This window comes from Chlorocebus sabaeus, chromosome 1 (genome assembly GCF_047675955.1).
Source record: "Chlorocebus sabaeus isolate Y175 chromosome 1, mChlSab1.0.hap1, whole genome shotgun sequence".
Lineage (NCBI taxonomy): Eukaryota > Metazoa > Chordata > Mammalia > Primates > Cercopithecidae > Chlorocebus > Chlorocebus sabaeus.
The window spans coordinates 44,248,512-44,536,869 of NC_132904.1; the positions used below are offsets into that span (position 1 = coordinate 44,248,512).

The following is a 288,358-nucleotide window of genomic DNA, read 5'->3' on the forward strand; positions in this document are numbered from 1 at the left end:
CAATAAATTTCCCTTGTTTAAGCTGCCTAGTCTATGATACCTTGTTACTTGCAAACTAATACACACCCTACCCCACAAGTACACATATACACATATTACTGTATTTGAATATACATTAAAAATATATAAAATACATCAGAATTCACATATAAATTCAGGGAATTCATAGTTCACCCCAGAACACCCTTGGGCTCCTCTTGAAGGACACTTGCAAATTTTTATTTCCTGAAAACATTCCAATGCCTATAATAATGATAATATTAACGAAAACATAAAACAACTACTGTTCTCAGCACCATCCTAAGGGCTTGGATTAACCCACTTAATTCTTCCAACAACCCCAGCTCCCATAGAAACTCATACAGATTTTGGCTCCTGGAAATGGAGTGCTGCTGTAACAAATTAGCAATACACTTGATGGCTTAAAGCAACAGAAATTTATTCTCTCGCAGTTCTGAAGGCCGGAAATCCAAACTCAGTATCACTGGGTTGAAATCAAGGTGTTCACAGAAATGTGCTCCCCACAGAGTCTCTAGGGGAAAAGCCCTTCCTTGCCTCTTTTAACTTCTGGTGCCTGCATTCCTTGGCTTGGGGCTGCACCACTCCAGTCTCTCCTTTCATCTTCACATCACTTCTCTGTATGTAAAACATCTCTGCCATGTTCTTTTTTTTTTTTTTTTTTTTTTTTTGAGACAGTCTCACTCTGTCACTCAGGCTGGAATGCAATGGCATGATCTCGGCTCACTGCAGCCTCTGCCTCCCAGATTCAAGTGATTCTGCTGCCTCAGTCTCCCGAGTAGCTGGGATTACAGGTGCCTGCTGCCATGCCCAGCTAATTTTTGTATTTTTAGTAGAGACGAGGTTTCGCCATGTTGGTCAAGCTGGTCTCGAACTCCTGACCTCGGGTGATCCACCTTGGCTTCTCAAAGTGCTGGGATTACAGACGTGAGCCACCACGCCCAGCCTTCTGCCATGTTCTCATAAGGACGTATGTGATTGCATTCAGGGCCCACTTGGATAATCCCGGTTAATCTCACCACCTCAAAATCATCTCATGCACGTTGCCTCCCATTAATGTTGACCATTATTTTTCAGTTTCCTCATCCATAAAATAGAGTGAAGTGAGGTTGTAGTGCATCAAGGATGGCAAGAATGTGGCCCATAGGACACCATTTCCTCTTCTGCAACTTCTTGCCAGAAGGAAGAAGGCTTTGCTTCATGTTTGTGTTCACAATGAAAGGTGAGGTCTTCAGGGAGGCCTCCAAGTTCATTCATTTAATTAACATGTGAAATACCTGGATGCTGAACTTGTACAAAAGCAGCTGGAGGTGAACTTGATAGTCTCATTACTCTGAGGCACTCACAGACTAGTGGACAAGACAGGCAGCACCGTGGGGTGTGTTTTCATGGTGGGAGCTTATTTCATTGCAAGAACAGAAACTGGCCAGCTCTATTAGCCTCAGAGAGAGAGAGATCTTGCACCGTTCAGTATATCCAGCAAATAACCCTCAACTGTGTCTCAGTTAGTGATTTATGGCCTGGTCCTAGCTCTGAAACAATCACTGCAGCCAGGCATGGCATATGCTAATTGGTGCTGGGAAGAGAGATGGGGTCAGTTTCATCCAAACTGTTGGACAGAGAGGGAGGAGTGGTGGTTTCCGAAGGGAAAATTGGGGTGTTTTTACTAGAAGAAGAAAAATGGTGGCTGAGCACCCAGAAACTACGGATGTCAACAGAGCAAGAGTGGTTTCAATGGGAACCACTTGATAGCCTGTAGACAGGGCTCCTGTGATTCTGTAGCAGCCTGTTTTCTAAGCATTGGTGTCTACAAATGGGAGTCCTGCCCACATTGTTCCATTTTACTCCAACCCCACAGGAGGATATAGATCTGATTGATTCAGATTTCAAGTCATCTGTAGGGTCACTTTTTCTAGGAGTGGAATTTGGTGGCCTAAATATGCCAACAAATGAACATTCGCTTCTCGGGCCTGGGCCCCTGGGGCCATGAAGTCCTGCTGAAGGGGTTGAAGGTTAATATTTTGGGGCACTGGGGAGAAGACACAGCAGGCTAAGGAAGCCTCCATATCTTAAGGGAAGAGACCCCCCCTGGCTCACTGGAGTTCTACTTGGTGATTTGGTGCCAGAACACTGAAGTGAAGACAAAGCACTGCCTGACCCATTTGTGGGGACTTCTGTGCCCAATGACCAGACCAGCCCATTATCTCTTAGTAGCTTCTGTTACATTTATTAATCTAGTCCTTCTTAAACTTCTGTAGTTCACAGTAGCCCCTTCTCACAGCTATGCATTTATATTCTGATTTACTGGAAACACAGGTGGTGCCAGATCAAGGAATGTCCTTTATGCTGCTTTAGGGAAACTGGCCTAGATCTTATGGCAATGATATTCCATGGACTAGTTTAGAGTGACAGTTGTCTAAGGAACCTGGAGAGTTATATGGGCTGGAATCTCTAACATAGCCACTTGGAATGGGAGGATACATAGGCGAGTAGAAGAGGAAGAGAGGCAATTGACCCATTTGACTAGCTCTGCACATTTAGGCTGGCCGCTCTGTTTTGAGATCCAGGACCCATTCCTCACCCCACCACAATAACTAAAGCTGTGAGCTTTAGGGTCTGGAGGACAATGTAATTTAAGTTAGAAACCTTCAGCCCTTTGGCAAAGTCTTGGGAGATTTTTATTGGTTACATGGCATCCTTGGCACCATTTTAACATCTCAGACCAGGTCTGGCTCCAAGAGGTATTCACAAAGATTTTGTAAATCCCAAATTACAATCGTGTCTTAGGTTCCCTCCCACCAATGTCATGCCCCTTCCAACTTAGCACATAACCACTTACTTCCACATGATAGGAGTGAGGAGTGGACCGCAATGATCATTGTTTGTCCTGTGATGGTTGATTATTTGCTTAGTTAGTTAGTTAGTTAGTTAGTTAGTTAGTTAGTTTTTAGTGACTAGGTCTCACTATGTTGCCCAGACTGACCTCAAACTCTTGGGTTCAAATGATCTTCCTACCTCAGTCTCCTGAATAGCTGGGACTACAGGTACATGCCACCATAGCTGGCTGATTTTATATATGAACTTGACTGGGCTAAGGGTTGACCAGATAGATGGTAAAATATCATTCTTGGTTTTGTTTGTGAGGGTGTTTTCAGAAAACATTAATATTAGCATTTGAATCAGTAAACTGAGTGAAGAAGATTCTCCTCACCAAGGTAGGTGGGCATCATCCAATTTGTTGAGGGTTTAAATAGAAGGTCAGCTGGGCATGGTGGCTCACGCCTGTAATCCCAGCACTTTGGGAAACCGAAGCAGGTGGATCACCTGGGATCAGGAGTTCAAGACCAGCCTGACCAACATGGCGAAAACCCATCTCTACTAAAAATACAAAATTAGCCGGGTGCGGTGGCACATGTCTATAATCCTAGCTACTTGGGAGGCTGAGGCAGGAGAATCATTTGAAACCGGGAGGCGAAGTTTGTGGTGAGCCAATATCACAATATTCCACTCCAGCCTGGGCAACAAGAGTGAAACTCCGTCTCAAATAAATAAATAAATAGATGATAGATTGATAGATAGATAGATAGATAGATAGATAGATAGATAGATCGATAGATAGACAGACAGACAGATGGTCAAAAGAGAGGAGGAAGAGAGAATTCAACTTTTCTCTTGAGCTGGGCCATCCATCCTCTCCTGCCCTTCAACGTCACAGCTACTGGTTCTTAGGCCTTTAGACTTGAACTGGGACCTCCACCATTGGTTCCCCTGATTCTGAAGCCCTCAGGCTTAGACTAGAACTACACCACTGGCTTTTCTGGGCCTCCAACTTGCAGATGGCAGATGGTGGGGCTCCTCAGCCTCTATAATCATATAAGCTAATTCCTCATAATAAATCTCTTTCTAAATATCTGTATATGTCCTGTTGGTTCTGTTTCTCTAGAGAACCCTGACCAACATATCTTGAGAGGTTTTATCTTGCCCTTAATGTTCCAAACAAGCTAAGACATTGATGCCTCAGGCAAAACTTAAAATTTATTTAAATCTAGATTTTGTTTCCCCAAACTCCACACAGTGAAAAACCAGATGTTCTTCAATCTTTTCCATCCTATATTCTCAGTTACTAGGAATTATAATTAACTCTAGGACCTGAGGGCATATTTGTTTAATAAAAACTTTCGAACTCAATTATCATAGACGGTTAGGAATGAAGGGAAACACTCATATCCATGGCTGGTATTGGTGTTACCCTGCCTTGCAAAGTTCTGGCAAAGAGTGGTAAAAAGCTGGTATATTTAAATTCTGTAGTAGTGGCTGGGCGCGGTGGCTCAAGCCTGTAATCCCAGCACTTTGGGAGGCCGAGACAGGTGAATCACAAGGTCAGGAGATCGAGACCATCCTGGCTAACATGGTGAAACCCCGTCTCTACTAAAAAATTACAAAAAACTAGCCGGGCGCCGTGGCGGGCGCCTATAGTCCCAGCTACTCGGGAGGCTGAGGCAGGAGAATGGCGTAAACCCGGGAGGCGGAGCTTGCAGTGAGTTGAGATCCGGCCACAGCACTCCAACCTGGGCGACAGAGCGAGACTCCGTCTCAAAAAAAAATAAAAATAAATAAATTCTGTAGTAGTTCCTTTCCAATTCTCTTTTGGTAATAGTCCACCTTTTGATCATGAGTATTATATTTCAGCAACATTCTTTCTTGACTACTGAATTTTCGTCTGAAGAATGAAGTTAATCTTTCAAGTGTCTCTTCTAACAAATAGGACACTCTAAAATGTGAACAGTTTTATGCACAAGGATACAACATCTACAATAACAAAATGTAGACAAAAATAGGGGAATCAAGTAATTTAAGGTGTAGAACCATAGAATAAAGTATTATAAAACCATTCTTAAGAATATAGGAAAGTACTTAAGATTCAGTGTTAAGCAATGAAAACTTACAGTATGGTATTACTCTGTTAAAAAAAAAAAAAAAAAAAGGCTGGGCACAGTGTCTCACACCTGTAATCTCAGCACTTTGGGAGGCTGAGGCGGGTGGATCATCTGAGGTCAGGAGTTCGAGACCAGCCTGGATAATATGGCAAAACCACCTCCCTACTAAAAATACAAAAATTAGCCAAGTATGGTGGTGGGCGCCTGTAATCCCAGCTACTCAGGAGGCTGAGGCAGGAGAATCACTTGAACCCAGGAGGTGGAGGTTGCGGTGAGCCGAGATTGCGCCATTGCACTCCAGCCTAGGTGACAGAGTAAGACTATCTCAAAATAAATAAATAAATAAATAACATAAATAAAAAAAAAATGCTTAGAACAAGGACTGGAAGGAAATAGTGTGAATATTAACAATGGGTGCCTATGAGGGTAAGAAGTGGACTGAATTTTATCTCTTTACATTTTCTGTATATCTGAACTTTTTGTGGTAGACATGTATTAATTCAATAGGAAAAATAATATTTTTTTTATGAAAAGACTGGAAGAAAGTAGATTAAGACTTTTTTTTTTTCAAACTCTTAGATGGCCCTTCTCACTTACAGAAAATGATACTTTACACACCATTGACATCTTGCTTTGCCGTGTAACTTGCTTTGCTCAATAAAATATAAGTGGAAGTGATATGTTACTTCCAAGCAGAATTCTTTTTTTTTTTTTTTTTTTTTGAGACGGAGTCTGGCTCTGTCGCCCAGGCTGGAGTGCAGTGGCCGGATCTCAGCTCACTGCAAGCTCCGCCTCCCGGGTTTACGCCATTCTCCTGCCTCAGCCTCCGGAGTAGCTGGGACTACAGGCGCCCACCACCTCGCCCGGCTAGTTTTTTGTATTTTTAGTAGAGACGGGGTTTCACCGTGTTCGCCAGGATGGTCTCGATCTCCTGACCTCGTGATCCGCCCGTCTCGGCCTCCCAAAGTGCTGGGATTACAGGCTTGAGCCACCGCGCCCGGCCCCAAGCAGAATTCTTAAAGGCATCAAATGATTTTTCTGTCTCTCTTTTCCTTCTGCTATAAGAATAGCATATCCCACAGAGAAGCTGTTCCCTTTATCCTATATCCCCAACTGAAGAGGTCATAGAGCAGAGTCATAGCCAATCCCCAAAGGATGTATATAATCTGTGATGGTTAATCTTGAGTGTCAACTTGATTGGATTGAAGGATGCAAAGTAGTGTTGTTCCTGGGTGTGTCTGTGAGGGTGTTGCCAAAGGAGATTAACATTTGAGTCAGTGGACTGGGAGAGGTAGACCCACCCTCGACCTGGGTGGGGACCTTCTAATCAGCTGCTAGCATGGCTAGAATAAAGCGGGCAGAAGAAAGTGAAGTGAGCAGACTCACTGAGTCTTCCAGCCTTCATCTTTCTCCTGTGCTGGAGGCTTCCTGCCCTCGAACATCAGACTCCAAGTTCCTCAGCTTTTGGATTCCTGTATTGGTATTACCCTGCGTTGCGAAGCTCAGGCAAAGAGTGGTAGAAGGGTGGCATGTTTAAATTCTGTAGTATTCAGAATCATTCACCAGTGATTTGCCAGGGCTCTTGCGCCTTTGGCCACAGACTGAAGGCTACAGTATTAGCTTCCCTACTTTTGAGGTTTGGGGACTTGGAATGACTTCCTTGCTCCTCAGTTTGCAGACAGCCTATTGGGGGACTTCACCTTGTGATTGTGTGGGTCAATACTCCTTAATAAACTCCCCTTCATATATACATCTATCCTAATAGTTCCGTCCCTCTAGGGAACCCTGACTAATACATAATCTTAGCAAGAAATAAAACTGTATTGTTGTGAACCACTAAGATTGGGGGATTGTTTGTTACTGAAACATGATTTGGAGAAAGCTAGCTGATACATAGACACTGAGACAAAAAATGGACAAGGCAACAATAGTATAACAGAGAAATAAGCCAACAAACAAAAACCAACGAAATGAAAGTGTCAGACTAAATAATTTCTTAAATCTCCTTCCAGCTCTGAATGAAACAGGCATGGCACGTTGAAAGGCCTACAGTGGCCAGGTGGGCAAGATCAATATATGAAGCATCCCTGAAACAAGTGCTGAGAAGTATAACACCTGCCTAATTACACTGTATTTAAAAATACTTCTGGAGCAAGCAATGTACATATGCCAACTGTACATTGCACCTCCTGCCTGTACTCTTTGTAGCTACCTCTTTGATCAATACCAGGTCTCAAATCAGGAGCATTTAGCTGGAAGAAGCCCTCAGAAAGCTGGAGACAGTTTTGAAATGGGTCCAGATAACCTCTTAAGGTGATTCTCATGCTGGTCAAACATGTTATGTGAGTTCGCACCTTTGTTTAGAGCACAGGCTTTGGAGTTAGACCTAGTTTGGGTTCCTAGCTCCAGTTACTAGTTCCATGATCTCTACCAAATGGCTTTTAATCTCTCTAAGCTTCGGTAACATTTTTGGAAAATGAGATAATAATAGAATCTACCTTATGGATTTGTTGGGAGTGAATGAAGTAATGCGCTTAGTATAATCCTTAATAAATGTATAAATGTGAGCTGTTGCCAATATTATTGTTATTATTTTCTCTTGGTTATGAAGCAATCCTTGGAGCTGATGCCCTCTTGCAAATATAGTTTAAAACCAATGCAGAGGCTATAAGTCTTCAAAAATACTTTTTTTTTTTTTTTTTTTGACAGGATGTTGCTCTGTTGCCCAGGCTGGGGTGCAGTGGCACAATCACGGCTTGCTGCAGCCTGGACCTCCTGGGCTCAAGCATTCCTTCCACCTTAGCCTCTCAAGTCACTGGGACTACTAACATGCACCACCATGCCCAGGTAATTTTTTAAAACTTTTTGTAGAGACAGGGTCTCACTATGTTGCCTAAGCTGGTCTTGGACTCCTGGACACAAACTATCCTCCCACCTTGGTTTCCCAAAGTGCTAGGATTACAGGCATGCATAAGCCAACATGCTGGCCTAAAATACGTTTTTAAAAGAAAATTACTAATATGGTTTTAGCCCTGAGTTATCCAAATGATCAAATTCCTGTGCCCTTATTCAAGTTTTTCTTGAAAGGTAAAAGTGGGAATATTAAGTATACTCATTGTTTAGCCTTCTAGGTTTCACTAAAATGAACACTTTTTTCTTTCTCTTTGCTCTATATGTGATAAGAAAAAAGTCTTCAAAGAAGAAAAACTTACCAGATTTGTAAACCAGTTTTCCAATTACTGAGCTTCTGCAAAGAAAGATGCCATAATTGCTCAAGGTGAAAGAAAAAGAAAGAGATAAGAGGGTAAATTATCATGAAGATCAATGGTAGAAGCTTTCTGAAGACCCAAAGAGCACTGTGGCCTGTCTTACCTGTCAGACATGAGGGAATAAAACTGCTCACTCACCAGAAAATACTTGTATGCAACCATCCTTCAGCTAGATTTTTTTCTTCCCTACTTTCTTGGGCACACACCAAAAAATAACTTTATCATAAAGCTCCAACTAACTAAGGGATAAGGATGAGTTGAAAGACCGAGAATGGTTGGTATGCAACAAGATAAAAAAAAAAGAGAGAGAAAGAGAAAGAGAAAAAGAAAAATCAGAGAGTGGGAGTTGCCCCACTGGCTGTCAGTGGCAAGAAAAAGCACTGTGAATCAAAATTAAACAAGAAAGATACTTAGAGATATGGTTATCTCAGATTGGTGCCCTTTGATTCATTGTTATTTTCCACAACCTATCTTTGATTACAGATTCTATCTTTAGAAGGCAGACTTGGACAAGGCAAAGGTAAAACGCTTATGGACAATTGGCCCAACGCTGACTATAAGAGTATCTTTTGGCTGCTTAGGTAATTTTCTTCTTGATTGCGTGAATCTTACCATCCTGGGGGCTAGTGAAGCACCTGGATATTTTGTCCTTTGAGCCATCAGTGAGAATTTCTCCTGCAGTAGCCTTCTAGAAGTAAGTTGCTGATTTTTTTAACTCCCTTCACTAGTTTCACATGGGGGAAAAAAATAAAAAGCCTTTTCAATTGGGTTAATGTTCGACTTGTTCTGCTTTTCATATACTGTTCACTGTATGTGATAATATTTTTATTCACTCAATAAACATTTACTGGGCATATCTCTAGGCCAGGTATTCCTGAGGACAGAGCAATAAAATAGATGCAGCCTCTGCTTTCATTAAGTTTATGACCTATCAGGGAAGAGGACTAATAGGCTATTGTGATAAGATTGTAAGGAAGCTTGTGTTAACAACAGTAAATATTAATTGAATGATTATTAGGAGCCAAGTACAAAGTACATTTCATGCATTAACTCACCAAATCCCTATGACAATTAGATAAGGTTGGTAATATTCTCATCTCCATTTAAAAGATGAGAAAACTGAGGCAGAGAGCAAATATATAACTTGCCCAAAGTCACCACCTTGTTGGTAGCTGGGCTGTGAACCTAGGCTGTCTGGCTTTAGATCTGGCTTTTAGCCATTATACTGTAATTTAAAAAGCTACAGGTGCACAGGATTGGGGGAGAGTGTTCTCTAATCTGGTCCAGGTGGTAACTTTGCTGAGTCCTGCAGAACAAACAGGATTTAGCTTGGGAAGCGTGATTGTATCCAGTGTAAATGCTTTCAGCTGCAAGTAACAGAAACCCAGACAACAGTGACATAAACAAAGAGAGGGTTGTTTTTCTACGTAACAAAATGTCTGGCGGTAAGTGGTTTTTAGCATTGGTCCAGGGGATCTAGGAAGTCAGACCTCTGCTCAACATCACTTTCCTTTCTCTTATTGGTCTGTGACAGGTGCAGGTCTCAATCAGGGGAGAAAGCTAGGGGAGTATGGGGCTGAGAGTTTTTGCTTACATATCTTCTTGTAAAGAAGGAGAAATCTCTCAAGATGTCACAAAATGACTTCCTTTAAAAAATCATTAGCTGAAACTGGACTATATGTCACCTCTAGACCAGTGTCTGCACCTACCTTCCTTGAGACTAAGAGATTTCCAGGATTCTGTTGGCAAATAGAAAGGAAAGACTGAATTTTGGGTAGGCAACCAACAGTGCCTGCCAGAAAAGAGAATCATGTTCTAGGCAGAGGGAATCACACATGCAAAAGCTTGGCAGAAAACCAGAGCATGACAAAATAAAGAGAGGAAAGATGCTGAGTATGGCTGGAGACTAGCTTGACAGATGGCAAGAGATGAGGCTGGAACGGGTCGGAGAGCCCAGAGCATGAAAAGCTGTGCCTGAGGAGTTTATATTGTGTTCTAATGACAAAGGGAAATCAATAAAGGATTTTTAGATATGGCAATGACCTGAGGTGACTTGTTTAGAAAGCGCATTCTGGCAGCTCCGTGAAGAACATTTGAAGGGTACTAGAAAGATGAGAGGGAAGAAGAGTCATTGAGAAGATGCTACAGAGGTCCAGGTGCAGGATGCTGGTGTCTTGAGCTCTTACAGAGGCATGATGATGGAAAGGGGTAGATCACCATTTTTAGGAGGTAGAATCAAAGACACAACAATTGGGTTTGGGAGCGAGGCCCTAGCAGCCTGATGAGAATTACTGATGAATATTGTCTGCATTTCCATTGGTAAAAACAGTATCATGAAAAGCCATGGTTGCTGAAACCACCCAAGAGGCAAGTTAAGTGGCAACTACTATTGAAGAAAATCCATGCAGTCTATTCTTTTTCTTTTTTTTTCTTTTTTTCTTTTTTTTTTTTTTTTTGAGACAGGGTCTCACTCTGTCACCCAGGCTGGAGTGCAATGACACAATCTCGGCTCACTGCAACCTCTGCCTCCTGGGCTCCCACCTCAGCTGGAACTACAGGTGTGTGCCACTATGCTGGCTAATTTTTTGTAGAGATGGGGTCTCACTTTGTTTCCCAGGATTGTCTTGAAATTTTGGGCTCAAGTGATCCTCCCACCTTGGTCTCCCAAAGTACTGGGATTACAGGAGTGAGCCACTACCCCTGGTCCATTCAGTTTTTAATTTGAATGTTTCTGTCTGTTATATACATACACAGGTCATATCGAATCGTTTCACAAAGCTTGCAATGAGAAACCACTGTCAAACTATGATCACACCACTGCCCTCCAGCCTGGGCAACAGGGCAAGACTCTGCCTCAAAAAACAAATAAATAAAAAGGCACTGTCCTTTGCCCCAGTTTACTCCACTAACAATTGTGACTCCCTAGAGCCATCTACTGAATCTTTCAGCTGTTTCTTCTGATGCTTTTCTCCATGCCTCTAATTAACATGATTGATCTGCTATTTCTTGACTTCTAACTATGGAAAGCAGGATTTGGGTTTCTTTCATTTCACCACCTCACCTTCCATCACACATGTACATACAAGCCCTCTCCTCTGAGCCTTCCAGTGTCATTATCTGTCATAAATTGGAGTTAAAACAATATTCACTGTTTGCTTTATGATGACCATGTGACTGTTATTCATAGATGAGACGTTCAGAACATTATGATTTCATTTTCATTCTTATACAATGTTTTGGATAACAAATTTCCTTGTTTTCTATGAATCTAAAAGTAAATCGTTACTTAATCTTCACTAGAAATGTAAATATTCTTGTCAATATATTCAAACATATTAGCTTATCTAATGATACCACCTTTTTTCTTGAAGATCTCCATCTGTGAGCCTCCAAATCCTCTGCTCCAATGTGAACTCGTTATTCCCTAAGCCTGTGTATCAGCTATTACAGTAAAACAAACTACCCTAGGATTTAGCGGTTAAAAACAACAATCAGTTATTTATTCAGTTCATTTATTTACTTCGCAATTCTTCAGGTTGGCAATTGGGACTGAGCACAACTGGATGGTCCTCCTGGTCTTGGCAGGACTCCTTCAGACATCTGCAGTTAATTGCAGCTTAGTTAAGTAGCTGTGCTTGGGGCAGGAGGTTGGTGGGGGGCTACTGGATAGTATGATTGCTTATCCTTCTAGCAGGTTAGCCCAGGCTGAGTGGTGGAGACAAGGACCTAAGAGAGAGAAAGGAAATATGCAAAGCCTGTTGAGGCTAGGATTAGAATGGTTCACTGTGACTTCTTTCACTTTGTGCTAAACAAGTCACAAGGCCAGCCAAGAATCAAGGACTACCAAAACAGACTCCATGTCTTGATGGAAGAATCTGAAAAGTCACTTTACAGAGACTACAGATACAGGAAGGTCACCAACTGGGGCTATCAATTTAAACAATCTACCAGTCTGGTACATAACAATTGTCCCAGGATGTCCTTCCACCCTCACCCTTTGAGTTCTTGTTTTCATCTTGTATTGGATCTTGTGTATATCAGTCAGGCTTCAGAAATGATGCCAGTTATTTTAACAGACCAGAGGATGAGAGGTGGCTTAGCTGGTGCTGGTGTCTCTGAGGGGCATAGGAGGCTGATTTTGAAAGTGTTGGGAAAACTGTCAACTGGATTAACAGTTGCTAAAAGAAGGAAATTTTGCTGCCAGGGGGAAGAAGTGTTGCCAGTGTGATGCTCTTAGGAACTGCAAGAGAACAGCAAGCAAACGATAAGGAATAAGTCCCTTCTTCCTTCCCCAGTCCTCCAGTCTCCCTCTAGCAACCCTGCTCCCCACTGGCAGAGATTAACAGGGAGTCAGCCGGCCAAGGTGAAGAGTGATTTTTGGAGTCTGAGCCCCAGACTCATGTAGCAGAGTATAGAATTCTGGGCTTGCAGCTGCAAGACAAGGTAACAAGCACACTCTGTTTTCTAGTTTCTATGTCTTCCTAATTTTTGTCCCTTCAGTAAGTTCCTAAGAAAGGATGCATGTAATGTAGACTGTTTCAGATCTTTAATATCTGAAATATCCTTAGCCTACCATCACAATTATAGTTTGGCTGAATATGGAGATCATTGCCCTCATTATTTTGAAGGTGTTGCTCCGTTATTTTCTAGCATCCAGTGTGGCCACTGAGTCTGATGCCATATGGATGTCTGAACCTTTGTATATGACTTATTTTTGTTGATTTTTCTTTGTTTGAGCTTTTCTCTCTGGCTGCTTTTAGGATTTATCTCTTTATCTCTGTTATCCTGAAATCACAATAATTTACCTTAGTTCTGTTTTTTTCTCTGTTTTTTTTTTTTTTTTTAAATTCATTCTGCAAGGTAGTTAGTAGGTCTTTTCAATCTACAAACTCATTTCTGGGAAATTTTATCAAAATTTATTGAAGTCTTTGATCATTTCTTCATATCTTTTTTCTCTGTTCTTTCTTTCAGGAATTCCTGTTAGCCAGTTGAGGAATCATGTAAGTTTTCACCATTGTTTTCTTACTGTCAAGTGTATAATTCCCCTGTTTGCAGTATGGTGCCCTCGCATTTAGCAGTGCCTGATATCCAGAAGAGTCTAAGATTCAGCACCTCCACAGAGTATACCTCCAGGCTCTGGGATATAACAAGGGTATTTACATGATTGTTTAGGGCAGGAGAAAAGATATAGAAGTCAAGATAATGCCTCTTACACAAACTTGCAGCTCATTCTTCTTTTAGCCTCACCTGCACACTGAATTTCGGATGTACTTCCTCCCTTCAATTTCTGAATCCTCTAGGCTTCTATTGCATGAACTAACTTCCTTCTTGGTTTCCCCCATTTCAGATTTTGGTTTCCTTTTTCTCTGGTCTGCTAAGACAGTCTCACTTGTCCACTTGTTTTTATCTCTTTTGACCTATCTTTGACTCTATCAGCACTGCTGGAAAGCATTTCTATCAACAAGAGACAACAGAGATGTAGTTGTCTTAATTGAAAAAGAGAGTAACATTGGAAAATGTGCTTCAGAGGTTGTGGTAGACTGTTGTAGCAATTCCCCCAATGAATCAAGTTATCTACGACATTGCGTAGCTCTCTCCCACATTGAATTAGCAAATGTGAGGCAGGTAGCGGCTTCTGCTTTGGGATTTACTCTCTGACTGCTAGGAAACCTGAGCCCACCAAGAGAAGAATCAATGGCTAAACTCCTACATGGTGAGAGATCACATGGAGAGAAGCCAAACCATTCCAGCAGAACCCAGACCTGTCATACCAGCTACCAGCTGACTGCAAACGAATGAACTCATTTAATACCAACAGTAGACCCACCTACCTGAGCCTAGCCCAAATAACTGAGTGGCACCATTATGAGCAAGTAAAATGATTTTTATTTCAGGCCATTAGGCTTTGGGGTGGTTTGTTATGCAGCGAGTGATAACCAATACAAAGGTGTATTGGTTGCATTTGCCTCCTTTGCATTTACAAACCACACAGATCAAGGCTATGCTATTTTTATCTGTGTCTTTGTTGACTTAGACTTGTTTTTTTTTTTTTTCTTATTTTACTTTAAGTTCTGGGATATGTGTGTAGAACATGCAGGTTTGTTACATAGGTATACATGTGCCATGGTGATCTGCTGCACCTATCAACCCGTCTAGACTTGTTTTTTAATCTCTTTATCATTTTAGTGTGGTTTTGGGAAGGAGTAAAAGTAAATATACATTCATCACATTTAACTGGAAGTCTCCATTCACTTCCTCTTCATCTGTCCAGCAGATATTTTCTGAGTGCCTAGTAGATGCCAACAGCACTGGACACTTGTTACACAGTTCTTGTTTATTCTTTACAATAGTGCTATGCATTAGACATGAGACTCCCCTTTTAACAGATGAGACAAATAAGGCTCAGGGAGGTTAAGAGACTTGCTAGAGGTCTGCAATTAGTAAATAACACTGTTAGGATTTGTGCCCTTGACTGAGTGCCAACAAAGTACCCAATATTTTTAATATACTTTGTTAAACTAGAAAATAGACAGTAGAGATTCTAAAGTCGGAATGGATATAAAACCCATCACAGAGTAGACAAGCTGACAGCTGATTGGATATGATGTGAAAAAGAAAGAATGTCTGAGAATTCTACCTCCTATTGATCTGCCTTTGACCCCATTGTTAATAATGGACAGCACCACTAATAAAAGGAGACAAAAATGGAATGGACATCTTAACTGGGAAAGATGGAAAACTTGCTTCCAGGGGCTATATTCAACCTTTTTTTTGTTTTTTTTTTTCCTCATCTGCATCTATAGATCAAGGCTCTGCTGAGCATAGTTGTCAACATTGTTTGTGGTCTTTTTTTATTGGGGAAGATTGGTAGGTGCTGCTTACAGGACACTTTACCAGGTAAATGGTAGCCTGATTGGGCTCCTCGGTGGTGGTGGGGAGCTGAGCCCTGTGAGGCTCAGTATGGTTAACCACTGTCGAATGGTTAAAACACCAGGCACTGCTTGGGAAGTATTCCCAGAAGACCTTTTGTGCTCTGTGTAGGGGAAATTAAGTGCCGAGAAAAGTGTGTTCAATTTAGATCCATCTGGTCTGAGTTGCTTCTTTCCCTTCTCTTTCTCCAGGAAAGAGGACTATTCAAACAAAGGCACTTTGTTGTCCCTTCAACCTGTTAGGAGCCAAGAGTGTTGCCAGCCAAGCATGTTGAAAAGCAGAGAGAAAACTGTCCCATTTCTAGTTGGTAGTAATCCCAGCTCAAAGCAGCATTCATTATCCAAGGTGCTGGCTACCCAGGACATAGACTTGGGAGGAAAGAAAGGGTGCCTGGTTTGAGAACCTTATGTCTAGAAGAATAAAGTGACCCTTGCTAGAAAATGGTCTCTTGCAGCACCTTCTAGCCAGCAAGTGAACACTAGGAAGCTTTAATAAGAAGTGTCACTAGATTCCAAATAAGAAAACCAAAACTGGTCAGGTGCCATGGCTCACACGTGTAATCCCAGCACTTTGGGAGGCCAAGGCAGGTGGATCACTTGAGGTCAGGAGTTTAAGACCAGCTTGGCCAACATGGTGAAACCCTGTCTCTACCAAAATGCAAAAACTAGCTGGCCATGGTGGTGGGCACCTGTAGTCCCAGCTACTCAGGAGGAGGCTGATGCATGAGAATCGCTTGAAGCTGGGAGGCGGAGGTTGTAGTGAGCCAAGATTTTGCCATTGCACTCCAGCCTGGGTGACAAAGCAAGACTCCATCTAAAAAAAAGAAAAAAAAAGAGAAAGGAACGGGAAGGGAAGGGAATGGAAGGGAAACCCAAACCACATATTCTAGGTTTTCCAAGTGGCCTCAACTTCAAAATATTTGTTCTCAGTATTGGACTATGATTTTGGAATAGCTAGAATTTGTAAACCACATCAGTTATCAATAAAAGACACCTGCCCTGTGGGACCCTATATAGCTGTTACTAAAAACAAGGTAGATAATAACTATTTATTGTTATTAAGCATTTAACCAAGTGCCAATCATTGTTCTGTATATTTTTTAGTTTTTCCCTTCCAGGAACCCCATGAGAGGATATTGTTATTAGTCTAGTGGTGTGGTTTTTGTTTATTTGTTTGTTTATTTGTTTCAGAGACAGGGTCTTGCTCTGTCACCCAGGCTGGAGTGCAATGGCACAATCATGGCTCACTGCAGCCTCGACCTCCCAGGCTCAAGCAATCCTCCCACCTCAGCCTCCCCAGTGGCTGGGACTACAGGTACACACCACCACGCCTAATTTTTGTGTTTTTTGTAGAGATGGGGTTTCAACATGTTTCCCAGGCTGGTCTTGAATTCCTGGACTCAAGTAATCCTCCCACTTCAGCCATCGAAAGTGCTGAGATTACAGGTGTGAACCACCATGTCTGGCCTACTTTTACAGATAAATATACTAAGGCATAGGGAGGTTAGCTAACCTACAAGTTGCTCAAGTCTACAACTAGTAAGTGATAAGGCTTCGGCTTGAATCCACGTGACCTGCTTTTAGAGCCCACATGACTACCCTGGGTCAGAGGCTACACATCCAACTGGTAGCATGGGTATCTCCAGGGAGAGGAGATACAGAAGAGCAGATGAAAGGTTTTCACTTTTTACTTTACCAAATGCTATACTGTTTGAGTTTTTCTCCTTAAGCATATGTTACTTCTTTGCTTTAAAAATATGTAATAAAGCAAGGCTATGGAAGATGAGATAGCAATGGAGCATTTTTCTTTTCTTCTTTGCAGTGAGTGAGAAGGCTCTATCCGCATTATGTTAGCAGTAGAATTTATGTAAGTACCAGTGAAGTCTAGGCTGAGGGCCAGGAACTAATTGAATTATCTTCAGAATCTCATAAGCTACCAGTAAGCAAGTAGGAATATGGACAGGTATAAAACAAGTCCTTAGGACAGAGTAATGGGTTAGATATTAACACAGTTTGCCTGTGTCCCCACCCAAATCTCATATTGAATTGTAGTTTCCATAATCCCCACATGTTGTGGGAGGCATCCAGTGGGAGGTAATTGAATCATGGGGGTGGTTACCGCCATGTTGCTGTTCTCATGATAGTGAGTGAGTTCTCACATGATCTGATGGTTTTATAAGAGGCTTTTCCCCCTTTGCTCAGCACTTCTCTGTCCTGCTGCCTTGTGAAGCATGTTTGCTTCCCCTTCTGCCATGATTGTAAGTTTCCTGAGGTCTATCTAGCCATGTGGAACTGTGAGTCAATTAAACCTCTTTCCTTTTTAAATTACCCAGTCTCAGGTAGTTCTTTATAGCAGCGTGAAAATGGACTAATACAGTAAATTGGTACTGGGAGTGGGGTGCTGCTATAAGGATACCTGAAATGTGGAAGCAACTTTGGAACCGGGTAACAGGCAGAGGTTGGAAAAGTTTGGAGGGCTCAGAAGAAGACAGGAAAATGTGGGAAAATTTGGAACTTCCTAGAGACTTGTTGAATGGCTTTGACCAAAATGCTGATAGTCATATGGACAATGAAGTCCAGGCTGAGTTGGTCTCAGATGGATATGAGGAACTTATTGGGAACTGGTATAAAGGTGACTCTTGCCATAGTTTAGCAAACAGACTGGTGGCATTTTGCCCCATCCCAGAGATGTGTGGAACTTTGAACTTGAGAGATATGATTTAGTTGTGTCTAGTGGAAGAAGTTTCTAAACAGCAAAGCATTCAAGAGGTGAGAGAGCATAAAAGTTTGGAAAATTTGCAGCCTGACAATGCAGTAGCAAAGAAAAACCCATTTTCTGGGGAGAAATTCAAGCCATTGCAGAAATTTGTATAAGTAACAAGGAGCCAAATGTTAATTGCCAAGACAATGGGGAAAATGTCTCCAGGGCATGTTAGTGACCAACATGGCAGCCTCTCCCATTACAGGCCCAGAGGTCTAGTAGGGAAAAATGGTTTCATGGGCCAGGTCCAGGGCCCCCCTGCTGTGTACAACCTGAAGACTTAGTGCCCTGCATCCCAGCTGCTCCAGGCTAAAAGGGACCAATGCACAGCTCAGGCCATTGCTTTAGAGCCACAAGTCTTGGCATCTTCCACGTGGTGTTGGTCCTGTGGGTGCACAGACAACAAGAATTGAAGTTTGGGAACCTCTGCCTAGATTTCAGAGGATGTATGGAAATGCCTGGATGTCCAGGCAGAAGTCTGCTACAGGGGTGGATCCCTCATGGAGAACCTCGGCTAGGGTAGTGCAAAAGGGAAATATGGGGTCAGAGCCCTCACACAGAGTCCCCACTGGGGCACTGCCTAGGGGAGCTATAAGAAGAGGGCCACCGCCCTCCAGACCCCAGAATGGCAGATCCACCAACAGCTTGCACCATGCACCTGGAAAAGTCTCAGACAGTCAATGCCAGCCTGTGAAAGCAGCTGGGAGTGGGGCTATACCCTGCAAAGTCACAGGGTCAAAGCTGCCCAAGGCCATGGGAGCCCACTTCTTGCATCAGCTTGACCTGGATGTGAGACATGAAGTCACAGGAGATCTTTTGGAACTTTAAGATTTAATGACTGCCCTATTGGATTTCAGACTTACATGGGGCCTATTGTTTTGGCCAATTTCTCCCATTTGGAACAGGTGTATTTACCCAATGCCTGTACCCCCATTGTATCTACGAAGTAACTAACTTGCTTTTGATTTCACAGGCTCGTAAATGGAAAGGACTTGCCTTATCTCAGATGAGACTTTGGACCTGGACTTTTAGGTTAATGCTGGAATGAGGTAAGACTTTGAGGAACTGTTGGAAGGGCATGATTGTGTTTTGAAATGTGAGGACATGAGATTTTGGAGGGGCCAGGAGTGGAATGATATGGTTTGGCTCTGTTTCCTCACCCAAATCTCACCTTGAATTGTAATAATCCCCATGTGTCCAGGGTGGGACCAGGTGGAGATAATTGAATCATGGGGGGTGATTTCCCCCATGCTGTTCTCAGGATAGTGAGTGAGTTCTCTTGAAGTCTGATGGTTTTATAAGGGGCTTCCCCCTTTGCTCAGCACTCATTCTCTCTTCTGCCGTCTGGTGAAGAGGTGCCTACCACTATGATTGTAAGTTTCCCAAGGCCTCCTCAGCCATGTGGAGCTGTGAATCAATTAAACCTCTTTTCTTTATAAATTACCCAGTCTTGGGTATTTTTTCATAGCAGTTTGAGAATGGACTAATACAGATATCCCTGAGGCAAATGCAAATTATAAGAGCTCAGATCCTGGAGCACAAGACAAGGTGATAGTCAGCTGGAAGAATGGGCCGTTGGATACTAGGAGACCCGGGGTAACTAAAGGAGTAGAATAGGATGAATTCTAGGAGAAAACAGATGGAAGGTCCCAGGAGGGAGAATGTAAGCACCTATGTTGGCCAGGGAGCCTCTTATAGAATCTCTGCTGGGTCTTAAAGGTAGAGGAAGGTAAGGAGATAGAGGAAGGTAAAGAAGGCATACCTGGCTGAAGCAGAGGAAGGAAGGGAGGGAGGGAGGGAAAAATCCTGACATCTTCACACTGAAAACCATATGCCTTTGATGTAGAGTTTCTCCATTCACTATAATCTTGCAAAGTTTTCATTTTAAATATGCTCACATTTGTGAGTGTGCAGGCTTTCCTTTCTGCTTAGTAACAAAGAAACTTATCAAAGATGAGGGGATGTGTGGGGAGGATGTTGACCAGTACACTTATCCATTCCTGCTACCATTTCTTTTTTTTTTTTTTTTTTTGAGACGGAGTCTCGCTCTGTCGCCCAGGCTGGAGTGCAGTGGCCGGATCTCAGCTCACTGCAAGCTCCGCCTCCCGGGGTTACGCCATTCTCCTGCCTCAGCCTCCCGAGTAGCTGGGACTACAGGCGCCCGCCACCTCGCCCTGCTAGGTTTTTGTAATTTTTAGTAGAGACGGGGTTTCACTGTGTTAGCCAAGATGGTCTTGATCTCCTGACCTCATGATCCGCACGTCTCGGCCTCCCAAAGTGCTGGGATTACAGGCTTGAGCCACCGCGCCCGGCCCTCCTGCTACCATTTCTTCATGTTAACACTTATCACGCTTTAAATACTCACCTAATTTCTAGATAATAAACTCTGAGGGGGCAGCATCATCTCCATCTTGCTCCCCACTCTAACCCCACACCTAGCACCAGGCTTGTCACATAGTAGAAAGGCAATAATTATTTGTTTAATTAATTTGTTTGAAGAATTGGTAGGCTGGACATGGTGGCTCACTCCTGTAATCCCAGCATTTCAGGAGGCTGAGTTGGAGGATTGCTTGAGCCCAGGAGTTTGAAAACAAACTGGGAAACATAGTGGGACCCTGTCTCTGCAAAAAATTCAAACAGCTGGGTGAGGTGGTATGTGCCTATAATCCCAGCTTCTTGGGAGGCTGAGTTGGGAGGATTGGTTGAGCCCAGGAGGTTGACGCTGTAGTGAGCTGGGTTCGTGTCACTGCACACCAACCTGGGCAATGGAGCAAGACCCTGTTTCAAGGAGGAGGAGGAGGAGGAGGAGGAGGAGGAGGAGGGAGAAGAAGAGGGAGAAGGAGAAAGAAAAAGAAAGAAGGAGGAGGAGGAAGAGGAAGAAGAAGAAGGAAGAGGAAGATGAAGAAGAAGAAAGAGGAAGGGGAGGGGGAGGGAGAGGGGAGGGAGGAGGAAGGAGGGGGAGGAAGGAGGAGGGAGGAAGAAGGAGGAGGAAGGAGGAGGAGAAGATGAGGAGAAAGAGGAAAAGGAAGAGGAGGAAGGAGGAGGGAAAGAGGAAGAAGAATTGGTGAAATAAATGAATACCATTGGGAAAGTTGTTGATGTGTCATATGCTGAAAATATCAAACTCTTTTTGGGGCTTCAACTAGTAATCCTCTTGATTATCATACAGTTTTGATTGCTAGCATTTATTCAAGACTTATATGTGCTTTTTATGTTTTAAGTAAAAGGAAGCCCCACTCAAATTTTGCTTAAAAAGTTCACAGACAGGGTAAAGTGTGATCAGGACTCTGACTTGGCTTCCCTGTAATTCAGCTCCACCCAGTTCCATGTGTTGGCTTTCCTTAGGCTGGATTTACCATGGCTTCAAAATGGCTGCTGGTTTTAACTGGTGCCACACAATTCCTCATTCATATTTAGGGGAGGCACAGGGATGGAGAGCTCTAACATCAAACAATATCTACCATCAAATAACTTTTTTTGGAGACAAGGTCTCACTCTGCCACCCAGGCTGGAGTATGGTGGTACAATCATGGCTCACTGCAACCTCAACCCCCCAGGCTCAAGCAATCCTCCCGGCTCAGCTCCCTAAGTAGTTGGAACTACAGGTGTATGCCACTATGCTGGCTAGTTGAGTTTTTTTGTTTGTTTGTTTTTGTTTTTTTGTTCCGTTTTGTTTTGTGTTTTTTTGTACTTTTTATAGAGACAAGGTTCCACTTTGTTTTGCAGGCTGGTCTCAAATTTTTTGCCTCAAGTGATTCCCCACTTTGCCCTCTGAAAGTGCCAGAGTTACAGGCATGAGGCACCACACCCAGCTCCATCAAAGAACTTTTCTGAACTTTACTCTGACCAAAACAAACTGAACTAACCGGGAGAAATTCACAGGTTGATTGGCATAGCCTAGGTAACTAATTCCTTAACCAATCAGTGTAGCAACAGGGCTGATGTTATCCTAATTGATTGGATCAACGATGGCCTATTTCTGGAGTTTGGGATGCAGGCTCTTATAACCAAATTACACGGCTACTTTCAAATGGAGGAAGAGATGAATAGATGTTGAAAAGTCAAATGAATGTCCATTCATTTAATCTTCACAACACACTGTGAATTAGATCCCAGGGAGAGATGAGAAAAATGACCTCAGAGAAGCAACTTGCTCAAGATCAGGCAACTAGTAATTAGCAACACTGGGATCCAAATTCATGTCTGTCTGACTTCAAAGTCTATGCACTTGGCCTCTAGACTCAGCTATTGTATGAATCTCAGCTATTGTATGAATCTCTCTGGTTGCCTCCAAGAGAAACCCGTTCTTGTGATCACTGTTAGCTGTTCTGGGGAACAACCTGGGCCCAGGTTGAAAACTCCTTTAAAAAGGGTCAAGGACCCTCCACAAAGCCCAGGCTGTGAGATGAGCTTCAGAGGCCTGGGAATTCCAGCCTCGATTTGGGGAGCAGCAAACACCTGCTTGGGGACTGACTAAGAGGTTGCTGTAAAACCAGGACAGACAGTCCCTGTTCTTCTATCAGTGGTCATTCATCAAGCAGTTACTGAGCATCTGCTCTCTGAGGACCCATCTGCCTGAGCTAAAACCTGAAACTCCGTTTCCAGTGTCCTTGTCTAGTCTTTCATTTTTGTCTGTTTCTTTATCACACCCCCCTTTCCTCCTCTCCTAGGCTGAACTTTCTGGACTAATGTTGGTTCTTTGTCTCAGACCTGCACCCAGCTTTTTCTAGCACCCCAGGATAGTAACTGTGTCTTTTCTGGAAATTTCAGTTAATTGACAATGTCTGCCTTAAGAAGGAGGCAGAGTCTGTATCCAGTCTCAGATGGGCAGTGCACCATCGTCAATGATCAATGTCTACCATGGGGACCATCAGTATCTACCCTGGGGAGGAGAGGTTGAACCTCAGCCTGCATGGTGGGTATCTGACATCCTTGGGTCCATATACCCACCACAGCTTCATATTTGGGACCCTTAGAACAGCTGCCCCCATTGCTTGAATTCCCTGAGAGTGACATTCATGTGTCAGCATAATACCAACGAGTTCTGGCCTCCTGCCTGCCTTTTCCAGGATTCTGAATGAGATTGAGCTGTTTACATGCTAGAACTAGAATGATGGAGAAGTCTGGAGATGAAGAAAAGAGTGAAAAGGCCTGGAATAGGCTGAGGAGCGCTGGGCTGTGATTTAGGATGTCTGGATTCAATCCTGCCGAACCCTAGCTCACTCTGTGACCCTGGGCAAGTTTCCCCCTTGCTTGGCCTCAGTTTCCTTATGTGATATTGAGCTATCTCAGGGATTCTCAGTGGGGGAGAAACCATTTCCCGGGAGGTGATCGGGAAAGTTATGGGGGCGTTTTTCAGTGTCCCAATGAATGCAGGTTGTTTCTGGCATTTAGTGGGCTGGGGTGGGGCTATTGGATAATCTGTAATACACAGGACAGTCCTCCACAGTGAAAAACCATCCCACATCCTGCACAACTGTCACATGTCCTCCTGGATACTCATGTAGATGAAAAACTTGTTCATAATTGTCTGACTCCGGTCAGATAAAAACTAGCTCTGCTTTAAATAGGAACACAGGTTGTTTTTGCACAGTACCAGTGTGTGTGGAACTTTTGAAACTGGAATTACCATATAAATCAAAAGAGATGCACATCTTTTAAAACAGTTTTATTGAAGTATGACTTATATGCCAGAAAATTAATTCATTTTTCAGTGATATCAATTCAGTATGTGTTTATTCAATTCAATGATTTTGGTAAATTTGATGGAGTTGGGCATCTATCATCAACATCCAGCTTCAGAACAGTTCCTCCCCTCCAACAAGTTTCCTTGTACCATTTGCTATCAATTATCACTCCCACCCCAGGCAACCACTGATTTGCTTACTGTTTCTGCAGATCTGTCTTTTCGAGAAATTTTGCATATAAAGAATCATACAATATACAGTCTTTTGTATTTCTCTCCTTTCACTTAGCATCCTGTTTTTTGAGGTTCATCCACATTGCACCCTGGATTATAGTTTGTTTCTTTTTATTGCTGAATAGTATTCCATAGCAGTAAACCACATTTTGTTTATCCATTTACCAGCTTGATGGACATTTGAATTGTTGCTAGGTTTTGGCTCTTAGAAATTTGGCTGCTATTAATAGTCCTATACAAGTCTTTGAGAGGACATATATTTCATTTTGCTTGGGCATATACTTACAGGCAGCATTGCTGAATTAATTTTTTTTTAATTGAGTTGTTTAAACTCTTTTGGAACTCATTTTGGAAAATCAACATTGCTCATGGTATCTGAGTCACCAATATAATGCTCCTGTATACATGTGCATGGGGTGTGCTACTGGTCACAGTCATAGACATAGAATCACATATGCATCAGTATATAAATGATTCTATGCATAAGTATAGAATGTGATTCTGTGTGTAAGTATATTCATGATTCTATGTGTAGGTATAGCATGTGATTCTATGTGTAAGTATATTCATTATTTTATGCACAAGTATAGCATGTGATTCTGTGTGTAAGTATATCCATGATTCTATGCATAGGTATAGCATGTGGTTCTATGTGTCAGTATATCCATGATTCTATGTGTAGGTATAGCATGTGGTTCTATGTGTCAGTATATCCATGATTCTATGCATAGGTATAGCATGTGGTTCTATGTGTCAGTATATCCATGATTCTATGTGTAGGTATAGCATGTGGTTCTATGTGTAAGTGTATTCATCATTTTATGCACAGGTATAGCATGTGGTTCTATGTGTAAGTATATCCATGATCCTACATATAGGTGTAGCATGTAGTTCTATGTGTAAGTATATCCACGATCCTACGCATAAGTGTAGCATGTGGTTCTATGTGTAAGTATATCCATGATCCTACATATAGGTGTAGCATGTGGTTCTATGTGTAAGTATATCCATGATTCTACACATAGATGTAGCATGTGGTTCTATGTGTAAATATATCCATGATCCTATGTATAGGTGTAACATGTGGTTCTATGTGTAAGTATATCCATGATTCTATGTGTAGGTGTAGACTTTGGACTACTTCATTATGTCTCTAGTTAGGATGTAATCAAACATTTCTGTATTAAAATATTATTTTATAATAAATTCTTATGTCTCCTATATAATGTACTAAGAACATTATAATGATTTTTAAAATCATGTGCATAAGTGGCTTATATTATTTATGAATTCCATTTCAGGATAGTAAATAGGATATTAAAAATATTTTTTATATAACAAAAAAGGAGCCTTGAGACAGAGTGAGAGGGGCTGGCCCATTTTAAGGACCTGATACCTGTGAGTTTTTAAATCCTGTGCTCAGAGGCTTAATTAGAAAGGCAACCATTAATCCAGATTTGAAGCCAACAGCAAATCAAAGCAATTGTCCTGCACCAGTTGTTTTGATCATCAGATTGTGGCCCAGTTCTTTGAGGCCAGGATGATCAGAGAGACTGTGAGGGATAAACAAACCCAAAAGAACCATCGAGAAAATGTACAGGAAGAGCTTCCAATTCTATCACTCAGCCTTGATTTCAGAGTGAATCATAGCACAGATTCATAGATTGACCCAGCAGGTTGGACCTTGAGAGACCCATGGAGTCCAGCCCCACATTCTTCAAATGCAGAAAGGGAGGCCTAGACAAGGGGTGGTTGGGACTGAGGAACAGAGGCAGCCACACAACCAGATCAGGTCTCAAGGATCCTGAGGGCCTGATAATTAGATGCCTCTTCAATCAAATATTCTGTGCCATTTAAAGACAAGACTGAGCCCTGTGAGTGAAAGGCTGAGATGGAAAACTCTGCAGGGACCAGCTTCTCACTTTCCTTGCCCGAGCTGTCACCTCTGGCCCAGACTTTCCTACCTCCCCTCCAATTAACCTGACCTACATTCCCAGGTAAGGGGGTAGCGCTTACCTGCTGTTACTCAAGCAAAACATGTTTAGAAGGTCTCACCACCTCCACCCCTTCAAGTGGTTTACCCAAGTAGGCCTATGTCACTTTCCCCTAGTGGAGTGTTGGAAAAGGAAATTATCTCTGTCCCATTACGTTTCACCGGCACTTTCTTGTCCCTTCTTGGAGGGATTGGAGACCGTTGATTTGCCCTTTGATCAGGCACTGTACCCTCTCTGGTCAGGTTCTTCCCACTCTGTGGGCTGCCTGGGCAGTTAAAGGAAAGAAGAGCAATATTAGAGAGGTCAGTGTGACCCTGAGAGATCTGGCCATGCAGGAAGGTGTGGTGTGGTGACCGCGCGTGGCTCTGCGGTCCTCCGTAGACCATCCGTAATTCGTTTGAAGACGGGGAACCCAGAGGTTGAGCTCATCTTCTCCCATAGGGCCCCCCAACTGGAGGGAGTCTGGAATTCGGTGGGAATCGGTGTTTGGGGTTGATGTCACCCCCAGACAAGGTCATTATAGCCCTCTGGCTTTTAGTTTGGAGATTTCTCTTCTTTCTAAACTCAGACCTTGGCAATTTGTTTATGCAAGCACTAGTTATCTGCAAAGGAAGTGGCCTTCCAAAGGAGCCACCTGTGCCCACAGTGGTCCACTGAGCCCGAGCAACTGGCTGCAATGCTGCGTGTGTTGGGCAGGGACCTGGGCAGGATGATGGCCTCGCCTCACCTTGCCTGGGCACTTGGGGGTCAGATGGTAAATCCAGCAGTCCTGTGTGTGCTCCAGGGGGCCTGGTAGGCAGCCTAGAGAGGAATCCTGGTGGGCATAAGAGGAAGTAGAGGGGAAAGAGGGGAAGGCAGGCAGAATCAGAGAAAGAGAGGGAGCAAGGAGGCAAAGAGAAAAAGGGGGAAACAGAGACTGGAAGACACAGAAAAAAGTGCAGAGATAGGGAATGGGGTGAGGAAGGGAAGAAAGGGAAAAAAGAGAAAAACAAAGGAGGAGGAAAGAGGGAAGGAGACAAAAATGAGATAGGGGAGGAGGAGCCTGGGGAAAGGGCAGAGGCAGGGCGGAGGCAGAGGGAGGAGCACAAGGAAGAGGACAGAGGAAATGCTTGGGGTATTTCTGCCAGGGCCTGGCCCTCTGTGGAAAAGGCCTCCTTTCCTGAAGAAAATGGCCACTTTGCTCTGTACCAGTCCCATATGCCAGGCCAACCTGCCTTCCAAGGCTCTCGACCATCCCAGGGCTGGGAGCACCTCCCCATTCTTTGCTAGAGCTGTGGAAGATTAAAGGCCTCTGGGAAGGAGACCTGGCTGGGGCCTCAGTGTCCTCTCACAGGCCAAGGTGCTAATAAAGTGTTACGTGGAGGGGCACAGAGATCCAGTGTGCCCAGGTGCTCACGGAGAGGTGAGTGTACCCACACAGAGGCCCAGTGGCTTGTATGGAGCCACACAGAACTCATGAGGCCTGTATGGCAGGCTGAATGTTCACAGACTCAGGCACTCGTGTGCATTCCCACACAGGTGCATTCTGTACCACAGGCTGGAGGCCTGGGTGCCTCTATCAAAGGAACGTGGCAGTTCTTGCCGAGGGCTGGGCATTGACCTTCCTGATCTCTACGGTAAGCTCCAAAGCTGGACTGTGGTTTCTGAGTTATGAGCAGACATTTGGGTGTTTCTCTACAGCCTGCATTGGGTTTGGGCTTCAGCCTTGCATTGGGCACAGGTTCGAGAGTAGCATCTAGTGTGGGCAGGAAGAGGAGGGCTGAGGAGAGGCAAGCGCCAAGGCGGCACAAGCTCTGACATCAGGACCAGCCTGCTGGAAAGGCCATGCCTGAACAATTTGTCGTCTCCTACTGCTCACTACATTCCCAGAGTCATATTCTTGTGTTTATGATGGAGGAATCACTGGCTGTGGAACGATTACTGTGTTGCAAACAAAGCGTTATGGCTGGAGGTGAGAGGAAAAACAAATAGCATGCACTTTGAAATCTGGCTTCTTTAGGGCTTCTGTAGCAAATTTCTCAGGTGTAGAGCAATTGGGAGCTCCAGGGGCCCGCTGGGAAGCTGCTGGATTACAGACATTTACAAAAGAAAAAGGAAAAAAAACCAGTCAGCCTGGCTTAGATAAGAGGAGCACATCTAGCCCCAGGAAGCCAGGAGTATGTGCCTTGCAAGCAAATGACAGTGTCTGCCTGAGCATAAGAAAAGCTGAATTCAGGGCTTTGGAAAATGAAATGATCACATTCCTTGCTTTTAAGAAATAGAGCAAGAAACTACGAGGTTGTTTTTGACTTGGTTATTTGCTTCTGCTGATTAAGCACACACTTTGCACCCAGGTGGATTGCATGGAGAAAGCAAGGCAGGATAGCTAGAGGTCATGAGCACAGGTCTTAGAGGCGAATTGCCTGCATTTGCATCTAGCCTCTCAGCCTTCTTTTCTTTACTGTAACCCTCTGAGCCTCCGTTTCTCGTCTGAAGCTTCATAAAGCTGCTGTGAGGAATAAATGAGATTCATGGAAAGAACAGGACCAGGCATATGTGAAGTATCCCATCAAACATCAGTGGCTACTAAGCGCTTAATTACAATTTATGTATGTGGCACCTAATTTATGAATTAGCTAATTTTTATAATAGAGTGATGTGTACTGGCTAAGTTACCCAACTTCTTTCCCTTCATTGTGCACTAACATGGACAGAGCCATTCTTTTCCTGTAGAGTTGAGCCTCATTTCAAGATGGGCTTCTATTCCATAAAATGTTAAATTGGGCAAGATCCAAATAAATCATCTTGTCTAGACCATTTACTTTTTAAGTGTACAATTTAATGGTTTTTTAAAAAGTGTATTTACAGAGTTGATTAAACATTGCCGTAGTCTAATTTTGAATCATGTTCATCCCCCCCGCCAGAAGAAACCCTCTACCTATTATCAGTCATTCCCCATTTTTCCTCAGCCCTTCTTCAGCAAGCCTTAGGCAACTGCCCACCCACTTTCTGTCTCTAAGGATTTTCTGATTCTGAACATTTTGTGAAAACTGTATCATAGAATATGTGGTCCTTTGTGGACTGGCCTCTTTCATGTAGACTAATGTGCTCAAAGCTCATCATCAGTTGGTGGACATCTGGGTTGTTCTCACTTTGTGGCTGTTGTGAACAATGCTCCTGTAAACATTGATGTACAGGTTTTTCTGTGAACCTGTTTTCATTTCTCTTGGTTACCAGACGTGGAATTTCTAGGTCATACAGAAACTCTACGTTTATTCTGTAAAGAACTGCCAGATTGTTTTCCAAAGTGGCTACACCATTTTACACTTACAGTAGCAATGAAAATGGATTTCTCCACATGCTTACCAACACTTGTTATTGTCTATCTTTTTACTATAGTCAGGTGGATGTGAAAGTCTATTTCATTATTGTTCTGATGTCTATTTCCCCGGTGGCAAATGATGCCAAGCATACTTCCATGTGTTTACTGGCCATTTTTGTCTGTTTGTTTTTTCGGAAACAGTCTCACTCTGCCACCCAGACTGGAGTGCAGTGGCATAATCTCGGCTCACTACAACCTCTGCCTCTTGGGTTCAAGTGATTCTCCTCCCTCAGCCTCCTGAGTAGCTGGGACTACAGGACTACATGACGCCTGGCTGATTTTTATATTGTTAATAGAGAGGAGGTTTTGCCATGTTGACCAGGCTGGTCTCAAACTCCTGAGGTCAAGTGATCTGCCCACCTCAGCCTCCCAAAGTGCTGGAATTACAGGCCTGAGCCACCTCACCTGGCCCCTTATTGGCCATTTGTGTATCTTCTCTGGAGGAGGGTCTAGTCAAATCTTTTTCCATTGTAAAAATTGGGTTGTTTGTTTTTGTTGTTAAGTTGTAAGTGGTTGTTTTGTTTTTTGAGATGGAGTCTCACTCTGTTGCCCAGGCTGGAGTGCAATGGTGCAATCTCAGGTCACTGCAACTTCCACCTCCCGGGTTCAAGTGATTCTCCTGCCTCAGCCTCCTGAGTAGCTGGGATTACAGGCACCCACCACTATACCCACCTAATTTTTGTATTTTTAGTAGAGATGGGGTTTCACCATATTGTTTAGGCTGGTCTCGAACTCCTGAACTCAGGTGATCTGCCCACCTCAGCCTCCCAAAGTGCTGGGATTACAGGCATGAGCTACCGTGCCCAGTAAAGTTGTATGTGTTTTTAATGTACTCTAGATTCAAGTCCCTTATCAAGATACATGATTTGCAGATATCTTCTACCACTCTGTGGGTTATCTTTTCAGTTTCTCGATGATGTCCTTTGAAACATAAAACGTTTTAATTCTGATACAGCCCAACTTGTCAATTTTCTCTTTTATCACTGTGCATTTTGTCATATCTAAAACACCACTGCCTAATTAATGATTAGGAAAATTTGCTCCTATGTTTTCTTCTGAGAGTCTTATAGTTTTTGCTTAGACTATTTCATTTAAACCAACAAAGAAACTAAGACTCAGTTAAGGTAGGATTTGCTCTGCATTACATTGCTACTAAGTGGCAGATAAATAATTTTTTAAAAACCAACCTAATTTTATATAGCCTAAAATATATAGTTTCAAGACCAAAGAAACACTCAAGTCATATTAAAAACTCAAAGTCTAAAACCCAGTTTATATTCACCCTGAAATAGAACCAACCTTTAATTTAAGGCTAATAATGATTAAAAAAACAAACAAAAAAAATACTTTCAATTTCTTGAGCAATTAGTCTGGGTCTTTTACATACATTCTCTTTTTAATTCTTAAAGCCACCTTGTAAATAGGTACTATTACTGTCCTTATTTTAAACATGATAAAATTGGTGCTCAGAAAGATTTTTAAGTAACACATTCAAAATCACACAGTTAATACGAGGCAAAACTAGGTTTTAAACCCAGGGCCCTCACTCTCTTTGTACGGTGTCCTATTAGAAAAACTAACGATTGTTGCTGAAACCCTAATAAAGGGTTTCTGGCAAGATAAGAGCCTCCTGATGACATAAACCAGGTCTCATCTGCCATGTCCATCCCTTGTCACATCTCTTGGCAATTTCTGTTGGTGGGGTTGTGTTGATCTGTGGTGATCAAAATCCAGACACCACAAAGGCATGTGGGTTGTAATTAAGTCCTGATTCTTTTCTTTAAATCCAATTTTCCACTTGGTTTGGCTAGGGCAGGAGGATGTCAAATTCTGTGGCAGAGGTCAGTCCTATAAGGTATTTGTCTCTATTTACATAATTCATCGGAACATTTCATGGAGAGAAATCCATCTTCATTGACATTAGCCTTGGGAACTACCTGGGAGGCAGAGAAAAATCTCAAGCTCAGATTTCAGTGCTTGCCACGTATAGACATCTAAGTTTGCAGTTTCAATCAGGCATATTTATTTACATGTGGAAATTCCCAGTGGGAAGCTGAAGAACACAGCTTAGGAGTAGTCCCCAAGTGGGAAATTGAACAGTACACTGAGCTCCTTTTATTTCCATTTAATTTACCATCAGTATCATTACCATTATTTTGTTAATCATTTCACTAGCAATGATGTAACTTGGGACCAAGGTAATTGCAGCCAAATGGGGAAGATGCTTATCTGAAGTATTTAGTTAGCAAAGACTTTCATTCACCTTTTTAGAGATGGGTGTTAGTTCTTTCCTTTATTCAGGTAACATAGAACTGCCTTGAAATGCTGACAATATTAAAAGCTCCCTGCAGCTTACCCAACCCCACACTGGTTAAAGAGAGGATTCTTCAATTTTCAGCTCGCTGCTGTCTGAAATGCTATCACTCTGCACAATGAAGTGGCTTCCTGAGATTCTAACAAGTCTGAGTAAAACAGACCAGGCCTATCCTGTGGTCTGAGCAATGTGGAATAAATGATCAGGACTTTGAACTCAGACACTTGACTCCATTATTTGATAGCTGTATGACTTTGGACATGTTACTTGTGTTCTCTAAGTCTCCATTTTCTTAACTATCTAAAAGAAAGTTAATATTAGTCACCTCATAGATGGTTGGGCAGTAAATGAAGTAAGAAGGATAAAAGGCCCAGGACTTTCCTTGGCCCATAATAGGTGTTCAATAAACACTGTTTCTTTTCTGAAAAAAGTGCTAGTGTGGAGGACTTTTCTTCTGAGTTCCAGGATTGTTTAGGAACCAAGTCCAAGGGGAGATGTGAAGCGTTACCCTAAGAGAGGCACCTTTTGGTTAGCAAAAATGAAGACCTTGGCAGGGCTACTAAGATGTCTGTGACAGGACTTGGTTTCCATACTCACCTTTAGGCTCTGGGGGTCACCTTTGAGAGCTAGAGATGGATCGCGTGCAATCCAGCCCTGTCTCTCTCCCCACCTTGCCTGGTGACCCTCTCCACTCCCTCAGTCCTCCCATTGCCCTCACTGCACAATGGCCTTTTCTCACTTCCTCCAATGTGCTAAACATTTCCTCCTTAGGTTCTTCCCATAGGCTGTTCCCTCTGCTTGGTTTACCCCACACCCCCAACACGCTTCACCTAGTTGATGCCTTCTAATCCTCAGATCTTGGTTTCTTTGTCATTTTCTTTGTCGTGTCCCTCTGGACATGACCCTGATGGACTCTCACAGATCTCCCTGTGGTTTTTTCACAGCACAGAGTGGTCTGTGACTCACTGGGCTTCTTTTTGTGTGGGCTTTTTAGTTTTTAAAATCCCCCATCACCAGACAGTACCTCGAAGCCTGGGTCTGGACTATTTTGCTTACCACCTGGGAGGTGTTCAGTAATACTCATTGAATGAAAGAATGGGGAAACTCATGGGGAAAATGCACAGGGCATGCTGTGATGCTGACTGTTGAACTCTCATAATCCTGGGTTAAGACTTTCGAGCATAGGAATGCTTTTACACTGTTGGTGGGAATGTAAATTAGTTTAACCATTGTGGAAGATGGTATGGCAATTCCTCAAAGATCTGGAACCAGAAATAACGATTGACCCAGCAATCCTACTACTGGGTATATATGCAAAGGAATATAAATCATTCTATTACAAAGATACATGCATGCATATATTCACTGCAGCACTTTTCACAGTAGCGAAGACATGGAATCAACCCAAATGCCCATCACCAGTAGACCAGATAAAGAAAACCTGGTACATCTACACCATGGAATACTATGCAGCCATAAAAATGAACGAGATCTTCTCCTTTGCAGGACATGGATGCAGCTGGAAGCCATTATCCTCAGCAAACTATCCACTATCCACAGGAACAGAAAACCAAACATCACATGTTCTCACTTACAAGTGGGAGTTGAACAATGAGAACACATGGACACAGGGAGGGGAACAACACACAGTGGGGCCTGTTGGGGGAGGATGGAGGAGGGAGAGCATTAGGGAAAATAGCTAATGCGTGCTTGGCTTAATACCTAGGTGATGGGTTGATAGGTGCAGCAAACCACCATGGCACACATTTACCTATGCAACAAATCTGCACATCCTGCACATGTATCTCAGAACTTAAAATAAAAATTAAAATAAAAAAATACTTTCAAGCAGACAAGAAGATGAAAATATTGATATTAGCTGATACAGTATGCTTTCTATCTGCCAGGAGCTTGTCTAAGTGCTTCTGTGCCTTCACTTATTCAATCTTCACAATAACCTTATTATTAATTGTTGCAGAAAGTCAAGGACCCCAAATGGAGGGACCGGCTGGAGCCATGGCAGAAGAACATAAATTGTGAAGATTTCACTTTAATATGGACATTTATCAGTTCCCAAATAATAATTTTATAATTTCTTATGCTTGTCTTTAATCTCTTAATCCTGTGATCTTCGTAAGCTGAGGATGTACATCACCTCAGGACCACTGTGATAATTGTGTTAACTGTATAAATTGATTGTAAAACGTGTGTGTTTGGACAACATGACATCAGTGCACCTTGAAAAAGAACAGAATAACAGCAATTTTTAGAGAACAAGGGAAGACAACCATAAGGTTGTCTGCAGGGTAGGGCAAAAAGAGCCATATTTTTCTTCTTGCAGAGAGCCTATAAACGGAAGTGCAAGTAGGGAAGATATTGCTAATATCTTTATTACACCCTGGTAAATTTGTGGTCAGACTGGTTCTCTGCTCTCAAACCCTGTTTTCTGTTGTTTAAGATGTTTATCAAGACAATAGGTGCACCACTGAACATAGACCCTTATCGGTAGTTCTCCTTTTTGCCCTTTAAAGCATGTGATCTACTCCCTGTTCTTACACCCCTCCACTTTTGAAACCCTTAATAAAGAACTTGCTGGTGTGAGGCTTAGGTGGACCTCACAGTCCTACCAATATGTGATGTCACCCCCAGTGACCCAGCTGTGAAATTCCTCTCTTTGGACTCTTTCTCTTTATTTCTCAGCTGGCCAACACTTATGGAAAATAGAAAGAACCTACGTTGAAATATTGGGGGTGGGTTCCCCTGATAATTAATATTGCTATCATCCCATTGTAAAGGTTAGAGAACTGAGGTACAGAGAAGTCATTCTTAGGTAGCAGAGGCAGGGCCATCATTTGGACCTAGATACCCTGGTTCCAGAATGTATACTCTTAGTCATCACACCAACTTTCCCCTACATATTCTTGTTCCCTAGAGTATACTTTTCTTCTCCAATCCTCCCCTCCCCATCCATGCACACATGTTTTGGGCCTCAGTTTCCAGGTGCCATAACACTTCCCCGGGGAGACCCTTCTACACTCCCACCCTAGCTCAAACCTCATCATCAGCATTCACAGCATCCTGAATTTTTTTTTTTTTTTAAATAAACTCTAGGAGTTATTTTCTCTCTAATTGCAGGACATGTCTTAATTTATCTTTGGACCCTCTCTAGCCCTAGCACAAGGCTCAGCATCTAGTAGGTACCCAAAAACTGTTGGTTAAACTGGCGTTTTACAATGTCTTCAGAAGCTACCTGTTTGCCTAAGTTTGGCAATATATTGCCGCATCTAAAATACACACATATTTGACCCAGCTACCTCACAGATAGGAATTTACCATAAGGAGGTAATCATGCAAGTACAAAATGATGTTAATGCAAGGATTGTTGATAATGGCAAAAATTAAGAACAATCTATGGTGGCTATAAGTGGTGAATAAATTAAATAATGTTCTCTCTGCGTAATGGAACCCTGTGCAGTCATTTAAAAAGATAATACAAGGAAATCTATAGATGATAACACAGAACTTTATTCAAGTTATATTGGTGAGGATAAAAAAAAAGGCAGAAAATGTAAAAACTGACTTTGCTGAGAGCTTACTGCCTTACTATCAGGCACCATGCTAAGCCCTTTTACATACATTAGCTCATTCAATCTTCACAACAATCCTATGAAATAGGTTTATTCTGCTATAATCCCTAATTTACAGACAAGTAAACTGAATAGTGTCTAAACCAGATTTTAACCTGTAATTATCTCTGGACTTCTAATCTTTATCACTATTATACTGTCTCTGTGATCCTATTATGTAATATTGCATAGACACTGTGACTGTGACAGAGACTGCCAGACACCCCTGGATATCTGCTCCTCTCTTCTTTCACACTAATGGGATTTTTAACTGGGCACATGGCTACATTTCCCAAGTCCCTTGCATCTGCGTATGGCGATGTAACTTGGTTCAGGCCAATGGGATGTAAGCAGAAATATGTGGAAGCTTCCTTAAGAGCAACACGTATTCCTATTGCGCCAGCTCCACTCCCACCCCTTTCTCTTGTTTTGTTCCTTTCTCTCTCTTTCGGAGACTGCAAATTCTGTCCTATGGACCATGTGGTGGAGGCTACCTACAATTTAGCAACAAGACAGAAGGAGTCTAGGTGACTGACATCGTGGAGCACCTTGCCAGGCCTGAGCCTCCCACCCAGGCTTCCATGTGAAAGAGGAATGAGCTTCTGTCATGGTGACATTGTTGTTTTGGTTTTCTGTCACTTATAGCTGAATATAACCTAATATGTGCACACACATGTGTCTGCACGTACATACAGAAATACCTGCAAGGATACATCGTAGTGTTAACAGTAGTGCCTTGGGATTGCAGTATTTGTAGTGGTTTTTACCTTATCTTCATACTTCTCTGGGTACATGGGCCACTTCTTACAAAAGTGGCAAATCAAAAGAAAAATGTCATAATACTCTCTACCTTCTGCCTCCAGTTTCAGTTCCATGACTGAGTTCTCACCTGCCCTCAGCCCAGCCAGAGTACTGTGACTATGGGTGACTGCTTGCCCTGCTCCTCTGGCTTGTCTGACCTTGAGGACCAGGCTTCATCTGCAAAACTACAGCCACTGTCCACCATACTTTTGGGAAGGGAAAGAAAGTTTAGCTCCGTGCTCATCTCTTCCCCAGGAGGTGGGAGAAAGCACAAAAAGTCAAGCCAGTTAATTTCTCTGGAGAGAGACGGATGGAAATACACCTGCATTTCATTCACTTCTTCAATAATTATTGATTGAGGGCCTATATGTTCCAAGCAATGTTCTAGGTAGGGGAAAGAGCAGTGAACAAGAGTCTTTGTGGCCATGATGCTTATACTCTAGCAGAGAGATCAAACATCAACAAGCCTGCATTTAGGTGCCTCTGTGTGAATTGTGCCCTTTTGAGCCAGTCTGAGCTTGCACCCATTTGTTAGTGATGCTCCCACTTCCCAGAAGATCTCAATGTCTCTTTGTTTCTTTCATTCATTTGACAAACATGTTCTGAGGGTGTAGACATCACAGGCTGTAAACTGGAAATTTAATGACAAGCAAGATTGGGCCAGTCTAACAGGAGCATCAGCACTACAAAAGCTTGCAAGTTGCAACATAGTAAGATGGGAGTTACCATTCGCCAGAGCCCTATCAGAATATCAAAAGGAGCTCCCAGCCTTGCCTGGAGAGCAGTGCAAGGAAGGTACTGGGGACTGTCATAGCTAAACTAAGTCCTGAAGGGTGAATGAAAATTGCCAGGTTATGTTTCAGCCTCAGTGGAAACGATTCTTACTCAAGTGCTGATTAACAGCTGCAGTAAAATTCATGGGGGACCTTCACCTGTCAAGCATACCAGGGAACTCAGCTAAAGTCTAAAATGGGATTCAGGTATGTGTGGTAAATGCACGAGTTGGGTTGCCTCATACTGAAAAGTGCCATTTGGCTGGAGTTGAGGGAAAGACAGGGTTGGGGAAGATAAAATGGGGTATCTGCTCAACTGTTTGTCCCTAGCCTGGTCCCACAGACTTGTGTTTGAGCCTTACTGAGCACAGGCAGAGGCTGCAGGAGCTGTTTTCATGAGGCACATGAGGCATAAACAGCCTGCTTAAGGGAGCAGGTGACAAGAGAGGGTGATGTGGTTTGGCTGTGTCCCTACCCAAATCTCCAGTTGTAGCTCCCACAATTCCCACGTGTCGTGGGAAGGACCCAGTGGGAGGTAATTGAATCATGGGGGTGGGTCTTTCTCATGCTATTTTCATGGTAGTGAATAAGTCTCATGAGGTCTGATAGTTTTATAAAGGTGAATTTCCCTACACAAGCTCTCTCTTGCCTGCCACCATGTAAGACATCCCTTGTTGTTCTGCCATGACTGTGTGGTCTCCCTAGCCATGTGGAATTGAGTCCATTATACCCGTTTCCTTTATAAAATACCCAGTCGTGCATATGTCTTTCTTAGTAGCGTGAGAATAGACTAATACAGAGGGTACGGAGGGGACAAGTCTCCTTCCTGTGTGTTCTACTATTGTTGTATGGCTTCTTTCAGGGAGTGCTCCAGGAATGCAGTGCTGCCTCGATTCCACAGGGCTGCAGGTTTGGGAACACGAGAAGACAGTGCCTTGAGGAGGAATGTGTACTGAGCAAGGCACAGTCAGGATCTCAAGGGATATGACAGCACCTTAAGTGGCTTCTCAATCAGTGGCACTCAGTGAGTGCCAGAGCAAAGAACACATGAGGAAACCTTATGAAAACAGGTGAGCTGGCTCTGAAGATTCCCAGAAATAGTGGGGGAGGAGGGGACTGAATTAGGGTGCTGAGGCTGAGTCCTGTATTAGAGACAAGGACAGGTGAAAATTGAGTTATTACAAATTCATTACATCTTAGCCTGGGTTCCCTGAAAGCAGAGCATAAGATCCATGCTTGTGTGGAGGTAGTTGATTTGGGAATATGATCCTGGGGAGCAGGAGGCAGAGACAAGGGGAAGTGAAACACAGAATGGAGAATCACCACCAGGCACAGTGCCTCATGCCTGTAATCCCAGCACTTTGGGAGGCCAAGGTGGGCAGATCACTTGAGCCCAGGAGTTTGAGGCAAGCCTGCCCAACATGGTGAAACCCATCTCTACTAAAAACATAAAAATTAGCTGGGCATGGTTGTGGGTGCCTGTAATTCCAGTTACTCAGGAGGCTGCGGCAGGAGAATCACTTGAGCCCAGGAAGTAGAGGTTGCAGTGAGCCGAGATCATGCCACTGCACTCCAGCCTGGACGACGGAGCGAGACTCTATCTCAAAAATAAATACATAAATAAAATAAAAAAGAATGGAGAATCATTACAAGGGTGTGTTGTTGGGTTGACCACTCCTTGCACTCCTTGATTCATGGGAGTTTCTGAGAGCCTGTTGGCCTGCAGGGGATAAAAGGGATGAATTTATCCCTTAGCTTTAGTTCCATGTTGTCAGTGGTGCCCCCAAAGGTGTTAAGTGCCCCACACTTCCAGCAAATTCTCAGGCGTCCCACTCAGAGAGTCAGAGAAGGCCTGGGGCAGGAAGTGAAGGTATGAGGAGTGACCCAAGAGAAGGCATTACAGATGCATCTGCTCAAAGTTGGCTGAAGGTCTGTGAGGAACTGGTCGTCACACAGTGCCTGGAGTATGAGGTGGCCTGGAAGGATATGGAGGAGTGGACAAGAGGTTCCCAAACCCCATAAACCTGGGAGGCCTCAGAAACCCAAGTTATGCAAGTTTTCAGAAACAAGCAAGAAGAATGGTATTGTGTTGTTATTGCTATTAACAAATAATAGCTAATGTTTTTGGACATAAATTATAAGGACATAGAGTCCTTATACAGACTCATTTCATTTAAACTCACAACGGTGCTTTGTGGCATATGTCATTATTGATCTCTAGAGAGCAGATGAGGAAACCGAGGCAGCACATTACTTCCTCAAGATCATAGACCTGGCACATGTTGGAGCCACACCGGCTCCTCATCAGGGAGTAAACAAGCGGCCTGGCTTGAAGAAGGGCGTGCATCTCCCCTGAGCCCTTTGGCCTTCTGGCCTCTAGCGCCAGCTTTGGTAGACACTTTTCCAAATCAGATGCGCCTGTGTTAGCTTTAAAGGTCACAGCAGATGCATTGGGGGAAATTTAGAGTCTGCTTCCTTAGAATTTGATAACCTGGGTTCAAGGGCTGGCTCTGTCACCCAGCTGCGCGGTGAGGGGAGTTGTATTAGTATTACGCATCACATCTCCTGTTTGTGCCTCTGTTTTGCTATTTGTGAAATGTGACGAGGCTGCAGCATCTGTAAGATGAAGTCTGCCTAGATGACTTATTGGTTTTAAAGGTAATCCATGTAAGTGGATGCAGAATCGTTGAAGATGAAAGTAAAGGCTCTGTTAAACAAGACACAGATAGGAAAATCCTTAAAGGGAAAAGAATGATAAAGTGAATTATTTCCTTTTTTTTTTTTCTTTTGAGACAGAATCTTGCTCTGTTGCCCAGGCTGGAGTGCAGTGGCACTCAGCCTACCGAGTAGCTGGGACTACAGGCACAAGCCACCACGCCCGGCTAATTTTCTGTATTTTTAGTAGAGATGGGGTTTCTCCATGTTGGCCAGGCTGGTCTCAAAGTCCTGACCTCAAGTGATCCACCCGCCTCAGCCTCCCAAAGTGCTGGGATTACAGGCATAAGCCACTGCGCCTGGCCTAATTTCTAAATTTAAAAATTCTCCATGACAAAAGACATAAAGTCAAAATGAAAACATTTGGGGTATTTGCACCAGGCACAGAGAAAAAAAGACTAGTGTCTAGACTACATAAAGAACAAGGAGGAGAAGATCACAACTAGGCAATTCACAGCAAAGAAAACATAAATGAATGATGAAAGTATGAAAACATGCTCAAATTTACTAGTAACAAAGGAAATGAAGATTAAAGCATGAATGAAATGCTCTTTTTTCACCACTAGGTTTGGTAACAAATATTTGGTAATATTAATTACTGGCAAATGTATAAGAAAGCAGTGGCCCTGTTGACGGGGATAGAAGAACAATTTGGCATTTTCTGTTAAAATGAAAAATATTCAAATTCCAGTGACTCTGTGGTTATCTTTCTCAATTTGTCCCTTAAAGAAGCACCCACACAGGCCTACAAGAAGGCACAGATAAGAATGTTCGTGCCAACATTGTTTGTTGTCACTAAAATATAATAGATTGCAGAGAGTAGGAAACAGCTTAAACAAACATCTATAAATAAATCTTGTTAATTCTATGTTTTGCAATTATATGCAAACAATTAAAAAGAATATGATGGAGTTATGGTACTGATAGGGAAAATCCATATGACTTAACAATGAGTTTTTAAAAAGTAAATTGTGGAATACATAGAGTGTAATACCATTACACGAAATAGTAATCAATTGTTCTCCTCGAAACTGCCTAGAAAAGGGTCTGGAAACTGCAATACCAAATGGACATCATAAATCATTTCTGGGAAGGGGACAGAATTAGTGTTGGGAGGCTTAGCTCTGTAGTGATTTAACTTGTTTAGAAGGGCAATATATTCTTGCATTACTGGTGTAACCTTAAAAATAGATTTTTGAAGTATTAAAATATATTAACAATTGATGGTTTGCAGTTTTCCTTTTCCCCAACCTCCAAGAAACAGAATTCCTATGCTGTAAATGATAGCATCATCCAAAACGAACCCTCTCCTCCCAGCACATCTCTTGTCTCGTTCTGGACGCCAAAGCTCCTTTCCATTCCACTGCAGTCTAGGAGGCCAGACGCTCATCCTTTCCCTTCAAATATTCCATTAGTGTTGTTTACATTGCTTTGACATTTGTTCACCCAGAGCTAACTGCAGGGCAATTCTACGATTACAGTGGCATTTTTGTTTTGATTTTTTATTTCTTATTTTTTCAATAAGGATTGAAAGGTTGAACATGTAATGTTAACATTCAACCTAGTGTAAAAACATTCCAACCAAAAGGCTTTGAAAATTGATTTTTGTGGTGAGCAATCTGGAAAACATTTGTTAGAACTGCTCACGTTTCGTTTTCTATTAGTTGGCAAGAGGTGTTGTGCGTGTTAATATAGAGCAGTGGCCCCAAGATCGGCCAAGTGTGTACCCAGATCAGCAGCAACAGCATCACCTCGGACCTTGTTAGATCTGCACCTCCGCAGGCCCCACCCCAAACCTGCTGAATTGGAAACTGAGGGTTAGGCTCAGTGATCGGTGTTTTAACAAGCCCACCACATGGTTCAGATGCACCCTCAAATTTGAGAACCTCTGATTTACATGGCTAAATATAAATTCCCTGTCAGAATGCTGATCCATTCATCTGCAAAATAACAACCTGTTACTAAACTCTTTAAATTTCTATTCATCCTTCAGCTCTCAGCTGAAGCATCACTTTCTCAGTAAGCGTTTTCCTGCACTATGCTTCCACAACCCTATGTCCTTCTTATTTTTGCATTTATCACAGGCGTATTTTACATTGATTTGTGTGATCACTTGATTAAAATTTGTTCCCCCACTACCATCACACTGTAATCTGCTTGAATATACCACAGTGCAAGGCATACAGTAAGTGCTCAGTAAATACTTGGGAATGAATGAATATGTGAACAAATTCTTCATGGGGTGTTTTCCTACTTTTTAACACATTTCTTTCTTTTTGAGACAGAGTCTCACTCTGTCACCCAGGCTGGAGTGCAGTAGTGCAATCGTGACTCACTGTGGCCTCTACATTTCTGGCTCAGGTGGTCCTCCCACCTCAGCCTCATGAGTAACTGAGACCACAGGCGCACACCACCTTACCTGGCTAATTTTTGTATTCTACAAAAACATGTTGCCCAGGCTGGTCTCAAACTCCTGAGCTCAAGCAATCTCCCCCACTAGACCTCCCAAAGTGCTGGGATTACAGATGTCAGCCACCACGCCCAGCCTCAACACATTTCTGATGTGTTTAATGAAACATTCTTCATCTAGCTCAACACTATTTTTCTAGCACAGTTTCAGTCAACTCAAATCTCTTCTCAGCTCACTTGCTCAATTTCCCTTAAATACTGTGTCCACTAAAATTGTAGACTCCAATTATTAGTATATGATTAACATTTTACAGCTTCCAAAGTGTTTTTTACTGATGTTAGTAATATTAGTAAACCATGTATTGGCAGCTTACTTGTCAGACAATGAAGTGATTCTCATAACTGTGAAGGAGGTATTTCCTATCTATTCTATGTTTTCATGGAGGGATGAATCAGGGTTAGTGAGGGCCAAGTAACTGGTACACGATTGCTTGGCTGCTAAGGGCAGAGACAGGATTTGCCTTCTGATGCTAGTTGACACTGTGGCCTGTCCTCTGTGCTATAATGCCCTCCACCGGACTTGCATTACGGTCCCTCACGCTATAAGATCTTAGGTATTTGGATTTCATACCTCATGCGTCTGGATCACTCTCTCTGTGCAAAACGTGCAATGGGATTAGGCATGTGTACCGGCAAAAAGAAGGGTCCTGCAGTCAGAGAGACCTGGGTTCAAATCTAGACTGTGCGATCTACTGCAAATTATTTATCTACTCGGAGCTTCAGTTCCTTTTTCTGTAAAATAAGGACCATTAGGCTGGGCACAGTGGCTCACGCCTGTAATTCCAGCACTTTGGGAGGTCAAGGTAGGTGGATCACCTGAGGTCAGGAGTTCGAGACCAGCCTGGTCAACATGGTAGAACCCCCGTCTCTACTAAAAATACAAAGATTAGCTGGGTGTGGTGGTGCCTGCCTATAATCCCAGCTACTTGAGAGGCTGAGACAGGAGAATTGCTTGAACCTGGGAAGCAGAAGTTACAGTGAGCCAAGATAGTGCCACTGGCACTCCAGCCTGGGTGACAGCATGAGACTCTGCCTCAAAATAAATAAATAAATAAGGACAATTAAAATTATGACCTCATAGGGTTGCTACGAGGATTAAATGAGAGATAGTGCACTTATCAGAGTGCTTAGATTAAGCATAAATCAATGTTAACTATTATTCTGTCTCATTCTAATTCTTTATGTATCATATCTGAACTTTATCTACTTTTTGAGGCTCCTTGTAATATGGGGTCCCTTTTTCCTCTCTAACTACATTTTTATTTATTCCAAAAATGCTAGTCTTTATTTTCTCAGTACATATCATAATCATTGCTGTTGCCATATCTCCAATTACAAAAAAGATAGATGGTCTCTGAAAAATGAAATCAAGCAATATTCAAAAGTACAGAGAAAAGAAAATAATATATTTTTTGACTGCTGTTATGCAGAAATAACCACTGTGATACATTCTTTCTTATTATCTGTGTGTGCATGTTCATATGTGTAATTGTACCTAGATAGATTATATTCTGAAACTTAATTTTTTTTTTTTTTTTGAGATGGAGTCTTGCTCTGTTGCCCAGGCTGGAGTGCGGTGGCGCGATCTCGGCTCACTGCAACCTCCACCTCCTGGGTTCCAGCAATTCTCCTGCCTCAGTCTCCCATGTAGCTGGGACTACAGGCGCTTGCCACCATGCCAGGATAATTTTTGTATTTTTTAGTAGAAATGGGGTTTCACCATATTGGCCAGGCTGGTCCCGAATTCCTGACCTCATGATTCACCCACTTCGGCCTCCCAAAGTGCTAGGATTGCAGACATGAGCCACTATGCCCAGTGAAAGTTTATTTTTTTTCACTTAACAATATTAAGTAGACAGATTTGTTAAATGTCAAAAAATATAGATGGTTTAGTCATTTACAATGGCTGCTGAGTATGGTATTACATATAGTATATTCTATTGATGGACTGTATTGGGTAACTACTGCCACGTAACAAATTGTCTCCAAACTCAGCGGCTTCAAATGACAATTTATATATATATATATTTTTACATTTACATATATATTTACATTTACATATATATTTACATTTACATACATATTTACATTTATATATACTTATACATATATATAGTGTGTGTGTGTGTTTTAGCTTCAACTTACAGCTGCTCTGTCTATATGCCGGCAAGGCTGACTCTCCTCCATGTGTCTCTTATCTTCTTTCTGAGACCAAAGAGCCAATTGGGACAGGCTTTTCTTTTGGAGAATATAGGAGCACAAGAGGAAAAGCAGAAATACTTGAGGTCTCTTAAGATCTGGGCTTAATGTCACTTCTGCCCATAGATTGTTGGCCAAAGCACATGATATGGCCAAGTCCAGTCAAGGGATGGGGAAATAGACCTTGCTTATGAAGGACTTATAACTGCAGGTTGGGGTGAACAATTGAAACCGATGCCAGGCGTGGTGGCTCATGCCTGTAATCCCAGCATTTTGGGAGGCCAAGGTGGGTGGATCACTTGAAGTCAGGAATTCGAGATCAGCCTGGCCAACATAGTGGAACTGTCTCTATTAAAAATACAAAACCTTACCCAAGTGTGGTGGTGTGTGCCTATTGTCTTAGCTACTCAGGAGGCTGAGGTGGGAGTATCCTTGAACCCCACTACCACCACACTGTAATCTGCTTGAATATAGCACAGTGCAAGGCACATAGTAAGCACTCAATAAATACTTAGGAATTAATAAATATATGAACAAATCCTTCATAGAGTGTTTTCCTACTTTTCAACACATTTTTTTTATTTTTTAGACAGAGTCTCACTCTGTCGCCCAGGCTGGAGTGCAGTGGCGCAGTCATGGCTCACTGCAGCCATGTGGAGGCAGAGGTTGCAGTGAGCTGAGATCCTGTCACTGCACTCCAGTCCAGACAACAGAGCAAGACTCCATCTCAAAAAAAAAAAAAGAGAGAATTGAGAGCAATTCAACCTACCACGTAGACAGTTAGTTTTAAACTTCTTTGAACTTACATTTTTGTTTACATGTCCAATTATCTTTAAGTTAAATTGCTGTATTGAAAGGTATATGCATTTCAAATACTGCATATTATCTGAGAATGTTCCAAAAAGATTGTGTCGTCCTAGTAATCATGCAAGAGAGTCCTAGTTTCATCACACCTTCTCCACTACAGGTTTTGTCAATCAAAAAAAACAAAACAAAACAAATCAACAAAAAAATCCCCTTGCCTATTCTATTCTTTTTTTCTTTTCTTTTCTTTCTTTCTTTTTTTTTTTTTTTGAAACAGAGTCTTGCTCTGTCACCCAGAGTGGAGTGCAGTGGCCGGATCTCAGCTCACTGCAAGCTCCGCCTCCCGGGTTTACACCATTCTCCTGCCTCAGCCCCGAGTAGCTGGGACTACAGGCGACTGCCACCTTGCCCGGCTAGTTTTTGTATTTTTTAGTAGAGACGGGGTTTCACCAGGTTAGCCAGGATGGTCTCCATCTCCTGACCTCGTGATCCACCCGTCTCGGCCTCCCAAAGTGCTGGGATTACAGGCTTGAGCCACCGCGCCCGGCCTTTTTTTTTTTTTTTTTTTTGAGATGGTGTTTCACTCTTGTCACCCAGGCTGGAGTGCAATGGTACGATCTTGACTCACTGTAACCTCTGCCTTCCGGGTTCAAGCAACTCTCCTGCCTCAGCCTCTTGAGTAGCTGGGACTACAGGTGCCCACCACCACTCCAGGCTAATTTTTGTATTTTTAGTACAAAATTTGTACTAAAATGGGGTTTCACCATGTTGGCCAGGCTGATCTCGAACTCCTGACATCAGGTGATTCGCCCACCTCAGCCTCCCAAAGTGCTGAAATTACAGGCGTGAGCCACCATGCCTGGCTGTCTATCCTAATAGAAGAAACATATTTAGATTTTTATTACATTTCATTGATTATAAGTGAGGTTAGAAATATTTGTATCTTTGTTGGCCTTTTATATTTCTTTTTGTAAATGACTTCTTTAGGCCTTTTATCTAAATCACTTTTTTTCCAAACAAAATCAGATTTTCACAAAACTAGGATGAGGTCACTGCTAGTTTCTCTTAACCTAACTCTTGCGGAATTCTGTTCTGAGGTGTCACCATCATCACCTTTCCTAAGGCAGAATGCAATTAGCTAAGTTGGCAAGAAGACAAGGCATTGGAGGGGCTCATGCCCTTCATCTGACTGGGAAAAAGCCATGGACATGAGACAACTAGGGAAAGTCAGAACCTGGACCAGTCTTCCGTGAAGGGTGACAATTCCTGCTCCCAATGATGCTGACTCAGAAGGAAAAGGCCTGTTATTTTCTTGATGTCAAAGGAAAATTTCTCTATAACCAATGCCATGGGACAACTAAATGGTTTCTATTTAAAGAAGTCTTTATTTAAATGTATGCACATCTAAAATCACAGTCCCAGTTGGCAGGTTCTGGAGAGAAAATGGCAAATTCTAAATCTTTCTAGTGTGTCTATAAATGCTTTGAACTCAGGAAGGAATGTCAACAGCCCCATCCTTGCCATCATGTTGCCTTCTTTGGTATAGCTTGTTAGGAAATCTGAGAGGCTGGGAGACTGGAATGACTGGGCTGGAAGCTGAATAGTATGAGAATAACAACAACAACAACAATAGCTTGTACTCATAGCATTGTTTCGGTGCGTGGGATTGCGTTAAGTACTTTACGCATATATAAACTCAATCCTTGCAGCAACCATATGAAATAGGTATTAGTATTATTATTCCTGTTTTATAGCTCAGAGAAAACAGACAGAAAGATTATATTTGCCCAAGGACCCACAACTAGTAAATGATGGAGTCAGGATTTAGACACAGGTGGTCTGACTCCAGAGTCAGTGCTTTAATTACTTTACTAGGACTTCCCCAAACGCACCGCATTTCCCAAAGTGCATTCTAAAACACACTGATGGCTGGGTGCAGTGGCTCCTGCCTATAATCTCAGCACTTTCAGAGGCCAAAGCAGGAGGATCACTTGAGCCCAGGAGTTTGAGATCAACCTGGGCAACATAGCAAGACCCCATCTCTACAAAACATGAAAATATTAGACATGCATGATGGTATATGCCTGTAGTCCCAGCTACTCCAGAGGCTAAGGCAGGTGGATCACTTGAGCCCAGGTAGCAGGGGTTGCAGTGAGCTGAGATCATGCTACTGCACTCCAGCCTAGAGGACAGAACCAGGCCATGTCTAAAAAAAAAAAAAAAAAAAAAAAAAAAAAAGAAAAAGGAAAGAAGAAAAAGAAATATAAACAAACAAAACCACAAGCACATGATTCTGCAGGATGTTGAACGCTATTACATAAAAAAGGAAACTTTGGGTTGAAATTAACAGGTCTCATTACCTCAGTACTTCTTAGGGCCTATGATATGCCCATCTAAATGGTAGATTTTAAGGAAGCAAATTAACTATGCATCATTTCCCAAACATATTTGACTCTTTAAAATCTTGTTTCAGGAAAGATTTTAAAGAGCCAGTATTCCACAGACCACATGTTATTAAACACTGGTATCGAGGGCTTTGGAGTCAAACACACAGGCCCTGCTGGAGCTGGCTTGCATCAGTTCATGAAGGCCAGTTGTCAAGTTTTCAGAAAGTTTGAGGGCTGGTTGTCAAACTCAGGCATTATTAAAATTTTTATTATGTTATCTTAGTTAAATACATAATATTACAAAGGCAATGAATATGCAATAGGTATTATTTCCTAATTATTTCACGACAGTTTAATATCTATGCTCTTAAGGTTATTTATGTCTAGTGTATCCATATGGTGGAAATATTTGTGTGTCCTTGAGCATCTCTTGACAATTCCACATACAGTCCTGTTAGTGTGTCCAGAATTGGTGGGTTCTTGGGCTCTCTGACTTCAAGAGTGAAGCCGCGGACCCTCGCCGTGAGTGTTACAGTTCTGAAAGATGGTGTGTCCGGAGTTTGTTCCTTCAGACGTTCAGATGTGCCTAGAGCTTCTGCCTTCTGGTGGGTTCCTGGTCTCGGTGTCAGGAGTGAACCTGCAGACCTTCACGGTGATACAGCTTTTAAGGGCAGCATGGACTCAAAGAGTGAGCAGCAGCAAAATTTATTGCAAAGAGTGAAAGCACAAAGCCTCCACAGTGCGGAAGGGCACCACCAGCCCGTGTTGCCACCCATGGCTCAGGCAGCCTGCTTTTATTCCCTTATCTGGCCCCACCCAAATCCTGCTGATTGGTCTATTTTACAGAGAGCTGATTGGTCTGTTTTGACAGAGGGCTCATTGGTGCGTTTATAATCCTTGAGCTAGACACTCTGTGCCCCAGAGCTACTTTGTGTCTTTAATTATCTAAGGTTACTTGAGGATAGGACCATTTCTCTAGGCCATCCACAGGATCTATGAAAATAACTCAGGACCGGGTATGGTGGCTCACGCCTGTAATCCCAGCACTTTGGGAGGCACAGATGGGCGGATCACAAGGTCAGGAGATTGAGACTATCCTGGCTAACATGGTGAAACCTCGTCTCTATTAAAAATACAAAAAATTAGCCAGGCATGGTGGCATGTGCCTGTAGTCCCAGCTACTAGGGAGGCTGAGCCAGGAGAATCGCTTGAACCTGGGAGGCAGGGGTTGCAGTGAGGCGAGATTGTACCCTTGCACTCCAACCTGGGTGACAGAGCGAGACTCTGTCTCAAAAATAAATAAATAAATAAAACTCAATTATGAAAACTCCCTTTGGAATGTTCTTTACTATCCTGAGCTCTCACCTGTCTCGTACCCAAATCTTCACAGCAAGCCCAAGACACCAGGACCACTGGAGGCCCCTGGAAATCCTGTTGTTCCCCTTTCATGCCTGAATAAGGCCAACAGCAAAAGCTGATACTTTGTATATAACTGTTGAGTCTGACATGCCAGAGTGGATTTCACCTCTCTATTCTGCCCCAACTCCACTATCAAATAGGTCAGACCACCAAACTGGTTTTGGTTCCATTTAAAATATTTTATTTTTATTATCTAGGATATATATATATATACTTTGTTATACAATCAAAGAAGACAAGAGACCATCATCATCATAAAAAGATTTCCTTGCCTCAATCCTGTTTGAACCCAGTCCTCCTACCCAGAAACAACCTCTTTTCACTTGCTAAACAGTTTCTGTTTTAAATTGCTCTTGTGGTTACTGTTAAGTCCCTAAATATTATGTTTAATCTCCATTTTTTAATGTATCCATTTTAGACATTATCTATGATTACCTTTCTCTATGATAGAGAGGATTCAGTTTATTTAGACTACTCTAACCTTCTTATTACCATTCTGTTAACTGTTACTGTATCTATTACTGTTCTTATTTCCATAGTTACTTTACCTATTTTACCTGTGTACTTTGATTGCACCCATACTAGGTTACATTTCAAGTTCTCACTTCAGAAGAAACATTTTAGAGCTCCTACTCTCTCTTCTGCTTTCCTCACCCACTCCTTGCCCCTCCAGCTCAGGTCTTCCGTCTTTCCACATTATTAAGGCTAAACGGACTTCTGTGAGATGCAATCTGTCGGTCCGTGGCTGAGTTTTTGAGATTAAATGGTTACTGGGATGTTCCTGGCTCAGTGTGTTCAGGATTGCCATCACATGTTGATAACATAAAGTGCCAGGAAACAGCAGAATCTTGAATTCCCTCAGCTACACTTTTGTCTATTTAAGGAAAAGATGGGATCCTCCTTTTTTTTTTTTTTTTTCCCCCAGATCACAGCAGTTGTCTCATTAAACCAAACATCACAGAGCCGCATGAGGAGCCAGGGCAAGCAAAGGTGTAAGCAGGGGAAAATCCTACTGGGGATCCCAGTAGGAGGTTCATTGGAGATGCCCACACTAATGAAACAAAGGCCTGGAGCTGCATTCATGTTAATGTGGCCTTAGCTTCAGTTCCAAAGAGGGGGAAAATGTGCTGTTTACTTTCAGAAAACATCCTGGAGACACCGCACAAAAGATTTTGTTCCTTCAGAAACCTTTAGAATAGAGATAGGGAGAAAAACACCACTCAACGGGAATCCTTACTGTTATTATTTATTTTTATTTTTATTTTTATGTTTTTGAGGCAGAGTCTCACTCTGTCACCCAGGCTGGAGTGCAGGGGCACCATCTCAGCTCACTGCAACCTCCATCTCCTGAGTTCAAGCAATTCTCCTGTCTCAGCCTCTTGAGTAGCCCAGATAATTTTTGTATTTTTAGTAGAGATGGGGTTTCGTCATGTTGGCCAGGCTGATCTCAAACTCCTGACCTCAGGTGATCCGCCAGCCTCGGTCCCCCAAAATGCTGGGATTACAGGCGTGAACCACCGTACCCGGCCACTGTCATTATTTTTATAAAACTCGATAAGGCTTTTAAAAGGTATCTGATCAAGATTCCTCATTAAAATATCCTGATTATTAATATTCATAGTTTATGTGGCTATGTGTTCAAGAGATATTTGGTATCATTCATAATTTTGTCCTTGTTTCCTTACCTACTAATTCGTAAGTAAACAATATTAAAATGTGTTAGAATTTATATTGACCTTTTAAGGGAAGCTTTAACTAAATCTATACAAGCAGTTTTCACACACTTACCAATACAACAGGGTTAGCCTTTGAAAATTCTAATATTACCAGATTATCTACGTTTCAAAAAGGATCAACATGCAAGTCAATTCAAAACTATTTAAATATGTACATATCAACTAAATGACCCATTCATATGCAAACCCAGAGTTTTACTGTGGGCTCAGACCATCCTATGGTCTACGGCTCTGAAATTTTAATACATCACAGTGGTTGAGAAAAGAGAAATATTTAAATATATACTAATGATATTCAAAAGGTTTCCTAATTCAGAAAGGCCAAAGTAATTTATAGACAATAAAACAAATAAAGAAGATAACTGCCATAGTATCAGTGGTTAATTATGTGAGGTACCAGTCTAGATTATTGGCCAATAGATGCTACATTCATTCATTCATTCATTTATCCAACATGTATTTATTGAGCTCCTATTTTGTCCCAGTGCACAACACAGTAGTTAATAAAACAGATGAAAATCCCTGTCCTTCTGGAGCTTGTATTCTACGGGGGGAGGGGAGAAATAAAATAAAAATATGAAATTGGTAAAATATAGAGTATATTAGATGGCAATATGTGCTATGAGAAAAATAAAAGAGGAATGGGGTTTGGAAATGTGAGTGTGAGTTTTACAACTTTTAACTGGCAGGTTGGAGAACCTCGTCGAGAAAGTAATTTTTGAAGGCAGATCTGAAAGAGGCGAAGAGTGAGTTATATGGCTCTTTGAGGGAAGAGGTTTTCAGGCAGAAGGAACAGCTTGTGAGCGGAGTGGAAGGAGAAGAAGGCCAGCATGGCTGGAGCTGAGTCAGTGAAAGAAGTGGTCCTGGGGCACGTTTCAGAGACATATGTAATGGGATGTGAGGTGCAGGGTTTTCGTAGGCAAATGTCAGGACTTGAGTTTTTATTTTGAGTGAGATGAGAAGCTTCCGGGAGTGTTTGAGTAAAGGAGTAACAATCTGATTTATATTTTAAGAGAATTACTTTGTCTGATTGAGGCTACGTGGAGGTAAGTCGGAAGTAGAAAGACCAATTAGGAGGGTCACGTAATAATCTAGGTTAGTGATTCTCAAACTTTTAAAAATTTCGTGACCCCTTTACTTTCTTAAAAATTAAATATCCCGGCTGGGTGCAGGGGCTCATACCTATAATCCCAGCACTTTAGGAGGCCAAGGTGGGCAGATTGAGCTCAGGAGTTCGAGATGAGCCTGGGCAACATGGTGAAACCCATCTCTACTAAAACTACAAAAAAATTAGCCAGGCGTGGTGGTGGGTGCCTGTAGTCCCAGCTACTTGGGAGGCTGAGGCAGGAGAATTGCTTGAACCTGGGAGGTGGAGGTTGTAGTGAGCTGAGATTGTGCCACTGCGCTCGAGCCTGGGTGACAGAACAAGACTCTGTCTCAAAAATAAATAAATAAATTAAACATCCCAAATAACTTTTCTTTATGTGGGTTACATCTATTAATATTTACCATAATTAGAAATTAAAACTGAGAAAATTTTATATTTATTAATTTATTAAAAATAATAAACCATATATGTTGATGGAAATAATATGTTTTTAATGGAAACAACTATATATATATTCTGAGACAGTGTCTTGGTCTGTCACCCAGGCTAGAGTGCACAGGCACAGCTCACTGCAGCCTCCACCTCCTGGGCTCAAGTGATCCTCCCACATCCTCCCTCACCAATAGCTGGGAACACAGGTGTGCCACCATATGGAGCTAATTAGAAAAATTTTTTTTGTAGGGATGGGGTCTTGCCATGTTGCCCAGGCTGGTCTTTAACTCCTGGGCTCAAGTGATCCTCCCACCTTGGTCTCCCAAAATGTTGAGATTACAGGTGTGAACCACCACACCCAGCCTATTTTAAAAAAAATATTTAATGAAAATAATGGTGGTGTTTAGCATTTTTACAAATCTCTATTGTCTTGTTTAGTAGAACCCAGCTGGTTTCTCATAGCTGCTTCTGCCTTCAGTCTGTGAACAGTAAGTTGTTTTAGTTGAAGTTTAGGAAGAAAATATGGCATCACACCAATAGTCCTCTTCAATACTAAACCAGAACTTGACAAATAGTTTCTTCAACGTTGTTAGGCAGGAATCTAGACCCAACATGACGGCGTTACCTGGCATAGCAGGCCTTTTGTTAAAGACTCCCTTCACCCTTGTACACACCCGCAGACTTACATGCATCAGAGTTCCAGCTGGGCAACCACACTCCCCAATGACCCACAGCTCACCTGCATTCCACAAGTTCGTAAACAGCAGTTTCGGTTGACAGTTTCCAAAGACCCCTTCCTCATGACCCTTACTCAACTCCCGCCCTAGTAGTTTCAAGACCCCCCAGGCCCTGTTTGCACAACCAGCTTCCCTACCTCTCGGGCTATAAAAAGCTCCTACCCTCCTCCCTCAGCGCAACTTCCTCGGCCCACGCCTTTGGACCGAGGAACCTAGCCTGCAAGCCCTAATAAAAGGTTATTCTCACTGCCATTTGCCTTGTGTCTTTGTTCCCGGTTTGGCTCCAGCCTCAGTTTACCCTTACATTTGGTGCCGAAACCCGGGAGGAGACCCCCTCTCCCCGGACCCCTGCCGGGTCGGGCAGGCTTCCTCTCCCCGAGCCAGGACCTCCTTTCCGAGCCAGGAGCCATTTCACCAAATCCAAGACTCAATTCGATCACTGCTGGGTAAGTTTTCCCCCTGTCCTGAAGGCTCCCTCTGGGAGTCCCCTGTCCGAAACACGTGACTGTGTTGGGGGCTCTCTCCGGTCAACTGTGACCTTGGCACCAGGGACTAGGAGACGTCCAACCTCCCCGGAAGCCACCATACCCCGCACTCCACGTGGCAGTGAGAGGACGCTCCCATTGCCGCTGGACTGCCCGCCTTAGGACCATGGGAACTACCCAGTCCAAACCAAACCGAAAATCCCCTCTGAGGTGCCTCTTGGCTAATTTCCAGACTTTAAGTCTCAGCCAAGACCTAAAACAAAAGTGGCTCATTTTTTTCTGCACAGTAGCATGACCGCAGTATAAATTGGAAAATCAGTCTCAATGGCCTGCAGAAGGCACTCTAGACTTTAACATCCTCACAGATCTGACCAACTTCTGCAAGAGACTAGGCAAATGGTACGAGATACCCTATGTTCAAGCCTTTTAGGACTTGCGTTCTCACCCAGATCTCTGCGCTCAACGCTCATTAGCTCAGGTCCTACTCACAAAGTCTCTTCCCTCAAGCAAGGAGAGGGATGATTCCTCCTCTTTTTCTGAGCCTCCTGACACCCTATCCCGGCCACCCCTTCAGTCTCCCACCCAACCTTCTCCTTACCCTGACCCGCCATTATCCCCGTCCTCGTCAACGCCTCCCCTCCCTTCTACCCCTCCTGTGCCCTCGCCAAACCCGACAGATTCTGTCTCCCTTACCTCCACCTCCTCCCCTTCCTCGCCTGTCTCAGCGCCTAGGCGGTCCAGGACCGACCTCCTGTGTCCCTTGCAAGAGGTGGCAGGCGCCGAAGGAGTAGTCCGGGTCCATGTGCTGTTTTTGCTGGCAGACCTGTCTAAGATTGAACAGCGTGTAGGCTCTTTCTTGGCCAACCCCACTCAGTATTTCAAAAAGTTCAGATACCTGTGCCAGGTGTATGACCTCATCCGGCATGATCCCCATGTCGTTATGACCTCAACCCTATCCCCTGAGGAACGGGAATGTATTCTAGCAGCAGCCAGGCAGCACGCTGACCAGGCTCATTTAACTGACCACGCCATGCCAGTTGGCACTGAGGCGGTGCCCTCAGCCGAGCCCAACTAGGACTAGCAAGTTGGTCAGGCAGGCCGCCACCGCCGAGATATGATGGTCCAGTGCCTTCTTGCTGGCATGCAGGCAGCCTCCAATAAGTCAGTCAATTTTAACAAACTAAAGGAGGTAGTCCAAGGCACAGATGAAAATCCAGCTGTTTTTCTTATCCGGCTGACTGAGGCGGGTGACTCAGTACACTCGCCTTGACCCTGCCTCCCCCGCAGGGGGGACCATCTTGGCCTCATATTTCATTTCTCAGTCAGCCCCTGATATCCAAACAAAGTTAAAAAAGGCAGAGGAAGGCCCTCAAACTCCCATCCAGGATTTAGTCAAACTGGCCTTCAAGGTCTACAACTCCAGGGAGGAAGCAGCTGAGGCCCAACGACAGGCCAGGCTAAAACAGAAGGTACAACTCCAAACCCAGGCCTTGGTAGCAGCCCTAAGGCCAGCCGGCTGCGGGAGCTCCCAGAAAGGAGGTATTACCCGAGCGCCATCTGGTGCCTGCTTCAAGTGCCACTGGGCCAGGCAGTGCCCTAACCCAAAGGAGCCAACTCGCCCCTGTCCAAACTGTCGGCAGATGGGCGACTGGAAGTCAGACTGCCCCGACCTAAGGACGGTCACTGTGCCTCCACGTGACGACCCTCCTCCAGGTATTGGAAGCGCCTTCCAGCTCCTCGACACTAATGAAGATTGAAGAGGCCCAGACTCGGGGACCCCTCTCACTCTCGCCAAGCCCAGGGTCATGCTCCAGGTAGCGGGTAAGTCCATATCCTTCCTTATGGATACGGGGGCTACCTACTCTGTTTTGCCTTCCTTTAGTGGCCCCAGCCATCCCTCCCCTGTCACAGTCATGGGAATTGACGGCACTCCCTCCACCTACCGCCAGACTCCTCCTCTGTCTTGCCGCCTGGATGGCTCCCTCTTCTCACACTTATTTCTTATCATTCCTTCGTGCCCAGTCCCCTTGTTAGGACGAGATCTCCTCTCCAAGCTAGGGGCCTCAGTTCACTTCCGACCCAACCCCTCCGCACACTTTGTGTTCCTCTTCCCCCTCCTCTCACCTGACGGACTCCACCAGGCTGAGCTCCCACTCCCGTTTCCAGTCCCCATTAACCCTGAGGTGTGGGACACCTCCACCCCGATCATTGCCCAGCACCACACTCCGGTCCACATCCGGCTAAAAGACCCTTCCAAGTTCCCTTCTAGACCCCAGTTCCCTATCTCCCTTGAACATCGACAGGGATTAAAACCTATCATTACATGCCTGCTCCAACAGCACATTCTAATTCCAGCCAACTCACCATGCAATACTCCTATCCTGCCTGTACAGAAAAGCTCTGGGGCCTATCGTCTCGTACAGGACCTATGCCTCATTAATGAGGCAGTAGTCCCTACCTTTCCAGTTGTTCCTAATCCATATACACTCCTCTCGCACATTCCCCCTGACACCACCCATTTCACTGTCCTTGACCTGAAGGATGCCTTCTTTACCCTCCCTCTACACCCAGACTGCCACTTTCTGTTTGCTTTTACATTGGAAGATCCAGACACTCATATTTCTTCCCAGCTGACTTGGACTGTTTTAGCAGCCTCGTCAGCCTGGCCTCTGACATCAGACAACAGGAGGAAGCCATCTCAGCTCTAGCCCAGGCAGCAAGCCCCAGGACAGCAGCAAGCCCCAGGACAGCAGCAAGCCCCAGGACAGCAACAACCCTTTTTCCTGGCTAACCTTAGTCAGGGAAGGGGCTCAAGTGGTACACATGGCCGAGGTACACAACATCTCTTGTTGTTTCTTGTGTGCAGTCTTGAATAAGCCCCCACTGGTTGCAGTACCCTTAGCCCTTTCAACTCCTCTAACCTAACCCCCTCCTTTCCCCTTCCCAGCCAAGCCCTGGGGGAAGTTCCTTTGTTCCAAGACCCACTTAGACAACAACTCCCCTTTTGCAACTCCACCCCTAATGCTTCCTGGTGCAACCGGAGAGGATCAGCGCCTCCAAATCTCACTGCCCCCCAAGGCAGGTATTTTTGGTGCAACTCCACCCTGTCAAAAACTCTCAAGGCTTCCGACACTACTCTATGCGTTCCCATCTCCCTAGTTCCCAGCCTCACCCTGTACAGTGAAGCTGAGCTATCCTCTCTTCTGCCGCTTGCCTGCCCCCGCCAGGCAAGAGCAGTATTCCTTCTGCTAATGATTGGAGTCTCCTTAGCCGCATCCCTCGTGGCCTCTGGCCTTGGAACTGGAGCCTTAACTCATTCTGTCTGATCCTCTCAAGATCTTTCAGCCTGATTACAGGTAGCAATAGAAGCTTCGGCAGAATCCCTGGCTTCCCTCCAATGACAGATCACCTCAGTGGCCCAGGTGGCAGCCCAGAATCGCAGAGCACTCAACCTCCTTACGACTGACAAAGGCAGGACCTGTATGTTCCTTAATGAAGAATGCTGCCACTACATCAAGGAGTCAGTACTAGTAGAAACCAACTTCCTCACTCTAGAAAAAGTCCGAGAAGGACTCCACAAAAAAACCTCAGAATTAGAGTCTCCATTCAGGTGGTGGCAGTCGTCCATGACTGACTGGGTCCTACCCTTCCTAAGCCCCTTACTAATCATTGGCTTCTTACTGCTCATAGCTCCCTGTGTCCTCCGCTTCATCCAGGACTGCATGAAAGAAGTGTCCCAGGTCACTTTCAATCAGATGCTGCTCCACCCCTATACCCGAGTTCCGACCTCCGAAGAACCCCACGATGACCCATACCAGCAGGAAGCAGCCAGATGAACATGTCGCCCCATTTTCTTATTAGAAAGAGGTCGGAATGTTAGGCAGGAATCTAGACCCAACATGGCGGCAATACCCAGCATAGCAGGCGTTTTGTTAAAGACTCCCTTCACCCTTGTACACACCTGCAGACTTACATGCGTCAGAGTTCCGGCTGGGCAACCACACTCCCCCATGACCCGCAGCTCACCTGCATTCCACAAGTTCGTAAACAGCAGTTTCAGTTGACAGTTTCCAAAGACCCCTTCCTCATGACCCTTACTCAACTCCTGCCCTAGTAGTTTCAAGACCCCCCCCCAGGCCCTGTTTGCACAACCAGCTCCCTACCTCTCGGGCTATAAAAAGCCCCTACCCTCCTCCCTCAGTGCGACTTCCTCGGCCCACACCTTTGGACCGAGTAACCTCTCCCGCGAGTCCTAATAAAGGCTATTCTCACTGCCATTTGCCTTGTGTCTTTGTTCCCGGTTCAGCTCCAGTTTCAGTTTGCCCTTACAAACGTCAGGTGCAATGTGGAAACTGAAATCACATCAGTAAATTTTTGTATTGTTACATTCAAATCCAGTGGTTTATCTTGTCCATTGAATGAAAATTTGTAAGATCATCCATTTGGGGGGAAATATAGATCACTGGGTTATGCAGATCTTCCAAATGTTGACAATTTTGTTCTAGAATATAAAAAAATCATATTTCTTATTACCACTAATCTCAAAATCTAAAAATTGGGAAGCCTCAAGTTCACAGTAGAAAATTACGTATTTTCTAAAATTCACATTTTAGCCTGAAAGCTTGAATTTTATCATTAGTAACAAATACTACTAGTTATCTTACTTGAAGTGATAAGCTCACTTTTTTCTTTTGCAGAAAAACGTCTGCCATGGTTTGTCTGTCAGTGATTCTTTCAAGTAAAAATGATGTTCCATAAAAAAATGTGTCTAGTGTAGCTCACAGTTCAATTGTATAAGTGCTTTTCTTCAAGGCAAACATTATATTTCAGGATGCAACAGAAGTGCTTTATTAGTATCACACAGAATTTTGAAAAGACATATATTCAAGGTTCAGAATTTTAAAAAATTAGCTTTTTGTTTTGTTTTGTTTTACAGCTTCATCAATAGTTTTTTTCTTTTCTCTCTCTCTTTTTTTTTTTTTTTTTTTTTGAGATGGAGTCTCGCTCTATTGCCCAGGCTGGAGTGCCGTGGTGCAATCTTGGCTCACTGCAACCTCTGCCTCCTGGGTTCAAGTGATTCTCATGCCTCAGCCTCCCGAGTAGCTGCGACTACAGGTGTGAGCCACCACGCCTGGCTAATTTTTGTATTTTTAGTAGACGGGGTTCCACCATGTTGGCCAGGCTGGTCTCAAACTCCTGACCTCAGATGATCCACCCACCTCAGCCTCCTGAAGCTCTGGGATTACAGGCCTGAGTCAACTCACCCAGCCAAGAATTTTTCTTTTCTTTTCTTTCTTTTATTTTTTTGAGACAAGATCTTGCTCTATTGCCCAGGCTGGATTCAAGTTCCTGGGCTCAAGAGATCCTTCCAGTCTGTCTCCTACATAACTGGGACTACAGGCACATGCCACTGTGTCCAGCTTATCAAGGATATTTTAGAGAGTATGTGGTAATAAAGAATGCAATGCAGCCGGATGTGATGGCGCATGCCTGTGATCTCAGCTACTTGGGAGGCTAAGGCAGGACAATCACTTGAATCTGGGAGGCGAAAGTTGTGGAGAGGTGAGATCTCACCACTGCATTCCAGCTGGGCAACAAGAGCTGAACTCCATCTCAAACAAACGAACAAACAAACAAACAAAAGAATGCAATGACCATTAGTATAGTTTGGTGCCTTGATCTGTGCTAAGGAGCCAGCAAGTTTACCTTTCATTGTTGTTGCACCATCAGTGCCAATGTTGATACAGTGAAAAAGGCAAACAATGTGTTAGTACTATGCCAAAAATAGTTTTTCTCTCGTGACTGCCAGCAAGGGTTTTTGGGAACTGCCAGAGTCTGTGCATTACCTTTGAGAATCAATGATCTAGGTGGAAGACAATGATGGTTTGGACCAGGTTGGCACTAATAAGTACTGGGAAATACTCTGGTTCTGGATGAATTTTGAAGGTAGATCCTAGAGTTGTTAACCAGTTTGGATATGGTGTGAAAGAAGTCAAGGATGACTTTACAATTTCTGGCCTGAGCTACTGAAAGATGGAGTCCATTCAGTGAGATGGAGGAAGACAGCAGGGACAGGGTTTGGGGAAAGATTGGAAATTCAGCTTTGACTATGCAAAGTTTGAGATGCCCATTAGACATCCAAGGAGAGATGCCATGTACACAGTTATACACAGGAGACTGCCCTGGAAGATAGACGGATGGATAAATACCTCTAGGAGTCATCAGTATCTAGGTATTTAAAGCTGTAAGACTGGATGAAATCCCCAAGGGAGGGACAGAAAAGAGATCCCAGGACTAAGGTGCCAACATGTTAAAGGTGAGGAGATGAGGAAGAACAAGGGAAACTGAAGACAGCCAAGGAGGAGGGAGGAGAGCGGGGAAAGCCGTGTCTTAGTTCAGTTATTGTAACAAAGTACTCTACACTGGGTGACTTAGAAACAACAGAAATTTATTTCTCACCATCTAGAGGCTGAAAGTACAAGATCACGATGCCAGCATGGATTGGGTTCTGGCTGGGTTCTGGTTAGGGTTCTCTTTCAGGTTGTAGACCACTGACTTCTCATTGTTTCCTCACTTGGCAGAAAGAGGGCAAAAGAGCTCTTTAAGGACACTAATCTCATTCATGAGGGTGCAACCTTTCGGGCCTAATTGTTTCTCAAAAGCCATCCCCCTCCTAATACTATCACATTGAGGGTTAGGATTTCAACATACAGGCATACTTCGTTGTGTTGTGCTTCACTTTATTGCGCTCCAAAGATACTGTGTGTGTGTATATATATACACACACACACACACACATATATGCAGTATCTTTGGAGTGCAATAAAGTGAAGCACAATACAACGAGGTATGCCTGAATGTTGAAATCCTATATATATACACATATATGTTTTACTAATTATATATATTTACTATTATATATAACTAATTTATATGTATTATGAAATATATATTTTTTTACTAATTGAGAGCTCGTGGCAACTTTGCATCGAGCAAGTCTATTGGTGCCGTTTTTCCAACAGCATGTGCTTACTTCGTATCTCTATATCAGCATTTTTTAGCAATAAAGTAATTTTAAGTTAAGGTCTGTACTTTTTTTAGACATATGCAAATTATCATACACTTAACGGTATAGTGTGAACATAACTTTTACATGCACTAGGAAACCAAAAAATGTGTGTGACTTACTTTCCTGTGGTGATTTGGAACTGAACCTGCAGTATCTCTGAGGTATGCCCGAGCGAATTTTGGGAGAATATAAACATTCAATCCATAACAGCAAGCAAAGTGTTTCAAGAAGGAAGTGAATCAAATACTGCTGGTAAGTCAAGTAAAATGAGGGTTGAGAACTGGTTACTGGAATTAACATAGTTCACTAGTGAGCTTGATAAGAGTAGTTGGAATGGGGTGGTGGAGGTAAGGGCCTGGTGAGGGTGGGCTCAAGAAAGATTTGTACACAAATGTTCATAACAGCTTAATTCATAACAGCCAAAACCTGGAAACAGCCCAAATGTTCACCCGCAGGTGAATGGATAAACAAATAAGTGGTATTCCTTTTATAATATAGAATAATATTGAGTAATAGAAGGGAATGGGCTACTGAAACATAACATGGTGAATCTCAAAAAACATGCTGAGTGAAGCCGGAGACAAGGGTATACACAGCATGATTCCATTTGCTGTGGTTTGAATGTGTCCGCTCCAAAACACAGGTGTTGAAACTTAATGGCCAATGTGATGGTAATAAGAGGTGGGGCCTTTAAGAGGTGATTAGGCAACGAAGGCTGCTCCCTCTTGAATTGGATTAAGGCCCTTATAAAAGGGGCTTCAGACAACTTTTGGCCCTCTTGCCCTTCTGCCTTCTTTTTTGTCTTTGAGACGGGGTCCCACTCTGTCACCCAGGCTGGAGTGCTGTGGCACAAACATGGCTGAATGCAGTCTTGACCTACTGTGCTCAACACACCCTCTCCTGCCTCAGCCTCCCAGGTAGCTGGGGCCACAGGTGTGTGCGACCATGCCTGGCTAACTTTCTTTTTGTAGAGCGTGGGGGTCTCACTTTGTTGCCCAGGCTGCTCTTGAATTCCTGGGCTCAAGCGATCCTCCTGCCTCAGCCTCCCCAAAGTTCTGGGATTACAGGAGTGAGCCACTGTGCCCACCTGCGCTTCTGCTGTGTGAGGACACAGGGTTCCTCCCCTCTGGAGGATGCAACAACAAGGTGCCATCGTGGAAGCGGAGAGCAGCCCTCACCAGACAACCAAACCTGCTGGTGCCTTGATCTCGGACTTCCTAGACTCCAAAACTGTAAGAAAAATGAATTTCTGTTCTTTATAAATTACCCAGTTTGTGGTATTGTTATAGTTGCACAAATGGACCAAGACACCATTTAGATGAAGTTCTAACACAGGCAAAACATATTTACCATTGATAGAAATCAGATTAGTGTCTGCCTGAGGAGGAACGTGAGGACAAATGTTGGCGGCAAGGTGGCACAAGGAAACTTTTTGGTGTGAAGGAAGTGTTCTAAATATTACTAGAGGTGATGGTTGCAAGGGTGTATACAATTGTCAAAACTCATACAATTAAAATGCGTGCAACTTATTGTATATAAATCATAGGTGAAACAATGGAAATAGAGAAAGCAGTAAACACAATTCTTTTTGAGGGTTTTCAGTGTAAAGGGAAAACTAGAAATGTGGCAGTAGCAGGAAAGAGAAGTGGAACCAAGATAGGAGAAACTATAGCCTATTTGTTTGCTAATTGGGGAGCAGCGGAGGGAAACGGTGATGATGCACGGGAAAGGGGAGAAATGCTGACAAAACATCTGAGTAATTAAGGGAGTGGGGCATGAGGCACAGGGACAGAGGCTGGCCTCAGCCTCAGTACCCGAAGCTTTGTGATACTAAAGAGAGCAAGCTGAAAAAATAGGTAGTGAGAATGATACTTAAAATTAAGATCAAGCTGCCATTGGAGTTCTGGGTTATGGCCAATTCTAGAGGGTGACAAGAGGGGTGAGTAGCTGAGGTCAGGTGGAGACAAGATCACTGGAGGAGGCCAATGAACCAAAAGGTCAGGGAATAAAGGATCATCCACATGATACTGATACTGACTCTGATTAGGCAGGAGCAGTGTGGGCAGTGAGTTAGGGGCTGACATTTTTAAGGAGGTGGGAGAGGTGACAGTTGCAAGGGTGCATACATTTGTCAAAACTCATCATAGTATGCAATTAAAATGTGCAATTTATTGTATGTAAATTAAAGGCAAAACAATGGAAAGAAAACAGGAATGAGGTGAGTGACCTAGGGTTGGGGTGATGATGCTGACAAGGTTAGGTGGTTGGTGTTAACAGTCTTGATGACAAGTGATTCAAGATGTAAAAGCAGTAGAAGGAAGGAGAATGGTCTATGATTGGCAACCAAAAACAAGAAGTCTCCCACCTTACAGCCAAGTCCAGGGCGATGAGTGGTGCACGAGAAGATAGCTCCCATTTAAGAAGGCTTCAGGGGAAGCAGTGATCTTGGCAATGATCTCAGGATTTTATTTAGAAAATGGGGATATACTGGCACTGCATGAAGATTAGAAATGGGGGGTGCAGAATGAACTGTGAAACCTGGGCTTCTTGGTGATTGGCATGAATAAGAATAAAGGGCATCATGAAATTAGTCCTGATGGTCTCCAAACAATGTTTTCAAGCCTGGGATTGTCGGCAGAGACGGAGGGGTGCGTCTTGCCAGAGTATGCAGAATTTTGGCCTTCCACATTCCATCTAAGCTGATGGGGTGATCTGGTGGGTTCATTTCTTATATCGACACTTTGCAAAATGATTTCAGCTACTCAGTTTTGTTTAAGAATATATTTTAAAAACTTACAAAAGTTATGCAACACTATAGATAGTTTAATTAGAGGAAAAAGCCACTTATAATCCAATCACTGACACTTTTTTCTTGAAGCATTTTAGCATGTGTTGACTTTTTCTTTTAATCAGTGTAACCTTATCTTGCTTTATCTTTTTATCATGAGCTTTTCCATGCTGCCTTGAGGACATACTGATTTTTCTTGAATGCATAATATTCCATAAAATATGCTATAATTTACTTAATTGCCTCCTTTATTATCAGATTACCTTCACTTTAATTACAACTAAGTGGCAACATTTGTGTGTGCGTTTAGCTACACTCTAGAACTGATAATGTGAACAGCTCCACGTTAACCAGGATGGTGAGACAACAGATGAAAACTTCATTGGAAAGGTCAAATGAATTACTAAGATATTTTAAAAGTGCTTCCTTTATCGTTCTTGAAAAAGTTTAACTTTATAGCAAGGAAACACTCAAAATCATGAAGAGACTTAATACCGCTGAGCCTCCAAGTCAACAAAGCATGTGTGGATAGCTGTGCAGGTACTTTATATATCTTGCCATGGCCCCATGCATCACTGCAACAGTAGTGCCATGTTCTTGGGTGACATCCAAGCAGGGAAAGCATTAAGGAATCTCAAGACTTGTTAAAACTTGTCTCTCCTAATGTTGATAGTTTTGGGTCCAGAGCTATCTTGAAGACCGTTGCAATTACCTTCTTTAAGGCTCAGAAGTTATTCACTAGCTGGGTTATTTTGTAGCTCACGGGCAGGGGTAACCATCTCTAGCTTTAAAATGTTCTGTTGAGGCTGGGAGCAGTGGCTCACGCCTGTAATCCCAGCACTTTGGGAGGCTGAGGTGGGCGGATCCCTTGAGCTCCGAAGTTGGAGGCCAGCCTGGGCAACATGGTGAAACCCCATCTCTACAAAAAACAAAAATTAGCTAGGTGTGTTGGCACGTGCCTGTAGTCCCAGCTACTAGAGAGGCTAAGGTGGGAGGATCCCCTGAGCCCTGGGAGGTCAAGGATGCAGTGAGATAGCGCCCCTGTACTCCAGCCTGGGTGACGGAGCGAGACCCTATTTCAAAACAAAACCAAAAACAAACAAAAGTTCTGTTTGCAGATTTCTTCTGGTCTAATTAAAACTTTTTAAATGGAGTTGATAATCAGCTACAAAGTTTCAGTTTTACTAATTCTCTTTATAGAAGGCACTCATTGTTACAATTCAAAACATCACTTTCATGTAAATGCTGTATCTTTTTTAGCAATTTAGGTTTAATCCTATGTTCATAAATGGAGTATATCCAGTTGCTTAGCTCCACATTAAAGAAAAAAACCATAGTTCTTAAAATCTATGTGTTCTGTTGTGCATTTATATCTTCTCTGCCATGATCATTAATGAGTTCTATGAAGAAATATTTTATCTATGGCATTAGCCATCTCTGCTCCAAAAGGGAGCTGTTCTTTCTTGACTGGAACTAAAAACAAATTTAGTCCTTCATCTGAGTAGGTTTTCTATACAGATTATACATCCTTTTTTTTTTTTTTTTTTGAGACAGAGTTTTGCTCTTGTTGCCTAGGCTTGGAGGGTAGTGGTACGATCTCAGCTCACTGCAACCTCCGCCTCCTGGGTTCAAGCAATTCTCCTGCCCCAGCCTTCTGAGTAGCTGGGATTACAGGCATGCACCACCACACCGGGCTAATTTTGTATTTTTAGTAGGGACATGGTTTTACCATGTTGGTCAGGCTGGTCTCGAACTCCTGACCTCAGGGGATCCACCCGTCTTGGCCTCCCAAAGTGCTGGGACTACAGGCCTGAGCTACCACGCCCGGCCTCAGATTATAAATCTTACCTACATTTGTTTGACCCAGAATTGGCTTCCCTATTATCATCACCTCACTCTCAGCTATAACAGCAAATAAGTAACTTGCTACCATTACAAGCCTTACAGAGCTAGGAGTTGGAAAACTTTCTCTGTAAAGGGACAGCTGGTAAATATTTTCAGCTTTGGGGGCCACGTAGTCTCTGTCACAATTACTGAACTCTGCCATGACAGTACAAAAGCAGTTACAGAGAGTATAAAAATGAATTAAGTGTGACTGTGTTCAATAAAATTTTATTTACCAAAACAGAGGGCAGGTGGGTTCGGGCCCGGGGCTGCAGTTTGCCAACCCTGCATTCGACAGGGCTTGACCTTGGGCATCTCACCTAACAGGTCTCTCACTACAAGTCAGTTTCTCTCAAAGGAGTGAAATAATATAAATAGTATAGCATCAAGTTTTTAAACTATTTATTTCTGCAAATGATTTAAAGTGCGGCTGAAACTCTGACAGTGTTGCAAACCTGACATGTTTTTGTTATTCTCCTACACAGAAAAATCTGAATACCTGGATATTCTGGGTATATGTTACAGCCCAGCAGTGTAAATTATGATTTTTGGCATGGTCATTAAAAGCAAAGTGGCATATCATATTGTTTTAATTTCCCTGTTGAAAGCTTGAGAGCATGTCTGGTAAGACTCTTATGGACTGATCTCAAGTCAATATCACACATTATATTTTACATCATCATCAAAAGTGAGAGGTAGAATGCTGAAGGACACAGGTGGACTACACTGATTAATCCACATTGATTTAAACAACAACAAAAAAAAACAACTCTGTAGGACCAGACTTTCTCACTCCTCCCTAATGCAAACAGGGATTGTTTCAAAGTTAAACTACAGCTGCCTGATTAATCATGGAGTGTGCTCTGTAGCCATTATGGCTACTTATTGGACCATTCTGTACACCCTTGAGAGGTCTGTTTCTTGGGAACACTCCTTCCGAAGTGCTCTCTTCAGACCCCACTGTTCTGCTATAGATGACCGTCATATTGAGATGAGCCCCACACATTACAAAACACAATATCACAAAGGAAGATAGAGGAAAAATGCATTTTCTTAATGGAAATAAAATCCCTGGAACAGAGTACACTGATAGCTATAAATGCCCATCTGTCACAACAGAAAAGCACACTGTATCATTGTCAAAGACTACAAAGTACTTATTTTTTACAGCAGTTTGAAGGTGGAAATTCTAATTGAAGAGCTAACATTTGGACACTTATGTTCTCATAAAATGCTTGGGCACACAAATAAGAATGTCCTGGCCTTGGAAAGCTAATTGAAACGAACAAAGAGCCACTAACTGCAGCTGGGCTAGTTATAACCTGAAGAGAATAAAGTGTCACCAGGTGGAAATCTGATGGAAACCTAACGGGAGTTCTGAAGAGAAATAATTTTTAAGAAGTTTATACAATAGGAAATACTTGGTATTCACTTTCAATGAAAGAAAACAAAAAATCCGATCGTTTTTGCTTACTTTAAAAATTCATTAAATCTTTTTGGCCTCCTTATTTATCACCCTAACCTACTCAAATTTGTGTAGGAAGCCATTCAAGACAAAACTGCAAGTAGTTGAAACTGTGTTATCAGCACCATAAATTTCTAGTAATGGTCTGAGTTCAAATCCATAGTGAAAACAAGCTGACTGGTTTAGCCCAGTGAAAGCAAATCATGCTTGTGAAGGAAGACTAGGCTTATGGTCTTAAAACCATCATTCGAAGAGGTTTTTCCTCCTCATTGCTAGGCCAGTTTTCTAAGAGACCAAAGACAATTTCTTGTTGAAACAGATTTTGCCACTTTAAATATTAATGCCCATCAGAATCTTCTCACCCATTCATGTACTAGGGCAATAATTACTATCTGATGAACATGACAATTCTTAAACTGATCTAATGTAGGTGCCATATATTCTTTGGAAAGGGAATCCTTGAATGGATAATGATGATTCTATCACCTAATATTGTTTTCTATGTGCCAGGTACTGATCTAAATTCTTGATTTATTAACTCATAAATTGGCATGTTCATGGAGGGAGAGAGAAGTTAAGGAAAGTGACTAAGATCATACAGCAAGTAAGAGCTGGCGCTAGGATTTGAACCTAGGCACTGACTCCATAGCTAATGCTTCTCAACACTATGTTAAGCTGCCTGGTGTATGTCTTGTTTTGACAAAGAACCAAATGCTGAACTTAAAAAGGAGGCATGTGGAATGCCTCTCCTTAAAAGTCTTATTTTCTTAAAAATAATGCCTTTGTTAAGTAAGACTTGTTTTAAATGCTTCTGATTTTACAAAAGGCCTTAATATGTTGAAACTTATCTATTTATGAGTGATAAATGAGTGATAGGGCCTAACACTGTCACCCGGGCTGGAATGCAGTGGTGTGATCATTGTGGCCTTCACCTCCTGGGCTCAAGGGATCCTCCTGCCTTAGCCTCCAGAGTAGCTGGGGACTACAGGTGTGTGCCACACCTGGCTAATTTTTTGTAGAATGGAGTCTCCCTGTGTTGCCCAGGCTGGCCTTGAACTCCTGACCTTAAACAATCCTCCTGCCTTGGCCTCCTGAAGTGCTGAGATTTTAGGCATGAACCACCATGCCTGGCCCTATTTTTACTTTTAAGTAATTAACTTTTTTAGAGAGTCTTTCTCTGTCACCCAGGCTGGAGTGCAGTGGCACGATCTTGACTTACTGTAGCTTCCAACTCCTGGACTCAAGCAATCTGCTCACCACAGCTTCCCAAGTAGTTAGGACTACAGGCATGCACCACTATGCCTGGCTAATTTAAAAATAATTTTTGTACAGACCTGGTCTCACTATGTCGCCTAGGCTGTCTCAAACTCCTGGCCTTAAGTGATCTTCCTGCCTTGGCCTCCCAAATGCTGGGATTATAGGTATGAGCCCCCACACCCAGCTGAAATATTTTATAATGTTGTTTGATACGTTTTATTGCAACTTTTTATAATATAAATATTTTAAAAATATTTTATAAGTTGTTTGATACATTTTATTGAAGCTTTTTCATTCTACATTTCAAATTCAATCAGTAATTGTAAATGACAACTTTATAGAGTGCTAAGTATAGTAACAGTTACATGTTTAACCTTTGCACATAAATCTAGTTTGAAAAAGATGATACATTAGTAAATAAGTACATATTTATCCCAATCTTTAAAAACTTTCATGAAACCTAGGATAAATGTATTGAAATTAGATTTTCTGGGCAGTACTAAAAATCTTTAAGGCTAAGGAATAGTCACAAAGAGGGAAGAAACTACAAAATGAGAACCTTAATCAATTAGGCTGTCTGTATATATGATTTATATAAGAAGGCTGAAGCTATTTTCCATATTTTAGATTTTTTTACACTAATCTTTATTACATCCTGATTTTCTAGCAAATAATACAATTAAAAACTCCTCCTCTGAGGAGTCTGTAATAAAATAGGTACTACCTGTGTTACTACTTTAATAAAACATCCAAATAACCAATTTCTGTTTAAAATTTATAGTAAAAAGCTTATTAAAAACAAAAGACTATCTCTCTTCCAAATACGGGCCAGTGTAAATGATTTTCCATATAGATAAACTCAAGGTGGGAGTTACATTTGGTTAAATCTGGTGGAGCAAACTTCTAAGAAAATGATTACGTGGCAGACCACGAGGATCAGCTGATTCTCTTCCTCAGCTGAACTATGTCAGATTCCCACAGTAAGAACTTCTCTCTTATTGAGGAGGCTCATTAGGGAAGAGTCCATCATCCATCCGTCTGCTCACATGAAAGCAGCTCCCTCCTGCTGACTCACTCTACCCCACATTAAAAACAAGGTAGTGTGCTTTTATGGCTTTTTCACTGGAGACCGTAAGTTTGAGTTGAATTATTCAATGTGAGGGTCACGGTGAGAGAACGTGGATCTTTCTTATTCTTGTGAACTGTGACCTTTCCTTTCAAGGCTTCACCTGTAAAAGAAAGGCAAAAATTGTTAAGAATTCAAGGAATACAGTGTAGCAGAAAAGCAAATAATGTATAACTACCACTTCTTTTTATTGTGTTTTACCACTTTTTAAATTTTATTTAAAGTTAATACTCATTTTTTTTTTTTCTTTTTGAGATGGAGTCTCACTCTGTCGTCCAGGCTGGAGTGCGGTGGCACGATCTCAGCTCACTGCAACTTCCCAGGCTGGAGTGCAGAGGTGTGATCTCGGCTCACCACAACCTCCGCCTCCTGGGTTCAAGACATTCTCCTGCCTCAGCTTCCTGAGTAGCTGGGACTATAGGCACGCGCCACCATGCCCAGCTAATTTTTTATTTTTAGAGATGGGATTTCACCATGTTGGCCAGGAGCTCGAGCTCCTGACCTCAGGTGATCCACCCGCCTCAGCCTCCCAAAGTGGTGGGATTACAGGAGTGAGCCACTACGCCTAGCCAATATTCATTTTTTAGAGCAGCATTATTTTATTTTTATTATTTTTTAAAGACAGAGTCTCTCTCTGTTGCCCAGGATGGAGTGCAGTGGTACAATTTCAGTTCACTGCAACCCCCGCCTCCCGTGTTCAAGTGATTTCTCCTGCCTCAGCCTCCCAAGTAGCTGGGATTACAGGCATGTGCCACTATGCCCTGCTAATTTTGTATTTTTTAGTAGAGACAGGGTTTTGCCATTTTGGCCAGGCTGGTCTCGAACTCCAGACCTCAGGTGATCCGCCCACTACCTCAGCCTCCCAAAGTGCTGGGATTACAGGCGTGAGCCACCGCGCCCAGCCCTGTTTCATTAATTTTTGAATGAAGCGAGAACTAACTACACACCACAGTGTCAAATCCTCGTGAAAGTGAGTAAAACTATTGTGGTCATGCAGGGTCAATGGAAGCATTTTACTGAACTTCTGAATATGCGGCCCTATGGTGGGTTCTGGGCATCTAGAAAAAAGATATGGTCCCTGCCCTCAAACAGTTTGTGATCAGGGTGAAGAAAAAAACTATGCTAACAATTACACAATAGGCATGTGTATAAAGTGTGCTAGAGGTAAACGCTGGGGATGGTTGGAAGGCAGTTAAAGGCAAGGTTTCACAAGAATTAATGAATTACCCATGGCCAGGGCTAAAGTCATGGTTCACCAGGCTTAAAGGATGTACATGTAATGGTATTTAAGGAAAACACATACACAGAACCTTCAGGAATGGCATTCTGAGGAAATGGAAATTATAGCTAGGAAAATGTAGAGGCACATGACAAGGCCATTGGCCATTAATGCACTGGTGCTGTAAAAGGGAAACAACGTAGCCATGTGAAACAATGAACACACAAAAATTATCTGTGCAAAGGCTGATTTCCTAAATTCTGTCTGTTCCAAATTTTATGTACTTTTCTAATTATAAATACTTCTCATTTAATTTTTCCTTTATTTTAAAGAGCTGTTTAAAAAATAACAAAACAAACCACTAAGTTGTAGTTGATCACCATTCTTTGCTTAAACAATATTAAGATAACACCAAATAGTATCAGGAATAGCTTTAGCATCTGCATGGACACAACGAGGCTCCATATAATGACCAAGGAAATCTATGTAAAACTACTAAAGTACTGAATCAATATCATTTTAAAAATGCAAATCCCCCATATTCAAGGAAAATTATCTGAATGATTTTCAAGATGGTAGTGAAATAACACAAGTAAAACATAACAAACCACCTAATATATTTATTTTCAGAATAAAAGATTCCATTACTGATACATTATTCTCTACATCTTTGCAAAAAAGGAGAGACTCATAGTTTAACACAAAATTAAGGAGTTCAATAATAGAAGAAATAACGTGGCCCAAGGTGCAATCCATTCAACAAAATATAACAATTTTGGTGTAGGTATATATGTTAATGTGTATATTTGGCTTTAGTCTTTACACCTGACCTATTCCTCTGTATTATTAAGAAAACATTATAAAACTATCTCATGACATGTTCACCAATAGTGGACATAATAAAGATTACCAGTCACACTTCTACAAACTTTATGGAGTTCAGGTGAATCATTAGATAATTTATGCTTATATTTATTCAACACCTACTTTGTGCTAGGCTCTACTCTAAGGTCTTTACATGATTTATCTCAATGGTCACAAAATATTGTTATGAGGTAAGTGCATTTTCCTGACTCACAGATGAAGTTCAGAAAACATAAGTAATCTGCCCAAGGTCATCTGCCAGCTAGTCAAAGAAGCAGGATTTTCAGCAAGGCAGTTTGATTCCAGAACCCAAGCTCAACTATATTCTGGTGCTTCTCTATCTAAAAAAATTAATGATTATAGCTTTAAATATACTATAATGAACAAGAAATGACCTAAATTTTACCGCCCTGTGGGTGTTTTTTTGTTTTTTTTTGTGTTTTTTTGGTAAAAATATTTAGCTACTTGTATAAACACAATTGATATGTTAGTTAATGTAACTATTATTCTATAATAACTCTAATGAACAATGATACATGTTTTCTTATCTAAGGCATTAACCTAGCGAAGAAATAAAAGATCATTAGTATATTGAACACATTTAAGATTTTTCTATTTTGACTTTTCTATTTTGGCTGTTTTACTGCTTCTTTTTAAATCAACATTTAAAAATTAAAAGTTACTTATTGACACCGAAACTGAGAATGAATAGCCACATTATGATAAACTGACAATGTTTTTGTAAATACATGACAGAATAGTAATTGCCAACTTGGTTATCGGGTTTAACTTACTGTTATTAAATTTCCAACACTGAATCAACAAACTTGATTTTTACAACCAGTGGCTTGCTGGTTCCTTTTTATTGCAGTATGTCTTATATAAATTACTTAATTTAGTTGCTGGTATAAAGTAGTTCACATATGAAAAGACAGATAATGGACACTTGAGGTTCAAAAATAACAAAATGACCTCCACAGACCCAACACAAAGTAAGTATTCTATTAGATGTCCTAGTTAGGACATTAAAGTGTGGAGGGAAAAAGGATAGATTGGGGGAGCGGGGGATTAAAGTGTTCATTTGCATACCACCTGCTTTTATACATAGAAAATCCTGAAGCTATATGCAAAGAAGGCTACTAGAACTATATACTGAAGTTTAAGCAAGGTCTTATCATTTAGGATCAAGATATAAAACTCCTATTTCTACATACTAGCAATGAAGAATTTATATAACAGTACAAACAGCAGCTTCAAAAAAGCATAAAGGCTGGGTGTGGTGGCTCATCCCTGTAATCCCAGCACTCTGGGAGGCAAAGGTGGGCGGATCACTTGAGACAGGAGTTCGAGACCAGCCTGGCCAACATGGCAAAACTGTCTCTACTAAAAATACAAAAATGAGCCAGCTGTTGTGGCGCACCTCTGTAGTCTCAGTTACCTGGGAGGCTGAGGCATGAGAATAGCCTGAACCTAGGAGGCGGCAGTTGCAGTGAGCAGAGATCACACCACTGCACTCCAGTCTGGGAGACAGAGCAAGTCTCATTCATTCTCTCTCTGTCTCTCTCTCACACACACACATGCATGCAACACTTGAGATAAATATAACAATATATGTCTAACTTACATAAACTACAAAACAACTCTAACGATGGTCCACATAAATGGAGAGACCCACTCTCTTGTGGGTGAAAGACTCAATGTTAAGATGTCAATTTTCAGTAATCTACAGATTTAACAAAATCCCAATCAAAATCCTAACAGGCTTTTTTAGGCCAGAAATTAATGAGCTGATTTTAAAATTTATATGGCAATATAAAGGACCCAGAATAGCCAAAACAATTGTTTGTACAAATCTTGCCATCCTGTTCTTTTTCAATCTTATACAGTCTGTCTTAAAGGCATAAGGACAGACATACAGGTCCATGGGGGAAAATGAGAACTCAGAAGTAGATCTATATACATATAGTCAATTAATCTTTGACAAGGGAGCCAAGGAAATTAAATCAAAAGGATAGTCTTTTTAAGAAATGACGATGGAACACGTGAATATATATTTGGGAAAAGATGAACTATTATTAACTTTTAAATTTAACTCAATTAGATGACAAACCACCCGATTTGAAATCAAGCAAAATATTTGAGCAGAAATCTCACAGGAAGATATAAAAATGGCCAATACACATATGAAATAATGTTCAACATCACATCAGGCAAATGAAAACTACAAGCACAGCTATAACTACATACTCAATAAAACGGCTTAAAATACTGCATCTTTTTTATAAGTGCTAAAAATGATGTGGAACAACTGAATTCAGCAATGGAATGCTAGCCCTAGCAATGTTAGATAGTGACAGTCATTTTTTATTTATTTATTTTTTAGATGGAGTCTCGCTCTGTTGCCCAGCCTGGACTGCAGTGGCATGATCTGGGCTCACTGCAAGCTCCGCCTCCTGGGTTCACGCCGTTCTCCTGCCTCACCCTCCCGAGTAGCTGGGACTACAGGCACCCGCCACCACGCCCAGCTAATTTTTTGTATTTTTTAGTACAGACGGGGTTTCACCGTGTTAGCCAGGATGGTCTCGATCTCCTGACGTGTGATCCACCAGCCTCAGCCTAACAAAGTGTTGGGATTACAGGCGTGAGCCACCGCGCCCGGCAGTATAGTCTTTTTAAAAAAAATTTGCCAGTTTCTTAGAAAGTTAAATATACACTTACCATAAGACCCAGTAATTCCACTTACCCAAGAGAAATGAAAACATCTGTCTACACCAAGACTTTTACATTAATATTTGTAGCAACTTTATTCTTAATGGCCCCTAACTGAGAGCAATCCAGAAGTCTAGCAGCAGGTGAATACCTAAGTAAACTGTGGCATGGCCAAACGAATATTACTTGGCAATAAAAAGGAACAACCTAATGATAGATGAATCTACAAAAAAAAAAAAAAAACGCTAAGAAAGCTAGAGTATATTCCATATAATTCCATTGATAAAAATTCTAAAAAGGAAATACATATAATGACAAAGCATATCAGTGACTGTCTTGGTCTGGGAATCAGGGTTGGGGACTGCCCACACAGGGAATTGAGAAACTTTTTGGAGTGATGAAAATAATCTATATTTCCACAGTGGTGTATGTAATTTTCAAAACTCATTGAGCTGTACAATCAAAATGTGTGAATTTTAATTACATGTAAATTACTTAAAAATGTGCCTAGGAATAAACATAGACAAATGAAATGTAGAGAAATCAGAAGACCAATAAGATTCAGTACATAGAAAGTGGCGCATTTTAAGTCACTGAGGAAGGATTCAATAAATTGTACAAAAGTAGTAATATAATCTTTTAAAGGATGAAACCAAAGCCAGAAACCAAAAGGAAAAGTTTGACAGACGTGACTATAAAAAAATGAAAAAAAAAAAAAAATTCTATAAAGCAAGAGTTTAAAGAAAACAAAAGCAGTGTTAATTTTCATTTCTTTGTGCAACAAGTATTTTTTAAATATGAATTTTGAATTGATTCCTTAGGATGGATGATCAGAAGTATAATTTCTTCATAAAAGGTATGAAATATATTCCAGTGTTACATTCCTGCCATCTTCATCAATAAAAGAGTAAATGAAAACAATAACCAAACTATGACTGCTCTGATTTGTATTTCAAATCAGAGGAGATAAGTATGATTTCGTTTATTTAACTACCATCTAAAAAATCTGGTGCATTTACCTTATGGCTTTTCTCATTAATGTATATGAGGTATTGCTAGTAAATATTTCCTTTTAGTACATTTGCTCTGATGGTTGCGCTCTTTCATTTACATTGCCTTTCGAGTGTTAAAATATGTAAGTTGTCTTGTTTATGAAAGTCCTATTCAATCCTTAGTGTAAGTCAAAAGAGAAATGTTCCATGGTGCTTATAAATCTGGTTATCATCTTCATTTCAGGATCAAAGGATGTACCTATAAGAGTTCTATGTGTTCCTCAGTTTGGAAACAAAAAGCCCTAGTCAAAATGAATTAGTAACGGATATTTCTATTAATTTTTCACAAAAGAAAAAATCGTAAGCATCAATGTAAATAGTTGAAAAATTAACATAATGTCATATGTATATAAGCTGATGCTGATAACTGTGATTTTCATTTCTTAAAATGAAATACAGGTAAATCTTTTCCATAATCTAATTTCAAAGATGAGGGTGCACACACACACTCATTTAAGTTAATTAAATAGCATGAAGGGTCACAGTAATAAATGTATAATTCACACTGCTGATCTCCCTTCTACTGTTCAGACCTAACGAAAGTGCCAAGGCAATGGCTATAATACCAGAATGGATCAGAGTAATTAATCAGTGTCAAATAGATATAAAATGACTGATGTTGTTAAGTGTGTGCACTGTGTTGAGAGCTGGAAGGAACACTCTGGAGCCGAGCTGCATGGACTCGTTTTTTATCATCAGCAGACGGCTGTTAGTATAACACAAAGCAGTGCCATAGTTCTAGACAAAAATGACTTCATTTTAATTGTTAGACTGTATTTTTTAGAATTAATTTCTTCTGGAGCAATGAAGCTTCATTTCCTCAGAAAAAGGAAAGAAAAACACAATAAATCATTATTAATTGCTGTTAAAGCTTAGAGTTGAAAAATGAAAGAAAAAACTCCCAGATTCTCTATCATATAAAAGCTTACTATGTACTGTATGGATAAATAAAGAGAAATAGCCTGATTTTATATTTTCAAAGCCAAATTACATTAAAAAGATTTGAATTTTAAAGTACTGCCATATTTACTTACAATGAAAGTTTGTACAATAAAACAGAACATGAATTGTAAAGGGAAAACCCACCCTGAATTTAAACTTTTAAGTGTCCTCATCTAGGCAAAATAACTCTATAGTTCCATTTACAATATTTTACTTATCTTGTCATATTACCTTCTGGACACTAAAATAAGCTTTACATATAGTAATTTTTCCAAATGAGACTCACAGCTTCATCTATTTTCATCTAAAAATCTTATAGTACATTGAGTCAAAAGCTACTTTTAGTTTAAATGTAACTATAGAGAACTCTTTTAAGCCATACCAAGGTAAGTTTGAATACTAACCTGCTCAAGTGCAATAGTATGAAATTTCTGATAACACCGGAGTTGGCAAAATTGGCCAACAAAATATGGACACTAGATAACCTTGGCATAGTGTTACCCAAGGTGATGGAGAAAATTAGATTTCAATGACAATATATACTATTGTACTTACTTATTCAGCAGAATATGTCAAATATTACATCACATCAAGAAGGAACAAGGGAGGGACACTAAGATGTTGAACTTCTATTAGAACCCCAGCATGCTAAGATGTTGTAACATGTGTGTGTATGAATTTATCTGGGAAATCAAGAAAGAGAACAATCAGCTCTGAAAACATTTAAATTTTACAGAAATTAGCTATGCTATGAAGGGTGAGTCGGAATTTATCAAGTGAAAGAGGTCAAAACAACCTTCTAGGTAGAAAAATACCTTCGACAAAAGCAAGAAGAAAAAGAAAAGTTAGCTTAAAAATGAGCAATCTGTATAACTGGGGTATATGAGCTTACCTGGGGTTGTGAAAGGATGGGGTTGGAAATGATGAAAAACCAGAATCACATTGCAAAGGGCCATGGTAAGGAGTTTGTATTTTATCCTGAAGATACTGACTGTCCAGTGGGAAGTTTAAAACTAACTTTACGGCATTATTTACATAAATTGTGTTCGAATGTTGCCACTTTCTTAGTTTCATAAACCACCCCAAAGTCTCAAATATTATCTCTTCCAGAAGTTTTACAGTTTTAAGCTTTTAGATTTGTATCTATGATCCACTTAGTTTTTATATAAGTTAGTTTTTGGATATGGTGTGAAGAATCATTATTTTCTCAAACAAATATTTACTTGTTCTAGCACCATTTCAAAAGAGCACCCTTTCTCCACTAATCAGCACTGCTCCTTTGTAAAAATTTAATTATACAAGAGTAGGTCTATTTCTGGATTATTATATTGACTTAAATGGCTATAATAAACACTACTATACTGCCTAGATTAATATAACCTTTGGTAAGTTTAGAAATAACACTGTATAAAGATTCCAATGTGTTTCTTTCTCAATTATTTTGGTTATTCTAGGATTTTGATTTCTATATAAATTTTAGAATCAGCCCATTAATTTCTACAAAACAGATTTTGACTGAGATTGCACTGAATTAATAAAGGAAATTCTTCTACGAAGAAGTAACACTGTAACAGTATTAAGTGTTCCAATTCACAAAATATATCTCTCCATTTATTTAAGTTTTCTTTAATTTCTCTCAGCAATGTTCTATAGTTAAGTGTACAAGTTTTGCATATATTTCGTTAATTTTATTCCTAAGGTTTTAATTTTTCCTGATGCTACTGTAAATGGTGCTGTTTTTTTAAATGACAAGTTCAATCATTCATTGCTCCTCCAGGAGCTCTCGCTGTGCTCATCCCTGTCTAGGTTTCAGGCTATCTGGAGTCCAGGCTGGGGATATTGGATGAAAACATCATAAATTTACCACAGGTTTGCTGGTACTTACAATTCTGGTCTTCTCCTCCCATTTATTTGCTATTACTTTTCAGAGGTCTTAATAGCTGCTCCATGCCCTCTGGTTTTATAGCTATATTTGGTGGGAAAAATTGGATAGAATGTGCTATTATCACCTTACCTGGGACTGGAATTTCAGTGCCTTTATATTTAAAGTGTGTTTCCTGGAGGCAGCATTTAGTTCTATTCAGTCTATTTCTGCCTTTTAATTGGCATGTCCAGATCCTTCATGTTTAATGTAATTATCAGTCTATTTAAGTCTGAATTTAAGTCTATCATCTTACCGTTTGTTTTTTATTTGTTCATCTGTTTGTGTCCTTTTCCCCATCTTCTTTAAAAAAATTTAATTATTTTTTGAGAGACAGGGTCTTGCTTTGCACCCAGGCTGAAGTATAGTTAGTGATGCAATCATAGTTCACCACAGCCTGGACCTCCTGGGCTCAAGCAATCCTCCTGCCTCAGCCTCCTGTGTAGCTCAGACTACAGTTATGTGCTACCACACCCGGCTAATTAAAAAACTTTTGTTTTTCTTTAGAGACAGGGTCTTGCTTTGTTGCCCAGGCTGGTCTCAAACTCTTGGTCTCAGCGATCCTGCTGCCTTGGCCTCCCAACGTGCTGGGATTACAGGCATGGACCACCATGCCTGGCCCCTATCTTCTTTTGAATTGAGTACTTTTTTCAGGATTCCATTCTGTCGCCACCACTAAATTATTAGCTATAGTTTGTGGTTAAATTTTAAATTTATTAGCTGTTGCTTTAGGGTTTACAATGTACATACTTAAACTTCACATACAGTGTAAAAACTTTACAATACATTAAATATTTCTATTTTCTCATTAATTTCCTTGGTTATCATTGCCATATATTTTACTTCTCCATATGTTTTAAACCTACAATACATTATTCGTTTTGCTTTAGTCAATGATCATTTAAGAAATTAAGAAATGAAAAAAAAGCTTTTTAATGTGATCACACATGACCATTTCTGGCATTTTCCATTGCTTTGTTAAGATCCAAGTTTCCATTTGGTGACATTTTATTTCCTCTTGAACTTACTTTAATACACGTCTTATATTTCCAGTCTGCTGAAAATAAATTCGTTCAGCATTTTTCTTCTGAAAAAGTCTTCATTTAGTTTCATTAAATAACATATTTCTTGTAGATACAGAATCTAGGTTGCCAGTTTCAATATTTCAAAATGTCATTCAATTAATCATCTGGCTTACATAGTTTTTGATGAATATTCTTTTTTTTTTTTTGTTATAGTCTTGCTCTGTCACCCAGGCTGGAGTGCAGTGGCGCGATCTCAGCTCACTGCAACCTCTGCCTCCTGGTTCCAAGCAATTCTCATGCCTCAGCCTCCTGAATAGCCAGGATTACAGGTGTGTGCCACCACGTCCAGCTGATTTTTTGTATTTTGAGTAGAGATGGGATTTCGCCATGTTGCCCAGGCCTGTCTTGAACTCCTGAGCTCAGGCAATCTGCCTGCCTCGGCCTCCCGAAGTGCAAGGATTACAGGCATGAGCAATCATGCCTGGCCAGTTTTTGATGAACATTCTAAGGTTATTTCTTTGTCCTTCTCTACATGATGTTTCCTTTTACTGTGGCTTATGTTAAAATTTAAAAAAGTTATCACTGTTAGCTTGATATGTTTTGGTGTTTTGAGTTTATCCTTCTTTAGGTTAACTAAGTTTCTTCAATGTGTAGCTTGTATCAAATATACTTCCTGTTGCATCGCCTCACCTTACCCTATTCCTCCCTCAGCTTCTTCCAAGGACTAGGATAGAGTGCTTGGTATTTTCCCATAGGCTACTGTGGATATGTTCATTTTTATTTTAAATATGTTTCTCCTCTCCTTGCTCTATGTTGAATACATTTGATTACTGTGTATTCAAGTTCACTGATCTTTTCTTCTGCCATTAATTCCATCAAATGACATTTTCACTTTAAGTGTCTTCTCACATTCTCTTCGCTATGTTCATATAAGCATAGTTACAACATTTTCTCAATATGCTTCTCTGCTAATTCCATCACTTCTGGGTCTGTTCCTATCAGACATTTTCCTGCATCCAATGTTTGGTTGAATGCTGGACATCAAGAATTTTATATTATTGAATGTATCCATTTTGTTTTCCTTTGTGGCTACTAAGTTACTTGCAGCTTAGTTCTTTTCCCTTCAAGGCTTGTTTTTAAGATTTGCTAAGGAGGATCTAGACAGCCTTAAGCTAGAAATGTGAACCCCATGCAGCCCTGTGTGAACTGAGAACTCCTTGGTACACATTTGCTCCAACTACTTTGCTTGACCTTGTGCATTTAATCCTATATATACACATCTTACTTGTGTAAAACTCCAGGAGTCTTCCTATAGATCTTTTTGAGCTTGTTTTCTGATGAGCTCACCCTCTTCAGTACTCTGCTCTGCAACTTCCCAGCATCTATTAATTAACGCTACCATCAAAGGCTTAGGATTAAGAAAAAGTGTTACTTACATGATCCTTTCTTTATACTCCCATAACTAAGAAATGACTATTTTTCCAACTGTACCATTTCCTTTTAAAATCTTTCTTCAGCTTGTACTCTCTTAGGGGATTCTAATATTTTGTGACATATTGGTCTTACTATTTAGATACAAAAGCATACACCACGGTAGTAAAAGAAACACAGGTGGTGCCAGCGGGCAATATTTGCATTACACAACTCCTTCATAATATTCTACAAATGCTTAAGAGCAAAGCACAAACCAGTTACTCTAAGGATTACTAGGTAAAGAATAGTAAGGATTTCAAAACTTCACTAGTCATTAAACAATATTTTGTAATGAAGCAGGAGAAAATTTTGTCAATCAAACTCAAATGCTATCTTAAATCTCCCTCACAATTAAAACATGAACTAGTACTGCCTTTAAAACTCTAGTATTAAGATGACAAAATGGCTACAATGAAGAAAAAAGCAACATTTTCAAGTTTCCAAACATCAATCCAAATACCAGAGCTACAGAAAAACAAAAATGAGGCTAAACGGACTTCATTTGGGTTTTCCTCATTTCAGTTCTGCTGTGCTCAAGCTTTCTGCAGACAGAAAATGACACCATCAAGGTTTTATTTCTGTATCACTTGCAACTTCAAAGTGAGAAAATGACAAGGTGCTGCTTCAATCTCGTATTTATTTGCATCTATTAAACTCAATTTATGTATCAACAGTGAATTTGAAGCTATAGTAGAATTTATGAAATATTGAACACAGAGATTGATAACCACCTGGTAACTGTAATATAGAGCCCACCACCCAGCTTTGTTAAATCTTAGTATTCTACCAGAGTTCCTCCAATTTTTTACAAAGTTTTCTTGTATACGTCTTTTATATGACATTGACCCCCCTGCCACCTCAGTTGTAGCCTACCCTAATCCTATTTCTATCCTTCCCCAGAGGTAACCACTATGCTGAATGTGAGTTGTTTCATACTTGTATTAGATATGTGTATGTGTGGTTGTTTTAAATGTTTTAAAAGTTCACATAAATGGTATCTTGTCAAACTCATTCTGCAATTTTCTTTTTTGCTCAATGTTGCCTCGCCTACCTTAACTCCCCAAGAGACAGGGTCTTGCTATGTTGCCCCAGCTGGAATAAAGCAGCTCAATCACAGCTCACTGCAGCCTCAAACTCCTGGGCTCAAGGGAACTTCCAGTCTCAGCCTCCTAAGTAGCAGGGACTATAGGTGTGCGCCACCATGCCCGGCTTCAATGTTGTTTTTGATAGAAACATACATATATAACTTACCTGCTCTAGATACTATTCTATGCAACTACCACTTTTTCTTATCCATCTTCTGCTGGTGGACAATTAAGGTTATTTCCAATTTTTCCCTTCTACAAACCATGCTGCTATAAAGATTTTTATATATGTTGTGGGAGAGACTGTTAGAATACAGGCCTAGGAAAAAATTGCTTGGCTGTAGGGATGGTACATCTATACTTAGCTTGATAGTATCAAACTGTTCTTAAAAGTTCTACTAATTAAAAGCCAGCAAAAGGGGATGAAAGTTGCATTTGGCTACATTATTGCCAGCACTTGACATTGGTAAACTTTATGTATTTTCTTCCCCCAATTGATGGACAAGAAACAGCATCTCATAGGTTCAGTTAGCCTTTCCCTGAGTTATTGGTGAAGTTGGATTTTTTTCACTGAAGCTTGTTATACATTCAGCGTTCATGCCCTCAGGAGGTTTTCAGAGAAGGTGGTACAAGAAGACTTACATGTAGTAAGCAGTTTAAAATTGTAAATCCCATAATGAAATTCTAACTTTTAGAGTGAAATGTATAGGTATGTCAGAACTATAGGTGCTAATATAAGTGAACAATCAATGAGTTTTTAAAATAAAAAATAGAATCTGATTTGCCCTTGAATACTGCGTAACATTTGGATAGGCAGGGAGGAGACAGTGGAGAGAACGGTAAGACAAATAAACTTTGAATGCAATAACTTTTTCTCTTTTTTTGAGACAGTCTTGCTGTGTCACCCAGGCTGGAGTGCAGTGGTATGATCACAGCTCACTGAAGACTCAAGCGAGCCCCCTGCCTCAGCCTCCAAGCAGCTAAAACTACAGGCTTGTGCCACTATGCCCAGCTAATTTTTAGTGTTTTGTAGAGATAGGGTCTTGCTATGTTGCTTGGGCTGGTCTTAAACTGGCCTCAGCTGGGTGTGGTGGCTCATGCCTGTAAACCCAGACTTCGGAAGGCCGAGGTGGGCAGATCACCTGAGGTCAGGAGTTTGAGACCAGCCTAGCCTAGCCAACGTGGTGAAACCCCATCTCTACTAAAAATACAAAAATTAGCTGGACCTGGTGGCGGGCACCTGTAATCCCAGCTACCTGGAGGCTAAGGCAGGAGAATTGCTTGAACCCAGGAGGTGGAGGTTGCAGTGAGCCGAGATGGTACCATTCAACTCCAGCATGGGCAACAAGAGTGGAACTCCGTATCAAAAAAGAAAACAAAAAACCCAAAACTGGCTTCAAGTTATCCTCCTGCCTCGGCCTCCCAAAGTGGCTTATTACAGGCATAAGCCACTGTACCTGGCCTACAATAACTACTGAATGAAATTGTCTTTAACTTTTATTTTATTGGTGATATCTCTCTTTAGTCACTTGGAGAAAGAAAATATTTTCTTTTAGTTATATTTGTAACTTATAAAATACTAACTATTGCTTAAAGTTTTCTGAATTCTGTGATACTTTAAGAGCTAGGTAATCTTATTTATTTTAGTTGGCAGAAATTAGACTTAAATTTTCTTAAATTATGTCTTTAATTAAATGATATGCCATCTAAAATGTATGTAGACGGTAAACTCTAAGAACATCTTAACATCTGTTATATTGCTTCAAATACATTGTGCAGGCCAGGCGCAGTGGCTCACACCTGTAGTCCCAGCACTTTGGGAGGCCAAAGCAGGCGGATCACTTGAGGTCAGGAGTTGGGGACCACCGTGGTGAAACCCCATCTCTACTAAAAATATAAAACTTAGCCGGGTGTGGTGGTGTGTGCCTGTAATCCCAAGTACTCAGGAGGCTGAGGCAGGAGAATTGCTTGAACCCAGGGGATGGAGGTTGCAGTGAGCTGAGATCACGTCACTGTATTCCAGCCTGGGTGAGACAGCGAGACTCCGTCTCAAAAAGCAAATATAGTGTGCACAGAAAAAGTGGTTGTAAAATGAATGAATATCTTCTACTTCAGAATGAATAAGGTACTTTTCCCCCTACTATTCTTTCTCACCTGCTGTAACTGAAAATGGTTTTTCCAGTAGAAATACTGTTTGTTTCCAGTGTGTTTTGGTGCTCTGAGGGCCCGTAGAGAACACGACCTGAATTGGTAAAGTTCAAAAGTATTTGATGAAGTACAAGATTTTTAATATCATGGTACATTAATCTACAACATCAAACACAAGCCCCGACTGCTTACAGCAGCAAAATGCTTATGATTAAACACCTTGGGGCACAAAATAAAATATAATGTACTTCTGTAATAATTAATTCTTATGAGATAACTCATGATACTTACTCTGTTGTGGCAATTCTTCTCAAAATATATATCAAAGTAGCCAGCAATTGCCTGTTTTTTAAAAAAAGAAATATACTTACTAAATGAATTACATTATGTAATAACTAATTATTGTCTCTTAAGACATGGCAAATGAGAAACTATTTCAGAAACTCAATACCTCTTAAATTCAATATTTTTCCTGGAAAAGATGTTATAAGTAAAAACAAAGTAACGTAATTTGGCTTTTCCTCACAGAAGCAACATAATAAAGGTAATAAGGCTAATCAAATAATCAGTATGTTTTAATAGAGAAATAATCATGCTAGACCACTGAACGGGAAACACACATGGAAAGAGAGCTGGCCCCTCACTGATCCTCACTCGCCAACTGAGTGTCCACCCAAGCGTTAGGCCATCTTGACTTCTCCAGCTGTAGTCAAGCATTCAGACAACTGCAGCAGCATGAAAGATGCCAGGAAAGACCAGCAGGTGCACTAGTCAGTTAAGTCCAGTCAGGATTGCAGAATCGGAAACACAGATATAAATGGTTTGGGCTTCAAGCCAGAGTTTTGAGATGGGTTATTATACAGCAATAAATAATTGAAACATGCTCTTTTATACAAAGCCAGTTCATTTAATTTATTCTAGTCTAGTATATCTGTTTTTAAGTCAAGTACTGTGAATATTTTTGTGACGAAATAAAGATTTTTAAAATGTTACCTATTTTATTTTCCTGAAAAAATGAACAATAGTACTCAAATTTTATGTTTAAGCAAGTACTCAAAGGAGAAACTCCAAAGTGAGCTCTAAGGGTTATTGTGATAGTACAACAATAGTACAAAAAGATCTTTTTTTTTTTTTTTTTTTTTTGAGATGGAGTCTTGCTCTGTTGCACAGGCTGGAGTGCAATGGTGCGATCTCAGCTCACTGCAACCTCTGCCTCATGTGTTCAAGTGATTCTCCTGCCTCAGCCTCCTGAGTAGCTGGGATTACAGGCATGCGCCACCTGTAATCCTGTAATTTTTGTATTTTTAGTAGAGATGGGGTTTCATCATGTTGGTCAGGCTGGTCTTGAACCCCTGACCTTGTGATCTACCCCCACCCCCGCCCCCCGGCCTCCCAAAGTGCTGAGATTACAGGTGTGGGCCACTGCACCCAGCCTACAAAAAGATCTCTTAAAGAAATTAACATATTCAGGTAAATACATAATTTTGAGGTTTTTGGTTAAATTTAAATACCATTCCTTTTTCTTTCACTATTGGAACTAGCTGGACTTAATCATTTTTTAAAACTGGCATTACATTAAGCTTATAAAGTGTTAAAAACAGGACACTGAGTTTTTGAAAAATCATGGTAAAGCTAATTTGTGTACTCTGCTGCTTTTGTTAAAAATGTGACAGTTTATTGATCTTGTAGGGCTAATATGGATTAGGTCCAAACCAAATTCAATATTTAACCTTGAGGTTCATTGCAATTTAGATACTGAGAGAATCAAAATACTATTAATAATTCTGCCAAATAGAATTATAAAACAATGTAGTACTCAGCCACAGATTATCATAAAAACCATGTGGTTAATTAGAATATTTCTAAATAAAACCTTTTACAATTGATTTCTGGATACTTACGATGCCTCTTCACAGACCAGTTCAGCTGTTTTCTTATTTATTTCTGTATGCCTGTCTTGTTCACCACTATACTCTTAGTGCCCAGAGCAGTAACCTGGCCCATAGGATACAATACAATATTTGCTGAGCAAATGTGTTTATTATACATTCTATTATGTTAGTTACGATAGTATATTATAGTTTGCCTTATACTGCAATTTATTTAAGAGCAGGGCATATGTGTAACTCACCTCTATGCCCCTTACCCAATACAGTGTTATATAGTAGGTTTTCAATACATTTTAGCCAAATGAAAACTTTGTCTTCAGTCTCAAATATGGCTAGCTTTATTATATAGTCAGTATACTTTATTAAAGCATTGACTAACTGAACTTGAATGGAACTAATATTAACTCTGAAAAGCATGGAACATGTGGGACAAATACGGAGAGGAGAGAGCTAGAAAAGATCTCCTAATTTTGTATGTAGGAAATGCCCAAGTCTCAGCCTAACCCCCAAATTACGCATTTACAGGTGAGACCCAAACCCACATAGCAAAAGCTTAGATAATTGAACTAAAATTGGAATCACTGGTGCAAGTCTCAGGATTAACCTCTGAATAAAACATGCATGGAAAAAAAACCAAAACTAAGCAAAGGCCTAGAGAACTGAACTGAGATTTGAAAAATCTGTAAAAGTTTCAGACTAATCCGTAAAGTAGGTATGTGTAAGACAGCCTCAAAACAGCATAACAAAAGCTTAGAGAATGTGACTGAGACTTGGCCAACTGTCTGCTCGGACACTAAGACAGAACTTATGGTCTGATTTTAACTGGGCTGACTGTCTGCTAACAACAAACATCAACATTCTTAAGATTCTAACAAGATACACAGTTTAGACAACATAGAATGCACAACATGTAAGGTACAATCTCAAATTACTCAACATACGAAGAATCAGGAAAATTGAACAACTCTCAAGAGAAAAGACAAGCCACCTCTGAGATAACCCAGATGCTCGAACTATCAAGCAAAACTTTAAAGCAGCAATTACAACTATGTTCCAACAGGGACAGAAAACACAATGGAATGAATCAAAAGATTAGAAATTCTCAGCAGAGAAACCGTACAAAAGAACCAAATGAAAAAACTTTAATTGGAAATTATAATAACTGAAACTTCTGGGCTGAATAGCAGAATGGAGATGACAGGGAAAAAATCAGTGAATTTGAAGATTAATAGAAATTATCCAATTTGAAGAAGGGAAAAAGATGGCAATAAAATGCATGTTATAGGACCTCGGAGACCCATAGATCTAATGTGACATTGGTGGTCCAGATGGAAAAGAAAAAGACACTGATGGAGAAAGTTTCAAAATTCTGTATCTAGACAGAACATCATTTATGAATGAAGGCAAAATATGACATTTTCAAGTCAAGGAAAAGTAAAGAAATTCATTGCCAATAGGCTTCCTTCAGAAACGTTTTAAAAGAACTTCTTCAGGTTGATGGGAAATGCTACCAGAAGGTAACCTGGAACAACAAGAACAGAAAACTCATAGTTTTAAATATCTTTTTGTTTTCAACATTTTTAATGTATCTTTTAAAACTCTGTTTTAAACTCGTGTCAGCCTCTCATCTTTCTGCAATTATAATTCTGTAACTGTTATATTTATTGCCATTCTTTAAAATCAGAATTAGAAATGTTTCTCTTCATATATCTGAAGCTGAAGATGTTACAAAAGCTGCTTTTAAACCCAAATTTTCACAAAAGCTCTTATTAGCTTACTTAGGATTTATTTTTCCCCACATTTTTTTTTGGGGGGCCTCCCAAAGTGCTGGGATTACAGGTGTGAGACACCACGTCCGGCCATACATGGTTATTAATCAATCTCCAAATCTGTTTATGAATTTCAGTTAAAAATTTCCAGCCCTTAAATAATACAGTGAAAGAAATACTGGGAAGTTCTGGGTAACCAAAAAATAAGTTTTAAGACAAAGAAAAATGACAGACATTATTAACTTCGGTTATAAGCACTGGGAAGGATCTATGACAAACACCTGAAATTGCCTCCATGTGAAATGCATCACAGTATCTTTGAGTCCTCAAGCACAGTCACATTTCTAATGAGGTTTGGTTTACAGTAATACTAACTCAGTTCCACAGCAATTAAACAGAAAGCAGAAGCATGAAGAAAAGTTAGGAAGGAATTCACCTGAAATTCAAACTTTGTGCAGATAATCTACCTATTCATTAGACAGCACTCATACAGCTGAGAAAGTAGAAGATTCTTGCTCTGAAAAAAAAGGGAGTTTCTGGTTTTAAAATGGGTGTTTACCCTCAAACACCAACATGATCTAGAATGCCCCTTAAAGAGACAGGGTTTGTGTTTTTTTTTTTCTTTTGTGTGTGATTATTTTTTAAAAATTTTATTTAACTTTAGAGATGGAGTCCTGCTATGGTACCCAGGCTGGACTCAAACTCCTGGGCTTAAGGGATCTTTCTGCCTAAGCCTCCTGAGTAGCTGGAACTACAGTTGCATGCCATTGAGGCTTAAATAAGAGATTAAGAAAAAAACTTCAATTTTGAAACAGTAATATAAAACCAAATGAATTATGATTAGTGTTTTTATTTCTGCAAAGCTATTATATATGATATAACCAAATATCAGCTGATTTAGGAATAAATGATTTATTTTGTCAGCAAAATATAAACATGCCACTATTTTCAATTACAGTTTGATCATCTTGCTACCATCACTTTGACAGGCTATCTTTACATCTTTTAAATGTTAATTTCAATGAATATACATTCTCTCTGTGGAAGTCATTCAAATATAAGAATAACCATAGGAAATAATGACTAATAGGCAATGGCAATAAATAACCAGAGCTACAACTTGACATGTGCTTGAAAAAGATCAGAGGTTTGAAGGCTGACTACAGAAGAAATTTCTCCTTTGTCTCACATATATATCTTGTCGGGGCAATGAGAACTGCTGAGGGAAAAACATTAAAATGTATCTGTAGGAGCTGGGTTAATCTGCAAAGGCAAGGTCACAATTAAATAAAATTCCACTGAATTATACCACAGTCAGAAAAACTTATAACTAAAAGTTTTAGTTATAAAAGTCCCTTAGAGTGAGAGAAAGGAGAATGAGTGGTAAGTAATTAAAAAAACAAAAAAACAAAAATAATGATAGAAGAAAACAGAATGAAAGGAAAATACATACACATGATGAATTTCTGGGATAGCTTGATCACTCGATATTTTGTGAGAATCCTCCACAATTACTTTGATGCACATAGGGAAATACAAGCATGTAGCTTTGCTGTACATCTTAAATATTCCTCAGCATATAATAGTTCCAGAACTCATCTTTTTGTGGGTTTCACAAAAAGAAAACTCATGGCATTTATAAAATGAATCATGGAAAAAATCTGTTTTAAGCCATGTTTTGCTTGTTTATTCTATATAAAGGTAAATGCAGTTCATTTAATATACACTCATTTGAAGAACAATGATTTGGGATAAAAACAAATGACTTTCTCATGTATTTTGGTGTGAGGAGTATTTCTTTAAAGAGGACACATTGTGTGTATGTAATAGAATGGCAACCAATGAAATAAGATCAGACTAGACCTTATAAGGAAGAAGGAAATTAAAAATTATCATTATCACTATCACCTGCAGGGAGTAATTTATCATTTCTGTTCTTCATTGGTATCATGTTCCAACAGCATGTGGTTACAGCAGATACAATTAGGCAGCTGGCCACAAAAGTAGGAGGATAATGTGCTTTTGATGGAGTTTATCCAAGCATGGAGATAGAGTGCTTGTAATCCATGCAGCAGAATCACTATAACAAAAATACAATTTTTCGTTGAAGTAGTTCTTTCAAAATCATAATATGGAATGCAAAAGCCAACTGATGAGTCTGAAGCAAGCAAAGAAAGAGTAAGCAGACAATGCATAAAAATGACTGTTATAGCTTAGATCATTGTATATAAACCAAGCAGATGAAAATACAAACATAAGCTATACGAGCTGCCACATATAGAGAATGAACTGTGCTAGTAATAACTGGTGTTTAAGAAGACATAATCAACAAATATGAAAATTATATATTATTTTTTCCCCAATTGTAACTATACATTAAATTACAGACTCTTCCTTTTTCAATTAATTTTCTATTGTAACCCACGAGAAAAATCTGCACCTTTTCTTTCGTTCATGATTCCTCTAGGGAACAATACACATTAAGTGCCATATACTTCTCAAGAGATACTGCCAGATTGAGTGGTTTTAAAAAATAGACCAAGCAATATGGGAAGTAGTAAAACAGACAATAGGTCTAAAAATATTTAAAAAAATACTTTTATTGAAAAACACAATGTAATTTATTTCTGATCTACTTAGAATATTTCAAGATAACTGAAACACCTTTTAAGTTTATTTGGGATTGCTTCCTTGTAATTTCAAAATTGCTTATTAAAGTGGTTTTGGGGGGCAAAAATCATCTTCAGTCTATAACATGAATACTTTCATTAATTGATACCTCACATGCCTTAATTGCTCTACATTTCTTCCTAGCTATAAACACAAAATTATTTTATACAACTAGTATTCATTGACATTTACTGATTTTTCACATTTTAAAAACTGCTTAATATATATAATGTACATTCAGTGTAAGTATATATCATGCTGAATTTTCAAACTAAACACAGCTGTGAAACCCAAACCCGGAAGAAAAAACAGATCATCTCAGCACCCTAGTAGTCCCCCTTACGCACCTAGACTCTACAAGGCACCCTATGCCTCTAACAACCTATCCTAATACTCTTAAGCAAAGATTCATTTTTCCTACTATACTTAAATATATAGCGAATCATACATCAGGTAGTCCTCTCTATCTGGCTAATTTTCCTCAATATTGTTTGTGAAATTCATCTACATTATTGCAGATGATTCATTTTCATGGCTGTAAGGTGTATGTGACAATATAATTTAGTTTACTGCTGACAGGCACTTGAACAGTTTCTGTGAATATCTGTACCACAGCCATTGGGTATATACCTAAGAGAACTACTGGTATGTAAATATTTACCACTTTTGTTCACCTTTATTCCTTCCTGAATTTCTGGCCTTCCATCAGGGATCATTTGCTGTTTGCCTGAATATCCCTTGGTACTTCCTTTGGCACAGGTTTTTTAGGCAAATTCTTTCTCTTCTTTTCTGCTTATCTGAACATATCTTTATTTCAGTTTCATTCTTAATTTTTTTTTTTTTTGAGATGGAGTCTTGCTCTATTGCCCAGGCTGGACTGTAGAGGTGCAATCTCGGTTCACTGCAACCTCCACTTCCTGAGTTCAAGCGATTCTCCTGCCTCAGCCTCCCAAGTATCTGGGACTAGAGGTGTGTGCCATGACGCTCGGCTAATTGTTGCAATTTTAGCAGAGACGAGGTTTCACCATGTTGGCCAGGCTGGTCTCGAACTCCTGACCTCAAGCCACCCGCCTGCCTCACCCTGCCAAAGTGCTGGGATTACAGGCATGAGCCACTGTGCCCAGCCAAGTTGTCTACTTTCATTCTTAAAAAATATCTTAGTTGGGTTAAACTCAGGGTTGGCAGTTATTTTCTGGCATCACAGTGATAATGTTATCACAATTTCTTCTGTTTGTCTTTTTTCTTCTGATTCCATTGTTCCTCTCCTCTGCTTCCCCAATTCCATTGTTCTTGTGCACCTGGCTAATACAGGGCATAGATGCTCTGTATTAGGTAGGTGTACAAGGGGGGCTACTAGGGTGCTGAGATGTTATGTTTCTTCATCTGGGTGTGGGTTTCACAGCTGTATTCAGTTTGAAGATTCGCCAATTGTAGAAATTATCTACTAGTCTATTTAGCTCCTCTTTAAAGGTAATTCCAGCACCATAGCTCCACCAACTTTGAGATCTTTCTTTGGTTTCTGTAGTTTTACTAGGATATGTCTAGGTGTGGATTTCTCTTCCCTCTTTTAAACTGAGATATAATTCACATACCATAAAAATTGACCCATTTAAATTGTACAATTCAGCATTCTTTAGTGTACTCAGAGTTGTGTAACCATCATTACAATTTGATTTTAAAACATTTCATCTCCTCCAAATCTTCCATCCATTCTCCTCTTGTTCAGTCTGTGTCTACAGATGTACCTATTCTGGATATTTCATCTAAATGGAATCATACAAGAGATGGTCTTTTGTGACTGGTTTCTTTCACTTAGCATAATGTTTTTAAGGGTTAACTATGTTGTATCATGTTTCATTCTTTTTTATAGCTGAATATTCCATGGCATGAATATGCCAAATTTTATTTATCCATTCTGTAGGTGATGGACATCTGAATTACTTCCACTTCTTAGCTATTACGAATAATGCTGCTATAAACATTTGTGTGGGCATGTTTTCACTTCTCTTAGATATACACCTACATTTCGATCCAATTTAAAAATTGCACTATTTAGGTTATGTTGTACTTTTTAAATTGTTGCTTTCATCTGTTTTGGAAAATTCTTAGCCAACATCTCTTTAAATATTGTAACATTCTCATCCTCCTTTTCTCTGGGATGCCCATTTACATGTATATGTAATTAGACCTTTCCTTGTATCCATGTTATTTCTTGCCCTTCCCTCTGTCTCATTCTTGCATCTCTCCAGGCTTCTTCCTGGACATTTTCTTCTGCCCTAAGATCCAGTTTGCGGATCTTCTCTACACTAATAGGTGAAGATCTGCTGCTCAAATCGTATTTAATTTGGTCTTAGAATGTCTGTTCTTTTCCAAACAGTATTATTTTTTAAAATGTTTCCATTTGTTAAAATTTGCAATTTCTTTTCTCTTTGAATTTAGTAAGCATAGTTTTTTCAAAATCTGTGTCTGTTATAACTAATTCCTGGAGCACCTAGAGCTCTGTTTTTATTGTCTACTGCTTCAACTGGTTCTTGATTCATGTTTTTGTGTCCTTGTGTGACTGATTACGTCTGAATATGTTTTGAACATTAATATTTGAAAAACTTCGTGAAAATAATTTGAAACCTGTAATAATCTTCTAGAAAGATCTTTTGTTTCTGCAGGGAACCTGGGGGCATGAGCAAACCGAGGTCTTAATCTAATATCAGGGTTTGAGATTTCTACTTCTCTCATATCTTATCTTGGGCACAGTCTTTATGGTCCCAATGCAAAGTGCTGCAAAACGATAAGGGTCCCATTTTGTATTCCTATCCATGTAAGCGACATCAAAAGGGCTACACGGTCTTTCAGCTCCTTCCTCTGAATTGGTAAATGCCTATAGGACAAAAGTAGCCCCAAATGTTAGTCTCATTTTTCAGATTACCTTCTTTTCTGAGTCTTGGCTTAGTAGTACGTCCTTATTTGATAACTTCAAACAGATAGCATTTAACATTTTTTTGGCATTTGTAGCTGTTTTCAGCAAAAGGGTTTCTCCATTTTATGTGGCTCACCAACACAGGAGGAAGATTATTCACTGTATTGCTTTTTCCTCCCTAAGGCCCCCTACCTGTATGATAAAGACAAACCAGAGACTGGGCGATTTACAAAAGAAAGAGGTTTAACTTAACTTGCAGTTCCACGTGGCTGGCGAAGTCTTACAATCATGGTGGAAGGCAAAGAGGAACAAGTCATGTCTTACATGGATAGCAGCAGGCAAAGAGAGTTTGTGTATGAAAACTCCCCCTTATAATAAACATCAGATCTTGTAAGACTCACTTTCATGACAGCAGCGCAGGAAAGACCTGCCCCTATGACTCAAGTTACCTCTTACTGGGTCCCTCCCACAACACATGGGAATTCAAGATGAGATTTGGGTGGGGACACAGCCAAACCATATCACGGTAACACCCACCCCAATTCTTAAACTAACTCATTTGTTATGTCCCAGTTTAAATATTACTTCCTCTGGGCAGCCTTCTTTAATTCCAGAGTAGGTTATAATACATCCATTAAATGTTCCTGCACTCCTTATAGTAACACTCACTATATAATACTTTTTGTTCAATGTCTTTGTTCACTTGTAGATCCTAATAGCCCCTTAAGGGCAGTCTTACCATTTCTTTGTTCACCTCTGTATCCTTACTGCCTAAGCATGCCTGGGTATGCCATCTAAATGGTGAAATTGCACTGAGTTACAAAGGCATGAAATATCCTGGAATGTGCAGGGACTACAGGAAATCAGTATGATTTATTAAGTAAACTATTTGTTAAATGACAAAAAGATGGTCAACCTGTCCCAACCTTTGGTAAAAGGAAATGATGATGCTTTAACTTATAACTTCCTATTTTCAATTGAAAACTGATATCAGATGCAACTACTTCAGACAAATATTCCCTCATCTGTACAATTAATCACTTCCTGCTAGTACAATACATATGGTATTAGAAAGACTTTCATGAAGAAGCCACACTTAAAGTAAAAACCTTAAAGATGATCAGGGAAAGTAAGAGTATACAAGGCTAAGGGTGTCTTTTATATGCCTCTGCTATTCTGTTATAGAGCACTACATTACAATTCTCCATTTATGTTGGCCTCTCCTTCTAAACGAATGTCTTTAGGGCTAGAAATTACATTTTGATTATTTGTTGTATTCATAGTGCCTAGCACGGAAGCCCACACATAGGGTTCAGTACATGTTTGAATGAAAAGTGATGTTGCATAGTATTTTTTTTTTTTTCAATCTCTGCCATTTAAAAAGGCTTGCAGCCCACTGCTTCTCTAGATTTCTCTCCTCCTGCTCCCTCACACATCATCGGTTTTCCACTGCTTGATATCAATGACTACTATTTCCTTATATTCCATTTTTCGTGCTGCTTTCTAATCTTCCCCCAAAACTATCCATGCAAAGGCCCCTATGTTCCATTCCTATTTCCTCAAATTATCAGTTATAAGTAAACATTATATTTTAATTTTAAGAATATATTTGTTCACCTGAACAAAACATACACTGAATTTACAAATCAAGGCAGAACAAAAAAATTAGTTTTATGACTGCTGAAGAGGTTTAAAACTGATAACTATTAAAACAAATTTTTGTGTCTAGGTGACCAAGTTCCACCAAATGCTACTTGTCTTTACAACCCTTCAATAGTATAAATTAAGAGATGGAAAACTGAAAGAACGATTTAACAGACAGTAAAAGGGGAACATATAGAAGATGTGATATGCCCTGTTTTCTGAAATGAATAGTTTTTTCTTTTTTTTTGCCCTTTAGAAAAGTAAGGTAGAAAGATGGCTACCAAGTCAACATCTAAGTCCTTCTGTTACGTACCCGATACACAGGGTGGAAACTAAAAATCTGGCAAATATTATAAGGTATATTCTGAGTCATCTGGTATATATATCAAATTTATTTTTCTAATTTTTGACTTGTCTTTCCATGAGGACTGATTTCCTCCTGTTAATACATACATCTACATAAGATGTCTGTAAACATTAGGTACTTTAGGAGTTTTAGAAGATCTTAATGCCAATATTCTCACAATGGTTTCTGTCAGTTGCCTAAGTTAAAACAAATCTGAACCTGGGAAGATTACTTCCTTATAGGTCATTACTCCAGGGGTAACTGGCTGAATCAAAAAGGAAAATACCTGGTCAAGCTCATTTCTTATCACAATCTAATAATGTTAATTGACAGTCTCTGTGATAAGTCTAGGGAGAACCCCTCTGACATCTCTAATCAAGAGTCCACTCTTATTGATTATTTGATAAATACACTATTTTGTGCTTATTGCTGTACTTCAGATAGATATTCTAGTCCTGCTTGAGTGTGATTATTTCTCAATTTATTGTCCTTCAACATTGCTGATTTCAAGTGTAAACCTATACCTATCTAGAATTGAATTAAACGATTTTAATATAGCTTAAGAATTTTAAGATTCTACTCAAATTGTATTTTAGAACAATTTGAGTTCAAATCCTTTTATAATATCACTCAAATAGAGGCTTTAGGATCAGAATCTTTTAAAATGCTACTACAATTTCTTTAATATCTCTGAAATTTAAATAATGAATTACAGAAATGCAGAAGCATTATTTTCAGCATGGCTTTCAAAAGAGGATCAGGCACATGAATCTCTATCAACTCTATGGACAGGTTATTTTACTCAACTTCAGGGTTCCTCATTTTGTGAACTTTTGCATTCTCTCTGACTAGGTTTAAATACGATTTCAGTATTACAGATGATTCCTCCCACTATTCTAGGCAACAAACACATACCTAAAAGTTATCCAAAGCAGGAAATGTATCTTCCTAAACATTTTTTCATAATGGTAATGTTTCCAAAAAGACTACAAAAGAGTAGACAGAAAAGCTAAACACAAAGAACGGGTTGAAAAAAAACACAGATTTTAAAAAGGCTAAAATCCTCTGGGGTTCAGTTTCAAGGGCTGTTGACTCTCTAGGGTTGCAAAAATGAAAGATAAAGTCAAATGGAAGTAAATTTTGAGAGCAATGCATAAGGTGCACCTGGACTTCAATCAATTATGGAAAATATTAGAACTAGACAGAATCCCTTTGAAACAAAGTAGTAAGACATTATTTTATAGTACTTATATTCTGCAGAGGATAAGTCACATGGGAAAAATCTCAAAATTACCTTGGAAAATCTCTTAAGATGTCATTTTGGAGACTAACATATAAACTATCCCTCAGTAAGTTCAATACAACCTGTTCTTTAAGCAATAGTACAAATCACCATTTCTTTGGCTGGGTTCCAGATGAAGTAGATGGCTTATAGTGAGTGCCATACTGTATTAAAAATACACACTTTTATAAAGACAATCACATGCAGTCTAGCAAGATGCTCATCCTACAGAAATCTAAAGAAAGAGATGTGTTTCTCACCTCATGCTCATTTGGGGGCACATGTTCAAAATTAAAAAGGAGGGCAGAATCATCTGTACTACTGAGACCATTATTTCTCTCAGACTCTTTTTTTCAACCTGAATGCTTGCAGTTAATTTGCATAAATTATATCTGCATATGATGCTACTCCACTGGATTTGCTTTAAAAAACGAGCTTTTGGAACTCAATAGCCTCAATGAATAGCATAGGTTAAAAAATACATCCTCATTCAAGAGCAATTTATGAAATTTTATGATTGTTTAAAATGCTTTGTTAAATAGTGTCAGCAGCATATTTTGGTGGATATTTTCAAAAAGTCTTCCACGAAATGTTCTTTGATTCCTACTCTCAAGTATCTGGGCCAAATATGTCACAAGTATGACTTGACAGGACAGGTCACAGGACTGTGTTTCAATTCCCTACTAGATATCACTACTTAACTCAAAGGTATGAAATTCAACATACTAATAATTGAGCGTCTGATCCTCACCTCTAAATGTGTTCTTCTTCCAATTTTCTTTGACTTAAAAAGACAGGACCATCATTTTTCAAATTGTATAAGAAACCTTGGAGTCATCACTGATACTGAGAGCAATGGGAGTTATGCCCTCACTCCCCATTATCTAACCCATTCTCAAATCCTGTCAATTTTATCTCTTAGATAACTCATGAACAAGTCCGCTAAAACTGCCTTTGTGTAAGTCACTGCAAACTATTGCCTGAGCTACTAGATTAACCTACCCATTGGCCTCCCACATCCACTCTGGTCTCCTCTTTGTTCTCCATATTCTAGACACAGTCTTTCTAAAGGGCCCTTCTGATCACAACACTGTTTAAAAAACATCACAACTGAAACGGCCAAATAGCACAAGGTGCTTTCCATCTCTTAGCACTATGATCTACATGCCCCAGCCATGCTAGGCTTCTTTCAACTCCATCAAATCACTGACAACCAGACAGACATTTTTTGGCTTTGGTCAACTTTTCAACTGAAGTATTACATACAAGCAAAAAAAAAGATTTTAGCTAATGCAAGAACCACTGGTTTTACATAGAACACGAACACACACACACACACACACAGAAGTGAGCAAATCATTGGGATACATCTCAGTGAACTTTTTCAAGGTGAACACACTTGTATAACCACTACCCAGATCAAGATATGGACCACTCCCAGTACTCCAGAGACTTCTTTTATGCTCCTTTCCAGTCAAAGTCACCCCACAAATTGTAACCACTATTCTGATGTCCATGATCAGATGGATCTCGAACTCCTGCCTTCAAGCGATCCTTCCAAATGTTGGGATTATAGGTGTAAACCACTGCGCCCAGCCTTCCCCCGCTTTTTAAATCAACTGTTTGTTCATGAAATTCATCCATGTCGGCAAGCTCATCTTTTTCAATGCTGTATTTTATTCCATAAATATACCACATTTATCCATCATATTTTCTAGCTTGGGGCTGAAGGAGGCTGCAATGGACATTCTTGAATTTTTTTTTTTTGGTGAACATATCAACATATTTCTGTGTGTGTATCTGGACCCAGGAGGGAAATGTTTAAGACACAGGGTAAACATGTATTCAGCTTTGGTAACTACAGCAGGTGGCTGAGATGTACAGAAATATCTTTATCTCAGTGCAGTACTTATGCCTCGTCACTCTTAGGCATTTCTTATTGTTATGAGATTCTTTAAAAAAAAACCCTACTGTCACAAATTTCAAACATACACAATTACAGAACCTCTGACGAACCTATCACCTATATTCGGCACATATACTTCACCTATTCTCTTGAGCAAATACCCTATATTATGTCATTTCTTCCCTCCAAATTCAGTTTGCATCTGTAAAAAGATGGACATTTTCTTAGATAACTAGAATGCCCTTATCACATGTAACCAAATTTTCAATAATTCTTTAGTATTATCTAATATCCATAGGGTGAATTTTTTTTCCACTGAGGGGTGGCGTTGAAAATAGGGTGAATTTTATCATGTTTCCACTATTAATGCCTCCTGAATAGAGGAACTATTGGTTTTGGCTTGTTACTACATTCCCAATGCCTCTCAGCTCCTAGTGTGTGCTACTAGTCAAAGAACATTTCCTGAGAATAAACGAAGACATGCAAATGTTCTCATCACCATCTAAGCCCAGCCACAAAGGTTTAGATTTCAGAGAAGAGTAGAAAGTTCAGGACCGTACTTTAGACCACATGGTCATTCACAAGGAGGAACCTAAACCAACTGTAGAGGTGGGATCACATAATGAGAAATGTTCTCCCCAAAGACATAAAATTTACTTAATGAAGCCTATTAAAATATATACCAGATGTCCCATTAAAACCTATGATGCAAGTTCAAGACAAATCTTACTATTTCTAAGCAGCACAGATGTGTTTTAATAATTAGTTTCGTTAGCTGATTAGCTTTGCAAGGTCAAAATTAGGTCAACTTACAACAAAAAGTACTAAGAGCTAATTTAATACCTAGAAATGAGCTTAGTGTTAGTAGGATTCTGTTGTCAGAAATTTTTCAGAAGCATTATAAGATTTAAAGAACACAATTGCAAATAAATGGGCTAATCTTGAAGTTTTTTTCTTAAGCCATTAGAAAAATTTAAAGCTTAATTAAAAAGTAAAATGAAAACAGAGTATTATGACTAAGAGATCACTGATTTGAATTGTAAACATTTCAAAGTTTCTTTTAATAGCAATTGCATTAGCCTTAAAAAACTGAACAACTGAAAGACTTGTTTTGATTCCATCCAAAGCTAAATATTGGTGCCTCTTAAATATCTCTATCATTTATCAAGTACTTTTTTTTTTTTTTTTTTTTTTTTTCTCAGACAGAGTCTTACTCTGTCTGGAGTGCAGTGGTACAATCATTGCTCGCTGCAGCCTTCAACTCCTATCAAGTAGATCATCAAAGAAAAAGCAAAGAACTGAAAGGTAACATAAAATTTACTTTTACTTCACTAACTTTTGTTTACTTTCATTTACCTTTCTAACTTTATTTCCGAACTTTCTAAAATCCTAAATATGTAGGCCCAGATTTATTTTCCAGTTTGGGCTTTAAAAAGCAATTTATCCAAGGATGACTTCTAATTAGGATGTAGAGGGTTGCAAAAGACCCTCACTCTGACATAACAAAAAGAAAATACTAGACTGTCTAAACATTTCTCATTAAAACCACAGAGAAGTCTCACATGCAAATAGGTCTAAATACACTGTCTGCAGAGAGGAATAAATTCTTCCTAGCTGAGCAAAAACAGCAGCTTTCATACCTGAGGGCATTTGCCCAATGCTAGGGCCCATGCGGTGGGAAAAGTAGCAAAAATGCCATAGGCGCAAGAACTGTGCTGGGACAAAGAAATACTAGCCAGGCCCAGTGCACTGGTGCACTAGTATAGTGCCCTGGAATATGGAGAAAACCAAAAGGCAGAGCTGGTCCTCTCTTCAAACCAATTCTCCCTCATGTTACTTACTGGAGTGGAAGAAACTGGTGGTTGTGCTGCAAAGCAGGAAGAGAGGGGGGCTTCTTCTAACCCAAAACCTTCTATGGCCACACAGTTCACTATCTTTATTAATATGACATTACTATTCATTTATCTGCTATTCCAGAAGCTACTGCTTAGAAAGAAGAAGGTATTTGTTTCAAGTACCTCAAGAAAATCTATTTATTTGAACATCAGATGACTCACTACACTGTTTACTCTGCAAGACTCTACTTTTTTTGTTTTGTTTTTGTTTTGAGACAGTATCTTGCTCTGTCACCCAGGCTGGAGTGCAGTGGTGCTACGTCGGCTCATTGCAACCTTCACCTCCCAGGTTCAAGCGATTCTCCTGCTTCAGCATCCCGAGTAGCTAGGACTATAGACATGCACCACCATGCCTGGCTAATTTTTGTATTTTTAGTAGAGACCAGGCTGGTTTTGAACTCCTGACCTCAGGTGATCTGCCCGCCTCAGCCTCCAAAACTGCTGGGATTACAGGCGTGAGCTGCTGCGCCCAGCCAAGACTCACTTGATGTGTCTACCAATTCTCAACTCATGCCAAATCCTAATCAGGACCTTTTCCCTCCAATGCACACACTGAAAGACCTGCTGAGAATTTCATAAATATTTTCATATCCTTCCTCTGAGATGCTATTAAGACTGTCAATGTAGTGGTCATCCTTACTGTAGTAAACCATAAACTCGGCTTTAGTTTGATGGTCTTCCCAAGAACTTGGCCAGAGGGAAGGGCTTGATCTTGTGCTTAAGACACTGGAAATCAAAAGGGATCAACCCTTCCTCCTAGCTAGCTAGGAGATATTCTTCTAAGGGAAAATATTACCTACTTTAGTCTGTATTATTCTTTTACACAATGTCTAGCATAAAATACGAGAACAAACTGGAAAATGTGACCCTTAAAAGGGAAGAGAAGCAAAATCACAGATCACTTGGGGAATAAGCAAATTCATCTTAAAAGAATGATTATAAATGTCAAGGAATTCAGATAAAAAGATGGATCAAACTGGTTAAAGAGATAAAATGAAAATAGAAATTGTACAACTAAAAAAATCTGAAATAAAAATATTTATTGGCTAAAAATGAACAGCAGAAAGAATACAAAAAAGAAATAATGAATTAAAAAGTAGGTGAAAACAAATTATTCAAAAGGAATTTAAGAAGTGACTACCATACTTCAAGCTTTTCCTTTATTTTGGGAGGGGCAAAGTTTTTCACTGCTTCATGGAATGTTGGCTGTAAAATTTATTAACTACACTTTTCCTCCACAAACCCAGTCCCATACCCTAAATATAGAGATATACAGAGTCTCTGTATATCTCTATATTTAAACCTTTACATTCATATTAAAATGTTCACAGTACTTGCCTCCTTTCATTTAAGTGCCTTTCCAGGGCAGAGAATATGTTTTGTTTTGTTTTGTTTTGTTTTTGAGATGGAGTTTTTGCTCTATTGCACAGACTGGAGTGCAATGGGGCGATCTCCACTCACTGCAACCTCTGCCTCCTGGGTTCAAGCAATTCTTCTGCCTCAGCCTTCCGAGTAGCTGGGATTACAGGCACCTGCCGCCACGCCTGGCTAATTTTTTTGTATTTTTAGTAGACATGAGGTTTCACCATGTTGGCCAGGCTGGTCTCGAACTCTTGGCCTCGGGTGATTCACTCACCTCGGCCTCCCAAAGTGCTAGGATTACAGGTGTGAGTCACAGTGCCCAGCCATGTTTTGTTTGTTTTTATGTGCCTGCTTTATAGACAAGTACTTGGCACATAGTCAGCATTTAATACTTGTTTAAATCTGTGAATGTAAAGATTTAAAAGGTTATTAAAAAGACATTAAATAGGCAGGGGCGGTGGCTCACACCTGTAATCCCAGCACTTTGGGAGGCTGAGGTGGGCAGACCACCTGAATCTGGAGTTCGAGACCAACCTGGCCAACATGGTGAAATCCCATCTCCACTAAAATACAAAAATTAGCCCGGCATGGTGGCATGTGCCTGTAATCTCAGCAACTAGGAGGCTGAGGCAGGAGAATTCCTTGAGCCTGGGAGGTGGAGGTAGCAGTGAGCAGAGATCGCACCTCTGCACTCCAGCCCAGGAGACAGAGCTAGACTTCGTCTCAAAAAAAATAAAGAGACATTAAATCTCTCTCATGACACTACTCAAATTTATGAAGTTTGATAGAATCCAAAATAAAGGACTTTAAGAGGGTTTTAAGTAAAAACAGAGTCATGTGCCACATATCAATGTTTCAGTCAATGACTGCATACACAATGGGGGTCCCATAAGATTATAATACTAAGGGGGCCAAGATGGCCAATTAGAAGCAGCTGCAGTCTGCAGCACTCAGCGAATGAAACCAGCAAATGAATTCAGCACCTTCAACTGAAGTATCCAGGTGGTCGTATTGGGACTGACTGGGCAAACAGCTCAACCCACAGAAACAGAAGAAAAGCAGGGTGAGGTGACGGCCCAACCGGGAGCAGCACTGTAGAAAGTAACATTTCCTCTTCAAGGTTTCCCTTCTTGTTAAAGGATAATAATAATCATAAATGTTAGAAATAATTTATTTTAAAGACTAACTTTGTTCAAACCTCCTTGCTTTGTGCTAATAACTTTGTTAAGCCCTATCCTAAGTAGCTTACAGGCAAGTAGTACATTCTATGTGCTTGTACCTTAACCAAGATAGTTGTGCTAGACGTGCTCACAGGTATGTCCCAGCTCGCAGCCTTAAGAATGTTACTACTTTTCTAAGTCCTTTAGTAAACAACTTCCTCTTTTCCTTTGTCCTTCCATTGCTTTCACCTATTTAGAAAAGTTTTAAATTATTATCCAGTTAGGTTTTAGTTTAGATTGTGAGGTCTGGCTCCAGCCAATGTAAACAAGACATAGCAGCAAAGACAAGCTGCGTAAAAGACATAAATTGCTTCCCTCCTTTGTTCAAGTGTGCTCTTGCCATTGTTCTATCCGTAAGGAGCACCCGTTTTGCAGAAAGTAAAATTGCCTTGCTGAGAGAACTTTTTGTCTAAATGCTGATTTTTTTCCTTGCAGGACTGAAGAACAAGCATTCTAACAGCACGAAGCCAAAGGAACACTCAGTCCCAGTCAAAGGAAGTGGTGAGTGATTGTGCGATCCTGCCCAGGAAACCACACCTCTCCCATGGATCTTTGCACCTAGGAGATCCCTTTGTAAGCCACACCACCAGGATCAATACACAGACCTGTATTGACCATGGTCTCCACAGAAATACAAACAACCATCAAAGAATACTATAAAAACCTGTACATATACAGGTCCAATACACAGACCTGTACAGAGTCCTGGCAGAGCAGCTGCTGGGGCATACACAGAGACTCAGGAGTTTTGCATACTTTGGCTCCAGGATTCCTGGCAAGGCCAGAGATCTGTCCCTACATACTCTTAGGAGGGGAACTGAATCCAGGAAGCAAGTAGTGTCATTCTGTGGGCCCCACTGGCTTGGAATTCCAGTCAGGTTTGCCTGAGAAGGACCAAATTCCCAGGGGGAGGGGTGGCTGCCATCTCTGCAGTTCTGTCAACTTGATTATTCCAGCCTGCCAGCTCTGGAGAGTCCAGATAGTCTGGACAAGGAATGGTCTCCCACAACACAGCACAGCTGCACTACCAAAAAGGAGCCAGACTTCTTCTTTAAGCAGATCCCTGATCCCATTCCTCCTACCTGGGTGAGACCTCCCAACAGGGGTCTCTAGCCACCTCCTAGCAGGGGCAGTTCAGGCTGGGAACAGGTCAGTACCCTGCAGGGATGGGGCTTCCAGAGGAAGGAGCAGGCTGCCATCTTTGCTGTTTTGCAGCCTTCACTGGTCAAAGCCTGTATAACACTTGGTATGAGAGAAACTGAGGTAACTAGGGCCTGGAATGGACCCACAGCAGCCCTACTATTAAAAACAGAAAACAACATCAATGAAAAACCTGACAAAAACCCCATTCAAAGGTTAACAACCTCAAAGACGAGAAAAGATCAACACAAAAATGCTAAAAACTCAAAAAACCAGTGCCTCTTTTCCTCCAAATGACTGTAACACCTCTCCAGCAAGGACACAGAACTGGGCTGAGGCTGAGATGGCTGAATTGACAGAAGTAGCCTTCAGAAGGTGGGTAATAACGAACTTTGCTGAGCTAAAGGAGCATGTTGTAACCCAATGTAAAGAAGCTAAGAATCATGATAAAACATTATAGGAGCTGTTAACCAGAAGTAAAACACTCCTCAGCAAATGTAAAAGAACTGATATAACAGTCTCTCAGACTTCAGCACAATTAAATTCACTTAAAACCACACAACTACATGGAAATTGAACAACCTGCTGCTTAATGACTCCTGGGTAAATAAGTGGAATTAAGGCAGAAAGCAAGGAGTTCTTTGAAACTAATGAGAACAAAGAGAATATACCAGAATCACTGCGATGCAGCTAATGCAGTTTTAAGAGGGAAATATATAGCACTAAATGCCCACATCAAAAAGCTAGAAAGATCTTAAATCGACATCCTAACATCACAACTAAAAGCACTAGAGAACCAAAAGCAAACAAACCCCAAACCTAGCAGAAGTCAAGAAATAACCAAGATTAGAGCAGAACTAGAGACACAAAAAACTCTTCAAAACATCAATGAATCCAGGAGCTGGTTTTTTGAAAAAATTAATACAATAGACTGCTAGCTAGATAATAAAGAATAGAAGAATCTAATAAATACAATCAGGAATGGTAAAGGAATATTACCATGGTCTCCACAGAAATACAAACAACCATCAAAGAATACTATAAAAACCTGTATGTAAACTAGAAAACCTAGAAGAAATGAATAAATTCCTGGACGTATACACCCTCCCAAGACTGAGCCAGGAAGAAATTGAATCCCTGAACAGACCAATAATGAGCTCTGAAATTGAGGTGGTGATAAATAGCCTATCAACGCCCCATCCTCCCACCAACAAAAAAAAGCCCAGGACCAGATAGATTCACAGCTGAATTCTAATTCTACCAGAGGTACAAAGAGGAGCTGGTACCACTTCTACTGAAACCATTCAAAATAATTGAAAATTGAAAAGGAAGGACTCCTCCCTAACTCGTTCTATGAGGCCAGCATCATCCTGATACCAAAACCTGGAAGAGCTACAACAACAAAAGAAAACTTCAGGCCAATATCCTTGATGAACATCAATGCAAAAATCCTCAACAAAATACTGGCAAACTGAATTCAGCAGCACATCAAAAAGCTTATCCACCACGAACAAGTTGGCTTCATCCTTGGGAGGCAAAGTTGGTTGAACATATGGAATCAATAAATGTGATTCATCACAAAAACAGAACCAATGACAAAAACCACACAATTATCTCAATAGATGCAGAAAAAGCCTTCAGTAAAATTCAACATCCCTTCATGTTAAACACTCGAAATAAACTAGGTATTGGTTGAACATATCTCAAAATAATAAGAGCTATTTATGACAAACCCACAGCCAATATCATACTGAGTGGGCAACAGCTGGAAGCATTCCCCTTGAAAACAAGCACAAGACAAGGATGCCCTCTCTCACTACTCCTATTCAACACAGCATTGGAAGTCCTGGCCAGGGTAATCAGGCAAGAGAAAGAAATATAGCATATTTAAATAGGAAGAGAGGAAGTCAAATTATCTTTGTTTGCAGATGACATGATCCTGTATCTAGAAAACTCCATCATCTCAGCCCAAAAGCTGCTTAAGCTGATAAGCAACTTCAGCAAAGTCTCAGGATACAAAATCAATGAGCAAAAAATCACTAGCATTCCTATACACAAACAACAGGCAAGCAGAGAGCCAAATCATGAATGAGCTCCCATTCACAATTGCTACAAAAAATAACTAGGAATATCACTAACAAGGAAACTGAAAGACCTCTTCAAGGAGAACTGCAAACCACTGCACAAGGAAATAAGAGAGGTCACAAACAAATGGAAAAACATTCCATGCTCAGGGATAGGAAGAATCAATATTGTGAAAATGGCCATACTTCCCAAGGTAATGTACAGGTTCAATGCTATTCCCATTAAACTACCATTGACATTCTTCACAGAATTAGAAAAACTATTTTAAAATTCATGTGGAACCAAAAAGCCTGAATAGTGAAGATGATCCTAAGCAAAAAGAACAAAGCTGGAGGCATCATGCTACCCAACTGCAAACTATAGTTCATGGCTATAGTAACCAAAACAGCATGGTACTGGTACAAGGACAGACATATAGACCAATGGAATAGAATGGAGAGCTCAGAAATAAGACTTCACACTTACAATCATCTGATCTTCAAAAAACCTGATGAAAACATGCGAAGGGGAAAAGAGTCTCTATAAAGTGGTGCTGGAAGAACTGGCTAGCCGTGTGCAGAAAATTAAAACTGGACCCCTTCCTTACACCATATACAAAAATTAACTCAAAATGGATTAAAGACTTAAACCCAAAACTATAAAAACCCCGGAAGAAAATCTAGGTAATACTACTAAGGACATAGGCATGGGCAAAGATTTCATGATAAAAATGCCGAAAGCAATTGCAACAAAAGCAAAAATTGACAAATGGGGTCTAATTAAGGAGCTTCTGCACAGCAAAAGAAACTATCATCAGAATGAACAGACAACCTACACAATGGGAGATTTTTGCAATCCATCTGACAAAGGTCTAATATTCAAAATCTACTGGGAACTAACGCAAATTTACAAGAAAAACCATTAAAAAGTGGGCAAAGGACAGGAATACATCTTCACTTGTGGCCGACAAACATATGGAAAAAAAGTTCAATATTACTGATCATTAGAGAAACGCAAATCAAAACCACAAGGAAATACCATGTTATACCAGTCAGAATGGCGATTATTAAAAAGTAAAACAGATGCTGGTGAGGTTGTGGAGAAGGAGGAACACTTACATGGTTGGTGGAAATGTAAATTAGTTTAACCATTGTGGAAGACAGTGGTGATTCCTCAAAGACCGACCTAGAGGCAGAACTACCATTTGACCTAGCAATCCCATTACTGGGTACATATCCAACGGAATATAAATAATTCTATTATAAAGATACATGCACATGTATGTTCACTGCAGCACTATTCATGATGGCAAAGACATGGAATCAACCTAAATGCCCATTAATGGGAGACTGGATAAAGAAAATGTAGTATATATACATATATACCACGGAATACTATGCAGCCCTAAAAAGGAACAAGATCATGTCCTTTGCAGGGCCGTGGATGGAGCTGGGAGCTGTTATCCTTAGCAAACAAATGCAGGAACAGAAAATCAAACACCACATGTTCTCACTTATAAGTGGGAGCTGAATAATGCCAACACATGGATACCTGGGGAGGCAACAACAAATACTGGGGCCTGTTTAGAGGGAGGAGATTGAGGAAGGGAGAGCATCAGGAAGAACAGCTAATGGACACTGGTCATACTACCTGGGTGAGGGGATGATCTGTACAGCAAATCACCATGGCACACGTTTACCTATGGAAAAAACCTGCACATCCTGCACATGAACCCCAGAATTGAAAAGTTGAAGAAAAAGTTATACCATATTTTTACTGTACCTATTCTATGTTTAGATGTATAAATACCATTGTATTATAACTGCCTATAGCCTATAGTTGTAAATACAGTAACATGCTGTACAGGTTTGTAACCTAGGAGCAATAGGCTATACCATATAGCCTAGGTGTATAGTAGGCTATGTAATCTAGGTTTTTATAAGTATATTCTATAATATTTGCACAATGACAAGACTGCCTAACGATACATTTCTTCACATATATCCCCCTCATTAAGTGATGTATGACTGTATAAAAGTCTGCTTCTTTTTAAATTCACATGTTTAACAAAGAAAAATTCCTAGGAAAAACATTCTTAAATGACATTTATAAACATGTTAAGGAATGTCTGTGCAAACTGAAAATTGCTATACCAGTCATGGTGGTACATGCTAATAGAAAAGTAGAATAAAAGAAATAAATGCTGAAATTAAGATATAGAAACTATTAAGAGATGATATATCAAATAAAAACCTTTACAGGTTGAATACCCATAATCTGAAAACCTGAAATGCTCCAAAATCTAAAACTTTGGGTGATGACATGATGGCTCAAAGGAAATGCTTTTGGATTTCAGATTTTTGCATTAGGAATGTGTAACTGGAAATGGAAATATTCCAAAATCCAAAAAATTTCTAAATCTGAAACACTTCTGGGCCCAAGCATTTTGCATAAGGGATACTCAACCTGTATTATTTGTGTGTGAGCATGTAATCTGATAAATCCATCTTACCTAGTTTCATTTTTAAGGTAAACAACTCATTTGTTCTATAATAAGCATTACTAAAAATCATTTAATGTATACTTAGAATTATGAACGAACATACCTTTCTATACTTTTAAGTAGCTTATAGACACACAAATGCCAATATAAATGCCACTTGGCATACAGAGTAAAAATATTACACAAATGACATTATTAATAAACTAGAACTCACAAGATAAAACATGAGTTCTAAATTTTATAGTCTCACCACTTTTGCTTTTGAACACCTATAAACTTTCCACAAAAATAGACTTTGTTGTTCATTTTTGGCTAAGGAGGCTGATATGACAGATGAAATGTCAGGAGCCAACTAAACCTTCATATCTATTGTAAAAGCAATGACAATTTTATCTAAACTGTCAAAATTATCCTACAATAAAGTAAGAAATGCTCAGAAAATTGCTATGTATGTGATACCAGTATTCATTGAAAAAGTATCCTTCAATTATTATAGGCAACCAAGATTCAAGACATTTACATATAAATATCACATGTTAAATTCCTAAAATATAAAGTCTGTTAATATAAAACATTAAAATGCCATGAAACTTCATCTGTGGCATATGGGGATGTGTGTATTTGGTGGTGGAGAAGACTGCAGAAGAAAATATTTTTCATGAAAGGTTCTAATGATCAAGAAGCTATATAAAAGTATTAGTCTATAGGATACATGCTATTAAAATACAAAAGGGGTGTTCTTAGCATCTTGTAACTTTGTAAAATCCAATTTCCTCTAACTTTTAAATTAGGCCACAAATTTAGAATCTCATTAATAAATAAATGGTTATGACCAGGCGCAGAGTGGCTCACGCCTGTAATCCCAGCACTTTGAGAGGCTGAGGCAGGCAGATCATCTGAGGACAGGAGCTCGAGACCAGCACAGCCAACACAGTGAAACCCTGTCTCTACTAAAAATACAAAAATTAGCCAGCTGTGGTAGTGCACGTCTGCAGTCCCAGCTGCTAGGGAGGCTGAGCCAAGAGGATCGCTTGAACCCTGAAGATGGAGGTTGCAGTAGGCTGAGATTATGCCACTGCACTCCAGCCTGAGCAACAGAGTGAGACCCTGTCTCAAAAAAGAAAAAAAAAAAATGTTATACATATACATATATTTAAACTGGGCTAACTACAATAGAGAAATTCTCCACCTTAATTAGCAGCTGAGCATTCAAGTTTCAACACCAGAGCAGCATTTAATATATCTGAAGGTTTGTACTTAGCAGTACAAATTCAGATACTTTCTTCTTCCCTCTATCTAAAAAAGTCCAATCTCTTCCTCTTATTCCCCAAAGTTATTTATTCCTTTACTAGGTTTTTAAAAAACTTTCAATATCTTCACTAATTCTTCTAACTATAAAGGGGAAACAAGGTTCCAATTAGGCACTCATCCTTTTTAATACTTTCGTTATAGATTATTCCCACAGAAGTTGGGCAACTAATCCATTCAAAGAGGCCATGCTTGCATAATAAGCTCCAGATGGATAGGTCCGTAGGAGGGAGGGTAAGGAGTTGACACCATCTCAAAGAGCAAGAGAATCGAAGTAAACACAGGTGGATGGTTAAGATTCACAAATAATGAACACCTAATAAAAGCATTAGGCCACAAAATCTTATGTCAAGCTCACGTTAGAGTAAGCATGCTGGGAAGGAGGTTTCCAAGAAACGTAGATGCTTAACCAAACAAGTATAAGCTTACTCTGAGAGGATAAAAGGAAACTTCAAAGATCTACCTCCTATCTGCTACAAAGAGGATGAACTATGGTACTGATTTCATCACACGAATCTGTGAGGCCTGTCTCTAAGAAGAGTGAATTCTGATTATACATATTCTCTTTCCCTCTTCATTCCAACTGCTGGATTATTTGCCAAAAATAAACACTGTTAAATCTGTTTCAAATGCAACACGAAGCCTGCTTTCTTCTACCCCTTGAGATCTTATTCAAAGGTTTCTCTATGTTCTTTTAATAGTTTCTACAATCCCACCAAGAAGGTTTTTCAGGTCAGAAAAGAGTAAGGAGATTTTATTTCACAAGCAAAACATAGCAATTTTTTCCTTCACCAGCAAGATGGGAATAATATGAGTACTCATCTCAAATGGTTATTACGAGAACTAAATAATGCTTTTAAAGTGATCAGCACATTATCTGACATTCAAGTGTTCAATGACTGTTGATATAAGTTATCTTCCTCTGATAATATTAACTAAATTTGAAAGGATAACATCAGAAGAGTTAACATTCAATGCCAACTACTAAAATATTTTATCTTCAGTACCTGGCACGCATCCAATAAATGGTTTGTAGCAATACATTCTTCCTGAGGTGAATTATGGAACTAGGTTATTCAGTAGTGACTAGACACCTAAAACTCCACTCCAACCTGCCACCTTCTTCGCAAACCTCAGGCTCACCTAATTTCCAAACAAACTTTTTCATAAACACCATTCAGGCAAGGTGAGACTAAAAATGCAAATCTAAATAAAAGGTACTTTATAGAGATATAATGTAACAGTTTACTTAAAATTCACTTTTCTTATGGAACTTTGTACAGGGACAAATGCAGCAAGTAACTACTTGACACTTTGATTCTTCAATATTAAAAGTTCAATTACAATCTCTGAATTAAATAGACTTTATCAGTTTTTTTCTTGTTTCTTTTTCCTCTTTTAAGTATACAGAATAAAACTAAGATGACTGAAAGATACAGTTTCATTTAATACAAACCTTCTTGTACTCTATCCTAAATACTAGGAAATAGAAAACAATTCCATATGTGTTATGAAACTCCAGATCTGTAGTACAAAACTGTAGCTAAAACTAGTTTCCAAAACTTACTGACAGCTAGGGCCCAAAATGACCTAGATTCACCAAGCAGATATGCTGAATGAAGATTTGGAAGGAGGAAATGGACCTACATGGGTTGGGAGGACAGAAGACCAGGAACCAGGATGGTAGTAAAGGGTTTCATTCATGTGGGGTTGTCAGTGGTGGTTAACATGGAGTGGGCCAGGGGAATTAGGGTAAACAGAACCTACAGTGGTAGGTGATTTAAAACAGGCAGCTCTGTAGCAGGCCAGTTTAAAGGTGTGGTTCTAGAAGTTTCTAGAAGTTCAAAATACAGTCTGTTCCTTTTGTTCTCCCAATGTGTCTGGAAACTACTGCATTCCCTCTAATAAATCTCTCAGTTTAAACAACTGATTTAAATTCAGTTGTCTAAAACTAAGAACCCTGACCAATAAACTAGAGAAAAAAGAACATTTCAATGAAAGTCAATAAACTTTTCTATCTATATAGAGTTCACAAATAGGCACAACAGTTTTTGACATCTTCACTAGAGTTTCACATCTGCTCTATTTTGATTCATGTGATAGTCACTGAAAATATATGCGAAATATATACTTAATACTGGTGATATGACAATTTATATCTAGGAATTCCTTTATAGATGATTGATCAATTTTCATCAGTCAAGATGGTCTTTTTTCAACTCTCATGTATTACTAATATCAAAACAGAGGAAAGTCTAGGAGTTAGTCTTTAGCCTAATTTCAATTGACAAAAATAATTACTAAAAAGCAGAATTAGAAAATGCATGGGAGGAGGGGCGGAGCAAGATGGCCAAATAGGAACAGCTCCAGTCTCCAACTCCCAGTGCGAGCGACACAGAAGACCGGTGATTTCTGCATTTTCAACTGAGGTACTGGGTTCATCTCACTGGGGAGTGCCAGATGATCGGTGCTGGTCAGCTGCTGCAGCCCGACCAGCGAGAGCTGAAGCAGGGCGAGGCATTGCCTCACCTGGAAAGCGCAAGGGGGAAGGGAATCCCTTTTCCTAGCCAGGGGAACTGAGACACACAACACCTGGAAAATCGGGTAACTCCCACCCCAATACTGCGCTTTAAGCAAACAGGCACACCAGGAGATCATATCCCACACCTGGCCAGGAGGGTCCCACACCCACGGAGCCTCCCTCATTGCTAGCACAGCAGTCTGTGATCTACCGGCAAGGCAGCAGCGAGGCTGGGGGAGGGGCGCCCGCCATTGCTGAGGCTTAAGTAGGTAAACAAAGCTGCTGGGAAGCTCGAACTGGGTGGAGCTCACAGCAGCTCAAGGAAACCTGCCTGTCTCTGTTGACTCCACCTCTGGGGACAGGGCACAGTAAACAATAACAAACGCAGCAGCTCTGCAGACGCAAACGACTCTGTCTGACAGCTTTGAAGAGAGCAGTGGATCTCCCAACACGGAGGTTGAGATCTGAGAAGGGACAGACTCCCTGCTCAAGTGGGTCCCTGACCCCTGAGTAGCCTAACTGGGAGACATCCCCCACTAGGGGCAGTCTGACACCCCACACCTCACAGGGTGGAGTACACCCCTGAGAGGAAGCTTCCAAAGCAAGAATCAGACAGGTACACTCGCTGTTCAGAAATATTCTATCTTCTGCAGCCTCTGCTGCTGATACCCAGGCAAACAGGGTCTGGAGTGGACCTCAAGCAATCTCCTACAGCTACAACCTACAGCTGAGGATCCTGACTGTTAGAAGGAAAGCTATCAAACAGGAAGGACACCTACACCAAAACCCCATCAGTACATCACCATCATCAAAGACCAGAGGCAGATAAAACCACAAAGATGGGGAAAAAGCAGGGCAGAAAAGCTGGAAATTCAAAAAATAAGAGCGCATCTCCCCCGGCAAAGGAGCGCAGCTCATCGCCAGCAACGGATCAAAGCTGGACGGAGAATGACTTCGACGAGATGAGAGAAGAAGGCTTCAGTCCATCAAATTTCTCAGAGCTAAAGGAGGAATTATGTACCCAGCGCAAAGAAACTAAAAATCTTGAAAAAAAAGTGGAAGAATTGATGGCTAGAGTAATTAATGCAGAGAAGCTCACAAACGAAATGAAAGAGACGAAAACCATGGCACGAGAAATACGTGACAAATGCACAAGCTTCAGTAACAGACTCGATCAACTGGAAGAAAGAATGTCAGCGATTGAGGATCAAATGAATGAAATGAAGCGAGAAGAGAAACCAAAAGAAAAAAGAAGAAAAAGAAATGAACAAAGCCTGCAAGAAGTATGGGATTATGTAAAAAGACCAAATCTACGTCTGATTGGGGTGCCTGAAAGTGAGGGGGAAAATGGAACCAAGTTGGAAAACACTCTTCAGGATATCATCCAGGAGAACTTCCCCAACCTAGTAGGGCAGGCCAACATTCAAATCCAGGAAATACAGAGAACGCCACAAAGATACTCCTCGAGAAGAGCAACTCCAAGACACATAATTGCCAGATTCACCAAAGTTGAAATGAAGGAAAAAATCTTAAGGGCAGCCAGAGAGAAAGGTCGGGTTACCCACAAAGGGAAGCCCATCAGACTAACAGCAGATCTCTCGGCAGAAACTCTTCAAGCCAGAAGAGAGTGGGGGCCAATATTCAACATTCTTAAAGAAAAGAATTTTAAACCCAGAATTTTATATCCAGCCAAACTAAGTTTCATAAGTGAAGGAGAAATAAAATCCTTTACAGATAAGCAAATGCTTAGAGATTTTGTCACCACTAGGCCTGCCTTACAAGAGACCCTGAAGGAAGCACTAAACATGGAAAGGAACAACCGGTACCAGCCATTGCAAAAACATGCCAAAATGTAAAGACCATCAAGGCTAGGAAGAAACTGCATCAACTAACGAGCAAAATAACCAGTTAATATCATAATGGCAGGATCAAGTTCACACATAACAATATTAACCTTAAATGTAAATGGACTAAATGCTCCAATTAAAAGACACAGACTGGCAAACTGGATAAAGAGTCAAGACCCATCAGTCTGCTGTATTCAGGAGACCCATCTCACACGCAGAGACATACATAGGCTCAAAATAAAGGGATGGAGGAAGATTTACCAAGCAAATGGAGAACAAAAAAAAGCGGGGGTTGCAATACTAGTCTCTGATAAAACAGACTTTAAACCATCAAAGATCAAAAGAGACAAAGAAGGCCATTACATAATGGTAAAGGGATCAATTCAACAGGAAGAGCTAACTATCCTAAATATATATGCACCCAATACAGGAGCACCCAGATTCATAAAGCAAGTCCTTAGAGACTTACAAAGAGACTTAGACTCCCATACAATAATAATGGGAGACTTCAACACTCCACTGTCAACATTAGACAGATCAACGAGACAGAAAGTTAACAAGGATATCCAGGAATTGAACTCATCTCTGCAGCAAGCAGACCTAATAGACATCTATAGAACTCTCCACCCCAAATCAACAGAATATACATTCTTCTCAGCACCACATCGTACTTACTCCAAAATTGACCACGTAATTGGAAGTAAAGCACTCCTCAGCAAATGTACAAGAACAGAAATTATAACAAACTGTCTCTCAGACCACAGTGCAATCAAATTAGAACTCAGGACTAAGAAACTCAATCAAAACCGCTCAACTACATGGAAACTGAACAACCTGCTCCTGAATGACTACTGGGTACATAACGAAATGAAGGCAGAAATAAAGATGTTCTTTGAAACCAATGAGAACAAAGATACAACATACCAGAATCTCTGGGACACATTTAAAGCAGTGTGTAGAGGGAAATTTATAGCACTAAATGCCCACAAGAGAAAGCAGGAAAGATCTAAAATTGACACTCTAACATTGCAATTAAAAGAACTAGAGAAGCAAGAGCAAACACATTCGAAAGCTAGCAGAAGGCAAGAAATAACTAAGATCAGAGCAGAACTGAAGGAGATAGAGACACAAAAAACCCTCCAAAAAATCAATGAATCCAGGAGTTGGTTTTTTGAAAAGATCAACAAAATTGACAGACCACTAGCAAGACTAATAAAGAAGAAAAGAGAGAAGAATCAAATCGACGCAATTAAAAATGATAAAGGGGATATCACCACTGACCCCACAGAAATACAAACTACCATCAGAGAATACTATAAACACCTCTACGCAAATAAACTGGAAAATCTAGAAGAAATGGATAATTTCCTGGACACTTACACTCTTCCAAGACTAAACCAGGAAGAAGTTGAATCCCTGAATAGACCAATAGTAGGCTCTGAAATTGAGGCAATAATTAATAGCCTACCAACCAAAAAAAGTCCAGGACCAGATGGATTCACAGCTGAATTCTACCAGAGGTACAAGGAGGAGCTGGTACCATTCCTTCTGAAACTATTCCAATCAATAGAAAAAGAGGGAATCCTCCCTAACTCATTTTATGAGGCCAACATCATCCTGATACCAAAGCCTGGCAGAGACACAACAAAAAAAGAGAATTTTAGACCAATATCCCTGATGAACATCGATGCAAAAATCCTCAATAAAATACTGGTAAACCGGATTCAGCAGCACATCAAAAAGCTTATCCACCATGATCAAGTGGGCTTCATCCCTGGGATGCAAGGCTGGTTCAACATTCGCAAATCAATAAACATAACCCAGCATATAAACAGAACCAAAGACAAGAACCACATGATTATCTCAATAGATGCAGAAAAGGCTTTTGACAAAATTCAACAACCCTTCATGCTAAAAACGCTCAATAAATTCGGTATTGATGGAACGTACCTCAAAATAATAAGAGCTATTTATGACAAACCCACAGCCAATATCATACTGAATGGGCAAAAACTGGAAAAATTCCCTTTGAAAACTGGCACAAGACAGGGATGCCCTCTCTCACCACTCCTATTCAACATAGTGTTGGAAGTTCTGGCTAGGGCAATCAGGCAAGAGAAAGAAATCAAGGGGATTCAGTTAGGAAAAGAAGAAGTCAAATTGTCCCTGTTTGCAGACGACATGATTGTATATTTAGAAAACCCCATTGTCTCAGCCCAAAATCTCCTTAAGCTGATAAGCAACTTCAGCAAAGTCTCAGGATACAAAATTAATGTGCAAAAATCACAAGCATTCTTATACACCAGTGACAGTCAAACAGAGAGCCAAATCAGGAATGAACTTCCATTCACAATTGCTTCAAAGAGAATAAAATACCTAGGAATCCAACTTACAAGGGATGTAAAGGACCTCTTCAAGGAGAACTACAAACCACTGCTCAGTGAAATAAAAGAGGACACAAACAAATGGAAGAACATACCATGCTCATGGATAGGAAGAATCAATATCGTGAAAATGGCCATACTGCCCAAGGTAATTTATAGATTCAATGCCATCCCCATCAAGCTACCAATGAGCTTCTTCACAGAATTGGAAAAAACTGCTTTAAAGTTCATATGGAACCAAAAAAGAGCCCGCATCTCCAAGACAATCCTAAGTCAAAAGAACAAAGCTGGAGGCATCACGCTACCTGACTTCAAACTATACTACAAGGCTACAGTAACCAAAATAGCATGGTACTGGTACCAAAACAGAGATATAGACCAATGGAACAGAACAGAGTCCTCAGAAATAATACCACACATCTACAGCCATCTGATCTTTGACAAACCTGAGAGAAACAAGAAATGGGGAAAGGATTCCCTATTTAATAAATGGTGCTGGGAAAATTGGCTAGCCATAAGTAGAAAGCTGAAACTGGATCCTTTCCTTACTCCTTATACGAAAATTAATTCAAGATGGATTAGAGACTTAAATGTTAGACCTAATACCATAAAAATCCTAGAGGAAAACCTAGGTAGTACCATTCAGGACATAGGCATGGGCAAAGACTTCATGTCTAAAACACCAAAAGCAACGGCAGCAAAAGCCAAAATTGACAAATGGGATCTCATTAAACTAAAGAGCTTCTGCACAGCAAAAGAAACTACCATCAGAGTGAACAGGCAACCTACAGAATGGGAGAAAATTTTTGCAATCTACTCATCTGACAAAGGGCTAATATCCAGAACCTACAAAGAACTCAAACAAATTTACAAGAAAAAAACAAACAACCCCATCAAAAAGTGGGCAAAGGATATGAACAGACATTTCTCAAAAGAAGACATTCATACAGCCAACAGACACATGAAAAAATGCTCATCATCACTGGCCATCAGAGAAATGCAAATCAAAACCACAATGAGATACCATCTCACACCAGTTAGAATGGCGATCATTCAAAAGTCAGGAAACAACAGGTGCTGGAGAGGATGTGGAGAAATAGGAACACTTTTACACTGTTGGTGGGATTGTAAACTAGTTCAACCATTATGGAAAACAGTATGGCGATTCCTCAAGGATCTAGAACTAGATGTACCATATGACCCAGCCATCCCATTACTAGGTATATACCCAAAGGATTATAAATTATGCTGCTATAAAGACACATGCACACGTATGTTTATTGCAGCACTATTCACAATAGCAAAGACTTGGAATCAACCCAAATGTCCATCAGTGACAGATTGGATTAAGAAAATGTGGCACATATACACCATGGAATACTATGCAGCCATAAAAAAGGATGAGTTTGTGTCCTTTGTAGGGACATGGATGCAGCTGGAAACCATCATTCTCAGCAAACTATCACAAGAACAGAAAACCAAACACCGCATGTTCTCACTCATAGGCGGGAACTGAACAATGAGATCACTTGGACTCGGGAAGGGGAACATCACACACCAGGGCCTATCATGGGGAGGGGGGAGGGGGGAGGGATTGCATTGGGAGTTATACCTGATGTAAATGACGAGTTGATGGGTGCAGCATACCAACATGGCACAAGTATACATATGTAGCAAACCTGCACGTTGTGCACATGTACCCTACAACTTGAAGTTTAATAATAATAAATAAATTAAAAAAAAAAAAAAAAAGAAAATGCATGGGAAATACAAAGAATCAAATTTTGCTTTTTGTTAATTAAATAAATGATGAGCGCTCCAAAGTCACAAATCTGGAATCTGGATATTTAAACTTTAAAAAATTATAAAGCCAACTTCAACTAAAAGAAGAAGCCCTCAAAACATCAAAGTACATTGTTAAACTTATTTGGATATAAAATAATCGCTGAATCAAAATGAACTGAAATAACTGTAAAGAAGACATGAAGTCTTGTGTATATCAATCTGAACCAAATGTTTAAAAGAATCAGGCAGAAGACTCAATGTTAACATGACTTATAATCTATCTTGCAGATTCTGACAATACAATTTTCCATAAAAATGGTAACTTCTGAGGACATAGTTTTAAAAACCATATATTTTAAAAATAATATAAATACTCATGTTACTACCACCTATATAAACTCATACTATAAAGGAGCACATTTTATGAACAATTTGAGTCTCCTGACGGCAGTAAATGTTATCTTAATAAACATTTATAAATTGAGGGGAAAAATTTTTTATATTTTAATAATTAATGTTTCTGGCTATATTGTAGGTGCTTTCACATATATCGCATTAATCCATGTAATGAGTCATTGAAATAGAATTATCCCCATTTTTCTTAAAGCAATTAAATAGTCTGACATACAGATTACTTAGGTAACTTGAACAATGAAATAAGTGGTAGAACCACATATGAACCCAGATCTCCCTAACGTTTCCAAAGGATTTTTTTCTATTAGACCATTAAATTATTATTAGATTTATTATTAGATTTTTGAAAGAAAGGTAACTATGAGATTTTTGAAAGTTAACTCAATAGCAATTCCATAATTTTTTCATACATAAATATAAAATATTTTACCAAATAAACATATCTTCCATCTAAATTAAATGTTAAGAGTTAAAGGGAGGAATACGGTATGAACTTTGGTCTTTGAAGATAAAGTTGAGTACTCTTGACTAATCACGCGATAGGAAATGATGAAGACTCTATAAAGAAAAATCATTATGTAAACAGGGTTTCCTAATACCTTTTCTACTGAATTAAACTTTTTTGAAGTTTACTGACCTATTAATTGGATCTGTTCAATGGCCTAGCAAAGGCAATGGTAGACTGTCAGAGGCAATAGTCGTTTTCATTTGTCACAAGCCTGGTAATTAAACTCATTAGCCTGCCAATCAACTGCAATGCTAGTGAAATTTGTAAAAGCAGAACAAAATAGCTTACCGTGCACATGGATGTCTTTGTGATTTTCAGGGTAAAATCTGATGAAAACTCCAAATCTGAGATAGATGTTGTATGGCAATCTATATGCTACCCATTAAAAAGGAGTGAAGAAAGAGCTTAGTAAAAATAGTCCAAAAAAAAGCCCAAAAAAACAAAACAACAAAAACAACCCAGACAAACACTACTTCTTTTATGCACAAATGATTATTAGAAACCAATGTTTTGCAAACTTTAACTACATGCTAGTTTTTGGAATTATTTATAAGTTTAAGGAGTACTAGTACTATCATTTTGTTAATTTTTCCTTAAATTCATTTAACTTAGACTCCTTGTAAACAACAGTATTTATCAAATCATAGCTCTAATGTGCTAAAGTTTTCCTGACACACTAAAATAAATACTTTCAAATAAAAAATGTTTTCCTGTATTTCACCTAACATTTTGCCTATCGTGTATGGTACACCCACCACAATTGCTATAAATTATGTGTGATAACAGTCAATACATTTATAGGAACTGCCAACTTGAAAATACAGGCTAATGAAAAGAAAGTTGTTTTAAAATTCATGTCTATAATTGTATTTGAAGATAGGTTTTGTTAGATATGAGGAGAAACCACACAATTCAAACAAAACAGCAAAACTATGGAGATTCAACCCGGAGAAAAAAAGAGCGAATTATCTTTATTTTCCCATTCTGCCTTTTTCAAATCCTTCTCTATTATACTTTGGAGAAGGGATGGAATCACCTTTCAACTACAGGAGTCTAATCAGAAATGTGCTGTAAAGACCATCATCAGCTAACCAGTCAGGAGAAGATCATAACCCAGTGAATGCAATTAATGTAACCACACACCTGAGACACTATTGAAAACAATTTGAGAAAAAAATTTAACAGTACAATGTGTTTGTGGGAGGACTGGAGAATACAGAACAAACTATTTACTTAAATAAATGTAAATAAATGTTAAAAAAAAGAAAGGAGTACCTACACTTTTTAACACCTTGTTTTCAGTTCTAAATTTTTCTATCTCAACTATTTATTGATAGTAGTTTTTGCATTAAGCAGAGATCACTAGAGAGAGAAATCAGGAACTTCCACCAACTCTCCTCTTTCTGCTCAACTTTAAGGCTTAGTTGGTCATAACTGTACACTCCTATCCTGAGCCAAGAGCCCAAATAAACCCTTTACTATCAGTGTACCAGAGCACTGAACAGTCTTATAACCATCAAGCAAACTGTTTTTCTTAAAAGCTGAATCAGCCTGCTCTTAAGAAACTTCATGTTTATTACTCTATACTTTTAATGCTGTATCCATTTAAGAAAATTAAATATGTACTAAATACTTTATACAGAGAAGATATATTGATGCTATATGAAAGTAACAGCATGATTAAAAACAGAAGACAGCACTTTGGGAGGCCGAGGCAGGCGAATCACAAGGTCAGGAGATCGAGACCATCCTGGCCAACATGGTGAAACCCCGTCTCTACTAAAATACAAAAAATTAGCCAGGCATGGTGGTGCATGCCTATAGTCCTAACTACTTGGGAGGCTGAGGCAGGGGAACCGCTTGAACCCGGGAGGCAGAGAGATTGCAGTGAGCTGAGATCGCGCCACTGCACTCCAGCCTGGGTGCCAGCGAGACTCTGTCTCAAGAGACAAAAAAAAAAGACAATATCCTGAACCTAACACTGAACATATTGCTCTAGATTTGATTATCTAGTTGAAACAGACAAATTAAGGAGTTAAGCTGTATTATTTTTTGCTGCAAAGTTATTAGTGAACCCATGTAAATTCAACATAGAAAAATTCACAATAAAACCAGAGATTAACATGGCAAAAAATAAGTTGATGAAATACAAAAGTAATTAACTGAGAAATCTGAACATAGTAGGGCTTTCGTTTCATGGGCAAATTCACTACATGTAATTCATCTGACAACGCTGGAAGAAATCTGAATGAGAGAAGTTAAACTGTGTGGAATATATGACACAAATGAATAATCTGGCTATAAATGAGAAGCTAAAATAAGGCTAGGAGGGGGTGATGAAACAGAACTAATAATACAGCAGGACTTTTTACCTTGATTAAGCCAAAGTAAATATAAATTGTTAACTGGTTCAGAGTTAGATTTGAAGGACTGTAAAACTGAGTGTAAGGAGTTTTAATATATAGAGAAGTGATTCCAAAGAGATGATACAGTCAACTGGTAAACATGACCTCAATTTGTTTTAGACTGATTACAATGGGAAAAGTACTGTTTTGAAAGCCCACATATAAAATCAATGTATTATTTTCAAATGCTGAACTAAGAAAAATAGCAATGCCATTATAAAAAATAAAGTTAGCAAAACACCTACCTTAATACCACAAGGTTCTGAAATAAGAGTCTTCGGATCTAAAACTTCCACAACAGCTTCTGGAATAACTGCTTTCTTCATGCAGGACATCTTGAAGCCATAGACATCATCCCAAAAAGCAATTCTATCAGCATGTTTATTCACATCACTCACTGCTACAAGGCTGATAGTGCAAATGTCAGGGTAGACTGTAACAAATAAAATGCCCGAAAATTAAGCATTATCTCCTTTTCTTATGGAATATATTTTTTTAAAGGCTAAATATAAATATCAAATCCATCAGTAAGGATTACTAGCAATGGGAGATTAATGAAGGTATAGATCAGGAAAAACAACCATGCTTCATCTTATAGCCTCTTTTAAAAACAGATACTCATTATTGGCCGGGCATGGTGGCTCACGCCTGTAATCCCAGCACTTTGGGAGGCCGAGGCGGGTGGATCATGAGGTCACGAGATTGAGACCATCCTGGCTAACATGGTGAAACCCTGTCTCTACTAAAAATACAAAAAAATTAGCTGGGCGTGGTGGCGGGCACCTCTAGTCCCAGCTACTCGGGAGGCTGAGGCAGGAGAATGGCGTGAACCAGGGAGGCGGAGCTTGCAGTGAGCAGAGATCGTGCCACTGCACTCCAGTCTAGGAGACACAGCGAGACTCCATCTCAAAAGAAAAAAACAAAAAAAACCCCAGATAGCCATTATCATGATGATAAGATTAAAACAGGGATTCCAATGATAGGGTCTGAATTAAAATAGGATCATATAATTAAATAATCCTGAAATAAACATATTTATTGATATTAAAACTTAAAGTGTGCTAACTTAAAAGGTACTAGATCTTTACTTATTCCTATATTCCTCTAAAAACATGCAGAAAAGGACAAATCATTTAAAAAGATATGTAGCATGTAAGAAAATCATGTAATGGGGTTTCATCGTTATATAGAAGACCACTTCATATTACTCTCATTTAATAGAAAAATATTTATAAACATAAAGTATGTGCCAGACATATGTGCCAGTCTAATTTACAGACTATGGACACATATCACTACCCTCAATAAACTTATATTTAGACAATTTTTGAGGAAGAAATGCACAGTTATTTGTGAGGTAATAAATACTAACAGTGAGAGCATACAAGGTACTAAGGGAGCTCATGGCAAAACTAGCTAATTCAGACTTGGCTGGGGCAGGGGAGACGGGATAATATATAAGATAAGAACTGAAGCCCAGTGAGTTGGGAGTAGGGAAGGAAAGCGTATTCTAGGCAAAGTGAGCAGCAGTGTGGATAAAGGGTCACAATAGATGGGATGGCCCATATACAATCTAATTTAGAGAGAAACAGACAAAAGGCTACAAAGTTAAGTAGAGACCAAAGACTACATGCTGAGTAAACTAAATGAGTAAATTGAATTTTAAGAATGATGATAATCCAGTAAAAAATTTTCACATAGGGTAGCAACATGACTAGATTTTGATTTTAGATGAACCACCTAGAATGCAATGTGGAGAATAATGGGAGAGTCTAAGATGAAAACTGAGACAAATTAAGAGATCGTTAAAATAAACCAGGTGATCTGAACTAGGATATTGCTGTGGGAAGGGAAAGGATGAGACGTATTCAAGGGATATTTATGAAGTAGAACTCAGAGGACTTTGAGACTGACTGGCTGTGGGGGAAAAGGTCAAGGATGACAGCATTTAGCTTCAGTAACAGCACAGATTATGACGGTATATATTATAATAGGACATAAATATGGGGAGATTCAAAAGGAACAGGAGCATTTAGTGCTTAAGAGACAAACAGATAAAAATGTCTGAAATGTAGCTGAATACAAAGGTCTGAAATTCAAAAGAGGTTATCTAAGTTGAAGACATAAATTTGGAGACCATAGGCATATAAATGAAAGATAAGTAACAGGAGTTCACGAGACCTAGGGAGAGTGGATAATGAATACTAGAATTCAAGGAACTTGACCAAGAAGCTGGGGCCACAAAAGTAAGAGAACCAAGAAGGTAAGTGTTACATGAGTTAAGGAAAGAGTGATTGAAGGAGAAATTCTCCACTAATAACAAGTAAAGAAATAATAAAATTAACTTTGTCTTTCCAATATCTCAAATATCAACTTTTAGGGTACTCATGAATTAAAAATATAAATCACATGTTCCCATATCAGCAAACTGAAACAAGTATAAATGTACCAAAGAAATGCAGCACAAACAAACAAACAAACAAAAAATGAGTATTAACTAGCTTTCAGGTGTAAACAGTAGAAAAATTACCCCCTCCTTCCTCCAAACATTTATTTCCACAGCCTTAGCAATTTTATTATTCACTAATAGCAGCACTAAATTATTCTCCAAATAAGGCCCATGATAAGATCTACTGGCATCAAAGCACCTGCTTCCAAATCTAACTTGTGAGATACTCAGAAAAAACTACCTAGTACTAAGTCACTGACAAGAAGTTTCTCAAGTCTTCCCTGATAGGCATGTGAGGGAGGTATGCCAGCTGCACCAGAACAGAGTCCATGGCCATGCAAACTCTCCCCTTCCTCCACAAACAGGGAAAGCCTCTGGATTGTGTTTAAATTCTTGACTTATAAAAATTCTTCAAAGTAACTGATTTGTTATTGAAAATGTTAACTCAGTAAGAGGATCAGCCATAAGGAAGTATATTTAGTTTCCTGAACCAGATCCTTAAGATGAGAAACACTGAATAAAAAAATAAGAATTTGAAAGCAACGTTAGGTATGTGGCTAAATTCCTGATACAGACTGAATAATTATAGAAGCTTTCCCACATTATGCCCTGTCGTTTCATCATTAAAGAGGAACATAGTAAGGGTATAGTCAGGTGGTCAGGAAACATTTTTTGTGAAGTTACCAGTTTAGGTTTTGTGGACAAAACTGAATTTTGTTGAAACTACTGCTTTCTGCTATTGTTGGTGTGAAAGCAGCCACAGACAATATGTAAACAAATAAGCATGGCTGTGTTTCAATAAAACTTTATCTACAAAACAGGCAGCAGGCTAGATACAGATACCCTTGACATAAATGAGCAGAAATTGAGGGAGGTTATTATCAGCGCCACCATATGGTCCGAGTGCCATTCACACTATATACTTCATGGGAACTGAATATCCTCTGGAGTTGTGCAGTGCACAGACATTCAAGATACTTAACATAGTTCATACAGTTCTGCTATTTTAGAATATCTTTTAAAATCTTACTGAAGTTTTAAAATGCCATCAGTCTCTCTATCAGGGTCAGCAGACTGTGGCCCATAGTCAAATCCAGGCTGCTGCCAGTTTTTGTATTAATATATGAAGTTTAGCTGTAACACTACCACATTCATTTGTTTACATGTTGTCTATGGCCACACTGCGCTACAGTGGCAGAGTTGAATAGCTGGGACAGGGGCTATATGGCCTATAAAACTGAAAAAACATTTACTATATGGCCTTTTACTGAAAAATTTTACTTGTCTCTGGTTCTATATTAATATATTAGTGACAGCATAAAAATAAAGATAACTTTTTCATAAGAAAAAATCATAACTTACTAAAAGTAATAAAACAATTTTGAATATGTTGGTAATTAGAAGAGAAACTAAAGAAGAACATGATTTTATTTTTGGGTGTTGTGTATTTTTCAAATTATTTGTCTTTCACAAACATACAGAAAAGCACAGTTTTTATATTGCTAGAATTTGGAAATAAAATTATTTTTAATCTTTCGGTAAGATCTATGGATATTCATAAGGATATGTAATCAGTGTTACAGGCCAATTTGGTTCTATATCCACCTCCTCACAGCTGGCTAAAATCTTGGACCACCTGCCAGAATCCTGACTAACCCTTTACCTTCGCATTCGGACACATTTGTCATTTGATTTTTGTCAGATAGAAGCTATAATTGAATAATTATTTCTTGTAGGTGAAATTAACAAAGCGCTGATTGGACAAAAGCACCCTCTTAACCGACCATTTATAAATTCATGGCTTTGACATCTGTGTCCTTCTCGATTCACTGCCCAGAATTCATTTGTCACTAGAACGGCTCACATGGTGAATAGATAAAAATGGGAAATCCTTTATCCCTTAGAAATGCCTCATAAACTTTTGGACACTAAAGGATAAGATAGAGGTGCATAAAGAAACAATTTCTAGTAAACACTAGGAATTTTGTATCACTGTTTGTATAAATAACCACAGAGTAAAAAGATTTAAAACAAAGGAGATAATAAATAAGTCAAAATAAACCACTTTTTCCACAATATATATGAACAATATGAAGATTTTAGTGAAATAACAATGGTAGCAAAAATGCTTGGTATGCACAAAAGAAAATGTACTAGAAAGTCACCAAATGGGAATTAAATGAGTTTTAAAAATTAGTTTCTAGTTTATATAATAAAGGTATCTTTAAAAAGTAATATTTATTTGGAAATTGGACTCATTTCCCCATCATTAATGTATAAATAATGAGTAGACCCACTAAAGCTTAGCTAAGGCTAACATATAGCTGTAATATGCTTTGAAAAATTACACGCTGAAAAATAGAAAATGATACTACCGCTCTATTACTGAACAAACTCAAACTAATAAATGTGAAAAAAGCAGATCTGAAGATGAGGAAGTAGACAGTTATGAAAATACTAAAGGAATCCTTTAAGCACTATGAACCAACGCCAGTGGCTGATTATATTGAGATAATCTATGTTAACGTGTAGAAAATGTGAAGTGCTGAATAAAAGGTAAGTGTTAATACCACAACGCTTAAATTCATTTCATTAACTTTTATAAAGTATAAACCTAATGCTAATCTCATGTGCACCAGTTGTAACTCAGACTGGGAATTGAATTAATATTTATTAAGCAACTACTTTGTGTCAAGCATCTCATTTAGACTTTTGAATAATTTTACAAAGTTGGATTATAATCTTCATTTTATAAATTAAAAAAACTTGAATTCAGACAGTAACTTGGCCAGAGAGTAACCTGCCCAAATACCTGGTCTTCTTCAACTAACCAGATAACTAGTCAGCTGATGTAGCAGAGATTCACCTTAAGGTCTAATTGTGAAATCCATACGCTTTCCATTACGCATGATGCCACATTTTAATGCTTTTCAAATGGAAGAAAAGGAAAGAGGAACCCCACGTTCCTCAGGTAAACGGTCCTTGTTGGAAGAGAAGGAGAAAGGGGGTTGAAAAGAGTGGAGATAAATAAAATTTCAGGACAAAGTAAGGAAAATGGTAACATTTAAGCTTATTTTGCTCTGAGCAAAGGAATGAGATGACAAGGCAAAAACAGAACAAAAACACAAAAGGAAGGCAAGCAAGCTAGGTGAAGAGATCAAGACCAGCCTGGCCACCATGTTGAAACCCCATCTCTACTAAAAATACAAAGAATTAGCTGGACATGGTGGCAGGCGCCTGTAATTCCGGCTTCTCGAGAGGCTGAGGCAGGAGAATTGCTTGAACCCAGGAGGCAAAGGTTGCAGTGAGCCAATATCGTGACACTGCACTCTAGCCTGGGTGACAGAGACAGACTCCATTAAAAAATAAATAAATAAAAAAGACAACTTAAAAATGAAAAGATACATTATGCTCATGAACTGGACAACTCAATATTAAAATGTTGATCATTCCCAAATTGATATATTCATTCAATCCAATCCCTTCATAATTCTAGCAGTCTCTTTTTTTAAGCAGAAATAGCCAGATTTTAACATTTATTTTAAACTCCCTCCTGCTACATGACCAAACTATCAAAGCAATTTTTAAAAAGATCAAAATGGGGAGACTGTCCTTACCTGACCAAGACTCAGTATAAAGTTACAGTAATTAAGACAGTATGGTACTGGTGAAAAGACAGCCTTAAAGATCAAATGAAAAGAACACAGAAATAGACTTACATGAATACGGTCAATTAATTTTCAAGATATGCCAAGCAATTCATGGGAAAGAATAGCATTTCAATTAAGGGTGCTAGAAAATATTAATATCTATCTAACTTTACCTCACACTATACACAAAAATTAATTTGAAATAAATCATAGACATAAATGTAAACACTGAAACTCCAAGAGGGAAACACAGGAAAATTCTGTGTGACCTTGAGTAAAGCAAAGATTTCTTAAGATATTTTTCTTAGTATGACGGAGACTGAGCACATGTTTAAGAGTCATCTGTATTTCCTTTTTTGTGAGCCACCGTTCAATTATTTGTCCAATTTTCTATTGGGTTTGTAGTCTATTTATTTATATAATCTACTTATATGTGGAGAGATTAGCTTTTTGTTGTGACAGAAATTGAAAAATTATTTTCAGTATGTAGTTGTTCTTGTGACTTTGCTTATAGCATATTCTGCCATTTAGAAATTTATATAGATGCAATTAGATTTACAATGTTTCTTTCAGGGTTTCTGAATTTAAGTTCTTATTTAGAAAGACTCCCTTCCCCCAAGTTTATAAACCTTATGTTTCCTTCTAGTATTTTTAGCATTTGACTTCTCTTGCATTTAATCTTTGATTATTTGAAATTCGGTGTACAATTTTATAGTGTGGATTAAACTTTTTTTTTTTTTACACAAGTGTCTCAATAGAATTTGCTACAGTAAATCATTTCTTCAATTACATGAGATGCCACATATAGTTAGGTCTATACTATTCTCTTCAACGCATCTCTCCATTCAAGAACCAATAATATATTGTTTTAATTATTAAGGCTTTATAATGTGTTTTAATATTTGGTAGCACTATTCCTTCTGCTACTCCCCATCCTGCACCCTTCTATTTCAGTCTTCCTTATCATCGTTTATTTTTCTATGTAAACTTAATTTTATCCTTTTTTTTTTTTTTTGTAGACAGGGTCTCTGTCATCTAGGCTGGAGTACAGTGGTACAATCATAGCTCACTGTAATCTTGAATTCCTGGGCTCAAGCAATCCTCCCATCTCAGCCTCCCAAGTAGCTAGGACTACAGGTGCACGCCACCACACCTGGCTATCTATGAAAAAGGGCCCATGATTTTGCTCTTTAGCCCTACTCCCATTAATATGATTGATTATATAATATTTTGGCCTTGATTCCCCCTTGTCTGGTATCAATATCATGACAGCTGTTTCCATTTTGTTTGCATTTACCTGAATGTCTTTATTCTTTACATTTTAACTTCTCTGAATTATTTTGTTTTAGGTGTGGCTCTACAAAGTGCACAGAATTGGGCTTTCTTTGGTGAGCCAATCTGAAATTCTTTTTCTTTTAATGGGTAAATTTAGCCTATTTACACTTATTGATATAAGAAACAGTTTTATGTTCCTGATGCTACCATTTTCTGTTATTTTTTCTGTATCTATAATGTTTTTTAAGAAATAGTTCACTACATGGTCTTTTGATTTTTTTCCCAAAGTATTAATCCTTATATTTAGAAAGATCTTTGTATTTTTGTTGTAGTAGCTAACTTTTATAAGTATAACCTTAGTATAATATCTTTAGTTCTCTCTTTTCAACACTATTTACTAAACTCCTACCTTAAGCAATAATAAAATTAGTATATTTCCTTATCATTTCCCTTCCCTTTTCTTTTTCTTACACCCTCTTGGGCCTTCTCTTTTCTTCACACCAATTTTTTTCTGTATGTTAAAGAGTTGCACTGATAATACTAATAACAAGTACAGAGGTGGGCACAGAGTTAGTACACGGTTTTAAAGAAAAGTATTTTTCAGAAAAATTAGGAATCAAATCATGTAATAATTCATTTGACCCGAAGAAGGCGGGAATTGCTACTTCAGCTGTTTTTAAAAGTCGCTTTTCTGAAGTATAATTTATATGCAGCAAAACTCACTCTTTTTGGTATATATTTACATGTGCTTTGATAAAGTCACACAGTTATGCAATCACCACCATGGTCAAGAGACATAGACAGGATCTGCCACCACCAACCTCATCACTCAATTTAATGTTAACTTTGTAGTGCTAAATGTACTTAATAATTCTACTACTTGATCTGTCAAGTTTCTATTATTAAAGATAAAGCAATTAAAATGTGAACACTTCTACCTGCTGTCTGCATTCCCTTTCCAATTTTTGTGAGATGGAGTATTTGACACTGTTGGCATATAAAACATTTATATTCTCTGTTGCCATCCTAAAATATACATTTATTTTAGTCTTAATTGTAGTTGTAAAAACACCCATTGGCCATAAACAATATTTTCCCACTTTTCCTCCTCATTTCTTGTTGGCTGCATGTAAAACATTACAATTCCTAACACATAATTAGTGCTTAGTAAATATTAGCTAGAAATAGTAGAAATCATTGCTAGTAAACCTGCTTTCATGAACTTTACAAAATTACTTTTCTTAGAAGTAAGGGTAGTAAATATATAACTCTAATACAGTGGAACTGCTTGATTGATAATGGGGTAGATGAACATCCAAGTTATTGACTGTGTTTTATAAAGCCTTTACTGCTCACCATAATATGTATGGTGAGACATAAATTGAACTTAAACTCATGCAAAAATAAGTTGTGGTCCCATCACATTTGTATGGGCCTTCAATATTCTCCCTCTCTCATAATGCATTCATTCTTTCTATAATCTTCATACTACTAATTACTTGGTAAATCTTTCCTTTAGAAAAACATAAAAGAAAACTTTGCTTTGCAATAAAACAATGAGCATTTAAATGACCGGTGATATTCATTAAAACGTACTCAAAAACACAAATAGACTAAACTATTGTGTGTTACTCTTTTCTGAATTTTCTTTCTTTCTCTTGATTCTGTTAACAAGTAACATTCAACAGCACTGCTTAAGGAGTTAAATGCTGACCTCTCTTAAATATACTTCTGTATTATCTTAACACTAATATTAGCTATATAAAAGTATAGAAAGAGCTAGATATATAAGCCTCCACTTTATCCTTCTGATGATAAGAAATAGCTCTGTCACTGTTCACATTGCTGTACGTTCTTAATGAATTTCAGTGAGAATTCAATTTAAATGTATTAAGTTGCTGTCAGTTCCTCAATAAGATCAAGTCAGGCGGGTCTGGAAACAGTTACTTGGATCTTCCCTAGAATATCAAGGCAATAATCACATTTAAAAAATACATTTTAGTAGGGAAACAAGGTTTAGTAAAAAGAACATGAATCTTGGAGGCTGGCAGATGTGAGTTTAAAAAAAATCATGGTTTGGCCATTTAATATGTGTCATCCAGGACACTTTTAGGAGACTTTCTAAAATCTCAAAGGGCTATTGTGAGGATTATGTCTAGTAACGTAAATGAAGGTAGAGTATATTGTCTGGCAGCCAGTAGATGGTCAACAAATGATGGATAATGTTGTTTTTAAGTCATTAAATGTTACAGTTTATGTATCCCTAATCTGAAAATCTGAAATCTGAAATGCTCCATGTTCTAAAACTTTTTGAGCACTGACATGAACCCAAAGGAAATGCTCATTGGAGCGTTTCAGATTTCAGATTTTCAGATAAGGATGCTCAACCAGTAAGTACAATGCAAAGAACTGCACTCCAAAACCCCCCAAAACACAAAATCTGAAACACTGCAGGTCGCAACCATTTTAGATAAGGGATATTCAACCTGTAGTACTCATTAAAAAAACAAAGCCGCTGCAATCATAGAAAGTTGCAGCCAATTGTTGCAGGGTAAAACATACCTAAAAATTCTAGTCAGGTTCATGACAGAGATTGGGAACATATCTTGAAATGGTTGCAGAAAATAAAGTGACAAAATGGGCACATTTTGAAAAAGAAAGGCAATCCATTTAAATGCTCTTATAAAAAGAACTCTCTTGTTCTGGAGAATTTTCTCTGTACTTATGTTTTAGCCTTACTTTTTTTTTTTTTTTTTTTTTTTAAGACAGAGTCTTGCTCTGTCACCCAGGCTGGAGTGCAGTGGCAGGATCTTCTCTCACTGCAACCTCCGCCTCCTGGGTTCAAGCAATTCTCCTGTCTCAGCCTCTCGAGTACCTGGGACTACAGGAACCCGCCACCACGCCCAGCTAATTTTTTGATTTTTTCTTTTTTTCTTTTTCTTTTTTTTTTAGTAGAGATGGGGTTTCACCATATTGGTCAGGCTGGTCTTGAACTCCTGACCTCAGGTGATTCGCCTACCTCGGCCTCCCAGAGTGCTGGGATTACAGGCGTGAGCCACTGTACTGGGCTGGTCTTACCGATTTTTCACTGTACCAGAACTGCCAAAGTAATTTCATAGAACATGGATGGTAGGAGGCATAACTATGGTCAAGTCCTTTGCATCACTAGTTTGAAATGCCTACCCCTTTCATGTGACAGTTTTACCAACTGTATTCTGACCATGGAAACCACTTGCTGATTCTGAAACTTTGAGAAAGGTAAGATGCAGGGAGGTAAGTGAAGGAGGAACATGCTGTTCAATTCAGTTTTAATGATTCTTTAAATGATTCAATTCAATAAACATGTATGATGCTCCATCTACATCCTAGAAGCTGTGGAGCTCATTTAAGAGTTTAAGCTAAACAAACATAATCCCTGTCCTGAAAGACAATTATTTTGTATGGACACAACTGCTCACAGCAGGTCTGTAAAAACAGAATCTCACTCTGAGTATGCAGAGTTAATATGATTAAATGTTTTCCAGAGACATGAAAAGAAAGCCTTCCAAATTTATTAGGGTCCCTTTATATGTGGATTGGGTATGCTGTACTTTTAAAACGTATTAGAAACCAGTCACCACTTAAAATGTTCTCAGAAAATCACAGAGAAGTCGGGTTTTCATATTTAGTGAAGCCGTGAATAATCTCCAACTTAGACTGAAACATGCCATTGGGAAAAAAGGGAACTAAATGATATGAGGATTAAAAATAGAAAGGAGTTTGTTAGATTTGAGTTTGAATATCAAAAAGCTTCCAAAACCTAGTCTTCAGATATTTATTAAAAGGACCTTTTAATAAAAGCATTCTTGAGAATACCATTACCTTGGAGTCCTCCATATCTCATATAATATTCTACTTTCAACAATATAGTAAACAAATGTCTTCAAGCTTCTTGTAATGGAAACATCTTTCATCTCTATCAGGAACTTCCTCAGCCATGCATAGTTTATTTGAAATCCAAAGGTTCATTTGGTTCTGCTAGACTAAAATTAGATTATTAACCAGAATTTTCTACTCACCCGAGCCTCCTTTTGCCAAGTATTTGTTCTTTGCATAAAGGACAGAATCTAACATAGACTCAAACAGAAGAAAATAGCCCTGCATAAAAAAAGGGGAAAAAAAAGTTTAGAAATGTGCAATACTGTCATAAGCAGGTCAATTTAAACATAGGTACTATTCTTTTAATTACAAAATAGTTTTTTGTTTCTGCCATAGATGTAATAATATTCTGCAAAATCTGAAACTTTTTTTTGCAGTAAAAGTTATTGGAAAATCAGGCCAGCTTATAAAGTGAACTCAGAAAGTTTATTGGGGTAGAATATACTGCACGTTCTTTACCTATGATTCTACTTTCCAGACTACTCTTTCTTCCTCATTAAAAAAAGTTTGGAAAGAAATTATTAACAAGCCCCATAACTCCCTGGAATGATGCAACATCCATCTAGAGCAGTGGTTCTCCACTTGATTTTGCCCGCTGGGGAACATGTGGCAATGTCTGAGTAATTTTTGATTGTTGCAACTAGGGGTGGGGGATGAAGGATACGCTACTGGCATCTACTGGGTAGAGCCAAGGTATGTTGGTAAACATCCTACAATGTACAGGACAGCTTCTCACAAGAAAGAACGGCCTGGCCCAAAATGGCAATAGTGCTAAGGTTGAGAAACTGTAGTCTAGAAAACCATTTCCCAAATAATTTCCTGTATAGTGACTTTCTTTTAGGTATAAAAAATAAAATAAAATAAAATAAAATAAAATAAAATAAAATAAAATAAAATAAACAGAAACAAGAAAGGGGAGGGATCCTTAGTCAAAAAGGTTTAAAAAATGCCAGCTGCCATATCCTCCTACTAGAGATTCACAATGCGCACAAGCACACTAAAGTTCTGAGCAGTTATAGTAAACAGAACTGCTGAACATATTTTAACCCAGTATTACCTACTTTCTGACTACAGACCTTTTTTTCTATTTAACATCTATCAACACCTTGCAGAACTAGTGTTTATGGAAATATAATTCATGAAACATGATCCTGGTATACTACCGATTTTACAGTATGATAATGAATCCTCTACCAAGAAAGGATGATACAGTACAAATGAAAAAAGAATTTGCCACTATTGGTGTCACAAATACACTACATTCTAATACTGTGCTTCACAGTTTATTAAACAAATGACAAATAATCATGACTGAGAAACCACTCTCAGTTTCAGTCAGTCTTTCTCCTTCTAGGGTCCAACCCCCTAACAGCCCTATGCAGCAGGGAAAGCCAAGTGCTCAGCACATAGCACACCTTATTGCTTAGGGTGAACCAACATGAATTTTACCTTTACTTTAGCATTCTATATCAAAACTGTCCTCATTCACTCATTTGTTCTGTGCACAAATAAATGACCGGTGGGGTAACTATAAGTATTCTTTAACCACATTAACAAAAAATATTTTAAAGGTTTCTCTAGAATAAGAAAAACCTGCAAACCCAGAATGGATAATCTTCACAAGAGATTAACAGCAATTTTAATTTATAGAAAATACAGCTCTCATGCTTGAATCACTTATGAAGGAACTGAACTGAATGCCGGCAACTCTACATTGGTATTGACCTATTCCTCCCAACACACTAATTCACTGATACAAAAATAACTGCCTATTAAACAAAGGCTTAGGAACAAAGCTTGTTTATCAGTATGTTACTTTAGGAAACTTAAGGCTTTGACAGAAACTTGTTTTTCTGGATAGAGTACTTCAGTAACACGTAAAATTCTCACAAGTTAGTTCCCCATTAATATTATCTATGTATTCAAAGAACAAGGGACTTATGGGATTCAACTAAGAAACCTTTACCAATCTGACATATCCATGTAGATTACGCACACAAATGCTTATAAATAGGCATTCAACTGTTGCTTATAGTGAATTATAATTTATGCCAAGGAATTATTAAATGGAAGGCATCTATTTATCTTATGAGGAAAAGACTGGCTGGTAAAACACATTAATAGATTTGGTGAAAAAAATGGTCCCTATTTGCAAGATTGCTGTGTTTTAAAACTTAAAACAAATAAAATTAACACTTTAGTACAAATTAAGTATTAATTACAGTCCAATCCTTTTTAGACAAAAGCCCAAAAAAGTTTGTACTGATTTGTCATTGTCAAATTGTTTTCTAGTATTCTGGCTCTATCTTTCAGCTCTGCTGTCACCTCATCACAAAGAATTTCTCTGATGTTCCTACATAAAATATCCTTTCTTTTTCTTTCATCAAGCTCCATTTATTTATCCCGCTTTGTATTTCATCACAGCACGTATGAATTAAAATACTATTTATTTTTGTTATTATTTTGTCTCCTTACAAAACTAACAGCTCCAAGACTAAGGATTTTGTCATATTGTTTGAAGCTATATTCCTGAAGGCTGAAAATGTGTCTGGTAGATAGTAGGAACTCAATATATAACTTTAAAATGAATAAATGAATAAAAGTTATTAATACTATATGTAATATATTTGTTAAAATGAAACTGCTTGCTTTTTGTTATTTTTTGTGGTACAAATTAAAATGTTATTTTAAAATGATATTTTGTTTTCTTTTCTTTTTTTTTTTTTTTGAGACGAAGTCTTGCTCTGTCCCCGAGGCTGGAGTGCCGTGGCAGGATCTCGGCTCACTGCAAGCTCCGCCTCCCGGGTTTACGCCATTCTCCTGCCTCAGCCTCCCGAGTAGCTGGGGCTACAGGCGCCCGCCACCTCGCCCAGCTAGTTTTTTGTATTTTTTAGTAGAGACGGAGTTTCACCGTGTTAGCCAGGATGGTCTCGATCTCCTGACCTCGTGATGTGCCCGTCTCGGCCTCCCAAAGTGCTGGGATTACAGGCTTGAGCCACCACGCCCGGCCAATATTTTGTTTTCTAAAATTAAAACTGACAAATAATGGTGGTGATAATTGTTAAAATTCATTGTAATGCCTCTATAAAAATTATTTCATTTAATTCTTCCCCAAAGCACCATTTATTGTTATTCCAATTTATTTATGTTAAGTTGAGATCTAAAATAATAGTTTAGTCACATAAATTGGGGAGTGAATGAGACAGAATTTGAACCTTGATCTCACTACACAAGTTCTGAATCGCCCTTGTACGTTGCCTCTTAAATTGATTTGCCTAATTGAAAATAAGATTTAGTATGTGTATTATACCACATTTGTAATTAAGGATTCAAGCATTCCAAAAATGAAAATTTTTCCATAGACCATATTAAACAAGATTAGAATTTACAACAGGTGTGCGATCATTTCAGAGTAATATCTCAGTTGGCAACTGGCTCTTAGCCACCATTCATTGTGAAAATATTAGTTTGGAAAAATCAATGCACATACTAGAATATATATAGAATAAGACATTCATGAGATAAAATATCCAGTTAAAAATATTAGCAGATGAAAAGATTCATATATGTATTGCTAATGGTCATTGTCCTTTCTCTCAACTTTCCCCTTTGCTAAACTTCATTTTACGATAGGCTCCCTATGTGATACAACAGCCTTTAAATTCCTGGGAATTGTCCTTGGTTCTGAACCAAGTCATTTATTACTGATACCAGAAGGCTTTGGTCCAAATGCCCCGCTCATCTGCAGTGTAATTCAGACTGTAATTTCACAGGCTGCTGCCTCACCTGTAGCGGTGCCATCTGGAAGGAGAATTACGCCTGATATTTTCTCCCATGATGCTCATGGGCATTCTTCTTTCAATAGTAACATTTACTTTTTAAAAAATTAAATATTGCATTTATACTTTAATGGTTACTATAAAGGAACATATGGAATTAAATCAGGGACTAGAATATTAACCTCATTCATTGAAGTGGGAATCTTATTTTTAAAATGGCTGTTTATGATATCTTCTTGGATTAGATACATTAGTGATAAATGAAACTTTTGATACCTTCAGTATAAGGTGCCTTTCTAACTTTTTGTAGTTCAAATAACTGAATTACTGATACATCTTTAGGCAAATTTAACTATTAAAAAAAAGGTGAGGCAAGGGAGAGTTACAAATAAAATGGAAGAGTTAATCTGAAGGACGACAAAGAATCAATAATCTGAAATGTTTAAAGATAAAAGATTACCTGCAACAAATACACAAGCCTATATAATCTAATCATAATTTCTATGTAGTATATCTCTGAATCATAATAAGCGGTTGATAACATTTTTTTCCAGTATTACTCTCAAATTCTGTAACATTCACTGTAGATAGAATTTTTTTTATGTGATTGGAGCTGGCAGTCAGTTGTTAATGGGAAACAAGACATTTTAAGTAAAAACATACAGATTTGTTTGCCAGCATTCTTTGAGGACATACCCACTGACTGGAATCCTCATCATCTTCCCTATCTAAACCACATTCATAGATTTTAGGTAATTTCCAGGTTTGGTTAAATAGAAGAAAAAAAATCTATCAGCACTTGCCAAGTGGAGAATCCTCCTTGAATTCCATGATTTCCACCCTCCTACTCCTACTCTTCAAACTAGGAGGAGACAACGACAACTTGGGAAGGAGAAAACACCAAAACAAACAAACAAACAAACAAAAAACCACTGTGGAATGGACTGAGTAAAACAATTTGTTTACAAACAATTTACAGTTGTTTATGAGTAAAACAATTTACTCACTCCATTCTACAGCTTTTTTTTTAGTGTTTTCTCCTTCCTGAGTTTTTCCAAAGCAGTCACTTTTGTTTGCATAGAAAAAAACCAACTGTATCCTTTATATAATCCTATCAATCGTTTGTGTTCAATATTTAACTGATTTTACATAAATAAGCAGGCAAACAAACACAATAAGCTCTTGGTAAACAACACAACTGACAGAAGCAGAACAGTGGCAGCATGCTGAAGGTGGCTTTACCTGTTCAGAGAGAGCCACAGGAACCTAGCAATGTGTTATATAAAAAGAACACAGAACATTACAAATTTGGTGAATTAGTTAAATGCAGGTTGGTTATGATATCTTCTATGACATATTCATGTAACAAAATATATTGCCACAATGTCACCTCTCCAAGAAAATCTTCCTTGATTCCCCATACCAGGTCAGGTACCTTTATAATATGACCCAAATTAGAGGCTAACTTATTATCAACGCATAGAAACAATCATTCTAAAGCAGGGTTTCTCAATATTGACACTAATGACATTTTGGGCCAGATAAATTTGTAGGGGCTTTCCTGTCCACTGGAGGATGTTTAGCAGCATTCCTGGCCTCTACCCACTGGCACCATTGTCCCCACCCAACCCACAGTCCCAAATTATAACAATCTAAAATGTTTCCAGAGATTGCCCATGTCTCAAATATCCCCAGGAGTACGAAATTGTCCCCTCTTCCACTCCACTGAAAACCACTGTTCTAGAGGTATCCAAAATGCAAATAAATAAGCATTCTTTCCTAATCTACTGTGTTCTCTGTTTAAAAAAAAAAGTACCAAACTTAAGGTCTTACAGAATTCAATACAATCTCTATTTATTTCACTGTTATAACAGCCTTAGATATTAAACATTTTTACCACAAAGTTTTTTCAATGATTCTGCAGTCTATCACTTGACCCTTCCATCTTAAAATGTGCTAATAGTATCCACCTAATTTATAATAAACGTGATAATGAAATTACATGAGAGTTTTCCAAGTAATTATATAAAATCCATTTGGGTAAGATACTTTCCTTACAGCTCCACAGTGACTGATAAAGATTATATTATACTGTTACCCACTTGGCAAAATACAGGTGGCTGATGATATCACTCAACAGGGATACCTTTACCCTTTGCACTTATTTGCCATAGAATGAGTAGGAAATGTTGTGTTGGCATCTACATACACACACATAGACATCTTTGTACAATGTTTAATGTATTTGGCCAAGCTAAATTTCTTAAAGTAGAATTCTTGGATTAAAGGATATGCACATTCAAAATTTTGATATGTATTATCAAACTGCCCACAGAAAGACTATGACAATTTTTATTCCCACAATTGTATGAGTGGAGTAAAGACCTAAATGTAAAAGGGAAAGGTATAGAGCTTATGGAGAATATTTTCATGTTTCTGTGAAAAAAGTACTGACCATAAAGACCAATACATTTGACTATGTTAAATCCCAGAACCTCTGCTCATAAAAACAACCTAAATGTAAAAGGGAAAGGTATAGAGCTTATGGAGAATATTTTCATGTTCCTGTGAAAAAAGTACTGACCATAAAGACCAATACATTTGACTATGTTAAATCCCAGAACCTCTGCTCATAAAAACAACCTAAATGTAAAAGGGAAAGGCATAGAGCTTATGGAGAATATTTTCATGTTCCTGTGAAAAAAGTACTGACCATAAAGACCAATACATTTGACTATGTTAAATCCCAGAACCTCTGCTTATAAAAACAATGAAGTTACAGAGTCTGAAAAGATATTGACCACCCACACACATATACACATTTGTATATTTTCCATCTCCAATGAAGAATACTAATTGTTAAAAAAAAAAAAAAGTATGCAACCCAAAAGAAAAATGGGCAAAATAATTATATACAATTACTTCATAAGACAAAAAATATATTAATTCATTAGTAATTCAAACACAATGGAAAAATACTACATGACTACCAAATTAGCAGTCACACAATCCCCAGGGTTGAGAAGTCTATGGAGGCATGAAATAAAATTTTACTGCAGTACTTTGGAAAAGTACAGTACTTCGGAATTATCCATTAACATGTAAGAGCAGCATACCCTGTGATCTAGCAACTCTACTCCTAATTGTATACCTAGACACAAGTGCTTAAGTATAAGAGCACACACATACAAGCACACTATAGCACTATTATCTGCATGATAATAAACTGGAAATGATCCAGCGCCCAACAGTAAAATTTGAAAAACACTTTCCTACAATGTGTTTTCTTATGGTACATTCATACAATGACATCTATAGAAATGAAAATAAATTATCCTTATAGGCAATAAATGAATGTTATGAACATGACTGAGTGAAGAAAGCAAAAAAACACATTTAAAAAAGAAAAAGATATGTTTTGCTCCATTTATATAAATTTCAAAAACTGGTAAATATAAACTACAATGTTTAGGGATGTAAGTATAAGTGGTAACAGCAAAAAGAAAAGCTAGGAAATGATTATCATAAAGGACAGGAGAGTGGTTACCTCTCGGGTAGGGAGTTGTAACTGAGAAATGATATCTGGATGTCTTCTTTCTATATTTTCATCTGGCTGATGATCACACAGGTGTTCATTATATAACTATTTGTTATACTGTACCTGTAAGTTTATGTAATTTTCTGTGTATGGTACATTTCACGACTAAGTTATACAAAGAAGATTTATATAACTAGCATATATAATATACAATAATGTGAGTGAAAGCAAAAAGAACACATTTATATCTGCTTATAAATGGTTATAGCATGTGTGGAACAGTACACAATTAGACAAAATCATTGCCTCTGTAAATGGAATATAATAGTAGGGGTATAGGAAGGGAAGGAGAGTAACCCTTCAATATAAACTCTTTCATATCTTGTGAATTTTATACCATTGTTATACACTATTTGTATATAAAATTTTAAAAAAGAAAAAGGCAAATAATCACAAGCTAAAAAGACAACAGTTTTTCATACTCTATTTTGAAAGAAAAAGTGAAACTGATTTTTTTAAAAAAGACATTAAGATTACAGGAAAAGATTGTTAGAGAGGTTGAGAAAAGGAAAAATCAAGAAAGTGCTATACAGAAGAAATCCACTTTTAACCTATCTATGTTTTTATATTTAAAGAAAAAGGGTGGGAAAACCCATAACATTTAAACATTAACCATAAGAAAATTACAATTATTAAAAACATTATCAGGGACAAAGAACAATACTTCATAATGATAAAGAAGCCAAACTATCAATAACACATTAAAAACCTAATGTGTATGTACCTAATAACCACATAAAAATACCTGAAGCAAAACCTGACAGAACTGGAGAGAGACAACCCTGAACTACAGGTAGAAATTTCATTCTTCTTCTTTCAGTAACTGACAGAATTAACAGACAAAATAAATAAGGATTTAAAAGACCTGAACAATACAATCAACCAACTTGACTCAAATGGCAATTATGTAACACTCCAACAGTAACAGAGTACTTCATTCTAAATCAGTGTGGAACATTCAGTAAGAGAGACCATATGCTGGGCCATAAAGCAAGTCTGAACAAATTTAAAGGAATGATAACATATACAGCGTGTTCTCTTATCACAACCAAATTAAATTAGAAATTAATAACAAAGATATTTTAAAAATTTCTTAACATTTAGAAATTAAACATGCTTCTAAATAATCCATGGACCAAAGCAGAAATCACAAGGGTGTATTTTGAATTGAATAAATTTGTGGGATGCAGCTATAGCAGTCATTAGAGGGAAACTTACTATTGATGAAAAAAGCAAGGTACAGAACAATATGTAGAATAGGCATACCTTACACTGAATATGAGATTCACTGCTTTATCCCACCTAGAAGAGTGCCAGGTACGTAGTAGCCACACTATCTGTTAAGTGAATGAGTATGCCAAGGGGTAGAAATATACATACATGTTTATAATAGAGTGAAATATTTTAAGAAGGATATACTAGAAACTGGTAACAGATTTTGTTGGGGACGAGGGGTGGGTCCTGAGTAACAGGGTTAAAGACCAAAAACAAACAAACAAACAAACAAACAAAGGATAAAATTTATAATATCTATATATCACACAGTCAAAAAATGACAATAGAATCTTACATGTATTAATCACAAATATCTGTCAGAGAAGCTCCTAATTTATCTATTATTTAACTTGATCACCACCTTCCATGCAAGAAGAATCAGGGCAATAACTGCCACTTATTAGGTCCCTATTATATGCTTGCTACTGTTCTGCAAGACTACTATCTTCCACTTCTCTCACCTTCCAACATACAGTTCCCACTTTTTTAGTGCTGTGGACTTCTGGAGAACATAACTTAGCACAAGAAATAATTTCCACTGCATATTCTAAAGTTTAAAAAACTTGTATTAGTTTTTTCTCCCACTAGATGGCACTCTCACTTAATCCACAAAAGAGTGACAGTCAAATTGGCCCTATTCCTCAGACTGCAGAAAACTGTCCAATAAGCAAGTCTATCAAAAGAAAAAGTGAATATCTAAAACTATTTCCAAAGGCATGTGTGGGTCTTATACCAGACCCACAAAAACAGTTTCTAAAACAATATTCACAATCCCCCACGGTGGGTGAAAAAATTCATTAATGATAATTGGATATTCCACTCTCAAAACTAATTAATGTTGGCCAGGCATGGTGGCTTATGCCTGTAATCTCAACACCTGCAAGGCTGAGGAGTGAGGATCCTTTGAACCCAGGAGTTTGAGACCACCCTGAGCAACACAGGGAGACCCCGTTCTACAAAAAATTGAAAGATTAGCTGGGCATTGTGGCTCATGCCAGTAGTTCCAGCTACTCCAGAGGCTGAGGAAGGAGGATAGCTTGAGCCCAGGAGGTCAAGGCCGCAGTGAGCCATGATTGTGCCACTGCACCCCAGCCTGGGCAACAGAGCAAGACCCTCTCTCCCAAAAAAGAAAAAGAAAAGTAACAGTCTCTCCCTCTGTTGCCCAGGCTGGAGTGCAGTGGCGTGATCTTGGCTTACTACAACCCCAGCCTCTCTGGTTCAAGTCGGCCTCCTGCCTCAGCTTCCTGAGTAGCTGGGATTACAGGTGCACACCATCATGCCTGGCTAATTTTTTTATTTAGCCAGGGTTTTACCAGGGTTTAGCCAGGGTTTCACCATGTCACCCAGGCTAGTCTTGAACTCCCAACCTCAAGTGATCCACTCACCTCAGTCCCCCAAAGTGCTGGGATTACAGGCGTGAGCCACTGTGCCTGGCCCCAAGCACTTTTATTAAAGACAATTATAGTATTACATAGTTAACAGTGTGTGCTATGGTCTGAGTGTGTTCCCCAAAATACGTTAAAACTTAATCACCAATGTGATAGTATTTAAAGGTGGAGTCTTCAGGAGGTGATTAAGTCATGAGGGCTTGAAAGGGATTGGGGTCCTTAAAAAAGAACTTGAGGTAGTAGGTTCATTCCCTTCTATTCTTTCCGCCATGTGAGGATAGAGCAACAAGGCACCATCTCGGAAGCAGAGATTTAGCTCTCACTGGACATTCAACCTGCTAGAACTCTGACCTTGAACTTGCAGCCTCTAGAACTGTGAGAAATAAACTTCCTTTGTTTATAAATTACCCAGTCTCAGGTATTCTGTTATAGCAGCACAAACAGACTAAGACACAGTGATTCTAGAATACTTACAGACTTTTGAGGCTATAGGAAATAGTTACTGACAGTATGATTCAGTCTATAAAGAACAAGATCTCATTCTGTTTCCAGCAACAATGTATTTTAGGAGCTACTGACACTCTAAATACAACAAATATGCTAGGAGGAAAAAGAACATCTTATTAGACACATCAGTAAGCTGGCTTTCGCCTTGAGAGCATTTGCTAAACCTAGTCAACAAACATGGAGGAAATAGGAGACAAAGTCCAAAGTTCAACCAAAGTGAGAACTCTAAGAAGAAATCACCCTAAATAACGGAGCAGGGACAAACAAATGTACCTACAGAGCAAATGTGAATTTACAATCGCATTTGCTGTCACCCGTTTCCCCAATTCAGTTTAGAACCTTGGTGTTGAGTACTCAAACACATACTTCCTCCCTAACTCCACCCCGTCTCCAATACGTATAAGACAGGCCCCAAACATACAACTCTGATTTACAATGCCTGGGTGGCAGGAAAAACCTAAACTCAATAATTTAAAAGTGACCCTTTGACACACTCTTTGGTAAGACTGCGGAAACATGGGTATTCTCATTCCACTGTTGGTAAGAAAGTCAAATGGTACACAGTATTGAGGAGAATTTGGCAATAACCAGTAACGTTGCCTTCTCCCTCCCTTTCTCCATCCCTCCAGAACTGGCCTCAAGCAATCTTCCTGCCTTGGCCTCCCAAAGTGCTGGGATTACAGGTATAAGCCACCATGCCCAGCCCTCATTAACCCTTTGATATATCAATCTCACCTCTAGCAATATAAAATGATATTACACATGTACAAGAATATTCAATATTATTTGTAATAGCAAAAGAATGGGTAAAATTCAAATGAGCATGATTATGTAGAATGTAATTATCTATACAATTTATTCTATACAAGAATAAAAACCTTACATTTGAAATATACTTGAATATTATTAGTTCAGATCAGGGGGCTGTGCAAAATTAACCAAATACATGTCTAGGAAAGTTGGTGTGCATGTGTGTACAGCCATAAAAAGGAATGAGAAATATTTCTATAGAATAATGAAGTGATTTCTGAGATAGAATTTTAGTTGAATAAAAGCAAAGTATAGAACAATATCTCGAATATGCTAACTTTTGCATAATGGTGAATATATACATATCTAATATTTTCAAAATAACCCCAAAGATAAAAAGAAAATGGTCATCTATCCACAAAGGAGGACAACAGAAGAAGAAATAGAATCTCCTGTTATCTTAAAATGTACATAAAAATTACTAAAAAATTAGTAATTTTTTGCATAACTAAAACACAAAATTAAACTAAACAAGGGAAAAAGAAGCAATCCTCCCCAAAATTGAAAAAAAAAGAAAACACTGAAATCTGGTTGTGTATCAAGTTAGTAACATAAAAGGAGAAAATAGTGACAAGTGACTTTAAAAGAAAAGCCAATATTTTGACTGTATATTTCTCATGAGATACATTCTATAAGAAAAAATATAAACAAATTTTAAGCTACATTTAGAAGTCTTATTGTTTAGTAGTAAAATTGGTGTTAAATCTCGGAAACTGGCCGGGCCCAGTGGCCCAAACCTGTAATCCCAGCACTTTGGGAGGCTGAGGCAGGCAGATCACCTGAGGTCAGGAGTTCAAGACCAGCCCCGCCAACATGGTGAAACCCCATGTTTACTGAAAATACAAAAATTAGCCGGGGCGTGGTGGCAGGTGCCTCTAATCCCAGCTATTACGGAGGTTGAGGCAGAAGAATCACTGGAACCTGGGGGGCAGAGGTTGCAGTGAGCCAAGATCACGCCACTTCACTCTAGACTCGGCAAAAGAGCAAAACTCTGTCTCAAAAAAAAAAAAAAAAAAAAAAATCTGAAACTATTATAGGTAGGCTATATGATCAAGCAATTATTATCTTAGGAACCAAGGTTTTCTGCATAGAAGTAAAGAGATGCAAGTATAAAATCAAAGATTTCAAGTAAAAATTCCATAATCTTACATTGAAAATATGAGTGTAGATTTGTGACTTTTTACCTTTAAAAAGTTAATAACATCTGGTCTGTAGGAACCTAGATGATGGTCTCTACATATCATTTTCCAATGAAAGACCAGGATTCTTTGATTCCAAATTTAGGCAGTAAAAAATGACCATAAAATATCTTCTAGTACCAGAAAGTAAAATCTGAATCATAAACATACTTATTTGATATTTTCTGTGTATTACTACAATATATCAACCTGTAATTCAGATATTATATTGAGGACTACTAGGGTTTGTTAAAGGAACACAAGAGACAAGAAAAAAAAGGGAGAGGTGAAACTACAGATTAAGAAATTTTAGACTTGATACCAAAGGCATGATCTATAAAAATAATTGATAAATTAGACTTTATCAATATTAAAAACTTTTGCTTTATGAAAGACTCTGTTAAAAGGACAAAAGGACCTGCCAGAGTGGGAGAAAATATTTGCAAACCACATATCCAATAAAGGATTAGTAAAAAGACCGGCCAAACACAACAGTAACCAGTGCTTGGGACATAGTAAGTACTCAGTGAATGCTTCAATATAATTTCAAATTTTTTCTTTGTAAAATTCAAGAAAAATTAATATTACTATTTTAATATATAGTACAATACTAACCATTTGGATAAAAGCATATCAATTTATTCATCATCGCTGTACATAAACATCCAGAATGACTGTTACTGCTTTTCATGCTCTTAAATATGTATTTTTATGACAGAATCTCTTAATTTTGATGTAGTCCAATTTATTTTTTCTTTCTCTCTCTCCCTTTCTCCTTTTTTTGGTATTTTTAGTAGAGACAGGGTTTCACTGCATTAGCCAGGATGGTCTCGATCTCCTGACCTCATGATCCACCTGCCTCAGCCTCCCAAAGTGTTGGGATTACAGGCGTGAGCCACCGCACCCGGCCTCTCTCTCTCTAAGAGTCAGCATCTTGCTCTGTTGCCCAGGATGGAGTGCAGTGGTGCAATCACAGCTCATGCAGTCTTGAACTTCTGGGCTTAAACCATCCTCCTGCCTCAGCCAATCAAACTGCTGGGATTACAAAAGTGAGCCACTATCTTTTCTCTTAACATTAGTATTTTGGGGGTTTTGACTAAGATATTTTCTCTATCCAAAGTCATAAATGTATTCCCCTTTTATTCTCTCCTAAGGCTCTTTTTCCATGTAGAACTTTACTCCACTTGGAACTGATTTCTTCGTTTTCTATGAAGTAGAAGTCTTATTTCTTTATATTTTCCCCAGTAAGGATATTCAGTTGTTTCAGCATCATCCTTTCCTCACTACTCTGTAATACCACCTTTACCATAAATCAAGTGACCTTATGAGTATGGGTTACACAGGTCTGTTTGTCAGTCTTTGCACAAGTCAAACACTGTTTTAATTGCTGTATTATACTTTATAGCTTGATGTCTAGTACACCACGTCCTCCCACCTTATTCTCTTAAAAGTATACAGGCTGCTTTTGGGCTTCTTTTTCATTTACCTAAAAAGCTGATTTTTCAAACTCCACATAAACATGGTTGGGATTTTTACTGGATTGCATTAAATCTACAGACTAATATGAAGAGGACTGACACCTTTACAATGTCTTCCAAACTTCAAACATGGTAATCTGATCTCCACTTATTTACAGTATTTCATCAATTCTAAAATGGACACCTCCCCCAATACTACGATTTTTGAAACTGCAATGTATATTAATAAAATTGGTGGCTTTCGAGAGTGGTATCAGTAAGGGCTGACCAGAAGCCACTAGCACTTGTCCCTTTCACAAAGACAGCAAGAACAATGAAATATACAACTATGTTAACGAAAATAACCCAGGGAGAGCTCTGGAAACATCATTGGAGTAACAGAAAGCCTGGTGAGCACAAAAACTCAGGATGGCCACATACAGAATGAAAGAAAACACCAGTCTCCTACCACCCCAAACCCCAACCAGGATCAAGTGGGAATCAGGAGGAACTTCTCCCTAAGGCAAAGAGGTAAGCAAGAGGATCTCAGCAACCTCCATCAACACACTGGACATCTACAGACCTCACCACTGGGGTCACCTGCAGTCCTGATAGGCAATATGCCAGCTGAGGGAGCTGCCTGGGGTCCAAAAAGCCGTGCTCTCCCAAGAGACACTGACACTGTGTCCTGCCCCCAGTGGCCTGTGTGGTTACTGCCATCTTGGAACTGAAACTATGGCTGAAGTGTACCTTGCTTCAGGGGCTAGTAGCCACAGCTCCCCTTCATCTCTAAGGCTAAGCTGCTGAACCACCCCAGTCTGGTGGTCCAACTTCCCCAGGCAGAGCTGTGAGCAGCTATTACACCCTTACACACAGGGTCAAGCAGAGGTGGAGGCACTCCACCTACCCCTCTCCCCACCCCCTTGAGCTGGAGCTGCAGCAGTATGCTGCCTCCTGGGAAGAGTACTAGGGCCACTCAGAGCAGTAACACTGCTCTGCCATCAGGGTTGAAGCAGTGCCCTGCATCCCAGGAAATGGTGCCTTGGCTGCCCAGAGAAGCCACAACCCCAGTACCTAAGCTGAAGTAGTACCCAGTATCATGAGAAATGGTGCCCGGGCCACCCGGAACAGTAACGCCCCACAGGCCTATGGTGAAGTGGCATATCATCCTCTGGCAAATCAGTGACCTGGCTAAGCTAAGTATCTGTGCATCCCAGGGCTGAGCTGATGCAATATCCTGCATCCCAGGGAAACAAGAGCAGCGGCTGAGCTGAGACACCCTACCTTACACAACAACTCTAGTACCCTGCTTGCCTGAAGCTAGATTAACCCCCACGAGTCCGAGCTGCAGAAACACCCCTTTCCTTGGGAAGTAGAGTCATCACTGTGCCTTTAGGCCACCAGCTGCCCTTAGGGCCCAAATGACAGCTGAGCTCCACTATTCTGGGGTACCTGCTGCTGCTGCACCCAGCCTCACAGAGTCTGGGATACAGCTAACACCCACCATCCTAGTGTCTAGAGTCACTACTATACAGTGTACCCTGCTCCCCCAAGCCCAAACCTCCAGAACATCCCTGCTTCCCCAGGGTCAGGCCAGTGCTGTGGCTTGAACTCCAAGGGTAAAACGACAGTTACAACTGAGTCGTCTGGTTCCGAGCTGCTGGAGGGTGCCTCATTGTCACAGATCCTGGTTCTTGTGGGAAACTTACATCCAACCCTGCCACAGAGGGTGAATTGGCACTCCAAGACCCAGGTGCCACAATAGGTTCACGGGACTCTGATTGCAGTACTGCAAGCACCACTTGCAGCTCCAAGCACCACTGCTGCTGCTTATAGACCATGTCAGACCTAACAGCAGGGTCAGCTAAGTCTTCCTATTGTAGGAAAAATGAAAACAGGAGGATCTCCCAAACTGTTCCAACTGCGTACCTTAAAAACTATGCTGCTGCCACCACTGCCACAGACTTCTATAACCTATACCACTGAGTAACTCATATTATTGCTGATGTTGAACACAGGTCAAGAAGCTGCGTAGAGGCTGTACCATTGCATCTATCTGGAAACAGAGTCACCACACCACTCCCAACTGGAACACTAAAACTCATCTACAGGTAGAGGTCTTTCCCTTTGGAACACTAGGAAGTCTGGAAAAGGCCATTGCTCCACCAGATGTCTACATCAAAAAAAGTTGAATGATCTCAAATACAAAACCTAATGATGCATCTCAAAAAACTAGAAAAACAAAGTAGAAGGAAAGAAATAATAAAGGTCAGAGCAGAACTGAACAAAACTGAGACTTAAAAAATATAAAAGATAAATAAGAAAACTTGGTTTTTAAAAAAGATAAGCAAAATTGACAAACCATTAGCTAGACTAACCAAGAAGAGAGAAAACACCAAAATAAATAAAATCAGAAACAGACATTAAAACAGATACCAGAGAAATGCAAAGGTTTATTAGAGACTATGATGAACAACCATACACTAACAAACTGGAAAACCTAGAGGAAATGGATACATTCCTGGACACATACAACCTACCAAGATTGAACAAGGAATAGAAAATCTGAGCAGAACACAAGTAACTAGATTGAATCTGTAGTAAAAAGTCTATCAAAGAAAAATTCAGGACTCGATGCCTTCACTGTTAAATAGTACCAGACATTTAAAGAACTAACAGTGACTACTCTCAAACTCTTCCAGAAAATCAAGAGTGGGGATTTCTTCCAAACTCATTCTACGAGCTTAGCATTACACAGATCAGTTAAAGACACCAGCAAAAAGGAACTGCAGGCCAATATCCCAGATGAACACAGATATAAAAGTCCTTAACAAAATACTAGCAAACTAAATCCTGTGGCACATCAGAAGATCACTTGCTATGATCAAGTGGGATTTATCCCAGACATGCAAGGATGACAAAATGTACACAAATCAATAAACATGATACTTCAACAAAATGAAAGACAAAAGCCATATGATCATCTCAAAAGACACAGAAAAAGCATCTGATAAAATTCAACATCGCTTCATGATAAATACTCTCAACAAGTTAGGCATAGAAGGAACATACCTCAACACAACAAAGGCCACCAATGACAAAACCACAATCAACGACATACTGAATGGGGACAAGTTCAAACCATTTCCTCTAAGAAATGGAATAAGACAAGGATGTCCACTTTCACCACTTTCATTCAACATGACACTAGCCAGAGCAATCAGGCAAGAAAAATAAATAAAGGACATTCAAATTGGAAAGAAGGGCGACAAATTGTTCCTGTTGGAAGACGACATGATCTTACACAGAAAATCTAAAAACCTCTTGGAACTGACAGATTCAGTAAAGCTGCACGATACAAAATCAATATACAAAAATAGTAGCACTTCTATACCCAGTGGAAGTAATAAAGGAATCAAGAAAGCAATGCCATTTACATAACTACAGTAAAATAAAATACTTAGGAATAAGTTTAAACAAAGAGTTGAAAGATCTCTACAATGAAAACTACAAAATACTAATGAAAGAAATTAAAGAGAACGACCAAAAATGGAAACTCATCCCATGCTCATGAATTAGAAGAATTAATACTGTTGAAATAACCATACTGGCCAAAGTGATTTACAGATTCAGTGTAATTCCTATCAAAATAACAATGACATTCTTCATAGAAATAAACAACCCTAAAACTTGTATGAAACCACAAAAGATCCTGAATAGCCAAAGTGATCCTAAGCAAAAAGAGCAAAGCTGGGGGTATCACAATACCTGATGTCAACAAGCTATAGTAACCAAAACAGCATGATATTGGCATAAAAGCAGACACATAGACCAAAAGAACATATTGGAGAACCCAGAAATAAATTCATACATTTATAGCCAACTGATTTTTGGCAAAGGTACCAAAAATATTCATTGGAGAAGGGACACCTTCTTCAATAGTTTGGGAGGCTGAGGTGGGTGGCTTGCTTAAGCCCAGGAGTTCAAGACCAGCCTGGGCAATATGGGAAAACGCCCTCTCTACTAAAAACACAAAAATTAGCTGGGTATAATGGTGCACACCTGTAGTCCCAGCTCCTCAGGAGACTGGGGTGGAAGGGTTGCCTGAACCCAGGAGGCAGAGGTTGCGGTGAGCTGAGACGGTGCCAGGGCACTTCAGCCTGGGTGACAGAAAATAAATAAATAAATAAATAAATAAATAAATAAATAATAAATCAACTAAAAATGGATTAAAGATTTAAATGTAAGAACTGAAATTACTTATTTTTATTTTTATTTTTTTGAGACGGGAGTTTTGCTCTGTCGCCCAGGCTGGAGTGCAGTGGCGCAATCTCGGCTCACTGCAAGCTCCGCCTCCTGGGTTCACGCCATTCTCCTGCCTCAGTCTCCCGAGTAGCTGGGACTATAGGCACCCGCCACCATGCCCAGCTAATTTTTTGTAGTTTTAGTAGAGACAGGGTTTCACAGTGTTAGCCAGGATGGTCTCAATCTCCTGACCTCGTGATTGGCCCCCCTCGGCCTCCCAAAGTGCTGGGATTACAGGCGTGAGCTACTGCGCCCAGCCAAGATCTTAAAGTATTAAACTAATAGAAGAAAACATCGGGAAATGCTTCAGGACATTGGTCTGGGCAAAGACTTTGTGGAGATGATCTCAAAAGCACAAACAACAAAAGCAAAAATAGACAAATGGGGTTATACCAAATTAAATAGCTTCTACAAAAAAATCCCATGCTGATGAGTAGGATCAATATCATTAAAATGGTCACACTGCCCAAAGTCATGTATAGATTCAATGCTATTCCTATCAAACTACCAATGACATTCTTCTACTTTAAAATTCACATGGAACCAAAAAACAGCTCAAATAACCAAGGCAATCCTAAGTAAAAAGAATAAAACTGGAGGTATCACATTTTCTGACTTCAAACTATACCACAGGGCTACAGTAATAAAAACAGCACAGTACTGGTACAAAAACAGACACATAGACCAATGGAACAGAACAGCAGGCCTAGAAATAAAGCCACACACCCACAACCTTCAATCAGATTGAAGATCAATTTCTAATCTTCAACAAAGCTGACAAAAACAAGCAACAAGGAAAGGACTCTCTACTCACTAAATGGTGCTAGGATAACTGCCTAGCCATATGCAGAAGACTGAAATTAGACCCCTTCCTTATAACATATACAAAAATCAACTCAAGATGAATTGAAGACTTAAATGTAAAACCCAAAACTATAAAAACCCCGAAACACAACCTAGGCAATACCATCCTGGACCCAGGAACAGGCAATGATTTCATGACAAAGATGCCAAAAGCAATTTCAGCAAAAGCAAAAATTGATAAATGGGGTTTAATTAAACTAAAGAGATTCTGCACAGCAAAAGAAACCATCAACAGAATAAACAGACAACCTATAGAATGTGAGAAAATACTTGCAAACTATGCATCTGACAAAGGTCTAATAAACAGCATCTATAAGGAATTTAAACAAATTTATAGAAAAAGTAGGCCGGGCGCGGTGGCTCAAGCCTGTAATCCCAGCCCTTTGGGAGGCCGAGATGGGCGGATCACGAGATCAGGAGATCGAGACCATCCTGGCTAACACGGTGAAACCCCGTCTCTACTAAAAAATACAAAAAACTAGCCGGGCGAGGTGGCGGGCGCCTGTAGTCCCAGCTACTCGGGAGGCTGAGGCAGGAGAATGGCGTAAACCCGGGAGGCGGAGCTTGCAGTGAGCTGAGATCCGGCCACTGCACCCCAGCCTGGGTGACAGAGCAAGACTCCGTCTCAAAAAATAAAAAAAAAAAGAAAAAGCAAACCACCCCATTAAAAGGTGGGCAAAGGACATGAAGAGACACTTTTCTAAAGAGGATATGCATGTGGCCAACAAGCATATGAAGAAAAGCTCAGTATCACCACTGATCATTAGAGAAATGAACATCAAAATCACAATGAGATACCATCTCACACCAGTCAAAATGGCTATTATTAAAAAGTCAAAAAGTAGGCCAGGTGCGGTGGTTCACACCTGTAATCCCAGCACTTTGGGAGGCTGAGGCAGGCGGATCATGAGGTCAGGAGATCGAGACCATCCTGGCCAACACGGTGAAATAGAATAAATTACAAAAAATTAGCTGGGCGCGGTGGCGGGGGCCTGTAGTCCCAGCTACTCGGGAGGCTGAGGCAGGAGAATGGCGTGAATCCAGGAGGCGGAGTTTGCAGTGAGCCGAGACTGCTACTACACTCCAGACTGCGCTACTACACTCCAGCCTGAGCGACACAGCGAGACTCCATCTCAAAAAAAAAAAAAAGTCAAAAAATAAGAGTGCTGGCAAGATCGAAGTGAAAAGGGAACGCTTACACACTGTCTGAGTGTAAATTAGTTCAAACATTGTGGAAAGCAGTATGGTGATTCCTCAAAGAGCTAAAAACAGAACTACCAGGCCAGGTGCAGTGGTGCACACCTATAATCCCAGCACTTTGGGAAGCCGAGATGGACAGATCACTTGAAGTCAGCAGTTCGAGACCAGCCTAGCCAACATGGTGAAACCTCGTCTCTACCAAATATACAAAAATTAGTCAGCATGGTGGCGCACGTCTATAGTCCCAGCTACTCGGGAGGCCAAGGTTGGAGAACTGCTTGAACCTGGGGGGCGGAGGTTGCAGTGAGACAAGATCGCGCCACTGCACTCCAGCCTTGGAGACAGAGGGAGACCCTATCTCAAAAACAAAACAAAACAAAACAAAAAAACAGAACTACCGTTTGATCCAACAATTCCATTACTGGGTATATACCCAGAGAAATAAAAATCATTCTACCATAAAGAGCAAGATGCGTGTGAATGTTCATTGCAGCATTATTCACAACAGCAAAGATACGGAACTGGAACCAACCAAAACGCCCATCAGTGACAGAGTACGATAAAGAGAATGTGACACAGATACACCATGGAACACGATGCAGCCATAAAAAAGAATGAGATCATGTCTTTTGTGGGAACACGGATGGAGCTGGAGGCCATTATCTTTAGCAAACTAATGCAGGAACAGAAAACCAAATACCGCATGTTCTCACTTACAAGTAGGAGTTAAATGATGAGAACTCACGAATACAAGAAGGGAACAACAGACACTGGGGACTACTTGAGGGTAGAGGTTGGGAGGAGGGAGAGGAGGAAAAAAAAAAAAAACTACTGGGGGCCGGGCGCGGTGGCTCACGCCTGTAATCCCAGCACTTTGGGAGGCCGAGGTGGGAGGATCACGAGGTCATGAGATTGAGACCATCCTGGCTAACATAGTGAAACCCCGTCTCTATGACAAATACAAAAACTTAGCCGGGGATGGTGGCAAGCGCCTGTAGTCCCAGCTACTTGGGAGGCTGAGGCAGGAGAATGGCTTGAACCCGGGAGGCGGAGCTTACAGTGAGCCGCGATCGGCACCACTGCACTCCAGCCTGGGCGACACAGCGAGACTGTGTGAAAAAAATAAAAGAAAATAACTATTGGGTACTAGGCTTAGTACCTAGGTGATGAAATAATTTGTACAACAAACCCCCATGGCATGAGTTATTACCTAAATAACAAACCTGTACATGTACCCCCAGATCTGAAAGTAAAAAAAAAAAAAAAAAAAAAGCCACTAAAAAATTAAAGTTTCTGCACAGCAAAGAAAACAATAAAGAGACAATCTGCAGAGTGGGAGAAAATATTTATAAATTATTTATCCAGCAAGAGATTAACATCCAGAATATATAAAGAACTGAATAGCAAAAACTCAAATAATCTGATCAAAAATGGGCAAATAAACTGAATAGACATCTCTCAAAAGAAGACATATAAAAGGCCAGCAGGTACATTAAAAAATGCTCAACATTACTAATCATCAGGGAAATGCAAACTGAAATTATAATGTGATATTATTTCATGCCAGTTAGAACTGCTGTTATCAAAAAGACAAGGATGCAAGGATGCAGAGAAAGGGAATTCATATACACTGTTGTTAAGAATATACATTAGTACAGCCATTATGAAAAAGAATATAGAGGTTCCTCAAAAAACTTAAAATAGAACTATTATATGATCCAGCAATCACACTACATATTCAAAGGAAAAGCAATCAGTATGCCAAAGAGGTGTCTGCACTCCCACGTTTATAACAGCACTATTCACAATAGCCAAGATATAGAATCAACCTAAGTGTCTATTAACAGTTGAATGGACAAAAAACAAACAAAAAAAAAAGTGGCGTATATACACAATATACAGTTTACAGAAGACAATTTGTATTTATAATAAATGCTTGTGTGTTTACAAATGCAAGCTGTAAATTTGAAGGGTTTACTTTTACTCCCAGGTAAACGGTATTACTGACAAAATATTTTCAAGTTGTTATAGAATTTTAGAGTTTAAAATCAAAATTAACAAACATTTTGTGTTCTCTGAGGGATTACCTGAAAAATGTTTATAAGGGCAATTGATTCGTGTTCTTGAATAACTTAACCTTTTAATATTCATGATTAGAATACTTTATAACTTATTGAAGATTGAATAAAAGAAAGGGTAGGAAGTGGTTAAGAGCATAGACAAGAACAAACATATAGATTATAAGACCAAAATAATTATACACAAGGGACGTATTCTTAATTACATTTCTATTCTCTTTGTTTTTGTTTTATTCTTGATTCAGATGTTAGCATACTTATGAAAAAATATGAACCACAATTTTTCTTTCATTGTTCAAGCACTATAAACATCTCCCTGTTAACACTTAACAGTACTAGAAAATAGTACTGTGGAATGGGAATTTTATATTTTATCTAAAATTATTAGGCATTGTCAGTACTGCCTAAAAATTGTTTCCAAGGCAGCAAACTGAGAATTATGCTTGAAATATACATAAAATACATTTTGATTCAACTAACATTAAGAAAAATACCAAGAATACCCTAAATCCCAGTAACTCACATCCATCAGTTTACTTTCATACTTCTGCACACCAACCACAGACAGTCAATTAGTAAATGCTAGACATGGAAAGAGAAAGTCTTCTGCTTTTACAAAGGGCTGTAAGCAAGGGAGAAGCCCTAAGAATGTTCTTCCTCCAAGAATTAATATTCTTTATTTCATGTATATGATTATTTTCAACTTTTATTGAATTAGCTAGTGTGGTAGCTCGCTCATGAGTTACAGAGTACTTAAAAGTTTGTATAACTTTCAAAACTGAATAGCTAAATTATTAAGATCTTATGTGCCAGAAACTGTTCTAAGAAATTTGCATGTATTGACTCATTTAATCCTCACAAAAAAACCTTATGAAGTAGGTAATACTGTTATTTTCATTTTATAGAGAAGGAAACTGAGGCATAGAGAGGTAACATGCCCAAAAATGGAGGTAGTTTGCCTATGGAGCAACATTCTTAACCCTGTCATATACTAACTCCATGCCTTTAATGTGCTGTACATAAAATTATAAAAGTCTGAGGCCAGCGAATTTCTGTCTGGGAACATTCTCTTACAATTCACATTCCGTCATTTACTAATGCTAAGCCCTGTGGACTTACTCTATGTCCTTGCAAAGTCATGCTGAAAACACAGAGGAAACACAGCAACACCAAATGAGTCAATTTGGCTTACTGGGTCAGAATTAGGGATGCTTACTTTGAACAGTTTTATTACGCAGTCAGAAATAAGAAGCAATAAAGAACAGCTCTCAAAACAAGAACTTCTATTGGTAGACTAAAATGTAAAAAATGAGGACACAGACACAAAAGGCAATATGTATTAACATCTTCTGGGGATTAAACTGTTTACATTTAACTGAAACAATTTTGTCAAACAGAAATTCCATCTGATGAAAATGAAAATGTAGAGCATGAGGACTATAGTTAGTAATACTGTATTGTATATGAAACATTTCCTAAGAGAATAGATTTTAGGTGCTCTTATTACATACACGAAGACAGGTAAGTATGTGAGATGATGGACATGTTAATGTGACAGCAGTAATAATTTCACTGTGTAAATAAAAACATTATGTTGTACACCTTAAATATATAAAATAAAAAGAAAACTTCTCTTAAATAAAAACAAAAATGAAAATACAAAATTAAAGGCAAGCTTAAAACTGGGAATTTGTTAATAAAAGCCAAGTGATCATTTATTAAATAACATGCTAACAGCAATAATTTAGCTTTTAAAATTAGTCTTATCTAGAAAAATCTTCCAAAATAAAGACAAAAATTCATGAACAGGTGCAGACTAAAAACATATTTAGATTCAGCCACGGAATAGTTAGTGGACCACAGAAGAAGAAAACAGATGTACATCTCTGCAATATATGATTTCTACATTGCTATACTGGATTACATGTCCATTAAACATCTGTGCCCAATTCTGGAGGGTATATTCCATTTTTGTCTTTCCTTATTGGAAATACTTGTAAAAACAGAAAAAAAAAATGCTTAACCATGGTTCATTCTAGATTTTTGCATCCTTATTATGTTGTATGTAAAAAAAAAAACAAACAAAGACAGGAGTCTGTGCAATTTAAGTTTAAAATGCTGGTTCAAGAAAATGTGGCTACAGATTTAAAATAGTTGTTTACCATTTGCCTACTGTTTCAGCCAGTGTGCCTGAAACATGGAGGATAAATTTTAGAAAGCATACCTGCCCTTTGTTTAATTATGTAATTAATGTTTTCCAGTTTCTCAAATCGAAAATCCTAATGAAAGTACTAAATAAAGTTAGGGACTCGTAGGATTTAGAAGATACCATAAATGATATTTCCAATCCAAAAAGATGACTGAAAATAATTTAGCACAAGCCTTCTTAATGCCTTAAATGCAAATTTCACTAGAGAAATAAGGTCATCCAGAGCTGACTGCCATAAGTTCAGGGTCCAATGCCCCACCTAGAGCACTTAAAACAGTTGCTAGACTTCAACTTGCTTAAAACAAGGAAAGGCAGACAGTGAGATAATGAAATGCTTAAAAGTAACACCTTTGTGGCGAGGAAGAAGAAAAGTTCTTAGTTATCCCTTCCTGGACACACTGATTTGTTTTTCATTACTGGCTTCCAAGCATCTTGGCTTCCAAACAACTGGCTCCTTTCATCTCAGGCTCCAGTGACTCCAATGACTGCCTTCCTGAAGAAGGGAGAGGTCCTACCCAACCAATGCTCTAAAGTGAAAGGTGTTCTTTATTTCAGTTAGAGCAAGAGTCCCCAACCCCCAGGCCATGGACAGGTACTGGTCCATGACCTGTTAGGAACTGGACTGCGCAGCAAGAGGTGAGTAGCAGGCCAGCACTACCACCTGAGCTCTGCCTCCTGTCACATCAGCAGTGGCATTAGATTCTCATAGAAGCGTGAACCCTATTGTGAACTGTGCATGTGAGGAATCTAGACTGTATGCTCCTTATGAGAATCTAATGACGTAAGATGGAATAGTTTTATCCTGAAACCATCCCATCCCTATCCCCCAATCCATGGGAAAACTGTCTTCCAGGAAACTGGTCCCTGGTGCCAAGAAGTCTGGGGACTGCTGAGTTACAAGTACAAACTAGGAAAAGAGAAACCACAAAAGCTGTCTAAAATAGAGGAAAATTAATGTCACAAGTCACTTATACAGAGGATAGAAGATGTGAGAAGTCATCAAGAGAGTGAGACAACCAGACTTTATAATGCCCACAACTTTATAATTCCTAGGCTACTGCTACAAGAACCCAGGGCTGGGGTTGCACAGTGGATGCTGGAATTATAGCATGCCTGTCCGGTGGGAAGTGGAACCACAAAAGAAACAGCTTTTGCCAGCAACACACTAGAGATAAAGAAGGGAAGAAATGCCCTGGCTTCTCCCTTTCTTAAATTTTGGAAGATTTAGTGTTTCTAGTGTTTCCCATTGGGTTCCCCAAACTCAGTAGAAGTCAGCCATCATTGGAGCTTCGGAAAGGCAGCCTGCAGGGTTAGCCCTCCTTAGTACAGAAGAAAGCAGAAGAGTACAAAATGGATTCCAGTACAACTTAATCTCATGAATTCATTCAATCCAGCTAACTGCAGTTATTAAACCAGCTGGTTCTAAGATATCAATTGCATATTAATAATTCTAGATCATCTTTCAGATTTGGAAGTGAAAAATCCTAGAACATCAATATCCAGAAGTATAATTCTGCTAGGCAGAGCAAGAACCATCCCATTAGTTATTGTAATCAGATATATAATAATGTTCAACTGAGGTAACAGGAAGTTTGGACAAGTCTTTCTTTTGGTTTGCCTATAAAGTCTATTTTGGAGTAATGTAAAAGATGCATTTTCCAAGAAGAGTAAAATATACAGCATAAACTATTTAAAATTCTTGTCAAGTATATGCCTCAAATGTGCTTTCTCGGAAGCATCTTTTCACAGTCTTTAAAGAAATGTTACATTTTTAATTCATATCTACTCTTTCAATTCATGAGAAATCAGAATGCTGATACAAATTCTTTGGTGTGAGAATATTAATATTGTGACTAAAGGTTAAGGCCAATCTTAGCATTAAAAAAAAATCAACATACTGTTTCACATACAAAATTGTAACCGTCAACAACTGTGACTGTCATCAGCTCTAGACTGGAACTCCCTACACTACTACATTAAATCTGAATACTCCAAAAGTTCCTTGAAATGTCTATTTCACCAGGATTATAACTATGTTTATTCAAAATTTATAAAAAAATATAAAGCAAAACTCACTGTTTTAAAATTTTTTGATAAATTTATTTTGAAAATATATCTACCAAATAGAACTTTAAGGAAAAAAGAATTTCAAAACAATTGAAAAATCTTTATTAGAAATACTATCCAGTTTATTTCTGTCAAATTGACATATCAGTAAGTAAAATCAGCTGTCAAATACAATTTTTTTTTTTTGAGGTGGAGTCTCGCTCTATTGCCCAGGTTGGAGTGCAGTGGTGTGATCTTGGCTCACTGCAAACTCTACCTCCTGGGTTCAAGCCATTCTCCTGCCTCAGCCTCCCAAGTAGCTGGGATTACAGGTGCCTGCCACCATGCCTGGCTAATTTTTATATTTTTAGTAGAGATGGGGTTTCATCATGTTGGCCAGGCTGGTCTCAAACTCCTGACCTCAGGTGATCCACCTGCCTCAGCCTCCCAAAGTGCTGGGATTACAGGTGTGAGTTACCATACCCAGCCTCCATTAATTTTATTTTAAATATATTTAAAAATAAATATTCTGTCTTGACTCAAGATTTCAACAGCAAATTATGAAGCTATGTAACATACCTTCCTTTTATTATTTCAATAACAGCAATAAATTCTATTTTATGTGATAATAGACATTGATTACTTGGCCTAACAGATTAGAAAGATAGGACATTCAGTATGATAATGGTGGCAGTATTATGTTAATTTTGATGAAACAGTCCTAATAAGTTCTTACTAGTCCCTGAAGGCTTTCAGGCAAACACTTAGATATCTAAAACTTAGAAAGTAGAAAAATAATTTATTAGGATTTTTAAGATAAAAAAGATAATTTATCACTTTTTAAAGATTATGAATAGCCAATAAATAAGCGCCATTTCAGAATAAACTACTGTAAGAAGACTGTAGCTATTTTTAAAAATTACACATTACAGTATCTAATGTAGCTATTTAAAAAATAATGTCACCATTCTGCCATGTATCAAATATAATTAAATTCAGGGAAACTATTATCTTATTCATTACTTTAAAAAAGTTTTTTCATTTTACCAATGAAACCAGTTTTTTCTGTAAACACTCACCATCCACTCAGATATAATAACATCCACTTTTTCTACAGGAAGATGAACTTCTTCAATCTTTCCTTTAATTAGTGTAATAGTATCTTCAAGTTTATTTAGTCTGAAAATTATCAAAATGAATTAGATTAGTAGATTAAACAGATTCTGAAAGCTAGTTAAATTACATAATTTTTTGCCAACAACTCGTTTTGTGGGACAAAAAAGTATTTCAATCAAAGTTTAGTTGTTCTTTGGACACTATAATTATTTTATGGTTACTCCATGAATGCCCAAAAATGTTTCTGGTTAATACGGCAATACAGTGAACCAATATTTAAAACTTGAGTTTGAAAAGAAATGCAAATTTTATCAAAAATAACATGTCAATGAAGTTACATGTCTTTAAAACAGAAAACAACACAGAGGTGAAGACAGACATATAAGACATACAAAAGTATGGTTTAAAGAGAAATAGTGTGTCTGTCATAGGGCTGAGAGAATTTGAAGCCCCAAGCCCCTAATTTAACCCCCAGATTCTCTGGCATTTGTCAGCTCTGTGATCTTCACCAACATTTTAAGTAATTTCACTGAGCCTGTGCTGCTCAGGTGTAAAAGACAATACTGACCCTATTTACTTCACAGGCTATTAAGAGGATCAAATACTTGTGAAAGCTATACATGTATCTATAAACAATAATGACACTATCAACAACAAAACATTAAGTGTTATATAAAACCTGAAATCCTATCACTACCAAAAATTATTTAACGTTGACCAGTGGCAATCATTAGATGTTTTTATACACTTGCTAATAAGATTAGCAATATTTTCAACCTCCCCTTCTTTTGTAATATGAAACAACAGTTAATTTCACAAAGGTGAATGTAAGCTGCTGGTTAAGTTTATATCTGATTAATAAATTCTGAATTCTCAGAATGTACATTTTAACTACAGAGGATTTTTTTCCTCCATCAAAGAAATTGTCCCTCCTTAACTTCATTGGGTATTATTTACATACAATTCAATGCATTCATTTTAGGTTAATTTTGTTAAATTCTGAAAAACAGATACTTTGTTGACCACCACCATCAATATATGGAACATTTCGTCTTCCCCCAAAGATCAGTGCCCATTCCGAGAAAATCTCCCCATCCACAAGCAACCACTGATTTTCTTTCTTTCATTATATATTACAGTTGTATTTTATAGAGTTTCATGCTAACAGAATCGTATTGCTTCTTTTTGTGCCTGGCTTCCTTCGATAAGCATGACACATTTTCAGTTTCACGTATGCTTTTGTGTATATTAGTTTGTTCCTTGCTACTGCTGGGTAGTATTCTACCACATGGATAAACCACAATTTTGTTTATACATTCACCTGTGTATATAATTCTGGATTGCTTCTAGCTTTGGATCATAATGAATAAAGCTGCTATAAACATCTGTGTATAAGCAGAATTGCTCCATCAAATGGTAGTGTATATCTAACTTTTTAAACAAACTGCCAACTTGTTTTACAAAGCATATAAACTATTTGACATTTTAAGCAGTAATACATGTGCATTCCTGTTGCTTCACATCCTTGTTAATACTCACTATTGTTGATCTTCGAAACTTTCACTGTGTAGAAAGAATTCATTGTGGTTATAAACTGCATTTTCCTAATGATCAAGCATTTTTTCTAGGCTTGCTTGCCATATTCCCAAGTCTTCTTTTGTTTGAATCTTTTGCCCATTTAAAACATCAGGTCAGTTGAAATCTTTTTTTTTTTTAAAAGACAGGGTCTCACTCTGTTGCCCAGGTTAGAATGTGGTGGTGCAATCACAGCTCACTACAGCCTCAACCTCTCCCAAGCTCAAGTGATCCTCTCACCTCAGACTCCCGAGTAGCTGGGACTACAGGTGTGTGACACCATGCCTGGCTAATATTTGTGGTTCTTTGTAGAGATGGGGTTTCTCTACGTTGTGGCTGGTCTCAAACTCCTGAGCTCAAACAATCCACCTGCCTCAGCCTCCCAAAGTGCTGGGATTGCAGGCATGAGCCACCACGCTCAGCCCAGTCGTATTCTTATTACAGAATTGTAAGAGTTCTTTACATATTCTGGATACAAATTCTGTCAGATTTATGTACAGTGAATAATTCTGCCATACTGTGGCTTGGTTCTTAATTTTTTAAATGGTATGTTTTGAAGAGCTAAAGTTTTTAACTTTGATAAAGACCAACTTATCATTTTGTTCTTTTATGGTTCATGCTTTTGGTGACATATCTAAGCCATCTTTGCCTATACCAAATACTTCACCTATGTTTTCTCCTTAAATGCTTCTGCTTTCATTTCAGTTAATTTTCCCATATGTACCATGTTCATTATTCCCTCATATCAATAACTATTGATACAGTGTTGAAAAAACTTTGTTCGACAGACTATCAACAGCGATAGTTTCAATGTTGTTGGGAAAACTATCACTAACTTATGGAATTACTTTGATATCTTTGTCAAAAACAACCGTGTATGTACAGATTTATTTCTGGACTTTCAATTCTGCCCCCCAAATTTAGATGTGTATTCTTATGCCAATATAACACTTTCTTGATTACTATAGCTTTAAATTCAGCCAAGAAATCTGATAGTGTACATCCTTAAAGTTTATTCGTTTTAAAAATCCTTCTGGCTATTCCTGATCATTTGCACTCCCATATCAATTGTTGTTTTTTTTTTTTTGAGATGGAGTCTTGCACTGTCACCCATGCTGGAGTGCAGTGGTGCGATCTTGACTCACTGCAAGCTCTGCCTCCCGGGTTCACGCCATTCTCCTGCCTCAGCCTCCCGAGTAGCTGGGACTACAGGCGCCCGCCACCATGCCCCGCTAATTTTTTGTATTTTTAGTAGAGATGGGGTTTCACCGTGTCAGCCAGAATGGTCTCGATCTCCTAACCTCGTGATCCACCTGCCTCGGCTTCCCAAAGTGCTGGGATTACAGAAGTGAGCCACCGCACCCGGCCTTTTTTTTTTTTTTTTTTGTAAGAGAGTGTCTCACTCTGTCACTCAGGCTTGGGTGCAGTTGTATGATCATGGCTTACTGTAACCTCAAACTCCTGGGATCAAGAGAATTTTTTGGAATTGATAAAAAGCCTTAAGCCACAGACAAAAGTAATCCAATGAATCTCAAGACTAAATTTTAAAAAATCTTTAATACTTAAACAAATCAGAGGCAAAAAAATCAACAAAGGCAAATTGTCTTCAATGGAATAACAATTGTTCTGATAGGTGACTTCTTAATAGCAACAATGAAAGCCATAGATAGTAGAATATCACCAATGAACAAGGTAAACCTCTTCTTAAACTGCTGAAGTAAAAATAGTTTAGATTTGCAGGACATATGATCTCTGTTGCAACTATTCAACTGCTATTGCTGTGTGAAAGAGGCAATAGACAATATGTAAACAAAAAGGCCCAGCCGTGTTCCAGCTTTACTTACAAAAACAGGTAGCTGGCCCATGGACTGAGGTTTACCAACTCCTGTACTACAATATTACTGCCAATGTAGAATTCTGTATGTACAGAAAAATATCTCCCAGAATTATAGGCAAAATACATTTCAGACCAACAAACAACATTCTGTTTGGCTATTGACATAAATGTACAATGAAGGAAATACTAAAAAATTGGTTCAAGAAGAAAACTGGTCCTAGATGGTCAGGGAAAAAGAAAGAAATGAGAAAAGCAAATGGACATATGTAGTGAGTCAATACATAGATCAGAGTGTCAAATCTAACTCACATGAACCAGAGATCTTACCCATATAATAGAGGGAATCAGGAAGTCCAGACTAAGAGATCTGGATATTAAAAGCAGCTGCTTTAGTCCTTCCTTCCCTATATGAGCTACATGATCTCTGGCCCGGAGTAGAAAAGGTCTGCAAATGGGGTGGATGGGTTATCAATTCACACAGTAAGAAGCCTCGTTCTATGTGCCAGATTAATCCCTACTTCTTCTGAGTCTCCTCATTGCCTGTACCTTTGAAATTATTAATAAAGTTTAAAACTGGGTAATCTCTCTCGGTAACATTGGGTAATTAGGTTCACGTGTGTCTGACTTGAAACTACGTTAGCTCAGAATGGTGCTGTGTGCAGGACTCTCTTGCAGACCCATGAGTCACAAAGGCTAAAGAATTTCTTTAGCCAGAAAAAGGAATTAAAAAAAAAAAACTGGCAGAGGATTGAATCCTAGGATGTTTGCCTACCTAACCTTGGTAGGAAATGGCAAGATTTAGATAACTAGCTAGTGGACTGATAGGGAATAGTATGCAGAGGGGAAGACAGTGAAAAATCCCATTCTCTGGCTGTTACTAGTTTCTAATAAATGTCAGTCCTTTCAAAGAGGAAATGGTGGCAAGAGAGAGAGTTTTTCCTTTCACTGAAAGACCTTCTTACGCTTTTACATCTACCTGGAAAGATGAAGTATTCACTAGGAAAGTAATGAACTTAAAACTATGAGTTGCCACAAAGACAATGCAAACAGCTAGAGGACAAGTTTTGGGGACTACTATGTTCTGAGAGTATTCAGTAAAAAAGAAGAGAAACTGTTTTACGGAGAAATACCAGAAAATCCTGGTGATTCACTATTGGCATAAACACTCAACATTTACTACTGGCATAAATTCTCAGAATTAATAAACAGGGAAACACATCACTTACTTTATATACTGCTGAGTAGAAGGGGTAACTGGATTGATGATTGATCCCCAAGTGGCTGTGAAGAGATTCTTCCAGGTGGTATGACAACCAATCTGCTACAGTGAGTAAAAGCAGGATTGCAGCATACCTACCCCAAGAGAGGTAACTGCCGTACTCTCTTCCCCACATATAAAGCAAACAGTCCTTCTGAAGGAGTAGGCATGCTAGGAGTACAACTGAACTTAGATTGGCTTTATAACAATAGAATTTACTGCTATGGACAGAGGTGATGATGTATGTAGAAATTAGCAACTCCCCATTCTCATATACTTTATGTAATCTTACGATTAGGAGGCCAAGAGAATATTCAGGAGGCACTATCTGATTGACTGGCTCAGTTAACAAGCATGAGGCCCACATACAGTTTTTAACATAGAAAGGAAAAGGAAAATCAAGGAGAGGAAAGAAAGGACAAGGGAAAAAAAACCCAGCTCACTGAGAAGGACTCAATGGTTTTTGAAAAATGATGTAAAAAAGAGAAATCAGATGAGAGTTCTACGAAGAAATTATTAACAAGTTTATAGAGGACAGGTCAAATCCTGGTGGTCATTAAGGGTTTTTAGAGACTTATTCTTTGCATAAGTGATTGCAAAAAACAATAAAACAAAGACACCTGAGAAATATATGGAAAGGAGACAATGATCAAGGTCAGAAGGTGGTGGGGAGGAATAAATTAAAACAGCTGACCCATGATTCACAGCCAACATTTACTGGGGGATGTTCATCCCCAGGGTGAATTTTCCATTTAAAGTGACTTAATGTCCTTGCATTGTCTGGGAGGAGGTTAAAAATATTAACAATAGGCCAGGCGTGGTGGCTCCTGCTTATAATACCAGCACCTTGAGAGGCCAAGATGGGAGGATTGCTTGAGCCCAGGAGTTCAAGACCAGCCTAGGCAACATAGAAAGAACTTGTCTCTACAAAAAATAAACAAACTAGGCAAGCATGGTGGCATGGGCCTGTGGTCCCAGCTACTTGAGAGGCAAGGTGGGAGGATCACTTGGGCCTGGGAGGTCAAGGCTGCAGTAAGAGATGATTTTGCCACTGCTCCCCAGCCTGGATGACAAAGACCCTGTCTCAAACAAACAAACAAATAAACAAAAATAATAATAAACTCTGATTAATTAGGTATTCAGCATCTTGATACTTTTATCGTAATTTGTTTATAGCTTCTTTCTAATGTCTGTATTCATAAATATACACAAACATCATAAAAACAGTTTTGTTTCTTCATACCCCATTCTTATACTTTTCTTTTGATCATATTAGTGCATTGGCTAGGATCTCCTTTATGGTGTTGGATAGAAGAGGTGATGAAAGGTATCCTTGTCCTATTCCTGAACTTAAAGAGAATGCTTTCACTGCTTCATCAAGATACTGGCTGTAGGTTTTGTTTTTACAGATACTCTGTATCGGCACTCCCCAATTTTTTTGGCACCAAGGACCAGTTTCATGGAAGACAATCTTTCCATGGACCTGCGGGTGGGAGATGGTTTTGGGATGAAACTGCCACCTCAGATCATCAGGTATTAGATTCTTGTAAGGAATGCACAACCTAGACCCCTCACATATGCAGTTCACAACAGCGTTAGCGTTTGCACTCCATGAAAATCTAATGCCCCCATTGATCTGACAGGAGGCGGCGCTCAGGCGATAATGTTCACTCACCCACTGCTCACCTCCTGCTGTGTGGCCTGGTTCCTAACAGGACACTGACAGGTACTCGTCCACAGCCTGGGGGTTGGGGACCCTGTTCTTTATCATATTGGGACACTGCTTTCTAACTCTAGTTTGCTAACGGTTTTAAATACATAGATAAACTGAATGGATACTAAATTTTATCAGAATTTTATACTGCATCTCTTGAGACACACTCAATAGATTTTTCTGATTTTCTCATATTTAACCATTCCTAGAATAAACTTTACTTCCCAATTTATTGCTCAGTTTTCCTTTATTTTTGAGACACAGTCTTGCTCTGTCACCCAGGCTAGAGTGCAGTGGCACGATCTCAGCTCACTGCAACCTCAGCTTCCAGGGTTCAAGTGATTCTCCTGCCTCAGCCTCCCAAGTAGCCGGGATTACAGGCATGTGCAACCATGCCGGGCTAACTTTTGCACTTTTAGTAGAGATAGGGTTTCGCCATGTTGCTCAGGCTGGTCTCGAACTCCTGGCCTAAAGTAATCCACCCACCTTGACCTCCTAAAGTGTTGGAATTATAGGCGTGAGCCACTGTGCCTGGCCCAGTTTTCCAATATTTTTATTAGGATTCTTGCATTTGCATTCATGAATGAGTGACTTGTGATTTTCGGTCCTACTGCCTTAGTGGAGTTGTAGTGTAAAGGTTATACAGGCCTCATATAATGATGCTTGATTCTTGATAAAAATGATAATATAAGTACAAAGATTAATGAATGGGACCAGGACAACTGGGTCATCTAAATATAATACCAAGAAAAGGAACAAAACTGGACCACCACTTCATACCATATACAAAAATCAATGCCTAAGTGTAAAAAGCACAATTATAAAGCATTTACAAGAAAATATACCTCTAAAACCTCAGTGAAGGTACAGATTCCTTACTCAACTCACAAACAGTGGCAACTATAAATAAGAATGTTACCATATGAAAACTGAGAATTTCAATTCATCGAGAGATATTACAAAGAGGGTGAAAAGGCAAACACAAATGAGAGAAGACTTTCGTATTACATAAAACCAATCAACAGTTCAAATCCAAAATATATATATATAGATTGCCTACAAATACACAAACAAGACACAACTCAAAAGAAACCTGAGCAAAAGGCATAAACAGATATTTCACAGAAAAAGGAAATCCAAATGGCTAACAATCACATGAAAAGGTGCTCAGTTTCATTAGCAATCAAAGAAACAAAAATTAAAATTGCAATGAGATACTGCTACACAAATGACTGGAAACATTTTTTAAAGGTGGATAATACCAACCAGAACTGCTACATACTATATGTATAAGATAAACTGGTATAACCACTTTGGAAAATAGTCTGGCAATATCTAGGAAATCTGAAGATATGTATACCCTAAGGACCACAGTTCTACTTGTAAGTATACACCTCCCAGATGTGTGCACCAGGGCACATGTAAAACCAGATCATAATAAAACTGTTCATAGTAGCCCATCTAATCGAGAAAGAGCAGTGGAGGTGGGTGGGATTCTGAATTGGTGGCAAAGTTCTCTTGGCCTGGGTGATGGTTACTATATGTTTAATTTCATTTGTTATTTATGGATACTTATGCATATTAAACATGTTTATTGATGTTTTATGTACTCATTTTACATGTTATATTTCATACAAAAAGTTTTAAAGAAATGCTTATGAGTTTTTTTTCAAAACAGTATTTAATAAAATTCTGATGAAATTGCTATAGTTGCTTGTTGCTTACCGAAATACTGATTAAGGCTTTAACAATGACAAACACTTCAAAGAAAACTGAAGGCAAGCTTCTTTTAAAAGAGAAAAATGTTCCCATTGCTTAAAAATATCTTCAGAATGGTTATGCTGAAATAAGATCTGTGTTCTGTAAGAGACCATCTGCTAGGCCTGTTTACTGTCTGCTACAAGTCATAATCCTATTTGCATCAGTAATTATTTGTTGTTCAAATATGACTATAACAAGAAAGATTAGGATTTAAGGGAAAACACAGGAAAAAAGACAAAGCCTTATAATTCCCATTAGTTTTGTATTAAAACAGATATCATCGACATAGATAACCTTTCATAAGACTGTTAATCACCACCTGATTTTTTCCATTCGTGAAAAAAATATACAGATTTTACTTAGTTTTCTCAAGTGGCTACTCATTAAACCCTACTTCAATATAAGCCAAATGAATCTTTATCTTTGGAAACACCTACTGAAAAACTAGCATGATTCTAATATAAAGAAATACGACGAGGTAATAAAAAGGATATCTTTAAGTAATTCTCTTAAATAATCCAATAAAAATGAAATTATCAACTTTTTCTGAGGGGAAATTTTGTCAGAACACATACGTTCCTATCTTATTTCCTATCTTAAAAGTAGCAATTTAACTTTCACTTCATGATACAGGGACATCATCATGATTAATTATCTTGTACGAAGCATACAGAGATAAAAGACACAGTCCATGCACTTAAGGGTATGGTCTAAGAGAGACAGAATAGTAAACAGGATTGGGGACTATGGAAGCTCATATGATAAATCTTTATCTAAGTGACATTTGAGCTTAGCCAGGAAAGGACACAGCATACACAATGATGTGTATGGGTATGGGTAGAGGATGGTTGTGTGTGTGCACAACTGCCTCGTGTGTGTGTGTGTGACAGAGAGAGAGAGAAGTAAATTTAAAGAACTTTGAACAGTTTAGTATGACTAGAGCAACAAGAGATAGTATACAGTGACATAGTTGGGGGATATTTAGAGGTAATGCTAAGACTTATCTTTAAGTCTAGATTTTACTTAAAGATAATGAAGAGTTATTTCAGGATCTTTGGAATAAGAAATATGGGATTAAATTTTCAATCTACGTTTTCCCTACGTGATTTAGGTAAAAGATATGGTCTATGTTCTAAGGAAGAAGATGGTCTAGTGGGGAGACAGACAAGCAAGCAACAGAAAGTACATGTGAGTTCATACAATGAATACCTAATCAAATGCATTTAAAGTTAGTGATAAAACACATGTAAAGTTCGCCTAGAATACATGGATGATAGCTTATGGGGGAGAAGAAGGGAATATCCTAATAGATATAATAGATACAATATATACTATTCATTTACTTTCAGTTCAATATGTCATTGATGTATACATATTTATTTCTCTTTTGCTCCCTAAGCACAGTGAAATGACAATAATATAAAATGTAAGACATGGATAAATACATGGAGATTTTGGAAGGGAATACCAAAGAACCAAAGAATCTCATAATTTAGTTGAGAGAAAAAAGGGAATGAAATTATATTGGTAAATCTGTGAAGAAAGACCCAGTACTCAGTGCACACATCAGTGAGCATGATAGTGGACGTGGAGCCATTCTTCACAACACAAACCAGTGGAGTCAAGAGGTGTACAATGTGGGAGTGATAAAGGTACTAAAACATTACTGGGGTAACTGTAAACTGACCAGTCTCCACCTTTTCCCCTCAGAGATAAAACCTATACCAGTTACCTTTATTAAAATATCTAGTCCTTCATTCATAAATGTCAACAAAAAGCAAGAATTCTTAAACATATGAAGCTGGAGGCAGATTTACACACATCCCACAAGGAATGAACTACCAAGAAGGTATGGGGCATAGACCTGGAACCATAACAAAGCTATTCTATGAGCTGCTCCCTCCCAAATGTATCATCTCTATTTACAAATGTGTAGCTGTGGAATTACTAACACTGAGGACATTTATTGTTTGAAATTAGCAATAACTCAGTTCTAATAAAGTGAAAAAAGATAAAAATAGTCATCTGGAATCTATCAGAAACAATGGGGTTGCAGACTTTGGTGATAATGATTTACCTGGCTTTGAATATACAATGTCCTGAATCTTAAAAATTGATTAATTCATTCATTCATTCATTGAATAAGTACTTACACTGAATGCCTAGGATGTGCTGGGTCCCCTTCCTGGTAATTGGGACACATCAATGAATGAAAAAAAGAAAAATTCCTGCCACAACACAGGGAGCTGATATTTTGGTAAAGTTTACATTCCTATGGATTTCATCTTTGTGACCTAAGGCTTTTGAGAATGGCAAGAAATATAACAAAATGTTGATAGTGGTCACTGATAGAAGAATCACATGTAATTTATCCTCTTTCGTCTTCCCAATACAAAAATATCTTCCCCCCCACCTTTCTTCCTTTTTATTTAAAGTAGAGAAGAATCAAGTGGGGAAATCAGTCTGGCTGCACTACAGAGAACAGAAGAGTGGTGGGAGGCAAAGACAAACAACTAGTCAAGTGTAGATGCATTAATTCAGGTGAGAGATCTAAGAATGTAAAGTAACGCATGAGAAACATCATGGATAGACAAGAGACATATTTGAGAACCATTAAGGATACTCAACAGGACTCTGTCTCCAACAGGTATGTTGGGTAAAGGGGAAGAAAATGTCAAGTATGAAGGCCAAGTTTACAACTTGGAAAAATGAGTGAATGCAGCAGATCTGTTTTGTTTTACTCAGTTCTTGCTTAGATCTCTATAGCCATGGCAATGATTCTTGATCAAACTCTAAGAACAAGAACGCCTAGATCACTCATATGATTGCAGAATAATGATGATACTCCATTTACCTGAAGCAGTAGGTTTAGATGAAGCAAGTTGACGACATGTTTAAAGTAAACATAAAGATTTATCATGCACACTTATTACCTGGTTTGGGTATATACCATGGCTGGTCACATGGTGGAAATATGCCTACTTGACCCGCTAGCTTTAAGAACTACAGTCTCTAAGACTCAAGCAAATTTCCCTAGGTAGAGACATCTCACATGTGCCTCTGAGGTATGAAGCTGGGGAGTAAATCTCTTGTGTAGCTCTTGTGTAAAAAGAGAGAGATACCTTGGAAGTCTGCCTGTGATTTCTTTGCCTGTGGGTATCTTTTTCCTGCTGTTTCTGCCCTATACCCTTTTCTGTAATCTCAGCTGTGAGTACAGCTTTATACTGAATTGTGTGAGTTCTTCCAGTAAATCACTGAACTAGTGGGTGGTCATGCAATGTACCCCATAAAGACAGAACCACTGGGGTGAATAAGAAATTAAGGGGGCTTCGGGGCATACTAGGAAGGGAAATAAATTTAATTTCCCTGTAAGGTGTCTGATCACCTTCATGACCTTCACCAGAGTTCTATGGCTTTTGAAGAACAAATTTTTTAAAAAACTATTTTAGCCTCATCAGTGGTTCAAATTTCTCTTTGGCTTTAATTCACATTTCTGTTATTCCTATTAAATTTAGAAACAAAATATGAAGTAGCATCCCTTATTTCAAGAATTTTTGCTGGTGTATTTTGTGGTCCTTTTCCAAAATACACACACACACACACACACACACACACACACACACACACACACCCCACCACCACCACCATCTTTAAAATCATTACCTTAAGATACTTTACTTCTACTCAAAAACCTTAACTAAGCATCTACTATGTATATCAGACACTTTGTTAGGTGTTAGGGATAAAAAGATGAGGATAAAGCTCTTATCCTCGTGTCTAGAGAAAGACACCTACATAAACATGACAATAAATCAAAATATTCTCTAGGCTTTCCTTAATGTTTCCTTTCTAAGAGTATTCTAGACACAGGCAATATAAAAGATTGCATCTTTAATGTCATACTGAGATTGAGTGTACTGCATTGTGGCCATATGATGGATCAATCTTCTAAAAACTCTTCTGCAGTAACATCTGAAAGTCTGAATAATGAGCTATTCCCTAGCTGTGTCAATGAGAAACCAAAGGCAGCCAAGATAATGCTAAAAATATTAAACAGAAGCTACCTGTGCTTCCCGAGGGTAATAAACACAGTATACAATCGTCTGGCAACAGAATACCTTTGCTATCCTTAGGTAAGTTTATGTTGCTGAAATGATCTTTCACTGCAGAGTCCAAAGTATGATAGCAAAAATAAGAAACAATTTCTCATTCTTTTCCATATCTCACTTTAAGACCTATTTGCCCTTACTAACATAACATCTCAGAAAATCTATATTGTTTTATTCATGTCTGCAACCTCAGAAGAGCCAGTCTAATCCTTAAAGCCTGATATACTGTCAGTTTACAATAATAACCAAAATGTATCCTATTCTAAACTCATTTCTTTAGAAATGCTAGATCACCTTTTTAAATAAAAAGGAGATAAAAATTGTTAGTAGTAGTATTTATTATTTTTTTGGTAAAGACAGTTCTTGCTATCTTGCCCAGGTTGGTCTTGAACTCCTGGTCTCAAGGGATCCTCCTACCTCAGCCTACCAAAGTGCTGGGATTACAAGTGTTTAAGCCACCATGCCTAGCCAAAAATTATTTTAAACATAATCCAAGGATTAAGTTGCATGTGTTTGAAAGAATAAAAGACTGTATATTTTAAAAATATCTATCTTTTAGAATTTAAAGTGCCTTTTATAGATGTAGGCTTGTGGAGTTTAACAGAAGATATTCTACTGTATACAGACTTCTGACAGAGAAAAGGGCCTCAGAAGGGATAAGGACAACTTAGAGCCTGCTAACCAGAAGAGCTGTTTTCATTGACTGATGTTACAGAAAGCTTCAATAAACAAGAATAGACAAGTATCAGAGAAGTTGAGAACAGAGTTCAAGAGAGGTGAGTGAGTACAGAGTATGACTAAAGTTTGACGTTTTATAGTATAAGAGAATAGAGATTGTGAAATAGAAGACAAAAAAGTGAGTCACATTTTGACAAGATAGTTGCAATAAATGTCCTAAATGAAACATAACCACCCAAACATAAAACATTATTTGAGGCACTGATGCCAAGCCAAGCATATGACCGCTACTAATAATTAACATGATTATCATTACTGCTAACATTTAGTAAGCAGTTACAGGGCCAGCCATTTTGCAAAGCACCATAATGGATACAATTCCTATAACAATCTTATGAGACTCTATCAACCTCATTTTATAAACGAAGAAATCAGGGCTTAAAGGGGTTGTGTAATTTGCCCATTATTATAAAGCTAATTAGTGAAAGAAAAATTAGAACTCAAGTCATGTCTGGATGCTGAGATAAGCATGCTATGTGGCATCCTCAACTGGTTAGAATAATGAGTCAGTAAACTGTGGGGATATTAACAATTAACTTTCATACATATTCTTTTAGAAGTACATTCACAGAGGAATAGAAGGTATTTCACTCCAAATTTTAAAATTTCAAAAGGAAGACAAAGGAGAGACATACGAACACTATAAAAATAACTACCTTTTCACAATATAAAAAAGGCAAAGAACATTTCTGAAGAAACAGTACAATGTTGGCTTATCCAAAACAAAAAGGCCTGCTTTTCAAACTATCTGTAGGTTTTAAGTAAAGCAAACTACTGAATATAACCAATACATACCTTGTAAGTAGTTCAATGGAGATAAGGAACTGCAAACTGGCTATGAGGATAAGCTATGGAGTCAGGCTGCCTGGGAACTAATTCTGACCCCACTATAGAGACACAGTGTCACTATGTTGCCCAGGCTATAGTATGCTGGGTATTCACAGGTGCAATCCTAGCACACTAGTAGCTGCAAACTCCTAGTCTCAAGTGATTCTCCTGCCTCAGGCACACGCCACCATGCCCAGCCTCTTAATCTCTATAATAGCTATAATAATCTACATCAAAAGAGATTCAGTTATAACTGCACCAAAGGAGACTCAATAGAAAACACTAAATTAATGTTAGCAATTTTATTATTAAATTGGGGTATCTAAAGATTGAGTGCTAGTCATTTTCAATAAATGTTCTCATGCACTAACACTCAAATGTATTAGGACACATTTACTGATATAGTGCATGAGTTTTACTTCGAAATACTCCAACAAAAACAAAAACAAAACAAAAAGGTGGGAGGGAAACGGATAAAAAAAGATGGCAAAAAAACTGATAAATGTAGACACGGGTGATAGGCACACAGGAATTCATATCATCCTCTCTACTGTCACATACAGCTGAAAATTTCAAAAATCCTTTTAAGGAATTCTCAGGAATAACTCTGATACTTCAAAGCAAAGGTGGGGGGGAGGTTCAGACTACATAACTGTTCAACAGTTTTGTGAACAGATTTTTAAAAGTTCATATTTTTGCAAAATGTATCTGGTGAACAAACGCTTCCCTCTGCTCTGATGACCATGACTCTGGTAACAATTGGCAAAAATAATGTCTATAATGAATCTTAAACATGGCCATCTAGCATGAGGTAAGACAAAGGTCTACACAAATATCACTGCATCTTGATAATAACAACTACAGCCTTTGATAGTTTCCATCTGAAAAGAAAACTAGGAATTGAATGACAAGGTATTCAATAAGCAACTAGAGTACAATTCTGGTCATTAGTACTAAAAGCCGTGATATAATAAGCAGCCTGCTTCTTTAGTCCTTTAAATACATCTACTTGTTCAATTTCCACACTGTACAAAGGGGGAAAAGAACATATGCAGGAGCTTTATAGATAATTAGAAAAAAAAAAAAAAAAAAGTCTTATGTGGATACCATTTGTTTTGTTAAAAATCCATTACCACAAAGTCACAATACATGGCTGTTCCCACTGAATCAACTGTGAACCTGTTGTATAATAAAACTTTTCCTCACTAAGGTTCTAGGTATATGCTCTCATGTGCAATGTTTTAAAATTATTTTTTAAAATGTGATTATTTTTTGCAAAAGCTTATTTATAGTAAATATGTGCTCTATGCAAAATGTTCATTTAGCTAAATTGGTACTTTAATTGAATATAAACTTAAGGTTTAGTCATTTTATTACACTCTCCATGCTTGGTAGTAAACTTGGTCACAAATGCTACTTCTCTGACTGCTAACATTACAGCAAGAAAATAATTATTTGCAGTAGTGAAACTGATTTTGATTTCTTCATTGCACTTTTTACCTATGCTTCCTTCCTATAACTACATCTGACACTCAAGCAAAGATTTAGATATACTTTGGAGCTAGCAGGAAATCTTACAAAAATGACACTCTACAAGATTGAGAGGATAAACACTGGTAAGCATAAAATATTTGACACAGCAAAGAATAGTTTGACATATTTACTTCCTACTTCACTACATTAAAATTAGTGATCGAAATTCAAAAATTTGGTTGACAAAATGATCAAACTCTGTCCAGAAATACACACAGAAAAGACTAAAGACAAGTACTTTGACTCAATGATTAGACAGAGGATCCTTATCCAAATAAGTCACATATCTCTACCTATTCCATCCTGAGAAACTGACAGAGCTCAAATTTTGGGTATCTTGAACCCTAGTAATTTTAATGAAAAGCTATTATGCTAGATTAGATTGCTGGGTTTTAATCTCATTATTACCATATAAAAATCTTGTTAAAATACTTTTAGTTACGTGCTTACTTAGCTGAATTAACTTTAAGTTAAATATCAAAAACACGTTTGTATCGAATCCTGTAAATATTGCTAAAGAGACATTCTGTTAGCTCTGGCTTTATAAGTGAAAGACCTAAAGATGAGATGGGAGGAGCAATTTATTATTGTCTTTGAGTACATGGAAAAGCACTCCTTTGTGACTGCAGATGTCACTTGCTGAATCAGGGACATATTTCTTTCACATTTCTGCTTTTGCCCACTGATGTTGAAGACACTATCTTAACAGAAAAAATACTAATAAATGCAAATTGACACCCATCCTTTGATTAAAAGTAAGTTGGTAGCTTTCCTGGAGACTTTAAAAACAAGACTTAATCCCAAACCATTCTGGGCTCTGCACTGGTGACAAATATACTTTAGAAGGTCTTCACCGGTGACAAATATACTTTAGAAGGTCTTCTAACTAATAAAAATATTTAGGATTATGTGGGCAGAAAAAAAATTATTCTTAAATCTGGATAGAATTACTGTGAATATCTTTAAATAATATTTTAACATAGCTTCAAGGTTTTTAATACTGGTATTAAATTAAAAGAGTTACACAGACTAGTTTATCATTTATCTTGAAAAATCATAAAATATAATTTTTTTAAGCAATTGTTTTTGCTGGGAGCTCATCAATATACCAGAAACATGCTTAATTCCACTGTCTTGTTCCTCCAAAACTGTAACTCTAGATCAAAAGTAAAATATCATGAAGTGTTTAGATGACTGCAAAGAAAAAAGGACTGAAAATTAATTTACCTCTAGAAATAATTTGTCAGAAAACATTTTCCTCATTATTTTAAGTAATCGAATGTTAAACGTATATGTCTGAAACATTTTAAATATTTTACTAAGAAGCTTGGACACTGTATACTCTAGCACTAACTATTCATATTATAAACGATGAATTTTAGGTGTAATCATTATATAAACATGTTTCTACAAAGACAATGGGAATCAGGACTTCTGTAAAATAAAATGAAACAGTGTATTATAATTCCTTTCCATTTCTTTCATAGAGTTAAGAAATTAAAATGAGAGCACATGTAGTCCCATGCTATAGTAAAAAAAAACTGACTAATTCATAAATGTACTCGAAATTCTAATAGAAATAGGTCTCATAAGACTAGAAATTCTAGTAGAAATAGCTCATCATAATTTTACTATCAACAATAAAATTTTGAGAATTCTTCTAAAACAATCTCGTCTTTGGGACAGTGGTTCTCATATTTGTTTGGATGGCAATGAATAAGCAATTGAGGGTACTTTCTATGGAACCCTCAAAATGATTATGTTGTACTTAATGGTATCATAAGAACTAGAAAAAGCTTGACTAGATATCTATCGATATATATATGTATGTGCAATTCTATAATTGCAATTGCAACATATATGTGTGTGTGTGTGTGTGTGTGTGTGTGTGTGTGTATACATATTCCAATACAAAAATCACAACCACAAACCATTATCTATGGAAAACCTAACAAGTTCGGTGCAATTTTTCCATTAACACTGATTTGGTATTTGTTAATAATAACCATAGCTAATGCTCCAAATATTTAACATGTGGCGGGCAACAGGCCAAACTGATTTATATGTATATCTTTCTTATAACTTGCGCATCTCAAAATATTTACTATGTGCTGGGCAATAGGCCAAACTGATTTATATATACGTATTACTTATAACTTATGCATCTTACTTACAACCACAAACGAAACTTACAAGTTTGTGAAACAACTGAGTGAAACAACTGAGATTTCTAACACGCCAGATGTACTTTAACTCAAGTTCCAAGTACTGGTTAAATGGTAGCGTGAGGACTCCATCCCAAGCTTGATTCAAACTTGTTCTTCTAACCATAACACTCTCCTTCTAGTTACAAAATAAAATCTAAACAAATTTAAATATTTTATATAATCATATTTAAAAGTTTTAACTAATCAGAAAAGACTAACACTAATCAAATTTAAAAAATTTTTTTTGGAGAAAGTGTCTTGCTCTGTTACCCAAGCTGAAGTGCAGTGGCACGATCATGGCTCACTGTAGCCTCCACCTCCCCAGGTCAATCAATCCTCCTGCCTCAGTCTCCCAAGTAAGTGGGATTACAGGCATGCACCACCATGTCTGGCTAATTTTAAAACATATTTTATAGAGGACAGAGTGAACTCCTGGGCTCAAGCAATCCTTTCACCTCAGCCTCCCAAAGTGCTGGGATTACAGACATGAGCCACCATGCCCGGCTAACATTAATCAATCTTAAGAGTGGAACAGCAGTGTAAGTTGAAGAATCACTTAAAAGTTGCTATGAGAAGCCTCCTATTGATTACGTATTCTGGAAATGACTCCTAAGTTCCAAATGTAAGGTGCTTTTGTTAAGTACATAGGGAAAGAAATTCAGTTGTGACAGCTGGATTTCAAATAAAGGCCTTCTTACTAGGTCATAAGCCAACTGTAAAATCAACCCAGCTAAATACTCAAAAGACAGAGAGTTTTAGAGAATAAAAGTTTTAGGGGGTAATAAACTAAATCCACTCTGCCTTGTTTTTAGCAACTTTGGAATTTACTTAATTTGAAGGAGGTACATGGACTAGTGTTGTCACAAAAGAAAAAGGCAAATAACTCTTAGTCTTTAGTATAATTGGTATTTGCTAAAGAAAATATTACTAACATATAATAAATATATTAGTAAGTAGGGAGTCCTGTCAGTATTACCCTAAGTATCAAGTTTTTAATTTTACATTATTAGAATTAGCATATTTATAGCCATAGTCAGAAAGCCAGAGAATTACATAAAAATAATTCTCATCAATGTGAACTGTGAAAAGATTATTCAGCAGCATAGCTCAAATGTGTCTAGCTCAATTCAACTTAAAATATTATTATTCTGGAGTGAATTTTTACTAAAAGACAAATGTCATTAGTCTGCCTTAGATAGCTACTAAAGACAAGAAAATCTGTTAAAGAATCATTAAATTTTAAAATAAACTTAAATGAAGGCTTAAAATATATGTACCTTATAATATCCATTGCCTGGTAAAGTATTTCGGATTGATCAACTCCAAGAACCTTCTTTGCCCCAGCTTTAGCAGCAAACATAGAGAGAATTCCGGTTCCACACCCAACATCCAAAACTACCTGGGGTAATTTAAAAAAAAAAAGAGATGTTATCAAAAAAGTCTCTATATTAAATTCTATTCATATATTATGATCTTTCTGGCTAGGAAAAATTCACAATAAAAACTTTAAACTGGCTAGGCACGGTGGCTCATGCCTGTCATCCCAGCACTTTGGGAGGCCGAGGTGGGCAGATCACCTCAGGTCAGGAGTTTGAGTCCAGCCTGACCAACATGGAGAAACCCTGTCTCTACTAAAAATACAAAATTAGCGGGGCATGGTGGCGCATGCCTGTAATCCCAGCTACTCGGAGGGCTGAGGCAGGAGAATCTCTTGAACCTGGGAGGTGGAAGTTGCGGTGAGCCAAGATCACGCCATTGCACTCCAGCCTGGGCAACAAGAGAGAAACTCCATCACAAAAAAAAAAAAAAAAAAAAAAAAATTTAAACTAAGCAAATATGGTAATTTCTATTTGGGAAAACTGAAGATATCATTACTATGAGTTGTTTTAAATTAATAACAGTATAGTTGGCTATAGTCTATTGTAATCAGACCCAACAATGCTTAATTTAAGAGATTTTATATAAAAAAAAGATGTCTATAGATTTAAGAGAGAATTATTGTTTTAAATTTCCCTATTGTACGTATATTCTATCTTAGGCTCAGTAATTCTACATTTTAACAGAAATAAATTTCTTCAAGTTTGAGTGGCAGGAATTAATTTAAGCAGGATGGCTTGACCCAATACAATTTGAAAAGGGTTATAAAGTAATCAAGGATACAGAATATCACTACATCTTTCCCACTCCCAAAATCAAATATTCAGCCCATTTTAATAAGAAAGTGCAATGAAAACAAGTTAGCTGTCAAAATTCAGTAACTTGAGAGTTTAAGTTGCAAACTTAATTCTTGGTGAAAGAAAAGTATTTATTAGAACCAAAAGTTTTAAGATGCTATTGGGGGTAAGTGGGGAGCAATTATTGAAATCAAGAATTTAATATGGTTTTCCCTGGAATATAATGAAGCCTGCTTAGTTCATAGTAAAAACAAAAACAAGTCACCAAGGAAACACATTTAGCAAAATCCTTCTAGGTACACTACTCTGTGAAATTACTGAAAACTAGTGCTTTAAATCTTTCACTATCAATGGCCTAAAAAATCATACATATTTGTCCCAAAATAGGAAATTATTTCAATGCCCTCATACTGTAAGTATTCACTAAGCATTACTAAGTACCAGGAATTGATTTCAGTGATGGGGTACAGCAACAAACAAGACCAAATCCCTGTCTTAATGGCACATACAATCTTGTGAGAGAGACAAAGAATATAAAATAAGGTCAGGTAGTAAGAAAAATTAAGTAGAGTAGAGGTTAGAGCAGAGGAGAGAAGATACACTCTTTTACCATTCTAGTTAGGTCTGAGAATACCTCTTTGATACATGTGAGCACAGAACTGAATAAAGGAGGGTGTCATGCAAAGATCTAGGAGAAGAGCATTTTAGTCAGGAGGATATTAAATACAAGACACAACATTCCAGGCAAAGCCAAGATGGCCAGTGTGGCTGAACTGGGTTCAGAAAGGTTACTTGGAGGTGAAGGCAGGGGTCAGATCACAGAGTGCCTTGGATTTTCCTCTGAGTAATGAGAAACTATCCTAAGAAAAATAAAACTAGAATTAAGAATTGATGATACTGTACACCAATTTTTTTTTTCTCACTAGGCAATAGAATTATGGTTTAACCATCAGGCACATTTCCTATGCTTTAAAAAAATTTTTATGCATATTACAATTCAATACATGTTTTTCCTTCTTTTACACAAATGATAGCATATTATACCCACTGTGCTACATATATATTTTTTAACAATATAATTTAGAGATCTCTCCTTATCAATTTCTAGAGCTCCTTTCTTTTATGTAGCTGTACAGGATTCCATACTACGGCTGTATCACAATCCAGTTCTCTGATGAACATTTTAGGTGTTCCCGAAATCTTACTAGGGCAATAAATGCTGAAAATAACCTCATATGGAAGCCCATTCCCATGAATTAGTAAATCTAAAGAATATATTCCTAGAAGTGAAAACACTGTGTCAAAGAGTACATATTTGTAATTCTGCTAGACATAATCAAATTGATCTCACAGGGCAATTCTGCTAATGAAGACTCCACTGAGCAATGTATTAGTACCAATTTCCCCATAGGTGAGACTAGCCTATGGGACATATAATCAAACTTTTGGATGTCTACCCATCTGGCAATCACAAAATAATGATATGTTGATCTAGTTTTAATATGCATTTCTCTTAGGAGATTTAGCATCATTCCATGTATTGTAGAGCCATCTGTAATTTTATGTGAACTACTGATTTACATCTTCTCTCCATTTTTCCCACTCAGTTGCTAGTCCTTTTCTTATCAATCTGTCTTAGCAGATAAGAGTTCTTTGTAAATTAAGATTAGCCCTCTGTAATATGACATGCCATGTTTTCTCACAGCATGTAGTTTTGTCTTTTGATTCTACTTACAGTGATTTTTGCTACACAGGAATTCTTAACCTACAATTAAACTTATTAATCTTTTCTAAAATATCTCCAGGACTCTGATCATAATTAGATAAGCCTTCTCCAGTCTTCCCATTTCATTGCATTTCATCTTTACCCATTTCCTTCTAGTACATTCACAGTTTCATTAACACAGTTTGTTTTTAAACCATGGTACACACTATGAGGCATGGTTCCAATGCTTTGTTCAAACGGCTGGCAACTTGTCACAATATCAGTTATTAAACAAGGTTTCCCCCACTGACTTGGTATGTGACCTTTAACAGTCATTTAAATATTTGTGTATATTTGCATTTAGAAGTGGATTTTAAATGTTCTGTTAATCTATATATTCACGTGCCACGAATTATTTTAGTTACTGAAGCTTTATAAAATGATTTAATATCAACTAAGTCTGGTCCACACTCACTGCAAATATTTTTCCACAATGTTTCTGGAAAACTTTTTTTATTTATTTTTCCATATAAACAAGATAATTGGTTTGTCTAGGTTTAAAAGTGTTAGCATTTTTATGAGAACTGAGCTAAAATTTAGGGAAAACAATTTTGAGTTTTCCTATTTAAGAACCTGGTATGACTTTCGATTTGTTTAAATTGTCTGTTAGGTACTTTAGTTGTTCTTTTAAAAATCTTTTTTTATGTAGTCCTGCATATATTTCTAGTTTACTTCTGTTCATTTTATCTTCTGCATTACTATTATAAGTGGAGTTTTCCTTCCATTATATCTTTATTTTTTTCATTTTTGAGACAGAGTCTCGCTCTGTTGCCCAGGCTGGAGTGCAGTGGCACAATCTCAGCTCAATGCAACCTCCACCTTGCGGGTTTAAGTGATTCTCCTGCCTCAGCCTCCTGAGTAGCTGGGATTACAGGCGTCCTCCACCACATCTGGCTAATTTTTGTATTTTTAGTAGAAACGGGGTTTCACCATGTTGGCCAGGATGGTCTCAAACTCCTGACCTCAAGTGATCCACCCGCCTTGGCCTCCCAAAGTGCTGGGATTACAGGCGGCAGCCACCATGACCAGCTGTTTCCATTATATATTGAAAATATAATTTATTAGTATTGACTCCAGAAGAGAGATAATCTAAACAGCTTGATATCCACTGAAGAAATAAAGTTGTTGAAAGGTTACTACTTTGTGCTTCCTATCCTACATCCAGATGGTTTCAGTGGGAATCTGTTCTTGAACACATGGCCTGTCTGGGTGAGTCAGTACATTTTAACATAATTACTTTTATAAACATTAAGAATTGTATTTTAACATGCAATTGATATACATCACTGCAAACAAAAAGAATTTTTTTAAAAGTTCCAAATAAAATGTATTAACCAACATAGCAAGAAAACAGTATACTATATAGTATATATGTATCTAGTACAGTTATAGTACCTCAGCTTGAAATACTGTATGGCAAAAATGAAAATATATACAATAGAACAGTGTGTAATAAGTTTCCAGAAACTCTCATTAAAATAAAACATTTACAAAACTAAAAAATTAAACATAAAAGATTAGTGTGGAATTTAGAAGTTTGCTAAAAGTGCTTTGGTGACAGTGTCTGGGAAGATCAATGCTCCCTTGCTGTGTACCAAAGACAAGCTGGCAGCACAACTGGTGACACCATACATGGTATATACCCTTTATGACCTAGGGGGTCCAGTGCTAAAAAATTACCTTATAATTGTACTCCCATATATATAAAAATATTTTTAATAGTTCGTATGAAGCAGTTTCTAATACAAAAACTGAAACAACTTATGGACGTTCTTACATTGGATATATGAATCATTAAAAGAGTACTAATGAAAAGATGCTCAAAATCACTAATCATTAGAAAAATGCAAACCAAAACAAATATCACCTCACACCAACGAGGACAGCTATTATCAAAAAACTAGAAAACAACAAGTACTGCTAAGGATATGGAGAAATTGGAAGCCTTGTGCACTGCTGGTGGGAATACAAAATGGTACACCCACTGTGAAAAACAGCACGGTGCTTCCTCAAGGAATTAAACATGAAATTACTATGTGACTCAGGAACTTCATTTCTGGGTATATACCCAAAAGAATTAAAAGCAGGGCCTCTAAGAGATATCTGTATACCTATGTTAATAGCAGCAATATTCACAATAGCTTTAATACAGAAGTAACCCAAATATCCGGACAGATGAATGAATGAATAAGCAAAATGTTGTACATACATAAAATGGATTATTGAGCCTTAAAGACGAAAAAAATTCTGACATTTGCTACAACAAGGTCAAACCTTGAGGACATTATGCTAAGTGCAATAAGCCGGTTACAAAAGGAAATACAGTCAGCCCTTTGTATCCCTGGATTCCCCATCGAAGGAGTCAAGCAACTGCTAATCGAAAACATTCTGGAAAAAAAAAATTGCATCTATACTGAACATGGTCTTCTTTCTCTTGCCATTGTCCCCTAAACAATACAGTATAACAACTATTTATATAGCACTTACACTGTATTAGGTATTGTAAGTAATCTGGAGATGATTTAAAGTACACAGGAAGATGTTCATGGGTTATATGCAAACACTACACCATTTTATATCAGGTAAATGAGCATTTGTGGATGCTGGTATCCACAGAGTGTCCTGGAACCAACCCCTCACAGATACTGAGGGAACGACTGTACTGTAAGATTCCACATATATGATGTATACGAGTAGTCAAAATCATAGAGACAGAAAGTAGAATAGCGATTGCCAAGGGCTGGGAAGAAGGGAGAACGGGGAATTAACGGTTTAATGAGAATAGTTCCAGTTTTACAAGATGAAGAGTTCTGGAGATGGAAGTGGTGATGGCTGCATGACATTATAAATGTATTTAATACCACTGATCTATACACTTAAGGATAGCTAAGGTGGCAAATTTCATATCATGTTTATTTTACCAAAAGAAAAAACATGCGGGTAAAAAGATAATAAGGAATTTCTCCAAGAAAAGCTGCTGAGTGAGGAAAGTACAAAAGGGTATATTTAGTATACTCCAATTAGAGTATGTTTTTTTTGTAAGACTATCCATATACACATTCAGATATAATGTATATACAAATGCATATATCCGTAAGTGTATGAAATCCTTATTTAATCCTCATTCTACAAATGATGAATGTGAGCTTCAGAGTGGCAAAGAAACAGGTCAAAGGTCACATAGCTGGTAAATTGTAGGGCCTGCATTCAAACACAGGCTAACCTGCTTCTAAAGTCTGTATTTTTAATTGTATGTTAGTTATTTATTACACTAGCTTAGAATTAGGTTATCAGGCAGATAAGCTAAAATTTGATAGAATCAAAGAGGTAGAAATAAAATGAACATTATTTTATAAAATGATGAGGAAATATGATTCATTTTTTTTCTTAAAAAACTGAATGAATTGTAACTGTAGATAACAACCACAAGCATAAAGAAGGCACCTAACTGGGAATTTCTTCAATAAACTACAAACAGAAATTAATTATGAGTGGGTGACAACACGATTAAATACCACCCAAAGTTAAATTAATCTGAGAAACCATATGGCCTCCACAGGAGCTTTGTGAATTGAAACAATATTAAGAAAAGAAGGAAGAAAAGGAGGCTGGGAAGGCATGGAGAGAGAAGGGAAAGAAAAAAATTTTAATAACAATATTTAATATCTTGATGATTAATCTTATGATTACTAACACTTGAGCCTTTTCAGTATTTACTTACCTATTATAAGACAACTCCATTCAGAAGCATACTGAAGGAACATTCTAATTTACTTTCTTAACAAGCTCCTCTGGTATTCCTATCATCAAGTATTAAGAGAAGATGGCTCAAAGAAAGGCAATGATGATGCTTTCACCGTAACAAAACCCACAGAATTTACCAGAAGGCATTTTTACAATCACCTTACAGGTTAGGCCCAAAGAGATTCACCACTTGCCCAAAATTATATAACTGGTTCCAGACTAGCCAGGATTAGTGATTCTCATATTTACATATTAAGGAGAAAATAAAATAAAAATCTGGGCATAATCTAACTAGAAATATAAAGCAATGTTGTTAACAGTAACATAATTTGCTTCACTGGAAACAAAGTGGTTTTTAGACAAACATTAAATAAACTTTCCAGCACTTGTTTTGCAAATATAAAAACTATGAAGGGCTGGGTGCAGTGGCTCACGCCTGTAATCCCAGCACTTTGGGAGGCCAAGGCAGGCGGATCACAAGGTCAAGAGATCAAGACCATCCTAACCAACATGGTGAAACCCCATCTCTATTAAAAATACAAAAATTAGCTGGGCATGGTGTCGCGTGCCTGTAGTCCTAGCTACTGGGGAGGCTGATGCAGGAGAATCACTTGAACCCGGGAGGCAGAGGTTGCAGTGAGCCGAAATCGCGCCACTGCACTCCAGCCTGGGTGACAGAGTAAGACTCCGTCTCAAAAAAACAAAAAAAAAAACAAAAAAAAACTATGAAAATCTCCACTATAGTAACATATAAAAAGCATACAAAAAACTTAAATATAAAAAACTGATCAACTATAATTTTTAAATGAAATCATTTATTTGTCTCTGGTGGGAATCAGCACAAACAATTATAAACTTTTCATGAGGTGCGATGCTTTGTCCAAAAAGATCAGAGCACCATACAAATTCTGTCCAATTCAGCCAACTCACAAGTGAAACACTGCTCTTAAAAAAGAGGTATGGAAAATGAAAAGTCAATCCAGATTATATTCCAAACAATACAAAAATCAGGAAAAAGGATTTTTAAAACATAAAGGTTGTTACTGTTGCCATATCATGTAAAGCCCATGAAATAATCTTAGAGAGATGAAAGCCGAATTATAAGAATCTGATACATTATCAATATACATGTTCTCAAAGTAAAAACAGTGGGAAAAAATTCCCAAGGAAAGGTATGTAAACGGCAGAGATCATAATATTCCTGATTAAATTAGGGGATTAATTTCCCATCAGGAAGAACAAACAGAAAATCTGAACTTTTAAGTAACCATGCCAATGTAGAGAGGGAGGAAAAGGCAGAGGGGAAAAGAGAGAGGGAAAACAGAGTAAAGAAAAAATGAAAAAACAAAATGTGTAAGGAAGAAAAGCCAAAAAACACAAATTTAAAACACTCAGCACATGTACACACGGAGTATAAGATCATTTTTTAAATAACTTAAGCCAATAGTAAAACTAATTGTAAAATACAAAGTATCTCTTAATGGGGTTAAGTATTAAAAGGAAGCATATAAAATAAGTACTATATTACAATAGTGAACACTACTTCTTAATGCTCTTAAACTCATTAATTTTCCATTACTGAACACAAACTAGAGTAATAATTAAAAGTATGCTATGACATGGTGCTTATCTGATACATTTAAAATTCATAGGAATAACTATAAACAAAAATATGGTTTAAGCAAAATTATCTGAATAAGCAAAATTTAACTAAGCTATGTCATTATAACTAAGCTATGTCATTATAATTAATAACTTTCAATTTTTAAAAAGAGCATATTGAATGACAGCAGCAATCAGCATTTCTGTTATCAGTACTCTCCACCACAGAGCAGTGTCATAAAAGTCTTCCGTGAAATACAGAAGGTGTTAAATCAATTGCTATCACAATGATGACCCAAGAGAGGATTTCTACTGCCCAAGAACAACATGAAATGTATAATTCTATAACCTATGCTACTTACCTTGTCTTTGAAGATATGTGGATTCTGGTATATGAAATCTCGGTAGCTTTCTGTTCGTATTTTGTCCTAGGGTGGAGAGACGAAAACGCTGTGTTTATAGGACAGTCTAAACAAATAAATTTTTTAAGGTCGATATTTGCCATTTTATCACACATTGCTAGTTTCCATAGCAGCTTTTATACCTGGGATACCAAGCTTATTTTTTTTTCCTAAGAAAACAAAAAAGAATAGAAATAGCAACAACACACAAAGAAAATATTTTACGAAGACTGAAACTCAAATAAGACCCAAGTTCTTAAAAATGTGTACATTTTTCTCTTTATGTGTATTATCACCATAAGACCTCTTAGAGTGATAATTGAAGCTAATAAAAGATGAATATGTTTTCTCCTTTCAACAGGGCCTGGAAACTACAGCCTGATTCTCTGCACTACAGCTATATTAAAATAAGGGAGAAGCCAAGTGCAGTGGCTCACACCTGGAATACTCACTTGAAGCTAGGAGTCTGAGACCAGGCTGGGCAACAAAGTAAGACCCTGACTCCAAAAAAAAACAGAAATAAAAGTTAGGAGCTGGGTTTGGAGGCTCACGCCTGTAATCCCAGCACTTTGGGAGGCTGAGACGGGCAGATCACCTGAGGCCGGGAGTTTGAGACCAGCCTGACCAACATGGAGTAACCCTGTCTCTACCAAAAATACAAAATTAGCCAGGTGTGGTGGCGCATGCCTGTAATCCCAGCTACTGAGGAGGCTGAGGCAGGAGAATCGCTTGAACCGGGAGGCGGAGGTTGCGGTGAGCTGAGATCGCACCATTGCACTCCAGCCTGGGCCACAAGAGCAAAAATTCCATCTCAAAAACAAAAACAAAAGAAGAAAGGAGATAAAAATAAATAAATGCAAACATTGCAGCTACATACGAAAAATTACACTAAACTGGATACGTTTTTCAAAGAAAGTCATTGATCAGCACCTATCTGATTTACATTCCTGTTTTGTTTGTAAAAATTTCTGTAGTAGGAAATGATGTTTAAAAGCCTGTAAGCCTAAAAGTAAATCATTTGAGCCCTGCAGCCCACATTATAAGGCTCCTACACTCTGGAGTCTCATATAACCTTGTGGCCAAGGCAAGCACATAACTCTAACATTTATGCTGGTTCATGAATAGAGTTGATTCCCTAGGTTGAAACACATACTGACTGCAAAGTAAGCAGTTAGGGGCTCTGCTGTCAAGTTAGTACAATATGACTGTGATAAAAATAAGTATCACAGAATGGGAATTCTAGTTTTAAGTTTCACATCAGGGTGAAAACAAAATATTACATCAATTGCTACAATATCAAAATTTTATACAAATCATGCCCCCAAAATATTTTTATGCCAATTGAGACTTTTTTTAAAGCATAAAAGGAGATCTTAAAGGGCAAATTGTTTTACTTAAGTACTAGACCTAAAAAGGCAATTGTCCACAATTAATTCCATGTTTTCTGATTACTTCTCACTGCTTTACAAAAAAATTTTAAAATTAGGCTTATTAAATCTTCTCCCAAAGTTACTTTAAGAATTACTAAGATAAATAAATGTATATATAAACTAATTATCTAATTTTAAAACTTTTTTCAAAGCATACCATTTCATACATTTTCACAAATTTTATACTCCTCTGATACTATAACCAGTGATTTTGCAGAAACAACAAAACTTACACAGGGTGAACATCAGTCAGGAATGCAGTCACTCAGAAAGGTCTCACTAATCATACTGCCTCACCACTACTTCCACTTAATCAATAGAATTCCAACTGCTGTCCTAACGCCATGCACTGCTACTCAACTAAATTACAATCTTTCATTCTGGCTCTTTCAATATATTCATTTGTTTTTGTTTGTATGCTCATGCTGGTGTAATGAAATCCAAAGTATACAAAACATAGTGCCTTGTATATAGCAGAGCTTCAATTCAGTCACTGAATTTTTGAAAAAAAAGAAAAATCCAAAAATAAGAAAATGTAAGCAAACAAAAGAGTAGCTTTTATAACAATTTCTAAAAATTTATTCTAACAAAGGCTAACATGTCAATACAAAACAATAAACAGAAATTAAAAACATTTTTTATATCAACCTTGAAACTAAGAAAAATAAAATAAAAAAATTACTGCTCCAATACTTAGGAGCAAGATAATATTTTAAGACTAGTAAGGTATCAAGAAATTATTCCTGCAAATATAAAGAAAAGAATGAAGGTAAAGAAAACAGTTATATACTATAAATTTTACAGATACAAGCAACAGTATGTTTTTAATTTACAAGCTCATAAAGGTGGTGGTGCTCACTTGGTAGTCCATGAGACAGTTGCAGATACAATAAAGAGAATGCAGCAAAGAAAAATTACTAAAATTTCACTTTACTAAAGGGCACTATGATCTGTGATAAATGTACAACAGAATGAATAATGTTGATCTTAAAACAAAGAAGACTGATGCATTTCGGATTTACAGTATTAGTCAATGATGACTCTTCTTCAAAAAGATAAAGTGGCAAGGAGTTTTGAAAGTTCATGTAATTTATCCCTCTATCAATTATATCTCTGGAATTCAAGAAAGGTATCTTCATCTTATCTAAAGAAATAAGATCACAAGCTATTTTTTTAAAAATTATAATCAAAACATGTACCAAAAATAGTGTCATAAAAAGACATGAAGCCAAGCAACAAAAAACCCGAATTATACTCTCTAAAAACAAGGCCGATTCCAACCACAAAAATATGTCCTGTAAATATGATTTCTCAATTTTAAATGAGTTACAAAAATTAGGTAAGATTCTAGTGGTAATATACCTTGAACAGTTTATGTGTGCTAAGAATCATTCTGATAAGAAACGAGAAATAAAGCTGTGATATAAGGCATGCTTCCCATTCATTCACAGCACATAACTTGGCAAAATGCAAATGTATAAACAGTTCTTTTTGAATCAACTATCCATATGTCCTATAGACATTTAATAGAATCATTTCCAAGGGGAGGATATTACACTGCACAAGAACTAAAGGAAGCTAGGGCACACAGAATGATATTTAAGTGATTCTCTCAAAGGGAAAAGGTGACACTGGAAACTTCAAGTTGGAACTTCTTAAATCTATATGTACATCGAAAGGAGTTAAAGGTACCAGACCAGGTGTGAAATCTTATGGTTACTGACATATAGATACAAGCGTCCAGGATAAAGATTTGTAAATGGTCAGTACTTAAACTGAATTTCCCTGATGATTGTACTCACAACGCTCAACACTCTACTGGAAGTTTCAGTAACCTTTAACCTGTCTGAAAAGCCCAACACAATTTCCATACCAAAGGAATGAAAGGTTTATGGTATTTAATGGGACAATTTAAAATGACAAACATGGCTCCAGATAAACTTCTTTAAAGAAAATATTCTAAACATAAAAAAATAAAGAAAATGAAGCAAGTCAATTTCTTTTCAACGAATTCACTGAGACTCAAAATAATGTATTACTTATAATAACGTATCTATTATTTATAATGCTATGCCATTACCCAAGTGACAACAAAAAGCACAACCACGACATGTAATTAGTAATGACATGACAATGTTTTAAAAGACCCCACATAAGTACAATTATCAATTACCAAACTTCTATTCTGTGATCCGGCAAAACCGAATCAACAAAATATATACATGTTATCAAATATCCCTGGTTAGCTTAAATGCCTGTGCTTCAGGGAAACCATAAAATAAAACAATCTCTGGAGGAAGGATTTAGAAAGGGATATTTTGTTTGTTGGTTTTAAGACTAGGTAATGGTGGCATCTAAAATTCAGAGATAAACATCTTAACTTTCAATGATTACGTTCCAACATTTATTTTACTCTACGTAGATACTCTAAATTTCACTGAACTAAAAATTACATCTTCCTATTTTACAATCTATAATACTTAATAAAATGTATAATTATCAAGTATAGCTAGAAATCAACTTTTATTTTACACGGATATTACCGTTATAAAAATTAAAACCAGCCAGATTTAAATACAGTCACGTGTTGCTTAATGCTAGGGATACTTCTGAGAAATGTGTTGTGTGAACATCACAGAGCATACTTCACAAATGCAGATGGTATATAGCCTACTATACACCTAGGCTCTGTAAGATAGCCTATTACTCCTAGGCTACAAACCTGTACAGCATGTCACTGTACTGAATACTGTAGGCAACTATAACACAATGGTATTTTTGTATCTAAGCATATCTAAACATAGAAAAGGTACAGTAAAAATATGGCATTATAGTCTTATGGCGGCACCACCACATCAGTCTCATTGACTGAAACATTAGTATGCAGTGCATGACTGTATCTAATTTGACCAGTTCAGGAAATACTCCTGTATGTCAATGATTTCAAAGGTAAAAAAGTTACCATAATAATTGTGAGATTTATAATTAAACTTTATATCAAAGAATTATTATTGGCCCAAACAAAAGTCAGTATGGCTATTTAAAACACTGAAATTAATCATTTCCTATATACATTAAAAGGTAAATATATAATCCATCTAATTGTTCCTATTTAATAGTTGCCTTTGAGAAGACTAAAATTGCCAAGTTTTTCCAATATTTTAAGGAAAAAGTGATTTCATAAAAAGATTAATAATGATTTTAAATGGAATGTACAAATGACTGATGCTTCTGTAATCTTTTCTTCTTCTTTCCTTTTTTTTTTTTTTGTAGACAGGGTCTCACTACATTGCCCAGGCTGGTCTCGAACTCCTGGGCTCAAGCAATCCTCCTGCCTTGGGCTCCCAAAGTGCTGGTATTACAGGCATGTGCCACCGTGCCCAGTCTTGTAATATTTTCAACCCAAGATGAGCTATCAAGCACCAAAGAGGTGTTTAAAAAGCAGCTCTCCCCACCCAAAAAAAGGAGGTCTCCTACAGTGTACATATATATTAAGAAAGAACCTGTTCTATTTTTCCTTTAGTATGGATTTGGCACATTTGTGTTCTTTTCTAACCTTTAGCATTTCTTCATGTATCCCATAATGCCCGTATGAGCTGAAATAAACACCGTCCTCATCCTCCTGGAGGTCCGCAATGATACTAGTAGATGACGAGCAGGTTCTGACATCTGCGTTCATCACAAAATCCTGAGCAAATTGTCTGTAATCAATTTGAAATACACCCTTGAGACAGGTTTATTGGATCATGAATAAAGGAAAGGCTAGAGGTTGAAGAAGAGGAAAGAGGAGGCAGTACAGTGTGATGAGCCTTCTAAATCACATTCTACCTTGAACAACTGAAAGCTCCCCCTGCTGGATCTGAAGCAACGGTAATATTCAAAAACAATTTTATGCATTCCTTCTACAAACCACAAAAGCAATGCCAACTGCAGATTATCCTCTTTATGTCTTTCAACTGAACAAAATAAGCATATTACTTTTATTATCCTCTATTATTTCTATTGTTTTAAAATCCTTTTTTAGCAACTGGATCAATGTTGTGTATTTCAGCTCTATTAATATTCTTTAAAACCATATTATTTCTTGGGAGTGTTATATAAGCAGAAAGTAGACCCAAATAGATAATTATTTATATACACCAACACCACCCACTCCAGCTCTAAAACTCAGATCCCTCTCAGATCATGACATATTAGGAATCCATAAGGTATACAAAAGGGAGAAGTCCAAAGGGGCAAAAGGTAAAGTTGGTGTTGGTTGCTTGGTTACCTAGCATAAAAATTCTGAAACAGAAGAGGAACTACAATTGGTTCTACTACCTTTCCCGCTGAACATACATTCTGGCAAATCATCAAATAGGTACTCAGGCAACAGCAAACAGCTTACAAATCCAACAGGAAGGCCTGTGAGGTATACTTTAATGCAGAATCTCAGGCCCTGTTCTCAATCTCCTGAATCAGAATTTACATTTTAACAGGATCCCAATTGATTCCTATGCACATTAAACTTTGAAAAGTACTACACCAGTACAATGCTAATTTATTCACTGGAAAAAACTGTCACTGTGTATCTGGTTTTCTGGGTTCATACTATACCATAATTACATTTTGATTCTTCCCACACCCACCCCCCACACACAAGACAAAGTCTTGCTCTGTTGCCCAGGTTGGAGTACAGCAGCATGATCTCGGCTCACTGTAACCTCCACTTCCCGGATTCAAGCAATTCTCCCGTCTCAGCCTCCCAAGTAGCTGGGATTATAGGCATGCACCACCACACCCCAGCTAATTTTTGTATTTTTAGTAGAGATGGGGTTTCACCATGTTGGCCAGACTGGTCTCAAACTCCTGACCTCATGATCCACCCACCTTGGCCTCCCAAAGTGCTGAGATTACAGATGTGAGCCACTGCAGCCTACATTTTGATTCTTTAAAAATAAAAACTTCAACCCTGTATTTTCCTCAAACCTCAAAAAGATTAATCCTTCCACTTTAAAAAACGAAGACAGATAAAGTAAAATGGAGAAATCAGCTGCAAACAGGAAAACTGAAAGGAAGCCAATAAAAAACAAAAACATTCATGAGGACAACATTTGTCAGAACGCATCAGAATAGGTAAAACCGTGAGACTTTATATTAATTAACGATATCCATAATGTATAAAAACGCTACATATCTTTAACTGTATGAAGATAAAATATCTACATTGTACTTTCCAGTATATGAAATGTTCTATATTCTACTTTGCCATTGGTTGTATTATTTTGGAGCTCTAAACAATTAATTTTGCAAGATTGATAAATTACTTCATTTTTTGCAGATCCTCACGTGCTCTAGCCAATTCGGCTTCAGCAGACAGTGCCCTGGCTTCCATACGTTTCAATTTTTCAACAACAGATGTATTTTCACTGAGTCCATTGGGGTATGAGAAGGGTACTGACACCGGTTCATAAAGATCTTCCACATCTAAAGAAATAAATGGACATTATCATCAGGCCATCTTATAACAACAAAACAAGTATAAATATGTTAGGAATAAATATGTCCTAAGTTTCTACTATGTGGCCAATTGAGAAAGATTAGTGAAAGTACTTTTAATTGAATATTAATCATCTTGGCTTTGCACAGTGGCTTACGCCTACAATCCCAGCATTTTGCAAGGCCAAGGCAGGCAGATCACTTGAGGCCAACAGTGATCAAGACCAGCCTGGCCAATTTGGTGAAACCTTGTCTCTACTAAAAAAAAAAAAAAAAAAAAAAAAATACAAAAAATTAGCTAGGCCTGGTGGTGCGGGCCTGTGGTCCCAGCTACTTGGGAGACTAAGGCAGGAGAATTGCTTGAACCTCAGAAGTGGAGGTTGCAGTGAGCTGAGATCACACCACTGTACTCCAACCTGGGGAATACAGTGAGACTCGGTCTTAAAAATAATAATAATAAATATTTATCATCTAAACTATTTCAGTTTGAATTCAAAGAGCATGCTGTTAGTCTAAGTTTTTCATTAGCTGGCTCAACTGAACATATTTAAATATTAATTATACTCAACCAAATCCAGGAAGAAAAAAGTAGAAAGAAAAAAACCTAATATTTATTGATCAGCAGGTATCTTTCAAGTACATCATTACATCTCGTTTTATTCTCAAAACACAGTAAAGATGTATTTATCCCTATTTGAGGCATGGAAAAAATAAATTTCAGAGAAATTAAGTGACTATCCCAAACTTATATATCTGTTTAGGGAAGAACTAAGATTTAAACTCACACCTGCATTCCCAACCCATGTTCTTGCCATTACACAAAGCCACCTCCTAGCCTGTGTCCTTATCGTAGCAGGTATTAAATTCAGATATTGCTTAAGGGAAATCCTGCCATATATGACAATATGAATGAACGTGGAGGACATTATGTGAAGCAAAATCAGACAGACACAAACAGACAAACACTGTGTGATCTCACTTTTGTGTGGAATTAAAAAAAAACTCACAGAAGCAGAGAGTGAAATGGTGGTGGAAATGAGGAGATGTTGGTCAAAGTGTACACACTTTCAGCTACAATACGAGTAAGGTGTGGGCATGTGCCTATGGTAAAGTGACTATAGTTAAAAATGCCATACTGTATACTTGAAATTTGCAGACAGTAGATCTTAGCTGTTCTCAACACAAAAATAAAAAATGGAATGTGAGGTGATGATGTTAATCAGCTTGGTTACAGTGATCACTTCACAAAGTATATGCAAATCAAATCATCATATTGTATACTTGAAATGTACAAAATTTTCACTTATCGATTATACCTGAATAAAACTGGAGGAAAAAAAAACATTCCTAAGGACAGTGTGCAAAGAATTCTACACACTAATTTTTCATCCTGGGCAAGGTGGAATGAAATCTATACACTAAAGTCTTATTGCTGATATTATTAAATATCCTAATTCCTAGTATTTTTAAATTATTGATTTAATTTTAATTTCACTATATTTAATTTTAATTTCACTTGTCTGCAAAGATAAGTTAATATATGTAGTTTGTGAATTTCACAAAATCAATGTCCATTTACTGGTCTAACTTTCAGATCAACTTAAGGCAGGAAGTAGTGCAAATATTACCTTTTCCCCTCAGGATAGCACTGGAAGAAATGTGACTTTGTAAACATTCCTATTCATTTTTCAGTTGTGAAGACACTTCTTCAGAGTTAGGACAAAACAGCTAAGCCTAACGAATGCCTAATACTATAAGAGACTACAGCCTAAGTTGAATTCTTGTTATAAAAGCAGTGCAGGGTGTCACTAACTTCTAATCACTCTGGTAGAATATTGAGTCACTGAGGTTTAAAAACTGCATTCATTCACTATCTAATTCACCAAAAATTAATGAACACAACAAAATATTTCCAAATTATATAAGGCTGGTATACTGTGTTTTCTACTTCCTACTACAAACCTCATTTTGTATTTTGATTTCAAAATTCTTCAAACTGGTCAGTTTCTGTTTTGTTTTCTGCTGCAATGAAAATTGTCATAATAAAAACTTTTTAATGTTAAGAATATGCAGATAATTATATATTAAAGATTAAACTTAGAGATTTGAAAAAGAGAAAGGATTTAGTTAATATTAAGATTCCTAACTACAATTTGCTAGAATTCAAAGGCCTAAACCATATTCAGAAAGACAAATTTCCACGTCTACCTTCTGTCTCAGGATGTTCAAATCACCTGGATACTTCTTTCAGGCAGAGAAGAATTACTGCAAAAGTTGGCCAATATTTCAGTAAAATATAACAATTATAAATGTGTATAAACCTCACATAAGAGCTCCAAAATAAATGAAGCAATTAAAGGCAAAAACAGACAATCCTTTGATCACAGAGTATTTGGTTTTTTTAGACAGAGTCTTGCTCTGTCACCTGTATCCCAGGTTCAAGAGATTCTCCCGCCTCAGCCTCCCAGTAGCTGGGACTACAGGTGCCCGCCACCATGCCCGGCTAACTTTTTGTATTTTTAGTAAAGATGGGGTCTCACTGTGTTAGCAAGGATGGTCTCGATCTCCTGACCTTGTGATCTGCCCGTAGCCTCCCAAAGTGCTGGGATTACAGGCATGAGCCACCGCACCTGGCCGACTATTAGTTTTTAAGCAACTTAACTTTTCTATTGAAACCAACTACGTGATGAGGCATTTAGAGAATTTTAAAAAGCATGTCTTTTCCTAAAACACTTTACCTCCATTTTGCCATAACAAATGGCCTTATGTTAATTAAAGTAGATACACTTATGTTCATCTTACCAAATTGAAGTAAAAGGTCATCTTCTAATACTGGCTTCAAATATTCTTCTTTCTCCCAAGGCACTGGGTTGTATATGGAATTCATGTACTCAACTGTAGGATTCTGGATATAAAATTAATTTCATGATTTTTTCATTAATCACAAAATCTCCTTAGTAAAAACTACAGAATTAAACAAAGGAAATTATGTTTGCATTACACAAAATCAGTATGTCTCTAAAAAGTCTGTACACGCCTCTCATTTCATTAACTTGCTGTATGATTGCTTAATCAGTAGTTTCAATGCAGAGTTTTTTTTACTGTTTGGATTTGGGGAAAGTGTTGTCATGTCATTAAACATTCATTTAAGTAGGACAAAAAAAAAACACAAAGTATTTGAAAAAAACAGAAAAAAGAGCAACCAAAATACTTAAAATCACATTAGAAATTATTTCTGATTTTACAGATCCTGTCCATCAGTATTTCCCTTTATCTGACACTGAATTACTTTTTCACATACACGGATTCATCTCTTAGACGCAGTGAAAATAGTGTTTGTTAGTTATGGTAGACATTTACATGGTGCTTTCTGCTGTGCTAGTTCCTAATGTCCATGATTCCCCAATATAATGAGTACCGAATTTAATGCAGTTCCTCATATTCTTTTAAATAATCAGTACACTGACAGTCACAGTAGCATTTCTTTAATTTCTAAACAAAATTGTAAATTAAGCTGTCAACTTACCTTAAGTCTAATAAAATTTATTAGCTTAATGTATCCATAAAATTCAAGTCCTAAAGGGGGAAAAAAGATAATTCACCTATTTTAACATAAGGAGTTTTGTTTAACTGACCCGTTCTATAAAGACTTCTCTGATTAAACAATAAAATACTTCTGACCTCTAAATTACTACTTATATTTTGAATTTTATTAAGAATTAGAAGTAGTAATACGACAATACTTCTGTATTGAGAAGCAGCCATAGAAGACAAATTAAAGTTTTTGTAGTATTTCTAAAAAGATGGGAAATTGATTTTTAAAATTCTGCTCCTCCTTTGTCAGAACAACACAAATCTGGAAAATTAGGTCCGACATTTTACCAAGTATTTGGCAACTGATATCAGAGCTGAAAGTTTTAAATCCCTAATTTTTATGGTGTGTATCAAATTATAATTTTGCCAGGACATGGTGTATACTAGCTTCTACATGAAGTTAAATGATGCAAACCCAATAAGGCTTGTTATCTGGTTCTCCTATCTTTCCAGAAATTAAGCAGCATTTAAAACAAAGGAAAGCAGTAATATAACCAACCAACCAATTATTTGTCATAAAACTGTTGTTATGAGAAAGCTTTAATAGTATACAAACCCCCTATATTGTTAAGTGAAAAAAAAAAACACAAAACATAATTCTATCTCAAGTATGATTCTAATACTTTAGAAATGCAACATTAAAAACATTAAGGCTGGGCACAGTGGCTCATGCCTGTAATCCCAGCACTTTGGGAGGCCAAGACGGGTGGATCACCTGAGGTCGGGAGTTTGAGACCAGCCTGACCAACATGGAGAAACCCTGTCTTTACTAAAAATACAAAATTAGCCAGTGTGGTGGCGCATGCCTATAATCCCAACTACGCGGGAGGCTGAGGGAGGAGAATCACTCGAACCCAGGACACGGAGGTTGCAGTGAGCCGAGATCACGCCATTGCACTCCAGCCTGGGCAACAAGAGCAAGACTCCGTCTCAGAAAAAACAAAAAAACAAAAACAAAAACAAAAAGCATTAAAATATGAGGCTGTCATTTATGCCTTACAAAAGTACTTGCACCTGAATTTATGATTTATGAACATGTGATACCACATATTTATCTAACACTGAAACATCTGTTAGTATTTGCTATTCTTCAATAATGTCCCTTCTTAGTTGTCAACAAATATAGGGACCAAAACACTTATTCTGTATTGTTTTTTTGTGTGTGTGTGAGACGGAGTCTCAGTCTGTCGCCCAGGCTGGAGTGCAGTGGCCTGATCTCAGCTCACTGCAACCTCTGCCTCCCGGGTTCAAGTGATTCTCCTGCCTCAGCCTCCCAAGTAGCTGGGACTACAGACACGTGCCACCATGCCTGGCTAATTTTTTGAATTTTTAGTAGAGTTGGGGTTTCACTGGGTTAGCCAGGATGGTCTCGATCCCCTGACTTTGTGATCCACCCACCTCAGCCTCCCAAAGTGCTGGAATCACAGGCGTGAGCCACCGCACCTGGCTTATTTAATTTTATTGTAGTATAGCTCTTCTATATCCATTTAAAGAAGTGGAAGTCCTTAATCGTAAGGCAAGTGTGTTTAAATAAAAGTTTCAATAGAAACATCACCTGAGTACTTTGCATATTAACCTTAACTTCATCACTTTTTCCAGTCTCTACCAAACTTTGTATAAAACTCAGTCTCATAGGCTGTGAAGTTCATGTCATTCTTCGAGCTGATTAAGTTGTCTTTTTTCAAATGAACTGCCTCCTTTTTCAAGTCCTACATCTACACTTGCTCTCCCTAAATCTAATATGTAATCACATAAAATGTAAAAATGTAATCGCATGCCAAATCTGTTTTTGTTTTTAGTTGAAAAGCTAATATAAGCTTAAATATAGTGAATCTTGTCTAGAAGAGTGACTTATTCATCTTTTCTCAAGGACTGCTTGTCAAAAAAACTCCATTTCCACAAGATAAGATGTTGCTGTATGATTTGCCATATTAAACTCATACAGAAAAGGGTCTGAAAAACTATAAAATCTGAACTTACATTTCACAACCTTCTTTTTTTTTTTGAGAAGAGTCTCACTGTCACCCAGGCTGCAGTGCAGTGATGCCATCTCAGCTCACCGCTACCTCCACCTCCCGGGTTTAAGCAATTCACCTGCCTCAGTCTTCTGAGTAGCTGGGATTACAGGTGTGCATCACCACACCCAGATAACTTTTGTATTTTAGTAGAGATGGGGTTTCACCATGTTGGCCAGGCTGGTCTTGAACTCCTGACCTAAAGTGACCACCCACCTCAGCCTCCCAAAGTGCTGGGATGACAGGTGTGAGCCTCCATACCTGGCCAAATTTCACAACTTAAATTGCCTTTATTCTAAAAAACACTCACCATGTTTATGAACCATGCTGTCAATATTAAATTGATGCTCAGACTTACAGTGTGAAAATGTTTCTTCGGCAGACGTGAATAACCTGAAAAATTAAGCAATAGCTTCATGGAATAGTCCCCCAAGAAGTCTAAATACTGATTTCATGCTACATATACACTTTTTTTTTTTTTTTTACTCTGCTGGTTTCTAGTTTTATTTCCAATTAAGAAAAAACAAACAGACTTGTATCTGAAAGGAAGGGAACCCAGCATTTCTAAAGGGAATTAGTACTTCTGAGTCCCATTTTACACCTAAAACCAATTATCGTTTAAACATCAAGGTGAATTTATTTGTCAAATAATGTCACTGATTTTATCAACAAGCTTTTAAGAGAGTTCCCTTTGATAGAGTCTGTTTCTCTCAAGTCACACAATTTCTCTACTTGAGATTTTTCTCTCCTCTAAGTGTCAACTCTGCTTTCAGAGGCTTTGAACTGGCACAGCTCAAACTGCTTTTAGAAATAAAGCAAAAAATGTAATTTTACAGCTGGCATACTCCCAAAGTGTCTTATTTCAAAAGTGATCTTGTAGTGTTCCCGACGTACTTGCATTATAGACACTGTGAGGATCAAGCCTCTTTATTATGTGACATGCAAATCTGAAGGACACTTAAACAGGAATACACAGCAGAGAAGCTGCATACCTTATCTATATTCCTAACACATGTGGAGCATTAGTTTTCAACAAATGTTTACCAAGATAGGTTATTTGGAGTATTTATGGAGGCTATCACAGCCACTGCACCACTGGTGCTCAATAAATACTGTATGATAACTAGAATATATACAGGCATTCTATCTACCCAATGGGGCTACAGATGAGAACACTAACACACCACCAATCAGCATCATGCCCAGATACAGGGAACACTGAAAAAAAGTATTAAAGTAACACTGGCCAATGCCAGCCGGGCCTCTTTCCTGCCTATTTGCCTAGGACAGCAGCCAAAGCTTCCCAAGACTAATAGGCAGAATTTTAAGTGGCAGGAATGTGAGTTTGGAAATAAGCCCACCACAGCTTTGTGACCTTGAGCAAATTATTGATACTGCAGTCTCTTTTTCTCTAAGTGAAAAATCCTACTTAAGGAAGGTGAACTTCTTTCTTAGGCTATGTAAACCGCTCAAATGTAACAGAAATGTTTCACCTGAGAAGCTCCCTACTTGTTAAATAATTAGCATGGTAAAGCTGGAAGGCTCTGTAGGGATTATATAGTTCAGTGTGGCTCCCAAATTTGTTACTCATTTAGTAACTCGTTAGTAACTTCACTGTTACTTCTGATCTTGTTCTCAAAAAACAGAATATTCCTAGACCCCATCCCTGATTTAGAAGGATTCAGGTGCAGAGTTCAGTATCATTTTGTTGTTGTTGTTTCAGCGTTTCAAGCGACAAGATTACGGAACCACAGATTCAATGCACTACTAGTCAAAAGCTGGTAGTACAACCGGCCTTCCAGTTCATGGTTCCCACTTTCTACTACTGAGGGTCCTCCTTCTCCACAAGCCCTCACCCCAGACCAGTGTTCCAGAATTCAAAGACAGGCCACTCTGGCTCGCCTCCTGCCCGAAGTCGTTCCTGGGCACACAGACCCACGGGCCTGGGCACACTAGGGCAGGGGCCAGGCGCTGAGGTGGACGAACCTGTTACAGAACAGGCAGGGGGTCTGTTGCTTGTCGTGGGGGAGATCAGCATCGTCCTCATCCTCCCAGGCAGCCTCGTCCCCGCTGTCCGACAGTTCTGGCGGGTCCTCCTCATCCTCCACAGCGCCCCGGCCGCCTAACACACGCACAACAATCAGATCGGCCTCGGACACCAGTGCGGCCCGCGGGCTCGAGGAGCAAGTGAGGATGGGCTCTCCCCCGCCCCGTCCACCCGCAGCCCTCACTTAGCACCTCCTCCGTGCTCCCTGCGAGCCCCCAACCCCGCCTGGGCCGGGCCCGTGTCCCGGAGGGTCTTCCACCGGCCCCACAGCGGCACGGCCTGGGGCCGGGCGAGCTGGGTGCTGAGGGGCCAGGGTACCCACCGGTAGCGCCTGACGCTAACGAGCACATGGCTGTGGTACCCCGAGAGCCCGGCGTGCCTAGGGGCGGGGACCAGGATGGGCAACGAGCGCGCGCAGCGGCCTTAGCGCGAGCACAAGCGCGAGCCCGCGGCGGGATCGGGTCTCCGGGAACTTCGCAGATAGCCGGGAACGTCTGAGCGCGCGCGCTTCCGGCCTCGAGGCGCCGTGTGGGTCACGTGAGGTGGGGGCGGGGCGACAGCGGGGGCTCCGCCTCCTCCCGCCGCAGGGTTGACGCAGTGCGCGATGAGGAGGCGCGCTGATGACGGTTAATGTTGCAGCCCAGGAGGTGACTTCTCTCTTCCTTGGGTTGCGGCAGGCGTTAGTGGGAGGTCCCGGCCCGCTGCTCTGAGCCCCGAGGCAGAGAGACGTCGCAGCGGTTTTGCTGTTGGCATCCTGTCCTCTGTGCGCCCCTTTTTCCTGGGATGAGCCGTTAGCGGAGGGGCGATCGGCCCATGACGCCCTCTGGTGGCGGAAAAGGCCAAACGCTGAAGGCTCGGCTGGTTTCTGGGCTCCCAGGTCCTGGAGGGGGTGCAGCTGGCGAGGGGGAACGAACTGCATGGGCCAGGGTGGGTCTACTGCAGGGACAGATAGGCGTCAAACCCCCCAAAACGGATTTTAATATTTGGTTAAGTGAGAACGTGAACTCTAGAGGCAGTGTTCTGTGTTTGAATCCAACCCATGTCACTTTGTAATTACGATCTTGGGCAAGTTACTTCACCTCTCTCTGCCTCAGTTTCATCAAATACAAAACAAGGATAATAACCGCACTTGGGCCGGGCACGGTGGCTCATGTCTGTAGTCCCAGCACTTTGGGATGCTGAAGCGGGCAGATCACCTGAGGTCAGCAGTTCGAGACCAGCCTGGCCAACATGGTGAAACCTTGTCGCTACTAAAAATACAAAAATTAACCGGGTGTGGTGGCACATGCCTGCAATCCCAGCTACTTGGGAGGGTGAGGCAGGAGAATTGCTTGACCAGGGAGGCCGACCTTGTAGTGAGCCGAGATTGTGTCATTGCACTCCAGCCTGGGCAACAGGGCAAGACTTCATCTTAAAAAAAAAAAAAACCCTGCACTAACCTCAGGACTACAGTAAGGATAAAGCGAGATAATACATGTAAAGTGCTCAGACATAAGTGTTAGTTTGTCTTAAACAATGAAAAATGGTTGAACTGTTTAAGCCAGGGAGTGATGTTCTCAGATATGTTGAGAAAGTAAAATTCTGGCTGCTGTGTGGGGAAGAATACAAATGTTCCCCTGTCTGTCTCATGCCACTTCCCTTTCTTCCTTTCCTAATATCTATTCAAACCATAGAATCTTTTTTTTTTTTTTTTTTAAGATGGAGTTTCGCTCTTGTTGCCCAGGATGGAGTGCAATGGCGCGATCTCAGGGTTACCACAACCTCCACCTCCCGGGTTCAAGCAATTCTCCTGTCTCGGCCTCCCGAGTAGCTGGAATTATAGGCATACGCCACCACGCCCGCCTGATTTTGAATTTTTAGTACAGACTGGGTTTCTCCATGTTGGTCAGGCTGGTCTCGAACTCCTGACCTCAGGTGATCACCTGCCCGTGAGCCACTGCCTGGCCCAGAATTCTTTCTTAGGAGGGAGTGCCCCAGGCTCTAGCAGAGTTTATCTAATTGGCCTATCAGGCCCTGCATAATCCTGCCTCTTTCCAATGGAACCCTTCACCTTAGGTCCCACCCTTAAGCCTTTTGTTTACCGCTAATCATTGAATGCTCTACAGATGGGTTAAGTCCCTTTGGTCTCAACCAACAACACTTTCCTCAGGCCTTTTCTAAAATAGTTTCCACCATTATTTCAGGAGTATCTTGTTAGTTTCTTAGCACCCACCATTTGTTTACTTGATTTTTTTCTTTCTTTTTTGGTGATACCCCACAGCACTGCACAATAAGGGTAAGTAAGGGCCATGTCTCTTTACTTTCATTTCTCTGGCAAATAATATGTGGCCTGGCCCATAGTATTAATAGATACTGAATGTATTCACTGAATAAAAATGATTCCTTTTATTAATGCTAAACGCACTTCTAAATATACTTCTCTCCCTTAATTGTAAATTCCTAGAAGACAGAATCCATTAAATACTAGTTTTTGTTCTTGTTTTCATTTTTCTTTGAGACAGAGTCTCGCTCGGTCGCCCAGGCTGGAGTGCAAAGGTGCGATCCTGTCCCACTGCAACCTCCACCTCCCAGGTTCAAGCGATTCTCCTGCTTCAGCCTCCTAAGTAGCTGGGATTACAGGTGCTCATCACCATGCCTGGCTAATTTTTATATTTTTAGTAGTGACGGTTTCAGCATGTTGGTCAGGCTGGTCTTGAACTCCTGACCTCAAGTGATCCACCTCGGCTTCCCAAAGTCCTGAAATTACAGGCGTGATCCACCGCGCCCAGCCCAAATACTAATTTTGAAGTTTTCTGACAACCTAGGACATTGCCAGAATAGCTGCTGGCTGTCTTGAGTTGGAGTCATTGCTCATGGATGCATCCCTAGTGCCTATGTGTTCAGTGGCACATAGGAGGCACTGAATAAGCATTTGCTGAATGAATTAATGAATTCAACATTTTTGATTACCTGGTCCCATCCAACTTTTCCCTTCATCCTTCCAACATAAATTTTTTCTGTCTGTGTCACATTTGGTGGAAAACTTCCTGAATCCCTTAGTACTAAATGGAACACCCAGTCCATTCAGTGCTGTCAATAAAACAAGTTAACACCCATTGTGGAGGAGCGATTGGGCCAGAGTCTTGTTCCTTAGTTCGTTACCTCACCACAATGCAGAGCTCGAGAGAGGGCTGCTTTTCTCTCTACTCCAAAGGTGAACACAGACCCTTCCTCATTATCCCACATCACTACTGAGACCAGAATAACATGTTGAATGAAACCTGCTCAAAGGTTTTTGAGTAAGGAAATAATATAAGGAGAATAACTTAAAACAGGTCACTGGATTTAGCTGCTTTCAGAGCCAGAGGCCTCAAAATATCCTCAGCCCATGCTTTCTCCCCACCAAAACAACACACTTGGGCTCTTCCAAGTTCGGCTCCCAGGGAACCCCACCTGGCAGGAGGAAGATATTTCATTTCCTTCTAAAGCTCACATTTCAAGATCCCACCCTGCCCTAAAATATGCCTCTTTTTTGGGTGACTGACATTGGGAATGTCTACTCCCTTCTAAGGAAATACACCGCAGATTAAAGGGAATGGCCTTTATCCTCCAGTGTATACTGAAGCTTGAAATGTACTTGGCATACAGTAGGCCTTGGAAAAATTAACTGAATCACTCGAATCACTTTGCTTCCCTGGTGCAGATGTTACGTTACACTAACATCTTTTGTTCCATGATGGAAATCAGCAATGTGTGCGCCTCTTGGCTTTGACCCTTCCTTCTGCATCTTCCTTTGCCTTAATTTTTAAAGTGCAGCAGCAGGAGCGCACTTTAAAGTTTGGTGGCATAGAATTTTACTGGCTATGTGAACATTTAGTGATTAATCACTGGAACAAAGGAGAAACTCAAATATTTCAATTTTGTTCATCCACAACACGTAGTAACCATCAACTGGAACTACCTGGAAATACACAGGAACAGAGTGCTCTTGCAGGGTGCTTAAAAACACCATCTGTGGAATCTGTGGGATCAGGCAGACCTGGGTTAGAATCCTAACTCTGCCATTTCTTTGCTTCAGTTCTTCAGCTTTGGACTCTTGAGCAAGGCACTTAACCACAGTAATCTCATTTCCCCATCTAAGATATGAAGATCATGATAGTATCACTTTATAAGGATGGTTTATAAGGGGTTTAAAGCACAGATAATACATGTAAAGACTGGTACTTAGCAAGCATTTGGTAAATATTAGCTGCTATTTTATCACCCCATAGGCTGAAATGCTGCATATTACCACTACTACATGGGCATTTTCAAGCAATCTAAGAGGCACCCAGGAGTTGTCAATTTATCTTTATTCCTTTATTTAATCCTCCCCATGTATTATATAAGCTTAGGTCTATTATTTCTATTACATAAAGAAGTAGTAAAGGCACAATGTTTACTTACACAATTACATGTAGTGAATTAGCACTTTTGTAACCCAGAGACGTGAATGTCAACAATTTTAGAGCAGAGCTCATTTGCATGGTCACGGGTTTTCCCGGCTGCTGTGACTCTGCAGACAAGCACTTCAAAGCAGGCCCCCCAACCAGTGGCATCAGAACCAGTGGCATCAGGGGAAGTATAAACAAAGAAAATTACAGATTATTCTGCCCACACCCCAGAAATTTTGATTCAAGTTTGAGATACGGCTAACATCTTTATTTTTCCAAAGCTCGCTGAGGATCTATATGTATAACCAGGCTCTGAACCACTGATTCAGAGCACCATCATTTCTTGATTGGAATGGATGCCTGAGGATAGTAAAACAACAAAGCTAAAATATGCGGACTTTTTTTAGACCCTGAAATTACTGATTTGGTGATGGGTGTTAAGGCTGACAATAAAAACCATTTCTCCAGTGTGGTCATGGCTTGAGAGAGCCATGTGCTTTCCCCAGGTCATGGATGGCCTTGTTCTCCAGCAGTTCCATCTGCTTGTCGCTTGGTCTCACCACATTGTTCAGCATTGCTCTAACCACAGTCACCAAGGGCACAGATTGCCCACTAGCCCAAGATTCTGGTAAGGAGCCAAAGAACTTTCTAACCAACCATTCACCTGGGCGAGACTCTTGCCTATCACATAACAGAACTCTAAAATAAAAATTAAAAAAAAAGAAAGAAAAGCAGAGGAAGAGGTGGTAAATTGCACTGAGACCACAGTGGGCATTATGGACCAAACTATATCCCCTCAAAATTCTAATGTTGAAGCCCTAACCCCCAATGTGTCTCTATTTGAAGATAAGGCACTAAGGGAAGTAATTAAGGTTAAATGAGGTCTTAAGGATGGAACAGGACTAGTGTGATGGGACTGGGGTCCCCATAAGAGGAAGAGACATCAGAGGTCTCTCTCTCTGCATACATAAAGAAGAAAGGCCATGTGAGGATACTGCCAGAAGGTGGGCTGTCTGCCAGCCAGGAAAAGAGGCCTCACCAGACACCAACCCTGACGGCACCTTGATCTTGGACTTCCAATCTTCAGACTGTGTGAAAATACATTTCTGTTGTTTAAGCCACCCAATCTGTGTGGTATCCTGTTATGGCAACCCGAGCAGACTAATAGAGTAGATTTAATGTTTTATTTGGTGCATGAAGAGGATTTAAGAAGGCAGCAAATGCTGTCTAGGAAGTTCTGGACTATTCTGGAGCAGGCCCCAACATCTACCCTTTTTTTCTAAGCAAAAAGGTGTGTCCTTCAGAGAAGCAATACACCTCTAGCCAATGTCTTTCATATCTTAGATATTTCAGTTGTCAGCCTTTCCAAATGAAAAATTAGCATCTAGGGATTAACCTACAGTGGCATACTCTCATTCAGTATAAATACTATACTTACCCAGGCCTAAATACAGAGTAACGATCAAATTTTAATTCTTCAACCTTGGCTTCCACTTCTCCCTATTAAGAAAAACCACATTTTTAATATTTAATCAAGACTAGCTCACCTGTGTGAAGTTTAAGAATAATTTGTGGTTTTGAAGGTAATCTGCTTTTGCAGGTCTCAAGACTCAAAATATCCTTATCTAGAATTTTAGGTTCCAAGGAGTCTGGGAAATTAAGGAAGAGATCATTTAATGCTGATACATAGTCTTGCATTTAAAAGATCCACTAAATGAGTGAATGGCTGTATAGTCAGTCCTCTCACTTTATTAATATTAAAACAGGTTCAGAAAGAGTAAGTAATATGTTAGTACAACCATAAAAGAATATCCTCTCTTTAGTCCAGAATTCATGCTGCATGCTGGCAGACACTAACCTTTTTTTGGTTTATAGGTAGTTCCAAGTGGGTCAGAAAACCATAGACCCACCATATTACTCACTTCTTAAACCCCACAAAATTTCAAGACAGATTATATCTAAATGATGCTTTAAACCTAATTTGTTAAATAAAGCATGCATTTTCATGGCAGGCATCTCTAGAAACAAAGTGCCCGAGGAGCTCAGCCCACAGGCACTTCCAAAGGCCTGTGAACTACCACACAGTCACGCATGCCTCCTTCTTCGCCTATGTGTACCACCTAACTGGCACTTAACCTGTCTCATCGCAGACGTTTAAGTAGCTATTTTTAAATATCTTTTTCTTTTTTTTAATTTTTAAATTAATTAATTAATTAATTAATGTATTTATTTTGTGATGGAGTCTCACCATGTTGCCCAGGCTGGAGTGCAAGGGTGTGATCTCGTCTCACTGCAACCTCCACCTCCCGCGTTCAAGCGATTCTCCTGCCTCAGCCTCCTGAGTAGCTGGGATTACAGGCATCTGCCATTATGCCTGGCTAATTTTTGTATTTTTAGTAGTGATGGGGTTTCACCATGTTGGCCAGGCTGGTCTCGAACTCCAGACCTCAAGTGATCCACCCGCCTAAGCCTCCCAAAGTGCTGGAATTACAGGCGTAAGCCACCGCGCTTGGCCATTCTTTTTTTTTAATAGGTGGTTTTTAGTATATACACAGAACTGTGCAACCTTCATCACAATCTAAGTTTTAAAATATTTCATCACCCTGAAAAGAAATCCCATATCATTAGCAGTCACTCCCCATACCCTGTTCTCTGGGGACCTAGTCAACCACTAGTCTACCTTCTATCTCCATGGATTTGCCTATTCTGGGCATTTCATATAAATGGAATCATATAAGTTATGGCCTTTTGTGACTGTTTCCTCACACTTAGCATAATATTTTCAAGGTTCACCCATGTTGTAGTGTGTATCATTTCTTTTTATAGCTGAATAATATTCTATTGCATGAATATATCTCATTTTATTCATCTATTCATCAGTCGATGGCCATCTAGGTTGTTCCCATTCTTTGGCCATTGTAAATAATGCTGCTATGAACAGTCATACACAAGTTTTTATGTGGACACACATTTCTTAGCTTTTTAAAAGATTTGTTTTGTCTCTATTAGCAATGTGCATAAAAGAGATACCATAGCAGGCTGAGACTGCTATCCTTAGAAAGGCTTGTTGCAAGGTTGGCCCCTGGCTTGTGCTTGCAAACTTGGATTTTGGGTGTGTTTCCACCATTCCCTATCTGATAAGGGTAAGGTACTATGCCTAAACTGTCTGTACAAACAATGTGGTTTATGCTGAAAACTTGCCTTTCTTCTGGAGGTCTGCAATTTTGCTAGGCCAATGTGCCTATGTAACTGGCTCCCATAAAAACCCTGCATTCCTAGGTTCAGATGAGTTTCTCTGGCAGAAAACATTCATCGCTGGAGAAATTAAGCACATCCTGTGCAAGCTCTATGGGGAGGCCTCTTGGAAGCTCGTACCTACTTTCCTCCAGACTTCACCCCACACACCTTTTCCCTTTGCAGATTTTGCTCTATATCCTTTCAATGCGATAAGTTTTAGCTGTGAGTAAGACTATATCCTGGGTCCTGTGAAACTTTCTAGTGAATTACCAAACTTGGTGGTGTCTTTGGTAATCCCCCAGTATAAGCAGATTACAAACTCCTTAAGGTCAAGGATGATACCCAATAATAAAATGTCACATGTCTGGAAAATGTACCTTCACCCTGAACAGATGAGGAAACCAAAGCTTATCAACCCTGAGAACAGAGGACGTGAAACCCATCCAGTACTCTGGGCTCCACATCCTGACACGTCTCCCCATAGCACCAGCAGAGTGCCCATAAAACACATGATTGATCCAGGCCCCCAGAGCTGGCCCACCATGAATGAATGCAATGGAAACATCATTGAGTAGAATAAATGTTCCTAAAGAATAAGGGAGTTTCTAAAATTGGGTGGGAGCGGGGAGTTCATACACACATGGAAACTGAGAAAATAAGCAATAAATACTAGGAATGTTATACACAGTAGTTGAAGGATTATTTCGGAAAGATAATCTTTCCAAATTGTAAAAGCAATTACATATTGTTCAGCGTCATTCTGGGCCGGATCATTTGGTTGTCATTTCTGTCCTTTATTAATCTAATTCATAATCCCAGACTGCAGGTAATACAGGCCAATTGCAGTGAAATCAGAAGTGTCTTTCTGTTGTATTGGCCTTAATATTTGCTGAGGCTCTGTCATGGTCCAATCTCTGCTGGGTCCCTTTTGCATGTATTAGTGACAAAAGCTATTCATTACATAATGGCTAGCGGCATAGGCCTTGGAATCATACAGCCTCGGTTCAAACTCTAGCTTTGCCGCTTAACAGCTGGTGTTCTTTTTGTTGTTATTTTTGTTTTGTTTTGTTTTTGAGACAGAGTCTCACTCTGTCCCCATGCTGGAGTGCAGTGATGTGATCTCAGTTCACTGCAGCTTCTGCCTCCTGGCTTCACGCAATTCTCCTGCCTCAGCCTCCCGAGTAGCTGGGATTAAAGGCGTATGCCACTGTGCCAGTTAATTTTTGTATTTTTAGTACAGACAGTGTTTTGCCATGTTTCCCAGACTGGTTTCAAACTCTCAGCCTCAAGTGATCTTCCCGTTTCGGCCTCCCAAAGTGCTGGAATTACAGGCGTGAGCCACCGTGCCCAGTCAACAGCTGGTGGTCTTAATATCACAGTACCTGTTTCCACATACATGCACATAAAAGCCCTCAGAACACTGCCTGGATCATTTAATGTTAGCTATTTTTTTAAAAAATCTGGTTGAATCATTATTATAACCCAATGAGTCAGTAGTAATGCCTTTATCTTTAACAACGAGGAAATATCTTACGTATATTTTCTTTCCTAAAAGGTATAAATGTTGATCCTGCTAATGAGAGCAAAAGTCCTATTTGGTAACCTTTCTCAGAACCCACATGTGTCAGTATTTTGAAAAACAAGTTGGGCCTGGTGCCTCATGCCTGTAGTCCCAGCTACTCGGGAGGTTTAGACTGGAGATCACTTGAGCCCAGGAATTTGAGGTTGTAGTGATTTGTGACCATGCCACTGAACTTCAACCTGGGTGACAGAGCAAGACTGATTCTAAAAAAAAGAAAACCAGACTTTTTTCCTTTTAAGAATTGTTCTAAACTCTGACAATTAAGTGGAAACTTTTCCATTCTTCATGTAATTTCATTGGTGGCTCACTGATCTTCATCTGGTTCAAAATACTATTTTAGGATAGGTGAGATATGGCTCAGCTATTAGCCATGTGAAGAAAATCTGGAAATTTTTATTATTACAGGCTGATCATGGGCCAACAACCTAATAAGCATGTTTGGTAAAATAGTAACAATCTTATATCTTATTTTTAAAAACACATAGTGTCCAGAGCGTGAATAGTACTCCCACTGCAGTTCCAGTATAATATCACTGCAAAGTTCACCCTCAGCAAAGTGATGCAGTCATGAAGGAGCTAGACACAGGAACCTATAAAGAATGGTGCAAGGACTTAAAGGTGTGATGCCTGGGAAACATACGATTAAGGAGGCCATAATCTCCAAACGTCTTAAAAACTACAATGCAAAAGAAAGACTGGACTTGCTTTGGTTATTTTAAAAGACAGAACTGATAACAATTAGCATTTACATAGCAATAAATTTCACTTCAAGTTAAAGACTTTTGGACAAGTAGATCTGACCCAAAATACAAAAAGTTGGCTAATAAGATAGTAATCTCTGTAGTGCTGGAGATATTTAAGCAGAAGCGAGATGAACTTCTGTAAAGGGACTTCACATAGGAAAAGTCTATGACTGAATGACCTCTGTGGCTCTGCTGCTTAAACTGTGGGCACCTGGGGTGCACTGGGAGGCACACAAAGACAAAGCCATGCCTATCTTCCAGCAGCATCAATTTAACTCAAAGGTAGGTTAATAGAAACCTTTTAAATTAAAATAAACAGGGATATGTATAGCACTAAGAATAGCAAAATGTGCATAAATTTTTAAAAGAGAAAACGTAAGACTTTTAAGAAAGTTGAGGCCAGACACAGTGGCTCCCGCCTGTAATCCCAGCACTTTGGGAGTCTGAGATGGGCGGATCGCTTGAACTCAGGAGTTTGAGACCAGCCTGGGCAACATGGCGAAACCCCATCTCTACCAAAAATACAAAAATTAGCCAAGCATGTCGGCTCATGCCTGTAGTCCCAGCTGCTTGGGGGGAAAGAGGCTGCAGTGAGCCAAGATCATGCCACTGCACTCCAGTCTTATAACTAGAATACTGCTTCAGGATAGATGTCTCCAAATCTCTAGACAAATACAAGCTCTTCTTTCCTCTCAATCATTGGAGAAACTGACAGAAAAGTTTAAGAATCACTGCCTCCAAGTCTCTTCCAATGCTAAGTTGCCATGCTGACAGTCAAGGCTGGAGACACCATATCTCATTCCATTTATTGCTGGATAATTAATAGAGAGGAAGACATTGGAAATTATTTTTCAAATCATTCGTGTTTACTAAATATATTCCTGCAGTCCCATAGCCATACAAATGCATAATATGATGTATTGATTTTTTTGTATTATATAATATTTTATATTCTTTAGTACTGCCAAATAGGTAGGCTTCTCCAAAGTGTATGAAAGACAGAAACTTGCACAAACCTTAACTTGTAGATATAAAAAATTGCTTGATTTATCAGCTCCTTTAGAGGATACCAAGTTGAAATGTTTGCACCCTCCAGCTTTTGCCAGCTCTGCAGACTTCAGCACATAATCTCGGTCAACACGAACAAATCCCTCCTAAAGGGGAAAAGAACATGAGTTATTTCCAAAAAGCAGCAAGTTCATCTTCAAGATTACTACTTAGCTTGGGTAGCAGGCTGGGAGGCCTGGAGGGATAGAGATCTAAATAAAATGTGTCCAAGCAATACATGAAAGTCAGGCTTAGACCCTGGGAAAGGCTCCAGGTCTGATCCTCCAGATAGACATACCAGCTTTAGCAGCAAGGCTGGACTGCAATAAGGAAACAAGGACAATGACACTGAAACACAGACACCAAACAAATCTGCAAAGAACAAAGGAAACAATAAGATCACGCTGAGAAACTACTTTTAAGCCAGACATTTTTTTTTTGTCTTAATAACTTTACAACTTTACACTCCTCTCTGTTTTCTGTGTCAATTCTAATGTGGTAGGGTCTCCGAGTATGGGTGAGGACACTCCCCAGGCACTAAGAGAACAAAGTCTATTTAATTCCCAATTTTTGTGTATGCTTTACAATGTACCTCACATATTAGTAAGGTATGCATCCTCAAATTATTTTATTAATGGGTCTCTAATCAAAAATGTTTGGAGACACCCAGTCTAGCTAGATTCAGTCCAGTGAGAGCGGTGGCTGGGTCTTTTTTCTTAATTCATCTCTCAGCATCATCAGCACATGTCCAGCATATAGTAGATGCTCTAAAAATGAATAAACAAAAATCCAATGAAAGCAGAGAAAAGGTAAATCCGGTCAGTAAAAAACAGAACTAAGTGGCAATAAAAGGGGGAGGGAAGAGAATGACACAAATAACAAAATATAGACTCACTTCCAGGGCCTAACTGAAAAACATGCACCTTTACCCAGAAAAGGGAATTCCATGGAGTAACAGTCTCTCGAGATCACTATAAATTCTGGCATCTTCAAACCCAAGACAGCTGAAGAGAAGTCTAAAGTCTGTTGAAGCTGAACTTCATAGGTAGTCACAATTACAGAATGAGGTCTTAGAGTAGTAGGAATTCCAAATCTGAAGACTGGACTACTGCCCCAGTGATTGGTTGATTGAGACGGAGTCTTGCTCTGTCACCCAGGCTGGAGGGCAGTGGTGTGAGCTCCACTCACCACAACCTCTGCCTCCTGAGTTCAAGCAATTCTCCTGCCTCAGCTTCCTAACTAGCTGGGATTATAGACACACGCCACTGTGTCTGGCTAATTTTTGTATTTTAGTAGAAACAGGGTTTCATTGTGTTAGACAGGCTGGTCTTGAACTCCTGACCTCAGATGATCCGCCTGCCTTGGCCTTCCAAGGTGCTGGGATTATAGGCATGAGCCACCACGCCCGGCCTGATTTTTTTTTTAATTAAAAATTTGCTCCGCAGTAGTTACTGATTCTAAATGTTCTATTTGGTAGGACGATGTGTATCTTTCATAGAATGTTAAAAGGTACCTTGGGAAATATCACATCCAGTCCCCTCACGATGTAGAGGGGAACCAAGGTCCAGTGGGCGGGTGAACTGCTAGCTGGGAAGTGGGAGAGCTGAGAGCAGACTGCAGTGCTCTTTTCGCTGTACCCATGTTCCTTTTTATCACCTACTCTCTTGCTGATGAAAATGACTAATCCGTAATTACGGTAGGCAGAATAATGGTCCCTCAGAGATGCCCATGTCCTAATCTTTGTGAATATGTAAGGTTACATGACAAGGGGGAATTCCATCGCAAATGGTATTTAGGCAGGAGCAAGATGAATCATGCCAAAACAACAACAACAAAAAAAAACTGAATTTATTTCACTAGTCAACTGTGTGATTTTGTTGTAATGAACCCATTATTAAAATCAGAGTTCTAGTGAACTGGCATGAGGGGTAGAAATAGATGTGGAAGAGAAATTCAGTGTTTTAGAAATGCAGTGTTTAGAATTAGGGTGCTAATCAGCTGACCTTGAAACAGAGAGATTAGTCTGAATTATCCACGTGGGCTCAATGTAATCACAAGGGCCCTTAAAAGTAAAAGAGCAAGGCAGAAGAGGACGTTGGAGTGATGCAACGTAAGAAGGGCTTGGCTACCACGTTGCTGGCCTTGAGGATGGGTAGAGGACCACAGGCCAAGGAATGAGGGGCAGCCTCTAGAAGCTGAAAAAGGTATGGAAATGGTTTCTCTCCTACAGCCTCCCAGAAAGGAATGCAGCTCTGTCAACACCTTGATTTTATCTCAGGGAAACCCATGTCAGACTTCTAAGATGATAAATTTGTATTGTCTTAGGCTGCTAAATTTGAGGAATTTACTAAAGCAGCAATAGGAAACTAATATAGACTTCAATTTTAAAACAATAGGCCCATGCAGATTTTTTAACTTTGCATGGAAGTGTATCATAAAAGTAAACATAAGTATAGAGCTCAATAAATTTTCATAAACTGAACATGCTCTGCTACCAGTTCCCAGATCAAGAAATAGAACATTACCATTACTATAAAAGCCTTCCTCATCCTCCTTTCCCATCACTCACAAGTACATTTTTAACTATATCCACCACCTGGAAGACAGTGTTATTTTTCTGCCTTACTTTTTCTACCTTAGTTTATGGGTAAACTAGTTTATGGGTAAGTAAACTTTTTCTGCCTTACTTTTTCTACCTTAGTTTATGGGTAAACTAGTTTATGGGTAAGTAAACTTACCTCTTTACTCACGAGTCATCACCATCTCCTTTTGTATACTTTTTGTTGTATACTTTGACATTCAATCCTAAACAACAGACTTGCCAAGCTGTCTATATACAGACTCAAATTCATGCTGTTGCTTTTAAAATCCGTGTAAAGCAAACCAATTTTAATACTCAGCACATCCTAAGAGAGGTGATTACCCTCAGAGCCATCTCCAAATTGAGACTTTAGATGTGCTGAAAGTGTGCCAAGAGAAACAGCCCAAAATTACATAGAAAAATGCTAAAACACTAAATTTTTCTTCCACATCTGTTTCTTCCCCTCATGCCAGTTCACCAGAACTCTGATTTTAATGACAGGTTAGTTATTCACAACATAATGACACAGTTGACTAGTGAAATAAATTCAGTTTTTTGTTGTTGTTGTTGTTTTAGCAAGATTGATTGGAGGGATTATTATAGTCATCTGTTAAAATACTTTTTCTTTCATCCGTTTCTTTAAAAATAAGGGAAAGATTCAGCCAATCACAAGTCTCCGGACCGACGCTGTCTCTCTCACTTAATCCAGAGCCAGTAAAAGGATAATTTGATTAAACTGAGACCCTAATTTATTTGGCTTTAGTTCTGGATCAACCTCTCCTTAATAGAGTGCTGTCGTCTCCAATTGTTTGATGAAAATTAAAGTGACATAAATACCATGGGACTTTTTCAATCTGATTAGTCAGCTAAGGCACATCAATACTACCCCAGCCATCAGACTCTGGCGTCCTTCCTTTCACCCGCCTCGCTAACAACGGACAACCGCTCCTTGAAGGACGAGCACCCACGCTGCTGCAGAGACCCCCACACTTAGCCCATCATCCCTGCTCAATGGGGCCTGTTGACAAGATGCCCATACCTTTCTCCATTGCTGTTCTCTGGACAAAGCTAAATATTGTTTTATTAGCAATCAATGGCTGTTAATCCAAAACGATTTCACAAATCCTCTGAGCCTTCAAGCTGATTATAAATACGCGTTTTTCCAAGCACACTAAATTTTGAATTTCACTTCCGTCACCCTGATGGCGTGGCCTTTCAGCTGGTGAATGAAACTCAAAAAAAAAGGGTCAACAGCTTTCAAAGACTTCAAAATCAAACTGAAGCGTGGGTCCTGATGACTGACTAGGAGGTATCACACACCAGTTTTCTCTGGAGTGAGGAAGATTCTATTTACAGATGAAAGAAGCGATCTCTAAAAATCTTATTCATGCCCTTTGTTGTTTTCCAATAGTTTGATTTAAAAAACAACAGAAAAAATAACTAAAACAAGCTACTTCATATCTCAGAAACACAATTTTTAGAAAAACTGTACTTAGTTTCCATAACCATGTGGACAGACATCTCTTCTGAGAGTATTAAGTCCATATGTCATTCTGTCTTTATGATTCCATAGCCAGTGTGTCCTGCTCTAAGCTAGGAATCCGAGTCCCTTCTAGAAAAAGGAATTCATTAAATAAGTTGCCACTATAAAGTCCTTTCCCAGCACCCTCTCAAAAAGAATAAACACAGTATACTAAGCTCAGTAGAGATATCCTCATATGCTCCACAACATCAAAGGCAACAAATTCTCCAACGACTCTTAAGTCTCACTAAAATCCAAAGCTACTAAGTATTTCTTCTTTACCAGTGCCTAAAAACTAAAAACAACACTCTGGCTTCAGAACAACTCATCCTAACAAGGTATAGTATTTCAGTGCTGACTGACAGGACAAGTGAGCACATTTAAACGACTCAAGAAGGTCATGGGGCCAGGCACGATGGTCTGTGGTCCCAGCAACTCACGAGGCTGAGGTAAGAAGATCGCTTGATCCCAGGAATTTGAGTCTAGCCTTGGCAACACAGTGAGACCCTGTCTCTAAAAAATTAATTCATTTACTAAAAAAGTAAATCATGGGGATCTTTTTCCAAGAAGGGTGGGTCTATCATTCTGTAAAGGTCCCACTCAGCCATATTTCTGCTTCAGGTTCTTTCTCCTTCACTCCCTTTTCAATCCAACCCTATAAATTAGATCAGAAAACAAAGATGCTGACAAACACCAAATGGTATAATCTGAGGCACCTTTTGTTTGTGTCCTGGCATCTCTATATTTGATGTTCAATGGTAGGAGAAAGATCTTGGTTAGAGAAGGACCTCTGGATAAATAAAATCAAGCAGATAGTGAGGATTCCTGGGTCAATCTATATGTTCTTGAAAAAGTTTTCCAATTGGGGCATTCTTTCTTCTGTGTTTCATAGAGTCAAAGAATTTTGCAGGCCGGGTGCAGTGGCTCATGGTAATCCCAGCACCTTGGGAGGCTGAGGCAAGCAGATCACTTGAACCAGGAGTTCAAGACCACCCTGGGTGGGAAGCATGGCAAAACCCTGTCTCTACAGAAAAAAAAAAAAAAATACAAAAATTAGCCAGTCATGGTGGCGCGTGCCTATGGTCCCAGCTGCTTTGGAGGCTGAGGTGGGAGGATTGCTTGAGCTGGGTAGGTCGAGGCTGCAGTGACCGAAATCGCACTGCTGCACTGAGCTGAAATCATACAACTGCACTCCAGTCTGGGTGATGGAATGAGACTCTGTCTCAAAAAAAAAAGGAAAAATGTTTAAGAATTTTGCAGTAGGAAAGTGGGTTCACTGATCACCTCCCTCTGACAGATAAGGAGGCAGTGGCCTCCAAAAGCTAACCAGCAAACTCCAGACTCCATAGCCACTTGGCATCCAAACAGGGCCTATGATCTAGGTCCCTTGAACCAGCTAGGACCTCGCCACTTCACAAGCCCCCTCCTAGATATCAAATAAAACAACAGAGATTAGAACAAGGGTGGGCAAACTTTTCCTGTAAGGGATCAGACAATAACTATTTTTAGCTTTGCAGGCCTCTGTTGCAACTATATAGCTCTGCCATTATATTAATAGCACAAAAGCAGCCACAGAGAATACATAAAGTAATGAGCATGGCTGTGTCCCAACACTACTTTATGTATAAAGGCTAAAATTTGAAGTTTTTATATTTTCACATGGTATGACATTATTCTTTTGAATTTTTTAACCATTTAAAAATATAAAGACATTCTTAGCTTACAGGCTGTACAAAAACAGGTGGCAGGCTGTATTTGGCCCATAGACTGTAGTGCAAACCTCTGAATTAGAAGAGCAGATAATTCAAATCAGAAGCCATGAGATTCTAATGAGATGGGCCATGAGATGCCTAATAAATGTCCCAGTAACCACATTAATCACATTAATGACATCATCCACTCAACAGAAAACAGGAACCTGGACTTCTGGAGCCTGCTACTACCAGGTGAAGAGACAAATGAAAAGGTGAAACCACATCGAACCACCTTGAATTCACTAATCAAATCCTTCTTTTGATACAAATAAGGGGAAATGAACTATTCTCACTGGCATCTGTAAGTTTTTATGCTTCACTCCAGGATAATACAGATCTGGTTTTTGAAGACTATTTCAATCTTCACTAGCAAACAAGTTACTCAGTAAAGCAAGATGAAGGTTGTCTAGGACCACAGTACCCAGAAAACTAGCAACTGAGGAGAATTAATACACCCCACTGCCTCTTGAAAGCAGGTTCAACAAAAAGGACAGGGTTGACTGCATCAGGATCTCCCAAGGAGCCTGCTAAAAAGACAGATTCCAAGCTTCCAAATTCAGAGATTCTGATCCAGTGGATCTGGATCAGGGCCAAGTCAGGGAGCCAGTACATTGATTGAACAACTATGTTCTGTTAATATGAAAAGGAAAATTAGCATCTACCCAGCTACTGCTAAAGGAAATAGTCTTCCAAACAGCTGAAGAAAGGTAATAGACCTTTTCCTAGACCCAGTGTCAATAGAAACCTGAGTAGACTGAATTTTGTGAGTTGGATTATATCCCCCCAAAATGTATATGTTGAACTCCTAACCCCCAGTACCTCAGAATATGACCTTATTTGGAAATAAGTTCGTTGCAGATGTAATTAGTTGAGATCATACTAAATAGGGTGGTCCCTAATCCAGTATGACTAGTGTTCTTATAAAAAGGAAAAATGTGGACATAGACACAGGTATTAAGGGAAAACACGACGTAAACAGACACAAAGAGAAGGAAGGCTACCAGCTACAAGACAAGGAGAGAGCCTTGAAACTCAAGGGCTCAGCCTCAGAGCACTGACCAGCCTGCTGAGACCTGGATCTCAGACTTCTAGCCTCCAGAACTGTGAGACAATATATTTCTGTTGTTTAAGCTACTTGGGTTATGGCAACCCTAGCAAACTAATACAGTGAACATCACAGAGAAATAAGCCACCTACCCAGAGGATCTCAATACTGAGACAAAAACGTTGAATTTCTTGAAGTTTCTCTGCTGGAAACCCATATATTGCTAAGGCAATATTACAAAATCCCTAGTGAAGCGCACTAGGTTTGCCACTAGCTTTGTAGTACTTATACAATAAACCACCCAGCAAACTCTTTTCTACAAAAAGAGCTGCTGACCCAGAACACCAGCTGGGATGAGCTTGGAAATCTACAACCCCCACTTAAAACACTATTATTACTTAGCCACTTACGAACTGTCACCTCTTTCATATTGGCTAAAGTTATCACAACCTCCCAACTTTATATTGTACCTAGTCCAAATTGGTTTTTTATAAAGCCCCCCAAAACAAAAACAAAACACTTTTCTGGTATAAGTGCCAGCTTGTTTTCCACCACTAACCTCTTAAATCATTTAAGTCCTAATTCATTTCTAAGCTAGGTGAATAGTCTAGGCTCATTAGTCTATTCTTGCTTACTAGTTAATTACTTTTATCTTTCCAAATTGATTTTAAAGGAGAACAAAAGGTATCGAATAGTCTGAGAGGTGGAGAACCAACCCCATTAAAACAGAAAATTCTGGATAGTAAAGACACACAATTCCTGTGATTAAAATTGCATTACCCAGTCTGAACACAGAAAGCAGTTTAGACTTTTCCCTGGCACACCCTATAATGAGATTTGCCTTATGTCATGAAAATCAACCCTTCTATGCCTAATGCAGCATTTTGTTTTGCTGACTCACCACCAAAACCAGGTTGGCACTTGAGACAAACCTGCAGTGTCCTGGAACAAAAGTTTTTCAATGCTTTTGGAGGGCACACCGCTTGTGACTGTGCCTGGGACAGAAAAGACTGCACTCACTGTTAAGCAGGAACATGACCCTTTCTAGGAGAGATAATGTGCCATTTCCTGGGAAAGTCAAACTTCTCTGTAATCCATAGTTCCCATCACAGAGCTCAAATCCCAGCCATGTTCCAGGATAGATATGCAGAACTGCAGAAGATATGGAAATACATCTCGATTGAAAGCACACATAGAATTACTCTTTGCATCACAAGGAGGCCCAGAGAAATACATCTGAATCTAACTACTTGGTTGGTATAAATGAATAGTTCTTCACTATATGCTCCCTTAATGATTCAGGTGAAAGGGCCTGGTTTATAAACCTAAGGAGAGTTCCCACGGCAGAGTCATAGTCATATATATATATATATATTTTTTGTTTTGTTTTGTTTTTTCTGGGATTACAGGCATGAACCACTGCGCCCGGGCTAACCGACTTTATTTATTTATTAACTTTTTTCACTTCTATTTTATTTATGTATTTATTATTATATATTTTTAAATTTTACTTTAAGTTCTGGGATACATATGCAGAATGTGCAAGTTTGTTCAGCTCCAGCATGTAAATTCTGCCAGAAGCATAAACTATAGTCAAAGTATAAATTAAATAAGATGTACCTGCATTAACATTTGCCCAGAATCCATGTAGTGAGCTCTGACTTCTAACCATGCAGTAAACTATAACTTCTGGACAGGAGCTGACTCAATTTATAACACCATTAAAAAGAAAATAAAATGTGTGTTAAAAGAGTTTTGCGTCAGTAAAGACTGAATCATCACTGGGGTTGAATCATCGCTGAAGGCTGAATCATCGCTGGAGGCTGGTTGAATCGTGCCTGGGTTCTGATGTTCTATTCCAGAAGTTTAAAGCTTGACATGAAAATAGGTTGGAGCAAATCACTCAAGTGAGAGAGAACATTTCAAATTTAAAACATTTGTTAAGGGGAAAAAAAGCTGATTATTAACAGCATAAGCCAATTAGTTTTACTCAGACATCATGGTTTCCCTTAGTCAGGGGATGTAGTGATAGCGATATTCACAATAGGCAAAATCATGTAAATATTTATGATGTCTCCAGCACTGGGGCCTGAACTCAAAGATTACTTTGAAAGATGAACTTATTAGTATTATGAAAAGGATAGCAAGGTTAGTGCAGCATATAGAATCTTAAACAATAAGGGTTTATTCACATTTAAGCATTGCAACAGGCACAAAGAAAAAGAGCGAGCAAGAAAAGAATCCTTGATATTACTGGCCAGCAAAAAGGGAAAAGAGCATACGCCTTCCTTACCGCGCCGGCTTTCGCTCTGGTGGTACCCAGGCAACAGAATCCAACATCATGACCTTGAAAGGCAGAAGCGTAGTCCTCCAGCTTTTCAAAGTCCACCACTTCTTGGTTCTAGGCAAGGACACAGTTGTGTGTAGTTTCATGTTATTTAAACAACAGACCAAAAATCCCCCTAGATTTAAAGACTAAGTTACAGAACATTACTGATAGGCCTGTCCACTTAATATCAAATTTCACAAATTCCTTTTCTCCAACCAAAAAGCCATCAGCCTCAATTGAAAATCAACAACACACACATATGTCCACAGTCTCTATAAGAGGACTAGAGGTGATCCAGATTTCTGAAGTCAGGTTCGATTATAATCTCTCTCTGGAAAAATAAAAGAACTGTGTGTAGCTTTCCAGCAAGGAGACCACTGAGGTATGATGTGAGGGGAAGAGATGGCGTTTGGCATCTTAAAGAAGACCTACTTGCAAATCTTGGGCTTGCTACACACTAGGCATGTTAATTGTGGGCAAGTTATTCATCAGACACTACAGCTTTTTTTTTTTTTTTTTTTTTTCCAGCTGTAAAATGGGGGTGATAATCTTTCCTTCAATCCAATCCATGAACCATCTGCATTATAATTAGTCAGGGAGTGCTTGACCAAAAGGCATATTCCTACATCCCACGCCAATAGCTCTGAATCAGAATCTGCACTTTTAACAAGCACCCACCTTAATTCTCATGCACACAAAAGTTTAAGAACCTCCATCTAACCTTATAAGTTTGCTGTATAACTTTAAAAAGAAAGCATGATAAATTCCTGTCATGCAGGAATTCAGATAAAATGTTGGTTTCCATCCTTCCCGTCAACTCTGAAAAGAATTTTTCTGGCACTGCCTATGACACTAAAGAAAAATAGGGTTTCATTGTAATCCCAGCACTTTGGGAGGCCGAGGCGGGCTGATGACGAGGTCAGGAGATCAAGACCATCCTGGCTAACACGGTGAAACCCCGTCTCTACTAAAAATACAAAAAAAAAAAAAAAAAAAATTAGCCGGGTGTGGTGGTGGGTGCCTGTAGACCCAGCTACTTGGGAGGCTGAGGCAGGAGGATCGCTTGAACCCAGGAGGCGGAGCTTGCGGTGAGCCGAGATCACGCCACTGCACTCCAGCCTGGGCAACAGAGTGAGACTCTGTCTCAAAAAAAAAAAAAAAAGTTTAACTTAGAGTGAAGGGAATATTCGATTTACAGACACAAGTCTGGGAAGTCAGGCAGGGCCAATTCTTGCAAGTGAATAACCCCACCTTTCACTGCCATAGACCTTTCTCACTCTGCAAAGCAGTTTCAGAATCCCTGACAATATTAGTGTGAAGTGCGCAGGCTGACAAAATCACCAAAGTGGCTGAGAAAATTCTCAAAGTCACCAGGGCTGCCTCTAGAAGCCAGCTTGTATGACCCTGAAAACAGTGCTCATCTGTCTCACCAGCCCCACCCCCATTACAACTCAGATCCAGCTTTATAGGGTTGCAGATGGAGAGAAGGGCTTTGCCCAAGAACACACAATGAGCGGGAGGGAGGCACACCTGGGCTACAATCCAGGAGTCGGACTTCTGGGAGGGACCCTCACAGACCAATCTTGGCCAAGTTTTGATGGCCTCTCACTACCCCCACTACTGGCAGGGCAGTATTTAGCCTTTAGGTGTGAAATATGTTCACCTCGCAGAATCACTGGGGGTCCGTTTGAGCCCCAGCTCAAATACCCACCACATTTTTATATGCTTCCTCGTTGAAGGTGAGCTTCCTCCGGCCAATGAGTGTGACTTTAGAAAATAGGCCCTGCTCCAGGATTTCCTTTAAGAGCGCTCTGCCGGTTTCTCCGCTGGCGCCCAAAATAAAGACGGATTTATTCTGCATCCTGAAGTCTTCTCGAAGCTTCGACAGTGCTTCTGTTTCGGCCATGCTGAGGAAATAACATCGACAGGTGCCGATCTTAGGGTGTCAGGGGACTGCCTGTCTTTACCCCAAGGAACAAGGGCTGTTTATCTGTTCGGGAAGAGGATATTGTTCTCCGCAGTCCAGGCCCTGGGGAAAGTGCTGACTCACGTGCGGGGCGCGGCTCCCGGGCCATCCCCCGCACCTGAGCCAGCCGACCCATCGGAAGGGGCCCGAGCTGGAGGGTAAGCCCAGGTGCCACAAGCTGCCGGCACCACTAGGCATCCCCCACGGTATCCCTGGCCCGGCCAGGAGACCGGGCCCAGCTCGGTCCCATACACGGAGGGGTTACCTGGGGCCAGCCCCCGGCCCCGGGTCCTCACGACGCAGCAGAAGCAGGGCGGCCACCAGAGCAGCCGCCGCCGCGCTCAGCGCCGCAGGCCCGGCCATCAGAGCATCCCACCTTCCCTTGTCGGCCCGGGGCGTTGGAGGCGACGGAGCCAGTGCCTACCCGGCTTGGTCTTCCGGGTGGCCTCGCGGCGACGCTGCCTCGCCCTGCCCATAGGGGCGGGACCTGGGGACAAACTCCCTGCAGCTTCACAGGCGCGGGGAAGGTGACTCTGAGAGCACGTGCGCGGAGCCGCGACCCTTCCTAAGTCAGGAATCTGCAAGGACCCTCTCCCCGCGTTTTCCCTCACCTGCTGCGCTCAGCTAATAGACTTGCCAGACTTGATCTTCAATGGCCCCCAAACTGGAATGTCAATTGTATATTGGCTATCATCTCAAATTCACCATGTCAAAAACTTAACCCTGCCCACCCAACCACCCCAAACAGGAATAAAACAAACCTATTCCTAGCCTCTCTTGGGTGTCACCATCCCTACATACACATACACACACATACGCACACACACACACACACACCTCCTTCTGCCCTGTCAAGTCAGAAATCATATGATCTCCTTTGATTCCTTTTTTTTCTAGCCTTTCTACACTACAGACTCATCAAGTCCTGTTATCCCATCTGACTTACAAATATTTCTCCCATGTAATTCAAGTTCTTATCATATCTCCCCAGTATAACTGGTCTCCCTGCCCAGCTCCTGGCCTAGTTCGGTCTTCTAGATGGTTGAACCCGGGGACCTTCCACGCCTGTGATTCAGGCTTCCTAAACCAGATCAGCGGTTTGGAACACAGCTATCTACACTCGGCCTGTCCTGGATCTTGGAAGTCCTGAACAGAGGTTAGAATGACAAGCAGAAATCTGAATAACTTCAGATTGTTCAGGTTGTGTGGGGAACATTGGTCATTTGGGGGCCCCACCTCCCATCTAGAAGCCAATGAAACACATTCCCTCTTCCATCTCCATGGGAGTTTTTATATGTAGGCTTTGTTTAGGCTCAGCCAACCAGAGGCTGACACATAGGTTTTCAGTTTTGGAGGAGTAATGAAAAGATGCAGTGAAGGCCTGAGATATACGTTGGTTTGTTGGGGCAAGGGTACAGGATTATGGCATCATATGATCCACCTGCTGCCATCTGATGGTCTGATCTTGTCTGAAATTCCTGCCTTAATTCCTGTCTGTTTTCAGAGACTGTTGTGAACATCGTACTTCCTGTTATTCTTGTGATACATTCCTGTGCTGTGTAAGCTTACCAGATATATTCTGTTATTGGCAATAAAAAAGTTTGATTGATACAGAGCAGTGTGGTTCATTCCCCACTGGCCTGTCCCAGCACCTGGACCCTTCCCTTTGAGTTCCTAAAGCTTTTCTATAAGAATGCAATGTTAAACCTGGTCAGCAAACACTGTCCTAGTAATTCATTTATCAAATCTGTCACAGAAATTATTCATTGTACCCTGCTGTCTATTCTTCCCCTTTTGTTTGTTTAAAATTGTGGCATAATTAATATACATTAAAATGTACAGATCCTAAGGCTCTGTTCCACGATTTTAGAAGACTGCATATACACCTAAATAACCACCACCAAAAACAAGATATAGAGCATGTCTGCCATCCCTGAAAGTGCCTTCATTCCCTTGTTGACAGTCTCTCCCCACTCCAGAGGCAATCACTTTCTGGTCACTATCAACATAGCTTTGCCCGTTGTCGAATTCTACTTAAGAGTACAGCATGTACTCTTTCGTGTCTCAGGTGTTTGGCTTAACACATATTTTAATATTTATTCTTGTTTGTAGGGCTGCATTATGATTTCTGTGAGCCCTAAGCACTTCATGAGCCCCTTCATTTTATGCACACACACTATTTATAGAATCAAAAATTACGTCTTATGACTATGTTGCTATAAAGGTGAACATGACAATTTCTTCCACCTCAAACATTTTCTTCCACCTAAAAGTTTATTTTCACAGGCCCCAGAACTGCGCCTACTATGCCAAATGAGTAAATCAGCCCTGGTTGTTTCATGTATCAGGAAGTCATTCCTTTTTATTGCTGAGTAGCCTTCCAGTATTCCAGTATGAATATCCCACAACATGTTTAAACATTCTTCTGTTGATGGACATTTGGTTTGTTTCTACTTTTTGGCTAATTACGAATAAGGCTTCTATGAACATTATTGGACCAGTCTTTCTTCAGTAACATGTTTTCCTTACTCTTGGACATATACACACACACACACACACATATATACACACACATATACATATATACACACACATACACACACCCCATTTACACATATGTAATGTATATACATATGTGTACATATATATAATGTACACACATATGTATATATACATATACATATGTGGATATATACATATATATATACGTGTGTGTGTATGTACACAACAGAGCAAGATAGAGTCTTGCTCTGTTGCCCAGGCTGGAGTGCAATGGCATGATCTTGGCTCACCACAACCTCCACCTCCTGGGTTCAAACTTTTCTCTTGCCTCAGCCTCCCGAATAGCTGGGATTACAGGCACACACCAACATGCCTGGTTAATTTTGTATTTTTAGTAGAGTTGGGGTTTTGCCATGTTGGCCAGGCTAGTCTTGGACTCCTGATTTCAGGTGATCCGCCCACCTTGGCCTCCCAAAGTACTGGTATCACAGGCATGAGCCACCATGCCCAGCTACTTATGGACATATGTTTTTATTACTTTTCAGTAGATACCTAGGAGAAGAATGATCAAAGAATTCTGTAAGATAGATGTACCATTTTACATTAGATTTTCACCCACTTGGTATCATCAGTCTTTTAGTTTTGACCAGGGTCAAATAGCTCCTTATCTCTCATCTCTCTTTCTCTCTTTCTTTGTCACCCAGGCTGGAGTACAGTGGCACTATCATGCCTTGACCTCCTGGGCTCAAGTGATTCTCCTGCCTCAGCCTCCTGAGTAGCTGGGACCACATGTGTGCACCACCATGCCCAACTAATTTTTAAAAATTTTCTGTAGAGACAAGATCTCTCCATGTTGCTCAGGCAGGTCTTGAATTCCTGGCTTCAAGCCATGCTCCTGCCTCGGCCTCCCAAAGTACTCTGGTTACAGGTATGAGCCATCATGCCCATCCTTGCCTTTCTTTTAGCAATATGGTCCATAGGTTTATTAGAACATGTGGCTGCCCATTCAGATTTTATATTTCCTGGTATCACTTGCAAGCTAGCATGAGCACGTGACAGTGATATAGCCAATGAGAAGCAAGCAGAGGTAATATGTGCAAATTTGAATCACATCTTTATAAGGAAGTTACCTTCTTTCCCTTCACTTTCCCTTTCCCCCTTTCCTTAGGCCAGAATGTGAATGTACTGGTGAACCAGCTCTGACCATAAGTAGAAAGACACTCTCTAGAGGACAGCAGGCCAAGGTGTCCTTGGATGACTTTCATAGAACAGAGCTGCCTACCCACCCTGGACTGCCTGCACGCCTCTGGGCAGTGAGAGAAAAATAAACTTCTGTCATGTTGAAGCCACTGTAATTTTGTTACAGCAGCTTAGCCAGCGTTTTGCCTAATGTAAGATTCTTTTAGTCAATCTTGTCAATGGACATTTACTGATTATCTAATGCGAGCCAGATACTGTGCTAGGTACTATAGATTTTTCCAAGATGAATCAGGGACACCAGCTAAACTCACTCTCATCTTGAAGGCAAGTCATAAATACTTGGGAAGCTAAATAAAGTTCAGTAACATTATAAAACATCCCCCAAACTTTCATAGAGTAGCACGTGCTGAATGCCAAATAAGCATACAGAAATAGAAGGAAAATCAGAGAAAAACAAGTCCACGCCTTTCCTTCTCTGACAGCTAGAACCTTCTCATGCAGGTGCTGAGATAATGTGACAAGACCTACCTTCCTAGAGCAACTGGACCACAAAAATTCAGGGCAAAGGGGAAGGGGAAAGCATAGGGAAAGAGGGAAAGGGGACATAGGGAAACGGAGGTAGCATGGCAAGATCCTTGGCCAGAGACCTGCCTGCCACATTCAGGTTTGCCTTTCATGAAGTCTCTTCATATATCTTGACCTCCATTTTCCTATCTGTAAGATGGGAACTGTTTCATTACATTCACTTTGCTCCAAGGAACAGACTGACTCACATTAACTTGAGTAAAGATGGTGAATATTGTAAGGCTACACATCGTGTATAAGAGAGATAGAATCTCAGAGAAATCTCAAAACAGGATCTGCTGTAGGATGGGGCCTTATGGAGACTGGAACTGTATTTAGGTCAGATTTAGAGTCCTCAGGATCAGAGATCCAGGCATCTTCACTTCAGAGCTATATTTTTAGTTATACCTTCATTAAGACTGTTTCATGTGTTTGAAGCCCCAAACTCAAAATGTTTTGAGGAAAACAAAACAAAACAAACAAAAAAAAACAAAACAAAACAAAAAAGGAAATGTCTTGGCTCATGTAACTAAAGAACCAGTGTATATAATAGTCTTGGACGTGACCAGAATCAGCCAGTCAGCCAATGGGGCCAGGACCCAGTCCCTCTCCCAACCATGGCTCTACTTTCTTTCATGTCAGTCTTACTCTCAGACCCTGCAAAGACGACCCAAAGGCTGTACTCTTGCTCATACTCTTCATTGTCTAAATTCAACCAGAAGCTAGAGGGAACTTATACTGTGCAGACTGGTTTTCTTCAGGACATACAGTAAGGTGGAGAAATGGGGAGAATGGATGATTGAAGCTATCAAGTACATCCTCCTAGATTCACGTCCAGCAGAAAGAGCATAATTGTAAGCAGAAGTCCCCAGCTGTATCTTCTTAGTTCTAATTAAACCTCCTGACTGTCACTGTGACTCTGGGAATGAAGCTGGGTGGGGCTATCTCTTCCCATATGTCTGGGAGTAGGGAAGGAGGTAATGTTCCCAAGGAAAGTAGAGGTCACTATTATAGAAAGAAAAGAGAATGGATGTTAAATAGCATCTAAAGTGGTCATCCTTGTTCCCCATTTATCTCATTTATTCATAAATATGAATGCTGGATAATTTTTTTTTTTTTTTTTTTTACAGATGAGAGCTTTAAATAACTGTAGCATGACTAAGATATCTGGTTGGGCACATGAAAGGTCGGATTTGGTAAAAAGGTAGGTGTCTGAAAGAAAGTATTGTAATTTTCTGCTCTCACATAACAAATACAACCATGAATTGCATTCGACAGTTGAGGTAGGTGATTTAGTATATCTATCATGTTCTTGATAGCTAATTGTTTTTAAAAATGGAGAAACTGAGTCACACATTTATTAAATATATCATCTAAGATCTTGGGATTAAACTTTGGTGCCAGGACAAGAACCTGGATATCCAGATCAATAACAAAATCATGAATGCTACCTGTGTTATTCTAGAATGTATTCAGGAAAGCATAATTCTTCTTATTTTTAGCTGATAGCACTGTATTTGTTGAATTCTTCAGGATCCCTAGCACTCATGGGTATGTCCTCTTACTGATATATACCAAATGAATAACCTATGTAAAAGCACTGTGGTAGGTAGAAGTATAGCTGGTTTTGAAGGGCCAAAAACCAATATACTTGAAATGGAGGGATGGAAGCATAGGGCAGAGGTAGGGCAGGGGAGGGGAGACTAGAGAAGCAGGTAGGGACCGGCCTGTGAAGGACATCATAAGGTACATTATCATTTATAATTATTGTTAAATTTTAGGTTTTAAAATTTAGCAAACTTGATTTTATTAGATTGATTTTTTACAGTTTTCTTCTATTCAAGGTAGTGAAATATCACCTTAATTACTATTAATACATTTATTAGTACCTGCTACTAGTAGTACGTTTAACAAAGTTTAAACAAAGAGGAAATTTTCATAAAATATTAAGTACAGTTGAGTGTATAGTAAACATGGGATATGGTAAATTCATGAAAATAGTATCTGAAGGAGTAAAGTTTGGAAAACACTGGTATGTTGGGCATTTTTCTTTTTTCTTTCTTTTGTGAGACATGATCTTGCTCTGTCACCCAGGCTGGAGGGCAATGGCACAATCTCAGCTCTTTGCAACATCTGCCTCCCTGGTTCAAGTTCCCACAGCTTCCCATGTGGCTGAGACTACAGACACGCACCATCATGCCTGGCTTTTTTTTTTTTTTTTTTTTTTTTTCCAGAAACAGGATTTTGTCATGTTTCCCAGGCTGGTCTTGAACTCCCGAGTTCAAGTGATCATTTGTGTCAGCCTCCCAAGTGCTGAGATTACAGGCACATTTTTCATTTGCCCCTCCAGATCCACTTTCCACTCTCTGTATCCTTTTTTGTGACTCCACAGCTGACCTCTAAGGCCTGCATCACCCAGTCTACCTTGTCCTCCTTAACCTATCAGCTACCTTGGTGATAAGAGTCACCAGTAGGAAATTGTAGCAGAGGAGGAGTATGGGGTTAGGGGCTTTATTCCACTGAATCCCTGCTGTGAGATTGCTATTCCTCGACCCAAGAGCCTCACTCCTGTCTGACAGCCTCCCTGACAGCTACAGGCGCTCTCTCCAGGTTCCAGTAACCACCTCCTTGCCTTAACCTTTTAGACTTAGGAGTAGAAATGACTCCCTGCTGTTGCTGGCATTGGGACACAGCACCATTCCTTGTTTTCTTTAACCTTTCCTACATCCTTGTAAATAATCTTTCACTAAATTCTCCCTCAGTTACTCCGTTGGAACACGTTCTCTGTTTCTTGCCGGGACTCAAACTGATACACATGATGTGGTAGAAAGCAACTTTGCAGTCAGACGGAAGTAGATTTGAATCCTGGCCACCCACTTAGTAGCTGTGTGACCTTAGTCAAGTCCAACTAGATAAGCATAGTATTTATCAAAACAGGAAGACTCTGCTCTGTGAGGTCAGCCACCACATCTATCTCACTGCTACAGCTCCAGCTTTGGGGCAGTGTTTGGCACTTAGTAGGTGCTTAAGAAAAATGTTTTCATGGGTAGATTTCACCATACCTTATGCATGAGACCTAGGAGAGTAACAGGTCAACTAGTCAAACATACTTTATGGATGACACCCAAGAATGTAGCAAGACTTGTGCAAGTAGTGGGTCTTAGACACACTCTTTAATGCAGGCAACAAAAGGAAGGGTTGAGGCCAGTAAAAAAAATTAGAAAACATGTCAAGGAACTGACTGGCAAAGAGCACCCTGCCTACCCCACCACCATGTCCCTAGAGATCATGTCCTCCTCCAATATCATGCCACCTCAAAAGCCAGTTCCCTTCTGAAGGGAGACTCTGTTGAGAGGGCATGTCTTCTTTCTGATGAGGAGGCAACATGAGGGAAGGCACACAAGGAGACCTGAGGGTCCCAGGGAGGAGACAGTGAAGGAACAACCAGATGGGCAGAGGATTTATGCAAGACCAGGGCTGGATTAGCAGGGAAACCACAGATGTCATGGTCCCTGAAAGTCAAAAAGAGGTGATGAGCTGGTGTATTAGTTTCCTGAGGCTGCTGTAACAAATGACCACACACTGGGTGGCTTACAACAACAGAAACTTACTCTCTCAGAAGTCTGAAATTGAAGTGTCAGCAGGACCATGTTCCCTCTGCAGATTCTAGGGGAGAATGCTCCCTTGCCTCTTCCTGCTTTTGATGGCTCCAGGCGTTCCTTGGGTTGTGGCTGGAAAACTCCCATCTCTGCTTCTGTCTTCACATGGTCTTCTCTTCTGGTGTCTGTGTCTTTTGTCTCTTACAAGGACACTTGTCATTGGATTTAGGGCCTGCCCAGATGATCCAGAATGACCTCATGTGAATATCCTTAACTTAATTACATCTACAAAGACCCTTTTTCCAAATAAGGTCATGCTCATAGGTTGCAGAGGTTAGGATGAGGATATATCTTTTTGGGGGCCACCATTCAACCCACTATAGATGTTGACATGGTTTGGCTGTGTCCCCACCCAAATCTTATCTTGAATGGTAGTCCCCATAATCCCCACATGGAAGGTAATTGAATCATGGGGGCAGTTTCCCCTATGCTATTCTCATGACAGTGAGTAAGTTCTCACAAAGTCTCATGGTTTTATAAGGGGTTTCCCCCTTTGCTCAGCTCTCATTCTTCTCTCTCCTGCCAATGTGTGAAGAAGGATGTGTTTTCTTCCCCTTCCACCATGATTGTAAGTTTCCTGAGGCCTCCCCAGCCATGCTGAACTGTGAGTCAATTAAACCTCTTTCCTTTATAAATTACCCAGTCTTGGGTATGTCTATTAGCAACATGATAATGGACTAATATAGTTGGTAAACAGGTCGAATATTGGTCAGTTTTAAATAGAAGAGTTACTTGATGAACTCTGTACTTAATGGTTAATGATTAAGCTGAAGGTAGTGTTCAGGGAAGAGATAAAGATAGGAGAGGGCTTCTGGTGAAAGCTCTTGCCAAAGTAACCTATGGGATGAAAATATGGACCGAAGTAGTAGCTGCAGGAAAGAGGAGGAAGTAATACATACGAAATACCTTGTTTTTTAAAAAAATTAATCTTGTTCTGCAACAACATGGAAAGAGCATAAGTTTTTGAGTTATATGACCCAGGTATAAGCCCCAGTTTGTACACTGACTAGCTGTGTACATTTGATCAAGCCCTTAGTTTTAGTTTCCTTATCTATAAGTTGAAGGTAATGGCAAAACCTGCTTATCGCATAGGTTTATAGCAAAGTTCAAATTAGATACCACACGACACTGGTAGTGTGCTGTGGCAGTATACCACATGGCCACATGGCAGCAATTTGCAATTCTGACTACACATGGACATCCCTTGAAGCTTCTGAAAAATAAAGATGCCTGAGTTTGCCCTAGACCTACTGAATCAAGAACAGCAGTTTTTTGTTTTTTGTTTTTTTTTCCTTTGAGATGGAGTCTCGCTGTGTCACCCAGGCTGGAGTGCAGTGGTGTGATCTCAGCTCACTGCAACCTCTGCTTCCCTGGTTCAAGTGATTCTTCTGCCTCAGCCTCCCGAGTAGCTGGGATTACAGGCACAGGCCAACACGCCTGCCTAATTTTTTTGTATTTTTAGTAGAGATAGGGTTTCACCATGTGACCAGACTGGTCTCAAACTCCTGACCTCAGGAAATCCACCAGTCTCAGTTTCCCAATGTGCTGGGATTACAGGCATGAGCCACCACACCTGGCAAGGAACAGCACTTTTTAAAGCTCCTTGAGTCATACTGCTGCCCAGTTAAAGGAGAAATTCACTGTGGAAGGATGTGGTGTTAGGATACAATATCCGTAAAGAGAATGAACATAGTCTTCACCTTAGAAAGACCATATAGAGGCCTGAAACGAACTGTGTTTTGACTCTCCTCCTTTAAAATAAAAATTATGAACATCCTTATAAATCAGGAATTACGATTATTACAGATAAGGGAGCTGAGGCACCAAGAGGTGAAGCAGCTCACTGCAAGTCACTCAGTTAGAAAGTAGGAGAGCCAGCACTTGAATTGCAGTGCTCTGGCTTAAACCACCACACCAAACAGATTCTCTTAAAGCTATAGTGTCTCTCAAAGCAAGTAACCTCTCGAAACCTCAGTTTCCTTTTCTGTAACATGAGGATTATAACATTACTTACTTAGTAGGGGACTTGTGAAAATTAAGTGAGTCATGGGATGTGACGTGCTCAGTGTATTTAGTACATATCAAGCACTAAAAGAAAGTCAGCCATTATTATTAATAATTTTAATATTATCACTAATTAGTCAGTTTCATGTAAATATAACACAAATTCCAGTTTAAGTCTAACTAATAAGTTGAAATATCTGAGCCTGTTTATCCAGTCACTGGGACAGGACACCCAAAGTCTATTTGCTGGGATCTGAGGAGCTTCTTGGGAAATAATGCCTCCAAAGAAAGGAAAGATCCAGGAACGAAAAGTTTCACCCCATAAGAAAGATTTAGCCATCAGAAAGAAGGGTGATTCCAAGACAATGTAGGATCTGTCACTTAACTACATTTACTTCCTGAGCCTCTGCTAGTTTCCCATGGCCTCGTGTAACAGTCCTGTGGTACACACACAGTGAACCTGAAAAACCAAAACGCTTGTTTTACTAAGAAATGAACAAACAGCTCTGCAAGACATTGAAGAACAAGCAGCACTGCTTGGAGGAAGGAAGTGGAAGGACAATGGCTATATTTTATTCTTCCAAAGGGAATTTCTGGCAGTTTTAAATCCTCAAGGAATTCGGAGCCTTGGCCTCAGAAACGAGGAAGTGGGCAGATGGAGGAGGGGAGGGAGAGGGAAAGAGGGAGAGAGAGAGAATGCAGTGAGAACAATCTTATCAAATAACACGATCAGACAGGGAGACATACTTCCAAAAATGCATTTCATAGATTGTGTGAGTCTTCAGGAGAAGGAGCTGAAGGGACTTCAAATGGATACGGAAAATTTCAGCCTAGGAAACCCAGGTCAACAGATATTTTACAATTCCTGACATAAGCACTGATTAGAGTAACATGCAGGGAAGAAAAACAAGTTTAGTCTATAAAGGTTTGTGCGTACAATGCAGAACATAAATCCAGATTCAGTTTCACCGTCCTGCACTCCTGGAAACATCAACAATCTTGACAGTTGCAGCTAGGAAGCACAAGAGGGAGCCAGAGAAGGTGGAAATGTTTTATTTTCCCGGGTACTATTCAGTGTTGGAAAATCCCTTTTGATCTATTTTTTCCTTTTTTATCATTAATTCTAGTTAACCCCTTTGATCTGTACTTATAAGGACGCTTACTATTAGTTCTCCTGACTTTTTTAAAAAAAATGGGATGACTATGAGAGTAAGTTGATTGGCTAATATTTTATTATGAGCATAAGTTTATTGGTATGTAAGTATAAGTATATTTTATTAGCCAGTAAACTTGGCTGAGTTGGGGGGTGGGGTAGTTCACAAGTGAAAAAGCTAAAACAAGTAAGCAGTGTTGGAGAATGCAGGAGGGAAAGAAGTTGCTAGTGATGGATTAATTAAATAAATTAGCATTTACTCGTTGGGTGCCCAGTCGTGTGTTAAATGCTATGGGCAGAAAGACAAAATGCACCCACAAATTTTCATTGAAACATCAGAAGTTAAAATTTCATAATACCTTATTTTTCCCTATTTGAAACTCTCCTTATCCTCTTCACCTCTTCATCTATTAATCTCTTCAGAGGAAGTATCTGTAATAGTTAAGCACAAAGGCTTTGGAGTAAGACAGCTGAGTTCAGTTCCCAGTTCTTTCACTTTCTGGTGATTAACTTCCTTGTGCCCTACTTTCCTCATCTGTAAAATGGGATGATAACAGTACCAACCTCACTGGATGGTGTGAAGATTAAATTAGATAATCCATATAAAGTGCTTGGAATTGTGTGATATTTAAGAGTGCAGTCTCTATTATTATTACTTTTTTTTTTGAGACAGTCTCTTTCTGTCGCCCAGGCTGGAGTGCAGTGGCTTGATCTCAGCTCACTGCAACCTCAGGCTCCCAGGTTCAAGCGATTCTCCTGCATCAGCCTCCTGAGTAGCTGGGATTACAGGCATGAGCCACCATGCCTGGCTAGATTTTGTATTTTTAGTAGAGATGGGGTTTTACCATGTTGGCCAGGCTGGTGTTAAACTCCTGATCTCAGGTGATCCTCCCGCCTTGGCCTCCCAAAGTGCTGGGATTACAGGCATGTGCCATCACACACAGCTAATTTTTTGTATTTTTAGTACAGACGGGATTTCACCATGCTGGCCAGGGTGGTCTCAAACTCCTGACCTCAAGGGACCCCCCGCCTCGGCCTCCAAAAGTGCTGGGATTACAGGCGTGAGCCACCGTGCCTGGCCTTTTTTTTCCCCTTGAGACAGTGTATTGCTCCACAGCCCAGGCTGGAGTGCAGTGGTTTGATCATGGCTTACCACAACCTCAACTTCCCAGGTTCAAGGAACCCTCCCACCTTAGCCTCTGGCATAGCTGGGACCATAGGTGGCACCGTCATGCCCAGCTAATTTTTTTTTTAATAGAGACAGGGTCTCACTATGTTGCCCTGGCTGGTCTGGAACTCCTGGACTCCAGCAATCTTCCCACCTTGGCCCTCCCAAACTGCTGGGATTACAGGCATGAGTCACCGTGCCTGGCCCGCTATTAGTTCTTGTTCAGGTACTACACATTTTTAGAATTACAACTGCAATCATAAATTCAAACTACCACAGAGCTGGAAAGGAAATAATACCTGATCTAACTCTCTCATCTTATAAATGAGAAAATGAAAGTTTGCCACTTGCTAGCTGTGTAAGATGGAAAAGTTCTTAACATTTCCAATCCTGTAAAAGGGAATAATGAGCCTTGAGGTAATGTACATAAAACATCAACATCACACAAAGTCAGTGCTCAGTTCTTCCATACTAGGGTGTGGTAAAAAAAACAAAACCAAACCAATGAAACAAACAAAAAAACACAATACACTCCAGCCAGCTACAAACCTAGGCTTTCAAGAAAAGATGGCCAAGTAGTTTCAGATTTTACAATCATCCTTCTCACCAAACCAAACAAATGACACCCAGAAAGACTATGCAGGCTGTACTCACACAAAGGAAGGGCACCCCCTCATACCTCAAACTTTAAGGTGGCAGCTGGGGACCAAAGGGCCTAGAAATAAAAACACAGCCTAGATCCCTCCTTTCTAGGGAGGAAGAAGAGTCTAGAGACTGTAAGGCAGACAGCCAGGAGGAAAAGACATGGAACGTCCCTTGAGGCTAAAAGTCCCTCTCAGCAATGACAGAAGAAGAGCTGAACACATTTTTCTCCCAGTTTAACAGAAAGTCGGGGAAAAGGGCTGAGGAATGAATGCCCTATTCAATCATCTCAGATTGTGAGCAGAAGCCTGGGTGCGTGCGGGTGAACATCCCATTAGAAAGCAAACTCCATGAAGACAGGAGTTGTATCTATTTGGTTCATTACTATATTCCTGCCACCTAGATTAGTGCCGGGCACTTAGTGGATGCTCAATAAATATTGAGTAAATATATTGAAACACTCCTTATAGTAGGGAAAAGTGCAAACATATTTTTGGAACTTGGGGAATGCAAAAATAAATTTTTATGAAAAAATATATATTTTCTTAAAAATTCATGCAAATTTTGTGCTGTGTCATCTATTAGTGTTTATTTTTACATAAATTAGTGACGACACTTGTAGTGGACAGTTATACTTTTTTACCCAGTATCGATTCATATTTCCTTTGTGACCCACCCCTTCCCATTCCCCATCCTGCAGGTGACTCTAGCAGCAATTCTACCTTCATCTCTAAGGCTGGGCCTATGATTCACTTTAGCCAGTCTGAACATTTCCTTCCCCGACAACAGTGATTGTTTTAGGGTTAGGCACATTACTCAATCAGACCTCATGTGACATAATTCCTATTTGACTGTGACTATGAAAAGAGATGCACTGTCTTCCCTACTGGAGCTGGAACTCTGAGGATATTTGTCTAGGTAGGGAGGAAAACCATCCTTTCCTTGTATCCTTCTAAGTTCTTAGCTGAAGCCCTTATAACCAATGACAGATTAACAAGAGAACATCATGCGAATGTATTATGTTTTATGTGACATGGAAGCCTTCATTAGGAAATAAAGACCCAAAAAGGTGGTTAAAGACAGTCCCAATAAAAATATGAGCAGTCAGGTTTTAGCTCTCAGTGGTGCCATTTTAGGAGGCTACAGAAAAATGTGAAACATTAATTTGAAGAGTTGTAGACAACTATTGGAGGAAATGAGAAGATTTAGGACTCAGTTTATAGGTAGATAACAAAACCTTGAAGAAATGAACAAGACTAAAAAAATGGAATACCCACAAAGCTGTGCTACAGATTTCCATTGAAACATAATTTTTCTCTCTAAAATCACCTCCATTTCTATAAAAGATAATCAAAGTAAAACTAATTTGTTTGCAAAAGAAGCCTAGTCTCATTAAACTTGGTCTGATTGTTGACATCACTGCAGCAAGAATAGTGATTGACCACATAGGTCCCTTTCTTTTAATTCGCTTTGCTAAAACTTTGCGTAAAAAATCTCAGATTAGACTTTTAAAAGCCTCTTAAGGCTAGGAAACCACGCCAGGGACCTGCCATCAGACCTTGCCTGCAGTCTCTGTAGATTTAGGCAAATTCCTATTTTCTTAAGGTTCCCCAATATTATGAAGTTCCTGGGCCTGCAAGAACTGAAAAGACAACATGAAGCACGGGAAATTATTTTGATAAGACACAAATCTTTGTTTTCTGGGCAGGTTACTTAAAAGGTAAAGAAAAGCCATTTTACAATTTCATTTTAAGATCAGACCAATAATCCAAAAAACCGTCATTTTAATGTTGCATCATACATTTATGACACTAACATTCTTTTTCTTTCTTTCTTTTTCTTTTTCTTTTTCCTTTTTTTTTTTTTTTTTTGAGACAGGGTCTTGCTATGTTGACCAGGCTGGTCTCAAACTCCTTGTCTCAAGTGATCCTCCCACCTCAGCCTCCCAAAATGCTGGGATTACAGGCATGAGCCACCATGCCAGCCTCATCTCACATTTCTTATAGGTATATGCTGTTTCCTCATAGTACAATTTCTCATGTTTATTAGCAGACTCAAATATATTTAGATTCTCTATACTGCATAAAAACAAGATGCCAGAAGTATACAAACTTAAATCTATATTCAGCAATTAATATTTCATTGTTTTATCTTACTTGGAAATGATCTAGATATTCAATGAATACTCATAATTTAACTTAATATACTAAAGCTTTAACGTTTCAAATTACCAAAAAGAGTGGAAACTATTTTTAAGTGGACATATTATAAATCATAACTTATAAATCATAATTATTGCTGAAAAGTTCATTTACAAACTTTCATCCTACTTACATTAATTAACTTGTTCTTAGTAATTATGCTTGAATTACTCATGAAAATTTCATGAGATATTAAACAAAGCCAGCCACTACCTCAAATTATTTTTTGTTTTTGCTGACAAATCAGGCAAATATCAAAACTATCACAGGAGCAAAGAACCTAAAAAGTTAAACATACAGCTTTTTAAAATTTTACTGCTGTACTTGATATACATCAAGCAATTCATTTCTATTGTACATTTTGTTCTGAGGTTGGATTTATAGTCTTATAATCTTAACCAATCTAGTAAAGATAACTAAAGCTTGTTTGACTAGTAAAGCTAGGTAGAAAACATGTCTGCATTATATTTAATGCTGACAACTCCAAAGGCATATTTATTTTCTTTAACTAAACCAACAATATTTTTATTTACCAAAGATTACCCAAGGCACATGAACTTGAAAATCATTTGATTTAGTTCCTATATTTCTGAGAGAATACATAATTTACATGAGTGTTTTTTAAAGCCGATTAAATAGGGCTCTTTTACAAATTAATTTTGGAAATACCATTCAGAGCTAGAAAAATATCACACGTACATAACATTACATGCCAGACACATACATACACGTGTAAATGTATGTACAGATTCAAAAAGATCTTATCGCTTTCATTCTAAATGTTAGCCATGAGCTGGATATAAACATGGAAACACAAAATTCGCTAATTTACCAAAGAGTTGATTCTCATTTTTGTCTTATTTTTGTAATGCGAATTATGTTTTCAGCAGATGGAACAAGTTAAGATTACCTACACAATGATGGCTGAAGGAATTTATTTTAGTTTATTTTATTTTAAGTTCCAGGATGCTTACATAGGTATACATGTGCCATGGTGGTTTGCTGCACCTATCGACCTGTCCTCTAGGTTCCCTCCCCTTGCCCGCCACCCCTCAAAAGGCCCTGGTGTGTGTCGTTCCCCTCCCTGTGTCCATGTGTTCTCATTATTCAGCTCCTACTTATGAGTGAGAACATGTGGTGCTGGTTTCTGTTTCTGTGTTAGTTTGCTGAGGGTGATAGCTTCCAGCTTCATGCTTCATCCATGTCCCTGCAAAGGACATGATCTCATTCCTTTCTATGGCTGCATAATATTCCGTGGTATATATGTACCACATTTTCTTTATCCAGTCTATCATTGATGAGCATTTGGGTTGGTTCCATGCCTTTGCTATTGTAAATGGTGCTGCAATAAACATACATGTGGATGTGTCTTTACAGTAGAATGATTTATATTTCTTTGGGTATATACCCAGTAATGGGACTGCTGGGTGAAATGGTATTTCTGGTTCTAGGTCCTTGAGCAATTGCCACACTGTTTTCCACAATGGTTGAACTAATTTACATCCCACCAACAGTGTAAAAGTTTTCCTATTTCTCCACAGCCTCGCCAGCATCCATTGTTTCTTAACTTTTTAATAATTGCCATTCTGACTGGTGTGAGATGGTATCTCACTGTGGTTTTGATTTGCATTTCTCTAATGATCAATGATGTTGAGCATTTTTCATATTTTTTGACCGCATAAATGTTTTCTTTTGAGAAGTGTCTGTTCATATTCTTTACCTGCTTTTTGATGGGGTTGTTTCTTGTAAATTTGTTTAAGTTTCTTGTAGATTCTGGATATCAGACCTTTGTCAGATAGGTAGATTGCAAAAATGTTCTCCCATTCTGTAAGTTGCCTGCTCACTTTGATGATAGTTTCTTTTGCTGTGCAGAAGCTCTTTAGTTTAATTAGATCCCATTTGTCAATTTTAGCTTTTGTTGCAATGGCTTTTGGCATTTTCGTCATGAAGTCTTTTCCTATGCCTATATGCTGAATGGTATTGCCTAGGTTTTTTTCTAGGATTTTTATGGTTTTGTGTTTTACATGTGAGTCTTTAATCCATCCCAAGTTAATTTTTGTATAAGGTGTAAGGAAGGGGCCCGGTTTCAGTTTTCTGCATATGGCTAGCCAGTTTTCTCAGGACCATTTATCGAATAGGAAATCCTTTCCCTGTTGCTTGTTTTTGTCAGGTTTGTTGAAGATTAGTTGGTTGTAGATGTGTGGTGTTATTTCTGAGGTCTCTGTTCTGTTCTATTAGTCTATGTATCTGTTTTGGTACCAGTACCTGCTGTTTTGGTTACTGTAGACTTGTAGTATAGTTTGAAGTCAGATAGCATGATGCCTCCAGCTTCATTGTTTTTGCTCAGGATTGTCTTGGCTATATGGGCTCTTCTTTAGTTCCATATGAACTTTAAAGCAGTTTTCTCTAATTCTGTGAAGAATGTCAATGGTGGTTTGATGGAAATAGCATTGAATCTATAAATTACTTTGGGCAGTATGGCCATTTTCACAATATTGATTCTTCCTTTCCATAAGGATGGAATGTTTTTCCATTTGCTTGTGTCCTCTTTTATTTCCTTAAGCAGTGGTTTGTAGTTCTCCTTGAAGAGGTCCTTCTCATCCCTTGTTAGCTGTATTCCTAGGTATTTTATTTTCTTTGTAGCAATTGTGAATGGGAATTCATTCATGATTTGGCTCTCTGCTTGTCTATTGTTGGTGTATAGGAATGCTTGTGATTTCTGCACATGGATTTTGAGACTGAGACTTTTCTGAATTTGCTTATCAGCTTAAGGAGTTTTGGGGCTGAGACCATGGGGTTTTCTAAATATAGAATCATGTCATCTGCAAACAGAGACAATTTTACTGTCTCTCTTCCTACTTGAATACCCTTTATTTCTTTCTCTTGCCTGACTGCCCTTGCCAGAACTTCCAATACTATGTTGAATAGGAGTGGCGAGAGAAGGCATCCTTGTTTTGTACTGGTTTTCCAATGGAATGCTTCCAGCTTTTGCCCATTCAATATGATATTACCTGTGGTTTTGGCATAAGTAGCTCTTATTATTTTGAGATATGTTCCATCAATACCTAGTTTATTGAGAGTTTTTAACATGAAGGGATGTTGAATTTTATCAAAGGCCTTTTCTGCATCTATTGAGATAATCGTGTGGTTTTTGTCACTGGTTTTGTTATGTGATGGATTGTGTTTATTGATTTACATATGTTGAATCAGCCTTGCATCCCAGAGATGAAGTTGACTTGATTGTGGTGGATAAGGTTTTTGATGTACTGCTGGATTCAGTTTGCCAGTATTTTATTGAGGATTTTTGTATTGATGTTTCTCAGGGATATTGGCCTGAAGTTTTCTTTTCTTTTGTGTGTGTGTGTGTGTGTGTCTGCTAGATTAGGTATCAGGATGATGCTGACTTCATAAAATGAATTGGGGAGGAGTCCCTCCTTTTCAATTGTTTGGAATAATTTCAGAAGGAATGGTACCAGCTCCTCTTTGTACCTCTGGTAGAATTTGGCTGTGAATCCGTCTGGTCCTGGGCTTTTCTTGGTTGGTAGACTATTAATTACTGCCTCAATTTCAGAACTTGTTATTGGTCTATTCAGGGATTCGACTTCGTCATGGTTCATTGTGATGTTAAGGTGTTGATTTGAGATCCTTCTTGCTTTCTGATGTGGGCATTTAGAGCTATAAATTTCCCTCTTAACACTGCTTTAGCTGTGTCCCAGAGATTCTGGTATGTTGTCTCTTTGTTCTCGTTGGTTTCAAAGAACTTCTTGATTTCTGCCTTAATTTCATTATTCACTCAGGAGTCATATTATTCAATTTCCATGTAATTGTGTGGTTTTGAGTGAGTTTCTTAATCCTAAGTTCTAATTTGATTGCACTGTGGTCTGAGAGACTGTTATGGTTTCAGTTCTTTTGCGTTTGCTGCAGAGTGTTTTACTTCCAATTATGTGGTCAATTTTAGAATAAGTGCCATGTAGCACTGAGAAGAATGTATATTCTGTTGATTTGGGGTGGAAAGTTCTGTTGATGTCTATTAGGTCCATTTGTTTCAAAGCTGAGTTAAAGTCCTGAATATCCTTGTTAATTTTCTGTCTCATTGATCTAATATTGACAGGGGGGTGTTAAAGTTTCCCACTATTACTGTGTGGGAGTCTAAGTCTGTTTGTAGAGCTTGCTTTATGAATCTGGGTGCTCCTGTATAGGGTGGATATATATTTAGGATAGTTAGCTCTTCTTGTTGAATTGATCCCTTTACCATTATGTAATGCCTTTCTTTGTCTTTTTTGATCTTTGTTAGTTTAAAGTCTGTTTTGCCAGAGACTAGGATTTGCTTGGTAAATTTTCCTCCATCCCTTTATTTTGAGTCTATGTGTGTCTTTGCAAGTGAGATGGGTCTTCTCAGCATACCAATGGGTCTTGACTCATTATCCAATTTGCCAGTCTATGTCTTTTGACTGGGGCATTTAGCCCATTTACATTTAAGGTTAATATTGTTATGCGTGAATTTGATCCTGTCATCATGATGCTATCTGGTTATTTTGCACACAAGCTGATGTAGTTTCTTCATAGTGTCATTGGTCTTTATATTTTGCAGTGTTTTGCAGTGGTTGGTACTGGCTTTTCCTTTCCATATATAGTGCTTCCTTCAGGAGTTCCTGAAAGGCAGGACTGGTGGTGATGAAGTTCTTCTGCATTTGCTTGTCTGGAAAGGATTTTGTTTCTCATTTGCTTATGAAGCTTAGTTTGGCTGGCTATGAAATTCTGGGTTGAAAATTCTTATCTTTAAGAACGTTGAATACTGGCCCCCACTCTCTTCTGGCTTGTAGGGTTTCTGTTGAGACATCCACTGTTAGTCTGATGGGCTTCCCTTTGTAGGTGACCTGCCTTTCTCTCTGGCTACCCTTAACACTTTTTCCTTCATTTCGACTTTGGAGAATCTGCTGATTATGTGTCTTGGGGTTGATCTTCTCATGGAGCATCTGAATGGTGTTCTCTGTATTTCCTGAATTTGAATATTGGCCTGTCTTGCTAGATTGGGGAAGTTCTCCTGGATAATATCCTGAAGTGTGTTTTCCAGCTTGTTTTCATTCTCCTGTCTCCTTCAGATACTCCAATCAATTGTAGGTTCGGTCCTTTTATATAGTCCTATATTTCTCGGAGGCTTTGTTCATTCCTTTTCATTTTTTTCCCTCATCTTGTCTTGCATGCCTTATTTCAGCAAGGTGTTCTTCAAACTTTGATATCCTTTCTTCCACTGGGTTGATTTGGCTATTGATACTTGTGTGTGCTTCATGAAGTTCTCATGCTGTGTTTTTGAGCTCCGTCAGGTCATTTGTGTTCCTCTCTAAACTGGTTATTCTAGTTAGAAGCTCCTCTAACTTTTTATCAAGGTTCTTAGCTTCTTTGCATTGGGTTAGAACATGCTTCTTTAGCTCATCAGTTTGTTATTACCCATCTTCTGAACCCTACTTCTGTCAATTCATCCATCTCATCCTCTGTCCAATTCTGTACCCTTGCTAGAGAGGTGTTGCAACCATTTGGAGAAAAGGCACTCTGGCCTTCTGGGTTTTCAGTGTTTTTTTGTTGATTCTTTCTTGTCTTCATGAGTTTGTCTAATTTTGATCTTTGAGGCTGCCGACCCTTGGATGGAGTTTTCGTGGGGACTTTTTTATGTTGTTGATGCTGTTATTGCTTTCTGTTTGTTTGTTTTCCTTTCAATGGTCAGTTCCCTCTTCTGTAGGGGTGCTGCAGTTTACTAGGGGTTCACTTCAGGTCCTATTCATCTGGTTTGCTCCCATGCCTGGAGATGTCACTCGACAAGACTGGAGAACAGCAAAGATGGGTGCCTGCTCCTACCTCTGGGATCGCTGACCTCGAGAGGCATCAACCTGATGCCAGTAGGATTGCTCCTGTATAGGGTGTCTGACAACCCTTATTGGAGTGTCTCACCGAGTTGGGTGGCAAGGGGAACAGGACCCTTTTAATGAAGCACTTTGACTGTCCCTTGGTGGAGGGAGTAAGCTTCCCTGGGGAGAAACCCACTCACCTGGGCTGCCAGGATTCCTCTGAACTAGCAGGAGGAAAGGTTAAGTCTGCTGGTCTGCAGAAACTGTGGCCAAGCCTCCCCATAGGGGCTTAGACCCAGGGAGATCAGAGTTCTGTCTCTGAGACCCTGGCTGGAGCTGCTGGAGTTCCTGCAGGGAGGCTCCGCCCAGTGAGGAGGAATGGGTCAGGGTCAGGCCTGAAAAGGCGGTCTAGCTATAGTCTACCTCAGCCGGTGTGTTGCGTTGTGGGGGACACCTCTTGGGAGCAAGCCGTCCTGCCTCCCTGGTTCCAGGGAGCTGGGTGGGTGGGGGGTGGGGGAGGAGGCGCAGCCTGGAGCTATAGAGATGGCTGCCGTCCTACTCCTGCCCAGGAAGCTTAGCGTGTTAGGCAGTTATCAGTCCCAGTGCTGGCTGCTGCCCCTCCCTCAAGGAGCTCAAAGGGTTTAGACAGCAGGCAGCCGCAGCTGTGGTGCTGGTTGCCCCGCCCCGCAGGAACTCAGCAGACTTAAGCAGATTCTAGCTTACCGGCTGTTGAGACTCTGCATGGCTCCATAGTTGGAACCCTAGGCCTCGGTGACATGGGTTCACGAGTGGGATATTCCAATCCGTGGGTTGCACAGTTCTGTGGAAAAAGCACTGTTTCCCCGCTGGGTAGCACACTCGCTCACCGCCTCCCTTGGCTGGGGGATGGCTGCTCCCCTGCCCCCTGTGGCTCTAAGGTGGGCTGCTGCATCACACTGCTCTTCCTTCCTCTCTGTGGGTCATGCTAGCCACCTAGTCAGTTCTAATGAGAGAACCTCGGTTGCTGCTGCAGGATTTGCACGCTATTATGGTTCTTTTCAATGGGAACCTCCGATTGCCACTGCTTCTACTTGGCCGTCTTGGCTGCACCCCCAGGAATTTTTTTAGCCAATATTTGTGGAAAATTTTTTTTAAATTCTTATTTTCCCTGACATGTAATCTTATGCAGGCTGTGAACTACATTCTAGGCAATGACTAGGAGACATCTAGCAGTTATCTGTGTGCGTGTGTGTGTGTGTGTTTCAAGAGATGGAATCTACTATGTTGCCCAAGCTGGTATTGAACTCCTAGTCTCAAGCCATCCTCCCACCTCAGCCTCCCAAGTAGCTGGGATTTCAGGTATGTGTCACTACTCCTGACTCTAATCTGGATATTTTCAAAGTAAATGTGAATGGATAAAATAGACATTTCCAATTAGGCTTTTTCCTTTTCAGCCTCAGATACTTGCTTTTGGGGGCTCTTGAGTCTCTTGAGAGTAGAGGAGCTAAAGGTTCAAGTGACTGAGGGGCTGGGGTAGAAAAAGGTCTGGCAGAGATGGACAGAAGAATGGAGGAGGTAGGAGCTTGAAGGAGGAAATATCAAAGGATTCAGGAAACTGAATGGAGGATTGAAAGTGGCAAAAGGATGAAGGAGGAGCACAAGCAAAGGGAAGGAAGAAATCTCAGAGGGGCCAGTTTTGAGAGATCTTAAGTTTCCCCAAGGAGCCAATGGAGTTCCAAATTATCTTCAGCAAAATTGTGCTAACAAGAAAGAGGTGGACATCTAGTCAGCAGGGGCTTGAGAAAGGGATTTCAGTGAACTGAGAAGTTCCCATGGGAAGAGCAGGATTAAATAGAGAAAACAGAGAAGACTTAAACAAAATTGGTTCCATTAGGCCCTGAATATCAGCTTCCAATTAGGCCAATTTCTGACCATAGATCTTAAAAAAAAAATTCTTTCAAATATCTTATTATCAAGTTTTAGCTGGGACAAACAGTAAATATCTCTGGCAATATTGAATTTCTTTTTAAAATAATTTTTTTGAAACTGAAGGTATCTATTTCAAGTGACTGAAAACAAAAGCCAATAAGCCTTTTATGACTTGCAACCAATAAGACTTTTATAGCTTAACTGTGGACACAAGAGCCATCTTCAAAGAGAGTGCAAAAAAGGCAGCCTTTCAAGATCCAGACCACTCCCAAAGATAGCCACAAGAAAGACTTAGATGGCCCTTCTTGGGGCTGGCAACAGTCAGTAGAACATTAGCGGAGAATGAGGTGCAACCTGCATTTCCATCAGGCCATATTCTCAGGGCCAACAACCTGATGGTTGACTGTCTGCACATTTCCCTGGCAGGCAGAAAGCCAAGCCAAGCTCTCAGGATGCAAAATGAGATAACTAGGAAAGCAGTAGCTGTCTTTGGCATGGAAAGAATCAGTAAACAAGATGTACCCCAAAACCAAGTTAGTCAAATGCGCAGTAATCATAATCCAAAGAACGAACGTTTTCAAGTTTTTCTTCTGCAAATATGAATATGGAAAAGAAAAAGTCACAAGAAATTTTTTACCTTTCTGTCTTAACTGGGTGCTACAAACAGAGATCTGAGAAAGCTGACTCTGGGAGAATGCTTACCTTTTTCTGGCTTTTGTCAGTTTCCCAGGATGCCGTCAGTAGGATCTGAAGTGAGTGAGGTATCCAGCCGTCCCTTTCTGGTCACCAGAAACTGTAGGGGAGGAAAAATATCTTTTCTTTCTACCCTTCTAAATGCTCAGCTGGGGCCTCTGTAACAAAAGGCAGATTAAGAAGAGAAAAGCATACAAATTTATTTAATGTAAATTTTATGTGACAAGGGAGACTTTACAAGGAAATGAAGACCAGAAGTGGTTAAACCTGAGCATTTTTTGTTTTGTTTTGTTTTGTTTTAAGATGGAGTCTCGCTCTGTCGCTCAGGCTGGAGTGCAGTGGCGCAGTCTTGGTTCACTGTAACCTCTGCCTCCCACGTTCAAGTGATTTTCCCGCCTCAGCCTCCTGAGTAGCTGGGATTACAGGCACCTGCCACCATGGCCGGCTAATTTTTTTTTTTTTTTTTTTTTGTATTTTTAGTAGAGGCGTGGTTTCACCATGTTGACCAGTCTTGAACTCCTGACCTCAAGTGATCCACCCACCTCAACCTCCCAAAGTGCTGGATTATAGGAGTGAGCCACTGCTCCTGACCAAACCTGAGCGTTTTTTTGCTAGGTTTGAAAAGTCATGGAAAGTTAGGAAAGTTGTGGAAAAATGTGATAGGTCAAAGGGTATGAGCTAAGAGTAACAAACTGGGGGAAACTTAGCAAGATGTGTTCATTCATATTTCTTTGGGTGTCCCTTCATCTTTAGGAATATGGATACTCCTTTCCTCCAAGTATAGAGGAAGGTACCTCTCATCTGAGGGTCTATAACCTGCTTCAGGATAGAAGGGCAAGGGAAAGTCAGAGAGTTCCTCCTACTGTTTCTCAAATTATTTCAGCTTAAAAATATTCAATATGCCAAGGTCCTATATTTTGGGGTAGTGTGCCTTTGGGGTAGGCATCCTGAACTCCATTATCTCATGTAAGCCATCATGCCACCTTGGGAAGATCTGTCAAGGAGTGAGGGCAGAGCAGAAGTAAAGCATAGTCAACCAACAGGGAGAGAAATTGGGTCCTAAGGCCTTGTTTGCTATGATTATGCAGGCCAGTAAATTCTTTTCTCATTGCGATCTCTTGTGACAGAAGTAATCCAACCTGACATGGCAGGTGTATTTATTAATTTCTTACTTTGTGTCTATTTCAGTGCTAAGTGCTTTTCATGTCATATCTGTTTTATCTTTTAACTCTCATAATAGCTCTATTAAGTAGAAATGAGATAGGCACTACTATTTTTGGGAAACAGTGTAAAAACCATGAAATAACTCATCTGAGATCACATAATTTGTTAACGGAACAATCAGAATTTGAATCCAGTTTCAGGCTTTTCTTATAAAACTAGTATTCCCAGAAATGACACAACTATTCCCTAATGTAATACATGCTTTAAAAAATATGACCTTGGTTGGTTGTCGATCTATGTAAGAGTAGCACGTTTCTATCCATTCAAACTTTCATTCATGTCTCCTTTCTCTGGGTATTGGTCAGGGTCACCATAGTCGCAGCCACCAAAATTTATCACTCAGTTACATATTGTGCTATATTACTTACCAGCTGTCTTACTAGAATGAACATTCTATGAATACAGGAACTTTGTTTTGTTCACCATTGCATCCCTAACATGTAGAACAGTACCTAATCACCAAAGGCATTAAATAATATTTGTTTCATGAGTGAATGAACAAATGTAGATTAGCTTTCCTTGACTATACTGGACAACTTGAAGAGCAAGAGAATACTTGAGAAGGTTACATGCTTGATAATAGTGGTCAAAAGCCTTTTTATATCTTCCATATCTTCACATTGCAGAGGCTAAATGCACTTGGTCACACATACACACATGCAAGCAGGTATGCACGCGTGTTAACAGATAGAGATGTCAACTGCACTCTTAAAACTCGCTTGTTTCTCTCAGCTTCCACAGCAGGATCTGAGAGCATCTGGTGAGTGCCTTGAAACTGAATGTGAATGTTCCCAAACCCTGTTCTAGGCTCCTTTCCTAAGAGCAAAGCAGGGTCTACATTCTTGGCACTGTTGTGGTGGAAGTGGCCCCAGCAGAGGAGCCTGAGAGATCTGAGGTCTCATCCTAGCTTTGCCACTTACTAGCTCTGTGGTTAGGCAGAGCCTTTTACATCATTGTACTTCCATTTCCTTGGACATAAGACAGGAATAATAATTCAGGCCCATTTATCTCCCAGCTTTTTGTGAGAATCAAATTATATGGCTATGAGAAGACTGAAAAACAAACAGGATATTTAAGAGAAAGTATAAATTGGATTCATACCATTTCTGGGTAAAAGAGGTTAAAAATCTAATTTTGATGCCTAAATCCCTTATATTTATTGACTTTGTGGGTAGCATAGGATATGACTGAATGCAAATTGAAAGCAATTTAACCAAATATGATTTGGAAGAAAGAAATCCGGTTGAAATTAGTTGGCTCATAGAACAGATTGGTCAAAATAACAGTTTGATAAAGAAAACTTGATTTTCTCAATTATTGGTTTTATAATAATTGGTTATTTGGTTTTACTTTGATGGGGAAGTCTTTTTCCATCTTTTGGTATTATTTTTTATCTTAAAGAATTTCTTAGAGTTTTAAAACATTTTACCTGTTTAAGTCATTTTAAGGACACTTTTGAGTGGGTGTTTCATCACTTCGGCCATGCATCAGATGTTCCTCTCAGGAGATCTTACTAACATCCATTAATTCTTTGTAACTGTGAATTCATAATTGAATAATTAAAAAAATAGATTGCCAGAACACAGTCAACTTCTCAGCTTGATAAATGTTGGAGTTTCCCTTTCAAACATATGGACTCTTGGCAACTGGCTGCTTTTGGGTCTTTTTTACCACTTTTATGCAATTTGCTGTTAAGAGAGAGCAATGAAGGGGAGCAAATCTTGAGTGCAGGGGAGGAAGCATTCAGGATTCCAGTGTGGACAAAGACACTATTATCTGCTAAGAGCCTTCTAAAACCTCCATTTAAATTTAAAACTAGCGGGCAAACTCAACTGTTGAAGTGGAAGAGGAAAGATTAGGTGGGAGGAAGGCAGTGAGGGGATTTGCATCAAGCCCTAAACTCCGTGGGAAGCGCAAGAGGGCAGTGTAACGCTAAATATTTCAACCCCGACTGCTTGAAATCCTAACACTTGGACCTAAACATTACATTAAAATTCAAAACCTTGAGATAAGAACTATAGCAGCTATTTATGAGGCCATCAACAAAATACTTGCAAGTAGGTTTTTTTCAGTGCTTTTACTAGGAAAAATTGAAATACACACGAAAGTAGCAAGAATTGTATATTGAATTCTCATGCCCATCACCCAGACAAAATAATTAGCAAGAGTTCACCACCTGTGTTTCATCTCGCCTTTCTTCTTTTCTCTAACTTTTTTTTGGAAGTATTTTAAAGCAGATCTCAGACATCATGTTATTTTGCCCCTACCTAGTTCAGTTTGCATTCCTGAAAGGCATGGAGATTTTTCTGTTTTACATAAATACAAGCCATTCTCACTCTCGATAAAATTTCTTGTTATCGAGAAATTTTAAAATATCCAATTCATATTCCAATAATTCCAGTTGTCTCCAAAATATCATTTTCTAGTTTTGTTTGAATCAGTAACCAAACAAGGTCCATAAATTGTATTTGGTTGTTTTATTTCTTTTCTGTTTTAATCTAGATAGAACAATAGTCACCCTGTCCATTGCCCTCATACTTTTTCTGATGCCACTGTACATTCAAGAAAGATCCAGATTCTGGATATGCCTGTTTGATTCTTCATAATGTTTAGAAGTAACTTTTTATATTTTTTAAAGCAAGAGTAAATAAATGTTGTATTCTTAATAGACCATTTAGGATTATTAGAGTATTTGGATTGTAGATCTTGGTTTTATGCTGTGTTACTCTTAAACTCAAGAGCACAAACTATGAAGCAGATAGAACCACATTTAAATCCCAGCTTGGCTATTTAGTAGCTGAATATTGATGAATATTCATCAGTATGAGCCTCAATTTCTTTATTCGTAAAGCGGATATCTTGGGACATATTATTCTTGGGGAGATTAAATGAGACAATTTATGGTAAGCTCTTGGGACATAATAGCTGTACCATAATTGGTAACTATAAGTGATAATTGTTAATTTGATAGTTAATAATTGATAACTATTTGATAATTGATTACTGTTATCACCAAACTATTTTCATAATGCTTGCCATTTCTGAACAAGACAGGTAATACACAATGTGATGACAATAGCAGACAGTTCATTTTCATCCTCAAGTGTGAAAAGTGTAATTAGTTTAGTTCTGCCACATTTATTCTCCTGCTGAAAATCATTTAATGACTATGGAAATCAGTATAACTCATTCAAATATAGAAATTAGTGTTCTGTGGAGCCATAGCAAATGAAAATGTCCTGTTACGTGTTAAGATGTTAAAGAAATGTGTGTTAAGATGTTTATGAGTAGAGACTAGCAAGCCAAGAATTTATAAACCCATTTTTCTTGTCAAATCTTAGTACCTGATTCAATAACAACAGTAACCATAATAATAACAGCCCTTATTTTTACAATTGACAAGACTGCCAAGGCTTAATTGAAAAGAATTCACCTGGTGATCCAACAGTCACCCTGCCATAATGTCAATCATAATAAATTGCAAGGCTGCAGATGAAGCACTCAGAAAATAAATATTGGCTGTTAAGGGTTTAAAGAAAAGAACACTGAGGACTGGAGAGTCACTGAAGCTCCCAACTCCACTGGAGGTGATTACGTGAGAATGTAACATTTAATACAAGTAGCAGTATTCTGCATGTTCAGAAAAATTTCGATCACCACTATTGGCATGGACTAATTCAGTCTATAACAAAAATCTATTAGGGAATTGAAAGTTGAAGAACTTAAGTCTATCCTCAAATTGTATAAAAACAGAAAGAGGAGAGTGAAGTTAGCTGCTAACATTTTAAGTTTCTTTTGTTGACCTGGCATAGTCTATTAACATACATTTTAAAAATCTTACATTTAAATTAAAATATAGCATTCTGCCTCCTATCCTTTTTTGGTACAAATCCGGCTACATGTAAATAAATAAAATAAAATGAAAATATACTAATTGCATTTTAAAATAACTTGGCAACAGTTTTGTTATTATGCTGATCCAATAAAAAATCACCCCCATAAATGCATGTTATGTTGAAGATGATGATTCACTCTTCCACAGTAACTTTGAAAGTATCTACTTTAATTAGCACTGCTTATAACAAAAGCATCATTCTTTTTTCTAATGCACTGGATATCATAATTATAAAAATATCCATATCCATATATGATAATCCATAAAATGGATATCAAAATTATTTTCTTTATTGTACTTTTGTAGTGAAATTCATACTGCAAGTATCTGAGATGCAAGGACTATAGCTAAAGGACTATAAAACAAAGAATAAAAATGTGTTCTTTCTAGGAAAGCTTGATTAGTTTCTACTTTTCTAACTAATGATTTGTATCAAATCTACTGCAATCCAAAGAGACAAATGGTAATCAGTTGGACAACTGTGGCCAGTGGCCACATGAATGACTTCATCTGCAAACCAGATTCCTCAATTTAAAATTGGATGGCTCTTTCCCTTGAAATTACAAGGAGGAGATCATACCCTTCCAACAAGGTCAACATGAATTCCTTTGGTTGGTATTACTCTCTTTCTCCAGGCAACATAAACTGCCAGAGAATATTAGTCCTGTTTGTAGTCATGTTTTAAAAGCAGACCTAATGGTTGGCAAAACATGCTAGTTTTCAGAAACAGATGCTTGAAGGTGGGTAAGTCATTTTTGACAATGTAATCAAAGATCTTGGAATGATTATCTGCCCTTCAATTATGGATTCCAGAGTTCTGGAATTTCAGTGTTGGAGAGACCTTCAGGTCTTTTTTAGCTCTTCCTCTAGTGTCTGCCCAGATTAAGCTGGAGACTCTTCTGATCTTGTAAAACTCACCAGAGATGAAGACTCTATTTTTTTTTTATTGTCTTTTTTTTAAGATGAAGGTCTCACTTTGTTGCCCAGGCTGGAGTGCAGTGACACGATCTTGGCTCTCTGTAACCTCCACCTCCCAGATTCAAGCGACTCACCTGCCTCAGCCTCCTGAATAGCTGGGACTACAGGCATGTGCCATCACGTCTGACTAAGTTTTGTATTTTTAGTAGAGACAGGGGTTTCACTATGTTGGCCAGGCTGGTGAACTCTTGGCCTCCCAAAGTGCTGGGATTTCAGGCGTGAGCCACCGTGCCCGGCTGAAGACTCTATTCTTATCTTACTAATTGATTTCAAGAGTTTACTAACACAGATGTTTAAGTTCTTTCCCAGAGCCCACAGTGAATCTGATATTTTTGTAGTAGTCTCCACAAACTTCCAAATGTGTACACCGTGCTGTTGTAGAAAGAGCACTGAACTTGGAAGCAAAAGACCTGGATTTGACACTTCCTATTTGACCTTTGGCAACTCTTTAATCCTTTCTAGGGTTCAGTTTCCTTATTGGAACAGTGAAGCTAGTAATTCTTCACTAATATATCTCAGAGGAAGTTATGAGAATCAAATGAATAAAGATATGTAAAAACATAATAACTGTAAAGATGCAGACTTTTATCTTAAGTCTTATGATATTTAGGAAGCATAGAAATAAGTAAAACTTTAGGTCTTAAGTATTTATTTTGCTATGGATTTTGATTATGATTGTTTTCAGTTTACATTAGACATACCACTCACGCAGGGGTCTGATCTCCAGGCCTAACATCTAAAAACTTGCAACATCCATCCATCGCTTAGATTCTTTTTAAGCATATTGTGAACTGTTAAGTCGTATAAATTAAGCTGTTGCAAAAATGGTTAGTGCTATTCTATTAAGAGCCAGTGAACCACCTGTTTCAGAAAACCCTGAGGCTACATTGTTTTATGAGGGCTGGGCTGAGTAGTTTTTCTTGGAAACTATAAGGCATATCCTTTATAAATAAATCTAGTTTGCAAGGAACTTGACTACACAGAGAATCATCTGATCCTAACATGGTTGTCAGCCTCCCCAACTCAAAAGACCATATTGAAATCAAAGAAGCAAGGAGAGTATCTGCCATTTGTATAGTGCAGTTTTCTAAGTTCTTCCATATATTACAAATGGAATGTGTAATGTGACTTACATCATTGGAATAATCTCAGTAATTTGAGAATTGGCAACAAAAAGTAAGGAAGTAAATGTCATAAGTTCAACCACTTAAGTATCTTAAGGCAAAACTGTAAGGGAGATGAAAAACACAGTTGTAAAAAGTGTGTATCCAAACTCAGCTGTGATACTAACATCCATCAGAATACAAAGCTGTACCATTTATGCAACGGAGTGGAGATTTGCACCTACTCCTCATTTGTTTCCTTTTTCTCATTGTAACTTTCCTTTGGAAAACCATCACTCATTGCCTAGCATCCATACACTTTGGGCATTACAGACATTATACTTTGGTCCTGGGGTGGGCTCTGATTGCTCTCAATCAATCTGGTTGATCCTTACTTCTTTGACATTATTCAGGATTGGTCCAAGCACAGTGAAACTCAGACCTGTGTTTGAAAGATGTGGAAAGCACCCTCTTTTCCAGGATATGAAGGAGAAAGCCCGGTCTTCTGCCTCCAGCTATCTTAAGACTATGCCTGAAGCCCACCTGATGATAAGTTCACCCACACTGAAGAGCAGGGTGGAGAGGTGTGTGGAGAAAAGAGGTGGAGCCTAAACCATCTCAGGGCTTATCAAGTATGAAAGGCAACACATTTTCTGCATATTTAAGCTACTTTGAAATGGATTTTCTCTTACTTGCAACCTAAATCACCCTAAATGATATATTTAATATACAAAGTACTTTTTGGTTTTGTTGTTTTGTTTTGTTTTTTTGAGGCAGGGTCTCTCTCTGTGTTACCTAGGCTAAGTGTAGTGGTATATCACTGCTCACCGCAGCCTCAACCTGCTGGTCTCAAACAATCTTCCCACCTCAGCCCCCCAAGTAGCTGGAACTACAGATGCATGCCACAAAGCCCAGCTAATTTTAAATTATTTTGTAGAGATGGGGTCTCACTATGTTGCCCAGGTTGGTCTTGAACTCCTGGGCTCAAGTGATCCTTCTGCTTTGGCCTCCCAAAGTGCTGGGATTACAGGCCCACCACCCCCAGCCATAAAATACTTTTGCATCATATATTGTGTAATTGTACATTCACAATGACTCTGTGGAGTGGGTTTCACTGTTATTCCCATTTTACAGAAGAGGAAGGGAATCTCAGAGGTTTATGACCTGCATAAAGGCCATACCAGGCAAGTGTTGGAGCCAGAAATTGAATCGGGTGTTCTAGCCTAAGAGCAATTGCTTTCTGCTCTACCATGTCATGTTGAAAAGCCAAATTAAAGGCAGATTTTTGGATTTTTATGACCTAGGAAGCATATAAGATTGTTTAATTATCAATATTAACAAATGGCAGGCACAAATTACAAAATTTAAAATCTGAATCTTTTGTTTGCAGCAGTGGTTGGATTCCTTAATTTAAAAAATCCTTTTGACATATGAGCCCTAACCTGTGTCTGAATATGCTGTAACTTTCATTGAATATACTGTAATTTTAGCTCTGTACTGTACAACAAGGCAGCAATGATGATCTTCAGTTACATGACAGTTGGGATTATCCACCTTTATGGTTAGTGCTGCTGGCCCTGCAGTTAAGAATGTCCAGCAAAAATCTTTGAATTGTTACCAATTTCAAAACCATATTCTTTGAAGGCAAGATGAGATGCTACATTATCGTGTTGTTTGTTTTTTAGTATTTCCTAAAAAGCCCATTTTCCAATGTAATGGGCATGGAGTCTCATTGTATCAGAAAGGCTCAACATTTGGCAAAAATGTATTGAGTACAAACTAAGTGTCAGAAACTACTGGAACCCAGTTATACATATGAATAAACTATAGTTTATTCTACCCCAGGTTTGCCTGTCCTTTTGTTTTAATTCAGTCAGCTATTATTATTATTATTAGCTTTTATTGATTGAGTGCCTTCTAGAGGAATGTGAGAGAATCAACATGTGGTATTTGTCTTTGAGGAACTCACAGTAGAGAAAAAATAATGAAACATCAAGCTCTTCAAGAACAACTAAATTACACATTTGTGACACTAAATCTGTTTACACTTGGTAGCCACATAGGGAATATCAGGGTGGGCCCAGTTTTCAGTAAAGGCTTCGAGAAGGTAGTAGAACAGAAATCCAGTAAGAATAGGGGTATCCTATTTTCTTTAATGGAGGGTCACTATACCATGACAAGACCTACCTCTACAGATCTGACTATAAATTATGCTTGTTTCAGGCAAAGGTCCTGCTTTTTCAGCTGGTGTCACCATCTGTAAAATGGGGACGCAACAAAAACTGTCTTCAGAGATTGGCTGTGATTATCTAATCATATGATGTATAAAATGAAGGCATTTTCCTATCAGTTATAAGCTTTCAGTTGTAAGTAACAGACAACTAATTTTAAGTTTGGCTTAAATAATACAAGGAATGTCTTCTCTTTGTAAATGCATAGAGGATCGGTCTTTAGACACAGGTTCATGAGAGCTCTGTATCTCTGTTTATGAATTTCTCTAGCTTTTCCTTCTTTTTTTTTGTTTGTATAACGGCTTTATCCTCAGGCTGACTTCTAGTGTTTTTCAAAGCATTTATCACCCTTATCAGAATCTCCTCTTAAATCAGAATTTTGGAGTATGGGACTGGGGAGCGGGTGTCCAGGAATCTGTTGACACGATTCCAGGTGACTGTTAGGCATGTTAAAGATGGGGAATCATTGGATAGCCCAGAAAGAGGAAGAAGCTGAGAGGACATCATTTATTCCAGGTTTTTCAGTCACAAGCCAATGATTATAGGGCATTAGCTAACTACTTGGTAAAGCCCAAGTCCCTTCATTCTTATACTGGAGGCACTCAAAGGGAAATTCAGGTCTGAGACTCTGTAAACATAGTGTTTAGCTCAAGTCCCTCCTTCCTGTGTGCCTCCTTTCAGACACTTGACATGTACACCATTGTCTTCTCAGCAGAATCTATAGAGGGAGAGGCAGGTGGAAGGTGAACCATTAGGATTTTTTTATCACAGCAACAAAAACAGACTCTGGCTATATTAGGGAAAAAATAATTTATTAGGGCTAGGCACAGTGGCTCACACCTGTATTCCCAGCACTTTGGGAGGCCCAGGCGGGCAGATCACGAGGTCAGGAGATCGAGACTATCCTGGCTAACACGGTAAAACCCCATTTCTACTAAAAATACAAAAAATTAGCTGGGTGTGGTGGTGGGTGCCTGTAGACCCAGCTACTCAGGAGGCTGAGGTAGGAGAATTGCTTGAACCCATGAGGCGGAGGTTGCAGTGAGCCAAAATCGCGCCACTGCACTCCAGCCTGGGTGACAGAGAGAGACTCCGTCTCAAAAAAGAGAAAAGAATTTATTAGATAAATATTAGGTGCTCACAGAATTGACAAGCAGCTGAGGAACAGCATTTGGAGACAGGGAAGGAAGCATGAAAGATCTGGAAGTTTAGGCAGCAGGAACCATGCAGAGGTATGGCCACACCTACAGTTTGGCCTCTAGAATTTATAGTCCCCAGAGGATTAAGGGCTTAAGAACATGTGGTGGTTATAATTTCTTGGTCAGTCTTTATTGAATGTTCTTCCTGTAATAGGCCATGTACTAGGGATACATGAATTAAAAAAAAAAAAAAAAAGAAACAAATAACAACAAAAAACCATCCTTGCGTGGAGGGTATAAGCAAATGCTGGAGCTCAGAAAACTACACCCCAAAATGAAGATCTCAGAAGCAGCTCTCTCTTACTTTCTCCTGCCCTGGCCTCTCATTCTACTCCAAGGCCAGTCATAGAAACTAGAATCCCCGCTCCCCAAGGCAGCTCATGGAAACCAGAACCCTTTTCCCCAGAGCCAGCCATAAAACCTAAAAATATTACTCTAATTTTCTCTCTTTTCTTCTGTGTAAAAACTGGCCATAAGGAAATCATCTGACCGACCTTACTTAAGCATAGGTCATAAGACTCCCATTCCACAGACAGTCCTGGGAGGAAGGAAAGCTACACAGAGAGGCCAAGAATAACCTAGAAAGACTCACCTTGCTGGTTTGCCTACTCAGTCCATTAGTATTCAATCATACCCTTTTTGCCTATCGTATTTCTACAGGGCTATCTACACTTCATTGAACTTAAGAATAAAAATGGGCCATTCCTTTGTACCTTTGAGTCTTTATTCTGAAGGCTCCCATGTCATGTAAAACTATGATCAAATAAATTTCTATGCCTTTTCTCCTTTTAATCTGCCTTTGTCTGTGATTTTCAATGAACTTTCAGAAGGTGATGAGGAAGTTTTCCTTTGGCCCCTACACACGCAACTAGAATAACATGTTAAAATTGTTATTATCCAAGATAGCAATTTTTTTTTTGTACATTTAGAGCTACAGGACACAGATGAGGCTGCCATTGCTTTTAACTGGGGAGTAGCAGGGAGTCAAAGAAAGCCATAAGGAAACATTGACCTGGGCAGAGCTTGGAAGAACAGGGTGCAGTTCACCAGTGGATCTGTGAATGGTGGGTAAGATTTTATCCTCTTATCTAGCTCGACACTAGACCATTCAAAATACACAGTTTCAGGAAACAAACAGAAACTACTGCAGCAAAATACATTTAGTCTTAACTTGGCTCATTTAGAAATACAATTGGATTAAAAATTAGTTTTCTTCTTGATTTTGTTAAAATGCCTTCCCATTGAGACCTTGTCATTAGTAACATATCACTCTGGGTATCAGGTGTTTGGGGTTTATAAGGTAGTGTGTGGTTAACATACAATTTTTCCATTTATTTTCGATAAATATTTTATCTTTTCTAGACATTGCTTATCAACCTAGACAATGACAAAGTGAAAAAAGAAAGAAGGAGAGAGAAAAAGGAGAGAAAGAAGAAGGAAGAGAAGAAGAGGAAGAGAAAGAAGGAAGGAAGCAAGAGAGAGAGAGGGCAAGGAAAACAAGGAGGGAGGAAGGAAGGGAGGGAGGGAGGGAGGAGAGGGAAGGAAGGAGGGGAAGGAAAAAAAGGGGAGGGGAAGGAAAAAAAGGAGAAAGGAAGGAAGGAAGGAAGGAAGGAAGGAAGGAAGGAAGGAAGGAAAGAAGGAAGGAAGGAAGGAAAGAAGGAAGGAAGGAAGGAAGGAAGGAAAGAAGGAAGGAAGGAAGGAAAGAAGGAAGGAGATTGATCCTGGGTGCATATTCATTTGGAGGTTAGAATCCAGTGCAAAAGAGACATCAGTTCTTAAAAGAAAGAGCATGACCTGGCACCAAATGAAGTATGAGACAAGCGTGATGGGAGTTGAAAGAATAACAACCCAAGAAGACCCAACAGGAATAAGTCAGAAAAGAATGGTGGTGGAGTATACCCAGCAGAGATGACCTGATTCTAAAACAGACACAAAAGACTAGGCTGTTGGTCTACTTATGAGGAAAAATGATTAAAAGTGTGTAAAAATTTACCTCCTTGCACAAACAAAAACAAAAATTGCATCAGCAGAGGGAAAGTAGTTAAAATTGACAGTTTGTAGAAAAAGCAAATTAAAATTTCATATCCTGTGCAGAGTAGGCTGAAAACTGTCTCCCTAATGCCAGCAGGAATTGTGCTCTGAGGGTTGTTGGCTTTAAATGATATCAGGGTAGTTGCTGGTCCTTTTGTTGAGCCTTTGGCCCAGAACAATTTCCTACTTTGATGATGATTCCTGTTTGTCCCTAGCTAGGCTTCCACTAAAAAATCCTTTTCGACTCTTTCGCAAGTTGAAATAAGCTTCTGGGGAAGATGACAAAGCCATCCTATTTCTGACTGCTATGACTGAGTCCTAGAAAGTTCCGTTCCTTGCAAATATCTGAATCCCAGGCAGCTGCACATGTCTTGATTTTCAAATAGAATCCCGGGACCGTCACTTCCCTGGGGATTTACCCTTTAAGCTGCAGAGCGACAGGCATCAAATGATACCCATCCTCTGCCACCGGGGAGCCCAGGGAGAATTTTTACGTTTCACAGCTGAACCAAACTTCACAATGTGCCAGGGAAGAATTGGTAAAAGGTTGAGCTAGAGCGACAGTCTTCAAATTGGAATACTAATGATGACCTTTAATGAAGCCTGACAGTACAATCTGTTTCTCATTGTTGCTTAAGTGCCGGCTCCCAAGCACACCCTGGCTTTCAAGGCAGGGGCAGACTGGGATAAATGGGCCCTGCTGGTGAGTAGGCCTGAGCACAGCTGATCTTTCAGCCAGGATTAAATTAATTAAAATGATTCTCTTGGCCAAAGAATTAGTCTTTTTATCTGTCATTATTGTATTGTTTATTAATCTCCACTGGAGGCTAATTGGTATCTGAGCTTTTGGAGGCAAGGGATCTTAGAGTGATAGGGATGAAATTGCTCTCATTTAGAATGGAGAGAAGAGGAAGGGTTGTCTTAGTTCTAGATGTAAAATGAGCTTGTTAATTTAAGACCTTCATCAAAAGACTACAGCAGCCCAAGGCAAGAATAGTAAGGCAAAATGGACCTATATGGAGAAAGGTTTAACTGTGTTGGCTGACCCAGATTACCAATCAGTGGAATAGTCACTAAGAAACCTACCATATGCAGAGTCCTGTGCCGGGGAATTAGAGAACCCAATTCAGATGTCCTAGTTCCTCAAATAGGGGCACTTCTGTTAAAGAGATGCACACGTTCCATACCCCAGAGGAATCTGGAAAAAAGTCCAACACTCATCTAGTTCAAACCTTCATTTTAACAGATAATAATGAAAATGCCATCAGTGGTGATGAAGTTTATCAAAGCTAGAGTACTTCTTAGGGTGGGAGAAAGGTGCCAGGTCAAGCTCAGAGCACCAAGATGTCAGCTGAGTCCAAAGGAAATAAGGCCTCCCTTCTACTCTGCTTTCAATTCTTCCCTTGGGACTGGGGTAGATTTGGAAGGAGATCCATTTGGAGGGATCTCCAGGTTGTGCAGGTATGGGCAGGGTATGTACCCAAGGCTTCTTGAAACAGCCTAGCCAGGAAAAGAGAGAACCCAAGTTCTGTTTGTATTAGTCAAGGTTTTTAAGTTGCAAATGACAGAAACCTCTTTGTCCTTTGCCTTCATGGTCATTCCTGGGAGGGATATTCTGGGGAAATTCTTATTCTGAAGGCTATGCTGCTTTCGCAGTTCTCCTGTTGGTTTGAGTTCTGGTGTCTAGGGACGGCAAAAGAAGGTGATCAATTACAAGATGTTATTTTGCAAGCTTGGGGATTCTCTGGCAATATCAACCCTTAAAACTTCAAATCAGATGCTAGACTGTTAGCATTATGTCAGGTGTCAGGGATGGTGGGCTAATATCCAAAGCCAGACACCTTGGTTTATGATTCTTGAATGTAGAGTCCAGCCTTGGGGTTTCTGTCTCTTAGCAACAGTCTTGCCATGCTAACCTTTCCCCACTCTGATCATTAAGTGCTCCTTAGCCTCTGCTGAGCAAAACAATAGCCTGAGAGGTAAAACACAGCTGATATTTCTCTTGCCTCCAGGCTGCATCCCAGTGGAGGGCTGCCTACAATAGGGTCAGATACGGAGTACACGACATAGATGTTTGGGAAAATAAGGAGGGTCAGGCTTCCCTAGTTCCAAGATTATGCCCAAATTCTAAAAGTATTTGCTGCTCTGTATTCCATCTTTTTCCTTTGTTGGCACTACAGGGTGGGGTACAGGATTCAGCCTTCTCAACTCAGGGAAGATACAACCATCTCGAATCACTGACCACAGCAGAAAGGGTATCTCAACAATTCCCCTCTGTTGCTAATGCTCTCACCTGGAGCATATAGGAGACTCAAAAGGACTCAGCCCTGTAATGGCCACCTCCACCATGCCTATGTTGGGGAAGGCATGCCCCTTGTGAAAGTTGTCAGAATAAAAATGGAGTCAATAACGTTAAGAAAACCCTGACAAATAGAGCCAGAGAAAGCCATGAAGAGCAGATTCTTACTTGTATGCCTGATAATGAAAAAAACTACAAAACCCACAACCTTTCACAAAGGCCATCATAACCTTACACAAAAAAAATACTTCTGCAAGGACATCTGCCCAGCAACTGCCTGTCCAACCTTGGATTGGACTCACCCTTGTTACTGATCTTCACAGCCAAGGATAATTATTTTCAAACAATTATGTAATCCTCCTCCTTTCTTTCCTTTAAAAACTTTTGTCTGCTTCTCAAAAGAAGACATTTTTGAGGCCAAGAAACATATGAAAAAAAGCTCATCATCACTGGTCACTAGAGAAATGAAAATCAAAACCACAATGAGATACCATCTCACACCAGTTAGAATAGTAATCATTAAAAAATCAGGAAACAACAGATGCTGGAGAGGATGTGGAGAAATAGGAACACTTTTACACTGTTGGTGGGAGTGTAAATTAGTTCAACCATTGTGGAAGACAGTGTGGCAATTCCTCAAGGATCTAGAACCAGAAATACCATTTGACCCAGCAGTCCCATTACTGGACATATACCCAAAGGATTATAAATTGTTCTACTATGGCGGGGCAAGGTGGTTCAAACTTATAATCCCAGCACTCTGGGAGGCTGAGGCAGGCAGATCATGAGGTCAGGAGATGGAGACAATCCTGGCCAACACAGTGAAACCCCGTCTCTACTAAAAATACAAAATTTTAGCCGGGCATGGTGGCACGTGACTGTAATCCCGGCCACTCAGGAGACTGAGGCAGGAAAATTGCATGAACCTGGGAGGCAGAGGTTGCAGTGAGCTGAGATTGTACCACTGCACTCCAGCCTGGGTGACAGAGCAAGACTTTGTCTCAAAAAATAATAATAAAAATAAAAACAAAATAATAAAATAAATCATTCTACTATAAAGACACATGCACACGTATGTTTATTGAAGCACTATTCACAAGAGCAAAGACTTGGAACCAACCCAAATGCCCATCAATGATAGACTGGATAAAGAAAATGTGGTACATATACACCATGGAATACTATGCAGCCATAAAAAGAATGAGTTCATGTCCTTTGCAGGGACATAGATGAAGCTGGAAACCATCATTCTCAGCAAACTAACACAGGAATAGAGAACCAAACACCGCATGTTCTCATTCATAAGTGGGAGTTGAACAATGAGAACACATGGACACAGGGATGGGGACATCACACAGTGGGGTCTGTCGGGGGTGGGGAGCTAGGGGAGGGGTAGCATTAGGAGAAATACCTAATGTAGATGACCGGTTGATGGATGCAGCAAACCACCATGGCACATGTATACCTATGTAACAAACCTGCATGTTCTGCACATGTATCCCAGAACTTAAAAGTATAATAGAAAATAAAAATAAAAAAATAAAAACTTTTGTCTGCCGGGCATGGGCTCATGTCTGTAATCCCAGCACTTTGGGAGGCCGAGATGGGTGGATCACCTGAGGTGAAGAGTTTGAGACCAGCCTGGCCAACGTGGTGAAACCCCATTTCTACTAAAAATACAAAAATTAGCTGGGCCTGGTGGTGGGTGCCTGTAATCCCAGCTACTCAGGAGGCTGAGGCAGGAGAATTGCTTGAACTCAGGAGGCAGAGTTTGCAGTGAGCCGAGACTGCGCCACTGCACTCCAGCCTGGGCAACAGAGTGTCTCAAAAACAAATAAATAAAAACTTTTGTCTTCCTTTACCTCCCTGAATACGCACAGTTTACTATGGCATGTGTATTCCCATTGCAATGTTTTATTCTTAAATAAATACCTTTTCTCTTAGAGAGCCTCTCTCTGTTATTTAGGTTGACACCTTTCATTGCTAGGGTGGGTTCTACCCAAGGCTTTTACCCAACAGAGGTCACTTTTTTCCCTCTCTCCTTCCAGCTTTTCTTCTTTCCTTCTTTTCTTTCTCCTCTCCTCTTTTCTCCTCTCCTCTTCGCTCTCTCTCTTTCTTTTTCTCCCTTTCTTTCTCTTTCCCTCCCTCCCTCCCTCCCCTCCCTCCCTCCCTCCCCTCCCTCCCTCCCTCCCTCCCTCCCTCCCTCCCTCCTTCCTTCCTTCCTTCCTTCCTTCCTTCCTTCCTTCCTTCCTTCCTTCCTTCCTTCCTTCCTTCCTTCCTTCCTTCCTTCCTTCCTTCCTTCGCTGGTGCTTTGTCACTCAGGCTGCAGTGCAGTGGCCCAGTCATAATTCACTGCGTTGGCAGGCGCGGTGGCTCACGCCTGTAATCCCAGCACTTTGGGAGGCCGAGGCCAGTGGATCACCTGAAGTTAGGAGTTTGAAACCAGCCCGACCAACACAGTGAAACTCCGTCTCTACTAAAAATATCAAATTAGCTGGGCGTGGTGGCGCATGCCTGTAATCCCAGCTACTTGGGAGGCTGAGGCAGGAGAATCACCTCTGGGAGGCAGAGGTTGCAGTGAACTGAGATCACACCATTGCACTCCAGCATGGGCAACAAGAGCAAAACTCTACCTCAAAAAGAGAGAAAGAGAGGCAGAGAGGCAGGCAGGCAGGCAGGAAGGAAGGAAGAAAGGAAGGAAACTCACTGCAGCTTTGAACTCCTGGGCTGAAGAGATCCTCCTGCCTCAGCTTCCCAAGTAGCTTAGATTACAGGCACCCACCCCTGCACCTAGCTAATTTTTGTAGACATGACATCTTGCTATGATGGGCAGGCTGGTTTCGAATTCCTCGCTTCAAGTGATCCTACCTCCTCGGCCTCCCAAAGTGCTGGGATTACAGGTGTGAGCCACTGCGCCCAGCCAAAGGGTTACTTTCAGTGCTGCTGCTGCCATTGGTATGGGAACAGGTTTGCTGTTTCCTTGCTGACTCTTACCTGGAGTGGGCCAGAAAAAGTCAAAAGACCTTCATATTGCAGCACTCCCCTGCATCTTGCAGGTCCTCTGGCTGGAGAGCGTGGGCTTTTCTCAAGCTTTTTCTGTCCATAACCACTTGTAATTCTGTTTCAGGCTTCCCTGGAGCCTGAGACAGGAGGTACAGGAAGGAAAAGCAACCCAGGAAATTCACAGCTGGTTTGTTGTTCAAGTGCAGAGTTCTTTAGGCAGTGTACCTTCCCGAATCCTCTGAGAGATGCTTTATGCATTTTGTCTAAGGTTTTAGTTGCAGTCAGTGGAAGCAACATTTTTATCATTGCAGTGCTGGTCTAGGTAATTTCAGCTACACGATGTCTTCATTATCCGTATTATTTTACATGTGAAAACAAAGCATAAAGCCAAGTCAAAATTCCTATAACATCTACCTATTAAATTAAATACACACCATTACCCATAAGAGGCATACATACAACCCAGGAAGTGCTTTTGAGCAAAACGAAGATCAATGTTTTCAAACAATCAGATTGCTTTGTCAGGCCAGCAGTTTATCTACATAAGTCAGTTTTCACTCTCAAAAGAGACTTGAGATTTTAACAAATAAATTTCTCAAGAATTCAGAGTCCAAGATGCAGTACCATCTGAAATGAGAAATTCTTCATTTTTATTCCCTGTTTGTATTTTTTCCCCTGAATCAATGAGGGAGGGCTACTAAGTAAACACATTGTTGATTATACAAGGCATATCCTAGCAGTACAATGCATAAAGTCCATGCTCTCTAGAGGACCACAGGATGGAGTCTTTGATGTTTTCACAAAAATCGTTGAAGAAGCTGACACAGTTCTCATTTTGTTAGCATTCTTACTAAAGTGTCACAAATCCAGGCCTGCTGACAATGACTGGCTAGAGAGAAAGACAGAGGGAAAAAATAATCTCAGAATTGCGTCCTATATTGTCTCAAATGTTATCCCATAGCTGGTGACACTGATTTTTGAGAAAATGATTCAACAACAATTACCACCATTACAACAAACATCAAAATTTTCAAAAATTGAAGCTACAATGTCTTTAGCCTTATATTAAGAGGAGCATATAATCGGAAAATTTAAAACAGTAGTACATCCAGTTGCTATAGATATTCTATTCCCATACACTACTGGAATTCTTATTCTCTACCAACCAACTCTCACATTATTTAGTTGTTATTTATTTATCCTTCACAGGAATACATTCTGTCTCTCTCTCTCTCTCTCTCTCACACACACACACATATGCACAGCTCCTTTAGAAGAACTTGACCATTATGTTTATCTTTGTGAATTATTCTGACTCTTTGCACTTGAGACTTATAGCTCCTTGAGTGGCAATATGCCTGAAAGGAAAGAGAAGATCAGTTGAAAAACATGAGTGGAGTTTCTTAGAAAACTGCAAGCCTCCATCACAGGGCTGTTGTGAGGATCAAAGTGAGAATGTACATGACACCGTTTTGAAAACTCTGAAGGCGTTTTCAAGGGATGGAAGGGATCGTTACTGTCATCATACTAAAAACAAAATACCACTTCTCCCTCCCAAAACAATTCCCCCAAACAGAGATCAGTGGAAAGGCAGAGCCTGTGGTTCATAGCCTTTCTTTTTATTGTCAGACCTCAGATATTTTGTAGGTTTGTTTGTTGTTGTTGCTGTTATTATTTGTTTCACTGGGTTGCATAAGACTTGCAGGAGCTCATGAACACTGTGCAGGAAAGATTCATTTGCATTTGTCATTGCAATAATTGATTCATGCTCAACACATGAGTACATTTCTGAAAGACATCTTTGTGTTGTGTTTGGGATTAAGAGTATTTTTTTCTGTCAAAGCAAAGCAAATTCTGCTTGAACTTAATTCCTTTTTAAGGCACAAAAAAGTAAGTTGGTAAAAAGATGCTAAGACAATCCTTTGGATGTGATGACGTCAGGTGAGCCTTCTTGCCATGTGGCCTGAGTAAAACATCATAAAACTTCTCCAGGTCACAGTTTTTCTAGCTAGAAAAACTGGATGAATGGACTAGGACTTTGTAATCCATTCAGACACTCACATTTTATGATTTTATGATTCTTGCCTTCTGAGATGCTCAAATCATTAAATGTGGTGCACTTAGGCCTTTAAAATGCATAAAACCTAGTATCTTCTCCAATTAACAATGGTATTGCTATTTTTGGTTTTGGCCAATTTGATGGCATAAAATGGTACCACAACATTACTACATTTGGCATCTCCCTCACTACTGAGGTTAAGTCTCTTTTCCTGTGTTTTAGGGCTTTTAGATTTCCTCTTATGTGAGTTTCTTGTTTATGTTATTTATCCAGTTCTATAGTTTGCCTTTTAAAATTTGTAGGAGCACCTAGCATAGTACAGATATTATTTTCATTTGTCATATTATTTAATATTTTTTTCTAGGCTACCACTTTGATTTTGTCATTGCATATTTTGCCATATTAAAACACACACACACACACACACACACACACACTTCTATTCCTTCATGGCTTCTAGGTTTCCTGTCTAGATTAAGAAGGTCTCTCACATAAAATGTTTCTACAAATATTTTTCTAAATTTTTAATTTTATCTTTAAAACACTGAAATACTTTATCAATCTGTAAGTTTTACATAGGATATGAGTTAGGGAATTTTTTTCTTCCAGGTGGAGAGCCAGTACCATTTCTATAATGCGCCATCTATTTGTATTGAATTATAATGCCATAGCTCATATTTTAAGTTCTCACTTGCATGCAATCTTTAGATTTTCTATTTGGCTCCATTGTTTTATTTACTTAAAAAATTTTTTTCTATGTTGTGCCAATCCTGTACTGTGAGAACAGTAGACTTGTGATAAGTCTTTACTTGCCTTAGTTAGTTGTCATGTTTTGATAAAAAAGAATTGAGTAAAAAGTCAAATTATTTAAATTAAAAAGCTTATTACTCAAATGGAAAAAAAATTAAAACAAGCAATAAGTTAGTTTTACCTAACTGAGCTTTTTGGAAATGTCCTTTACTTTCCTCAACTTCAGTCTTCTCATCTCTAAACTGGGTGTTGATAATTGACACCTACTCCCTGGGTTTGTTGTGATAAGCTAAAGAAACTGTAACACAGTTCATCTATCTAAAGGGTGTTACAGATGTCTGCTGTTATTATTCACATATGTCATCATATGTGGGATACTATTTCTTTATGCAATATGTGTGAATATGTAAACATGATGATGCCTTGTAAAATGTCATGAACCTGCTCTGTTTCTCTCCACTGGGAACAGAGGAATGGACTACAAGGCATTAAAATCACATGGTTTTCAAAGCCTTGGCTAGTTAATTGGGAGGAACTACAGAAAACAAATGGCAGTGATGAACAATGTAGCGTGGAAAAGCTGCCTCCTCAAATCCCCAGGTTAAATAGACTTAAGCATCCCATGTTGTGGGCCTTGCCTGGAGAGGATACTAAGAGGATCACTTCCCCATGGCAGGCTGGGTAAAGGGTGAAAGGTTAACAGGCCAATCCCAGGACAAGGTGTTGGCCCAAATTAAGTATTTAGAACATTTGCTGAAGGACTTAGTCAGCTGAGTTCTTTATTTCCAACAGCAAAAGTATTTAGGGAACAAAAACAGACTTTTGTATGGAAGAATTTGAGAAATCCAGTTGGGTCCTCTCTTCTTCAAGGGAATCAAAAAAGTAAAAAAGTTTTCCTTCTATTTCAAGGAGACAGTTATAGATTGAAATCTATTTTGTGTTCTGAGAACCAATATCATATGTAAGACTCTGTGCTCAATAACTTTCATTTGGAATTACTCTTCCAAAGACCAACCAGAACCACCAAGAAGTACATATGGTTGCCTGGCAATCCGGCATCTCAATACTTCGATAGACTGGTGCAAAAGTAACTGTGGTCTTTGCCATTACTTTCAACCTAATAACTTTTATTTTTTATTTTTTATTTTTCAGAGAAAATGAATTCTCCAGTAAAGCCTAGGCTGGGGCAAGGGCAAGAAGAGGGAGACGATTTTAGAGTTCGGGGAAAGAAGCGTAACTGGACACCTGCCCCCATGCACTCCAAGGCCAGAAAAATTTTCTCCCATTAAGTTGCAAGGTACACAAGCCACGGCTTTTGGCTATGTTGTTATCCAAAGATGGAATTCCATAGTAATTAGATCACAGACCTGGAAAATGGCATTTTCGAAGAGAGAGAAAAGCATTTCTTTAGATATTTATATAATACACTCTGAAAAGACCTCTGCTGAATTTTATCTAGTGCCAAAACTCTCATATCATCTTTCTAAATTCTGAAGATGTTGGCATAGATAGAATACAAAGGATCATATGAGCAAATCCCTAAGAAATAGATGCCAATCAATCAAATAAGGATTTACCTTCATTCTGCAATGACAAGCAAGATAATTTTAGAAAGCAAAGTCATTGTATGTGGGACTAAAGCCTATAAACTACAGAATTTAGAAAAATAGGTGTTTGGAACCGGATAAAAGTAAGTTTGGGAGGGAGAGGATAGCAATTATTCACTTTACTGAGAAATTACACATATAGCGAGATGCCTTAATGAATTTAAATGATAAGGTATACAAAACAAAAATCTGAGTTTCATACACACCTTCTGCATAAGATAAAAGAAAATGCCATGAAAGCAAGGACAAGCCTGAAACATCAGTTTTTTTTTTTTTTTTTGAGACATGGTCTCACTTTGTTGCCAAGGCAGGCGTGTAGTGGTGTGATCTCGGCTCACTGCAACCTCAACCTCCTAGGCTCAAGCTATCTTTCCATCTCAGCCTCCCAAGTAGCTGAGACGACAGGTGCACACCACCATGCTCTGCAATTTGTAAATGTTTTTGTACAGATGAAGTCTTACTATATCGCCCAGGCTGGTCTCAAACTCCTGGGCTCAAGTAATCCTCCCGCCTCAGCTTCCCAAATTGCCTGTGCTGGGAGTATAGGCATGTGCCACCACACTCAGCTAAATTTTTCTGTGTTTTTAGTACAGATGGGGTTTTGCCATGTTGTCTGGACTGGTCTCAAACTCCTGGCCTCAAGTGATCTGCTCACCTTGGCTTCCCAAAGTGCTGGGATGACAGGCGTGAGCCACCATGCCCAGCCTGAAACATCAATCTTCAGCTCTGTAAAATTTTTAGGCCTCTTGTGACCAAGCACATATACTCAAAAGATGGCTAGGTAGGGTTTAGATGCTATCTGTAGAAGTTGGAACAAAGTCATTTTCTCCTGGAGAACCATCCCAGGTGACCCCACAGCCCGGGCCAGGCTAGTTGCTCCTCCCTGCAGATAGATGCTTCCAAGCCCTTCCCTCCCCGTGTCCTGCCTGCCTCCTTGCTAGACCATGACCTCCTGCTGAGTTGCAGCAGGGGCTTTTTGTCTTTGTTTCCAAGGACACGACATGTAGTAGAAGTTGGATCTAATTTTGTCAAGTAAAGTATGCAAGGATGAGAAGGAAGAAAAACCAGGAGGAGGCCTTCCTTAGTCGTGAGCTTTTCAGGATGTTGAAAAAAGGGCAGATGCAGGGGCTGTATCTATTCAACAAACACTCATTAAATATCTATGACTGCCAGACACTGTACTGGTTCTAGGGACAAGTAAGACCCAGTTCTTGTTTTCAGGAAGTTTGAAATGTACCAAAGTATTATGAAGCCAGACAGCTTATTGCAACGGAGGCGATGAAACAACATGGGAAAAATACAATGGTAATAGGAAGGGAGGGATTTTGTTGCCAGAGAAAGCTGGTTTGACTCCTTCCTTGGTCCTTCATGAGCCGAATTACCTCAATAACCAATTAGTAATAGCCTAATCTCTTATTATGTCACTCAACTTCTCTGTAAAATTCTGTAAAATGCCCACTGTATTTGGTAATCATAAGAATTAATAAGACAAGCTATGTTACAACATCTAACAGTCTCTGGTAGTCAGTAGGAACCCAGTTGTGTTTATTTTTCTCCTTACCTTAATAAAAAGCAAGGGTAGAATAGAAAATGATTTCGATGCTATGATGACAACATGTAATCATTATGTCTACTTGTGGGTCAAGACTGAAAGAGATCATTAAACACACAAACACAAAACAACTGTGTGGGGGTGGGCTGGGGGATTAAAGGTAATTTTTTTCTTTCCTTTTATTTAAAAAGGCTTATTATGTTGCAATATTCCTTGGGAAGTAAATAAGAATAACACTTTTTAAAAAGAATTTTTTTTTTTTTTTTTGATACACAGTCTCTCTCTGTCACCCAGGCTGGAGTGCAGTGGTGCGATCTTGGCTCACTGCAACCTTCACTCCCTGGGTTCAAGCAATTCTCTTGCCTCAGCCTCTCTAGTAGCTGGGATTACAGGTGTGTGCTACCATGCCTGGCGAATTTTTGTATTTTTAGTAGAGACGGGGTTTTGCCATGTTGGCCAGGCTGGTCTCGAATTCCTGACCTTAAGTGATCCACCCGCCTGGGCCTCGCAAAGTGTTTGCCTTACAGGCATGAGACACCACGCCTGGCCAAGAGTTACACTTTTTAAAGTCTAACTCTTAAAGTCTAACTCATCATATGATTTTCCCCAGAAGATAATAGCTATCCCTTATGATAATGGGGGGGTACATTTGCTATTTTCCAAAAGTGATAGTTTGTAGAAAGTCAAGTCAAAACATGTAGCAGTGTGTTTTCACTAAAAGTAAATGAAATCTAAAAATTAGAAAGATCTAAAATTCTCTAAGCGCGATTTTGCATTACACACACTTCTTTTCTTTCTGTTTGTGCCAAAGAAATACCAACATTTCAAAGGCCCTCAGGCCAAAGAGGACCTCACAGAGGTGCTGATAAGTCCCCAGTTTTCCCTAATCAAGAGAGTACTCTCTGGTGAGGATCTCACCATTTTCTTTTGCAGTGTTTTCAAGTTTGCACCCTCATAAGGAGTAGGAAGGCAACATAAATGTGGGAATCAGGGGGAGTGTATGAATGGGGAGTAGTGGGACCTGGAACAATTAAAACTTTTCAAACACAGTGCCAGGTAAACAAAAGTCCTGGAGCTGGGCTCTGACACATCAGCCTTCAGTCCCAGGATACATATGCTCCAGACCCCAGCAGCCAGAGTCATCATTCTAAATTGCAGATCAGATCAGATCATGACCCTACTTTAAAACTTCCTGTGGCTTCCAGATGCCCACTAAATAAACAGAAACTCCTAGCCAGGCAAAGCAGACAAGGCATCCCCAGCTTCACAAGCTGTCCCTTGCCCTTCTCCCTTGCTGCCCCACAGAATCGCAGGTCCAGCCAAGCTGACCTTCTTATGGTAACGAAAGCACATGCCCTCCTGGCTTACATACCTGGCCTGGCTTCCCCTTCACATCACCTTCATTAAGCAAACTCTTACTCATTCTTCAAGACAAAGAATAATATCCTACTAGATCAGTAGTTTCCAAACTTTTTGGTTTCAGAATCCCTGTACACTTTAAAATTATAAAGAACTCCAGAGGATTCTGCTTACGATAATTATCTCTCTTGATATTTGCAGTATTATAAATTATAACTGAAGTTTAAAAAATATAATTCATTTAAAAGAATATAAATGCATTATATATTAACAAAGACAACATTTTTATGAAAAATAACCATTTTTCAAAAGAAAACATACTAGGTAAGAAGAGTGGCATTATTTCACATTTTCGTAAATCCTTTTAGTGTCTAGGTAGAAGACAGCTGGATTTTCATAGCTACCTCTGCATTCAGTTTGTTGGAATATGTGGTTTTGGCTGAAGTATATGAAAAAAATCATCCTCACAGATATGTAGTTGGGGAGAAAATGTGTTTTAATAACCATTTCAGATAATTGGATTGTATTCTTTGCCATTATACCCTAGCTTGACAAGTGCTGATTTCTTAAAGGTTAGTCACAATATGTAATTTGAAACCATTTCAATGAAATTTTCATACTCTGTCATGTTAAAATTTGTTGCTGTATGTGGCATCTGAATGGATCTTTTACCTGTGCCTGATTTTGTACGACCATGCACCAGTCATTTGGAAAACACTGGTTCACTGAGTTATGCGGATCTTTCAAACATTGACACATTTCATCATGCAACACCAAAACATCACTTTCTTTAATATCTCCACTAATCTAAAGAGAAAAGTCATTATATTGGGAGATGTCAAGCTCATGATGGAGGATACATACACTTCTAAGATTTTAATTTTTGCTTTGAAATTTCAAATTTTATTATTGGCAACAAATATTCTCAGTTATTTCCCCTGAAGTGACCAGGCCCACTTCATTCATTTGCAGGAAAATGTCTGTCCAGTACCCAAGTCTGAATAAGCACCATTTGCTCTTTGAAATAAAAAAGTTTCATGAAAAAGCAGCTAGTGCTACTTCAGCTCAGAACCTGAGCAATCCCACAGTGCTTTACCTTGAGGTGATTATCATGTTTGAAGAAGTATGTTATATGCATTTCCCAAGTAATCACATAGAATATTAATAAAGACATGTATTCAAGGGTCAACATTTAATAAAATTGATATTTTTTTTTTGCTCTTTCATTAAAGCCATTCTCAAGATAATCTGGGATTTTTAATTTTCCTGTAACTGTGTGGTGGTGAAGAACACAAAGCTTGTGCTAGGAGTGCCATGCCTTGATTCACGCTAAGGCTCCAGTGTCACCTGCCATTGCTTTTGCACCAACTGTGCAAATGTCAACAAAGTGAAAAAAGGCAAAGAACACCTTAGTATAATGTGAAAGTAGTGTTAACCTCACAGACACCCTATGAGAACTACTGCCCTAGACTGTAAGTGCTATGGAGGCAAGGCCTATGTCCAGTGGCATGCCAGAGTCAGCTCATACTGGCTTGCAAGAACTTGTTAATTTTTCAGTGATTTTTGCAAGGCTGTTGATGTCACATTGGCTGTCTGGCATCAGCCATGGTAGAAGTGTTTATGGAAATCATCAGACATTAGACATCAGGGTTTTTTTTTCTTTTTATTCTGGAAAGCTTATTGTTAAACATCTACCAACATACCACTATCTATGTCTTTACTTCTTTGTGAATTAGCATCTTCCATTGTGTTTGTCACATATAGGCATTTACTAAATATTTGTTAAATAAACGAGAGAAAATGAATAAGTCAACCTATTGATGCTACCCCCTCCAGGAGGGTTTCCCAGGCTCTCCAGGAAGAGTCAATCTTGCCTTTGTGTTCTCAGTGTTCTAACATTCTAACATTGATTACATTGAGCCATAATTATTTTACAAGTCAGTTTTTCCCACCAGTGGGAGAACGTCTCAAGAGACTATTTCTTGCGGAGTGGCAAAACAGCAAATTTCAGCATAGATACTTTGGCGTGAAATCACCTGAGTTATAATCTCAATTTTGCTACATGCTAGCTGTATCACCGGGCAATTGATGCCTCTTCTTTGGGCTTTACGATCAAAGTAGAGATCACATTAGCTTATCCTTCCAGGCATTTGGGGGAGAATTAAACAGATTAACACATGTCTATCAATGAGAACAGTAAATTAGTTCAACAAACTTTTTCTTTTTCTTTTTGAGATGGAGTCTTGCTCTGTCACCAGGCTGGAGTGCAGTGGCACTATCTTGGCTCACTGCAAATTCCACCTCTCGAGTTCAAGCGATCCTCCTGCCTCAGCCTCCCAAGTAGCTGGGACTACAGGCACGTGCCACCATGCCAAGCTAATTTTTGTATTTTTAGTAGAGACAGGGTTTTACCATGTTGGCCAGGATGGTCTCGATTTCTTCTATATCAACTATTTCTTCATACATTCTATCTTCCTAGAATCTGATACATAGCAGAGGTTCATTAAATATGTTGTGAATACATCCCATGTGTCAAGCCTTGTACTAGTTGCTTATGAGAATAAATTAGGTCTGGAATTCTAACCTCAAGATATTTTATAGAAAGGCACACAAGTAATACAAATGAGAAAGGAAAAAGGTAGAAAGCTCCACAAGATGGTAAAGGTGAAATGATGAAGGCTCTATTCTCAAGAAGGTGAGGATAATAGAAAAGAAAACAGATGCCGGGCGCTGTGGCTCAAGCCTGTAATCCCAGCACTTTGGGAGGCCGAGACGGGCGGATCACGAGGTCAGGAGATCGAGACCATCCTGGCTAACACGGTGAAACCCCGTCTCTACTAAAAATACAAAAAACTAGCCGGGCGAGGTGGCGGGCGCCTGTAGTCCCAGCTACTCCGGAGGCTGAGGCAGATGAATGGCGTAAACCCGGGAGGCGGAGCTTGCAGTGAGCTGAGATCCGGCCACTGCAGTCCAGCCCAGGCTACAGAGCAAGACTCCGTCTCAAAAAAAAAAAAAAAAAAAAGAAAAGAAAACAGATATAGGTAACTGACCCATTTGACGAAATAGTGAAGCAAAATAACTTTCAGAAACAGAAGTTTCTGGTAATACTTGGCCAGTTTCTGCTACGTCATCTGAAGGGGAAAAGAAAAGTGAATGTGTTCTAGTTACTAGAATAAAGAATTCTATTCTGGGGTAGTTATAATTTATTACATCTTACTTAAGTGTGGATTAAATATCCCTCAAAATACTTTGAGAATAGTAGGCAGTTACCTCTTAGTCTTGGTTCCTTCGTTTATGAAATGGGAATTATGATAGTGCCGGCTTCAGAGGTTTTTGTGTGTGCTAAACAACTCAGTGTTTGCAAAACATAACACATAGGAAATACTTTACGAATATTAGCTATTGTTATTGGTTGTTCAAAGTATTCTATGCTTACTTTTTAACTTCTGATTACTATTTTGCTTTTTAAGATAATTTGATGACTAGGAATAGTTAACCTGTACTGATTACCAGTATGCTAGTCATCAGAAAATTATTTTGGTAGAGATAATAATGCAGTGTTTTGGTGAAATGTTCCTCTGGTACTTGATTACCTTTGGGTTAACTGATTATTCAGTTTTCTAACTCCTTTCCTGAAAAACTTGGGCCAGATATGTTTTAGGATTAAGATTTTTAAAGCAAATTTTTAGAATAATATCAAGTATATACCATAATTTAGACAAAACTCTGTGTGTTTTATCTAGTATATGGTATATATTGATATTATAAGCACCTCAAAATCAGACATATTGATAACATTCATGCAATAAAATACATAAATACTTACACTTAATGAGATAGGTTATAAGTAGCTTCATGTAAGGTTTTGCTGTTAAATGAGTTATGAAAAAACAACCTCTTTGGCTTTTCTGATCTTTGAGGATTTCGGAATTGCAGAGAAGGGGAGTAGGCTGGTTTGGGGCTTTGGGCTGGTGGAGGTGGGGATCCGACCTGCCTGGTAGTGACCTCTCCAAAAACAATTGCTCAGTTGCAGCCAGCCAGTCTCTCTCTGACCTTCTTTCGCAGCACATTCCACAGATAGGAATCCTTTGTAGGTAAGTACTTGCCTCAGGCCACAAGAAAAAAAAAAAGTTGAGGGGCTAGGTGCAACTGCCAGATAGCGTTCCTGGTGGAGGCTGCAGAGGCAGCAGCGAGTGGTGACTAATACTGGATACAATGCTGGCTCACTGCTCCACAGCAGTTTCTCAGGCCCTTCCCCATGTGGGCAGAGAAAGAAAGCCCCTACAGCGAGGCCACTCTCATGTTGCTGTGTATGCCTAAACACCCAATGGCCGGATTTATTACTTTGTATCTTTTAGCGAGGAGCTCATGTCAGACCTACCACAGGCCTAAAGATGGCTCCTGCTGGCCCCCAGGGTGAGGACAAATGTCCAGGCTAAGAGTGCAAGCGCAGCATGAATAGGCCTAAATTAGGCCGGGCCTAATAACCCGTTCGCTAACACCTGTATTAGTCCTCCATCACTAGGGGTGCACTGCTGTCCGACAAGCAATAATCCCATAAGCTTTTCATTTGCATGTCCCTCATTAGCTGATTAAAACTTGAAGAAGGCAGGTCTTTGCAGCTGGCGGGCCCATTCCTTCACACTGCCTGCCTGGGTGGCTTTGGTAATGAAGTCATGTGGGTGGATGTGAGGTTTATATGTATGGAAGGGATTAAGAGTATTAGAATTTGTGTGAGCTGATGTTGCCATATTCTCTCTACTGGAGCCCAGTAATTGGATGGGAGGAGAAATGGCAGACCCATTAGTTTTGTCTGTTTACTCAGGAGCAGGGTGCTAGAGATTCAATTTTGCTTTCTTTGGCTCCCTCGCCTTTGTGAAGCAGGCCTGCTTTGTCTCCTCTGGCCCTGAGCACCTCCGAACACCAGCCCCGCTAAGGCGATTCAGCCTCAAAGAAGAGACATCGGTGACTAGGGGCCCAGAGAGGAGAAAATGCAGCCCTGACTCAAGTACTACTTGAAGGCAACCTCATCCCGTCTAGTCCAATCCTGGGATAGAAAGCAAAAGATAATTGAAATTTATAAACACTTCTGAGGCCTTTTTTGATTATTTTATTAGTTTTCCACATTTGGGATTAACAGTCCTCAGCATCAAACGCACCGCAGGCTCCTTATTTGAGAAATGAATGGTTAGACGTTTCGGAGACTTAACAAAGCAATTGTTGTATTTGCCGGGTTTGCATAATTTTAATAGACAAAAAATAACACGAAGAAAAAATCCATTTCCTGTGTTGTTTGTACAGCTGGAGACAGAGCTCCTTGTGTTTGATGATGCAAGAGATGCGCCATTGTCTCGCCCCTCATCCCGACAATGCGGTCCCACTAATGTTGTTAACAAAACCGGACTGGGCAATTCTGAAAACTTTGAAGCTGAACATTGTCTCCAAAGTGTATGGGGCGCCACAGACACAACGATGTTTATTCATCAGCAGGGCTGGGTTTGCAAAGCCCGGAGATGAGTACTGGAACCAGCAAAGAGTGAAGAAAAACGTGGCCTGAGCTTGAAGCCAGGGAGTATACAGGGAAAATGTGGATTTGGAAATTTTATTTTCCTTCCATAAGGATATTACAGAAGCATAGAATATTTCAGGTCACTTACGTTCTGTGAAGGTTTATTTTATGTTTTCAATTTGCTTCATTAAAAGCCACAGCTCCCCTTCTCCCTCCAAAAATTTCTGATGTGAAACTATGCAAGTATTTTTATCACTTGCTGAAATATTTCATTTTAATTTGGTTTATGTTTTTAAATGTCTTTAGTGAAGAAACAAATTAAAGCACCCACCACATGAAACTTTTGAGTTTCAGAGTTGGGTCATTTGTGGGGTTTGTAGTGAAATCATTGAGCAAGATTATAGAATTCTAATGAGACTCCCAGAGGGAATAGAAAGAAAACCAGCAATACTGGTCATTGTAAAAAGTTTCCCATAGTGACATTGAGATGAAATGTTTAAAAACAAAACAAACAAAACCAAGCAAGCCAGAAAACAAACAAACAAACAAATAAAAACACTAGCAATAATGCAACAATCTTATGAGAATATTTATGTGTGTTTTACCAATCATTAAAACAAAACTTTTCCATTTCTCTCTCTCTCTGCCTTTTTATTATAATGACTTTTTTCTGCTCCTGTTAATACTTTTAGTAAAAGCAATGGAATCCCCTGTGCTTATTGTTCAATTCAGCTAACATTTTTGATCCTCTACTCTGCTGTGCTTAAGTTGGGGTTAGAAAGAGGCCCACTAACAAAGCCTGCAAGATTTCAACCACAGCTCAGCATTACTAGTGGGCATGAAAGGCAATCTAGTTGTAAAGATAGTGAGGAAAAGAGAATAGGAGAAAGTTTTATCCCGGCTCATGTAATGATTCTTAGAGCTAGAGATTAATGGAATCTTAAGAACAGGTCCCCAACTCCATCCATGCAACCTGCATTCTATATCCCTTCTTAGTAAAAAAATTCAATATATCTACTTACCTGTTCCAAGCATTTGTGACCTATCATGTTTCTAAATTTTTGTAATCCTGATCTGCAAACTGATCTTCCAGCCACTTTGCATTCCTCTCAAGCTTATCTTTAGGTAACATATTCTTCATAAAGAAGGAATTTCACATTTTTTGAGGACCTATTTACCATAGAGCAAGTAACATGCAGTATCCTGGGAAGTGGGAATAAATATTGTCATTCATAGATAATGAAATGGAGGCTCCAGAGGGCTAAGCAGCCTATCCATGGACACATAGCCCCTGAGCAGATTGGCCCCTGATCTGATCTCTTGCTACATAACAAACCACTCCAAACTTTGTGTTTTAGAACAACAATCATTCTATTACTTTTCATAATCCTGTGGTTGAACAGGGATGTTATGCTGTTCTGGACTGGCTTGGCTGGGTGATCTAGGAAGGCCCCACGCACAGGTCTGGGCCTCAGCAGGAATAGGTAGGACAGCTGGACCTCTCTTCATGCTATCTCAAGGAGGCTAATGAAGACGTGCTCATACGGTGGCAGTATTTCAAGAGAGCAGAAGCTGCAAGATTGCTGAGGTTTAGGCTCAGAACTCACAGTCATTCCCTTGCATTCTGTTGACAAAAGCAAGTCACAAGACAAGCCCAAGCTCAAGAGGTGGGAAAACAGATTCTGCCTCTTGATAGCAGTAGCTGAAAAAAAAAAAAAAAAGAAAAGAAAGAAAGAAAAGAAAAGAAAATGGCCATTTGCAACTGAATACATTATCTGGGTTCTATTCACTTAACTCTGGAGCCAGATAGTGTATGTTCAAATCTTGGTTTTGCTAGTTTTTAGCTGTGATGCCTTGGGAAAGTTAACAAACTCCTGTCTCTGTTTCTTTATTTGTAAAACAGGGATAATAATAGTACCTTAGTCAGAGGGTGGTTATGAGGGTTAAATGAATGGCTCTCCAGAAAGCACTTAGAATGCTGCCTGGCACAGAGTCTGCACCCAGTGGAAAACAGTGTGTTTGTGACTGTTATTATTATCGTCATTCACTCATATGTTGTACTGTCTTCCTCAATATTTACTAATGTTTAGCATGTGCTAAGACACGGGGACCCAAAACCAAAGAGTTAAGTGGGAAAGATTTAATACTTTTTTACCACCTATTTATGTAGGCACCATGCTGGGTGCTTCATAAGTGTATTTTCTTAAGTTCTTAGAAGGATTCAGTAGGGTAGATGTTATTCTCCCTGGTTACATGTAAATAGTGTCTCTTTTCTTGAAAAGTTCATAGAGTGTGGAAAACATTACAAATAACAGTTGTTTGGTAATTTTATAACACACTCATATACGTTATTAACTCACGGGAGCTTCATGTTTTTGTCATGCCTATGAAGCAGCTGAAGACGCTGATGTGCAGAGAAGTGAAGCATCAGGAGGTCACACAGCTAGTACGAAAAGCCTGCACTAGGACCAATATCTCCAGCTCTAGGCTTTTCCGTGATGCCCCAATGTCTCTCTTATTTATATTGGCATTTAACACATTAGGAGGGAAAAGATCTCCAGAAATTGCTGAAGATCTCCAGACATTGATTAGATGAAGGCAGAACTGCCAAATGAAGCATATGATGGCTGCCCCTGGTGCATTCCATGTCTTGCCATAACACTTCCAGTTGTTTGCTGAAATCATTTTGGATGTGGTGTGCCTCTTAAGCTGATACAGCAACACTAATGTACCATGGCCTTCTCAGGACTAGATGTATAGTCCAGTTCATAAAAGGAAATCATTTGATAGCTGGTTTGATGAGTAATCAGCTCACAGATGCAAAGCGTTAATCGAGGACTAGGATGGTCACTGTGAGAACAACTTTAGAAAAACTGGGGATCATCTCCGTAATTTAGGATTGTCACAGTTCCTGGTCAAGATGAGATTGGCACATGGAGTCTCTTTTTGTACAGTGGAGGGGATCCAGTATCAGCCATCAGAAAAAGCAAGAGTTGGAGTCGGACAGACCTCAGTTTTGATGAACTGCCTCTTACTGGTTGTGTTACCTTGGGCAAGTCCTTCACCCTGTGAATCTCGATTTCCTCATCCATAATAATAGCAGCTTCCTCAGATGGCTATTATGAGAACTATGTGAGATTCTGCACATAAAGTGTTGAGCATAGTGCCTGGCACAGGGAGAACGCTTCTTTTTGGTGAAAGATGAATTGATAGCATCAGAGTGAGGAAAACCCAGGCATTCCCAAATCCTACCCTGCAATCACCTTTCCTACTGAAGGAGCTAAACACATAGGAACATGAACAGAATGGAAATCCAGGTTCCATTTTGGCATTCAGCTGCTTGTACACCCTTTTCTAAGTTCTGGAAAAGCTGTGGGAGAACTCAGAGTTTTAACTTGAGGAAAAAGCAGGGCCTTCACATTCTTCTTTAAAGTGGAAATCTCAGAATTGCCTCCTCTCTGATGGGTTCATGAAGGAAACTGGTCCAAGAGAAGAGGAAGGACAAGTGGGCATGTTGACCAGGTTTGGAGGGAGGAAGAGCGAGAGAGAGAGAAAAAAAAGACAAGGACAGGAGGAGGAGGTAGTGGTGGACAAGGAGGAGGAAGAAAAGGAGATGGTTGGCCCCTTTGATGTGCCAGGCTTTGTTTAGGTTTGCTCACCACACAGAGGTAGGAAGAAATGGAAAGGCTGTTTAACACAGTGATACTGCCTTTTGGTAACCATAACTCACTCAGTGTTTTAGATTGTCATTATTCAAATTAGCAATTCTTCTTCCCTTGACAGAGATCATGGAAAAACGTGGGTAGAGGTAGGCTTGGTATTGGGATACAAGGCTGAAGACTTGTGTCCACTATGGTACTCAATCTACCATACTGTTGTCATTGTTGTTGTTGTAATATGCCTGTACTTCAGGGTCCCCACTAAAGTAATTGTGAATAGTGAGGGCTAAAGTTCCTATCAACTCGGAATTAATGACAGTAATATTTTAGAAAAACTGTAGGTAAGTAAAATTCATTATTTTCTAATGGTACATTGAGAGAAAGAGAGAATACCATAAAAATAGAGCACAAAGAGAAAATCATACTTGGGCAAATTATTTAACCCTTCTGAGTCTTAGTTTCCCCATCTGTAAATAAGAACTCATGATAACTATCTTCCAAATTTGGAAGAATTAACAAGCTAATAAAGAATAAAGCCTTATATGTGGTCAAGATTCAACAAGTGGTAGTTTACTATTATTCTTTTTCATTAATTCTGATCTTTATTATGTTACTCAATGTACTCCTACTTTTTCAGCTTGAAGTTTATCATTCCTTACCCACTCCCATCCCATAGCCCCACAGTGCCATGTCCAGGTGGAGCATCGTAATAGAAGTATCATTGAATTTGGATTTAGGAAGGACTAGCATTAAGCCCAGGTCAGTTTTCTAGTTTTGTGACTCGTGACAAATTATTTAAATCTCTGAACTGCTTCCTTATTTACATAATAATTCTGTGGCCAAATTTCTAATTGTCCACACCGATATTCATTCTTTTCCTTTTTATCTGGGCATATTGCTGCTTGGTTAGAAGACAACATTTCTCAGCTTTCCAGTGGTGACCACATGATTAAGTATTGGCCAGTGAGATACAATTGGGAATTTATCATGGCCCTTCTTGAATTCTTTCCTGTTTCTCAGAACAAAGGTATGATGCCTGGAGCTTGGTCCCTGGGGACAACTGAATAGCTGGAAACAGGCCAAAACCCTGAGATTGTGGGGTCCCCATACTAGCCCTGTAACAACTACCTTTTAACATCTTCTATGAATGATTAAAAATAATCAACCTTATTTAAACTAATATTTTAAGTTTTCTGTCACATAGAGGCAACTTTAAATAAAATAATGAATGTTCAACCATTTGGTGTATTGTAGGCACTTTCAAAGAAAATTTTAGAGAAATTTTAGTTTCTCTCTTCTTCCCATCAAATCCATTCTTCTTGCTCTAGTCAAAGAACCTTTCTTAAATTCAAATATTAAACAACACATTCCACTGATGTGCTCGTGTTATCCCCATTTCAAAGTCCTTGGTAGGATTATAATGAGGCTCAATGGAAATGATTCTGTAAAAGTACTCTGTACATTGTAAAGCCCTATCTAGGTAAGAAGTCTGGGGACCCTTCCTATCCTGACTGTGGCCTTTCTGACCAGCCTTTTTCCCACTGTCTTTTCCTGCCCATCCCAACTCTGTCTTTATGTACCTTATTTTCCAGGTGCACCAAACTGGATATCTCATACACAAGTCTCTAATGTTTCTACCAATGGCAGAGAAGCAAAAGCACAAATCCCAGGAGGATCTAGGGACAGAACCTGAAGCAGCCCTAGACAAAAGCCCCAAATTTCTTGGATGTATTAGATTTTTATCTCAAAAAATTAATTTGAATTTTTACTCTCTTAATATCCTGTTTACATGAATAAAACTTTACTGTTTAAATAACTCACCCTTGGGTAGCCTGTAGCTTTGAGAACTCTGAGATCCAGATCTGGGAAAGAAAAGCAAATTTGCCACATCTCTGTTTTTCTATGCTGCTTCTTCTGCCAGAAATGTCTTTCATTGAACTTTCTCCTTTCTAGCCTCCTCTGTAAAAATGTTCTTGACTTCTTAAAGCAGACTTGGTCATTCTCTAGCATGTTGTATATCCGTACACTATGGGTATTTAAGACATTGTATCTAAAATGGTTGTGAGGCGGGGAGGTGTTGGGGTGGGATGGGCTCTTTATGAGTCTGCAATATCTACCAGAAAAATTACTTCATTTTTCACCGTCACCATAGATAAAACCACCATACCCCCATCTCCCTTAGGGCCTAGCACTATGCCTATATCCACAATAGACACTCATTAAAGATTAGATGGAATGAATAAATGAATTAATGTTCAGCAGATGAATGCCCCTCATAACATCAAAAGAAAGGTAGTTTTGTGGATTTTAGACCTTGGATTTCACCCATGTGCACTGTCTAGTTTGGCCTGGGGCAATGCCAGTGGTGACCTCCTCCATGTACATGGCTTACTACACTTCTGAGTTGTGCCCTGGACCCTTCTCTGAGTTCAATGGAAAGATGAAGGCAACCACCTACAACTCAAGTCAGTCCAGCTAGGAAAATCCACTGCCAAGGTCCCAGTGGTCTCTGAAATGTCAATACTATGAAGGTTGACGCTAAGCTTCGCACACCCCACATTATCAAATGCCCTTTTGCTTCATGTTTTGTCTGGTCTGTCAGCACCATTTACTGCTGAGCAGGTCCCTTATCTTTATTGATCACTTAATTTGTCTTTTCTTAACTTCCCTTGCACCGTCTGGTGCCGTGTGTCCGTCTGTTGAGGCTGTCATGACTGGTTTGCTCTTGAAATAATAGGGGCAGCAGGTGGTGTGACTAACTCGACCCTGTGCAGAATGGGGGACCATTCCCAGTCCCTGTCTCAACCTGCCAGTGTGTCTACACCCTCCCAGCTGTTCCACATTAAAGCAGTCAACTGTGACTTTACAGTCCGAGTTTTACACAACTGTTTTACAAACTGGGAAGAAGGTCTTTTGTGACAAATCCTTTGTCAGGCAGTAGAATGGGGGGAGAGAAAGCCAGTTCCGAGACTTGGTGCATTTTAATGAATATGCAGATAGACACACAACCCTTTGCCTTGGTAAAGGGGGTGTGTAACAGAGATGGGCGGCTGGCTGGAAGGAGAGAGAGCAGGCTCACTTCTTGCTCTTGGGACGATTTAGTATGAGGAGCAACTGCTCTTTCAGCACTAGTTTCTGCTTCAAACAGACCTCAACTCCATGAAAGCCTTCATTCCTCTTGTATGAAGGGCAGTTAGTTAAGAGCCCTGTGTCCTAGGGTCAGTACTCTGGGGGCAGGTATCATGCAGTTGGAAAAACAGCAAGAAAAGTAAGCCTTTGGGAGGCAAAAGCAAGTCCCTTTATGATTTGAGGCTTGTACTCACATGTGAGAAGAAATGAGACAAAGTAAAAAGAGCACAGAGTTTTGAATCAGACAGATGTGGCTCCAAAGTTAACTGCCTTTGACATAACTCACTATTAACAATATGTTACACTAAAATTTCTATTTATTAAAACAGAAATCTTTGATATGACAACTATCTCTATTAACCAGAAGTTGATTAATCAAAAATTTTAAGTAATTAAAATCTACCTCTCTCTCTCTCTCTACACACACACACACATACACACACACACAGAGCACACCACACCTCTATACTTTGGTTATAAGCTAAAAGGCAAGGGAGAAATGATTCAATCTTAACACTCTGGAAAGAGTACATTTGAGAAAGAGTCAGGTAACTTTCTATGTTCTAATACTAACCAGCTGATTGAGTTTAGGCATATCGCTTAAGCATTGCGAGCCTTAGTTAGGAAATTGTAGTAAATTATTTTATCTCTAAGGTGTGTAAATTGGGAAAGGTGATGGTAACAGCCGAGCATAGTGGCTCACACCTGTAATTTCAACATTTTGGGAGGCTGAGAAGGGAGGATCACTTGAGCCCAGGAGTTTGAGACCAGCCTGGGCAAAATAGCGAGACCTCATCTCTAGTAAAAACAAAAAAATTAGCTGGGCGTGGTGGCACATGATTGTAGTCCCAGCTACTTGGGAGGCTGAGGTGGGAGGATTGCTTAAGCCTCGGAGATTGAGGCTATAGTGAGCTGTGACCATGCTACTGCACGCCAGCCTAGGTAAGACAGCCAAAAAAAAAAAAAAAAAAAAAAAAAAAGGAGAATGGAACCCTTGTTTTCTTTTCTCCTTATTCATGTTCAAGCAGGTTCATGGAATGGGAATTCCTACTCTCTTTTTGGTATTAAAAAGGCACTTTATTTAACTCTTCCTCATCTTGACTCCTTTCTAAGGTGGGAGAGGACTAGAGCCCTATCCCGTGGATCCACCTCTCTAACACACCATGTGGGGTGTTAAAGGTTGCAGTTTCTAAGGGCCTGCTCTTCTCTTTCTGGTTGGCTGCCTGAGTGGTCACAGATACAACATTCTCCCTCTAGCCTATACATCTTCATCCATATGATGAGCAAAGCTGGATCAAAACCCTGGTCCCATGGAGTCTCACTCTGTTGCCCAGGCTGAAGTGCAGTGGTGTGATCTTGGCTCACTGCGATCTCCACCTCCCAGGTTCAAGCGATTCTCCTGCCTCAGCCTCTCGAGTGGCTGGGATTACAGGTGTATGCCACCATGCCCTGCTAATTTTTATATTTTTAGTAGAGACAGGGTTTCACTGTGTTGGTCAGGCTGCTATCGAACTCCTGACCTCAAGTGATCCACCAGCCTCAGCATCCCAAAGTGCTGGGATTATGGGCATGAGCCACTGCACCCAGCCCCCTGGTCACATCTTCTAATGCAGAGATACTAAACATGTGATCTGTTGACCAAAATGTTTATTACTGATCCAAGACAAGTAATGCAGACACTGTCACTAAGCATTTAAAAATATGTCAATTCAACCCATGCTAGATAAATTAATCATAAAGCAAGCTTATTTTAAAACTCATGATGTAGCTTAGAGGAGAATGTATAGCATTATATGTTCATATTAGAAAACAAGTAAGTCCTTTAATCAATAATCTAAGATTCCACCTTAAGGCAGGCAGATCATGAGGTCAGGAGATCAAGACCATCCTGGCTAACACGATGAAAACCCATCTCTACTAAAAATACAAAAAACAAAAACAAAAACAATTAACCTGGTGGGTGCCTGTAGTCCCAGCTACTCGGGAGGCTGAGGCAGGAGAATGACGTGAACTCGGGAGGCAGAGCTTGCAGTGAGCCAAGATTGCGTCACTGCACTCTAGCCTGGGTGACAGAGCAAGACTCCATCTCAAAAAAAAAAAAAAAAAAAAAAAAAAGGAAAGAAAAGAAACTTAAAAAAAGAAGAAGAATAAAAATCAAATGCAAACCAAAGCAAGAAGTCAAGCAAAAGGAAGGAAATAATAAAGAGAAAAAAAGTCAATAAAATTTAAAATAGAAAATGAAGGAGAAAAATTTTTGAAGTTAAAAGTTGTTTCCTTGAAAAGGTCAATAACATTGATAAACTTCTAGACAGGCTGATCAAGGAAAAAAGAGGGAAGACAGAAGTTATCAAATCAGTAATGAAAGAGAATATTAATATACATACTACATAAATTAGAAGATAAAATAATATTGTGAATATCTTTATGCCAATGAATTTGCAATCTTAGGTAGATGTATAGACTTTTTTGAAAGACAAAAACTATTCAAGAAGAAATACAATCTGAATTGTCCTTTATTTATTACAGCAATTCAATTCATTACTAGAAACCTTCTCACAAAGAACACTTCAGGCCCGGAGGAGTTCACTGGTGAATTCTACCAAACATTTAAAAAGAAATGATGCCAATCCTAAATAAACTCTTTCAGAAAATAGAAGAGAAAGAAATATATCCTAAGTCATTTTATGAGGTCAGCATTACCCTGACAGCAAAACCACCGTAAAACATTATAAGAAAAGAAAACAGTGTAATATTTCTCATGAATAGTAAATAAAAATATTTAACAAAATATTAAGTTGAATTCATCAATATATATATATTGAATATATATAAATGATGACATATCATGACCAAATAGAGTTTATCCTATGAAGCCAAAGTTGAGTCAACATATGAACATCAATCAATATAAATAATCATGTCAAAGGACCAAAAAAGAAAAATCCTATGCTCATCTCAATAGAAGCAGAAGGCTGGGCGCGGTGGCTCATGCCTGTAATCCCAGCACTTTGGGAGGCCAAGGCAGGTGGATCACTTGAGGTCAGGAGTTCAAGACCAGCCTGGCCAACATGGTGAAACCCTGTCTCTACCAAAAAATACAAAAAAAA

At 39.3% G+C, this 288,358-nt stretch overlaps 2 protein-coding genes across 8 annotated transcripts; both read right to left on the bottom strand.

Moving 5' to 3' along the window:
- Positions 1-67,919: 67,919 nt before the first annotated feature.
- Positions 67,920-202,439, bottom strand: PRMT3 (protein arginine methyltransferase 3). 5 transcript variants are annotated; one of them, XM_008004263.3, is made up of 16 exons: positions 202,232-202,439; positions 201,849-201,984; positions 200,173-200,255; positions 197,780-197,829; positions 197,056-197,158; positions 194,082-194,241; positions 192,332-192,476; positions 187,307-187,372; positions 178,937-179,058; positions 160,063-160,162; positions 132,430-132,508; positions 121,243-121,430; positions 118,881-118,967; positions 83,513-83,563; positions 83,228-83,315; positions 67,920-68,886 (listed from the first exon to the last, which is right to left on the bottom strand). In XM_008004263.3, exons 1-16 carry the CDS (start codon positions 202,257-202,259, stop codon positions 68,777-68,779), a joined length of 1,596 nt encoding a protein of 531 aa, XP_008002454.2. In that variant the 5' UTR covers positions 202,260-202,439; the 3' UTR covers positions 67,920-68,776. The 5 variants fall into 5 exon arrangements, with proteins under 5 accessions (XP_008002454.2, XP_008002463.2, XP_072873894.1 ...); XM_008004272.3 differs by lacking the exon at positions 197,780-197,829 and having other exon boundaries at positions 202,232-202,341; XM_073017793.1 differs by lacking the exon at positions 201,849-201,984 and having other exon boundaries at positions 202,232-202,328.
- A 3,786-nt stretch (positions 202,440-206,225) lies between these two features.
- On the bottom strand, positions 206,226-224,651 carry HTATIP2 (HIV-1 Tat interactive protein 2). Of its 3 annotated transcripts, none has more exons than XM_008004300.3 (6): positions 224,552-224,651; positions 223,873-224,068; positions 222,126-222,233; positions 212,900-213,037; positions 207,760-207,821; positions 206,226-207,020 (listed from the first exon to the last, which is right to left on the bottom strand). In XM_008004300.3, the coding sequence occupies exons 2-6, from the start codon at positions 224,065-224,067 to the stop codon at positions 206,795-206,797; spliced, it is 729 nt and encodes a 242-aa protein (XP_008002491.1). In that variant the 5' UTR covers position 224,068; positions 224,552-224,651; the 3' UTR covers positions 206,226-206,794. The 3 variants fall into 3 exon arrangements, with proteins under 3 accessions (XP_008002491.1, XP_008002485.1, XP_008002477.1); XM_008004294.3 differs by having other exon boundaries at positions 224,504-224,595; XM_008004286.3 differs by having other exon boundaries at positions 224,393-224,587.
- Between the last annotated feature and the right edge of the window lie 63,707 nt (positions 224,652-288,358).

Excerpts from the sequence above, each read along its gene's own strand:
- HTATIP2 (XM_008004286.3), bottom strand. The coding sequence starts at position 224,490 with ATGGCCGGGCCTGCGGCGCTGAGCGCGGCGGCGGCTGCTCTGGTGGCC. Across the intron at positions 213,038-222,125 it reads CCAGAGCGAAAGCCGGCGCG|GAGGGATTTGTTCGTGTTGA; the intron begins GTAAGGAAGGCG and ends TTTCCCCTTTAG. Across the intron at positions 207,021-207,759 it reads TACTCTGTATTTAGGCCTGG|AGTTCTGTTATGTGATAGGC; the intron begins GTAAGTATAGTA and ends TTTTTATTTTAG.
- PRMT3 (XM_008004263.3), bottom strand. The coding sequence starts at position 202,259 with ATGTGCTCGTTAGCGTCAGGCGCTACCG. Across the intron at positions 192,477-194,081 it reads GAGGATCTGCAAAAAATGAA|ACAATTTGCTCAGGATTTTG; the intron begins GTAATTTATCAA and ends AATTGATTACAG. Across the intron at positions 121,431-132,429 it reads CTTGGCAAAAGGAGGCTCGG|TCTACCCTGACATTTGCACT; the intron begins GTGAGTAGAAAA and ends TATTTGTTACAG.